Source organism: Sinohyriopsis cumingii, unplaced genomic scaffold, assembly GCF_028554795.1.
Source record: "Sinohyriopsis cumingii isolate HCF-2022 unplaced genomic scaffold, ASM2855479v2 utg000426l, whole genome shotgun sequence".
Classification (NCBI taxonomy): domain Eukaryota; kingdom Metazoa; phylum Mollusca; class Bivalvia; order Unionida; family Unionidae; genus Sinohyriopsis; species Sinohyriopsis cumingii.
In genome coordinates this window covers 2,853,066-3,141,423 of record NW_028315897.1, presented here as the reverse complement: position 1 = coordinate 3,141,423, position 288,358 = coordinate 2,853,066, and the positions used below count along the sequence as shown (strand labels likewise).

The following is a 288,358-nucleotide window of genomic DNA, read 5'->3' as shown; positions in this document are numbered from 1 at the left end:
ACCATCACACAACATGGACATTGACTGTATATTATCAAAACAAACCATCATACAACATGGACATTGACTGTATCAAGACAAACCATCATACAACATGGACATTGACTGTATCAAAACTAAACCATCACACAACATGGACATTGACTGTATATTATGAAACCAAACCATCATACAACACGGACATTGACTGTATCAAGACAAACCATCATACAACATGGACATGGACTGTATCAATACAAACCATCATACAACATGGACATGGACTGTATCAAAACAAGCCATATTACAATATGGACATGGACTGTATCAAGACAAACCATAATACAACATGGACATGGACTGTATCAATACAAACCATCATACAATATGGACATTGACTGTATCAAACCAAACCATCATACAATATGGACATGGACTGTATCAAACCAAACCATCATACAATATGGACATTGACTGTTTCAAACCAAACCATCATACAATATGGACATGGACTGTATCAAACCAAACCATCATACAATATGGACATAGACTGTATCAAGACAAATCATCATACAACATGGACATGGACTGTATCAAACTAAACCGTCATAGAACATGGACATGGACTGTATCAAACTAAACCATCATACAATATGGACATTGACTGTATCAAGACAAATCATCATTCAACATGGACATGGACTGTATCGAAACAAACCATCACACAACATGGACATTGACTGTATATTATCAAACCAAACCATCATACAACATGGACATTGACTGTATCAAGACAAACCATCATGCAACATGGACATGGACTGTATCAAGACAAACCATCATACAACATGGACATGGACTGTATCAAAACAAACCATCATACAACATGGACATTGACTGTATCAAAACAAAACATCATGCAACATGGACATTGGATGTATATTATCTAACCAAACCATCATACAACATGGACATGGACTGTATCAAACTAAACCATCATACAACATGGACATGGACTGTATCAAACTAAACCATCATACAATGTGGACATTGACTGTATCAAGACAAACCATCATACAACATGGACATTGACTGTATCAAAACAAACCATCATACAATATGGACATTGACTGTATCAAGACAAATCATCATACAACATGGACATGGACTGTATCGAAACAAACCATCACACAACATGGACATTGACTGTATATTATCAAAACAAACCATCATACAACATGGACATTGACTGTATCAAGACAAACCATCATACAACATGGACATTGACTGTATCAAAACTAAACCATCACACAACATGGACATTGACTGTATATTATCAAACCAAACCATCATACAACACGGACATTGACTGTATCAAGACAAACCATCATACAACATGGACATGGACTGTATCAATACAAACCATCATACAACATGGACATGGACTGTATCAAGACAAACCATAATACAACATGGACATGGACTGTATCAATACAAACCATCATACAACATGGACATGGACTGTATCAAAACAAACCATAATACAACATGGACATTGACTGTATCAAGACAAACCATCATTCAACATGGACATTGACTGTATCAAAACTAAACCATCACACAACATGGACATTGACTGTATATTATCAAACCAAACCATCACACAGCATGGACATTGACTGTATATTATCAAACCAAACCATCATAAAACATGGACATTGACTGTATCAAGACAAACCATCATGCAACATGGACATGGACTGTATTGAAACAAACCATCACACAACATGGACATTGACTGTATATTATCAAAAAAAACCATCATACAACATGGACATTGACTGTATCAAGACAAACCATCATGCCACATGGACATGGACTGTATCAAAACAAACCATCATACAACATGGACATTGACTGTATCAAAACAAACCATCATACAACATGGACATTGAGGGTATATTATCAAACCATACCATCATTCAACATGGACATGGACTGTATCAAACTAAACCATCATTCAATATGGACATTGACTGTATCAAGACAAATCATCATACAACATGGACATGGACTGTATTGAAACAAACCATCACACAACATGGACATTGAATGTATATTATCAAAAAAAAACCATCATACAACATGGTCATTGACTGTAACAAAACTAAACCATCAAACAACATGGACATTGTCTGTATATTATCAAACCAAACCATCATACAACATGGACATTGACTGTATCAAGACAAACCATCATACAACATGGACATTGACTGTATCAAAACAAACCATCATACAATATGGACATTGACTGTATCAAGACAAACGATGATGCAACATGGACATGGACTGTATCAAAACAAACCATCATACAACATGGACATTGACTGTATGAAAACAAACCATCATACAACATGGACATTGACTGTATCAAGACAAACCATCATACAACATGGACATTGACTGTATCAAAACTAAACCATCGCACAACATGGACATTGACTGTATATTATCAAACCAGGCCATCATACAACATGGACATTGACTGTATCAAGACAAACCAACATACAACATGGACATTGACTGTATCAAGACAAACCATCATACAACATGGACATTGACTGTATCAAGACAAACCATCATACAACATGGACATTGACTGTATCAAGACAAATCATCATACAACATGGACATGGACTGTATCGAAACAAACCATCACACAACATGGACATTGACTGTATCAAGACAAACCATCATACAACATGGACATTGACTGTATCAAGACAAATCATCATCCAACATGGACATGGACTGTATCGAAACAAACCATCACACAACATGTACATTGACTGTATATTATCAAACCAAACCATCATACAACATGGACATTGACTGTATCAAGACAAACCATCATACAACATGGACATTGACTGTATCAAGACAAACCATCATACAACATGGACATTGACTGTATCAAAACAAACCATCATACAATATGGACATTGATTGCATCAAGACAAACCATCATGCAACATGAACATGGACTGTATCAAGACAAACCATCATACAACATGGACATGGACTGTATCAAAACAAATCATCATACAACATGGACATTGACTGTATCAAGACAAACCATAATACAACATGGACATTGACTGTATCAAGACAAGCCATCATACAACATGGACATGGACTGTATCAAGAAAAACCATCATACAACATGGACATGGACTGTATCAAGACAAACCATATTACAATATGGACATGTACTGTATCAAAACAAACTATCATACAATATGGACATGGACTATATCAAACCAAACCATAATACAACATGTACATTGACTGTATCAAGACAAACCATCATACAATATGGACATTGACTGTATCAAAACAAACCATCATACAACATGGACATGGACTGTACCAAGATAAACCATAATACAACATGGACATGGACTGTATCAAAACAAATCATATTACAATATGGACATGGACTGTATGAAGACAAACCATAACACAACATGGACATGGACTGTATGAAAACAAACCATCGTACAAAATGGACATGGACTGTATCAAAACAAACCATAATACAACATGGACATGGATTTTATCAAGACAAACCATCATACAATATAGACATGGACTGTATCAAGACAAACCATCATACAACATGGACATGGACTGTATCAAGACAAACCATCATACAACATGGACATGGACTGTATCAAGACAAACCATAATACAACATGGACATGGACTGTATCAAACCAAACCATCATACAATATGGACATGGACTGTATCAAAACAAACCATAATACATCATGGACATGGACTGTATCGAAACAAACCATCATACAACATGGACATGGACTGTATCAAAACAAACCATATTACAATATGGACATGGACTGTATCAAGACAAACCATAATACAACATGGACATGGACTGTATCAAAACAAAGTTAAACCATCATACAACATGGACATGGACTGTATCAAAACAAACCATAATACAACATGGACATGGATTTTATCAAGACAAGCCATCATACAACATGGACATGGTCCTTATCAAGACAAATCATATTGCAATATGGACATGGACTGTATCAAAACAAACCATCATACAATATGGACATGGACTGTATCAAACCAAACCAAAATACAGCATGGACATGGACTGTATCAAACCAAAACCATCATACAATATGGACATGGACTGTATCAAACCAAACCATCATACAATATGGACATGGACTGTATCAAACTAAACCATCACACAACATGGACATTGACTGTATATTATCAAACCAAACCATCATACAACATGGACATTGACTGTATCAAGACAAACCATCATACAACATGGACACTGACTGTATCAAAACAAACCATCATACAATATGGACATTGACTGCATCAAGACAAACCATCATGCAACATGGACATGGACTGTATCAAGGCAAACCATCATACAACATGTACATGGACTGTATCAAAACAAATCATCATACAACATGGACATTGACTGTATCAAGACAAACCATAATACAACATGGACACTGACTGTATCAAGACAAACCATCATACAACATGGACATGGACTGTATCAAGACAAACCATCATACAACATGGACATGGACTGTATCAAAACAAACCATCATACAATATGGACATGGACTGTATCAAACCAAACCATAATACAACATGTACATGGACTGTATCAAACCAAAAAATCATACAATGTGGACATTGACTGTATCAAGACAAACCATCATACAACATGGACATTGACTGTATCAAAACAAACCATCATACAATATGGACATTGACTGTATGAAGACAAATCATCATACAACATGGACATGGACTGTATCGAAACAAACCATCACACAACATGGACATTGACTGTATATTATCAAAACAAACCATCATACAACATGGACATTGACTGTATCAAGACAAACCATCATACAACATGGACATTGACTGTATCAAAACTAAACCATCACACAACATGGACATTGACTGTATATTATCAAACCAAACCATCATACAACACGGACATAGACTGTATCAATACAAATCATCATACAACATGGACATGGACTGTATCAAGACAAACCATAATACAACATGGACATGGACTGTATCAATACAAACAATCATACAACATGGACATGGACTGTATCAAAACAAACCATAATACAACATGGACATTGACTGTATCAAGACAAACCATCATACAACATGGACATTGACTGTATCAAAACTAAACCATCACACAACATGGACATTGACTGTATATTATCAAACCAAACCATCACACAACATGGACATTGACTGTATATTATCAAACCAAACCATCATAAAACATGGACATTGACTGTATCAAGACAAACCATCATGCAACATGGACATGGACTGTATCAAAACAAACCATCGTACAACATGGACATTGTCTGTATCAAAACAAACCATCATACAACATGGACATTGAGGGTATATTATCAAACCATACCATCATTCAACATGGACATGGACTGTATCAAACTAAAACATCATACATTATGGACATTGACTGTATCAAGACAAATCATCATACAACATGGACATGGACTGTATTGAAGCAAACCATCACACAACATGGACATTGAATGTATATTATCAAAAAAAAAACCCCATCATACAACATGGACATTGACTGTATCAAGACAAACCATCATACAACATGGACATTGACTGTATCAAAACAAACCATCATACAATATGGACATTGATTGCATCAAGACAAACCATCATGCAACATGAACATGGACTGTATCAAGACAAACCATCATACAACATGGACATGGACTGTATCAAAACAAATCATCATACAACATGGACATTGACTGTATCAAGACAAACCATAATACAACATGGACATTGACTGTATCAAGACAAACCATCATACAACATGGACATGGACTGTATCAAGAAAAACCATCATACAACATGGACATGGACTGTATCAAGACAAACCATATTACAATATGGACATGTACTGTATCAAAACAAACCATCATACAATATGGACATTGACTGCATCAAGACAAACCATCATGCAACATGGACATGGACTGTATCAAGGCAAACCATCATACAACATGTACATGGACTGTATCAAAACAAATCATCATACAACATGGACATTGACTGTATCAAGACAAACCATAATACAACATGGACACTGACTGTATCAAGACAAACCATCATACAACATGGACATGGACTGTATCAAGACAAACCATCATACAACATGGACATGGACTGTATCAAAACAAACCATCATACAATATGGACATGGACTGTATCAAACCAAACCATAATACAACATGTACATGGACTGTATCAAACCAAAAAATCATACAATGTGGACATTGACTGTATCAAGACAAACCATCATACAACATGGACATTGACTGTATCAAAACAAACCATCATACAATATGGACATTGACTGTATGAAGACAAATCATCATACAACATGGACATGGACTGTATCGAAACAAACCATCACACAACATGGACATTGACTGTATATTATCAAAACAAACCATCATACAACATGGACATTGACTGTATCAAGACAAACCATCATACAACATGGACATTGACTGTATCAAAACTAAACCATCACACAACATGGACATTGACTGTATATTATCAAACCAAACCATCATACAACACGGACATAGACTGTATCAATACAAACCAACATACAACATGGACATGGACTGTATCAAGACAAACCATAATACAACATGGACATGGACTGTATCAATACAAACCATCATACAACATGGACATGGACTGTATCAAAACAAACCATAATACAACATGGACATTGACTGTATCAAGACAAACCATCATACAACATGGACATTGACTGTATCAAAACTAAACCATCACACAACATGGACATTGACTGTATATTATCAAACCAAACCATCACACAACATGGACATTGACTGTATATTATCAAACCAAACCATCATAAAACATGGACATTGACTGTATCAAGACAAACCATCATGCAACATGGACATGGACTGTATCAAAACAAACCATCGTACAACATGGACATTGTCTGTATCAAAACAAACCATCATACAACATGGACATTGAGGGTATATTATCAAACCATACCATCATTCAACATGGACATGGACTGTATCAAACTAAAACATCATACATTATGGACATTGACTGTATCAAGACAAATCATCATACAACATGGACATGGACTGTATTGAAGCAAACCATCACACAACATGGACATTGAATGTATATTATCAAAAAAAAACCCCATCATACAACATGGACATTGACTGTATCAAGACAAACCATCATACAACATGGACATTGACTGTATCAAAACAAACCATCATACAATATGGACATTGATTGCATCAAGACAAACCATCATGCAACATGAACATGGACTGTATCAAGACAAACCATCATACAACATGGACATGGACTGTATCAAAACAAATCATCATACAACATGGACATTGACTGTATCAAGACAAACCATAATACAACATGGACATTGACTGTATCAAGACAAACCATCATACAACATGGACATGGACTGTATCAAGAAAAACCATCATACAACATGGACATGGACTGTATCAAGACAAACCATATTACAATATGGACATGTACTGTATCAAAACAAACTATCATACAATATGGACATGGACTATATCAAACCAAACCATAATACAACATGTACATTGACTGTATCAAGACAAACCATCATACAATATGGACATTGACTGTATCAAAACAAACCATCATACAACATGGACATCGACTGTATCAAGATAAACCATAATACAACATGGACATGGACTGTATCAAAACAAATCATATTACAATATGGACATGGACTGTATGAAGACAAACCATAACACAACATGGACATGGACTGTATGAAAACAAACCATCGTACAAAATGGACATGGACTGTATCAAAACAAACCATAATACAACATGGACATGGATTTTATCAAGACAAACCATCATACAATATAGACATGGACTGTATCAAGACAAACCATCATACAACATGGACATGGACTGTATCAAGACAAACCATCATACAACATGGACATGGACTGTATCAAGACAAACCATAATACAACATGGACATGGACTGTATCAAACCAAACCATCATACAATATGGACATGGACTGTATCAAAACAAACCATAATACAGCATGGACATGGACTGTATCGAAACAAACCATCATACAACATGGACATGGACTGTATCAAAACAAACCATATTACAATATGGACATGGACTGTATCAAGACAAACCATAATACAACATGGACATGGACTGTATCAAAACAAAGTTAAACCATCATACAACATGGACATGGACTGTATCAAAACAAACCATAATACAACATGGACATGGATTTTATCAAGACAAGCCATCATACAACATGGACATGGACCTTATCAAGACAAACCATATTGCAATATGGACATGGACTGTATCAAAACAAACCATCATACAATATGGACATGGACTGTATCAAACCAAACCAAAATACAGCATGGACATGGACTGTATCAAACCAAAACCATCATACAATATGGACATGGACTGTATCAAACCAAACCATCATACAATATGGACATGGACTGTATCAAACTAAACCATCACACAACATGGACATTGACTGTATATTATCAAACCAAACCATCATACAACATGGACATTGACTGTATCAAGACAAACCATCATACAACATGGACATTGATTGTATCAAAACAAACCATCATACAATATGGACATTGACTGCATCAAGACAAACCATCATGCAACATGGACATGGACTGTATCAAGGCAAACCATCATACAACATGTACATGGACTGTATCAAAACAAATCATCATACAACATGGACATTGACTGTATCAAGACAAACCATAATACAACATGGACACTGACTGTATCAAGACAAACCATCATACAACATGGACATGGACTGTATCAAGACAAACCATCATACAACATGGACATGGACTGTATCAAAACAAACCATCATACAATATGGACATGGACTGTATCAAACCAAACCATAATACAACATGTACATGGACTGTATCAAACCAAAAAATCATACAATGTGGACATTGACTGTATCAAGACAAACCATCATACAACATGGACATTGACTGTATCAAAACAAACCATCATACAATATGGACATTGACTGTATCAAGACAAATCATCATACAACATGGACATGGACTGTATCGAAACAAACCATCACACAACATGGACATTGACTGTATATTATCAAAACAAACCATCATACAACATGGACATTGACTGTATCAAGACAAACCATCATACAACATGGACATTGACTGTATCAAAACTAAACCATCACACAACATGGACATTGACTGTATATTATCAAACCAAACCATCATACAACACGGACATTGACTGTATCAAGACAAACCATCATACAACATGGACATGGACTGTATCAATACAAACCATCATACAACATGGACATGGACTGTATCAAGACAAACCATACTACAACATGGACATGGACTGTATCAATACAAACCATCATACAACATGGACATGGACTGTATCAAAACAAACCATAATACAACATGGACATTGACTGTATCAAGACAAACCATCATACAACATGGACATTGACTGTATCAAAACTAAACCATCACACAACATGGACATTGACTGTATATTATCAAACCAAACCATCACACAACATGGACATTGACTGTATATTATCAAACCAAACCATCATAAAACATGGACATTGACTGTATCAAGACAAACCATCATGCAACATGGACATGGACTGTATCAAAACAAACCATCGTACAACATGGACATTGTCTGTATCAAAACAAACCATCATACAACATGGACATTGAGGGTATATTATCAAACCATACCATCATTCAACATGGACATGGACTGTATCAAACTAAAACATCATACATTATGGACATTGACTGTATCAAGACAAATCATCATACAACATGGACATGGACTGTATTGAAACAAACCATCACACAACATGGACATTGAATGTATATTATCCAAAAAAAAACCCATCATACAACATGGACATTGACTGTATCAAGACAAACCATCATACAACATGGACATTGACTGTATCAAAACTAAACCATCACACAACATGGACATTGACTGTATATTATCAAACCAAACCATCATACAACATGGACATTGACTGTATCAAGACAAACCATCATACAACATGGACATTGACTGTATCAAAACAAACCATCATACAATATGGACATTGACTGTATCAAGACAAACCATCATACAACATGGACATGGACTGTATCAAAACAAACCATCATACAACATGGACATTGACTGTATCAAAACAAACCATCATACAACATGGACATTGACTGTATCAAGACAAACCATCATACAACATGGACATTGACTGTATCAAAACTAAACCATCGCACAACATGGACATTGACTGTATATTATCAAACCAGGCCATGATACAACATGGACATGGACTGTATCAAGACAAACCATCATACAACATGGACATTGACTGTATCAAAACAAACCATCATACAACATGGACATGGACTGTGTCAAGACAAATCATCATACAACATGGACATGGACTGTATCAAGACAAACCATCATACAACATGGACATGGATTGTATCAAGACAAACCATATTACAATATGGACATGGACTGTATAAAGACAAACCATCATACAATATGGACATGGACTGTATCAAGACAAACCATAATACAACATGGACATAAATTGTATCAAGACAAACCATAAAACAACATGGACATGGATTGTATCAAGACAAACCATATTACAATATGGACATGGACTTTATCAAGACAAACCATCATACAACATGGACATGGACTGTATCAAGACAATCCATCATACAATATGGACATGGACTGTATCAAGACAAACCATCATACAACATGGACACTGACTGTATCAAGACAAACCATCATACAACATGGACATTGACTGTATCAAGACAAACCATCATACAACATGGACATTGACTGTATCAAAACAAACCATCATACAATATGGACATTGACTGTATCAAGACAAATCATCATACAACATGGACATGGACTGTATCGAAACAAACCATCACACAACATGGACATTGACTGTATATTATCAAAACAAACCATCATACAACATGGACATTTACTGTATCAAGACAAGCCATCATACAACATGGACATGGACTGTATCAATACAAACCATCATACAACATGGACATGGACTGTATCAAAACAAACCATATTACAATATGGACATGGACTGTATCAAGACAAACAATAATACAACATGGACATGGACTGTATCAATACAAACCATCATACAACATGGACATGGACTGTATCAAAACAAACCATAATACAACATGGACATTGACTGTATCAAGACAAACCATCATACAACATGGACATTGACTGTATCAAAACTAAACCATCACACAACATGGACATTGACTGTATATTATCAAACCAAACCATCACACAACATGGACATTGACTGTATATTATCAAACCAAACCATCATAAAACATGGACATTGACTGTATCAAGACAAACCATCATGCAACATGGACATGGACTGTATCAAAACAAACCATCGTACAACATGGACATTGACTGTATCAAAACAAACCATCATACAACATGGACATTGAGGGTATATTATCAAACCATACCATCATTCAACATGGACATGGACTGTAGCAAACTAAACCATCATACATTATGGACATTGACTGTATCAAGACAAATCATCATACAACATGGACATGGACTGTATTGAAACAAACCATCACACAACATGGACATTGAATGTATATTATCAAAAAAAACCCATCATACAACATGGACATTGACTGTATCAAGACAAACCATCATACAACATGGACATTGACTGTATCAAAACTAAACCATCACACAACATGGACATTGACTGTATATTATCAAACCAAACCATCATACAACATGGACATTGACTGTATCAAGACAAACCATCATATTACATGGACATTGACTGTATCAAAACAAACCATCATACAATATGGACATTGACTGTATCAAGACAAACCATCATGCAACATGGACATGGACTGTATCAAAACAAACCATCATACAACATGGACATTGACTGTATCAAAACAAACCATCATACAACATGGACATTGACTGTATCAAGACAAACCATCATACAACATGGACATTGACTGTATCAAAACTAAACCATCGCACAACATGGACATTGACTGTATATTATCAAACCAGGCCATCATACAACATGGACATGGACTGTATCAAGACAAACCATCATACAACATGGACATTGACTGTATCAAAACAAACCATCATACAACATGGACATGGACTGTGTCAAGACAAATCATCATACAACATGGACATGGACTGTATCAAGACAAACCATCATACAACATGGACATGGATTGTATCAAGACAAACCATATTACAATATGGACATGGACTGTATCAAGACAAACCATCATACAATATGGACATGGACTGTATCAAGACAAACCATAATACAACATGGACATAAATTGTATCAAGACAAACCATAAAACAACATGGACATGGATTGTATCAAGACATACCATATTACAATATGGACATGGACTGTATCAAGACAAACCATCATGCAACATGGACATGGACTGTATCAAGACAATCCATCATACAATAAGGACATGGACTGTATCAAGACAAACCATCATACAACATGACACTGACTGTATCAAGACAAACCATCATACAACATGGACATTGACTGTATCAAGACAAACCATCATACAACATGGACATTGACTGTATCAAAACAAACCTTCATACAATATGGACATTGACTGTATCAAGACAAATCATCATACAACATGGACATGGACTGTATCGAAACAAACCATCACACAACATGGACATTGACTGTATATTATCAAAACAAACCATCATACAACATGGACATTGACTGTATCAAGACAAACCATCATACAACATGGACATTGACTGTATCAAAACTAAACCATCACACAACATGGAGATTGACTGTATATTATCAAACCAAACCATCATACAACACGGACATTGACTGTATCAAGACAAACCATCATACAACATGGACATGGACTGTATCAATACAAACCATCATACAACATGGACATGGACTGTATCAAAACAAACCATATTACAATATGGACATGGACTGTATCAAGACAAACCATAATACAACATGGACATGGACTGTATCAATACAAACCATCATACAATATGGACATTGACTGTATCAAACCAAACCATCATACAATATGGACATGGACTGTATCAAACCAAACCATCATACAATATGGACATTGACTGTTTCAAACCAAACCATCATACAATATGGACATGGACTGTATCAAGACAAACCATCATGCAACATGGACATGGACTGTATCAAGACAATCCATCATACAATAAGGACATGGACTGTATCAAGACAAACCATCATACAACATGACACTGACTGTATCAAGACAAATCATCATACGACATGGACATGGACTGTATCAAACTAAACCATCATACAATATGAACATTGACTGTATCAAGACAAATCATCATTCAACATGGACATGGACTGTATCGAAACAAACCATCACACAACATGGACATTGACTGTATATTATCAAACCAAGCCATCATACAACATGGACATTGACTGTATCAAGACAAACCATCATGCAACATGGACATGGACTGTATCAAGACAAACCATCATACAACATGGACATGGACTGTATCAAAACAAACCATAATACAACATGGACATTGACTGTATCAAAACAAAACATCATGCAACATGGACATTGGCTGTATATTATCAAACCAAACCATCATACAACATGGACATGGACTGTATCAAACTAAACCATCATACAACATGGACATGGACTGTATCAAACTAAACCATCATACAATGTGGACATTGACTGTATCAAGACAAACCATCATACAACATGGACATTGACTGTATCAAAACAAACCATCATACAATATGGACATTGACTGTATCAAGACAAATCATCATACAACATGGACATGGACTGTATCGAAACAAACCATCACCCAACATGGACATTGACTGTATATTATCAAAACAAACCATCATACAACATGGACATTGACTGTATCAAGACAAACCATCATACAACATGGACATTGACTGTATCAAAACTAAACCATCACACAACATGGACATTGACTGTATATTATCAAACCAAACCATCATACAACACGGACATTGACTGTATCAAGACAAACCATCATACAACATGGACATGGACTGTATCAATACAAACCATCATACAACATGGACATGGACTGTATCAAGACAAACCATAATACAACATGGACATGGACTGTATCAATACAAACCATCATACAACATGGACATGGACTGTATCAAAACAAACCATAATACAACATGGATATTGACTGTATCAAGACAAACCATCATTCAACATGGACATTGACTGTATCAAAACTAAACCATCACACAACATGGACATTGACTGTATATTATCAAACCAAACCATCACACAGCATGCACATTGACTGTATATTATCAAACCAAACCATCATAAAACATGGACATTGACTGTATCAAGACAAACCATCATGCAACATGGACATGGACTGTATTGAAACAAACCATCACACAACATGGACATTGACTGTATATTATCAAAAAAAACCATCATACAACATGGACATTGACTGTATCAAGACAAACCATCATGCCACATGGACATGGACTGTATCAAAACAAACCATCATACAACATGGACATTGACTGTATCAAAACAAACCATCATACAACATGGACATTGAGGGTATATTATCAAACCATACCATCATTCAACATGGACATGGACTGTATCAAACTAAACCATCATTCAATATGGACATTGACTGTATCAAGACAAATCATCATACAACATGGACATGGACTGTATTGAAACAAACCATCACACAACATGGACATTGAATGTATATTATCAAAAAAAAACCATCATACAACATGGACATTGACTGTATCAAGACAAACCATCATACAACATGGACATTGACTGTAACAAAACTAAACCATCACACAACATGGACATTGTCTGTATATTATCAAACCAAACCATCATACAACATGGACATTGACTGTATCAAGACAAACCATCATACAACATGGACATTGACAGTATCAAAACAAACCATCATACAATATGGACATTGACTGTATCAAGACAAACGATCATGCAACATAGACATGGACTGTATCAAAACAAACCATCATACAACATGGACATTGACTGTATGAAAACAAACCATCATACAACATGGACATTGACTGTATCAAGACAAACCATCATACAACATGGACATTGACTGTATCAAAACTAAACCATCGCACAACATGGACATTGACTGTATATTATCAAACCAGGCCATCATACAACATGGACATTGACTGTATCAAGACAAACCAACATACAACATGGACATTGACTGTATCAAGACAAACCATCATACAACATGGACATTGACTGTATCAAGACAAACCATCATACAACATGGACATTGACTGTATCAAGACAAATCATCATACAACATGGACATGGACTGTATCGAAACAAACCATCACACAACATGGACATTGACTGTATCAAGACAAACCATCATACAACATGGACATTGACTGTATCAAGACAAATCATCATCCAACATGGACATGGACTGTATCGAAACAAACCATCACACAACATGTACATTGACTGTATATTATCAAACCAAACCATCATACAACATGGACATTGACTGTATCAAGACAAACCATCATACAACATGGACACTGACTGTATCAAGACAAACCATCATACAACATGGACATTGACTGTATCAAGACAAACCATCATACAACATGGACATTGACTGTATCAAAACAAACCATCATACAATATGGACATTGATTGCATCAAGACAAACCATCATGCAACATGAACATGGACTGTATCAAGACAAACCATCATACAACATGGACATGGACTGTATCAAAACAAATCATCATATAACATGGACATTGACTGTATCAAGACAAACCATAATACAACATGGACATTGACTGTATCAAGACAAACCATCATACAACATGGACATGGACTGTATCAAGAAAAACCATCATACAACATGGACATGGACTGTATCAAGACAAACCATATTACAATATGGACATGTACTGTATCAAAACAAACTATCATACAATATGGACATGGACTATATCAAACCAAACCATAATACAACATGTACATTGACTGTATCAAGACAAACCATCATACAATATGGACATTGACTGTATCAAAACAAACCATCATACAACATGGACATGGACTGTATCAAGATAAACCATAATACAACATGGACATGGACTGTATCAAAACAAATCATATTACAATATGGACATGGACTGTATGAAGACAAACCATAACACAACATGGACATGGACTGTATGAAAACAAACCATCGTACAAAATGGACATGGACTGTATCAAAACAAACCATAATACAACATGGACATGGATTTTATCAAGACAAACCATCATACAATATAGACATGGACTGTATCAAGACAAACCATCATACAACATGGACATGGACTGTATCAAGACAAACCATCATACAACATGGACATGGACTGTATCAAGACAAACCATAATACAACATGGACATGGACTGTATCAAACCAAACCATCATACAATATGGACATGGACTGTATCAAAACAAACCATAATACAGCATGGACATGGACTGTATCGAAACAAACCATCATACAACATGGACATGGACTGTATCAAAACAAACCATATTACAATATGGACATGGACTGTATCAAGACAAACCATAATACAACATGGACATGGACTGTATAAAAACAAAGTTAAACCATCATACAACATGGACATGGACTGTATCAAAACAAACCATAATACAACATGGACATGGATTTTATCAAGACAAGCCATCATACAACATGGACATGGACCTTATCAAGACAAACCATATTGCAATATGGACATGGACTGTATCAAAACAAACCATCATACAATATGGACATGGACTGTATCAAACCAAACCAAAATACAGCATGGACATGGACTGTATCAAACCAAAACCATCATACAATATGGACATGGACTGTATCAAACCAAACCATCATACAATATGGACATGGACTGTATCAAACTAAACCATCACACAACATGGACATTGACTGTATATTATCAAACCAAACCATCATACAACATGGACATTGACTGTATCAAGACAAACCATCATACAACATGGACATTGACTGTATCAAAACAAACCATCATACAATATGGACATTGACTGCATCAAGACAAACCATCATGCAACATGGACATGGACTGTATCAAGGCAAACCATCATACAACATGTACATGGACTGTATCAAAACAAATCATCATACAACATGGACATTGACTGTATCAAGACAAACCATAATACAACATGGACACTGACTGTATCAAGACAAACCATCATACAACATGGACATGGACTGTATCAAGACAAACCATCATACAACATGGACATGGACTGTATCAAAACAAACCATCATACAATATTGACATGGACTGTATCAAACCAAACCATAATACAACATGTACATGGACTGTATCAAACCAAAAAATCATACAATGTGGACATTGACTGTATCAAGACAAACCATCATACAACATGGACATTGACTGTATCAAAACAAACCATCATACAATATGGACATTGACTGTATCAAGACAAATCATCATACAACATGGACATGGACTGTATCGAAACAAACCATCACACAACATGGACATTGACTGTATATTATCAAAACAAACCATCATACAACATGGACATTGACTGTATCAAGACAAACCATCATACAACATGGACATTGACTGTATCAAAACTAAACCATCACACAACATGGACATTGACTGTATATTATCAAACCAAACCATCATACAACACGGACATTCACTGTATCAAGACAAACCATCATACAACATGGACATGGACTGTATCAATACAAACCATCATACAACATGGACATGGACTGTATCAAGACAAACCATAATACAACATGGACATGGACTGTATCAATACAAACCATCATACAACATGGACATGGACTGTATCAAAACAAACCATAATACAACATGGACATTGACTGTATCAAGACAAACCATCATACAACATGGACATTGACTGTATCAAAACTAAACCATCACACAACATGGACATTGACTGTATATTGTCAAACCAAACCATCACACAACATGGACATTGACTGTATATTATCAAACCAAACCATCATAAAACATGGACATTGACTGTATCAAGACAAACCATCATGCAACATGGACATGGACTGTATCAAAACAAACCATCGTACAACATGGACATTGTCTGTATCAAAACAAACCATCATACAACATGGACATTGAGGGTATATTATCAAACCATACCATCATTCAACATGGACATGGACTGTATCAAACTAAAACATCATACATTATGGACATTGACTGTATCAAGACAAATCATCATACAACATGGACATGGACTGTATTGAAACAAACCATCACACAACATGGACATTGAATGTATATTATCAAAAAAAAAACCCCATCATACAACATGGACATTGACTGTATCAAGACAAACCATCATACAACATGGACATTGACTGTATCAAAACTAAACCATCACACAACATGGACATTGACTGTATATTATCAAACCAAACCATCATACAACATGGACATTGACTGTATCAAGACAAACCATCATACAACATGGACATTGACTGTATCAAAACAAACCATCATACAATATGGACATTGACTGTATCAAGACAAACCATCATGCAACATGGACATGGACTGTATCAAAACAAACCATCATACAACATGGACATTGACTGTGTCAAGACAAACCATCATACAACATGGACATTGACTGTATCAAGACAAACCATCATACAACATGGACATTGACTGTATCAAAACTAAACCATCGCACAACATGGACATTGACTGTATATTATCAAACCAGGCCATGATACAACATGGACATGGACTGTATCAAGACAAACCATCATACAACATGGACATTGACTGTATCAAAACAAACCATCATACAACATGGACATGGACTGTGTCAAGACAAATCATCATACAACATGGACATGGACTGTATCAAGACAAACCATCATACAACATGGACATGGATTGTATCAAGACAAACCATATTACAATATGGACATGGACTGTATCAAGACAAACCATCATACAATATGGACATGGACTGTATCAAGACAAACCATAATACAACATGGACATAAATTGTATCAAGACAAACCATAAAACAACATGGACATGGATTGTATCAAGACAAACCATATTACAATATGGACATGGACTGTATCAAGACAAACCATCATACAACATGGACATGGACTGTATCAAGAGAATCCATCATACAATATGGACATGGACTGTATCAAGACAAACCATCATACAACATGGACACTGACTGTATCAAGACAAACCATCATACAACATGGACATTGACTGTATCAAGACAAACCATCATACAACATGGACATTGACTGTATCAAAACAAACCATCATACAATATGGACATTGACTGTATCAAGACAAATCATCATACAACATGGACATGGACTGTATCGAAACAAACCATCACACAACATGGACATTGACTGTATATTATCGAAACAAACCATCATACAACATGGACATTGACTGTATCAAGACAAACCATCATACAACATGGACATTGACTGTATCAAAACTAATCCATCACACATCATGGACATTGACTGTATATTATCAAACCAAACCATCATACAACACGGACATTGACTGTGTCAAGACAAACCATCATAGAACATGGACAAGGACTGTATCAATACAAAACATCATACAACATGGACATGGACTGTATCAAAACAAACCATAATACAACATGGACATTGACTGTATCAAGACAAACCATCATACAACATGGACATTGACTGTATCAAAACTAAACCATCACACAACATGGACATTGACTGTATATTATCAAACCAAACCATCACACAACATGGACATTGACTGTATATTATCAAACCAAACCATCATACAACATGGACATTGACTGTATCAAGACAAACCATCATGCCACATGGACATGGACTGTATCAAAACAAACCATCATACAACATGGACATTGACTGTATCAAAACAAACCATCATACAACATGGACATTGAGGGTATATTATCAAACCATACCATCATTCAACATGGACATGGACTGTATCAAACTAAACCATCATACAATATGGACACTGACTGTATCAAGACAAATCATCATACAACATGGACATGGACTGTATTGAAACAAACCATCACACAACATGGACATTGAATGTATATTATCAAAAAAAAACCATCATACAACATGGACATTGACTGTATCAAGACAAACCATCATACAACATGGACATTGACTGTAACAAAACTAAACCATCACACAACATGGACATTGTCTGTATATTATCAAACCAAACCATCATACAACATGGACATTGACTGTATCAAGACAAACCATCATACAACATGGACATTGACTGTATCAAAACAAACCATCATACAATATGGACATTGACTGTATCAAGACAAACGATCATGCAACATGGACATGGACTGTATCAAAACAAACCATCATACAACATGGACATTGACTGTATGAAAACAAACCATCATACAACATGGACATTGACTGTATCAAGACAAACCATCATACAACATGGACATTGACTGTATCAAAACTAAACCATCGCACAACATGGACATTGACTGTATATTATCAAACCAGGCCATCATACAACATGGACATTGACTGTATCAAGACAAACCAACATACAACATGGACATTGACTGTATCAAGACAAACCATCATACAACATGGACATTGACTGTATCAAGACAAACCATCATACAACATGGACATTGACTGTATCAAGACAAATCATCATACAACATGGAGATGGACTGTATCGAAACAAACCATCACACAACATGGACATTGACTGTATCAAGACAAACCATCATACAACATGGACATTGACTGTATCAAGACAAATCATCATCCAACATGGACATGGACTGTATCGAAACAAACCATCACACAACATGGACATTGACTGTATATTATCAAACCAAACCATCATACAACATGGACATTGATTGTATCAAGACAAACCATAATACAACATGGACACTGACTGTATCAAGACAAACCATCATACAACATGGACATTGACTGTATCAAGACAAACCATCATACAACATGGACATTGACTGTATCAAAACAAACCATCATACAATATGGACATTGATTGCATCAAGACAAACCATCATGCAACATGAACATGGACTGTATCAAGACAAACCATCATACAACATGGACATGGACTGTATCAAAACAAATCATCATACAACATGGACATTGACTGTATCAAGACAAACCATAATACAACATGGACATTGACTGTATCAAGACAAACCATCATACAACATGGACATGGACTGTATCAAGAAAAACCATCATACAACATGGACATGGACTGTATCAAGACAAACCATATTACAATATGGACATGTACTGTATCAAAACAAACTATCATACAATATGGACATGGACTATATCAAACCAAACCATAATACAACATGTACATTGACTGTATCAAGACAAACCATCATACAATATGGACATTGACTGTATCAAAACAAACCATCATACAACATGGACATGGACTGTATCAAGATAAACCATAATACAACATGGACATGGACTGTATCAAAACAAATCATATTACAATATGGACATGGACTGTATGAAGACAAACCATAACACAACATGGACATGGACTGTATGAAAACAAACCATCGTACAAAATGGACATGGACTGTATCAAAACAAACCATAATACAACATGGACATGGATTTTATCAAGACAAACCATCATACAATATAGACATGGACTGTATCAAGACAAACCATCATACAACATGGACATGGACTGTATCAAGACAAACCATCATACAACATGGACATGGACTGTATCAAGACAAATCATAATACAACATGGACATGGACTGTATCCAACCAAACCATCATACAATATGGACATGGACTGTATCAAAACAAACCATAATACAGCATGGACATGGACTGTACCGAAACAAACCATCATACAACATGGACATGGACTGTATCAAAACAAACCATATTACAATATGGACATGGACTGTATCAAGACAAACCATAATACAACATGGACATGGACTGTATCAAAACAAAGTTAAACCATCATACAACATGGACATGGACTGTATCAAAACAAACCATAATACAACATGGACATGGATTTTATCAAGACAAGCCATCATACAACATGGACATGGACCGTATCAAGACAAACCATATTGCAATATGGACATGGACTGTATCAAAACAAACCATCATACAATATGGACATGGACTGTATCAAACCAAACCAAAATACAGCATGGACATGGACTGTATCAAACCAAAACCATCATACAATATGGACATGGACTGTATCAAACCAAACCATCATACAATATGGACATGGACTGTATCAAACTAAACCATCACACAACATGGACATTGACTGTATATTATCAAACCAAACCATCATACAACATGGACATTGACTGTATCAAGACAAACCATCATACAACATGGACATTGACTGTATCAAAACAAACCATCATACAATATGGACATTGACTGCATCAAGACAAACCATCATGCAACATGGACATGGACTGTATCAAGGCAAACCATCATACAACATGTACATGGACTGTATCAAAACAAATCATCATACAACATGGACATTGACTGTATCAAGACAAACCATAATACAACATGGACACTGACTGTATCAAGACAAACCATCATACAACATGGACATGGACTGTATCAAGACAAACCATCATACAACATGGACATGGACTGTATCAAAACAAACCATCATACAATATGGACATGGACTGTATCAAACCAAACCATAATACAACATGTACATGGACTGTATCAAACCAAACCATCATACAATATGGACATTGACTGTATCAAACCACACCATCATACAATATGGACATGGACTGTATCAAACCAAACCATCATACAATATGGACATTGACTGTATCAAACCAAACCATCATACAATATGGACATGGACTGTATCAAACCAAACCATCATACAATATGGACATAGACTGCATCAAGACAAACCATCATGCCACATGGACATGGACTGTATCAAAACAAACCATCATACAACATGGACATTGACTGTATCAAAACAAACCATCATACAACATGGACATTGAGGGTATATTATCAAACCATACCATCATTCAACATGGACATGGACTGTATCAAACTAAACCATCATACAATATGGACACTGACTGTATCAAGACAAATCATCATACAACATGGACATGGACTGTATTGAAACAAACCATCACACAACATGGACATTGAATGTATATTATCAAAAAAAAACCATCATACAACATGGACATTGACTGTATCAAGACAAACCATCATACAACATGGACATTGACTGTAACAAAACTAAACCATCACACAACATGGACATTGTCTGTATATTATCAAACCAAACCATCATACAACATGGACATTGACTGTATCAAGACAAACCATCATACAACATGGACATTGACTGTATCAAAACAAACCATCATACAATATGGACATTGACTGTATCAAGACAAACGATCATGCAACATGGACATGGACTGTATCAAAACAAACCATCATACAACATGGACATTGACTGTATGAAAACAAACCATCATACAACATGGACATTGACTGTATCAAGACAAACCATCATACAACATGGACATTGACTGTATCAAAACTAAACCATCGCACAACATGGACATTGACTGTATATTATCAAACCAGGCCATCATACAACATGGACATTGACTGTATCAAGACAAACCAACATACAACATGGACATTGACTGTATCAAGACAAACCATCATACAACATGGACATTGACTGTATCAAGACAAACCATCATACAACATGGACATTGACTGTATCAAGACAAATCATCATACAACATGGAGATGGACTGTATCGAAACAAACCATCACACAACATGGACATTGACTGTATCAAGACAAACCATCATACAACATGGACATTGACTGTATCAAGACAAATCATCATCCAACATGGACATGGACTGTATCGAAACAAACCATCACACAACATGGACATTGACTGTATATTATCAAACCAAACCATCATACAACATGGACATTGATTGTATCAAGACAAACCATAATACAACATGGACACTGACTGTATCAAGACAAACCATCATACAACATGGACATTGACTGTATCAAGACAAACCATCATACAACATGGACATTGACTGTATCAAAACAAACCATCATACAATATGGACATTGATTGCATCAAGACAAACCATCATGCAACATGAACATGGACTGTATCAAGACAAACCATCATACAACATGGACATGGACTGTATCAAAACAAATCATCATACAACATGGACATTGACTGTATCAAGACAAACCATAATACAACATGGACATTGACTGTATCAAGACAAACCATCATACAACATGGACATGGACTGTATCAAGAAAAACCATCATACAACATGGACATGGACTGTATCAAGACAAACCATATTACAATATGGACATGTACTGTATCAAAACAAACTATCATACAATATGGACATGGACTATATCAAACCAAACCATAATACAACATGTACATTGACTGTATCAAGACAAACCATCATACAATATGGACATTGACTGTATCAAAACAAACCATCATACAACATGGACATGGACTGTATCAAGATAAACCATAATACAACATGGACATGGACTGTATCAAAACAAATCATATTACAATATGGACATGGACTGTATGAAGACAAACCATAACACAACATGGACATGGACTGTATGAAAACAAACCATCGTACAAAATGGACATGGACTGTATCAAAACAAACCATAATACAACATGGACATGGATTTTATCAAGACAAACCATCATACAATATAGACATGGACTGTATCAAGACAAACCATCATACAACATGGACATGGACTGTATCAAGACAAACCATCATACAACATGGACATGGACTGTATCAAGACAAATCATAATACAACATGGACATGGACTGTATCCAACCAAACCATCATACAATATGGACATGGACTGTATCAAAACAAACCATAATACAGCATGGACATGGACTGTACCGAAACAAACCATCATACAACATGGACATGGACTGTATCAAAACAAACCATATTACAATATGGACATGGACTGTATCAAGACAAACCATAATACAACATGGACATGGACTGTATCAAAACAAAGTTAAACCATCATACAACATGGACATGGACTGTATCAAAACAAACCATAATACAACATGGACATGGATTTTATCAAGACAAGCCATCATACAACATGGACATGGACCGTATCAAGACAAACCATATTGCAATATGGACATGGACTGTATCAAAACAAACCATCATACAATATGGACATGGACTGTATCAAACCAAACCAAAATACAGCATGGACATGGACTGTATCAAACCAAAACCATCATACAATATGGACATGGACTGTATCAAACCAAACCATCATACAATATGGACATGGACTGTATCAAACTAAACCATCACACAACATGGACATTGACTGTATATTATCAAACCAAACCATCATACAACATGGACATTGACTGTATCAAGACAAACCATCATACAACATGGACATTGACTGTATCAAAACAAACCATCATACAATATGGACATTGACTGCATCAAGACAAACCATCATGCAACATGGACATGGACTGTATCAAGGCAAACCATCATACAACATGTACATGGACTGTATCAAAACAAATCATCATACAACATGGACATTGACTGTATCAAGACAAACCATAATACAACATGGACACTGACTGTATCAAGACAAACCATCATACAACATGGACATGGACTGTATCAAGACAAACCATCATACAACATGGACATGGACTGTATCAAAACAAACCATCATACAATATGGACATGGACTGTATCAAACCAAACCATAATACAACATGTACATGGACTGTATCAAACCAAACCATCATACAATATGGACATTGACTGTATCAAACCACACCATCATACAATATGGACATGGACTGTATCAAACCAAACCATCATACAATATGGACATTGACTGTATCAAACCAAACCATCATACAATATGGACATGGACTGTATCAAACCAAACCATCATACAATATGGACATAGACTGTATCAAGACAAACCATCATACAACATGGACATGGACTGTATCAAACTAAACCGTCATAGAACATGGACATGGACTGTATCAAACTAAACCATCATACAATATGGACATTGACTGTATCAAGACAAATCATCATTCAACATGGACATGGACTGTATCGAAACAAACCATCACACAACATGGACATTGACTGTATATTATCAAACCAAACCTTCATACACCATGGACATTGACTGTATCAAGACAAACCATCATGCAACATGGACATGGACTGTATCAAGACAAACCATCATACAACATGGACATGGACTGTATCAAAACAAACCATCATACAACATGGACATGGACTGTATCAAAACAAAACATCATGCAACATGGACATTGGCTGTATATTATCAAACCAAAGCATCATACAACATGGACATGGACTGTATCAAACTAAACCATCATACAATGTGGACATTGACTGTATCAAGACAAACCATCATACAACATGGACATTGACTGTATCAAAACAAACCATCATACAATATGGACATTGACTGTATCAAGACAAATCATCATACAACATGGACATGAACTGTATCGAAACAAACCATCACACAACATGGACATTGACTGTATATTATCAAAACAAACCATCATACAACATGGACATTGACTGTATTAAGACAAACCATCATACAACATGGACATTGACTGTATCAAAACTAAACCATCACACAACATGGACATTGACTGTATATTATCAAACCAAACCATCATACAACACGGACATTGACTGTATCAAGACAAACCATCATACAACATGGACATGGACTGTATCAATACAAACCATCATACAACATGGACATGGACTGTATCAAAACAAACCATATTACAATATGGACATGGACTGTATCAAGACAAACCATAATACAACATGGACATGGACTGTATCAATACAAACCATCATACAACATGGACATGGACTGTATCAAAACAAACCATAATACAACATGGACATTGACTGTATCAAGACAAACCATCATACAACATGGACATTGACTGTATCAAAACTAAACCATCACACAACATGGACATTGACTGTATATTATCAAACCAAACCATCACACAACATGGACATTGACTGTATATTATCAAACCAAACCATCATACAACATGGACATTGACTGTATCAAGACAAACCATCATGCAACATGGACATGGACTGTATCAAAACAAACCATCGTACAACATGGACATTGACTGTATCAAAACAAACCATCATACAACATGGACATTGAGGGTATATTATCAAACCATACCATCATTCAACATGGACATGGACTGTATCAAACTCAACCATCATACAATATGGACATTGACTGTATCAAGACAAATCATCATACAACATGGACATGGACTGTATTGAAACAAACCATCACACAACATGAACATTGAATGTATATTATCAAAAAAAAAACCATCATACAACATGGACATTGACTGTATCAAAACTAAACCATCACACAACATGGACATTGACTGTATATTATCAAACCAAACCATCATACAACATGGACATTGACTGTATCAAGACAAACCATCATACAACATGGACATTGACTGTATCAAAACAAACCATCATACAATATGGACATTGACTGTATCAAGACAAACCATCATGCAACATGGACATGGACTGTATCAAAACAAACCATCATACAACATGGACATTGACTGTATCAAAACAAACCATCATACAACATGGACATTGACTGTATCAAGACAAACCATCATACAACATGGACATTGACTGTATCAAAACTAAACCATCGCACAACATGGACATTGACTGTATATTATCAAACCAGGCCATCATACAACATGGACATGGACTGTATCAAGACAAACCATCATACAACATGGACATTGACTGTATCAAAACAAACCATCATACAACATGGACATGGACTGTGTCAAGACAAATCATCATACAACATGGACATGGACTGTATCAAGACAAACCATCATACAACATGGACATGGATTGTATCAAGACAAACCATATTACAATATGGACATGGACTGTATCAAGACAAACCACCATACAATATGGACATGGACTGTATCAAGACAAACCATAATACAACATGGACATAAATTGTATCAAGACAAACCATAAAACAACATGGACATGGATTGTATCAAGACAAACCATATTACAATATGGACATGGACTGTATCAAGACAAACCATCATGCAACATGGACATGGACTGTATCAAGACAATCCATCATACAATATGGACATGGACTGTATCAAGACAAACCATCATACAACATGGACATGGTCTGTATCAAGACAATCCATCATACAATATGGACATTGACTGTATCAAGACAAACCATCACACAACATGGGCATGGATTGTATGAAGACAAACCATCATACAACATGGACATGGACCTTATCAAGACAAACCATCATACAACATGGACATTGACTGTATCAAAACAAACCATAATACAACATGGACATTGACTGTATCAAAACAAACCATCATACAACATGGACATGGACCTTATCAAGACAAACCATCATACAACATGGACATTGACTGTATCAAGACAAACCATCATACAACATGGACATGGACTGTATCAAGACAATCCATCATACAATATGGACATGGACTGTATCAAGACAAACCATCATACAACATGGACATGGATTGTATCAAGGCAAATCATCATGCAACATATACATGGACTGTATCAAGACAAATCATCATGCAACATGGACATTGGCTGTATCAAGACAAACCATCGTACAACATGGACATGAACCTTATCAAGACAAACCATAATACAACATGGACATTGACTGTATCAAGACAAACCATCATACAACATGGACATGGACTTTGTCAAGACAATCCATCATACAACATGGACATTGACTGTATCAAGACAAACCATCATACAACATGGACATGGACTGTATCAAGACAATCCATCATACAATATGGACATGGACTGTATCGAGACGAACCATCATACAACATGGACATGGATTGTATCAAGGCAAATCATCATACAACATATACATGGACTGTATCAAGACAAATCATCATGCAACATGGACATTGGCTGTATCAAGACAAACCATCGTACAACATGGACATGAACCTTATCAAGACAAACCATCATACAACATGGACATTGACTGTATCAAAACAAACCATAATACAACATGGACATTGACTGTATCAAAACAAACCATAATACAACATGGACATGGACTGTATCAAAACAAACCATCATACAACATGGACAGGGACTGCATAAAAACAAACCATCATGCAACATGGACAGGGACTGATCTTATGGCAGGAAAAATACACTGACAACGTTTGTTGAAAAGCTTAAAATTAAATTGTATTGCATAATTTATATACATTTAAAAACCAATATTAGTCAAAATGTATGGAGAAAATATACAAATCTGTTAACTAGCTAGATCTCAGCTTGTTGGGGTGGGTGAGACTTCATTATTTTTCCTGCATTTGTAGTCCCTCAGTGTGGTGATTAAAGGTCAAATATACAGAAATTTCTGACCAAGCTTCATATATGCAGTCATTGCAAGAAGAACCATTACAGATCTGCCAACTCTTACAATTTTACCATAAGTTTTATGAAAATGACCCTTAAAATATGGACTTAATGGAGTAAAAGGAAAAAAGTATGAAAATATGGTTGTTGCAGTAAAATCTGGATAATTGACTAATGTCCGTGTTTTGCTTGGATCTGGGTTTTATATTGTGGTGGGTTTAAGAATAAGCAAAATCAATATGCAAACATTTTGAGGATCTTGGGGATATACAGTGATTTGCCATTGTATATTTATGGTTTAAGTTGTATTGATGTTTGCATACTAAAACATATCAAGAGGTTTTGTATGTTAATATTCATAGTTTTTACACAATACCCCCCCCCCAGCAACACACACTCATCAAAAGCTATCTTCTTACCAAATGATTTGATATTCAATGCCATTATAATCTCAGACAGATTCAGTATTAAGAGTGAGATACACTCATATTAATGTGTTGATCTTGCATCTAATTGGTTGAATTTCTTACCATTCTGGAAAACATATTTTTGGACTAAATTCAGTAACTGATTTAAATCATCAAGATCTGAGATGAATTATTAACTGGATCAACACTTATTGATGAGGTGTTATTTGATCTGATTGGCTCAGAGAATGTTGGTCATTTTTGATCTAATTTTTATCAAACTTAGTAAACAGGCTTATATTATTTAAGATACCCAATCAGCACTTTTATGATCTGTAAACACAAGTACACCAGAACACTCAGGGCCCCTTGATTTTAATTGTTTCCTAGCTGAATTTTATTGAGTTATGTCCCTTTGTGATTGTGAATTTTTCACTTCAGTTGCATAATATTGGCAGAACATCCATGTCATATGGACACATGTCTAGTCCAGTACAGTGTTGTTAGCAAGATCTTTTTTAGCCATGTCACATAGTTCACAGTATTGAAAATGTAGAAAGGAAGGCATTGCTTTATTGTGTTTGTAACTTATTGTCAATTATCTTTTCCATAAATCATATATATGACCATCTTCTCTGCATAGAAATGGCAAATCATTTAATGTATATGCATTGTCCTATGATATTTACCTGCCTATGGGTACTAGGCATTGATTTATTCCTCAGAAAATATTCATAGCCCCACTCTTCAATTATATCACTAACTTGACATTATAAGGGGAGTTAATCTGTCCAGTCAGCATGGACTGTCCTTATCACCCATGCAGTCATAAACTGGAAACCAATGAAAGCAAAACCACTCAGTAGTTACTATGGTAACTCAGTTGTTAAGTTATTGATATCATGGCCAGAAGGTTGCCAGTTCAATTCCAAACATCAATTAAGCCTGGATGGATTGACAAGGGTAACACAACAGGACCCTATTACTGCCATTATAGGACATATATGACTTAAGGTGAGATAGGCAGATCAACAAAATACCTCTATTATTGTTAGGGTGGGGCATACAATGCTAATCAAGGTGTGATAGACAAAAGGATGGACAAGGAAAACACTACATGCCCCTATTATTGTTGTGGTGGGGCCTAACAGATCACACACAATGGGTTATCCTCTATAATACATCTACATGCCTTTTCATTGTTTTTTATGTCCTAATACCTACCAGCATTATCAAGGCAGCCATTGATTTAAAAATCTTATCTTCCTGAAGTTTGGTTTGCAATTATCTGTCTTTATAGTTTCAGCACTTGACTTTTAATTGGAACAACACAACCAGTATTGTGTTGACACGCAAGTAATCCTTTGATTAAAGAATTTAATTGGCATATACAGTAGATCCCAGTGGTCTGTCCATGTAAGTAAGCTATGACCTTATATGACCTTATATACAGGAGATCCCAGTGTTATGTCAAGGTAATTAAGCTATGGCCTTTTACACAGTATATCACAGTGTTTTGTCCAGGTAAGTAAGCTATGGCCTTGTATATTGTACATCCCAGTGTTCTGTCCAGGTAAGTAAGATGTGGCCTTGTATACTGTCCATCCCAGTGTTCTATCCAGGCAAGTAAGCAGTGGCCTTATATACAGTACGTCCCATTCTTCTGTCATGCTAAGCAAGCTGTGGCATTATATATAGTACATCTCAGTGTACTGTTGAGGTAAGTAAGCTGTGACCTTATATATATAGTAGGTTCCAGTGTTCTGTCCAATTAAGTAAGATGTGGCCTTGTATACTGTACATCCCAGTGTTCTGTCCAGGCAAGTAAGCAGTGGCCTTATATACATTAGGTCCCAGTGTTCTGTCCAGGTAAGTAAGCTATGTCCTTATATGCAGTAGATCTCCATGTTCTGTCCAGGTAAGTATGATATGGCCTTGTATACAGTAGATCCCAGTGTTCTATCCAGGTAAGTAAACTATGGTTTCATATACATTAGATCCCAATGTTCTGTCAAGGTAAGTATGCTATGACCATGTATACAGTAGATAATCATGGTCCATCCAGGTAATTAACCTGTGGCTTTATATACAGTAGGTGCCAGTGTTCTGTCCAGGTAAGTAAGCTATGGCCATATATACACTACGTTCCATTCTTTTGTCAAGGTAAGTAAGCTGTGGACTTATATACAGTAGGTCCCAGTGTTCTGTCCAGGTAAGTAAGCTATGACCTTATATACAGTAGATCATATTCTTCTGTGCAGGTCAATAAGCTGTGGCCTTATAAACAGTAGGTCCCATTCTTCTGTCCAGGTCAGTAAGCTGTGGCTTTATATACAGTAGGTCCCAGTGTTCTGTCCAGGTAAGTAAGCTATGGCCATATATACACTAGGTCCCATTCTTCTGTCCAGGTAAGTAAGCTGTGGCCTTATATGCAAGTAGATCCCAGTGTTCTTTCCAGGTAAGTAAGCTATGGCCATATATACACTAGGTCCCATTCTTCTGTCCAGATAAGTAAGCTGTGGCCATATATACAATAGGTCCCATTCTTCTGTCCAGGTAAGTAAGCTGTGGCCTTATAAACAGTAGGTCCCAGTGTACTGTACAGGTAGGTAAACTATGGCCTTATATACAGTAGATCCCAGTGTTCTGTCCAGGTAAGTAAGCTATGGCCATATATACACTAGGTTCCATTCTTCTGTCCAGGTAAGTAAGCTGTGGCCTTATATACAAGTAGGTCCCAGTGTTCTTTCCAGGTAAGTAAGCTATGGCCATATATACACTAGGTCCCATTCTTCTGTCCAGATAAGTAAGCTGTGGCCATATATACAGTAGGTCCCATTCTTCTGTCCAGGTAAGTAAGCTGTGGCCTTATAAACAGTAGGTCCCAGTGTACTGTACAGGTAGGTAAATTATGGCCTTATATACAGTAGATCCCAGTGTTCTGTCCAGGTAAGTAAGCTATGGCCTTATAAAATAGGAGATCCCAGTGTTATGTCAAGTAAAGTATGTTGTGGCCTTATATACAGGAGATCCCTGTGTTTTGTCCAGGTAAGTATGCTAAGGCCTTGTTTACAGTAGGTCCCAGTGTTCTGTCCAGGTAAGTAAACTATGGCCTTATATGTAGTAGATACCAGTGTTTGTCCAGGTAAGTATGCTATGGCCTTATATACAGGAGATTCCCATGTTCTTTCAAGGTAAGTAAGCTGTGGCCTGATATACAGAAGATCCCAGTGTTCTGTCGAAGTAAGCAAGCTATGGCCTTGTATACAATAGATCACAGTGGTCTGTGGAGGTAAATCAGTGAAGGCCCTATATAAAGTAGGTCCCAGTGTTATGTCGAGGTAAGTATGTTATGGGCTTGTATAGAGGAGATCCCAGTGTACTGTCCAGGTAGGTAAATTATGTCCTTATATACAGTAGATCCCATTGCTCTGTCCAAATAAGTAAGCTGTGGCCTTATATACAGTAGGTCCCAGTGTTCTGTCAATATACTTAAGCTGCGGCCTTTTATACACTAGGTCCCAGTGTTCTGTCCAGGTTAGTAAGCTATGGCCTTATATACAGTAGATCCCAGTGTTCTGTCCAGGTAAGTAAGTTTTGGCCTTATAAACAGGAGATGCAATTGTTTTGTCAAGGTAAGTAAACTTTGGCCTTTATACACAGGAGATCCCCTTGTTCTGTCATCATAAGTGAGTTATGACTGTATGCACATGAGATACCAGTGTTCTCTCCAGGTTTGTAAGCTTAAGCAGTCACTGAATTTTCCAAACCAGCTTGCTACGCCTACAACATTCTGTAAGTGTCAATCTGTCTCTATATGATATTGAAATGTGGCCTGATATCACCATTGCAAATAAGTTTGATAATGAGCAAGATTCATGCATATTAATGAGATTGTCTTGTACATGTATCTGATTGACTGAACTTGTTATCAGTCTGGAGGTCATATATCTGATATGATTTTGATGAAATGTGGAATGTAAACACATATCATCGAGGTGGGTAAGACAGATGGAATACGGATTTGATCAAATGTGAAATATAAACATATATCATCAAGGTGGGTGAGACAGATGGAATATAAATTTGATCAAATGTGGAATATAAACATATATCATCAAGGTGAATGAGACAGATGGAATATGAATTTGATCATATGTGGAATATAAACATATATCATCAAGGTGGGTGAGATAGATGGAATATAAATTTGATCAAATGTGGAATATAAACATATATCATCAAGGTGAATGAGACAGATGGAATATAAATTTGTTGGATGGAAATCCCTAGGAGAACACCAAACCGAAGATGGGCATATATTATACTATAGTGGAGAGTGTGACAAGTCCGTAAATGGAGTAGGCTTCCTTGTAAACAAAGCCATCAAGGGATCTGTGCTGGAATGCTGCCCCATATCTAGCAGAATCATTTCCATTCGTCTGAAAGCATCTCCCTTTAACATCACAATTATCCAAGTCTATGCTCTAACTACCGACCATGATGATGATGAAATAGAGTAGTTTTGCAACAAACTACAGGGTATTCTAAACATGGTCAGTAAAAAGGACATCCTCATCATCCAAGGAGACTGGAATGCCAAAGTTGGCAAAGATGCTCTAAAAGACTGGGAAGTACATTGTGGACCTTCTTGCAATGAGCTTACCAATGAAAGAGGGAGACGGCTGCTCGAGTTCGCAAGATACAACAACTTGGTACTAGCCAACACCATGGGACAACATAAAGCTTCACGATGCTGGACATGTCACTCACCAAACAGAACCCATCACAACCAGATCGACTACATACTGGTTCAAAACCGTTACCGATCTGGTATCAATAGATCAAAAACAAGGACATTCCCAGGTGCTGATGTTGGAAGTGATCACGACCTCATGATTATGAACTTCCAAGTGAGGCTGAAGAAAATTAACAAGCCAACGAACATCAGGCTCAAATGCAACCTAGAACAACTGAAAGACCCTAATATCTGCACATCATTCCAAGCCACAATTGGACGAAAATTTGCTCCACTCCTTGTGATGGATGGAGATGTCAATGAGATGACAGACACCTTCAACACAGTCATGACAGCAGCTGCCAAGGACATCATTAGCCTCCATCGCCTGAGGAAAAAAACCCTGGGTTACATAAAAGATTCTGAAGTTGTGTGATGCCCGAAGAGAACTCAAAACACCAGACACACAACAGGGGCAATGGAGTACCGAAAAAAAGCAGAATATCAGAAAAAACTTGAGCAAAGCAAAAGAAAATTGGATTGGACAAAAGTGCACAGAAATGGAGAACAGTCTGGTAAAGAATAATAGCAAAAAGGCATTGCAAATTGTGAAAGACCTCACCAGACAGAAACAACCAAGAGTCAGTACCATTCAAGACAAAAATGGAAAGTGCTTCACAGAAGCGAGTGTCATTGCAGAAATATGGACTGAGTATTGCAAAGAACGCTACAACCATCAGTCCACATCAGACCCAGAGGTACTTGAAGTTCCAAACTCCTCAAATGATGATGATGACTTCCCCATTCTCAAAGAAGAGGTGGAGTCAGCAATAAGAGCACTGAAGAATGGGAAGGCAGCTGGAGTAGACAACACCCCAGCTGAACTTATCAAGAATGCGGGAAAATCAGTGAAAGAGCTACTAACAAAAATCTGCAACAAGATCTGGCAGACAGGTGAATGGCCAACACAATGGACCCAGTCACTGATTATAACACTTCCCAAAAAAGGCAATCTCCAGCTGTGCCAAAATTACAGAACTATCAGTTTGATCAGCCATTCTAGTAAGGTAATGCTGAAGATCATCTTGAACAGACTGAAACCACAAGCAGAAGAAATAATCGCTGAAGAATAGGCCGGGTTCCGGAGTGGAAGAAGCACAACAGAACAAATATTTAATCTCAGGGTTCTGTGTGAAAACTACTCGCAACACCAACAAGACATCTATCATGTGCTCATAGATATCAAAAAGGCCTTTGACAGAGTGTGGCATGAGGCATTGTGGGCCACAATGAAGAAGTATAACATGGGTCAAAAGTTAACCATTACCATCAAGCAGCTGTACACCAAGGCTTCCAGTGCAGTAATTGCCCAATGTCCTGTGGGGGACTGGTTCCAGACAACAGTGGGAGTGCATCAAGGCTGTCTCCTGTCACCCACGCTTTTCAACATCTACTTAGAGCACATCATGAGTGGGACAGTCAACATTGGAGGGCATAACATCACCAACCTCCGCTTTGCAGATGACATTGATGGGCTGGCAGGCAGTGAATACGAGCTTGCCACTTTAGTGAAGAACCTGGATGAAACATCTTCCAGATTTGACATGGAGATAAGCGCTGAGAAGACAAAGCTGATGACAAATAGTGGCAAACAAATCTCAGCCAAGATTAAAGTCAAAGGGCATGAACTGGAAACAGTGAACCAGTTCAGATATCTTGGTTCCATAATCACCGAAGAGGGATCAAGAGCAGAAAGTTTGTCAAGAGAAGCACAAACAATAGCAGCTATGTCAAAGTTAAGACCCATCTGAAGAGACAAGAATATTTGTCTGAAAACTAAAATCAGACTATTGCAAGCTCTAGTCATCTCAATCTTTTTGTACTCATGTGAGGCATGGACCCTGACAGTAGAATTACAACGAAAAATCCATTCACTTGAAATGAGATGCTACAGAACCATCCTTGGCATCTCTTACATGGACCACATCACAAATGATGAAGTGCGTATCACCATCAGGCACGAAGTAGGCCAATATGAGGACCTCCTCACCACCGTCAAAAAGAGAAAGCTGAAATGGTATGGCCATGTCACTAGAGCCAACAGTCTATCCACAACAGTCCTGCAGGGCAGCGTCCAGGGTGGCAGAAGGAGAGGTAGACAGAGAAAAAAGTGGACTGACAACATCATAGAATGGACCAGGAAAAGTTTTGCGGAGACACAGGCGCTGGCACATGATCAAGACAAGTGGAGGGAACTGGTTATGTGTTCAGCAGCACAGTGCCTCGACGACCACACTAGGTCATGAGGATGATGATGATGATGGAATATAAAGATATATCATCAAGGTGGGTGAGACAGATGGATTATGATTTTGATCCAACATGGAATTTAAACATATATCATCAAAGTGGGTGAGACAGCTGGTTTATGATTTTGATCAAATGTGGAATATAAACATATATCATCAAGGTGGGCGAGACAGATAGAGTTTAATGTGGTGATCTTGCATCTGTTTTGGCAGAATTTGTTGCCATTCTGGAAGCCATATGTTTGATCTCATATTGATCAAACTTTTAATACAGGCTTGTATGAGAAAGATCTCACGTGAATTCATTATTGTGCAGGATGCAATAAAATTGGTGAAATTACCATGATATAAAATTTATTAGATTGTTTACTTATGTGTTGATACTACATTAGCTGTCCTTGTGAATGGTCAACTGTTATATTAGCAGGTAAAATATGTATGGCCTGCTTGGGTCTCTTGCTACCACAACATAAAACATATTGTGTGTGTGTGTGTGTGTGTGTGTGTGTGTGTGTGTGTGTGTGTGTGTGTGTGTGTGAGTGATTGCATATGTGATTTGAATTTTTAACATAGTTTAAGAAAACATTTTGTCATATAACTATGCAGTCTGCAGTGTGGCAGTTTATAGTGGTATCTGGCATTGGGGCATTACATAGAAATTAGCAAGAACCACATATAATAATGAGTCCAGTAATTAGCAAAACCAGCAGATATTAATGATCTGATTTTGTGTCACATGGTTCAAGCTAGATGTCGTTCAACATATTTTATTTCAATTGTGATTTTGTCAGAGTTTGAATAAACTCAGTATATCAATTTCAGTACAGTTCAGGACCTGTGCAATCTTGGCTTACATTCCTAATATGAACAAATGGATATGAGCCAATGCAGGCAGTGATGTACATTATAAAGTTGGATGTGTCTATGCCATTAATGATGTACATTATAAAGTTGGATGTGTGTCCATGCAGGTAATGATGTACATTATCAAGTTGGATGTGGGTCTATGCCATTAATAATGTACATTATAAAGTTGGATCTGGGCCTATGCCAGTAATGATGTTATAAAGTTGGATCTGGGTCTATGCCAGTTATGATGTACATTATAAAGTTGGATGTGGGTCTATGCCATTAATGATGTACATTATAAAGTTGGATGTGTGTCCATGACATTAATGATGTACATTATAAAGTTGGATCTGGGTCCATCCCAGTAATGATGCACGTTATAAAGTTGGATCTGGGTCTATGCCAGTAATGATGCACATTATAAAGTTTGATCTGGGTCTATGCCAGTAACGATGTACGTTATAAAGTTGGATCTGGGTCTATGCCAGTAATGATCTCCATTATAAAGTTGGATCTGGGTCTATGCCAGTAATGATGTACATTAGAAAGTTGTATCTGGGTCTATGCCTGTAATGATGTACGTTATAAAGTTGGATGTGGGTCCATGTCGGAATAATGTACATTATAAAGTTGGATCTGGGTCTATGCCAGTAATGATGTGCATTATAACATTGGATATGGGTCCATGCCAGTAATGATGTACATTATAAAGTTGGATCTGGGTCTATGCCAGTAATGATGTACATTATAAAGTTGGATCTGGGTCTATGCCAGTAATGATGTACATTAGAAAGTTGGATCTGGGTCTATGCCTGTAATAATTGTCCATTATAAAATTGGATGTGGGTCTATGTCAGAATAATGTACACTATAAAGTTGGATCTGGGTCCATGCCAGTAATAATGTACATTATAAAGTTGGATGTGGTTGTATGCTAGTAATAATGTACATTATAAAATTGGATATGGGTCCATGCCAGTAATGATGTGCATTATAAAGTTGGATCTGGGTCTATGCCTATAATGGTGTACGTTATAAAGTTGGATCTGGGTCTATGCCAGTAATGATGTGCATTATAAAATTGGATATGGGTCCATGCCAGTAATGATGTACATTATAAAGTTGGATCTGGTTGTATGCCATTAATAATGTACATTACAAAGTTGGATCTGTGTCTATGCCAGTAATGATGTACATTATAAAGTTGGATGTTGGTCTATGCCAGTAATGATGTGCATTATAAAGTTGGATCTGGGTCCATGCAGGTATTGACATACATTATAAAGTTGGATCTAGGTCCATGCTTCTAATGATGTAGATTATAAAGTTAGATCTGGGTCCATGCCAGTGATAATGTGCATTGTAAAGATGGGTATGGGTCCATGCCAGTAATGATATGCATTATAAAGTTGGATCTAAGTCTATACCAGTAATGATGCAAATTATAAAGTTGGATCTGTCTATTCAGGTAATGATGTATGTTATAAAGTTAGATCTGGGTCTCTTCAAGTAATGATGTACGTTATAAAGTTGGATCTGGGACCATGCCAGTAATGGTATACATTATAAAGTTGGATGTTGGTCCATGCCGGTCATGATATACATTATAAAGTTGGATCTTGATCCATGCCGGTCATGATATACATTATAAAGTTGGATCTGGTTGTATGCCGTTAATGATGTACATTGCAAAGTTGGATCTGGGTCTATGCCAGTAATGATGTACATTATAAAGTTGGATGTGGGTCCATGCCAGTAATGATGTACATTATAAAGTTGGATCTGGGTCTATGCCAGTAATGATGGGCATTATAAAATTGGATCTGGGTCCATGCCAGTAATGATGTACATTATAAAGTTGGATGTGGGTCCATGTCACTAATGATATACATTATAATGTTGGATCTGGGTCCATGCCAGTAATGATGTACATTATAAAGTTGGATCTGGGTCCATGCCAGTAATGATGTACATTGTAAAGTTGGATCTGGGTCCATGCCAGTAATGATGTACGTTATAAAGTTGGATGTGGGTCCATGCCAGTAATGGTGTACGTTATAAAGTTGGATCTGGGTCGATGCCAGCAATGATGTATGTTATAAAGTTGGATGGTCATAACAGTACAGGCAGGTAGTGTCAATCTATCACACCTTAGTTAGGTTTTATGCCCCATGGTAATAATAATAAAGGCATGCAGTGTTACCCTTGTCCATCCATCTGTCTATCACACTTTAGTTAGGTTTTAATGCCCACTAAACAGTAATAGAGGCATGTAGTGTTACCCTTGTCCTTCCTTCTGTATATCACACATTAGTTGGTTTGAATGCCGCACTATAACATTAATAATGGCTTATAGTGTTACCCATGTCCATCTGTCTGTCTACCACCTTTTAGTTAGGTTTTAATGCCTTACTACAACATAAATAAGGGCATGTGGTGTTACCCTTGTCCATCTGTCTATCACACTTTAGATATGTGTTGATGCCTCACTATAACAGTGATAGGGGCATGTAGTGTTACCCTTGTCCATCTGTCTGTATATTACACTTTAGTTCTGTTTTAATGCCCCACTATAACAGTAATAAGGGCATTTAGTGTTACACTTGTCCATCTGTATGTCTACCACACTTTAGTTAGGTTTTAATGCTCCACTATGATAGTAATAGGGGCACGTAGTGTTACACTTGTCCATCTGTCCGCCTACCACACTTTAGTTAGGTGTTAATGCCTTACTATAACAGTAATAAGGGCATGTAGTATTAGCATTGTCCATCTGTCATACCTTGGTTAGGATTTGCATTTACGTAAATTTTCAAGCACCATTATGGGTCATCCATGTTCTGTGACTGCATGCTTTTTCCTGTTAAGTCAAGACTAAAGGAGTAGCAAAATAAAGCGGTCACTTTACAGTAGGGTAGTCATGTTCAGGATTTTGATTTAAGACTTTCTGAGTGAATAGAATTTCTATAGCATCTTTTGAGTGTGTTTTGGGAGGAGTTTGTATATTTAGTTCACAGGTCAAAGATCAAGTGAGCTTATAGTTTGATTTTTTGCTTGACGTTATTTGAGTCATTTGACATCCATCCTTCTTTCTTTGCATCCATCTACATTTGCTTGTGAGTTAGAGGTTTCATTTCTGGTAAGATATCATTCAGATACGGCGTGTATGCTTACATCAGCAAAACATTGGATGAACTTTGGTGAGTTTGACTATGACCTACATACATTCATATTAATATAGTCATCTTGCATGCTTTTAGATAAACTGGTTCAAACAAGTAATGTTAAATCCATGACATATCATGTACATTTAGTTAGGTTCCAAGTAATATTAAATCCATGTTATAGAACTTATATACACTTAACCATCTGATACACATGGGTTATAAGTAGTGGTAAATATATAACATCATGTAATGATCATTTCATTTGGAGCTTCAAAGTCAATTTAATAATTGATAGTTTGTAAAGTGGTTAAGATTTTTCAAGGTCCTGTCTAATTTTAATTGGCTTTCGTTTGCATGACTGTTATTGGCATTACTAAAATTCCATAGTCAGTTTTGTTTCACATTATTCATACGAGACAATAGTCATAACTACATCCTTTACTGTAAAATCACTACCAGAGTTTGTAGTAATATGATAAACTTAGTTGACAGGAGGTGTCAAATCAGTGACACGATAATGCAAATGATGACATCAATTTAGGCTGTAAACTAAATGTTCATTTTTAAACAAGCAGTTATCGTTACTGTAGATAAATGTTTGGTTTATATCAAGGTATACATATCTGCTAATTAAAGGATGATGAATCACAATAAATTACTTATTACTTGTTAATATATTGATCATCCCTTGAGGGACTCTTGTTTGATATTAAGGAATATGTATAGGGTAAGTAGACTAGGAGGAATCACAACAAATATAGCACTATAATTGTTAATCAGTGGGCAGTCAGTCCCTTAAGTAAGCCATAATAAATATAGCGCTTATTAGTTGTTAATCAGTGGGCAGTCAGTCCCTTTAAGTAAGTCAAAATAAATATATCACTAATTGTTAATCAGTGGGCAGTCAGTCCCTTTAAGTATGTCAAAATAAATATAGCACTATAATTGTTAATCAGTGGGCAGTCAGTCCTTTTAAGTAAGTCAAAATAAATATATCACTAATTGTTAATCAGTGGGCAGCCAGTCCCCTTAAGTAAGCCTTGTTTGTTTGATATCAAGGAATAGACATCTGCTAATTAAAGATAAGAAGAATCAAAAGAATCATGATCATTAAAAAACTTTGTAGTTATCAGTCAGTTGAAAGTGAGTCTCATTGTTACATGTTTATCCTCCAATAAACAGTAACACTGCAAAAGTGAAAAGAACAAGCTTTGTAAAATTTAACAAATACTTTATTTCCCTGGAACAAGATTCCAAAAATGAAAAAAAGAACTTAAAGTTTATCCAAGAATAATCCATGAATTAAATTTTTGATGTCCTAATAATAAAATGTTCTAATGATTTCAAATTCGAGTCCAAACAAAGAATCCAAGATGGAAGGCGATGACGTATGCTGTATTTTGTACTGTTTTGAAGTCTAAATTTCTTGTAGAAACACAAACAAAAACCCAGTGTTTGAATTAATGAAATATATTTGTTCAATAATTCTGCATGAGCACTCAATATATTTCCAGAGAAACAAATTAATCTTTTAGAATCCAAATAATTCAGATAAACATTAAAAAGTAATTCCCAAAATGACGAAACAAAAGAAACACCTTTACGTCCCAGTGTTTATAAGTCCGATTCATTTTTTCTCTAAAACAATGGTTATACAGTAATTTTGAGGTGCAGAATGGACACCCGTATGAGGATCACATGATCATGTTTACATCACGTCCTCAAAACATAGCCCTGATGAAAAACAATCGTTTTACTCTAAGAATAAAATAAAAAAAGTTGTTTGCTTCAGTAAAACTATGTATGAGTCGAGGGTCACTTAACCAACACAGCCACAATCTGACCCTTATTAATCCCACAATAAAAATAATTTTAGAAACATCTTGTTCACATGACTGTTACGAATTTTGATTTAAGACCAGTAACTAGGTCAGCCTTAGTTGTTTACAACTGAAGAGTCAAGGTCAAACTATTATCTGAAAAAAGTTCCAAATCATGTAAACAAGATTATTTTATAATATAATTAAAAAAATTAAACTGACAAACAATCAATAAAATTTAAAATAAATATGAATTAAGTTATAAATAGGTAACACAATCAATTATTTTTCATGATTTCAGTAAACTGTTTAACAACGTTTACTGCAACCTGTATCAGTTTGACAAAAGATCTATAGAACTATATTTACCCACGATGATTTTCCAGTTAGCAGGGCATCATCAGATGCATCAATGAATGTCATTTGTTATATAAGAGAAAAACGAAAACTCTAATTATATTGATGGATTAATCTGGATTTTCTTCAGGCTTCTATTTCGTAGTTGCATGCAGAACAAGTTCTCTCTTGGATTTTCCCAAATGATTGTCATTTGCTTACCTTATTTATTGAACATATTTCAGTATTTGAGTGCAAGTCTATATGCTGTCTTTTGTATAGTTAAATTTTATATCTTTTCAATCAGGACACTGAGACATCTCTAAACAGTAGCTCTTGGCTTATGTAATGAAGCCTTACTATGGTATTTTATCTTGATATGCATTGTTCTTCATGTGCGCTGGTGTATAATTGCAATTTTATCCAAGAAAACAAAACAACACAGAAGGAATAACAAAAATGCATCAACGAGAACACACTAATATTCCATGGCATCGATAGGAACAAACTAATATTCCATCAAGTACAAATGTAATTAATGTTGGGAGTTAAATGCTGTTCAAAATAGGAAAGTGAAATTAATATCTTTCCTATGGAACTTCTATACCTCGAACTCGATGATGAGTGTATGTGCTGCTTTTTCTTAATCATATATGTCTTTATTTCTTGTATAGCAGTTATGAAAAAAATGTGAAGCACAATATACATTTTCTTTTCTTTGTCGACGTCAAGTGGTTTTTCTTTAATAGTTCTGAAAAGGTTTACTTTCAAAACGTAGGTGGCCAAACTGTTTTAACAATATGTGTGAAAACGAAATAATTAAATAATCAAACAATTCATGGAATATTCAGAAAATGTAATCATGTCTGCATAGCAACATGCATATGACTTTTCCATTTTTTATTATTTTCCGCCTCGAATTATACTTAATATTGGTAAGATGGTGTTTTGCTATTTTTTTAAAATGTCCAATTCTAAACAGTTTTAAAGTGTGTACAATATGAAAACATAAGATGGCTGTAATGACCTGAAATGTGTACAAGGTGAAAACATAAGATGGATGTAATGACCTGAAATGTGTTAAAGTGAAATATTACCAAAGTCTCGTAAGTTGAATGGTTCTTGGCTATTGTTGCTAAAATTATTTTCGAGAACAATTGACAGATCTACAGAAGGCAAGTGAAGATAGATTTAATTGTTTGTATACATATTACTTACTTTGATCAGATTTAATTGTTTATATACATATTACTTACTTTGATCAGATTTAATTGTTTATATACATATTACTTACTTTGATCAGATTTAATTGTCATTTAGCTATTTTAATATAGTTCATCAGTGTATAGTATTTTGGTTTAAAAAATATATTGTTTCTAATTTATAAGCCTTATAAAAAAACTTTTCAGAAATTGTAGACATTAATGGAAACAATAGATAAGAAGGTAAAACTACACATTGTTTATAAGGATTTCAGTAAAATAACTGCAGAAATACCTAATAGTCTATTGAATTTTATTTCTTTACATCATTAATGTATCATTAGGTTAATAAAGTATTTTGAAACTATTTTTGTCTAGCATTGCAAATAATTAGAAGTGAAACTAAACCCCAACTCAAATCCACTTCTAGCTCGACAGTCTCCCCCCTCCCCCACCAACACACACACACACACACACACACACACACACACACACACACACACACACACACACACACACACATTATTACATTTTGCCCATTAGACAGAAAAGGCAGATTCCCGCTAGAGCAGCAAATTTCAAGCAGCGGCTTATTTTAAAGCATGAAGATATGGATTTGTTAAAAATGTATTTGTTTTGCATATATAAACCTCTAGGTATTGTTTATGGTAGTTAAGGGCATAAAGGTAGGGTCTGATTTTAAGGCTTTGTTTGGGGCAGGGTAGAGGTGCAGCAACTCTGACAGTGACTTGGGGTACCAAAATGATATATCCATCACTTTACACACACATACACGTACACACGCACATGTACATATTTTCAATATCCAGAAACTCTTTGTGTATTTCATTCAGTAAGATGAACACATTATGGCAGGTTCTGCTTGATATCATTTAAGCATTGTATTGTTATTATTGTTGTTGTTGTTGTTGTTGTCATCTTCTTCGCTGTCCTTTGTAAGCATTTTGCATTAGCTCTATTATATTTTGCTCATGTTTGATCTTCCTTTCATGCAAGAGTATACCTTACGTAAAATATTTTCTTAGGCTCACTCAGACTCTGTTTATTTTATATTTGTGACAGGTCATATATTCCTTTTAAAATAATCATAATTAAAAACTGTCTATGTAAAGGGTCACATCGCTATCGTTTTGAAGCAGTTTTCTTCAATAAACAAATATGTATCATTCACTGAAGAATATGCCAAACAACCAGTCGTGTTTCTTCCATGAATCCAAATACTGTAAACAAATCAGCAACGAATGTTCTTGTTATGCGGCCTCGTATAACAGGACATTTTACTATGTGTTAGGCTCCACAGCATGGTATCAGTTTCCGGCTGAAAATAATTTAAAAAGTTACATAAGAAAAGTTTTTTTTTTTTAAGGATATTTCTTTTTTCTTTCATCTTGGAGAAAAATTGAATAATATATAGTGATCTGTAAAAGCATATTCACCTAAAGACTATAGTGAAATCAATATATATATATATATATATATATATATATATATATATATATATATATATATATATTCAATGTCAAATGTGACAAGTGTTTAAGATAACATTCAAATATAACACTGAAAAATAATTACCTTAAGATAATGTGCTTTCTTTGCCATTGGAAAAATTCTAAAAACAAATAAAATTAATGTATACTGTCAAAATTAGGAAAAATACGTTCTTTCATTTTTTTTTCCAAATTACAATAACAATTTTTTTTTCTCACGATTTTAATTGCAAATCCACTGAAAAATATCTCAATCAGACACAAAGGGTATCAGTACTTGCATAAAATTGTTATCAAAGGAAAATATTATAAGTAGGACAAACATTTCACTGTGTATCTAGATTGGTGTGTGTAAATCACTTATACATCCACTGCAGACTTAGATGCTCCATGCAAGTCCAATAAAGGTGAAAATTGTTTCAATGAGTTTAAGAAGCTGAAACTATCCTCAGTATGGTAGCTGGTACAACTGATTGAGGAAGAACCTGGGAAAACTCCAGTAAAACCCACCCACCTACAGGAAGCTCATGGCAAGCTTTCTCGCAGACTCATATTAGCCAAGCCAGTGTAAGGCAGTTTCTATTTATTTATTTCTTGCTCACAAAGTAGTTATTTTTATTGTTGCAGGTATAAAGTTTGAGACACTCACAATAAATAATCAACTGGCATGATCAGAAATCTTTTATTTTCATATGTGAACATATAGTGTTATATGTTTCACATGTGAAAATATAAGAATAAAAAAAAATATGAAACTTATTTTACCAACCAGTCTTAATATTTGACACTTAAGTATATACCAACAAGTCTTGATATTTGACACTTAAGTATATACCAACAAGTCTTGATATTTGACACTTAAGTATATACCAACAAGTCTTAATATTTGACACTTAAGTATATACCAAAAGGTCTTGATATTTGACACTTAAGTATATACCAACAAGTCTTGATATTTGACACTTAAGTATATACCAAAAGGTCTTGATATTTGACACTTAAGTATATACCAACAAGTCTTGATATTTGACACTTAAGTATATACCAACAAGTCTTGATATTTGACACTTAAGTATATACCAACAAGTCTTGATATTTGACACTTAAGTATATAATACAAATAAGATTTCAGTATAATTCAATCTTCAGGAAAGCATTGGGATGACATAATCCAAACTTATGCAATGTTGATTGAGCACAACACTAGGTCGCTGTGACCTATTGTTGCTTGTAGTGAAAATGCTCCCACAGATGATTTAATTCATTAAGATCCATGACTATACACATGATAGTGTCAGAGTTACTTAGCATCCACAAGCCATTTTTTAATTAATAAATGTAAATATACGGAACACCTAACTGCATAATATAAGGGCTGAAACAGATCATATTTACAGAGGTCAAAGTTAAAACATTTTCTAATTTTAGCACTAGGATATGCTATATAGCAAATCTGCGTTCTGATAATTTTTCCTTAATCTGATTACAAATAAATGAAAATAATCATTTTTTGAAGCAAGCGGACAGTTAGTTAAGATAGTAAATGGTTTTACATGTGTAGAAAAACCTCTTCCATTTAAAATTGTTATCCCTTACCTCCTTGTATATTTATTGAGATGTTTGCTTGATATTTACTGTTCTTATTTATCCAGCATTACTATACACAGCAAAGGTCTAAATCAAAATATATGTTTGCAGTTTATATTTTTGTAATGTATGGACAGGAATAATTTCTTTTTCAATTTTTGTGTTTTTCTTTTTCTTCCTCTGTTGCACACTTTCACTTCCTTCACTAATTGCATAAATTATAGAGCTAACTTCATTGTCAATCTTAGCAGGGCTTTGCATTAATTTGATTGTTTGTAATTTACTTGGAAGATAATTTACAATGAAGTACTTGTAAATCTATTTTCTAATACTTTCCCACCAGTACACAACATAATTGCCAAATCCATATTTTTTGCAACCAAAGTCTTCCTATACACTTTCTTTTAAAGAAAAGAAAATGATAATGATATAACTGAATTGCCCTTTCTGCTGTCTTTTACACAATGTTTCACTGTAAGCCACACAAAAAGAACATTACATTCACTGGTAATGACTATTAAATATATACACTTTACTACAATGTATGGGATGATTGTTGTTGAAGTCTTTTTCAAGGGAGATAATGCAGTCGGTAATGTAGAACAGTCCATGTCTTCCTTAATTTTAGCTCTATTTTTCAGGAATTTGGTGAGATCATATTTTTCATGTAAAATGGATTTTCTTTCAGATTTCTTTCTAAAAGCAATTTTGAAATTTATATTTACAGATGTTTTCAATAAATGACCATTATAATTAAAACCATAAAGAAACTCTTTTGTTTTGTGAATGGAATAGAACTGTACAAGTTTTAGGTAATGCAGACCCTTTTCCATTTTTGATTGTTCAATTTGACAAAGTTTCTGGCTTAAGAAAATTGATTTTAGCTCTATATATCTTACAAAATTAACATTACATGTAACATAATCTTACTGAAGACTTGGATTTATTACTTAGCATTGAAATATACTCTTAAACAAAATGTTGACTTCCTACTCAGCATTGAAATTACTTATATACTCTTATGCCAGACCTGGAGTTGTTAGCTGAGATTGAAACTACTTAAACTCTTACTCCAGACCTGGTGGTATTACTAGAAATTTTAGAGTTATCAAAGTACATGTAATCAAAACAAGTGGAATGACAACATTGAGTATTAAATGGAATGATAATATTGAGTATTAAAATGGAACGACAACATTGAGTACTACAGTGTAATGACAGTGGTGAGTATTAAAATGGAATGACAGTGTTGAGTATTAATGTGGAATGACAACACTGAGTACTACAGTGGAATGAAAATATTCAGTATTAAAATGGAATGACAGTGGTGAGTATTAAAATGGAATGACAACATTGAATACTACAGTGGAATGACAACATTGAGTATTAAAATGGAATGACAGTGGTGAGTATTAATGTGGAATGACAACATTGAGTACTACAGTGGAATGACAACATTGAGTATTAAAATGGAATGACAGTGGTGAGTATTAAAATGGAATGACCATACTGAGTATTAAAATGGAATGACAACATTGAGTACTACAGTGGAATGACAGTGGGAGTATTAAAATGGAATGGCAGTGTTGAGCATTAATGTGGAATGACAACATCAAGTACTACAGTGGAATGACAATGTTGTGTTTATAAATGGAATGACAATGGTGAGTATTAAAATGGAATGACAGTGTTGAGTATTAATGTGGAATGACAACACTGAGTACTACAGTGGAATGACAATATTGAGTATTACAATGGAATGACAGTGTTGAGTATTAAAATGGAATGACAGTGATGAGTATTAATGTGGAATGACACTTTCTGTATCCAGATGTAGTAATAGCACTGAGTATTCAAGTGGAATGACAGTGTTCAATATTAATGTGGAATGACACTTTTTGTATTCAGGTGTAATAATAGCATTGAGTGTTCAAACATAATGGCAGTGTTGAGCATGCTAGTATAATCACATTGTTGAGTATTCGTGTGTAATGATAGTGTTCAGTACTCATTTGTAACACTAATGTTGAATATTCCAGTAAATTGACAGTGCTGATTATCCAATTGGAGAGTCAATGTTGAATATTCAAGTAGAACAATAATGTTGAGAACTCGGGTGGAATAACTTTTGAGCATACAAGTGGAATGACAGAGTTGATTATTCAATTAGAATGACAGTGTTGGATTTTCATGAGGAATTATAGCACTGTAGTCAGATTAGCCTAGTAGCGAAAATAGCATGTCAAGGGCTCCATGATGTCAATCTATCTTGAATTATCTACGTGTAAATAATGCTATTATTGAAATGTCTGACATATTTGTTGTATTATCTGGCAAATGAAAAAATACAATTACTTTACTATGCAAGTTAAAATGTATATGTTGTAATATTTAAGTTTTTTTAAATTTATTTATGGCCCCTTTAAAACATATGTTACAGGCCCCACACTAGCCTTATCTGGTACTGTCCAAGTGTAATGACTATTGCGTATTCAAGTGGAATGAAAGTATTGATTATTCAAATGGAATGACCATGTTGGGTATTAAAGTGGAATGACAGTGTTGAGTATTCAATAAAAAGGTAAGTGATGAGTATGCAATTGCAATGATACTGTTGAGTTATTCATGTGAGATGACAGTGTTGAGCATATAGGTGGAATGAGATAGTGTAGCATATTCAAGTAGAATGATGCTACTAAATCTTAATGTAGAGAATGAGTGTTGAGTATCCAAGTGGAATAATTATGTGGCATATTCAAGTGGAATGACAGTACTGAGTATTCAGTTGGATTGAAAGTGTTGAGTATGTGTGTGTAAAGATAGTTTTGAGCATTCAAGTGTAAAGACAGTGTTGAGTATTGAAATGGAATGAGTGCTGAGTTGACTGACAATGTTGATTCTTCAAGTGGGATGATATTGTTGAATTTTCAAGTGGAATGACTTTGTTGGAAATTCAAGAAGAATGACAGCGTTTAGGACCTAAGTGTAATGACAGTTTTGAAAAATGACAGTGTTGAGTATTAAAGTGGAATCACATTATTGATTATTCAATTGGAATGACAGTGTTGAGTATCCAAGTGGACTGACAGTGTTTGGTATTTAATTGGAATGACTTTTTTGAGTATTCAGGTAGAGTGGCTACATGGAGTATTCAGGCTGCATGACAGTGTTGAGTATTCAAATGGAATGACAGTTTTTATTATTCAAGGTGATTTATGGTTTTTAGTATTCAAGTGGAATAGCAGCATTAAGTATTCATATGGAAAGACAGCATTGATTATTCAAGTGGAATAATGGTATTGAGTGTTCAATTAGAAATAATAGTGTTGAGTATTCAAGAGTACTCCCTCACTACAATACTCTTCACGAGAGTCACAAAATGTGACCACCATTTCAGTAAATTACGTTATATTTTGAGGTATTTTATGCATATTATTTCTAATGAAGGATGAAACGAAATTTATAATTATTCATAATATTTCATACACATAAAGCTAATACAAAATTAAAACAAATTCATAATTATTCATTATATTTTATACACATAATGTTATTAAATGATGAAATGGAATTCATAATTAGCATTAATATTTTATACAAAGAATGCTATTAAATATTGCAATGTAATTCGAGATTACTAATAGTACATTATACACATAATGCTATAAAATAATAAAATAACATCCATTATCCATTCCTGTCCTACAAACTAGGTCCATTTTATACTGAGTTGTCTTATAATGAGGGTGTGCAATAAATTGTACAGTTAACTCTGTGTAGCGAAAGCATTGTGTTAATGGCCAGAAGTGACCTGTATATATAAGTGGTATAGATAAGTAAAATTTCTCACAGTGTCAATAACGGAAACAATCATTTTTGTTTATATGCAGCACTGAAAGCGATATACTCTGAAATCTCCATGTTGAAGGCACTAAAAGATGCATGGATTTATGCAAAACTGCCAAGTACATACATAAATGATATACTGTATATACTGGCATAGATGTCCGCTACAGTTGTGAATGACATAAACCCTGATCTGCTGTTCCATAATAATTTGGCATATCAAGGTCTGTGTTTGTCTTACTGATTACTGTAAACAATCTGCATATACTGAGATCTGCTAGCACATTATGTTATGTTATCTGGGTCTGTGAGATTTGCTGTTGGATCTGACGTATATATGAGCATATTTGGTACATTGTATGTTTAGGACCATATAGGGTGACTGTTTAGGACCATTTATGATGACTGTTTAGGACCATTTAGGGTGAATGTTTAGGACCATTAAGAATGACTGTTTAGGACCATTTTGGGTGACTGTTTAGGACCATTTAGTGTGATTGTTTAGGACCATTTAGTGTGATTGTTTAGGACCATTTAGTGTGAGCATTGACACAATATATCAATTGGGACTAAATATCATTCATATAGCAAAACCAGATATGACTTAGTTAACTTGTCTGGTATGAACAGGTGTTATTTGTACAGAGGTGACTGCTAATACAGGTTTGACATGTTTTCAGGTAGACATACAAGCGCAACAGATGAACCATGTGCAACATATACCAGAATATATACAGTCAAAACAGGTCCTACTTTGTGACCATTTTATACCAACACACGAACCATGTGCAGAATCTACCAGAACATCAAACGTATATACAGTTACTACTTTCTGACCTTATTATATGAACACAGGAACCATGTGCAGCATCTACCAGAACATCAACTGTCTAAACAGTTACTTTCCGACCTTATTATACCAACACAGTTACACATGCAGGTTATGTCATTGGACATGATAATATGTTACTACTACTACTACTACTAGTAATACTACTAATATCACTACTAACTCGGGCTCTGCCAATGTGAACATGTGAGAAAGCTTGCCGGTAGTGTCTCGTGGGTCGGTGGTTCTTTCCGTGGTTTTCCCGGGTTCTTCCTCCACCATTAATACTGGCCACCATGTATAGCCTATCTTGTGCTGAAACATGGCATTAAACCCTATAACAACAACAACAACAACAACAACAACCACTACTAACAGTAATAAAAAATGCTACTACTAATAATAACAATAATAATAATATCAACAGTCTAAACATATATTACCTTATTATGTAAACACAGTTACATAAGCATGGTATGTCATTGGACATGATACTATACTACTACTCCTACTGCTACTAATTATAATAATAACAATACTAATAATAAAATCTGTACTTAGAATCAAAATATAGTAAAATATAAAAAGACATGGACTCGTAAAAATAATCTAAATTAGTCACATGACATATGGCACAGTTATCATGCTTAAGACAACTATTATACACAGACATGCTGAGACACACACAAGACAAATATAACACATATATAAAACACAGCAAGTGACAAAGCACACACACACACAAGACAACTATAATACAGACAGACAAAATACATATGCTACCGCATGTAGAAGACAACTATAACACATACAGACCTAAACACAATATGTGACAGAGCACAAACACGCACACACACACACACACACATATATATATATATATATATATATATATATATATATATATATATATATATATATATATATATGAATCTAAAATACAAAAGTTATATGTGTTGTGATGTGATGTGATTCGGATTTTTAACGTAGCTTTAACAATTTTTCAGTCATATCGCTACGATGTCTGCAATGTGGCAGTTTATAGTGATGTCTAGCACTGGGGCATCATGCCGCAGACATGTAGCATGATGTCCCTCCCAGTCACATTATCCTGACACCGGGCCGACCAGTCCTAACACTAACCTCTTAATGCTGAGCGCCAAGCGAGGCAGCTATTAGTACCATTTTTTAAAGTCTTTGGTATGACTCGGTCGGGGATCGAACCCACGACCTCCCGCATCCAAGGCGGATGCTTTAACCAATAGGCCACTGGAGCGTCTACAAATTTATATATTAGTCTAAAATAAAAATTAAAATTAGATATCATAAAAACTTTACAAATTCTATATTATACTAATATTGGAAAAATTAATTAGACTGAACTTAAAAGTTCTATATTTGAATCTAATTACAAATTCTAAATTAGATTAAAATCAAAAATGCTGTTAGACTATTTAAAAAGTCTAAATTACAATAAAATTTAAAATTATAAATTAGACTAAAGTATAAATTGTATAGTAAGCTAAAATTAAAAATGATATATTAGATTAAATTACATATTCTATTTAGAAAAGGAAAATACTTTAGACAAAAATCAGCATTTCTATATCAGTCTAATTATATATAAAAAAGACTAAAAATTAGATATTTGACTAATTTTAAAATTGGAATGTTAGACTAGATTAAAAATTATATATTAGACTAAACTTAATATATATAAAACAAGTTTAATACCCTAAGGATAACAATTCTATATTTGACTAAAAGTAAAAATTCTATATTAGACTAAATTAAAACTATTTTTATTCAACTAAATTTAAAACTTATATATTATACTAAATTCCATATTAAAATTAATATAAAACCAATATTAGAATAAAATTAAATAATCTATATTTTACTAAGATCTAATAAGTAATTAATCAACTAAAATTATAAAGGCTATATTAGGCCAACAAATGTATATTAGAATAAAATTAAAAATCATATAATCAACTAAAATCAAACACTCAAATTAGACTAAAATTAAAAATAATATAAGAGACTAAAAATAAAAAGGTATTTAATCAACACAAATTACTAATTCTATGTTAGAACAAAAGCATAAAAATATATAATCAAACAAAATTAAAATTTCTATATTAGACTAAAATTAAAATTTTTATATTATAAACAAAGTACAAATTCTGTAGTAGACTAATAATGGAAAAATGTATGCAATCAGCTAAAATTGAAAAAATGTGTGTTAGACTAAATTAAAATATCCATATTGAACAAAAATAAATAAAATATATAGTAAATTAAAATTAAAAACTCTATAATAGACTAAAATTACAATCTCTAAATTAGACTAAACTTAAAAGTTATGTTAGACTAGTTAAAATGCTATATTACCATGAAATAAAAAAAATGTACATTAGACTAAATTAATATTTCTATATTAGGCAAAATTAAATCTTCTGTTTATGACTAAATTAAAAATTATGTTTTAAGCCATAGTTAAAAATTCATAGTAGGCTAAACTGACAATTTTATATAAGACTAAAACTAACAATTGTAAATTAGACTAAAACATCTAAATTGGACTTAAATACAAATATATATATATATATATATATATATATATATATATATATATATATATATATATATATATATATATATATATATATATATATATAATCAAGTAAAATTGCAAATTCTGTGTTCGACTAAATTAAAACAAAGTATATTGAACAAAAATAAAAATTTATATTTGACTAAAAATAAAATTATATATTAGACTAAAATTAAAATTATATATTTGAGTAAAATTAATAATTCTACATAAACCTAAAATGACAGATACTAATGTAGACTAAGACTCAACATTGTCTTAGACTAATATTAAAAACTTTATATTATAATAAAATTAAAAATTCTATATGAGACCAAAATCAAAATTTATATATTAGACTAATATTAAAAATTAGACTAAAAGTAAAAATTTGTATTAGACAATAACTTTATAGAAGTTATTAGATTAAAATTAAAAACTGTATATTAGACCAGTTTTAAATATTATATATTAGTCTAAATTAAAAATGATATATTATACTAAAATTAAGCATCCTATATTTTACTAAGATGTTCAAAAAATTCTTTAACTAATGAAAATTAAAGTTCCATATAAGACTAAAATTAACAGTTTTATATTAGACTAAAATTAAAAATCATGTAGTGGAATAAAAAAGTGAAAATTCTTTAATTGATTAAAATTAAACAATTAATTTAAGACTGAAATAAAGATCTTTTCTTAGAATACAATTAAAAATTAAATTTTGGACTTAAAGTTAAACATTCTGAGATCAACTAAAATTAAAATATCTATAATGGACTAAAATTAAAAATTCTCTCTTAGAATAAAACTCCAACTTCATTAATATACTAATATCAAACAAAATGCTATATTAGACTAAGAATCAAAAATGATGTATTAGAGTAAATTATAAATTATATATTTGAATAAATTAAAATTGTTACATTAGGCTAAAATTAAAATTTCTGTATTTGACTAAATTATAAATTCTATATGAGGCTAAGATATTACTTCTTAGTATTACAAATTAAAATCTTATTTCAGAAATAAATATATCACTAAGAACCAAATCTACTAGAAAATAATATTTCATAATTAATCCATATTACAAAAAAATGAAACTAGTAAAATCTTATTTCAGAAATAGACATGCTAGCTAAAACCAAACTTAAACTAGTACAGTGTAATTACAGTATTGAACATATCACTAAAACCAATTCAAACACTTAAAATCTTATTTTAGAATTAAACATATGACTACAAACCAATTCAAACAAGTAATAAATCATTGAATTCGATGTTGTTTTCACATTAAAGGTAAGACTTGTCAGTCATTTTAAGAAGACTGATATCATAATGGTCTTAATAAAACTAGGAAATAGGTTCCAATCTTATACGGTGTTATATAAATAGTCTTATAAATTTGATCTCATATTATATGTATCCTTTCTTTTATTAAGCAACTGTCAGTGATAATCCATTCAGTTAATAATATTCCAATGACAATACTAAATATTTGATTGGCTGAAGTAAAATAATATGATGGAACGGGTTAAGCAATTACCTGATTAACAATACAATCAGCACATGCCCAGGAAGAGAATTATTCTGCCTGAACATCATGTCTGGAAACTGTGCCTAATGATAAGTCTTTGTTTGATTACATAGGGTGATATGTACAAGTGGAAACTGCTCAAGGAGAAGTGGTTGCCTGATTACACATGGTGATATGTACAAGTGGAAACTGCTCAAGGAGAAGTGGTTGCCTGATTACACAGGGTGATATGTACAAGTGGAAACTGCTCAAGGAGAAGTGGTTGCCTGATTACACAGGGTGATATGTACAAGTGGAAACTGCTCAAGGAGAAGTGGTTGCCTGATTACACAGGGTGATATGTACAAGTGGAAACTGCTCAAGGAGAAGTGGTTGCCTGATTACACAGGGTGATATATACAAGTGGAAACTGCTCAAGGAGAAGTGGTTGCCTGATTACACAGGGTGATATGTACAAGTGGAAACTGCTCAAGGAGAAGTGGTTGCCTGATTACACAGGGTGATATGTACAAGTGGAAACTGCTCAAGGAGAAGTGGTTGCCTGATTACACAGGGTGATATGTACAAGTGGAAACTGCTCAAGGAGAAGTGGTTGCCTGATTACACAGGGTGACATATACAAGTGGAAACTGCTCAAGGAGAAGTGGTTGCCTGATTACACAGGGTGATATATACAAGTGGAAACTGCTCAAGGAGAAGTGGTTGCCTGATTACACAGGGTGATATGTACAAGTGGAAACTGCTCAAGGAGAAGTGGTTGCCTGATTACACAGGGTGATATATACAAGTGGAAACTGCTCAAGGAGAAGTGGTTGCCTGATTACACAGGGTGATACACATAAGGCATAAAGGTTGTATTTTCTTAAGAATGTAGATCATGGGGAAAATTGTTGAATATGCTGAAATAATACTCAAGAAGGGTGAAGCACAAAACCATTGCAAAATCTTTTCCAGGAGAAATGAAAACCTGGAATATAGCTGAGTGCAAAATGAAAACAAATAATACGTCAGCAAATTTAGTTGGCTCTGTGTACATTTAATCCCACCCATTCCACCAACCACCCCTTGTACCTCTTAGCCAACATGCAATATATTGCTGACTTTGTTGAAAACAAACTTATGAACAATACATAACAATTGCCAGCCATACCTCTTATAAATCTACTGAAAACAACATTGCTTACCAATTGTAATGTGGTAAGAGAAAGATTTCTTATTTGTGTGTGTTGCTGAACAGAAACATGCAGAGCAAAATGGAAATGGATAATATTATTTGTCTTATAAAATAATGAGATCCTGAAAAGTTTTTAAATTTCTCTTTAAGATCATAAAGATAACACTATATTGATCGGCTTTATTGTGAGGTACCACATGACATTGTTGATTGATAAACAAGATGGCCGCTATCGCTTAACCGGCTTTAACCAGCTGTTCCGTTTTTTAGTGCCGTTTTGATAATTGTGCTTGTTGGCTGTCTTCATCTACCTTATTGTGTTCATTATGTATTGGCTGTTCAATTCATATGTGTTTCTTCATCTCCTTGTTTTGGAAATGAGAACGATTAGACTTTTTCTGAGCTGTCTTGCTCCACTGTTTTGTGAACAAACTGCCATCACGTGATACTCGCCAGTCCACCCGTTTATGCTATGATGGACTCTCATTAATTGCTTTAAATGATCACTCTTTGGCTCTCCACACTACATTGTGCTCTAGAATAAACGAAGTGGGATTACATTCATCATTAGTTAAATGTAAACAGAAGCGAAACAAGAAACGTTGTTTCAAAGCTGGTCGGCGTAGAACAGGAAGAAGAATTCCACTTATCTCCCTTATTTCGGCTCAACAATATAAAACAAAATTCGACCGTTAATTTAGATAACCTAATTCAAATCCCTATTAATTCGACAACCTTTGTGTCAACTATCAAAGAGATACCTCTGCCTATTGCGTTATTAAATACGCAGTCAGCAGAACAACAGGAAAAGTGCACATAAATAGTTAATTTTATCAACGACCAGACTATGTCTTTTTCCTGACAGAAACATGGCTAAAAACATCAATCGATGATCCCAACTGGGCGGACCTAACACCAACTGTTTACTCCATCAAGTCGTTCTCCCGTAGCTCTCGCGGATGTGGAATTGCTGTCATCACAAAGAATTCCACGATCAAACGGCTTAACCACACCACAACATTCAATTTCGACCACACATCGTTTTAACTAGTCCAAACCACACTCACACTGGAGCAAAGGTCAGTCCATTTGTTGTGCCTATACTGCCCTCCTTCTAGTAGAAAAACAAGCTGGCTGAATCAGTCTTTTTGGAGCAGTTTCCGAATCTCCTGGAGTATGGAAATTCAATAGGTGGCAACCTGATTATTCTTGAAGATTTCAACTTTCACTTTGACTCTCACGAAAACCCCAACAAATCAAAACTCACAGATTCCATTAATGTTTCAACATTAAACAGTTAACCAACCCACCCATAAACATGATCACATTTTAGACTGGATTCTACATAGACCTGATGATAACATTATACGGTCCTCCCTGGTATCCCATGACCTTGCATCATATCACCTCTGCATTATATGCCACCTTGACGTATCAGTCCCTAACCCTCCATCTTTATCTGCTAATAAGAAAAACCTCCGTATGATAAATATAACCAAACTAATGCACGACATCCAAGCAAACCTAACAACTTGCTTACCTCCTCCCGCAGAACAACTCGATAACTGGCTGCGTTCTTCGCTCGACAACATGACCCAGCTACCAAATGCAGAGAATTAATTAAAAAGTGTTCTCCGTGGTATAGCAGTGTTAGGAACCAAATTCGCACTGCTAAAGGAGACTGGCGTAAAGCTGAGAGACTTTGGCTTTCCACCAGACTCAATATTCATATGCAAATATATGAAGCCGCTAAGAAGAATGTCACAAATATAGTTGATGTAGCGAAGCCAGCCCAATACACTACTGAGATCATGGAAAGTTCCTGCTGCAAAGAGCTCTTCGAGATTACTAACAAGCTAATGTAAATGAACAAATCAACACCACTTCCAACTACTTTCTCTCCAGTCGACCTTCCGGACATGTTTGCAAATTTCTTCCGTGACAAAGTACAAACCATTATATATAAGTTTGATACCACGATTTCAAGTGACTCGTCATCACCATACAGTTAGGATACAGAATTTGAGCGGCAACCATTAGCAGCATTTGAACCTGTCGCTATGGATTTCTTACGTAAAATCCTGATGAAGAGTGCACCAAAGTCATGTGAACTTGATCCATTTCCATCATCACTGTTGCTTGAGTGCTTAGATCCAGTATTGCCTTCACAAACTGAGGTCATTAACACCTCTCTCTCATCCGGGTAATTCCCATCATTTTTCAAAACTGCCATTGTAAAGCCTCTGCTGAAGAAACCAACACTTGACCATAGCGATTTAAATAACTACCGCCCAGTTTATAATATCCCATTCATATAAAAAATCTTAGAAAAGGTTGTTCTATCCCAGCTTGTGCCTCATCTGAATTCAAACGGTCTTTTTAGCAATGTACAATCTGCTTATCGCTTTTGCCACATTACTGAAACTACTCTTCTAAAAGTGGTTAATTACATTCTCTCTGCGTTGGATAGCGGAGAGATTACAGTCCTCACCCTCCTTGATTTGTCTGCAGCATTTGACACAATAGACAATTATATATTATTTCACCGTCTCCAGCATGTATTTGACATTCTTGATACAGACTTACTATTGTTCAAGTCATACTTGGTCAACATGACACGAATTGTATCTGCAAATGGAATACACTCCAGCCCAGTTGATCTATGTTGTGGTGTTCCACAGGGGTCTGTTCTTGGACCTGTTCTCTTCATTTTATACACTCAGTCGCTTTCAAGAGTTATATATCATCATATAGTGTCTTACCAACTGTACGCTGATGACACCCTAATATACAAATCTAGACATCCAACTGAAGTTGATGCTACCATCCAAGGTGTAGAGAGGTGCATTTCTGATCATGGATGACATGTAACAAGCTGCAGACGAATGATGATAAAACTGAGACCATTCTGATCAAAACACAAATACTTTCTCATTTACATCATTTACCTCAAAAAAAAAAATAAATAGGTGTTACTCTGGACAGTACTCTCACACTGCACCAAAATGTCATGAACATATGCAAGGCTGCATATCTTGAGCTAAGACGCATCAGCTGAATTCGCAAATATCTGTCAGTTGTTGCCACTAAAACACTAGTGTGTTCATTAGTACTTTCAAGACTTGACTATTGTAACTCAATTATGTCTGATTCATCTCAATATCTGCTTAAGAAAACTTCTAAAAGTTCAAAAGACAGCTGCTCGGATCATACTTAGAGTACCACGATCAGAGAACACGTCCCCGCTGATCTGTATCCCACACTGGCCATCCATTCGATCCAGAATGAATCAAACACAAAATTTGTTCTCTGAGCTACGTTTTACTGTCAGACTCTAGTCCAACATACCTATCCGACCTCACCCATGGGTACACACCAGCAAGATACTTACGCTCCTCTTCTGACAATCATATACTCATTATTCTCACTATGAAAACAAAGTCATATGGAGAGCGTTCTTTCTGCATACTAGGGCCCATCAACGTGGAATGAATTGCCCCCTGAACTTAGACACAAAGATACAGTGATCCCATTCAAGAGTGCTCTCAAAACTCACTTATTTCGACTGCAAGAACAAACTTAAAGACCTAATACTGTTTCCTACCTTAGATATTATCAGCATGTTTTTTTTAAATGTTTTTCTAATGTCATGGTGTTTGTTCTTGTAATCATATCATTAAATTTTTATATCATATAGGTGCTGTTTAATGTTGTAAAGCGCTTAGAGCATCTACAGATTAGGCGCTATATAAAGTCCTCATTATTATTATTATTATTATTATTAGCATTATTATTATTTTCATGTCATAATAGGGACAGCAGTATACTGATTGGCTTTGCAGTAAGGTATCACATGACCATGTCCATGTTATGATAGAGACTTCATTAATCTGATGGACTGAATAAGGAGATATCGCGTGTCTTTAAATTTTAAATTTAAATTAGGTATCACATGTCTTTAAATTTCAGTTTGTGATCATAATGATAGCACTGTACTTTTAAGCATTATATCGAGGTGTAACATGCCCATGTCCATGTTATAAGAATGGCAGTAACATACTTTTTGGCTTTACAGTGAGGTGTCTAATGACCATGTATAAGTTATAATAATGACAGCATTGTACTGGTGGGCTTTACATTGAAGTATCACATGACCATATCCTTGTTATAATGGAGATAGCAGTATATAGGTGGAATTTACTGTGATGTATCACTGCATCCACTAAAAAGTATACTTATTCATTAACTGAAAAGAGCCATATCCAAAAATGTTAAGTTTCATATCATATTTGTGGAATTCAATCTCTCCCCAGGTAATCACAGGTTGGCAGTCTCTATATGTATTTGGAAAAGGCACTTCACTTCCATTTCGATGGCATGATAGGACTAATAAAATAGGTTAAATCTGTATTTAATAATAAAACTGGTAAACAACAACAATTAATTTAGTGCAGATTACAGACAGTTGCAAGTTGTTAACAAACAATACATCTAATATTGGTTATTTAATATTAAAATGATTTGTTGCCTCCTCTCTCTCTTTATATATATATATATATATATATATATATATATATATATATATATATATAATTTTGGTTGACTTTTCTCTTTTATTTTCCATTTTGACCAAGATAAGAAAAATAACGAGAAAAATCGTACAAAACATTTTTGTTTATATCAATAATATGACTTTAGACCCAAAGTTTTGGTACGAAAACAACTTTTTACTCTCTAAGTTTGCATCTACTAAATGAAATATTTTACTCATCAAAATAATCCATCGATCTACACATTCACCTACCTATATGTCAGTACCTGTATCCTTCTATTCATCCATAAATAAATATAGATAAAAACAATATTCGATAAACTAAACACCATGCTTTTTTATTGCACCCATCTCAGCCGGATAACTTTAGCAGGCAATTACATGCATTACAACGATATCAGAGACCCATCACGGACATCACATTGTTCACGAAACTTGAAAAGAATAAATAAATGTAATCTGAATAAAATAACTCGTTTAACTGCTTGAGGTTAATATTACAAATCATAAATCCTTTTAATTAAAAACTATAAACTCACCCTGTAGCTTTAAATGGATAATAGAGGTAATATTGGAAATATCGATATTGAAGGGGCTCGAAGAAAAGAATCCATGCTTCCTCTAAGAGCAGTGAAATTATATTAGAACTTAAGACCCATACCACGTACACATTATCCAAAACTAGCTATTATTGATTTCTAGAGTTCTAAAACTATGTTCAACTACAAAGAAGGAAAATAAAGAAAGCGAAAATGTATGAAAAATAGATATAATCTCTCTCTCTCTCTCTCCTTAATATAGTTTGATTGCATGGAATTGTTTTATTGATAAATGAATAGGTAGGCACATACAGAAAAAGAGAGAGAGAATGTTCTTCATAAGAAATCATGGGAAGAAAAATAATAAAATCATATAGAAGGATATATATCAACCCTGTCTAGTGTAAGGAAGATCATTGTATCAACTATGTTTTAAAGTTACTGTTAATCACACAATACCTTTTTCCGACTTAAAAATCTAACCTTAGTCACCCACGATTTGGTACGAAAACTTATTTTATACTCTCCAGGTTTGCAACTACCTAATGAAATGTTTACTCAGCAGAAATATTCGTCGATCTACACACCTACCTACATATAGGGCAGTACATGCATCTTTATATTCATCCATGCTTTAGAGAGTCTATAAGATATGCATAGAACGAAAAGCCAAGGTCTTTAGTGCATCCCTCTGAGTCGAATAACTTTAGCAGGTAATTACGTCATACATACATACGTCATACATACAATACAACGATATTTGATACAAATCACAAACAATAAAGCATTTAGGGCAAATGAAAAGAACGAATAAATGTAATCTGAATAAAAAGCACTCGTGTAATTGCCTGAAGTTAATATTTCAGACCATAGTATGTTTAAATTATAAACCTATAATGTAAGCTTGTAGGTTTAAACGGATAATGGAGGCAATATTGGAAATTTCAATATTGAATGGGCTCGAAGAAAAAAAAAAAAAAACATACTTTCCTCTTACAGTAGCGTAATTATATTTGAACTAATGGCCCAGATAAGAATAATGTTTTCCGAAAATAGCTATGACTGAATTCTATCTTTCTAAAACTATGTTCAAAAACAAAGAAGGAAAATAAAATCTAAAACGAGAAAGGTATAAAAACTGAGTGAATCTCTCTCTTTATCTCTCCATCTTATATTTTGACTACATGGAATTGTTGTATAGATAAATCAATAGGTAAGCAGAGAGAGCGAGCGAGAGAGAGAGAGAGAGAGAGATTGGACATCAAAAGAAAACATGAGAGGACACATAATACAATCACAGACACATATAGGAATATGAATGTCACCAATATCAGTTGAAGAGAAGTGATTGTAAGCAGAAATTAATTGGCTTGTGTAGCAAGCTGTAAGGCCCCATGACAGTGTCAGTTTGTAACCAGTTAGGCCCCACGCCAGTGTCAGCTTGTAACCAGTCTGACCCCACGACAGTGTCAGCTTGTAACCATTATGGTCCTAATGACAGTATCAGCTTGTAACCAGTATGGCCACATGACATTGTCAGCTTGTAACCACTATGACCCCATGACAGTGACAGCGTGTGACCAATAAGGCCCCATGACAGTGTCAGTTTGTGACCAGTATGGCTCCATGACAATGTCAGCTTGCAACCAGTATGGCCCATGGCAGTGTCAGCTTGTAACCAGTTTGACGACATGACAGTATCAGCTTGTATTCAGTATGGCCCCATGAAAGTGTCAGCTTGTAACCAGTATGGCTCTATGACAGTGTCACCTTCTGACCAGCATGGCTCAATGTTAGTGTTTTCCTGTAAGCCAGATTGTCTCCATGACAGTTGAGATAAACACTGGTGTTATACAATATAAGCAGTGTGTGGCTCATTTAAGCACAACTTTCACACTTCTCAACATTAAATATTCAATTTCAGTGATTCATTCATATATATATATATATATATATATATATATATATATATATATATATATATATATATATCAGTGGTAAACAAAATGGGATATATTTTAATACATACATGAATACATAAAGGACATGTAGGGTTGCTAGGCACAATAAATGACTGTAAAAATGTTTTAATATCACGTTTAGTGATTTTTGTATTAGTAATATATTGTTAATTTGGGTGATTGTGACTGACATCACATCAAGTGCCCGAATATAGCGTAACTCTACTGCCAAAGTACTTGTGTAAGTGATAGTCGCAATTCACCCGCCATAATACTTTAGAACGTTTCTAAGATGTTGTTAAGTGTCAATCGATATACTCGTGTGTTTCCCTAACACACTTACGACTTAGGTTTTTCCCATTAATCTCTGCGTAGGACCAGTTGGTCTCAAAGTTATACATACCAGTCGTGTGCTGTATTTTGGTAGACGCATTCCGACCGGCAGAGAGACTATCTATAAGAAATAAGAGAATAGTGAAATAAGAGAGCTAATACGACCGCGGTATGCTTACTATATAGATCACAATATAATAATATAAACCATTACAGACGATATAATATTCCAAATGATATGAAATAACCCTACAATATATTCTTCAATGTTGAAGATTGATCCCACCCGTAGACTTAAAAATGCTATGCTTCAATAATAATAATAATAATAATGAGGACTTTGTAAAGCGCCTAATCTTTAGAAGCTCTAAGCGCTTTACAACTTTAGACAACACCTATAAGATAAGAAACATAATAATATTATTACAGAAACAAACAACATACAATTAGAAAAACATTAAAAAATTAAAAAACATGTTGAGAATATTTCAGGTAGGAAACATTATTAGGTCTTTAAGTTTGTTCTTTCTGTCGAAATAAGTGAGTTTTAGTGGTATCAACTGACAGATATTTGCGAATTCAGCTGATGCGTCTTAGCTCAAGATATGCAGCCTTGCATATGTTCATGACATGTTGGTGCAATGTGAAAGTACTGTCCAGAGTAACACCTAGGTTTCGTACTGACTGTGTGAATTTAATGTTGGCGTTTCTGATATTTGTTGTTTTAGGTAAAGGATGTGAATGAGAAAGTCTTTGTGTTCTCATCAGAATGACCTCAGTTTATCATCATTCATCTGCAACTTGTTACAAGTCATCCATGATTTCACATCAGAAATGCACCTCTCTGCACCTTGGATCGTAGCATCAACGTCAGTTGGGTGGCTAGTTTTGAATATTTGCGTGTCATCAGCGTACAATTGATGAGACACTGGATGATTATCTATGGCACTTGAGAGCGACTGAGTGTACAAAATGAAGAGAACAGGTCCAAGAACAGACCCCTGTGGAGCACCACAACATAGGTCGACTGGGCTGGAGTGTATTCCATTTGCAGATACAATTTGTGTCCTGTTGACCAAGCAGGACTTGAACCACAGTATGGCTGTATCATGAATGCCAGATACATGCTGGAGACCCTGAAGTAATATATCATGGTCTATTGTGTCAAATGCTGCAGACAAATCAAGGAGGGTGAGGACTGTAATCTTTCCTCTATCCAGTACAGAGAGAATGTCATTAACTACTTTTAGAAGTGTAGTTTCAGTAATGTGGCAATGGCGATATGCAAATTTTACATTGCGAAATAGACTGCTTGAAATTAGATGAGATACAAGCTGGGATAGAACAACCTTTTTCTGAGATTTTTTAAATGAATGGGAGATTAGAAACTGGGCGGTAGTTATTTAAATCGCTATGGTTTAGTGTTGGTTTCTTCAGCAGAGGCTTTACAATGGCAGTTTTGAAAAATGATGGGAATTCCCCAGATGAGAAAGAGGTATTAATAACATCAGTTAGTGAAGGCAATACTGGATCTAAGCACTCAAGCAGCAGTGATGTTGGAATTGGATCAAGTTCACATGACTTTGGTGCACTCTTCATCAGGATTTTACGTACGAAATCCATAGAGACAGGTTCAAATGCTGCTAATGGTTGCCGCTCAAATTCTGTATCCCACTGTATGGTGACGACGAGTCAATTGAAATTGTGGTGTCAAGCTTATCTCTAATGGTTTGTACTTTGTCACGGAAAAATTTTGCAAACATGTCCGGAAGGTCGACTGGAGAGAAGGTAGTTTTAAGTGGTGTTGATTTGTTCCTTGACATTAGCTTGTTAGTAATCTCGAAGAGCTCTTTGCAGCTGGAACTTTCCATGATCTTAGTAGTGTAGTGGGCTGATTTCGCTACATCAACTATATTTGTGACGTTCTTCTTACCTAATAGCAGTGGGAAGTTGGTTCCTAACACTGCTATACCACGGAGAACACTTTTTTATTAATTCTCTGCATTTGGTAGCTGGGTCATGTTTGTCGAGCAAAGAACGCAGCCAGTTATCGAGTTGTTCTGCGGGAGGAGGTAAGCAAGTTGTTAGGTTAGCTTGGATGTCGTGCATTAATTTGGTTCTATTTATCATACGGAGATTTCTCTTAGTAGCAGATAAAGGTGGAGGGTTAGGGACTGATACGTCAAGATGGCATATAATGCAGAGGTGATCTGATGCAAGGTCATGGGATACCAGGTAGGACCGGAGAATGTTATCATCAGGTCTATGTAGAATCCAGTCTAAAATGTGACCATGTTTATGATGGGTTGGTTAACTGACTGTTTGAGGTTGAAAACATTACTGGAATCTAGGAGTTGTGATGTCTTTGAGTTTCCGGGACATTCAAAGTGAAATTTGAAATCTCCAAGAACAATTAATTTGCCACCTATCGAATTTCCATAGTCCAGGAGATTCTGAAACTTCTTTAAAAAGAGAGAGTCAGCCAGCTTGTTTTTTTTTTTTCACTCGCAGGAGGGCGGTATAGGCAGAAAAAAATGTACTGACCTTTGCTCCAGTGTGAGTGTGGTTTGGACTAGTTCAAACGATGTGTGGTCGAAAATGAATGTTGTGGTGTGGTTCAGACGTTTTATCATGGAGTTATTTGTGATGACAGCAATTCCACCTCCGCGATAATTACGGGGAACGACTTGACGGAGTAACCAGTCGGTGTTAGATCCGCACACTTGGGATCATCGCCTGATGTTTTAGCCATGTTTCTGTCAAGAATAATATGTCAACATTTTCGTCGTTGATAAAATTAACAATTTCTGTGCGTTTTTCCGGTGATCCTACTGACTGGGCATTGAATAATGCAATGCGCATAGGTATTTCTTGGATAATTGACATAAAGTTTGACGAATTAATTGGGATTTGAATTAGGTTGTCTAAGTTAACGGTCGAAATTTTTTTAAATGGCTGTGTCGAAATAAAGGAGATAACTGGAATTCTTCTTCCTGTTCTACGCCGGCCAGCTTTGAAACAACGTTTCTTTTTTCGCTTCTGTTTACATTTGGGTAATGAAGAATGTAGTCCCAGTTCTTTTAGTCTAGAGCACAATGTAGTGTGGAGAGCCAAGGAGTGAACATTTAAAGCAATTAATGAGGGTCCATCGTAGCATAAACGGGTTGACAGGCGAGTATCACGTGATGGCAGTTTGTTCAAAAACAGTGGAGCAAGACAGCTAAGAAAAAGCCTAATTATTCTCGTTTCCAAAACAAGGAGATGAAGAAACACATACGAATTTAACAGCCAATACATAATGAACACAATAACGAAGATGAAACCAGGCAACGAGCACAAATATCGTGAAAACGGCACTAAAAAGCGGAACAGCTGCTTCAAGCCGGTTAAGCGATAGCCGCCATCTTGTTTATATACATGTATATATAGAAAGAGAGCGTTGGTTTAACCGATGATCTACATCTATATTGACTCGAGTGATAAAACAATAATGCATTATACTATTATATAATTGTTGCATATGGAAATTCAAATAAATACATGTATTAAAATATCAGATCTGTTTTTGCGGTAAATAACTAAACATGTATAGAAGGGAGCATTCATTGTATTATTCTTTAAGGGAGTACTCATTATTTCCATATTACATTAAAGTGATATTTAGTTGGCTATACAGAAGGTAAATAATTTGAAATTTATATTTCAAAGTAGGAGTGCGTTCTGGACCATAACAATACTAAACTCACTGAGAAAGACATTCGAGTGGTATCGTTTTTCATGTGTTCTGCAATTCAATTCGTTTTGGGTTGTACTCTTTCTTGAGAAATAGATTATGAATGTGCAGTGATTGTTTCATTATGTACGTTCTTAAATTTGCTCTGAGCCACACATTTATGTAATTAAAGAATTTTTGGAATTATCGAAACGCCTAGACGTATTTCAGAGTTCTGATTTCATTCTTGATCCGTTCATGCATATGGCACAGTTAATGTTTACCATTATTAGCGTTTATCAAACTAAAACTTAAATAGCTTTCATGTCTTGTGATTAAAATCTCAATTTGACATCTAGTGAAAGCTGACTTTGTGCATACGTAAAGCTCGGGACGCTACAACAGTGTTAGCTTGTAAGCAGTTTGGCTTCATGACAGTTTCCACTTGTGACCAGTGAGGCTCCATGACAATGTTAGCCTCTAAAGAGTATGGATCCTTGATAGAGTCACTTTGCCACCAAGATGACTCCAAGAGTGTCAGCTTGTAACCAGCTATTTCTTAATTTAGATTCATTGGAAAATGTTTCATATTTAAGATTCATAAATTATATAATACATAGTACATCAGTCAAATCATATTTAACTACTAGAACATAAACACAATTATATTTTAATCAAATTTTATCTAAGAAAAAATATTTTATGTTTGCAGACCACTTATATGTTGTACCTGATATCCAGACAGTTTTATCTTCAATCATCATATACATTTAGGCATGACTCTTAGCATTGTATCATTGAGAAAGACAAATTATTATCCATTCGTTTATGAAAATCAATTGTTAAATGTCCATTGTCAATGTATAAATATGCAGTTATAGTACACAATAGGTTTGTTAAATTTGGCAAAAGAAGATTTAATAAAAAAAAACAGTTACTCAATAGTTGTTTTTGTATCTCTTATGAAGAAATTATGTTAAAATAAAAATTAATGTTTTCTTTAGATAATTCTATTTGATGCACTATATTTTACATTTATTGAAGATTTAAATAATTTATGTTGCTTTGTGTGAGCTGTTAAAGAATCATAGTAATATTTATTCATATCCATGATATGCTCAATGTGTTGTAATGTCAGTTATATAGTCAATGTGGTGTAATGGCCATGATATGCTCAGTGTGTTATAATATACATGATATAGTCAATGTGGTGCAATGGCCATGATATGCTTAACGTGGTATGATGTCCATTATATGATTAATGTAGTGTAATATCCATGATATACTCAATGTGGTGTAATAGCCATAATACACTCAATGTCGTGAAATGTTCATGACATGCACAATGTGGTGTAATGTCCACACTCAATGTCGTGAATTGTTCATGACATGCATAATGTGGTGTAATGTCCATGATATACTCAATGTGGTGAAATGTTCATGACATGATCAATGTGGTGGAATGTCCATAATCTGCTAAATGTGGTGTAATTCCCATGTTCTGCTCAATGTGGTGCAATGTCCATGATCTGATCAACATAGTATAATGTCCATGGTATCCTCAGTGTTGTGTAATGACCAGGGTCTGCTCAGTATGGTGTATAAATCCATGATCTACTCAGTGTGGTAACTACTAATTAGAGTTTTAAACATTAAGTGAGATTTCATTCAAGTTTGCGTAGACGAAATGAAAGCATTAAGGCTAATGTCTTTATTTAAATCACTGATTTGTTGTGTTAATCCAAAGTATGGATAATGATTCGTTATGTATACTAATATTCATGAAACTGCCTTTCTTCCGTTTTGTTATATCTGTACCTTTTTATCTGGTTCGGTGTTTTCTATAGATAGATACTACATATGCAGCCAAGCATGTTAGATTTCAAACATGATATCTATATTATCGTATGTTCCTTTCAAAGTCCTGTAAAATACCATAGATTGCTTATCCAATTAGTGTAGACTTGCAGATAGCTTCAATAACCATTATAAATGCAGGCATTAGCAATTCTCGCTTATTTTGATATAATCTGCAGTGCATATATGCTAGTTGTATGCGCTGTTAAAGTGAAGTAATAATGTTACATTACAATCAGTGTATTTTTAGGAAAATTTAATATATACTGCGTGTTTTCACTTTTGTCCTTGATGAATGTGCCTACCTGATTTATGTGAGGTTTCTAAGAAGTACTTCATATCAGTCTTCACAAATCTGAGAAGAGATTGCACCAAAATATATCAACATTTTGTACCTAGTGCTTTGTGGAACATTAGCAGTTTACATGATTTTTGTTTGTTCCAAGTCTGGACTGTTATATAATGAAATGACATAAACCATTCTTGTCGTATAAACAGGCCTATTTTATGTGTGTTTGTGTGTCTGACTTGGATGTTTAACGTAGCTTAACAATTTGTCAGTCATATCGATACAATGTCTGCAGTGGGACAGTTTATAGTGAGATCTAGCAATGGGACATCACGATATATATATATATATATATATATATATATATATATATATATATATATATCTTGAGAGAGAGAGACCTTTATGGAGTTATGTCCTCTACAACCACACTTTATAGGATCATCAAGTACACATTCAACTTCATGATCATTTTAAGCACTTTAAGTTACTGTTCAGTACCTGGATTCAAGCAACTGCTCCCATTTCCAATGCTAATGAGTGAACCCTTCACTTAAACCATAACCGTGTGTAAAATACTACAGCTAAGTGGTGTGTTTCGACTGGTTGGCCTGATGTCAGGATAATGTAACTGGGTGGGACATCATGCTACAAACTGGCAGCACGATGCCCCAGTGCTAGACATCACAATAACCTGCCACACTTCTACGTTAAACATTATGTGAATACATGTTTTTGACATGAAAATAAAAACATACACTCATGCACCTGCTATTGGAACATGAGTACATTCCAATCAACCAGTCATGGCTTTTGGGTCATAGCAGAGAATTTAACTAACATAAATCTATGTAATGTATTGCTATACATACTCATAGGACAGGCCCCCGAAATTCGGATATTTTTATCCATGGTAATATGACACCCCAGATGAATATCCCTCTGATATCAACATCCCAAACCCATGACTGTGTGAACCTGATGAGTAGTTCCAGTCTGGTTTAAACTACGGTATGCACCGACTTGTTAATTCACAGAATTTCCAAACAATGCAATTGATGTAAGTCTATATGACAATACAATGATCGTCATTTTACATGTATTTCAGTCTACTGCAAAGGCTTATAACTTCGTGTTTTTCCAGCCACATATGAACATTTCAAATGGTGTTTTAAATAGTCCAAATAACTGTTGTTACACCCCACATCGTGATTTGTTGACCTCAAACAATGATGCACCTGCAGTTGCATTTCAATGAATGGGCATTTTAAAAGCAAAAGGATCACATAATAATTTTAGAAATTCTAAGACGGTAAACACATTAGCGTTTGCTGGGCCTCCATTTGTACATATTACTCTCTTTTCCTTGAACACATTTATACCAAATATGTTTATCATCTATTGCAGACTGAACTTAATTAACGAACTTAATCATTTAAAAACAAATATTAATAATATCTAAATACAAGATTGTCAAATTTACATAATAAATTTCGTACATATTTAAATCCAAATCACAGTCCAATTATAGTCATTAAACGCACACACACACACACACACACACACACACACACACATTAATACCGTGTCTCAGTTTGAAGTTCTGCTTATGAGAAAATAAATTAATTTATATTGATTTAATTTCGAAATTAAGCTTGGTGTTATTGATTTCCCCGTACACATGGTATAAATCGGAAACTTGACATGGGTTTCTGATGTTCACGACACATATTAAATTGGAACATTAACTTGTTATTGATGTCCATTACACAAACTTAATACCGTAATCTTTCCTTGGTGTCATTGGTATTCCCGTAAATACACGTTGAATTTGAACCTTTACTTTGCATTTTTGATATCCCATGCACGCACTAAAATATAACTTTCATTGTGTGCTATAGATGTGACCGTACACACAATTTGAATTGTAACATTTTTATGGTGTTATTGATGTCCTCGTACACACATTGTACTAGGTGTTTTTGGTGTCCCCAGTACACACACTTTACTGGGTGCTATTGATGTTCCCGTATATACACTTTGTTGGATGTCTGTATACACACTCACATTTTAAATTAGAGCATATGCATTGTGTTATTGATATCCACCCACACATGCTTTAAATCAGATCCTTTAGTATTCCTGATTTCCACGCGCACACACATTAAACCTGAATGTTTACATAGTGTTGTTCATGTCCCTGTAAACCTTACGTTAAAACCTTTTCTTGGTGATATTGATGTTCCTCTACGCATGCTTTAAATCAGAACCTTCACTTGCTGTTATTGATTACACCGTATAAGCGCATTAAATAATAACAGATATGTGATGGTGTTGGCGTTCACGTGCATATAATTTAAATATGTAACTTTAGCTGGTGTTACTGATGCCTTCGTACGCACACTTTCAATTACTACCTTTATTTGGATCTATTGATGTCCCGGTAAACACAATTTTGAATCAAAACCTTCACTTTGCTGTTAGTGATGTCACACACTTTAAATCAGAACCCTTAATAGGTGTTATTGATATCCTCTTACTCACATAATCCATGCTTTGAACATACAAAGTGGCTAACATTCATTTCCTTACATGTGTCTCCTTATCGTTCTCCATGCGTGTTTGTCTACACAACAGAGAGGCAGACTGACAGACTGATATATATTGACATAGACAGAGAGTATATCAAATGTTCCTAAATATATCACATACTATATAATCAATGCCTCTCTATCTCAATTTCTCTCTCTCTCTCTCTCTCTCTCTCTCTCTCTCTCTCTCTCTCTCGCACTCTTACTTCACCTATAGTATTATGCTGACATTGTATAAGATACACAAGACTTAAAAAAAACAAAAAAAACATTTTATTGTAATTAAAGTAAAATTTATGGGTGTGATAATCCTGAACAAAATATGTTCACCGACTTTTGTACAGATTGTGATCATCAGTGTCCACGTGACTGACAACCAAGTTAAAAGATCCAAAAGATATCATTCTCAAAATCAACAGCTTTGTTTTAATGAACAATACATTTTTATGCCGGTAAAAGTATATTGTCATGCTAACTACCTCGTCTCATTTTCTTTAAAAAGGCACGTAGCGAAGTGTGTGATTTTCTATAACTTAATATGTCATTGTTTGGAATTAACGCTGTATTCTGTATATCCTGATCAACATTAATACTTCCCTAAATGCCACATTCTGATGAAGCATATTTGTCCTTACAAAAAGGTTGTTGTGAGTGATTGATTCCAAATAAAATATTGTTTCTTATTTACAATCAGCTTGAGAATAAATTAAAACAATGTAATTTGAGCGCGCACACTTCTAATCAATCTATCTAGTTGGTAAAATAGTTGTAATTAGTTTTTTTAATCTTTGGATTAATTTTATTTTCAATCTTTAGATTAATAGAAATTCTTTTCATACATATTTGTATTAAGACCTCGTGGAATTCAAATTCATAAAAAAGGTAATAGGAAAACATAGGAAATGAAGCAGAATAGATCGATATATTAATGCACATCATAACATACATACATAGGAAATATATCAAAAACAAAACAAAGTTGAATACATACATACTAAGAAATATGCGTTAAGATTTTAAATTGTGCACATAAATGTGAAGCTATGCTTGTACACTCTGGAAAAGACTTTGTCAAATAAACATACATGCATATAAACATCATATATACAAACATCATACATACAAACATACATACACAAATACATTCATATATACATACATACATACATCCATCCATCCATACATACATACATACATACATACATACATACATACATACATACATGCATACATACACACACACATACATACATACAAACATACATACACAAATACATACATAGATACATACATACATGCATACATACATACATACATACATATGTACATACATATATACATACATGCATGTATGCATGGATGCACGCACACATGCATAGGCACGCACGCACACACACATACATGCATACATACATACATACATACATACATACATACATGAATGCATTCATACGTGTACGTACATTCATGCATAGATACATACATCAATAAATACATACATACATACATACATACATACATACATACATACGAAATATAAAAGGATACATACCAAAAACAAAACAAAGATGAATATTTACATACACACATACATAACAACAAATATGCGTTGAGGTTTTAAATTGTGCACATAAATGTGAAGCTATGCTTGTACACTCTGGAAAAGACTTTGTCAAATAAACATACATGCATATAAACATCATACATATTTACAAACAAACATACATACATACATACATACATACATACATACATACATACGAAATAGAAAAGCATATATACCAAAATGAAAACAAAGATGAAAGCTTACATATATAAATAAATACCAACACATTTAAAATGTAAAAGATATGCTTTTCAAATAAACATGCATGCATATAAACACACACACACACAAAGACACACACACATACATACATACATACATACAAAATGGTATCATGCCAAACCTATTTAGTTCCACAAGTTTCCACGATTATTATGCAATTGTTTGTATTAATATAGCTCGTCTTGTGAATACGCTAGTTGAGTCAGTATTTATCTTGTATATGTTCATGGTCCTGTGTCGTGTATCATAGTCATACAATATATATAATCCGTGTTTTTATTAACCTGGCGTTATCGTTGCTGAAGAGAAATAAAGTCAGTCCGTATGTCATATATACATGCACACAAGCACCCACACATGCATGCAAACATATAAGCATGATTTCGTTTGTCATTTTGACAGAGATACACATATTGTTACAATTGTATGATTTCACTTTCTTTTTTAGATTTCAAGATTCACGTCAATCACACAACAATAATGACTGACTGACAATTATGTAGTATTATCAGCAACAGTCAAATGTTTAGTTATCAGAGCCATACTACGATAATATGCTCGTTAACTCTAACTACATATTTGTATGATTGCAGGTAATGAGATGTTTCGTTTTGTCAATATGGTGGCTGTCACATTGCTAGTCTTTCATTTTTGTCAATTTTATGTTGTATTTCGTGATGTCGTTTAATATTAAATTTGATTAATGTGATGTATTCTCTACTGAAGAGGAAATAACATCAGTCAGTCAGTCAGTCAGTCAGTAAATTGTACTTACGATGCAAAAGAGCTCAGGTTTACAATTGAAACGTATTGTCCAATTAACATATTCAGAATTGGCTTAAACAGCAATAATTGAATAATTTGTTACTAATAATGATTAGTTATTTCGACAAATACAGGGGCAGAATATTGTAATAAATTTAGAATATGTGCACTTGGTTGTAGTGCCCCGTTTTAAGCAATTCTTAGATTTGTGTGATTACTTGTTTCATTATTGGAATTCGGCGCCGTGGAAATATTCCTGGCCCGAACTAATGAGCTAATGAATAGGAGCAAACGTCACGGATTGAAGTGCTAGTGTGTTTCCATGATGTCCCGGTTCACTAGTAGTGAATTCCGACCAAAACCGAATGAATGTCCCTGTCGTAAAATAGTACATATTAAAATCTAGTGGTATACATTGGTAGCGTGACTGCAAGGACAGCACTTACGGTATTAAACCGGTAAATTACACAAGGGCATAAATAAAAAGGGACTTGACAGACACCGTTTATGTCGCCATGTGGGCGAATATGGTGCAGTTATATCGGCGAAATGTGCCTGGAAAGCATACATTGACTGGCCTAAGGTGGCGGAGTTAAAATAGTTTCCATTGTTAGGGAGTACTCATATATGTTCTAAGGCGTGAACGGTTGGTGGTACGGAAACATAATGAAGCCAAAACACGCAGATGTACGGTTGATAGATAGTTGGCAGTTTGGTTTATCTGTGGTCTTGCAGTAATTAGAGGAAAATTTAGGTATAGAATGGACACGTCGGGCTTTCTGATTTACAACTGAGGTTGTATGGAAGTCTTTGGAAAGTCGGTGAAACTTATGACTTCTAGCGAGAATCGCGCCAGGGTTTGACAACCGCTCGGTCAAGTAAATACCCATGTACGTGTAACAATATCCCTGCCATTGATATGCTACTATTTCACCTTTTCATTTATCACTTGAACATAAACCACCACAGTTTCAATGGATATTGTAAATTTTAGATATAACCATTTAGTGGAAAACCAGCTGATTTATATACAACAACGGTACAGTCTGATTTCCATCTCAGCCTTTGTAGTAAATAGTTAAAAAATATTTTGAGACGTACAAAATCTAAAAACAAGTGAGAATGGGAGTGTGCGTGTATACAATTGAACACGGAGATAATGAAAATTCCTTTTTATCTGCTATTTCATATTAATATGGGCACAATTTATTAACACGGATTGTTAATCTCATCATTTTGCATAGAATATTTACACATGATTAGTGAAGAGTAAAAGAGATAATCATTTTGCATAGAATATCCACACATAATCAGTCAAGACCAAAAGGCGAGACTAGTAGTTTAAATGTTATTATTATCTCTACCATAATTGGGTGATACTGTCTGACGTTATCATTAGACCCATCTCTGTTTAAGTCGTACTTTTGAAATGTGGGCGGGTTTAATCATGGATATCAAAATTGACGATCTCCGTGACAGAAATTACATGCAAATCGTATGCTATACGAAAAGATCAATGGGGAACCATATACATAAAACCACCACCCAACTCCTTCACTTTGTGTCTCTCTAGTACCTCATCTGACAATCAAAATATCCTTACAATGTCGTTAAACACGTAAGCACAGTTTGTCGCGCATATCATCATACAATTGTGAAACTAATTGTCTACTTTGAAAAAATGTGATTGTACTTTTCGTTATGCACGATTCTGTGGTAATTCATACAACTAAAATATATAAATAACAACTTAATCAAAATAACAACACAACTAGTTTACGAACATTTACAAAGCCTAACGTTTCTATGACCTTTTTGCAGACTATATATATATATATATATATATATATATATATATATATATATATATATATATATATATATATATACATATATATATATATATATATATATATATATATATATATATATATATATATATATGCACAAATCCGAAATTGCAACCTTTCTGCAACATCGTTGAAAACTGAATATGTGTGAGTCATGACTGTGCCTATATAGTGAATACTGTATAGAATACTGAAATGAGAATGAACATACACGAAACAGTTGTAAAATAAAATAAAAAACAAACATAATTTTGTTTTGTCGCCCCTTTACTGTAGTCGAAAGGTAAAATGATGTACGCTCATGCATAAAAGCAACCTTTCGGCGACCGGTCGCCGAATGGTTCATGTGTCACCCAAAGTTTAGTATATATCTCGCTCAGGTATTATAATTTATATATGTCACCTAACAGTATTATATACATTGTATTTTGCTATTACGAGACTGAAATAAAGTGATCTCATGAGCTGGATGGTCTGAATATCGGGGTTTTGCTCTCGGTATCCATACAATATTGGTTTATGTGATCACTTCTTGTAATCAGGCGACTGTTTTAGTATACTTATTAAACGGGACTGGAATAACTGGCCGTAATCCGGAATAGCGTAATGGTTTTAATTCGGACTGTAAGAAGTTTTAATCTTAAAGATAGGCGTGGTTATTTAGATATATATCGATTTTGCAAATATTTTGAAGGAGAGATTTTTTATATATACTGTATATAGCAATCATTATGTACATGAATTTCAGATGATCATACATATTTGTATTATATGCTAGTTTGCGAATCAATGGATTTTGCATTTAAAGTATTTTTTCATAATTGACTGCTGTCAATTATGAATGGGGACACGGGTGGCCGAGTGGTCTAATGCGCTCACCTTTATTATATCACTGACATTACTCTCTGTCCGCGTGGGTTCGAATCTCAACTCTACCTATGTGGGCATGTGCGAAAGCTTGCCAGTAGCTTCATGTGGGTCAGTGGTTCTTCCCGGGTTCTTATTCCACCACAAATACTGGCCGCCATGTAGAGCCACATAAATGGGTGTTATACACGTACACATACCAACTAAACAACTAACCAATCAAATTAAAATGATTTTGTCCTAATGTGATCGATAGACGCTGATAACATTGTGACGTGTGTGTGTGTGTGTGGGGGGGGTGTCTAAGAGGATACAAATTCAATACAATTGAGGAAAACTACGAACTAACTTACAAATGTAGGCACATGCAAATTTGAATATAATCGATCGAATGCAAGTCGCTCAGACATATGTATATTAACATATGTTATATGTTTAACAAGGTAGATTTAAAGGATAGTATGATATATATATATATATATATATATATATATATATATATATATATATATATATATATATATATATATATATATATATGATATGTATACCTTGAAACAAATACATGTGATATACATAAACAATAATATAAACAGGTTAATAGAATCACCAAGAAAAATGAGATAAATCAAAACTATAGTTCTTAAATATATAGTCAGATAAAAAAATATGGACTGAGGAAAAAAAATGTTTTTCCTAGCTGGAGATGTAGCATTTAGAATATATTTTTGCAAACAATTTCCAGTATATCACTTTATGTAAAACAAAGTTTATACGCAAAAAAATCATTCGATATTGAACTGAAAAACAAACAAAGAGAGAAAGAAATTAACTGCAAAATAACAACTCAGCATCGTATCTTTCAGATAGCCTACTATACACAACGGATACAATTAGCAAAAAGCTATGCAAAAAATAATAAACTGCATTACAGATGTCTTGATAAGATGTATGAGAAAAAAAAAATTCCGACCTGGAAAAAAAAGAAACAAGAAAAGGGCATTGTAGAAACCCTCGTATATATTATGCATAAACAACCATATTTGTCTTTCTATATGTCCCGGCTGCCAAAGAAGAGGTCACTAACTAGTTAGAAGCTAGTAGCGACATTCGCAATATATTTTTCTTAATTACCTTTTTATATTTCTCTTCAAACTTCTTTTAAACTAGCTCCCCCAGATTATTTATGCATTTATTTATTTATTTATTCTAATTCCCGTCCTAGGACGGGCAAGCAACCTAGTCATATATAAACAGCCACATTTATCTTTCTGTGAAATCCAGGCTGCCAAACAAGAGGTCGCAAGTTCGAAAATGGCGGCGGCTTCACAAGTCTTTTAAAACTGTATTTGTATTAGTATGTTCAAACTTTCTTTTAAAGTCGCTGATCCCAAAATATGTTACTCTTTTTTTATTCCCGTCCTAGGATGGACAATTGACCTTGTAAATTAATACTGAGTGATCCTGTTCGCCGAAACACAGAAAGGGGGAGGATGATGGTTGGTGTTGGTGCATTTTCAGAAAGGGCAGTCAGACATACCTCTTGAGGTAGAAGAGATGGGCCTTAATATAGGAGTTGCAAGGCTTTCCCGCCAGAATTTGGGGGAAAGAAACATTCTGAAAAACAATTTAACAAATATAAAAGGAAAATCATGAGCTCAGGTACCCGAGTGGTCTAAGATGCTCGCCTTTAATAATCACAAAATATTCTCCTCTCGCTCGTTTCGGGTGACTCGAATCTCGGGCTGGGCGAAAATGTGTATTTGAGAAAGGTTGCCAGCAATTTCTAGTTGTTCACTGGACATTCCCATGGGTTTACCGGGTTCTTCCATCACCATATATACTGTCAGCCATGTTTAGCCTATCATGTGCTGAAAATGGCGTTAAACCCGCGACAACAACAGCAACAACAGCGACAATAATAGGAAAATTAATTAATACGAACGCTACATACAAGAAACTAAGTAACAACAGAAGTGCCCCTTTCAGTAAGAAATGATGGTATTATGCCAATGATACTGACTAACGCGCGGAAGTACGGTCAAACCACAGAGGCTCGTATTGTTCCTTACAATTTACCAGTCATGCATGAACTATATAATAAGCACAAGGGAAGGGAGGACACTTCGTTTCTTTCTCACGCGACTTATTTAAGAATAAACGCTGATATTTTAAGCTATATTTCGAGTAGCGTAATTAATTAGGTACCGATGTTTAGCTCATGCATTCGACTTTGTATACGTATCCACAGTTCGGCTTGCTATTATACCTTTAAAGAATGCCAGACCATTTGCCCAAGCTACAGCTTAATATGGCCATGATCGCGCACGCTTAATATGCAAGAACAGCGCTCTGAATGGAATTCCGCCTTCTCATTGGCCAACTGAAAATAAGTCATAAATAAACGCAGGACGTTATTTTCTTTTAACCAATGAGAGGACAATAGTTTATTCAAAGGATTTGACGTAGTGATATATTGCAATGAAGAGTCGTAATATGATCGTGGATACGTAACTGAAGACAGATGTGAACAATTATTTCGATTCCTATTATTGTTATTCTTTTAATATCAAAATGCAGATGTATTTAATATTGTGTTTAGATTTATTTGAGAGGAATCATAAGTTTGAATTACGTATTGTCATATGACTGTATGAACTAAAGAAACAGGTTGGGATAATTTTGAACTCATTCAACCCGCTTCGGTGGCCTAGTGGTAGAGCATCCGCTTAGGATGCGGGAGGTTGCAGGTTGAGTGGGATTACGTCAAGGCATGGGATATAATCACTGTCGACCTGTATATAAGTTAAGCGTATTTTATCATCCCTCCAGTATCCTATCAGTCCCTCCCAACTTTCATACATCCAGTCCTGCGTTGTCCTCCCACACACTAAAATTTAAATAGGTACCATGTACAGCACATTTTTAAAAGAAAAAAAAATGCTCAAGCATGTTAAAATATATGTTGTATCTATACTGTTTTAGAGGGATATATAGATAGATAGATCATTATGAAAATGTTTGCATATTTTAGTGTTGGACTTTTGTGATTTTGTAATAAGCGCGAGCAAACAGAGTCAACAATTTATCTTTGGATTTCATTGAGAGTGAGCAAATGTATGGCTGATAGTTTCATAATTGTTTCGACGACTCCGTGGAGTTTTTTGTATAATTATGTGGGGGCAAACAAAAGAAGAATAAATCTCACAAAAACCAACAAAAAAATGTGATGCATGCAGAATAGAAACAGGGTTCTACATTTGCTGCACACGAATCAAACCCGAAATACTACACAATGTGTAGAGTCTGGTTTAATGTTTTAAAGCTGCAGTATAGTTGACAAGCTAATGTTAAATTAGTTGAAATTGAATTTACAGATTGATTTGTTTTCTTCTCTAATCTTAACTAAGGCTTGAACTTGATCTTTTGGATACACACCATCTGCTGGTATGAAAAGGAATTAGACCAATTACTGAGCCTACATTCCTTAATTTCTCTTAGGACACGGTTTGCGTGAATTTGTTTTCAATTTGAGACGGAGAGTGGAATATAAGGAAATGGTCGGAAATGCGACATACCTTTCAACTTTGGTGGTGCTCCCGCATTTATATCGAATTGATTTTGAGGGAGTATAAAATTCACTTTTTTTCTTGTTGTCATGAACACTGATTCTTCGAAGAAATATATCGAATTTCACGTTGGATCAAAACTCCATTTCCTATCATTTATATATAATGTCCTTTGCAATTTTACTGTGCGAATAAAGCTTTCATACCGTTCTATATGTTGTCCTCAAATAATCTCAAAAATGACTAAAAGATCATTTAAAACTTAAAATGGCCTTCACCAAAACCAAACAATATTGTAAATTAATTTCTTTACGTAACACACCATCATGAATTTAAGCAAACATATCCATCGTTAAGTCCACCAACAACAATAACAACAACAACAACACAAACAAAGGAACAAAGTGCTTTAACATGCGTTAATGCTCTAGGTTCCTTTCCTAATTGACTCTTGCATTATGTATGATAGAAAATTTTGTTACGTCAAAATACCATACCACTCAGACGTGATCTCCGATTTGTAACTTTGAAGAAATATAGAGATGGTATGAATGGTTATCAACAGAGTTTAGACATCAGTGGAGGTAACCTCACTGTGTGTAAATTTCTAATAATCAACCATTCTGAAATTACGAATAATTTTGATTAACACACATGGCCAACTTGTTTCTCATGTTATACACTACACCAACGTTAAAGCTATGACCAAAATATATTGGGGCGGGGGAGGTCGGGGTGGAAGGGGGATTGTATTATATGTTCTATGCAAACTTTACTATAATACAATCCAGTCGGCAAACTGGAAGGACTTCCGTCAAAAGAGATAAAACTCAGTTCGGATAGAAGGTGATGGAGTTGGAAGATTTTGTGTTGGGGGGTACCTGATTATAAAAATCGATTATACCTAAACTCAATCACTACTCGTACCTAATCATATTTCACTACACCCCAACCAAACCGGAGCTGACAAAAATGCCCAATTCACCAGTATCAAATATATCTGGGTAAAACGTAATGAAATTATATGCAATGTTTGTCTTGATGTCTAGGTACGTCTATACAGAAATACTATCATTGGATATGGTCACTAGGGAAGATATTTTGGAAAGCATATTGTCTCTACCATCCGAAGATAATAGTCGTATCGACATGTTTCTTTCTAACACAGCTGACATTAACAATACTTATATATAGACTATTTCAACGCTCATTAATCTTTATTTCCTCCATTAAGAGATTTCGCATAAGGCATCGAGTTAGGTACATGACAAATACGTTACATAGTTACATACAAAACTAGTTTCATGTATACAAAATATACACAGCACCTCCACGCATGCACAAACAAAAAAAAAACAGACACAAGGCGTTTCCCTTTACACATGTAGCTATGGGAGTTGACTTTTCAAACATACTCAGGGGTCCCGAGTGGTCTAAAGCGCTTACCATTATGGATCACTGCAATACCAACTCTGTCTGTGTGGGCTCGAGTCTCGGGTTCGGCCAATTTGGGTATGTGAGAAAGCTTTGCCAGTAGCATCTCGTGGGTCGGTGATTCTTTCAAGTGTTCTCCCGGGTTCTTCCTTTACCATTAATACTGGCCGCCATGTATAGCCTCTCTTGTGCTAAAAAATAGCGTTAAACCCTACAACAACAACAACAATAACAACAAACACATCCCGATGGTTTCCTTCATTTCGACAATCACTATGATGCAATACGGCTATCGGCGAGTGACTTTGGATGCTTTTCCCCACGGATCATTTCACTTCTTATAAAAAAAACACTAAACTGAAATTATTAATATCATTGAAAATTAAATATATCATATATGTATGACAACAACATATTGTTGTTCTTGTTATTGCTACTCAGGTCAAACTTGAGAGTCATATGTTTCAAGTTATCTGGCTTGTTATGACCCATTTGTCTTAAAATAAGTAACAGAAAGAAGCAAAACCATCACAAGAACAACGCGCTGAATGGAATACTACATTCTCATTAGGCAACAGAAAATCAGTTATAAATAAATACATGACATCATTTTTTTTAACCAATGAGAGGACAGTATTCCATTCAGCAGGATCTCACATATTAAGGTGGCGCTCTACAGTTTCGTATTTTGCATAGGGGTTAGAATTTTAAAGAAAAATATTTGTCCCGGTTTACCTCATTGGTTATACTGGCGATTTAAAAAAGACATTGTATATTTTAGATATAATTCTAAGAACCTTTAATTCCCTTTCGTTTGGTGTATGATTGATGGGTGTAATATGGGTTATAGAGTATACAGCTTGGCCTTACTCCAGATGTGCACCTTTCAAAACAGTGCTAGGTCCACTTGCTCATTTTCACTTCCTGAACTTCAGAGGTAAATTGTATAAAAAAGAGCCGATAACTTTTATTTTACATTTTATATATTTGGTATTTCATTCATTGCACTTTCAGAAGCTAGTATTGTCTAGTCTGGCAAAATTAATTTTCCCTATTTTAATAGCTGCTATGGATAGTGTATTTTAGACTAATTCAGGCTGATTTTCTAGCACAAGGGAACAGTCATTTTAGTTAGCAGTGTGCTTAAATCATGTACGATTTACAAACGTACAATATCCAAAGAAATGGCATCCACATTACATTAATGTAGCATATAGGTATGACAACATTATCTCCATTGTGCAAGTTTTAAATGGCAAAAACTTCACCTTATATACGTCACTCTCTCAAAAGTACATCATAACTGGTGAGCGCTCCCTATGCGGGCGCGATCACGGCCATGTCGAGCAGTAGAGTGGGAAAATGATCTGACATTCCTTAAAGGTATGATATTAAGTCAAACGTTTGATAGTGATACACAGTCGACTGCCTGAGCTAAATATCGGTACCAAATTTATTAAGCTACGCAAAGCGTAGCTTCAAATATCAGCGTTTATTCTTAAATAGGTCGCGTGAGCAAGGAGACAAAGTGTTCTCCCTTGTAGTTATGATATAGTACATGTATTTCAGGTCAATTGTAAGCAACGACACGAGCCCCTGTGGTGAAAACGAAATGTCCGGCTGCAACGATATTTTTGTCATCTTCATGCGTATGAAATGCTTTATATATGCCGTGCCCAACGAAGCAGGTGCTTGTCCCTAAGTCAAGTCTATACAAATACTACATTTACATCAAAAGAATATTGTCACTTTCTTTCGCAAAAACTTTACATTTCAGTATTAATTATGGGCCATTAAAACTAATATGTTCTATGTTATTGTCACCCATTTCTGGATCGGTCAATAGTTGTGCATATAATTAGTACCGCGAATCCAAAATACATGTATACTGGCTGATCGACATAATGTCAATTGGTAGAAATTTAATTTAAGTTTTGATAGTGACTGTAAAGTATAGATTCAGTTTGGATCTAATTAGGTTTTGCATGAACAAGAAAACTTCTTAGCAGTATCTAAAAGAAGCTTTATGACTTTACTTATAATTTTATGTAAACAATCATTTCACGTCTCTTGTAGTGAAAAGTGATAGGTTCGCAGATTAGGGTGTGTGTGTGTGTGTGTGTGTGTGTGTGTGTGTGATTTGGATTTTTAACGTAGCTTTAACAATTATTCAGTCATAACGCTACGATTTGTGGTGGATTACAGTGACGTCTAGCACTGAGGAACCATAAGGAATACATGTAGCATGATGTCCCACCCAGTCACATTATCCTGACACCAGGCTGACAGTCCTAACACTAACCTCATAATGCTGAGCGTATAGCGAGTCAGCCGTTTGTACCATTTTTATGTCTTTGATATGACTCGGCCGAGGTTTTTACCCGCGACCTCCCGCACCCGAGGCGGATGCTCTAACCACTAGGCCACTGGGGCGGTCGCAGGGTAGGATGTACAAAACTGAGAGTCTTATAAGCTCGTTCAACATGTATCATCATACGTCGATACTATATCATAATGTACGGTTTTCTTCATTTCAAAAAGAACTTACTTTTTTTAAGAAACGTGTCCCCACTAACTTGTTTAATTGAGTTTTCTGAGGATTCGGCAGTTGTGCTTACTATTGGGGGTGGGAGGGATCAAGCTGACTTTGTAACTATCAGTTAGTGCGCATGATATCATATACGTATATTGTCTTGATTTATTCTCTGGTTCTTTCAGGCTTCATTAAATTATGGAAGGTTATATTTGCTATGCTTTCAGACCTTTGTAGAAAAATACTAATATATTTTTCAATCTACGTCTTTATAATGGTTTCCATGACAACTTATCCAATATCGAGGTCGAACCTCCTGGCACATAGTCATAATTGGATGTAACAAACCTGGCTGCTCGTTTTCTGGATTCTTTTCAATTTCATCTTCCAAACCCCGGGAATGGGGGTCCGTACTATACAAGCGCAATCTAACATAGGTCTAACTAAACCTTTGTTAGCGAGTTCTTTCGCATTTTATGGGCAAGGTGACAAAATACGTCTTTATTGGCTGAAAGTTCGAGTTAAATTTGAAGGTTCCATTTCAGATCAGAAGTAATTGTGGGCCTTAAATATTTTGTCTGATTGGGGTTTTCTAACGTAGTATCTTCTAGTACATATTGGTTTTATGTCATTTCTTTCTTGTCAATAAGCATATGCTGCATCGTCCAAGCTTTTTTAATGTCACTTGCATTATCTTAGTATCAGGCTCGGTTTTGATTAGCATATACAGTCATCTGCGAATAGTCGACGTTCTTAGTCAATTTCAATTAGGATGTTACTGCTGTTGCTAGGAGAAGAGTGCTGGTCAAAGTATTGTTCCTTGCGGTACTCTAGAAGCTACATTTTACTAGTGTTATGTATATTTACTTTGCATTGTTTGTTAGTTTTTATATTTTATAGTTCATTATATGCTTTTGTAAAGAAGCAATGCATATTGGACATAACATTGTCCAAAATCAAATTTATTTTCTACTTGACCTTAATCGTTTTATGTTTTTATTTTATTCTGTAAACAACTAATACGTAGCTAAACTATCCTCTATATGCATGGGTTATTATCAGGATCATTATTAATAGAAGAAAATATGTTTATTTGGGTCTGGGTCTATGTTATTTGCATTCCCCTACAATTTAACTGATATTGTCCATGTTATATATTATAACTTTAGTAACAGACTTTCTAATAATAACATTTTATTGTGTAATCATTCAGAACTTCCTAGAAGGTTATTTTGCATTAGGTAACGTTTTTTTTCTTCTGTTTTTCCCGTTTAATTGTGAACTGAGGTCAAGTGGGGGACTAAACAATCTTGTCACTGGAAAGATGATTCATTCGTGCTAAAAAAATTGTATTAGTGTTGTGTCCATTATTAATTTGGGATTTATGTCTTCAAATTATTTAATTCAATGATTATTTTCTCTGGAAATGCAGAGTGCTCACAACAAAAAAATATTCTTGGATAGAGACATTCATTATGATTTGCAGTGAATTCAAACCTGGAATTTTATTAGTGTTTCAACAAAAGACTGTTGGCACGTCAGCACGATACAGGTCATCACAGACACACCAACACCTTCACCATGGGACTTAATTTGGATTTCTACTCAGTGTATTCAGAATTTTAAATTATTAGGACTTGTGCCTATAACTATAGGATTATTTTGGTATTTAATTTGTAATACCGTAAGTTCTTTTTTGATTTTCACTTTTGTATTCAAGGGAAAGAAATTATTTTTTGAATTTTACAAAGCTTGTTGATTTTCACTTTTTTTGTGGTTACTTGCTTTAAGAGCATATACTCGTAACACCAGCCATAGTTGGGACCATTTGTCACTACATATTTTTCTCGGAAACATAAAAATCGCCTATTCAGCGTCGAGCTTTGCCTGCAATTCCACAATTCATGGGGGACCTGTCAAAAGTTTTGTTCAAAGTCAAAAATACAAATTGTCTACTTGGTCACCTCTATCCACATATTTAGCCTGATCATTAATAAGTTATCAAGGTGGGTTTCGAACTTTGCAATTTCCGTAATGCCTCGTATTTATCATATAGTTATCCAAGTGCTTCATTATGTTGGAACAGACAATATGTACAAGCTCTTTGCAAAGTACACTGGTGAGTGACAACGGGCGGTAATTATTGACCATTGCGTGATTACCTTTTTTCAGTAGTGGTCATGCCATTTATTTTCCAGATACCAATCCTTGAAATCTTGTAAATGTTCAGTGACTGATAAAAGGTGTAAAAGTAATTGTGTCAACGCAGAAGATAGTGCCTTAAGTACGTTTTGATTTTATCATCCGCTCCTAAAGTGTTTGATAGGTTTAATACATATAGCAACTTTTTAAGTCCTAAACATGTCACTATTTTATTACACGGTTTGCTACCTTTGGGAATATACAAGGTGAGGCCATATCACTATAGTAGTTAAAATAATGCAGACTCGTGTTTTCATTGGATCGGCTTCTACTAGTCTGGTGTCTGTCTTTGGTAAATGAACGTCATTTGAGACTTGTTTTTCCCGATGTATTTCCGGCATGATTTAGAATCTAATGTTAGGCTTCCACTCATGTTGTTGATGTAGTTGTGTGAAATTTAAATTTTAAACACACACACACTCACACACACACACGCACACACACACACACACACACACACACACACAATCATTCAGCTAGTACCCGTTTCCATTTTGTTCAAGATTTTTCATTGCCGGCGAGTTCATATATGGGTAATCCTAGAGTCAGATGAGAAGTTTGTTTTAAAAATTACGCCATACTGCAGGTTTACATAAGAAACACTCGATAGCCAAACGGGAATTTAACACTGTGTGTTCCTGGACATAAACGGGAATTTAACATTTTGGTAATGATAATAGTATTTTTTTAAAATTAAAATCTAATACGCCACATTAAGACTCTAGCTACCTGTTTTGGTTTTAGTGCGATAGACGCGTCCCATAATCCTGCAACCGCTTTTTTGATCACTATCCAAAGACAGAGACTACAATCCAGCAATCTCAATAAGATTAGATCGCCGCTGTCCAACGTGAAGATATGATGACGACCGTTTAAGGGTTATCTTCTGGTGACCTTTGAATTTGCCATTAGAAATGCAGCTTTAAAAAATCTGACAGTGAATCAAATCGTTTCGTACACATTGTAATTCTTCATCCACACTGCTCATTCTCCAAACGCAAAGATATAAGACTTCATCTGACAGGCTGATAAAATTAGCGATTATGGTAATAATATGTTACCATAACACGATACCTAAGTTGTCGCTGTCAGCTCTTCACGTACAACAGTGGAAATGTGATTTTAATCAATCCAGCAACCGCTTTTGGGTCACTGTTCAAGCAAACAATCCTGCTATCCTGCGAAAAGTGTCGGAATGTTTATGCATACGTGCCATACTTACATACACACAAACTGTAGAGTAATAATAGAGGTTTTCGATTGATGTAGATCTATAATTTAAAATATTTTTTAATTCATGACTGAAAATTGCATTGATTATCTTTAGCTGAAAATTCGCATGTCCACAGGTTCTATATTAAGATATTATGAACGTAAAATTGCATAGTATCTATAAATAGATGCTGACGCGCATGTTTACTATTACTAATAATACATTTAGTAAATCTATTGACAAGTTTTGGGTTGTTTCCCACTGGACAGGTCGGTTACGTGAATTCTTAGAAAAAATGTTATTTCCTTTTTGATAGATTAGATCACGTGAACCGGTATTTTGAAATGTTAGATTAAGTAGTTAGATATGTACCATGGGGTATATTGCGACAAACAGTCGTAATAGACTCTTGAAGGTTCATATAAGAAGAGGACTGAGCAAGCAAATTCATTCCTAATTTGGATTATAATTTCATATGTTAAAATTAGTATGCAAACGAATTATATGTTGTATATAGCTATTATTTAAGAAGAAAAACAGTTGTTTGGATTATTCAGTGGAATATAACGGGTACATTATTGATTATTGCTAAAGAATACAGACAGATATTGAGAAAGTTTTTTTCTGAGGTCAAGGTCATAGTCATGAATTGGAAAAATACATTTGCTGGGTCAAAAAAAAAATCAGATTATATGTATAGTTATAAGCCATTTATATCAAAAGGTTCGATATCACTTATTGGTTATTGAGTCAATCCTAACTCAACAAAAATATTAGGGGAAGAAGGAGTTTCTGGGAATATTTTATTATCAGGTACTCTGCCTTTGTCTGAGAAGTCTTCCTCTGATGACAGTGTTCTTGTTTAGGGAGTAGAGTGCGTTTGTCTTTCGACTTCCACTCCGTAACGTTAATTTGTCTTTACATCTAGTTTCAGGACCAACGACTAGTGAGGCTGAATCTGGAGATGTAACAAATTGATAGTTTTGGAAAATGGGGTCGTTATGATAACATCGAGACTACCTGAAGCACCCGCTGGTGAAGAATGGTCAGTGAGCTATCAAACTGTTCCTCTTATGTCATATAGACAGGGAATTCATAGTTTAGCTCATGAAACTACTTTGGCTGGTCATGTAGGAGTCAATGAAACTTATTAGAAGTTCTTGCATCATTTTTACATATTCTTACATCATGTTTCCAAATATTGTAGATCTTGTTTAATTAGTCAATGGCTCGTTTCAGTTCTTTTGAACTAGTTGTTGGACATATATTATGCATGGACCATTAGATCTGTTAAAAGAAAATGTTTTTTTTTTGCAGAGGAATCTGATACTAATCTTTTAAAATGTATCTCTGATTGTGAAGTACCAATATTTATTCTTCTGTCTACTCACTCAAAATTACAATTAAGGCTGGTCAAAAGTACAAGGGTAAGACTTTTTCAACCTGGTGATAAAGTTCTGTCTCTCTTGCCAATACTTCAAAATCCTCTTTAGGTTAGTTATTAATTGTCCTTACAAAGTTTTAAGAAACCGACTTTGGAATAATTTGGATTATTCAGTGGAAATAGAAAGTGCTCATTGGACTATAATTTGATTTTGGAACTAGTGTAAATTATTCAAAAAAGCTTTGGATGACACCATTGTGACACATCAGGATTGTTGGCAAACAAGTATATTGTTGGATCTGAAAATTATTCGGAACATTCCATTATTTTGGACCTTAACCGATTCGGCCCCCATCCCGTCTGTAGGCTTGATGAGGCTGTACCCTATTTCCGAACTCTGCATCATGAAGGTCATTTAAGATACACCAACGTGGGTAGTATTACAAAAAGCAGACAGATATAGCTCTAAAATGATATCAAATGATCTGGAAGTTCTAGTTGCACGTCAAAATACAGAGGGAAAAACCTCATTTTTTGGACCAGGTTTATTTTTCACCCGATATTTGCTCGTGGTCGGAATGCGATTTTGTGTCCGGATTTTAGACCTTTTGGTCTCAGATCTAAGGTAGACCGGTCTGAACTGCAGACAGACAGGTGATCCTTTGCAAAAACTAGGATAAGGTGGGCATTTGGAATAAACAGCGGTCTCCATACGAAAATGATAGGTCCATTAAGCAAAATTAAAAGGACTCCAATATTTACCCTTCTGCTCATGCGCAAGCAAAATAACCAATGGAAAATTATGTTTCTAATACAACTAGGCATTAGTCACATGGAAAATCTGTTGAAAGCCGATGTGTTACTATGTATTCAGAAATAGAGCTCCAAATATCTTTTTCCTACGCACATTTCAGGCGAAAACGACAAAAACCTCTGGGGCCGAATGAATTAATATGATTGTTTTGGATTCATTTCATAATTATATGTGACTCTTAGATTTTTTTAAAAACATGGATAATTAAATTCTTTTTTAAGTTTTGTTTCTTTCTATGACTTAGTTTATGACCATAGAGTTGTAACAATTACTGATACAGGTGACAACCCTCTTCCCAACATGACTTGGTCCTCATATCACATGAAATCACACATGTGTGCATGTGAACTGTGGATTATAAAACATGAGCGTTACCAACAGGCTTCCATGCAAGAGGTTATTCATGTAAAATAAAAGATTGTGAATTAAATTGGAAACCAACAAAATACCCCTCTTACCACTCTACTTGAAAACCACGTCTTCGTGATTGTGACATGATAAATACAATGAACTGCGCTTGTTTTTGGTATTTATAAACTTTTTATTTTAAAAGGAAATTACTGGACTTGTACTCTCTGTAAATCCACAAACCCTGGTTTCGTACATGTGCACCGATTTGCCAGTGGTATTCCATTTCCAACAACACTAACTCAAACTCGGCCATGGTAATTATTTGATCCTCAATAGCCATCAAGTAGAGTTATTAATTGTATTGAAGCTGCCTTGTGCTGTCATGAAAAGTTTGGAATAGACACGTATTCCAGAATGTAGCCATAACGAATTAATTTTACCAGCACCATCTGTGATTTTGTTTCCGACAATTCTAATGAGTGTAGCTATAATATTCAATGTGGATGATACTCATACCACACTCAGAACAAAAGCTGTTACCATTTCGATTCCACAAATAACATTTTACACATTTTAAATTTACCAGTTCGATCTTCAAAATTCACAATCTCACCTGGGTCAATGTCAGCAGCAATGTGACTGGTAAAATCAGCTATATCTGCCTTGGCGGAAAATCTTTTCATCTTTTCAGATTTCCATCAGTAAAATGTCTGAGTAAATATTAACATACATTTTGAATGATGTTGTGCAAACTTTAACGTAATATCAATACACATTTGCTGGGATGATGAACGCAATTCGTTAACAACAACATGACCATATTTTGGCCCATCTGATAGAGATTGCAACAACAGAGTTGATATAAATGATGGCTGTCAGTCTGGGCTCATCGCCATGGGTTCCTGCTCCATGGGTTAAATAATCAATAATTATAAATGGTGGTACAAGCCAATACAAGTCAAAATATAAAATATGTTTGGGTCTTAGAATGTATGTTACAGAATGCATTCTAGGTCCCGTTGTCAAATCTAGGTTAACAATGCCATTTTGTATTATTTGTGGAATCCTCGACGCATGTTCACCCGCATAAAGACAGCTCAAAAATTATTGATTGTACCATTGCTGACAGCACTGAAATCTTTGCGATGAATGGAAATATCCCACTGAACTTTTGCATTTACTGGTACTGGTATATAAATAAAATCTTTTTCTAATTACAAATTCCTTCAATAATTTTATTTTAGTTTGTTTACTCCATCAGGATCATAAACTGCAATCGCTTCAACCCTGGCTGTCACTTCAACATATGAGTTTCCTGAACAGTGTTAACACTACATGGTGTTTTTTTTTGACATGTATCATAACGAATCTTTGTTGCAGTGCACAATAAAAATCACGAACAGATCCACAACGTCGGCAAAGCTGGTTATGTGATTTAACTCGGACGCCGAATTTAAGACACATATACCAAAACATGTCATGCGAGCAAATGTAATTTACAGTATGCATAATGGCAAGTTCTGCAAAATACACCGCTGTGAAAGTAATTTGCAAAACTTTGGCAGTGCATTTTACAAACATTTTTACACCAGTCTGTATCAACCAAGGATAAATGTCAAATATAATTTTGTGTCTTAACATAATTTTCGTTAATTCAGTATCTGATCAACTAACTGCATGCTGATTATTATGATCACAGTGTATTATACCAAAACATGCATGACCACCGCTTGCACAATTATTTATGATGTTCTTAAAGCACTGCTTATATATTGACATTATAGCTTTTCTCTTTGCATGTGAATCTCTTTCCTCAAAACTTGTAACACTGCATCATTTTCTTAGACTTTTCATCGTCCAGAAACGTCTCATATTCATGTAAAGGTGTTGATCGTAATTCAATATATTAATGCCAAAGACATCTTTCTCTAATTATTTCATTCTTGATGATCATCACTCTTAGACTACTATATACACTTAATGTTGTCAGTATCATCACTCTCATCATTGCAGTATTTATTCACATTTGGGTTTTCTAAATGCTAACTACTTCAGTTTTTTTTCCTGTACAATATCAAAGGACTCTCCAGGATTTTTGTTTTCTCTCACAAGTCATGTTTACCGGCACATCATTGCTACTCCAAGACAATTTCTAAGTTAATAAATTATCAATATGTCCAGGCTATGTCTTTAACAAGTCTCTGACTAATCTTTATGATGCATTTAAGTGAAACAATAATGTAATCTTTAGCTGTAGCATTGTACACAATTCACTGATCTGGTAAAACGAAACCACAATTTGATATGTCAATACATTCTTTCAAAATATTATAATATCAATACGTGACCTATTGTCATTTATATATAGTGCGGTAATTGCCTAATATAAAAATATCCTCTGCTGCAGTTTGTATAAAATAATTTCAACCTAGCTCTGCCACAGAAAATAAAATCATTGTAGTGGTGATCAATATTCCTATTTCTGCAGTTACACAATAATTTTCAGTATAGCCACAATCAATAATATAGGCCTGATTGAAAACTTCAGCTCTGTATGTAGTGCAGAAGTGCCACTTTCTTTACCACACATGCATTAATGCAGATCAAGGTAATAATGCAAAATTGCTTTTACAAGTCATGAAAGTCTGTTCGTCCATCTTCTTCTGAATATGACCTTGTCAGACCCTTTGCATGTGTACCTGGGCTCAACTGACCTTCTTATCATGTTTGGTTCATGAGTCAATGACTGGTGGTAAGACTAATGAAAGCACCAATTGACATGGGAAAAGCATACATGTGAAGGAATACAACCTTCCGATTGGATTGATGAGAAAGAAAACATAACCAAGACTGAAAGAAAGAAATGTGAAAGAGCATGTCAATTTGTTTTCAATAAATAAAAAAGTCTATGTTTTTCAAAATCACCATATTTAATAATAAAAATAAGCTTCTCTAACTCAAAACCATAAAACAAACATGCAATGTTTTAAACCTGAACATGTTTACAAGATTGACGAGTCTGGTTGAAATTAGTGTGTCAAATTAAAGTAGCAGTTGCCGAGGGACACAAGATGATGCACGATGGACGAAAGACAATAACACAGCACAAACAGAAGGCATTGATGGCAAAAGCTCACTTGGCTTTACAGCCAAGTTAAGTAAAACAAGAGCTCCTTCAAACAATGATATTCCACTGGCCGAAATGAATTTCCAGGAACCAACGACTGCTTCGTTCATTAGCTGATGGTGTGGAAACTATCTTTGATATTCTGGAGGAAAAAGACAGTTTTCAAAATAGCCACCATGTGAACTATGATGGATGCACGATTGGGGCCATTTTTGTATGCGAAGTCTTCTGGTGAAAACCTTATGTTGATATGACCATTCATTTAGGAAGAGTAGAGATATAATGTTTTTCAAGATAGTCATTGTAGCAATCATACTGTCTGTGAAGATTGACATCATTAAAGACCAACGTTAAGTCATATGGCTTGAACTTAAGTAACAAGACGAGGTAAAACCTAATTAAAGTATAAAATCAAACAATGTGGGAGAATTAAAAATAATTTTAAATTTTATGATGGCTGATATAGTGGCCAGTGTGGATGTCACCTCCTCAATGTTCTCATTTATAACCATCAAAAGCCTTTAGGTGAAATCAGAATCTCTATATAACTATCCATTCAGAAGAATGCAAAAAAAATCGAGATGGCTACAATGGTAGCTATGCTGATCGGAAGATTGGAACCATTGTTATTTACTTTCATATAGGCTTGATAATAAATCATCTGGTGTAAAACCACATGTCAATATGGTTTTCCTTTCATGAGACGACAATAACAATATTTCTATGTTGGCTGCCATGACAGTCACATCTGATGTCAGATCAGCACCACAAAGAAAATAAATAGTTGTTTGGTTGCTTTGACCAACTCTTGCTAATAATTGGTTCAGTTAAAAAATATAAAAATAAAAAAAGTTTCATAATTCAGCATGCACCTGTATCCAAGATCACAGAAGCAGCTTAATGTAAACAAAGAAAATAATTAACCAAACCTGAAATGTAGGTCACGGACCAAGATTTTTTGTAAACGGGTAAATCAAATTCTTAAAATAAATAATCAAATTTCATGACTGTATAATCAAAATTGTGAGGAAATATTCACTAAAGGCATAGCGATGTATGTAGTCATGGGAGGATGAAACCAGGTCTTTGTGACTAACTTTGTCAGTTCATTATTGTGCAACAAGAGTAAAATTGTTTCTTTGTGTCTCCACTGCCGAACAAAAGATTGCGAGTTCATCTCAAATTTTGTATTACGTTTTTGTATTTTTATCTTCAAACCTTCATTTAAGCATCCCAATTTGTTAACTTATTTATATACTTTTTCTTAAACTCCCATACCAGGACAGGTTGGAAAATAAATGTGGCCAGTCATACTGACCAATAGATGCCAAAAAATGACAATAGTGTTTCTTCAAACAATGCAGTTTAAAGACAGAACAACTTTCCAAACATTAATAATAGGATCAATGCTAATATATTAATACTAAATTCCATCTCCACCTTAAGCATAATCTTCATTTCATCTAATAATACAAAAATTTAGTGTACAGTTGCTTAGTTATAATTCCTACAAAACCTTTTCAATGAACACAACACTATATGATAAAGCATTTAAAAATTTTAAAGAATTTTACATAAAGCCTCATTTCATGTAAGACTAGCAAAATGGTTACCAAGTGCAAGGACTATATTCAACTGTTTTCAAATATTTTGTATGAAGAAATGAAAATATAAATTTTCTGGTCACATTATAAATCAGCAATGTTTTATCCGGCACACAAGAATTATGACATGGATGAACATGCTTCAATGAGGGATCATAACCAGCTGTCTTTCTAATAGGTGGAGCCACAGAAAAACCTTGTCCATATATTTGGTTATCCTTATACTTTATCATTCCCCAAAACATTCTATTATTGTTCAGTCTATATATATTATTTTGATTGACACATTATAAGATAATTAAAGATGCAAAACAACTTTGAGAACAGTTTCATATTTAAACCTTGATAAAAAGTTCTTAAAACATTGCATTTATTTTGGTGAACAAATGTGAAATGCATGGTCAAAGAGAGGTAAATAAGATTTGGTATAAATTTACAATAAAAACGCCTTTTGACAGAGCCAGTAACACTATCATCGATGCCTAGTTTGCTTAACTTATTTGTTAACTCATTTTTTTACATAGATAACTTAGCCCCTCGTCACTTAAACTCCTCTCTCACTGCCCATGATGTCCATGATCCATATGATTAAGATATTTTGCAAAGCATAGGAATTATGCCATCTATAATTTTTGGATTGCTTTCTTCCATGCTGCCACCTAACAGTTCAAAGGGAGGATAACTGGCTATGATCCCTCATTATTCGATGCATATGTTAGGAAGAATCCATCTGGATCGAAATGATTTTCAACCCCAAACTTTCCCCACATCCCTTTGTATATCTTGTTACTGTAAATAAAAAAAATACATTAATTTATCTTACTGATTATATTCAGACTTTGCAGTTAGATTCGAACAAGCATGCACATGCTGTGTCTCACTGTTAAATGTAGTAAAGCACATGCCCCAAAAATAAGCATAAACATAAGCACACAAAGGAATTCTAGGTTTGCACAAGTTTAGGTAACACCATTAACAACTCTATGACGAAGCTTTCTGTGCAATACCAAATCACTAGAACTAGTAATACAAACTTCATAAAACTTTTTATATTTAACATGTAAGGAAGAGCAATCTCCTACCCGTTATTGGCATTTGTGGTGGTGTGGCATGAATGGTAGGGGTAAAGGCCACCACCTATTTCATACATATATGAGTATAATTAAGCTCAACCAGTTTAACAGCCAATTCTTTCTCCTCTGCTTGACTAATTGATAATAAGCTTAATATCCACATATGAAATATCATACATGCAATGGGTCACTTAACAAATGGGGGTCCAGAATCAGCGAGCTGATTCTTTACCCCCACCCCCAACCAAATAATTTCTTATTATTAATGGGTTCTTTGGTAATATACTTAAGGTCTACAAGTGAAATACCATACATAGAATGAGTCACTTAACAAATCGGGGAGGGGGGCAGAATCAGATAACCGATTTTCCCCCACTACAACTAATTGTTTTTTTCTTCATTAATGGAATCTTTTCTAATCTGCTTAAGGGTCCACATGTGAAATATAATACATGTAATAAGTTCACGTAACAAACTCACATAGGTTTTATTTCATATAAGCCATTACATGAAATGTAATACAGATTACAATTTCAGACGAATAACCTTTCAAAAATCACGTACAGGGAATAAAATACAACTTTTAATTTTTGTTCATACTTCTTCTTAGTAACCTAACACTATATTAAAATATTCATTTATAAGGTTTTGTAAATAAATTCCAGATTGAGTGAAAGTTTGGAATCTCTATTCCCTGATCGATAGGACCAAGGCGACATATGATATTAAGTAGAATATTTTTTTTACTTCATATCTGGCTGCAACAATATATTTATTACCACTTTCTGTTATTTGAAGAGGACAGATAATACTGATTCCAACTAAACTCAACACGTTTGATGGCACTGGTAAAACATTCAGAGGAGGTACTGCTTCTATTTGCCAATATTCACTCTATTGTATTTATCGCAGTCACTGACATATTTTATTATATGTTGTGTCATCATCATCCAGTAACACCCTTCCTGGCATTTCGCATATGTTTTGTCATGTCCACCATGTATATTTATCTGTTAAAATAAAAATATAACAATTCAATTTTATTTCAAAAGTACAAGAAAAGAATGTTTACAATTTATAATTATCTGCTTTGTGTACCACAGAGAGAAAGAAGAGAGTAAGAGCAAGAGCAAGAGAGAAAGATGAAAGAAAGGAATTGAGATAGAAAAAGACAGAAGAGAGAGACAGAAGGAGATAGAATGACAGAAAAAGAGGAGTTTATGAGAGTTCTAGAGACACATGGTGAATAGAGAGAGAGAAAGAGAGAGAAAAATAAATGGAAGACAGAAAGAAAGATAAATATATAGAGAAATGTACATAAAAGAAAAGTCAGAGAGAGAAAGAGATAGAGGAGATAGAAGAAAGAGAGTAGAGGAAGAGACAGAAAGATGAAAACAGACAGAGGAAGAGGCAGATTGAGGGAGAGAGACAGGACAAGTGGGAGGAAAAAGGGAAAGGATTTAGAGGACAAGATAAATAACAAAGAGGAAGACAGTAAAGAGAGAGAGGAAAAAAGAAGATATAATGGAAAAGGGAGACGAGAGAACATAAGACGGGGAGAGAAAGGAAGATAGAGAGAGGAAGAAAAAGACGAAGAATGAGAAGAAAACAAGGCATATGGAGATAGGAAGCAAGGATGATAGGGAGAAAGAGTGCGAAAGACAGAGGGCACACAAGAGAGAGAGAGAGAGAGAGTTATTAAGATAGAGAAAAATAGAGGAAGACAGAGAGCAGAGACAGATTCCACACTCTGGAATAATAATGGATACTTGATTTTGATAGAATATGGATTTATCAATATATTAAGTAGCTTAGCAAGAAGTGTTATATTGTTTTTCTTGGATAATGGCCAATAGACCCAGGCTATGTACGTGTTATCTGAGTATCTTAGAATTTTGCATTACTATTATATAACGATTAATAATTTTTAAAGTGCTACTTACCAAAATGAAAGCTTGCTTGGACTGCCGATACTTCTTTTATTCTAAGAAGTTACATTTTAAAGTACACCACTGCTTGCAGTAAAGCCTTTAACCTCAATTCACTATTTCTCTTGCTGAGTACTTTGATAGCTGTCAGGCTTGGTGGGTAGGTGCCATTATTAACATCCGATACTATATCAATGTATAACTTGTCATCCATGATTGTGAGTCAAGAAGTAATGTTAAGGATATTCAGCTGTATTTATACCAAGATTTTATACCATCAGATGCTCTTATAAATGGGATTATATGCTAATTTCCTGCAGGGAACACCTGGAATTGCCATGTATACAACATATGACATTTCTCGTGGGTTTTGCAATATACAAGTTTTGTGGCTTTATTTGTTTTCAAAATTTGACCACCATTCCCTGATCCCCTGAACCCCCAAACAATCAGTTAGAACAATAACATTCACCTGTTTTCACCACACCATTGTCACTTGCGTTAAATATAGATATATACAGTAAGGAACACCTAGAATACTGACAACAATGGTTGCAAACTTCCTATTGTTTTCTTTTTAATTAGCAATTTCAATAAAATATAAAATTATTTTATACATGCTAATAAAACCTGACAGATTGGGACAATCATATTTCTTTCAGGCGAGACATTACACAAGTTATATTTCCTCATCTTATATTCTAAATATATATAAAATCCCAACAAAATAAGAAAAACATATAACCCCCTCAATGAATAATGGACATTAATCTATTTTTGTTAATATAGAAGGTTATCGCATAAATATTTATTTCAATATGGTTGGTTTTAAAACAAATATATTCATGTGGGGGGAGAGATTTATTCTTATAACATTTTAAAACTAAGTTAGTATCTCTTCTTATAAATTTAATTTTTGCTATTTAATTGTTTTAATGATGTAATTGGCGGGGGGATCACCTAGCCGACTCCTTGGGGGTGGGGGGGCACTTTCAGCTGGAGGGTGAACGAATTTGTTAGCCTGACAAAACTTTCAGAGGGGGGAAAATTTGACTACTATACCTGTATTTTTAAGCTTTTGTGCTAATGCATAATTTCGTCAAATATATCAAGATTTCTTTCAATCAAATTATACAGCACCTTTCGTAAACAGATCAACGGGTAGCTTACAAGAGGGGCATACTCTTGATTTAGAGGGAGCCTAGTCATTGTGCTATCAGGTTTCTTTTTTCCTTTAAGCTCTACATTAATCCTAAATAAATCTTGTGTGAAAAGTAAAATCTGAGAAACTTGCAATGCAGTGTTCCATCATGGTACCTGAAGGTCTTCGACTAATGGCTACAAATACTGTTCACACTGTAAGAAATATTTCTATAACTGTATGCCACAGTGTTGTCTAGTGAGTCCAAGCTGTTAGAAACAGATTAAAACAAAACTTGTATACATGTACTGTTAATGTGCACTGACATGCTTAAACTTTGGGCACAGAATATTGCCAGTTATAAAATCATGCAAAAACAACTTAGACTTAATTTCATGGCCATAAACTGTTATGATCACAACTTTGCAAGAGATCTGACCTTCCTCCTCCTGGCAACAACATGTTAGACAAGTTTAAGAGAAACTCAGTATCTTTTATTTTATTTCCAATTTATTTAACGAACCAATATGGCAATTTGCAACTAGTGCAATCTAGCTGCATTTTTTAAATATAAATTCATAATTCAAAAAAGTATACAAGTACTTGGTTATATGCAAAGAAAAATGGCATTACATTATACCAGTATTGTACATCTATTTTACACCCCAAATACCCAAACACAGCACTGGCTGGTGTTATGACTCTATGGTCTTAAACTCAGTATCAAAATATAGTGAAAACCAACAAGTTTTTCATAAAATTCAACAGATAATTTATTTCCCTAGAACATAAAGTGAAAGTTTAACAGGTACTTACACTAGTGTGAATTACATCACAAATAGTCCGAACAATTAATAATAACTTAAGTCTAATGAGTATCACGCATTTCAAATGAATTCCAGTAGAATTCCAAATGATATTTGATATTAAATGCACTGATGTGCCAGAAGTCTGGAATAGTGTGGATGTGCTGACAGTTTCGATGTAACACAACAATATAATCCAAAATATTCTTAAATAAATTCACAGTAATTCCAAGACAGTAATTTAGTCCGAAAATCAAATAGCACTTTGTAATTACAATCAAGAATTGAAATAAATAAATTAAATCTTCACAAAATATAATTGAACACAAATAACTCTACCAGACTGATGTCAAGATATGGAATGAATCATTCTGAAGTAAACAATATATAGATAGAACAAAAGCCAAGACACAATAGCAGAACCTGGATGAGGGTCAAAAGTTCATTTTCCCATTAAATTAATAAATAAAGGTTGCTTCCAGAACATTCTTCATTTAAAAAGGAAATAGACCCTTAACTCAACAGCTGTAAACATGTTTATCTCCATGTGATAATTATTTTAATATATAAACTAAAATCACAAACAAGACTTAGTAATGTAATATGCTGTTTAAAATAGCAAAAACACAACAAACTTTTGTGGCCAAATTTGAAAACTGTCAGTAGTAGTTAATGATTCACCCAAAGTCTGCCAAGCCATTTTATTTGCAGCAAGAAGCCTCATTTTCCTTCGCAAGACATCACGCTAGGCATTTACTCCAACATCCTGAGTAGGCAAGATATTTGTCATGCCTTGGTTTCAATTCCATATGATCCTGATATTATGCAAAGTATGTTTTATATGGCAATGTGACATATGTCCCATACCTTATATTGTAAAAGTTTTCATGGAAACGTATCTAAATATGGCTGACCTTATAGAACACTACTTTTTTCATTAGAAATGCATAACTCCTTAAAAGGCAATATCTTGCTTCTAACAAACAATAAAGCATGGTGGGTAGGAATAATCCACTTGATCATGTTCTGAGATATATGGTTTAAGTTTCGTTTTGCTATCACCACATGAGTACCATAAATGGTATATCAAACATCCATTTCCACAATTATGAGCATCATTCAGTGCATTCCCCAAGAACCAATAGCAGCTCCATTATGGTGGGTGCCACCCCAAACGTCGTTACATAATATATTATCAAATACATCATCTTTCTCTACTCAAATGCCTCAGACATGTAGCATGATGCCCTACCCAGTCACATTATAGTAGGCTGACCAGTCCTAACACTAACCTCTTAATGCCAAGCCCCTAGCAATACAGCTGTAAGAATTTTTTTTATAAGTCTTTGGTATGACGCTGCTGAGGTTCCATCCCTCAAACTCCTGCATCTGAGGCGGACGCTCTAACCAAGTGCTGTCCAACCTTATTGACATCATGGGCCATTGAAAACTGTTTTTCTTGAAGCCGAAGGCCGCAGCAGAAAACTGAAAAGCAATGACTATATAGCTGCTCGAGCTCTGGCTGACCACTAAAAATCAGCACTGCTTTAACCGCTAGGCCACTGGAGCAGTACACTGCCATTTGGAAACAACTGTCAAAAATTAGTTTTTCCTGAATAGATATTAATAAAAGCGGACCAGAGAGAATTGTTCTAAGTTAAATGAGAGGTGTGCTTAAAAGACAAAATTCAAGGTTTTAAGAATTCTTCACCAAACGTTTGGGCAGTCCAAGTTTTTCTGAGGAAGTGGATGCCCCACTCCAAGAAAAAGAACAAGTATATTTTCTCATTAAAACATTGTCCATGGGATGGGTGTCTGGAAGTGAGGGACACGAAGACATTCAGTCATAGAAAAGAGATCGTGTCTTGAAAAGCATAAGGGGAAAAGAGCTCTATATGTAAACCAGTGGGGAAAGACAACAGACAACCAGGTTATGGCAGAAGACCCAAATGAGGCTGGAGAGAGAGAAAAGAGGAATCGAAATGCAGCGACTCTGACCTCTCACAAACATCGCATTTGAAAGGAGACACATACAGATTATGCCGGCATGCTGAGTAATGAATTTTTATTGTTCACTCGACTCGTTGACCAAATTTGTTTTATCGGTATAACAGAATAGATAACTGCATTTCTTATAAATTTTGAAATTCTATTTCTATGAGAAAGTGTATTAATCACATGCCATGTTAAATATCATATTGTTTATGTAATTGATTAAAGTGTTATTTTTAAATGGGAGGCCTTGTGTTGTTCAATTCTATATCTATGCTCAGATCTCTGTTATTCAATCCATAAATTTCATATTTGACATTTACTCAGTCTGGGCAATAGTACCACAGTGAATCATCTCCTAGATAACAAGAACCAACAAAAAGCGCCATGTAACCAGTGGGGAATTCTCTCTCAATCAATTAGTGTCTTTATCATCTCCTATGTTGGCCATTTACATGGCTTGGTCAAGGCAGTGAATATGCATGTAGATAACCATCTTCAGTTTTTCAGTCCTGGTCACCCTGAATTTTGATACCGAAAATTAATCAGATTCTTCACAAAGGCATGCTGATCAAATAGATTGGTAACAACATATTGAAGGGAACCTAACTTATTCCTAAAAAAATAAAGAACAAGCAGACTGACATCTGGTAAAAGTTGCACATATAATATTATTACATGGTTGTTGTATACAACTATACAACTATTAGAAGAAACGACATATGGAATTTGTTGTTTTTGTTATAGGGTTTAATGCCATTTTTCAACACAAGATAGGCTATACATGGCGGCCACTATAATTGGTGGAGGAAGAACATGGGAAAAGCCCAGAAAGAACAATCAACCCACAAGAAGCTACCAGCAAGCTTGTTCACATACCCACACTGGCCGAGCCTGAGACTCAAACCCACACAGACAGAGGTGAGATGGCAGTGATCCATAACAGTGAGCACTCTGCCACTTCGGGCCCCATGGAATTTGTAAAATAATTAATAATGCATTTTTTTTGTTTACAGTCAGCCAGTTTGATGCAAATAGGATTGTTACATCATTTACTTCTTGTTTCCAACATTTCAACTAGCTACCATTTTTTATATGAATCACTTGTGACATGTCAAAATTTATTAATCTTTGAATTTCAATAAATGTCGAAACTCATTAGTTTTTTAATTTAAATGTTGAATCTATCCAAGTTATTTTTATCCCTAATGTCAGACATAATGTAGTTTTAAGTTCAGTTATGGCAATTATAAAATTAAAATTGTAATAGCAGGGCACTGCTTGAGGTTTTCATGCTCACATTTGTGATTCTAACAAAGGAAAGGATGATGTCAATTAATGCAATATACTGTTTACAAAACTATCAACACTTAATTATCATGTAAAAAGTTACAATTGCAATTAGTTTATCACTGGAAATATATTTCAATATAAATTAAGGAAGAATCCCTCACTTTTTATTTGCGTTTTCAAAGCAGGTGAACTGGAAGATCCAAATTGCAGCTTTTCGTACTTGGATGTACAAAAGAAAAGTGCATAGTGCAGCTCGCATTTTAGTTTTGTCTTTTGATCTAAGTATTTTTTTTCTCTTGCTGGGATTGTACTATGCAAAAATAAGAGCAACTCCTGAGCAACGTCTAATTTTCATGTTCAAGATTCATTGTCATATTCCAGAAAATAACGACAGCAACAATCTCCCAACTATAACAACAAATACTACTTTTACTACAGTAAAAATAGCAAGAGTCTCTTATAGCTATAGCTTGAATGTTCTTTTAACCTATTTTAATCTTGAACCGTTAAGTTTTATTTAAAAATTCAAAGTTTTCATCATGTAATGGCAACCTGATAACTTGAGGAAAGAGCTTGCGGATATAGAGTCATATGTCAGTCAGGAGAGATAGATAATGGTCAGTCTGGGGCACGGAGCTGATGGTCAGGATGGGGATGTAGTTAAAGGTCAATCAGCTAAAATCATACTCAAGAAGGGTAAAGCACTTGCGAAATCGTTGGAATCACTAACCTTCTGAAATTAGTTTATTATGAAGAAATTCCAATTCAGTTCCAGGAGAAATGTAAGCCTTGAATATAGCTTAGTACAAAATGAAAACAAATAATACATCTGCATGTTTCGGTGATTCTGTGTATATTTAACCCTTCCCATTCCACCAAACAGCCCTTGTATCTCTTCGCCAACATGCAATGTATTGCTGAATTGGTTGAAAACAAACGTATGAACAACAATTGTCAGCCATACCTCTTATACATCTAACGAAAAAAAAACATTGCTGATTAATTTTCAGGTGGAAAGAGAACGACTTTTTATTTATTGTTTTGGTGAGCAAAAATATGCAGATCACAATGGAAACGGATATGATTATTAGGCTTACAGAATAGGTGATGAGATCCTGAACATCCTTAAATTTCAGTTTGAGATCATAAAGAAAACACTATATAGATAGGCTTTATAGAGAGGTATCAAATGAACCATATTCATGTTATAATAGAGACATCATTAATCTGATGGAATGTAATTGAGATATCAGATGCCTTTAAATTTAAATTTAAATTAGATATCACATGTCTTTAAATTTCAGTTTGACATCATAACATAAATCTTTCAAATAATATGTTTCCTCCTCCTCCTCCTCCTCCTCTCTCTCTGTGTCTCTCACTCTGTCTCTGTCTCTCTCTATTTATATATATATATATATATATATATATATATATATATATATATATATATATATATATATATATATATATTGCTTTGACTATGGTATCCAGGTAAATATGCTTTTACAGATCACTACACATCAGTTTAAGCCCTGGCTTGACTATAGTTCCATCATATTTCTCACAGAGGTCCTCCTGGGTACTTCTACCAAATATTCTGCCACCATGTATAGTCTGCCTTGTGCTGATAAATGTCATTAAATCACACAAATGCAAACAAAACTTTGTTTTCACCATCATTCGTGACAGCGGGGAAAAATGGTAGGGGAAGAGCACAGGAAAACTCCAACTAGAACCATTGACCTAAAGGAAGTTACATGCAAGGTTTCTCATTCATCCACATTCGCTGAGTCCGAGACTAGAAGCTACGTGGACAGAGATGAGATGGCAGCGATCAGTAAATACAAGTGTTTTAGACCACTCAGCCACCGAAGGATCTCAATGCATTTTTTATTTATTGATTGGATGAACAATTTTCATTCATTTGTATTAATTTAAAAAGTGTTACCAGAGTCTGGAATTATATTTTCAGTGGGAAAAAATAAAAAATGATACAAATCAAAGTGTGTTTTGTTAAAACATAGCATGATAAGAAACCAAGGAGCTTTAATAAAATAGAATATGATTGATAAAATATAAATGTATCCTTTTCATCTCTGATAGACACCATACATGAAAAAAGAAACACCACCTACACATTCCCACCTCATATGCAGCACGTGGAAGAACAGAATAATATAATTTATACCATTAAGGAAAATACTATCACAAAAAGTAGCTGGTCATGATAACATATGCTCATTATATACGACATCAAATTGTACCAGCTTTGACAGAATTTAATCATTGGACCTTGCAATAGATGTCACACTATGTGCAATCAAATAAGAAATGCATAATCCAAACAATAAAAAAGATATTGAAATGGTTGGTTTTCTCACAAATGTAATCAACAACATACAAAGACGTTTTGAAAAGTATCCTACTGACCAGGACAATTTCGTTGACTTTGCACCAAAGTATGACTCTTTTTTTACAGTTTAGCAGTTCTAACTTTTAGAAAGACAACGTTTGATTTGCGTTTAAAAAGACACAAATCCTTTTGAAAGGTTTGATAATAAAAGTGAAAGGGGCTATTTGGTGGTCTCTGCGTCTGCCTGCTGGTTCTCCATTATTTTCTCCATCTCACGGTCATAATTCATTTCAGTTTTGCACTACTTTTGCCTAGGTTTAAAACCTAAAGGATCTTGGTATATGGAGCATAGATCCAGCTTTGAAAGACATATAAGGTCATACCAAAGGTAAGGCACCACCGCCTAATTTTTGTGCTGTTACTTTGACCACATGTTCAATATAACACAGCTTTGATTGTATTGTCATGTGGTTTTGCATATCTAGCAATTACGTTGAGTAGTAGATATCACATTGAAAGAATATCACTGTGACCTATATTTAATGTATATGTGATTTCGTCTCGGTTGAATTGGTAAGGAGATCAAGATTGTTGAGAAATCGTGATGAAAATAACATTTCCTTATTTGATGACCGATGCAAAGTACACTACAGTCTTCTCACTATTCTTGATTTGTGTAAGAATTAGGTTGGACAATTAATGTACTATGGATAAATTCTGGTGATGCCGTAGAAGGCAGAGTGGTTGTCAAAGTTGGAAATCTTTTATAAGTGCTAATTGGAAGTGGATTACTTATCAATGTGGATGAAGAAATCATACAATTAAACCATACATCTAATATCCTTTACATAGTAACATATGTGCCCAGAAGTAGAGCCATCTGACAGCAAAGTAATGCATGTACCCTTCATCTCGCTATCAATTAATGTGGACATTCAATGATTCATTACACATGAAGAATATAAGCAATAATGTTTGATATATTAGATACAAGTAGATACCATGAAGATTGCAAGCAAGAATGTTCCATAAGAGAGACACATTAAAGGGCGTAAGCAAGAATGTGAGATCAGTGAGACACAAGGAGACACCGTACAAATTATAAGCAAGAATGTTTCATCAAAGGGACACAAGGAAACACCATGAAGATTATAAGCACGAATGTGTCATCTTCCAGATACAATGAAACACCATGTTTAGGCTTTGAAGATTATTTACACGTACGTTTCATCAACAAGAGACAATGAGACACCATAATGATTATAAGCAGGGGTATTTAATCAACCAGATTCAATGAGATCCCATGAAGTTAATACGCAGGAATGTTCCGTCAATGAGACAAGAAGACAATCATGAAGATTGTAAACAATAATGTTTTATCACCGAGACACAAGGATACACCATGAAGATGATAAGCAAGGATGTTTCATGAGCAAGACACAATGAGATATATGTAAGTAATTTTTTGTGGCATCATTATTTGCATGCATGACAAGAGACATATATTATGTTATTATGCCTGTATGTTAATGTGTCTGTTACCAAATTGGATTTTGCACACTAGATTGTTGGTGTCCATCATCTGTTACCAAACTCTAACTTGTACTTGTATTAAGGGAGAACTATATCAGTTTTATTGCCGAAAGATTTTGGTTAAGGTCACTGTTACTTAACAGAGAAAAAAAATGTCAGCACAGTTTAGTTCTCCATTATGTATTGTTACAAGCGTGTGTGGATGTCTTCAAATTGAGGTCAAAATGTTAAAGGTCAAGGTCACCATGACTAAGAGAAGAGACTGGTTTATGCATATCAACTTGATTTATCAATCACGTACAGTTCAAAAGACTTAGCGACTGAAAGGACTGAATGGTTTCTTCAAAGCAAACATCAGCAATGCATCAGACTCTGTCGATTGCTTTCACTTGTGATAAGGAACAAGCTTTTAGATTTTAGGATGAAAGGTCAAGATCACAGACTCAAAAATAAAATAATTCATGCACATCATGTTTACGTTATCTATATAGGGGGCAGTGTAACACGGGACAGGCATATAACAATATTCATTGTACTCTTGGTCATTTGATATTTTCAACACAAATGTAATATTCATAGTAAATGTTAAAACAGTATTTGATCTAAGCGTATAAGTTAACTCATGAAACGTATGCAAACAGAGATTGGTGAAACAGGATGTCTTCAGCGTACCCTTGTACTGAAGGGTGGTAACAATATATCGATTTGTCCAAAGCTAGATTTCATATGTGCTCTTGTTTTATAGGTTGATACTATTGCTAATAGTATTATAGCGTCTAGAAAACAAAGCCCAACACATATTTTGCTATAATTATGGAATGAAGTCATTTATGTCCAAAACAAATCAGATATATGAATCTAAAGAAAGATTCAATTATGTTATTATCAGAACGACAATGTTGATTTTTTTAATATTATAGGAACAATATTTCTTTCAGGTAGAAATGGTGAAAAATAGTATTGCAAATTATCAATATGTTATCATTGTACAGATGTCAGAATATTGATGCTATTATATTATCATATGGCTTTATCTCATTGTTATATTTATCTGGTTCCCGTTTCAATAACGAGGATAAGTGTGCACTCAAAATGGATGAGGCCCCGAGTTGCCGAGTGGTCTAAAGCGGTCACCGTTCAGGATCACTGCCATATCACCTCTGTCAGCGTGGGTTCCAGTCTCACTGTCGACTAACGCGTTTGTGTGTGAGAAAGCCTGACATTAGCTTATCGTGCTTCGATGGTTCTTCCCGTATAGTCTATATTGTGCTGGAAAATGGCGTTAAACCCTACAAGAACAACATTCTCGCGGAGTATGCTCCTTTTTTTCATATAGTAGTTTGTTGAGGTTTTTTTGGAAGAAACATGTTAACACTTTTCCTCACAACTGTGCAAAACCATTTGTATCTATTACGATAGTAATGGCATATATATTATCGGCTCGCTAATAGGTAAACGGCGGTGTGTCCAAGTGTAAATTTATTAATGATATTTACTAAATAGCCAACACCATTTTTCTCGTATGTGTGTGTTTGAGACAGACATACATATATATCGATGGTTTCCACACATTATCAATGAAGAATACGCGGGTGCACTTTTGGAAAATGGCATTTCAATATATATGTATGTTTTAAACAAAAAAATTATTTTTATCTTGTACTGTGTTAACCGAGAAAATGTACGCTTACGACCATGTTGATAACAGCAGTAGTTTCATGTAATATTACGGTTTAAAGACAAATGCTATTTAATAACCCATTCGCATGAATAAGCTTGCATACTGATGTAAATTTAGTCATCTGAGCGGATTTGCACATCAATCTAAATTTCCATGGTGTGTACATTTAGGCATGCCAACGGATGCATGGCGTGTGCCAACAAATGTAAACACTAACCTAAAGTTGTGTTCGTGTACATTTATTATTTTCAGAGGAATTACACACCTGTCTAAATTTGCATGGGGTGTAAATTTTAATCCCTGTAATGGACTCACACACCTACCTTTGCATGGCGAATAAATTGGCGCTAACTCCGGAGGAAGTACATAAGTAATTGTCACAGTTGGAAATTTGACCCGTATGCTAATTTCAGCATGTATATACATCGCATAATATACAGACTACTATACTTTTAGATGAATTCTTTATAAATTTTGGTTGCCTCTGAGTGACCTTGGAAAACGTAGTTAGCTTCCATTGTATCAGCTCTAAATCCAAGAGTAGCAGGTTCGATACCGACCCGGGATTAGCTGCTTGTACATATCGTTTGTAAAAGTACATTTTTGCAAATCTATCTGCTTGATATGTCTAGATGAGGTACTGAAAGTTCCGTTATAAACAAATAGTTCAATATAAGTAATGTTAAACACTTTTGATGGCTCATCTGTTGGCCTAATGTTGTCCTTGTTCGTGGAGGAAACCATTAAATACCACCGATCTCGGATGAGATACCACTTTACCCTCTTTTATCTTCGAACCGATACAGAAGCCGGGGACTGCAGAAGTGTGAAGAATGTGTTCAACCACTGTGCTATCCAGGTCATCCTAATAGCAGATGTTACCTTGTTATATAATTGATAAATAGGCGCTCCACCCACGAAACAATATTAATTTCAACCATTTCTAAACATATTTCCTTCTGTAATTTTCCAAAGATGTTTTCATTTCTACTCTCTCTCTTTCTTTATGTTCATCATCTAGAATTTATTTTATCGAGCAATTTTACAAAGGTACATTAAACAAGAAATGGTGTTTTTTAGATCATGTCTTAATTTTAGTCTTTTGTTTCTTTCTCATTTGCTCTGCTTCGTCGACTTTAGGCAGTATTTTTGAACATAGGAGTTGTACAATGATGTTGTGAAAGTTGAAATATTTCTCCTCAAAACATGTCGATTGGTATATATATGTTGATGGTTTACTTGGAATATAGTGCTGTGTCAGGATATAACAGTTTGTTTCTGTCATGGGCTTTCAGTGTAAGGAGTCTCAAATGTGTGTATAGTATCCAATTTGTTTTACAATGTCATTTCATACCTTCCTCCAATGTAACATAACAAGGTCTGTTCTGTGTACCAAAAATGGGTCGTCTAGTTCTTTTCATTCAGTTTTTCTTTAATGTATTCGTTCTTTTCAAATACCTTGTGCACCTACCTTTTGATAATGATCAGCGATTGAAGTGGGTATAATTAGGTTTCAAATATCGTTATAATGTTCGCTCAGCGTAACTATCGGTTGAATGTAACCAACTCAGCAGGAGACAAGATAGATCTTGGTTTTGTTTGCATGTTTAATTTTTCTTCTTTCTTTTCATGTGAAGATTTCGTGTTGGTATCTCATTTATTAATGCGAAAGCTATGGTAAAGTAGAATTAATTGGTTGGATTGTCGTATACTTGGCTCGTTGGGTATAATAAAGGTTAAAGAGACATGAGCACACTTCTTATTTAAAATACAAATTTGTTAAAGAGTCATGAGCACACTTCTTATTTAAAATACAAATTTGATCAATAGATCTGCAATACCAAGAAACACTCCACATTCTCATCCTAAGTCACAATCATGCGGGATACTTTAGAGTGTCTGACATTGGTTTTACGTGTCAGCGAACCGCGAAACAATCGATCGAAGAAGTGGGAGTCGCCCAGGCAATGAAAAACGAATACAGAGTAAAATGGGAGCGGTAGGGGGTTTGCGGACCCTCAGGTGGTAAAAACAGTACACTTACTGGTATTATCAACACTATGAATACATAAACACATAGACTTCTCCTTTGGCGCCCTTAAGATGAAAGTTAGGGCTCTTTTGAAATTTTGGAACCCACCCCAAGCACATAAACTGTTCCGGCATGTAGATGAGTTAAATAGATGCAACTTAAGTTTCATTTGTTGTTTTTGCAGACATTTCGTAAAGGGAAAGTATGAACAACACCTTGCTTTAAATTGAGCGAGACATGTATTGATTTAATTAAGCTTTTGCCCATTTTATTTCTCTTACTATATTTGATCCTGTTTGACCTAGAAATAATCTCCTACATTTAGAATGCTCTTTTTGTTTGCTTTATCTTTGATATATAGCAAAGCTGTCAGTCTCTTATCCACTAATTTTGGTTTACTTTATACCTTTGTTCCAGCTAGACCAATCAAATAAAACTAATGAGAACAATCATATATAACCTGACGTTAGTCATCCAAGTTTTGGTGCGAAGACAACTTTGATACCCTCTAAATTAAAATATTTTACTCAGCAAACGAATTCATCGATCTACACATGCACCCACCTATACCGTAGTACGTTTATCCTTCTATTCACCCATGCTTTACCGAGTGTAAACAAAAAGAATTGAAATATATACAAAGCAATATTGAATAAACGAGCAACTAAGGTCTTTAACGCACCCCTCTGAGCCGAATAACTTTAGCAGATAATTTCGTCATACATACAATACAAGGATATTTGAGACCCATCACGGACAACACGGCATTCACTTCACTTGAAAAGAACGAATAGATTAAATCTGAATAAAAAGCACTCGTGTAATAGCTTGAAGTTAATATTTTAGACCATAGTATGTTTGAATTACAAACGTGCAAACTCATATTGTAGCTTTAAATGATTGTATAGGTAATATTGGAAATGTCGATATTGAATGGACTCGAAGAAAAGAACCCATACTTCCCTCTAAGAGCAGCGTAATTATATTTGATCTTATGACCCAGATAACAAACATATTTTCCATAAATAGCTAGTATTGATTTCTAGCGTTCTGAAACTATGTTTAAATACAAACAAGGAAAATTAAGACTAAGCGGAAAAGGTTTAAAACCTGATAGTGAGTGAATTTCTCTTTTCTCTCCATCGTTATTTTCATCACATAGAATGGTGTTTTAGATAAATGAATAGGTTAGCAGAAAGAGATAGAGAGAGAGACTGGACTTCAAAAGAAAACATGGGACGAAAAAGAATAGAATCATATGTGTTTGGGGAAGGACATAAATACATTTATATTGTGTAAGGAAGATCATTGTATTCGAATGACAGTGCTGAGTATTATATTTCACTGTATCCACTGTAATTTTTACATCATTAAAATAGATATACGACCTTATGTTATAGTTCCCAGTTTGCCTGGGTCAAATGGGCGGTTTAAATTTTGTACATTACATCATGATATCAAAAGTAAGAGACCTACATGGTAGCAAGTGCAAGGCAGCCAAAACAATGCAGGATATCCAATCTTATATTCACATTGCAGTAATGTCATTTACGTGTTAATCCTTATACCCTTATTGGCTGAAATATACAGTGACCAGGAAACCAGGGTAACTAACGACTCTGTACAGCATACACATGAGTAAAGGCATATGGGCAACTAAATATGTCACAGGTAGAAATGTGGCTGTCACCAATATCAGTTGAAGAGAAGTGATTGTAGGCAGAGTTAATTGGCTTGCGTGGCAAGTTGGAGAAGAAAGTTGTATACGCTCTGTTGTTATAAATGGCTCTAACTTAAATCTAGGAAATAAATAATGAATACATTGTAGAAGGTATTGGTCATTGTGTTTTTTGAATTGTCACTAGCCACTTTCGTTATTTTGGTCATATATATTGTGGTGAGTGGTCAGAGCACATTAGATATCAGAAGAGGGTAGAAACATGGGTGACTAATATTATAACCTAGTATACATCTTTTCATGCACTTGAAACTGTTAAATGAATATTATTTATTCTTAGGCATGCTATCTAAATAGTTTCCTTGTTAATTTAGTACAATGACAAGCTAAATGATTTGGTTACCTAATTTTAAGGAAGGAGTCCTGGTTTAGCTTGTTACCAATATGGTTCCATGATGTGACAAGTGTCAGATTGTAATCAGTATGGTCCCAGGACAGTGCCAGCCTGTGGCTAATATTTCCCCATGACAACTTATAAATAATATGGCTCAATGACAGTGTCAGCTTGTGACCATTATGGCTCCATGACAGTGCCAGCTTGTGACCAGTCCGTTTCTATGACAGTGTCAGATTGTAACCAGTTATGGCTTTATGACAGTGTCTGCTTGTGACCAGTCCGGCTCCTTGACAGTGTCAGCTTGTAACCTGTATGGCCCCATGAAAGTTCCAGCCTGTGACCAGTATGGCTCCATGACAGCCTCTATCCAAAATAATGTTCACTGACAGTGTCAAATTGTGACCAGTATGGCTCCATGATAGTGTTAGCTTCTAAGCAGTATGGCTCCATAGCAGTGCCCGCTTGTGACCACTCTGGCTCCGTGACAGCTTCAGCTTGTAAAAAATATGGCTTCACGACGGTGTCAGTTTGCAACCTGTATGGCTCCATGCCAGTGTCAGCTTGTAGCCAGTATGACCCCATGACAGTGTAAGCTTTTAATCAGTGAGGCTCCATGACAATGTTAGCTTCTAAAGTGTATGGCTCCATGATAGAGTCACTTTGGCACCAATATGACCCCAAGAGTGTCTTGTAACCAGCTATTTCATAATTTAGATTTATAGGAAAATGTTTCATATTTAATATTCATAAAGCTGGAATTTTATAGATATAAAACAAACCATATTAGTGTTAAAAAATTAGATACTAGCACATACAATAAATTATATATTAATCAAATTTGATCTGAAAAAAATGTATTTTATGTTTGCTGACCACTTGAATGTTGTACCTGTTATCCAGAAATCTTTACCGTCAAGCACATTATTCATTAACGTGTGACTCTTTGCATTGAATGATTAAGAAAGGTGAATTATTATCCATTCATTTATTCATGAATTGTCAAATTCCTGTTGTCAATGTTTGAAAACTGCTGTCATAATACAATGCAAGTATTTTAAATTTGTCAAAAAAAGATTTAATAAATAAAACAGTTACTCACTAATTTGTTTTTTGTATCTCTTATCCAGGAACCATGTTAAAAGAGAATATACTTTAATTGCGATAATGATGTTTGATACAATATCTTTAATTTGTATCAGGGTTTGAAAGAATTTATGTTGCAAATTTTGAGTTGTTAAAGAAGCAAAGTAATAGAAACTGATATTCATGATCTGCTGAACGTGGTGTAATGTCCATGATATATTCAGTGTGGTGTAATGTCCTTGATATGCTATATGTGGTGTAATATCAATAATCTACTAAATGTGGTGTAATGTCCATGATATATTCAGTGTGGTGTAATGTCCTTGATATACTATATGTGGTGTAATATCAATAATCTACTCAGTGTGGTGTAATGTCCATGATATATTCAATGTGGTGTAATGTCCATGATATGGTCAATGTGGTGTAATGTCCATAATCTGCTCTATGTGGCATAAGGTCAATAATCTACTCAATGTGGAGTAATGTCAATAATCTACTCAATGTGGTATAATGTCCATGATATATTCAATGTGGTGTAATGTCCATGATATATTCAATGTGGTGTAATGTCCATGATATATTCAATGTGGTGTAATGTCCATGATATATTCAATGTGGTGTAATGTCCATGATATGATCAATGTGGTGTAATGTCCATGATTTGGTCAATGTGGTGTAATGTCCATGATATATTCAATGTGGTGTAATATCCATGATTTGGTTAATTTTTGTGTAATGTCCATGATCTGCTCATTGTCATGTGATGTTCATGATTTGCTCAATGTGGTAATAATGTCCATTAACTGCTAAATGTGGTGCTATGTCCATGATCTTCTCAATGTGGTGTAATTTCCATCATCTGCTCAATGTGGTGTAATGTCCATGATCTGCTCAGTGTGATATAATGTCCATGATCTGCTCAATGTGGTGTAATGTCAATGATCTGCTCAAAGTGATGTAATTTTCATTATATACTCAATGTGGTATAATGTCATTGATCTGTTCAGTGTGATGTAATGTCCATGATCTGCTCAGTGTGATGTAATGTATATGTTCTTCTCAAAGTGATGTAATTTTCGTTATATACTCAATGTGGTGTAATGTACATGATCATCTCATTGTGGTGTAATGTCTATGATGTGCTCAATGTGATATTCAGTTTCATGATCTGATCAATGTGTTGCAATCTCCATGATCTGCTCTATGCGATTTAATGTTCATGATATATTCAATGTGGTGTAATGTCCACAATCTGCTCAACGAGAAGTCATGTTCATGATCTGTTCCATGTGGTGTAATGTCCACCAACTGCTCCATGTGGTTTATGGTCTATGATCTGTTCAATTTGTTGTAATGTTCATGATATGATCATTATAGTGTAATGTCCATAGTCTGATCAATGTGGTGTAATGTCCATGGTCTTCTCAATGTGATGTAATCTTCATGATATGCTCAATGTCGTGTAATGTCCTGGTCTTCTCAATGTGATGTAATCTTCATGATATGCTCAATGTGGTGTAATGTCCATGGTCTTCTCAATGTGATGTAATCTTCATGACATGCTCACTGTGGTGTAATGTCCTGGTCTTCTCAATGTGATGTAATCTTCATGATATGCTCAATGTGGTGTAATGTACTGGTCTTCTCAATGTGATGTAATCTTCATGATATGCTCAATGTGGTGTAATGTCCTGGTCTTCTCAATGTGATGTAATCTTCATGATATGCTCAATGTGGTGCAATGTCCTGGTCTTCTCAATGTGATGCAATCTTCATGATATGCTCAATGTGGTGCAATGTCCTGGTCTTCTCAATGTGATGTAATCTTCATGATATGCTCAATGTGGTGTAATGTCCATGGTCTTCTCAATGTGATGTAATCTTCATGATATGCTCAATGTGGTGTAATGTCCTGGTCTTCTCAATGTGATGTAATCTTCATGATATGCTCAGTGTGGTTTAATGTTCATGACCTGCTCAGTGTGATGTAATCTTCATGATATGCTCAATGTCGTGTAATGTCCTGGTCTTCTCAATGTGATGTAATCTTCATGATATGCTCAATGTCGTGTAATGTCCTGGTCTTCTCAATGTGATGTAATCTTCATGATATGCTCAATGTGGTGTAATGTCCTGGTGTTCTCAATGTGATGTAATCTTCATGATATGCCCAGTGTGATTTAATGTTCATGACCTGCTCAGTGTGATGTCATTTTGATGATGTATTCAATGTGGTGTAATGTCCATGGTCTTCTCAATGTGATGTAATCTTCATGATATGCTCAATGTCGTGTAATGTCCTGGTCTTCTCAATGTGATGTAATCTTCATGATATGCTCAATGTCGTGTAATGTCCTGGTCTTCTCAATGTGATGTAATCTTCATGATATGCTCAATGTGGTGTAATGTCCATGGTCTTCTCAATGTGATGTAATCTTCATGATATGCTCAGTGTGGTGTAATGTCCTGGTCTTCTCAATGTGATGTAATCTTCATGATATGCTCAATGTTGTGTAATGTCCTGGTCTTCTCAGTGTGATGTAATCTTCATGATATGCTCAATGTGGTGTAATGTCCTGGTCTTCTAAATGTGATGTAATCTTCATGATATGCTCAATGTCGTGTAATGTCCTGGTCTTCTCAATGTGATGTAATCTTCATGATATGCTCAATGTGGTGTAATGTCCTGGTCTTCTCAATGTGATGTAATCTTCATGATATCCTCAGTGTGGTTTAATGTTCATGACCTGCTCAGTGTGATGTCATTTTGATGATGTATTCAATGTGTTGTAATGTCCATGATATACTCAATGGTTGTAATGTCCACGATATGTTCAATGTGGTGTTAATTCCATGTTCTGCTCATTGTGGTTGCTACTAATGACATTTTTTAAAAGTAAGGGGGATTTTATACAGGTTATTGTAAAAGGACTGAAAGCTTTAAAACTCCTTTTTTTTGTTAAAATCATTGTTTTAGCTGTGCTCCTGTTGTGTTTTTATCATTAATACAAAGTATATACAATGATTTATTTTGCATAGCAATAGCCAAGAAAGCTGATTTCGTCCTTTTTGTTATATCTGCATCTTTTTATCTGACTAGGCATTCTCTCTGGATAGCAAATATGGAGCCAAGCATGATAGTTTTTACAATGATACCTATCTTATTATATGTTATTTTCAAAAGTCTTGTAAAATACCAAAGATTGCTGATCCAATTTAGTGCAGACTTGCAGATAGCTTCAATGACATGTATAAATACGAGTATTAGGAATTCTCACGTATAGTGATAAAATCTTCAGTTTAGATTTGTTACTGGTATGCGCTGTCAAAGTGAGGTAATAATGTTACACTACAATCAGTCTATTGGTAGGAATATTTAATTTATATTTTGTGTTTAACTTTTGTGATTGAGGAATGTGACTACCTGATTTATGTCAGGTTTCTAGGAAGTATACTGGATGTTTACTAAAGGTTTAGTTCAAGACTTTGATTTTTTCTCAGGAAATTATTATGTGTCTTCTGTCAGGTGAAACTAGTATATTTATCATATTAGTCTTCACAAATCAATGACAAGAGTTTGCACCAAAATATTTCAAGACTGTGTAACATGTTCTTCATTTCTTTTGTGGAACATTAGCAGTTTACATGATTTCTATTTATTCCAAGTCTTCACTGGTTGCAAGATGTCAAATACTTGGTGATTGTTTATAATTTGTAGTAACATCTTTGAGGCCTTTTTTAATGTTGTGCAATTTTGAGATCTTTCTATTATCATATTTGTCTTTATTATATGATAAACCAGTCTTGCCTATAAACATGTATATTTTATAATGAGTTGTCTTATAGTGAGGTATATTGTACAATTAATTTTGTGCAAAGTAATCACCGTGGTAATGGCCAAAGCACATGCATAGATAAGTGACATTTATTACAGGGTCAACAAGAGAAAAAATCTGTTTTGTTTATATAGAGCCATCTAGGGTGAGTGTTTGGGATGATTTATGGTGATCACAAACACAACTGGATAAGGGTGGATAGAACATCTATATAGCAAAAAGAAATATGATTTATTTCATGTGTCTGTTATGAACAGGTTATATTTATACAGAGGTGACTGCTAATACAGGTTTGATATTGTTCAGGTATAAGCATATAATGGGAACCATGTGCATCATGTATCAGAATATTTGCAGCCTAAGCAGATAAACTTAGTGGCCAAATTATACCACCACAGTAAAACACAGACCATTTAAGTCATGTCATTGGACTCAATACTTTAATAATAATAATATCTGTATTTAGGATCAACATATAATACAAAATAAAGAGACATGTACTTATAAAAATTCTAAATAGGTCACATGAAATGTGACACAGTATGCATAAGACAAATATAATACAGACTTGAAACACAACGTGTGAAAGAAATTACATGTCATAACTATAATACACATACAACACAACATTTGACAATTCACACATACACACACACACACACACACACAAGACAAAAATAATACATATACAACATAGCATGTGATAGAGCACACACAAACAATACAAATATAATACAGACAGACAAAACACATGTGACACAGCATGAATGAGACAGCTATGAAACAAATTTGAAATACAACATGTGACAGCCACATTCAAGACAATTATAATACAGATATAAAATATAGCTATAATACATAGAGACCTAAAATACAACATGTGACACACACACCCACACACTAACACACAAACGACAACTATAATACAGACCTAAAACACAACATGTGACATAGAATGCATGTGACAACTATACTACACATAAAACACAATATTTGACTATTCACACACATACACACACACATATGCACACATTAGACAAAAAGAAATACACATAAAATGTAGCATGTGACACAACACACACACAATACATGTGACACAACACACACACATGATACAGATATAACACAGACAGACAAAACACATCTGACACAACATGAATAAGACAACTATAATACAAATGTAAAACACAACATGTGACAGATACACACAAGACAATTATAATACAGATATAAAACATAACAAGTGACACACACAGAAGACCTAAAAGACAACATGTGACACACACACTCACACAAAAGACAACTATACTACAAAGAAAACACATGCAATACTAAAGCAGGGCATTACTTAAAAACTACAACACATACACCAGCAATATAAACAGGTGACATTTACAGAGTGGCAACTGCTAATACAGGTTTGACACATTTCCAGGTTACAGAAATGAAAGCACAACACAAGTGGCTCTAAACATATGTCAACAGCCTCTATAGATACTAATTACTTGCCAGATGTTACCAACTCAGCAACATCTAGATAATGTAAAGTGTGCCATATTTCTACCACTACTACTACCAATAATAATAATAATAATAATAATAATAATAATAATAATAATAATAATAATAATAGTTGTATTAGGACATTATTAACATATAGACTAAATATTAATATTTGTAAAACATCTAAATAAGTCACATGAAAGGTGACACAGGACAAAACATCTATAAGAAAAGGATACATAATACATGTGACAGAGCACACACATGGAAGACAAATTTAATACATACATAATATGCAGGCATTAATAAAGTAGTTAATAACATAGAAACTACAACAACTACACCAGCAATGCAACAAAAACAGCATCACAAATACAAGCAATACAACATAATATCAAACATGTAAATTTATCAATGTCTATTTACTAAGAAGTTAAAAACATTTTTTAATGAATGAAATAAAAATATGCATATTACACTAAAATTAACAATTATATGTGAGACTAAAATTAAAAATCGTGTATTGGACTACAATATAAAATTTCTTCAACTGACTAATATTTGAAACTTTATGTAAGACTGAAATTAAACATTGTATCTTAGACTAAAAAAAATCTATAATGGAATAAAACTATAAATATCAATCTGCTAAAATTACAAAATATATATATAGAGATTAAAAGTAAAACAATCTAAGATCAACTAAAATTAATATCTCTCTCTCTCTCTCTCTCTCTCTCTCTATATATATATATATATATATATATATATATATATATATATATAAGACTAAAATTAAACCTTCTCTATCAGAATAAAATTCCAACTTCCATAATATATTAATATTGATCAAAATTGTATATAAGACTAAATTCAAAATTCTACAGTAAACAAAAAAAGTCTATATTAGGATAAATTAACATATTCTAAAGTAGACTAAAATTCAAAATTCTATACAAGAAAAAATTGAGATTATGTTAGACTAATATTAAAATGTTTGAATTAAATTTCAAATTATATATTAGATTAATATTAAAATTTAAATGTCTATTAGATTAAATTAAAAGGTAAATATCAGATTAAAATTAAATATCTACATTTTACAAAATTAAAAATGTTTTTTTTTAAGACTAAATTAAAAATTCTACACTAGACCAAATTAGAAGTTCTATGCTAGAGTTAAATTGAATATCCTACATTAGACTAATATTAAACTTTTTATTTTAGATTAATATTACAAATTGTGAATTAGAACACTTTTAAAAAATTCTATACTGGACTAAAATAAAAATGATCTATTTAATAAACTAATATTTAAAACTTTATTTTAGACTAAAATTGAAAATTATGTGTTTCACTTAATTAAAAATTATATATTAGACTAAATTGAAAAATTATATATTTGATTAAAGTAAACAAATTCTGTATTAAAATAAATTAAAAGTTCTATATTTAACTAAAAAAAAAATAATGATGTTGTAGACTAAATTATACATTCTTTATTTGTCTAAATTAAGATATGTAGATTAGTCAAAAATTGAAACATTTATATTAGGCTAAATTATACATTCTAAATTGGACTAAAATTGTAAATGCTATATTAAAATATGTTAATAATTACAATAATGAACATAACATTGAAACTAATTCAAACATTTAAAATCCTATTTCAGAATTGAGCAAATCACTAAAAACAAATTCCAACAAGTAATACATCATTGCACTCTGTGTTGTATTGACACTAAAGGTAAGTCTTGACAGTCAATTTAGAAAGACCTATATCTTAATGGTCTTGATAAAACTAGGTAATATGTTCCAATCTTATATGGTGTTTTATAAAAAAGTCTTTGAAGCAATTCCACTAAAATATAGTGCAATAAAATAGTGATATTCGTTAAATTAAATTGGAGCTAATATTATACATAATTTCTTTTTCTAAGCAGCAGTCAGTGACATTCCATTTAGTTAAATAAAAGTTTCAATTAACGATATAAATGTTTTGATTGGTGGAAGAAAAAATGTGTTGGAAAGGGCTGAGCAATTTCCTGATTACAACATAATTGGCTTATGTCAACGAAGATAATAATTCTCCCTGAACATCGTGTCTGTATACTGTGCTCAAGGAAAAGTGTTTGTTTCTCTACATAGGGTGATAGGTACAAGGGAAAACTGTGCTCAACGTGAAGTGGTTGTCGGACTGAATAGGGGAATACGTATAAGGCATAATGTGTGTATTGTCATAAGAATGTAGATCATGGGGAAAATTGTTGAACGTGGTGATATCATATTCAAGAAGTGTGAATCACAAAACATTTGCAAAATCTTTGGAATCACTAACCGTTTGAAAACCGTTCGGATATCCCTGCACATTCCGAAAATGCAGCTGTGGAGAAGCATCATGCAGATCTCATGCCCGACATCTGAGAGCACGTCGTGCTGCGAATCCCACGTTGCAGGTATAGGTATGTGCCTGTGCCAGCGTGGATGAGATAGCGTTTCTCACCACGGCAATTCAACAGCGTTTTCTGTCATATCAGTCAAAAGATACACATCTTCTCCAGCTACAACTGGTCTGTACACGATAACGTTAGCGTCTTCTGCCTCTGTCAACACAGCGGCATTGACTGGTGGCGTACTCTTCCGAAATTATTTACTCAAAGCAGCTCCCGTGGTGGTGTCTCTAAACCACAACAAGATGGTGGCATACGATCTCATGTAGTCATAGCTGAACATGATCAGGTTTAGGATCGTGCCGGCTTGGGGTAAGTAGCCTATGATGTCTTGTACGGCTTGATTGTTTAGCTGGTACTACGGCGACTTGACTAACGATCACCCGTTTTTTTTTCAGTGTGACTTGTTCGTCTGCTTCATACTTTCTGCCTGCCGCAGATTGCATTTCCCCACGGATTTCATAAAAGGTTTTATGAGGAAGCAGGTACACATTTTCGTAACTTGTCTCTATTTTGAGATTTGTATTTGCGTTGAGACTGGTGATGTTCCTTTCCTGGTATACGACGTAGTCGTACTCCGTAGTGGAATCATCTACAGGGGTGTCATCGTTCAGCCAAAGGTAATCGGGAGTAAATTTTGAATACATGACTTTGAAATGTTACAATTATGTTACCAAATAACGCTGTTATTAAAAGACATTGCCCTGTGAACTCCGCCGTTTTCTTAAGAGCCTGTCTGGTGTAATTGGAAAGATCGGATAGCTGAATTTCCTGCGCAGTCGCTATCGTTGGCTCCAACGTCTGTCTCTGAGGGAAATCGGAGCTGTGTTCGCTGCTTTACCGGGAAGAGCTGCGCGCGCTGGGGAAAACAAGATGGATAAAAATCCATCCACAATTTTAAGTCGTTGTACCAGTGATCAGCTCGTTGCTACTATGTTATCTGTGGGTATTTTCTGCCATCAATTTAAAATTGCGCTCTGTTCCGACAGCTTCAAGACACGGCTCGACGAAATTTCATGTAATAGATGATTATTTTGTTGTTATTTTCGACAGCATTTCCAGACTGATATGTGAGCCACATGACAATTTCCGATATTGCGGAATTGTTCAGGATTATATAATAAATGCAGGGATTAGAACGAATCTACATGAAAGATCCTCGAATCAACTTATTCGCTGTGGAGTAAATCACGTTTGATGCCCTACCGACCGACGACAACGATCCCTGAGCGATCCAGTATTTGATAAGGAGGCTGTTTACGTCGATAATATTAACGGAAAGATCTCCCTCGTGCCTTTCATTTCCGCTTAAGACTGTACCTATGTTAAGACACATAATGGATCCGATTGAATTAGGAATGATAAAGCTCACGCGACAATGGGTATAAAGAGTGATTCCGCTTCGCAGTGTGGAATAATTGGGCTCGATTTTGATGTCCGCTCGAGTGTGTCCGTTGTCTGTGATCAGTCTGAAGATTTCTGTGGCGATGTCGCTGATGTTGTTTCAGTCTGGCGAGATCGTGAACGTTTGTCGCTGAGCTGAGGCTCAATACGAAAAGTGATTGATACTCGCGGTGTAGTTAAAGACGCTTTTCATATTTCGGCAGAGATCAGAGCAATCTCGAACGAAAACTATTTGTTTAATTGCAGCGGAAGATTTTACCTCACCGTGGAAGTGACCGAATGTGAGTCACGAAACAACGTCGCATCGTTGAGACACATTTTTGGAAAATAATGTTTTCTGAAACAAGGTTTTCTATGTAAACACACGCAACAGAAGTGAACCACTTTAGAACAGGTCCTAGTACATAATCTGATACTGATCCGATGTCACCAGTTTTCTCTACAAAAGATGATTGAGGATATCCACAGCGACATTTCCCGCTTGTTTGGAAGCGATGAACAATTTTAAACGCAAGACAGTCTCGGATCGAGATTTGTAGAGGCGGATGTTGTTAGCGATATCAGCACCAACTCCATTACCTTCTGTTTCTGGTTCGTCCTCTTCCCATGGTCCTGTGGGCCATGATTTAATTCTACCTGTTATACCTGTTGGTTGTTCTTGTGACTTTTGTGCAGGCTGTCGTAGTTTCTGCTGTTATCTAACAAAAGATCTATACTTATTTTTTATGAATTCAAGATTACCAAAAAGGTATTTGTTTAGTGTATTTAAATTAACAACCGATTCTCTCATTTTCATTACTTCTCCCTCATATTCTCCTTTATCATTCAAGCATCACGTTTGTGGTCATTTTTCCTACCATGAAGCTATATTGACTCTCGAAAATGAGCTCTTGATTGCTGTGATGCACAAGGCGATTCAGCAGAATTATAACAAGGATTTAGCTGGTTAATAATAGCAGGCAATCTAGTGGCAGTCTATTTTCTTTGTGCTTGTACAAGTGGACGTTGGATGCAACCTTGTACGCCTTTGATACAGTCCCTTGAGTCCATATTGACTGGCATAGTTTAGTCAGTTGATGATCTTTGTAATGGTCCATGTGCAAGACTGCGATTTTGTTTAATTCTGCTCCAAGTCATTTTCCATCTGACAGGAGGTTAATTGCTTTCTAACTTTCTGTTAGATTCGGAGGATCAGCAAGAAATATATGTAGTTCCACTTGAGTAAGTCGATCAGTTGAATCTTCACTGATAGATGATTGTTGATCCATGATGTGTATAAAGTGTTCAGCCTATATATAGTGTCCTTTATATGTCAGTGTCCAGTCTGGTGAGGTCAGCACTTACAAAGTTAAGTTTTGATCTTGCAAAGAATATTAGATCAGTGCCACCTTTCAGAGAAAAAGAAGTAGACAAATATTTTCCTTATTTTGAAAAGGTTGCTGAATTTTAGAAGTGGCCAAGGGAGCATTGGACTCAATTATTACAATGTGTACTCGCTGCTAACGCTAGTGATATTTACCGTTCCCTGTCAATTCAACAATGTGGTGACTATGATACGGTCAAATAATGCATCTTAAGGGCTTATGAGTTCCTCCCTGAAGCGTATCAGTAAAAATTCAGAAACTATAGAAAAGAAACTGGACAAACTCATGTTGAATTTGCTAGAGAAAAATAGCAGTTATTTGATAGATGGTGCTTAGCCAAAAAAGTTGAACAAGATTATGAAAGTCTCAAACAACTTATATTACTTGAAGATTTCAAAAACTGTGTCCATGGTGATATTAAGTCTTATCTTGACAAGCATCAGATTGAAACCTTGGATAATGCTGCTCGAACTGCTGATGATTATTCTTTAACTCATTAAGTTACTTTTGTAAATAAGACTTCTACTCAACAGCCTTCTGGCAGAAAAGTATTTCAGCCTAAAACAAGCCCTTCTAAAACTCAAACTGGCACAACATCTAAAAATCAAACTTCAGAGAAGCTTGTGTCAAGATCCTTGTCTCTTCCTATGTTTACCTATTGCAAAAAAAGACACGTTATTTCTGATTGCTACAAATTGAAAAATAGGCATCAGAATCAAGACAGACCTATTCCAAATGCTCTAATTTCTAAGAGGTCAAGGTCACAGTTATGTATTGAAAGCAATGCATTTGTTGGGTCTAATAAACCCCAGTCTGATTTGATTATGGAAAATTATGAACCATTCATATCAAAGGGTTCTATATCACTCTTAGGTGATTTGGCCAATCCTATCACCATTAAAATTTTAAGGGACACAGGAGCTTCTTGGTGTCTTATATTGTCAGTTTGCCTTTTTCTGAGAAGTCTTCTTCTAATGAGAATCTTCTTATTGAGTGAGTAGAGTGCGACTTTGTTAATGTTCCTCTCCATTGTGTAAGTTTGTCATCAGACTTAGTCTCAGGACCCGTCACAGTCCGAAGGTCTCTGTTTTACCCGTTGAGGGCATTCATTTATTACAAGGGAATGACCTAGCTGGAGACAAGGTTGTAGTTAATCCACTTGTAACTGACAAGCCTTGCTTGTATCAGAAAGTAGATCCAATCGAAAAAGAATTCCCTGATGTATTTCCAGCTTGTGCATTTACCGGAGCTATGGCAAAGAAATCTCTTGAAACTGATGTACATAAGGAAAGTATTCCTTTAGCTGACACATGCATTGGTCAGGCTTTTGATGAGGTCACATTCACTCATTGTTTGGATCAGTCAGAAGCGATTGATCACAGTGATCCTCCTTTAATGACTCATTATCTTTATTCTAAACAGGGTGATAAAGGACAATCACTTGTCTTTGAACAGGAAAAAGATCCTGAGATCTCCTGTTTGTTTCAAAAGGCCATTAGTGAAACTGAAGCTACTGAAGTTCCTGTCCGTTATTTCATTAAAAAGAAATAAATGAACTTAAGCATTTATTATTTGAATATGAGCACTTATTTCCAGATGCTACTAGAAGGACAAATAAAATGTTCCATGACAATGAAATTGTAAATTTCAAACCTGTCAAACAACACCCATACAGGATGAACCCTCTCAAACAGGAACACTTGAAAAAAGAAATTCAATGTTTGCTGGAGAATGATTTTATAGAGCCCAGTAAAAGTGAATGGAGTTCACCATGCATACTTTTCTAAAACCAGATAAAACTTTCCACATGTGTACTGATTATAGGAAGGTGAGTAATGGGACAAAAACAGATTTATTCCTATTACCAAGAATTGATGACTGTATTGATAAGATCAGGAATGCCAAGCATGTCACCAAATTTGACCTTCTGAAAGAATTTTGGCAGATTCCACTAACGGAAAGACCAAAGGAAATTTCAGCATTCATGACTCCAGATGGACTTTACCAATATAAAGTAATACCGATTGGGATGAAAGGGTCACCAAGTACATTTCAACGTCTCGTGAATATGATTACCTCTGGTCTAGACAATTGTGATGCTTACATCGATGATGTCATCATCTACAACGACACCTGGAAAGAACATTTAGCAACAATTCGGAAATATTTTTGCAGACTCGCAGATGCATGTTTGACAATTAATTTATCTAAAAGTGAGTTCTGCTGTTCTAGTGTAACATTTCTGGGACACATTGTGGGACATAGACAAGTTAAACCTGTAGATGCTAAGGTCAAGCCTATCTCTGAATTTCTCATGCCTGTTAATAAAAAAACAACTGATGCATTTTTGGGTATGGCCAGATACTATATAAAATTTTGTTCTGATTTTTCTATAATTGTTGAATCCCTGACAAATTTTTTGAGTAAGAAAAACAAGTTCCTTTGGACTGAAAAATGTCAGGAGGCTTTTGACAAGTTGAAAGCCATACTTAAAAGTGTGCCAGTTCTTACAGCTCCAAATTTCAGCCACTCAATTAAACTGTTTGTTGATGCAAGTGATGCTGGGGTTGTAGCAGTTTTGATTCAAGAAGATGAAAATGGTATTGATCATCCAGTGTGCTATTTTTTTAAAGAAATTAAATAAGCACCAAAGAAATTATTCGAAAATCAAGAAGGTATGTTTGGCTTTGATATTGACATTGCAACATTTTGAAGTTTACCTAAGTTCAGCTCCTTCTTCGATTATTGTATTCAGTGACCACAACTCCCTTACTTTCATCAGCAAGATCAAAAAAAAAGTCAAAGACTACTTAGGTAAAGTTTGTTATCTTGACATCAGGCACATCAAGGGAAAAAATAATTTAATAACAGACGCACTTTCCAATGTATTATTTCATGTACACTGTGTGTAATTTATATGGGTTCTTTTTAAACTCATGTATAATTACTAATGTGGTAAAAAGAAAGCTTTATGTATAAATCTTTCTTTTTATTTATCGGGGGATGTATGTATATTTGATTCAATTATATCTGATTTAATATATATTTATTTCAATTTAATTTTTTATCAGTTTTAATTTTTTTTTATTTTTTATTACATGATATTGTAAATTTATTCACTAGAGATGATACCTTTTTCAGAAAATAATTTGACCTTGACTGTTAGTTTATAAACACCAGGCGTTGATTCAAATCCTTACCTTGTTTAAAAATTTGTTGCAACCACGTAAACAAGTTATATCTTTATTTTAAAATGATTGGTTGTTGTTGAGGTCATGATGGGACTTCATGTTCAAGATGTAAACAAATATTTTAATAGTTTATTTGTTAGAGTAAAATTATTGGTTTTCGTCAGGGTCACACTGGGTGTATGTGATCTTTAACAAGTACTTAGTTTCTATAAGCTTTGAAAAGATGATCACGTGACCCTTGTTTACGTTTTAAGATATGATATAACCTCTGTTTTGGAGAGTTATTCTCATAATGCTGGGCTGTTAAACTGGAAGTTGTATGTTGCTAATTTTGGAGTTATTTCAAATTACTTGGATTCAAAGGGATTAATTCTGTTATTTTTCTGGAAAATATGTGCTCATGTTAAATTCTTAATCAAAGGCAGTTCTTATAAGAAATTTATTTTGATTTCCAAAACCAGTGATAATTCTTGTTTCTACAAGGAACTGTAGACTTCAACACTTCAGATTGCATCATACGCCGTCGACTTCCATCTTGGATTCTTCATCGAGATTTGAACTTGAAATCAGTGGAACATTTTTTTAATTAGGACTACTAAAATTGTATTATTGGATTATTCTTCGATTATTTTTGGGTTTGATTCTTAAAACTCATATTTTTTCATTTTTACAGAATTATTTAAAGGGAAACAAATTATTGTATTTTTTCAAAGCTTTTTGTTTTCACACTTTCTTTTGTTACTGTTTATTTGAGCCTAAACACATGACATAAGACAAAATAATCTTAATACTGTACATTGCCACATTCCAGGACATTGGCACATTTGAGACTACAGGCACATCAACACATCCAGTATTGGGATTTATTTTCAACACCACTGGAATTAAACTGGAACATCATACATTTGGACTTGTGATAAACTTTCAGAACTGTTGGGTCATATTTCACAAAAACTTAAGCACTTTTTAACATTTTTACAAAACATTTTTGGGTTTTGCTTTCTTCTCTTACTTAGCATAAAACTATAGAATTGTAGTGCTAATCATTGCAATATTTTGTTGTGGAGAATTTGAGCCTCAGCATGAATATGTTCTTGTATGAGAATGTGATAATTATGCTGAAGACAATGAGGAAGCCAGTTTGTGTAAATTTGTTCCTGAGTCTTTTATGTTATGCTAAAGAAACACTACTCAATTCATTTTCACAAATTTTACCTCACATTTGTTTTTGTTTTTTCTGTTCGAAATGTCAAGAGATTTTGAAGTCAAACTACTTTTGATTGTAAAATGTCTGGAAATCACATTTAAAGGTCAAACATTGACATAACTGAGTTTCTTCATTGAAAAATAGCACTTCTCTATGCATTACATGAAAAATCAAAATAGTACTTCTCTATGCATGACATAAAACATGAAAATAGCACTTCTCTATGCATGACATGAAAAATCAAAATAGTGATTCTCTATGCATGACATGAAAAATCAAAATAGCACTTTTCTATGCATGACATGAAAAATCAAAATAGCGCTTCTCTATGCATGACATGAAAAATCAAAATAGCACTTCTCTATGCATGACATGAAATATCAAAATAGCGCTTCTCTATGCATGACACAAAAAATGAAAATAGCACTTCTCTATGCATGACATAAAAAATCAGACTATCACTTCTCTATGCATGACATGAAAAATCAAAATAGCGCTTCTCTATGAATGACATTAAAAATCAAAATAGCACTTCTCTATCCATGACATGAAAAATCAAAATAGCGCTTCTCTATGAATGACATGAAAAATCAAAATAGCACTTCTCTATGCATGACATGAAAAATCAAAATAGCACTTCTCTATGCATGACATACAAAATCAAAATAGTGCTTTTCTATGCTTGACATGAAAAATCAAAATAGCACTTCTCTATGCATGACATGAAAAATGAAAATAGTAGTTCTCTATGATGACATGAAAAATGAAAATAGCACATCTCTATGCATGACATAAAAAGTCAGACTATCACTTCTCTATGCATGACATGAAAAATCAAAATAGCGTTTCTCTATGAATGACATGAAAAATCAAAATAGCACTTCTCTATGCATGACATGAAAAATCAAAATAGCGCTTCTCTATGCATGACATGAAAAATGAAAATAGCACTTCTCTATGCATGACATGAAAAATCAAAATAGTGCTTTTCTATGCTTGACATGAAAAATCAAAATAGCACTTCTCTATGCATGACATGAAAAATGAAAATAGTGCTTCTCTATGATGACATGAAAAATGAAAATAGCACATCTCTATGCATGACATACAAAATCAGACGATCACTTCTCTATGCATGACATGAAAAATCAAAATAGCGCTTCTCTATGAATGACATGAAAAATCAAAATAGCACTTCTCTATGCATGACATGAAAAATCAAAATAGTGCTTCTCTATGCATGACATGAAAAATGAAAATAGCACATCTCTATGCATGACATGAAAAATCAAAATAGCACTTCTCTATGCATGACATGAAAAATGAAAATAGCACATCTCTATGCATGACATGAAAAATCAAAATAGCACTTCTCTATGCATGACATGAAAAATCAAAATAGCACTTCTCTATGCATGACATGAAAAATCAAAATAGCGTTTTTCTATGAATGACATGAAAAATCAAAATAGCGCTTCTCTATGAATGACATGAAAAATCAAAATAGCACTTCTCTATGCATGACATGAAAAATCAAAATAGCGCTTCTCTATGCATGACATGAAAAATGAAAATAGCACATCTCTATGCATGACATGAAAAATCAAAATAGCACTTCTCTATGCATGACATGAAAAATGAAAATAGCACTTCTCTATGAATGACATGAAAAATGAAAATAGCGCTTTTCTATGCATGACATGAAAAATGAAAATAGCACTTCTCTATGCATGACATGAAAAATCAAAAGAGCGCTTCTCTATGCATGACATACAAAATCAAAATAGCACTTCTCTATGCATGACATGAAAAGTCAAAATAGCGCTTCTCTATGAATGACATGAAAAATCAAAATAGCACTTCTCTATGCATGACATGAAAAATCAAAATAGCGCTTCTCTATGCATGACATAAAAAATCAGAATAGTGCTTTTCTATGCTTGACATGAAAAATCAAAATAGCACTTTTCTATGCATGACATGAAAAATCAAAATAGCACTTTTCTATGCATGACATGAAAAATCAAAATAGCACTTCTCTATGCATGACATAAAAAAATCAAAAAAGTAATATAAGGTGCAAATGGCAGGTTTACCACATTAGAGCATGTTGAAGATTTTACAATAATTTATGTGACTATCTACTGTAGTCACCCATAGATACAAAAGTCTTTACACCTTTTGTATGTGTTGACATAGCAATAGATCAGGTTATATATGCAGTTCTAGAGCAATTGATAATGGTGAGCCACAGGGTCTAATTACAAATGAAATTAATGGTATTGGTCAATGTGTAGAAAGGGGGAGGCATAATGGTTGTTACAAGTTCTGACTCCATAGCAATCTATCAATTGATTTAGACTCCAGATTTCACTAATAATGAGCCCCTTTGCTACAAGCCAGTTGTTCAGTGATGGAACCATGGTGGTCATCTCAAAGTATTACAGAGTGAAGGTTCATGTTATACCCCCATCTATATCCTGTAAAATAATAATAATAACAATAATAATAATAATAAAAGCATGAGCTTAATTTCTGTCAGTAAATGTGATGGTAAAGATTGATTAAGATGGCAGTGAGATGTCAGTTATCTGTAAAAGTGAGCAGTTTAGACCACTGGACTACCCTGGGCCCTATGGCCATTTTTGTTTTGGGCTTAATGCCATTTGTTTAAGTAATTGATACTCAGGCTGTATAAATGGTCTTTGAAGAATCTGGTAAAATCCTGGGAAAAGCTAAAAACCCACTGGAAATTACTGGAGATCTTTCTCATATACCATATTGGTCAAGAGGTTAGATGGAAGTGATCAGTATAGGTGAGCAATTTAGACCACTGGACCACCTAGGGGCTTAATGCCACTGTACATGATAGACTATACATGCCAACCACTACAAGCGGTTTAGGAAGAATCTAGAAAAATCCTGGAAAAAACCACAGAACCACTTGGAGCTACTGGCAATATTTCTCATATATCACAATCCAAGAGTTGATATGACAGCGATCGGTATACTCAGGTGAGCACTTTAGACAACTGTCATGCACATGTTTACATGAACCACATATCTTTTATTAAAAACCTGTTCTCAGTGTGGTGAAGGAAAAAAAAACTCATTAGTCGCAACTGACATTACCTATATACCATTTGGTAGAGTACTGCATATATGATAATTAAATATACTAATAATGTCCTGGGGATGATGCAATTTCCAAATGGGGTTTCAAATACTCAGTATATCACTGTTTGACTGAAGATATTTGTAAATTAAGCTTTGACTTTTCTATCAGTCATTGAATTACACATGTAATATATTAGTTATTTGGACATACCATAATGGATGTATAGGATGTATAAGCCTCAATAAGACAGGAAATTATTTTTGTCTGGAGAAGAGATGAGGCATTTCTTAGAGGCGGTTTATATTAGAATAACTACAGTATTCATGGGAGTGTGTAGTTTCACCTTTTGTGTTAATGTTATGGTGTGTAAAGCAATTCATATCATGTCCAAGTTTATAGTCTTGTTAGAGTATTCATGTTTGGTTGTTTGTTTTTTTACTATTATGTTTATTTTTCCATTCCATTGTTGCCTTAGTATTTATCAGGTGAAGGTTTGTAGAAACTATTACGCTTCATTATCATAAAATTTCATGTGCATAATATTCTGTTTTAGTATTTTGACTTAATCGATATCCCTTCAGTTTCAATCTAATTGTTATTCAGGTAGTCTATTAAAAACAAAACAAACAGGGAACAATTGCTATTCACACTTCCATTCACCAGTCTCTCCATTTATTCATTCAGTGTCCATCCATCTATTAGTCCAGCTGTCTAACACACATTCTCCCCACTCTGTACTTGTCCATCTGTCTAACACAACTTTCTCCACTCTGTACTTGTCAATTCAACACACATTTTCCCAAGTCTGGACTTGTTTATATAACAGATTTTCCCCTCTTAGGACTCGCCTGTCTCACTGAAACATTTTTATCTGCTCTGTACTTGTCCATCTAACACTTTGACCCCACTCTGTACTTATTCATCTGTTTGATATACGTTTTTCTGTATTTGTCCATCTAACACACCTTTTCCCCACTCTGCATTTATCCCACTATCCAACACATTATTTCCCACTCTGTTCCTGCAGACCTAGTCATGGTGGCTTATTTGGTAGAGTGTTAGACTTGTAATTCAAAGGTGGTGTGTTTGATTGCTGCTTAGGACAGCCCAGCTTGGCTGCCTTGGTGCCTCCATGAGAAAGATGCTTATGATATCAAGATCTGAATTATTACTACCGGTACATGTTTCCACAATTTGAACAAATAACATACATTATCCTGTTGGACCAGAGTCTATGCTGTTTAAAGAAGATCAAAAAAACAACAAATATAGTAGATCCTAATAAAAACTCAGTAAACTAATTGAAATCGTTTTAGTTGGGTACAGTTGTGAGCTGGATTAACACCTATTAATCAGGTGATATTAAATTTGATTAGCTGAACACTTTGATGAGTATTTCAAAATGTGACTGCCTCAATATTTGGCAATTAAACAGGCATCATTGGCATTGGTGGTGTGTATCAGAATATGAAGTACAATGTTAATAGATGTATCATTACATGATGATCCACTAGGTGGGGTCTGTCATGCCCAAACAAACCAATAATATGGGCATGTAGTGTCGCATCCTTGGACATCCTTCCATCTGTCACTATTTGGTTAGGTTTCTATGCCCAGTCCATAGAATATTAGGGTAATTAGTGTCACCCTTATTGATCTGCCTATATGGCGCCTTAGGATTTTATGCCCAATGATGACAGAAATATGGGCTTGTTGACCCTTGTCCATTCATCCATGTCTTGACCCTTGGTTGGGTTTTGCATCTGGGTCAGTTTCAAAGTACAAAAGCAAGACAATTAACAATAACTTTAACAAAAGGATACTCATGATTAAATATTTACATAAAGGTTTCTTGAGCAAATGCAGTTTAGAAAGCACATTTTGACTAGTTGTTTCAAGGATTTTGTAGTTTTAATTCACTTGAATGTGATAAAGGATTTAGACCAGTTTGTTTATGAATTTTGTTTTATCCACGCATGTTAATGAGGAGATCTTGCATCGAGATCAGTGAGGTACATATCCCTTCAGATCAGAGTTTACTCATACCTGGAATTTAAGCACTTGCATAATCAAGATCTCAGATGAGTTTGATTAGTAGTCCAAAAACAAAAACCTAATGTGGTATTAAATCTTATTTGGGTGCTTGTGAACAATCAGTTGACCATATCTCTTAACCAGTTTTACTCAGACATGCTTGTATGTACATGTTATCATCAAGATTCCATCATGATTGAGAATGTGCAATACTCCAAAGACACATTTATTAACAGGTTATAATCTATGTTTGTGTCATCAAGATTGTTTGAATCATCAATATCTCATTTGAGTTTGATCATAAGTGAGATCTCAGTGCATATTGATTTACTGGTCTTGCATTTTATTGGTGAACACCTTAGAGATCAAAGCATGCTAATGTGATGGTTTTGCATTGTATTGGCAGAATTTGTGAACACTCTGTATACCTTACTTCTTTACAGATATTTACCAAAATTATATCTAAGCTTGTACACTCCAGATCTCAGATGATTTTGTTTACAGACTGAGCTTGAAATCCTGCATGTGACAGACTGAGCTTGCAATCATATGTGTGACAGACTGAGCTTGAAATCATGTGTGTGACAGACTGAGCTTGCAATCTTGCATCTGACAGACTGAGCTTGCAGTCTTGCATGTGACAGACAGCTTGTAATCATGCATGTGACATACTGAGCTTGTAATCTTTCATCTGACAGACTGAGCTTGCAATCTTGCATCTGACAGACAGCTTGTAATCTTGCATGTGACATACTTATCTTGTAATCTTGCATGTGACAGACTGATCTTGTAATCTTGCATCTGACAGACTTATCTTTTAATCATGCATATGACAGACTGAGCTTGTAATTTTGCATGTGACAGACTTATCTTGTAATCTTGCATGTGACAGACTTATCTTGTAATCTTGCATGTGACAGACTTATCTTTAAATCATGCATATGACAGACTGAGCTTGTAATATTGCATGTGACAGACTTATCTTGTAATCTTGCATGTGACAGACTTATCTTATAATCTTGCATGTGACAGACTATAGTATCTTGTAATCCTGCATGTGACAGACTTATCTTGTAATCATGGATCTGACAGACTGATCTTGTAATCATGCATCTGACAGACTGAGCTTGTAATCATGCATCTGACAGACTGAGCTTGCAATCTTGCATCTGACAGACAGCTTGTAATCTTGCATGTGACATACTTATCTTGTAATCTTGCATGTGACAGACTTATCTTGTAATCTTGCATCTGACAGACTTATCTTTTAATCATGCATATGACAGACTGAGCTTGTAATCTTGCATGTGACAGACTTATCTTGTAATCTTGCATGTGACAGACTTATCTTGTAATCTTGCATGTGACAGACTTATCTTATAATCTTGCATGTGACAGACTATAGTATCTTGTAATCCTGCATGTGACAGACTTATCTTGTAATCATGGATCTGACAGACTGATCTTGTAATCATGCATCTGACAGACTGAGCTTGCAATCTTGCATCTGACAGACAGCTTGTAATCTTGCATGTGACATACTTATCTTGTAATCTTGCATGTGACAGACTGATCTTGTAATCTTGCATCTGACAGACTTATCTTTTAATCATGCATATGACAGACTGAGCTTGTAATCTTGCATGTGACAGACTTATCTTGTAATCTTGCATGTGACAGACTTATCTTATAATCTTGCATGTGACAGACTATAGTATCTTGTAATCCTGCATGTGACAGACTTATCTTGTAATCATGGATCTGACAGACTGATCTTGTAATCATGCATCTGATACACTTATCTTGTAATCTTGCATCTGACAGACTGAGCTTGTAATCATGCATCTGACAGACTGATCTTGTAATCATGCATCTGACAGACTGATCTTGTAATCATGCATCTGAGAGACTGAGCTTGTCATCATGCATGTGACAGACTTATCTTGTAATCTTGCATCTGACAGACTTATCTTGTAATCTTGCATGTGACAGACTTATTTTGTTATCTTGCATGTGACAGACTTATCTTGTAATCATGCATCTGACTGACTGATCTTGTAATCCTGCATGTGACAGACTGAGCTTGTAAAAACTCTTTATACCTTATTTCTTAAAATATACTGATCAAAAATGGTATCTGTGCTTGTACAATCCAGATCTCAGATGAGTTTGGTTATAGGTAGTATATATACATATTCATGAGAATCCAGGCTGATCTGACTCTTGGAATTGAACTGGCAACCTTCTGGTCATGATGCTACAATTCAACAACTGAGTTACCATAGTAACTGTGGGTGGGGTGGTCATCTTAGTGGTTTCCAATTCATGACTGCATTAGTGAAGAAGGACAGTCCCTGCTGACTGGACAGATTAACTTCCCTTGTAATGCCAAGCAATTGTATATAATATAAGGGTGGGGCTATTAATAGTTTATGATGTATAAATCAAGGCCAAACTCCAGAGGCAGTTAAAGATCATGAGACAATGCTTACTCATTAAATGATTTGCCATTTGTCAGCAGAGAAAGTGGTCCTATACATGATTTATAGAAAAGATAATTGACAACAGCAGTTACACAGACAATGAAGCAACTCCAATATGTTGTCAGTCCTCTCTACAGTTTCAATACTGTATCTTTATATGATGCTTTTTATATACTATATGCTTGCATTTCATTTAAAGACTTTATCTTCCTGAAGTTTGGCTTGCAATAATCTATCTTTATATTTTAGCACTTAACTTTTAATAGAAACAATGCAACCAGTATTGTGTTGACATGCAAGTAAACCTTAAACATGGATAAATATATGCAGACACTTTTCCAAAGGGGTAGCCATGGGTAGATTTGATTAAAGGATTTAATTGGTATACACAGGAGATTCCAATGTTCTGTCCAGCTAAGCAAGCAATGGCCTTTATATATAGGTGATCCCAGTGTTCTGTCCAGGTAAGTTGTTGTTGTTGCAGGGTTTAATGCCTTTTTTCAGCACAGTATAAACTATACATGGCTGTTTGCATAAATGTTGGAGGATAAACCTGGGAAAACCCCGGAAAGAACCACTGACCCATGAGAAGCTACTGGCAAGCTTTCTCACATACCCACTGTTTGGTCAAACCCGAGACTCGAACCTATGCAGGCAGAGGTGAGATGGCAGTGATCAGTAACGGTGAGTGCTTTAGACTACTTGGCCACTTGGGGTCCCATCCAGGTAAGTAACTATAACAGTGTGGGAGAAATATGTGTATAAGAGTGTCGGGAAAGTTTGTGTGATAAGAGTGGGGAGGGAAGTATGTATTATGAGTGTGGTGAAGTATGTGTATAAGAGTGCTGGGAACATATGTGTATAAGAGTGTGGGGAAAGTGTGTGTATAAGAGTGTGGGGAAAGTGTGTGCATAAGATTGGGGGGGAAGTATGTGTATAAGAGTGTGGTGGAAGTGTCTGTATAAGAGTGGGGGAAAAGTATGTGTATATGAGTGTGGGGAAGTATGTGTATAATAGTGTGGGGAAAGTGTGTGTATAAAACTCAGTGTGGGGGTTGTATAAGAATGTGGGGAAAGTATGTGTATAAGAGTGTGGGGGGAAGTATGTGTATAACAGTGTGGGGGAAGTATGTGCATAAGAGTGGGGGGAATGTATGTGTATAAGAGTGTATTTGAGTGTGGAGAACATATGTATAAGAGTGGGGGGAAGTATGTATTTAAGAGTGTGGGAAAGTTTGTGTATAAGAGTGGGGGGGAAGTGTGTGCATAAGAGTGGGGGGAAAGTATGTGTATAAGAGTGTGGGGAAAGTATGTGTATAAGAGTGTGGGGAAAGTGTGTGCATAAGAGTGGGGGAAGTGTGTGCATAAGAGTGGGGAGGAAGTGTGTGCATAAGAGTGGGGGGGAAGTGTGTGTATATATAAGAGTGGGGGGAAGTGTGTGCATAAGAGTGGGGGGGAAGTATGTGTATATGAGTGTGGGGAACATATGTGTATATGAGTGTGGCAAAAGTATGTGTATAAGAGTGTGGGGAAAGTATGTGTATAAGAGTGTGGGGAAAGTGTGTGCATAAAAGTGTGGGGAACGTGTGTGCATACAAGTGTGAGGAAAGTGTGTGCATAACAGTGTGGGGAAAGTAATTGTGTTTAAAAAAAGGAATCACTGATGACAAGTAACCTTGCATGAGTCAATTAATGCAGACTATTGTCTATAATGGCATTGCTATTAAAAAGGAGGAGGTGGCAACAAAACTAATTAATTGATCAGTGACTTTCAGAAAAGCCTTATGAATGTTATTTTTGTTTTCTGCAAAACTGTTGATATCAGACCAGCTGTCAGACTGAGATGGTAAACTATGGATAGATTGCTATTACAGATTGTATGTTAAAAATCTAAAACAGTTCATTGTCCACAAACTTGATCACAAATTTTGTCCCATTTGTTTCTGACTACTCTGATGGTCTAAGTGGCTAGAGCATCTGACATGGATGAGAAAGGTCAGTTGTATGAACCCCAGATGAGTCATTACTAAGAATAATAAAAATGGTATTAGCAGCTGCCTCACCTGGTGCTCATTATTAAGAGGTTAGCCTTAAAATGTCAGGATAATATGACTGTGTGAGACATGATGCTACATGTATATGGCACGATGGCCTCAGTGATAGACATCACTATAAATTGCCACACTGCAGACATCATAATCATATGACTGAATTTTTTTTTTAAAGCTGTGTTACAAATCCAAATCACACACACTCCATATATAGCTGTATAACATTCACTATGGTGGATAACATGTAGATGCATGTATGTATGTATGTATGTATGCATGTGTATATGTATATATATATATATATACATGTATATATATATATATATATATATATATATATATATATATATATATATATATATATATATATATATATATATATATGTATGTATGTATGTATGCATGCAATTGCATGCATGTATGTATGTATGTATGTATGTATGTATGGATGCATGTATGCATGAAAGTATGTATGTATGTATGTATGTATGTATGAATGTATGTATGTATGAATGTATGTATGTTACGTATGTACGATGTATAATGTATGTATGACTGACTGACTGACTTTATTTCCTCTTAATAAGAGATTACATCAGATTAAACAAATTCATGATAATACAAGATCATAAAATAGAACAGAAAATTGACAAAAATACAATAGTAATACTGTGTCAGCTACCGTATTGACAAAACGAAATATCTCAATGCCGGCAATTATGCAAATCTGCAGTCATTTGGCGGAGCAAGGCACTGATCTTTTAACAGTTGCTTGATGATGATAATATTTCGAAAAGTTAATATGTCTATAGTGTTATGGGCTTAACATTAGGTAGGTAGGCATTTAGGTAGGTAGTTATCTAGGTAGGTAAATGTATGTATGTATGTATGTATGTATGTATGTATGTATGTATGCATGTATGTATGTATGAATGTATGTATGCATGAATGTATGTATGTATGTTACTGATGTATGTATGTATGTATGTATGTATGCATGTATGTATGTATGAATGTATGTATGCATGAATGTATGTATGTATGTATGTATGTACGTACGTACGTATGTATGTATGTATGTTGCTAGTTAGGTAGGTAGGTAGGCATTTAGGTAGGTAGTTATCTAGGTAGGTAAATGTATGTATGTATGTATGTATGTATGTATCTATGTATGCATGTATATTGCTTGTTAGGTAGGTAGGTAGGTAGTTATCTAGGTAGGTAATTGTATGTATGTATGTATGTATGTATGTATGTATGTATGTATGTATCAGGGTAGGTAGATAGTGGGTAGTCATTTAGGTAGTAATAGGTATGTGTGTGTGTGATTATGATTTTTGATGTAGCTTTAACAATTTTTCAGTCCTATTGCTATGATGTCTGCAGTGTGGCAGTTTATAGTGATGTCTAGCACTGGGGCATCATGCCGCAGACATGTAACATGATGTCCCACCCAGCCACATTATCCTGAAACCAGGCCGACCATTCCTAACACTAATCTCTTAATGCTGAGCGCCTAGCAAGGCAGCTATTAGTACCATTTTTGTAAGTCTTTGGCATGACTCGGCTGGGGATCAAACCCACGACCTCCCGCTTCCGAGGTGGACACTCTAACCACTAGGTGAATAAAAATCTGAATAGTTTGGTGTATACAAGGCAGCCAGCTGGATAACTCTGTGAATAGGTTGGGATGGTCAAGACAATCAGCTGAATACCCTTGAATGGTTGGAGAAGTCATGGCAGCCAGCTGAATAACTCTGAATATATTTGGCAGTCATATGGTAGTCAGCTGAACAACTCTGTAAAAGGATTGGGGAGATCGAAACAGCCAGATGAATAAAACTCTGAATAGTTTGGTGAAGAAAAGGCAGCCAGCCAAATAAATATGTGAATAGGTTTGGATGGTCAAGACAATCAGCTGAATACCCCTGAATAGGTTGGAGAGGTCATGGCAGCCAGCTGAATAACTATGTGAATAGGTTGGGATGGTCTACACAGCCAACTGAATAGAAATCTGAACATGTTTGGGGAGTCATATAACAGTCAGACGAATAACTATTTGAATGGTTTGGGATGTTCAAAGCAGCTAGCTGAATAACTCTGTGAATGGGTTGGTGTGGACCCGGCAGCCAGCTGAATAACTATGTGAATGGGTTGGGGTGGTCAAGACAGCCAGCTGAATAACTCTGTGAATGGGTTGGTGTGGACAAGGCAGCCAGCTGAATAACTCTGAGAATGGGTTGGGGTGGCCAAGGTGACCAGCTGAATAACTCTCTGAATAGGTTTGTGTGGACAAGGCATCCAGCTGAATAACTCTGTGAATAGATTAGGGTGGTCAACACAACCAGCTGAATAGCTCTGTGAATGGGTTGGTGGGGACAAGGCAGCCAGCTGAATAACTCTGTGAATAGGCTGGGGTGATCAAGACAGTTAGATGAATAAAACTCTGAATAGTTTGGTGAAGAAAAGGCAGCCAGCTGAATAACTCTGTGAATAGGTTGGGATGGTCTACATAGCCAACTGAATACAACTCTGAACATGTTTGGGGAGTCATGGCAGTCAGACAAATAACTCTTTGAATGGTTTGGGATGGTCAAAGCAGCTAGCTGAATAACTCTGAGAATGGGTTGGGGTGGCCAAGGTGACCAGCTGAATAACTCTCTGAATAGGTTTGTGTGGACAAGGCAGCCAGCTGAATAACTCTGTGAATAGATTAGGGTGGTCAAGACAGCCAGCTAAATAACTCTGTGAATAGATTTGGGTGGTCACGACAGGCAACTGAATAACTCTGTGAATGGGTTGGGAAAAGCAGACAGCAGAATAACTTTGAATATGTTGGTGAAGTCATGGCAGCCAGCTGAATATCTCTGAAATGGTTGGGGTGGAATTTTTATTAAAAACAATATCCTCAGTAAATGTGTGCCAGGATTTTTTTTTAAAGGAGAGATTTGGAATCCATTATTAATCTTGGATTGTCATTAGATAAATACTGTGATGCAGTCATTTTACTTTATCTGACCTCCTATCTCCTATCGTACTCTTGAATCAACCCATGAAATACTATATTTATCCCATAATATGTCTATGCTTAATGACAAAGCAATCCATGCTTCTTCAAAATGTATCCCATTTTTAGTTATTACAAAGCTCTGTCTGAAGATAACTTTTAAGAAAACTTTAATTCAATTAAGCAGCTGTAAGAACTGATAAAACTAAAAACTGACACTTTTAAATTAATTTTCAGCTTTAACAAACTTGGGGTCCACTTGAAGTACTAAATATGTCATATGGATTAATCAATTGAACTGACAATTTTAAAATGATTTTGGACCAGACTTCACATGTATTAATAGCAGGAATCCATAGTGTATGCTATAGACATGGACCAGACTGCACATGTATTAATAGCAGGAAGCCATAGTGTAATTGCTATAGATATGGACCAGACTGAACATGTAGGAATCCATAGTGTATGCTATTAGATATAGACCAGACTTAATGTGTATTAATAACAGGAAGCCAAATTAAATAAACTCCAAGGTTTTCATGACCCCAAGCTTGCGGGCCTTGTGTGATTACATCTTTTGCACCCTGGTAGGCTACTACTCATGGTTATTATAAGGCTGGGGATTTCGACAATTTCCAAGTGATGAATCCATGAGCAAGTACCCTTCCCCAGGATTTGTAACCGAAGTATGACTGATATTGTTGTGTGTCCCTCAACCAATTGTATATAGTCAAAACTTGGGATCTCTGCTCTTCACAAGTTAGGATCTAAGGACAAAATCTAGTTCCTTAGGGGCATGGGGCCTGGTTTGCATTGGATATACATGTGTCCTTCAGACCTATAATATGGTTGTTGTATCAATCTCAGCAGTATCCCCACAGGGCCTTCCCTTTGAGCAGGACCATAAATTGCAACCCAGGATTACATTACATATGTCATAGCCCTGACCTTGATGATTTCTAACGATCCAACTTTAATTTCTTCACTTACAATACTTGAAATATTGATATTACCCTCCCCCACCCCCACCCCCCCAAAAAACTAAACTATCCCAACAACTAGCCCCACCCAAAGGGTCATATTAAAAATGTTATACTATTTTGCACATGTAAAAAAGAATAATCATATCCGAAAGTTCAAGACCTTTCCTACATTTAAATGGCTTGCAATCAATTCAGGCAATAACCACCATAGCAGTGAAATATATTTCAAAGAGCGACTTTAGCAATCCATTTAAATTTGTAATATCATTCAGATATTAATGTTATGCAATAACTTCCTTAAAGACATATCCAACAATTAAATCAGTCTTTCCAGAACTACATCGGATAAAATCGGACGTTCACGACCAGTCATTTTCTCAAGAAAGTGCACAATATAGAATTCCAAGTTGTCTCGCGCAATATCTGGAAAATGGCATATTCCAAGTTGAAGCTCTATAGCAACAACATAGCAACAACAACAAACTGCAAGCCGTTTTGGGACAGACTCTGCATTTTCAAGTGATAGAAAATGATTTTCTAATATTATGCATTACCTGTATTTTGTAATATTCAAATAAGAAACTTTATCGATTATTATTTCAATGTTAGAAAATGTTGAAAATCTGAGTGACCGCTGTAATTTAACAATGAATGCTCCCATACTGAGTCGCTGTCATTAGAAAGCTTACAAGTTAAAATAATGTGCTAAGCATTCCGAAGACAGCAATTCCGTAAACAATGACTAGTACATGCAAACTGTATTTTTGGATGTAACAGCATATACAGTTAGATCCTTCAAAGAAATAGAGTCCTGGATAATTGACTCAGAAATGGTGATAGCTCAGATTCGCCTGGTTTTTGAAAACGAAGAATTAAAGATTCGTGACTCAAAAATGGGATATCGGAATAGTCCTGGGAGTCCTATAGCTCCAGTGTAAGTATTAAATAAGAACTGTATGCATTACAACACTTAGTACTAATATTAGTACCCTTACTCGTACCTCGTCAACCACAACAAATCAAGTTGAGGTTACGACATCGTAGCTATACAACACTTAATACCACAGGGGCTCGTTACAAAGAAAATCAAGGGATGGGGGTTCTTACCTGTAATAATATAACACAAGGGAAGACACCGGTCCGCACCCCTCGGCAGTTCCAGCACTGTTAGTTTATCCTAATTGCGTCTGCTAATTTCCAACTTAGGCCAGTCGTAATCAAGAATAGTTCAATTTTCAAAACACCTCGACACACTGCGTTCAATTTGTGATATAATGGAGAAAATGCAATAATTGTTCGCCGATCTTGACGTCTGGACAACTACCCTACTCACAATGCAATTTTGCATTCGGACAGTCTTGGATTTCATCATTGACAGAAAGGTAAGATCCGAACAAACTCGAGTGTGTATAAAATATTGAACACAACTTTACATTTAGATAATTAGCAGTATATACGCTTATAATCGAATTTTACCATGACACAATAAAAGTGTCCATTTCTGTGTTCGATTTCGTCTGCTTGTATTTACCGTGAAATTGCACACTCGAGTTTGTTCGGATCTTACCTTTCGGTCAGTGGTGAAATCCAAGATTGTCCGAATGCAAAATTGCACTGTGAGTAGGGTAGTTGTCCAGACGTCAACATCGGCGAACAATTATTGAATTTTCTCCATTATATCACAAATTGAACGAAGTGTGTCGAGCTGATTCAAAAATTGAACTATTCTTGATTACGACTGGCCTAAGTTGGAAATTAGCAGACGCAGTTAGGATAAACTAGCAGTGTTGGAACTGCCGAGGGGTGTGGACCGGTGTCTTCCCTTGTGTTATATTATTACAGGTTAGAACCCCCATCCCTTAATTTTCTTTGTAACTAGCCCCTGTGCTTAATACAGTATTTTTGAAAACTATTTTAATATAAAATAAACAATAGCATCGTGACAAGTTACTGTATGTTAATAATGTATTGCATTGAAGAGATGACTTGATGAACAACATTGTGAATCTGAATAAGCCTCTCCTTTTGTTCACAGATTTTATTTCCTTCACATTGGTGTCTACTGTCCCAGTTACAAAACCAATGATGTCCACAAAGTGAATGACTGGCTTGTTGGTGCTAATTTTAGTTATTGGTATTTGTCTACCTCTTGACATTTGTTTCAAACAGTTTTTATATCATTTGCTTTTTGCTCCAAAACATTCCTTCCTTCCACATTAGTTGCAGAATCCATGGCTGTCTCGAGTCTGGTAACCTCAGAAAACTGCAAATGAGTACTTCATTAACAAATAGTTGGTCTGAGTGCACTTTGCAGACTAGGAACAAGCAGCACATATATGTGACATCATTTTTGTTTCTTAGCCAGGGTTAGACCAATAAGTAGGTCTCCACTTTTTCTTTATCTTCTGCTGTCAGAAAAAAAAAAAAAAAGCAGAAACCTACTTCTTGGTCTAAGCCAGGGAAGTTTCCATATCCAATCTGGCTTCCATCATCTTTTCATTAACTTCTGACCATCATTAACCAGATCAGACTTGTTCTGACATCACATCTGAGTCTTCTTTCATAGCTCACATGAGCTGCTTGATGGATTTATAAATAAAATCCTTCGCAAAAAAAAAAAAAAAAAAATTCCTAATAACCACGTTGGATACTCAAGATAACTGAATATAATACACATCTTGTTAATTGGAAATATATACCACTCTGAAAGTTAGCTTCATTAGTGATGATGTGTAATATTTCATTACTAGCACTCATTTATCTTGGTCCTAAGCAAAAACATTGTATTGTTCAATGTCTATGATGACTTGCTGTATTCCATAATGGTCAAGATTAGCAACCTTCCAATGAACAAACAATGTAATTTTCCAGCAGCGGGGTGTCAGGAAAGGTCCATGGAATTTGTTGAAAAAAGATTTGTGCTCTCAAATAGCTTGACTATAAGACTATTGCACAGGTTTATACCAAACAAAATCCAGAGGTCTTGGAAACGCATAACAATGCATATTTGGATGCATTTTTTTATCTGGGACACAGAAAATCACTTACGCAGGAGTCCTCCATATGCATACAATAGCTGGGCGGCTTATAAGAGTACATCAAAATAATATGATGCAATAGCTGGGCATCTAGACCAACAAGTAGGTCTCTGCTTTTTTTCTTCTTCTGACATTGCTGGTAAATGTCAGAAAAATAAGCAGACACCCAAGAATTTGACTAGCGGCTGAATGGTGGGAAAATAAGCTGATCAGGCAGAAAGGTCCTGCAGAGATGTACATGTGGTCATTTTTATAAGAGTACATCAAATAAACAAATTTAGCTTTCATTGTGTTCATTTACTAATGTAGCAGAATAAGTAGTGCGTGTGACCTCAAAATCAAGACACGTCAATTTTTAGACAAAATGCCATTTGCAAATTTGGATAAGTATTTGGTGTTAAACAGCAAGTTGACAAATATTTTAATGAGATACAGAAGAGTGCTGAGGTTTCTAGAACTGATAGTTCGGATGGAAGAGTAACCAAGTGTGAGTAAGTGGGTGATGACTGGCTTAGTGTTTGGAATAAGACCTTTCCTTGTATTGACCAAATTCAGTCTTACTCTAAAGGACAGACAAGAGCTGTATGTCACGGGTGTGAAGAATTTGGAAAATTTAACTCAATGACAACCACAGGTTCTTCACATCTGGACATTTAGCCACTTCTGGTATGGCCCAGTATGCTTATGGAACTGCAACTTTTGCTGGTGGGAGGCTTAATTTTACCTAAATAGGAGTCCTGAACTCATAGTTTTAAAATCATAGCGAGACCTCTGAAAATCCCATTACATTCATTGTATTATGTGAAAATAAATTAATGATCTTAAAACCCCAAATTTAAGTATTAGATGGTTGGTCTCATCTGCTAACTGACATTCTGATTCAGTTGTGGGGGGCCCTGAGTGGTCTAAAGTACTCACTGTTACTGATCACTGCCATTCACCTCTGTCTGCATGGGTTCGATTTGCAGGCTCGGCTAACATGGGTACATGAGAAAGCTTACCAGTGGCTTCTGGTGGGTTGGTGGTTCTTCCCGGGGTTTACCAGGGTTCATCCTCCACCAGTTATACTGGCCACCAAGTATTGCCTATCTTGTGCTGAAAAATGGTGTTAAATCCTAAAAGAACAACATCATTCAGATTTGGGTTTTGATCATGTGGCAAAACAAACCCCCAAAACAGGAGCTTTTGTTGATTATGATGTACTGCAATAATGCAGATAAAAGTCAGCAACCAAAACAAATATGTCTGCCAGGATTAAGATGTAATGCTTTGATAGCAATTTATTTTTAATTTAATTTTTAAATATTGAAACATGAATATCAGGATTTTTAAAACAATTCCTTTCACACTATTTGATACATTTGTTTTTAAGATTTGTTCAACAGTACTATATATACATTTAATGAGCACATTCATGAATCATACTAAAATGCCAGTCTTTTCCAGGGTATATGCATACCTCCCCCCCATGCCTTAGCCCCATGGTCATACATTATAAATTGTTGAGATCCACATCCTTTATCCATTCATGCGTATCACTCACTGTGACTGAAATGAAAAATTCAGATATACAGTTATGTTTGGACCATGTACCTGTTTTGAGACATGTGACATGACACTGGTGGCACACATTTTGAATGGGTGGAGTGAAAAAAGTTGAAGACCGGGATGTGTTATGCAAGCTTTCCACAGTCAGACCGTTTGTGAGAAATGACTTATGGAGAGTGAGAAAAGTGACTCACAGGATAGGTGGACTCTTAATAGAGGTTCATTTCTTGCATATCTTCATTTCATTGACTTTGAAGCATTTGTTGTTTAAGACAGGTGATTGCTTAAGACAGATTAGACGTTGTTATCAAATGACTTTAGATTTCTTGTTTCACTTTCTTCAGTAGATGAAGCCTGGTCACCATGCATCAAGATGAATTCATGTTCAGTGACATTGTGATAGAGATAATCTGAAAAGGTTGGACCCAGAAAGATATTCTGGACACTGGTCAGCTGTTGTGTGCAGAAGTGTATACCATGCAGATTGATCAATATATGAAACTCCAGGAATGTTGGCATTCATTTTTTCCTTACTTTACTTGAATACAAATCATTTCTTGCCACTGTGATTAATGGTTTCTTCCCACCAGGTGACTAATGCTAGTTTCGTGCAAGTCATCTCTTCCCACTATGTGACTAATGCTAGTTGCAGATAAGTTATCTCTTCACACCATGATGTGACAAATGTTAGTTGCATAAAAGTCATCTCTTCACATTTTGTCACAAATTTTAGTTATATAGAAGTCATCTCCTCCCACTGTGACTAAAGCCAGTTACATACAAGTTATTTCTTCACAGTTTTGCGCTAAACATTCATGAAATATTACATAGACATGTGATCAAAAAGAAAGGTCAGATTTTAACAGATCAGGAGATTGGCAAAATTTGGTCTTGAGTTTTGACAGCCACTTTAATAGAAGGATGATTTTTATCGACCTGATTTTTATCATGAAAATGAGTAAAAATTTCAACTACCAAACACATTTCCATTTTGTTATTTTAAAATATGCATATAATATATTATCAATCCTTTCACATAAGCTCCTGCCATTCCTACTCTCCTTGTATGGATCACAAACAATTTTAGCATTTCTTGGAGATCACCTGGATTATATTAATTTTGTACAGCAAGCAATTTTCCTCAAAATGGAAAATATACTTTTGGTGTCTGCATTGGAATGTGGCAGTGTTAATGTAATTCTGCAGACTCCACCAAAAATGTTAAACTGTTTCCTGCTAAGCCTTGTAATATGTAAGTAAATGATCCTAGTGGACTCTGTTGATGCAGTTATCAACTTGTTCCATACTAAACAAGAATTACTTAAAACTTTTTCAGTATTTAATATTTATTTTTTGGCAGCGGAACCATTCATTGTATATTATACATGTACACTAAAATCGTCAATTTGCATCTAATAGTTTGAGTATGAGCTCCAGTCACCATCTGATCTGGCTGTATTCATAATAGTAATTTGATACCATACTCCTTAAGTTTCTAAATTGTATAACTTGTATTTAAATATTTACAATATAAAATCCATATAAACTCAGTTTAGCTTCAAATTAAAAAAAACTATTATTTAGAGTGCTACGTTGTTGTCATTGTAGGTAATCTCCAGAGATTACACTTTATTAATAAGTACATGTGCACTTCTATAATTTGTTGGCATTTGCTCTGATCTTTTCTCTAGATAATCATTGTTATTATGTTAAATTCAAAGATATGACACTCTTGCCAGCATGTGCAAAGGCATCACTGGTTAAGAAACTTATATGAGTAAGAAAACTATATGAGTAAACACCTGGCATTATGCTATACTGTAAATAGTCACATGAATTAGCATCATTAAATGAAACAAAGATTGAAAACATTTTCCAAGTAGAACATGTTAAAAAAATAAGGAAAACTGAATCAAAATAGATACATTAATTAGTAAATAACATGAATTGCCTTGAACGTTTGGCATAAGGAATAAAGATGGGATATAATGAATTTGGTACATTAATGGTAGTTATAGACCTTGAGACACCTGTTTACCCTGCATTAAGCTACATGTGTCTTTACAGGGTACAATAAAAACAAAGCTCAAGGAAGACTTTATGGTTTTATTGTTCAGTAGTAATTAAATTAACAACTGTCAGCTCTGTAATGACCTAACATGTTTCAAAACTAAAGAAAACAATTTTATTTTTTGTTCTTGAAGAATACACCATATCTTGTCAAATTATTAAGTCAGGATCTTGTTTAAACCAGATCACAGTCATGTGATCACAGGCAGTATTAACATAAATATATGACACTGGGATCAAGTTGGGATAAACCCCTTATCAGTGATGGACTGGATATACCCCTTATCAGTGAGGGACTGGATAAACCCCTTATCATTGAGGGACTGGATACACCCCTTATCAGTGAGGGACTGTATACACCCCTTATCTTGGGAGGGATGGGATACACCCTTTATCTTGGGAGGGACTGGATACACCCCTTATCAGTGAAGGACTGGATACACCCCTTATCAGTGAGAGACTGGATACACCCTTTATCTTGGGAGGGACTGGATACACCCCTTATCTGTGTGGGACTGGACATACCCCTTATCTTGGGAGGAAAACACTCTAAGCTAGGAGGATTACATGCATGCATAATTATATACTCACATGTAAGTAGAGTCCAAATGCAATTGTAGATCCAATAGACCCAGATCTGCCATTGTTTAATGTGACAGCAGATTTAGGCTTGAGTTATAAATGAGGACATGCAGTCATTGTCCAACAATTGTAGATCCAATAGACCCAGATCTGCCATTGTGTAATGAAAAAGCAATATCTTGATTTACATGCATCAAACATGTGATTCAGTAAGTTCATTGCTTAATGTGCAGATTTTGCATCAGTAATTGTTCATGAGGTAAAATGCTATGGAATTTAGAAATTGTGTATCCCTCTCACACCTAATCCACACCATAATTACAAAAGACTTCTAACACCCTAATCCACACCATAATTGCAATAGCCCTATCACACATTATCCACATAATAATTGCAATAGCCCTATCACACATAATCCACACCATAATTGCAACGGCATTGTCAAACCTTATCCATGCCATAATTACAATAGCTCCCTCACACCTAATCCACACCATAATTACAATAGTCCCCTCACACATAATCCACACCATAATTACAATAGCCCTCTCTAAGCCATACCATACCATACTTACAACAGCACTCTGACACCTAAACCATACCATAATTACAACAGTCCTATCACCCTTAATCCACACCATAATTACAATAGCTCAATAATGTATAAGGAATACAACTAAACATAATTCAACTGCAGACAACACAGATTATCTGAGATGACTACATCAGTTTCCTCTTTAAGATGTATAATAAAACTTTGTTATTTTTACAGATGGGGGTTCATCACACATGGCTGTATTGATGGCTCCAGTGACTTGATTACTTATCTGAGGTGTGGGACAGCTAATACAGACTGTACATTCCTGAATATGTGCAAGGGTGTGCATCCTATGTTGTGTCATCCTGGGTGATTTCAGTGTTGGAGGGTATAGAAAAAAATCTTAAATCTTATAAGGAAATGAAGAGCCATATTCGAGTGAAGATCTGTTTACAGTCTTAGAATTGAACAACTATGGTGCTATATTCACCATCAAATAATATTGAATTGACTCTGTGTTTTACATTGTTGAGGGATAAATGATTTTGACCCAGATGACCTAAAACAAGGAATGAGGCCGGTCAAAAACTCAAGACTAGAAGACTTCAGAAGGGGATGGAATGAGAACAAACTAATATGTGAAGGACACAGATCACTGCATCAACTATGACATCTGGCATACCGTACCACATGGATTTCAACTACAGATCACTGCATCAAGTATGACACCTGGCATACCTCACCACATGGATTTCAACTACAGATCACTGCATAAAGTATGACATCTGGCATACCTCACCATATGGATTTCAACTACAGATCACTGCATAAAGTATGACATCTGGCATACCTCACCATATGGATTTCAACTACAGATCACTGCATAAAGTATGACATCTGGCATACCTCACCATATGGATTTCAACTACAGATCACTGCATAAAGTATGACATCTGGCATACCTCACCATATGGATTTCAACTACAGATCACTGCATCAAATATGACATCTGGCATACCTCACCATATGGATTTCAACTACAGATCACTGCATCAAGTATGACACCTGGCATACCTCACCAGATGGATTTCAACTACAGATCACTGCATCAAATATGACTTCTGGCATACCTCACCACGTGGATTTCAACTACAGATCACTGCATCAAATATGACATCTGGCATACCTCACCACGTGGATTTCAACTACAGATCACTGCATCAAATATGACATTTGGCATACCTCACCATATGGATTTCAACTATAGATCACTGCATCAAATATGACATTTGGCATACCTCACCATATGGATTTCAACTACAGATCACTGCATAAAGTATGACATCTGGCATACCTCACCATATGGATTTCAACTACAGATCACTGCATCAAGTATGACACCTGGCATACCTCACCAGATGGATTTCAACTACAGATCACTGCATCAAATATGACTTCTGGCATACCTCACCACGTGGATTTCAACTACAGATCACTGCATCAAATATGGCATCTGGCATACCTCACCACGTGGATTTCAACTACAGATCACTGCATCAAATATGACATTTGGCATACCTCACCATATGGATTTCAACTACAGATCACTGCATCAAATATGACACCTGGCATACCTCACCATATGGATTTCAACTACAGATCACTGCATCAAATATGACATCTGGCATACCTCACCATATGGATTTCAACTACAGATCACTGCATCAAATATGACATCTGGCATACCTCACCATATGGATTTCAACTACAGATCACTGCATAAAGTATGACATCTGGCATACCTCACCATATGGATTTCAACTACAGATCACTGCATAAAGTATGACATCTGGCATACCTCACCATATGGATTTCAACTACAGATCACTGCATAAAGTATGACATCTGGCATACCTCACCATATGGATTTCAACTACAGATCACTGCATCAAATATGACATCTGGCATACCTCACCATATGGATTTCAACTACAGATCACTGCATCAAGTATGACACCTGGCATACCTCACCAGATGGATTTCAACTACAGATCACTGCATCAAATATGACTTCTGGCATACCTCACCACGTGGATTTCAACTACAGATCACTGCATCAAATATGACATCTGGCATACCTCACCACGTGGATTTCAACTACAGATCACTGCATCAAATATGACATTTGGCATACCTCACCATATGGATTTCAACTATAGATCACTGCATCAAATATGACATTTGGCATACCTCACCATATGGATTTCAACTACAGATCACTGCATAAAGTATGACATCTGGCATACCTCACCATATGGATTTCAACTACAGATCACTGCATCAAGTATGACACCTGGCATACCTCACCAGATGGATTTCAACTACAGATCACTGCATCAAATATGACTTCTGGCATACCTCACCACGTGGATTTCAACTACAGATCACTGCATCAAATATGGCATCTGGCATACCTCACCACGTGGATTTCAACTACAGATCACTGCATCAAATATGACATTTGGCATACCTCACCATATGGATTTCAACTACAGATCACTGCATCAAATATGACACCTGGCATACCTCACCATATGGATTTCAACTACAGATCACTGCATCAAATATGACATCTGGCATACCTCACCATATGGATTTCAACTACAGATCACTGCATCAAATATGACATCTGGCATACCTCACCATATGGATTTCAACTACAGATCACTGCATCAAATATGACATCTGGCATACCTCACCATATGGATTTCAACTACAGATCACTGCATCCTCACCACATTGATATTAAATACAGAGCAACATTCAAACTATTTTGTCAAATACCAATTCTAGAATAGAGTCTGGATCATATGCTTTCTATGTTTTATAAAGAGTCTGAAAGATCTGGAGGAAAAAGCACCTGCAAGTCCTGGATCTGATTGAGATGATCTGTCAGCTTTGTTGTTGGAGATCAGCAAAGAGAGCCTTGGCAGATAAACATTCATTAAATGCTTGGATTATTAGAGATACTCAGTTTGCCATAATGATGGAAATGTAATAAAGATTTGGAAGATGCTATATTTGTTTGAGGTTGCCCAATCCCAGTATGTTTTAATTTGTTATGTGAAATTATACAGGAGTCCTGTTCAGTTTGTGTATAACCAATAATTTGTTTACTTTTCTGAGAAAAAATGTAACTTCTGATCTTGTATTGCTTTGCCAAGACTAAATTGGCAGACACAGCTCTAATAATGGACCATTTGCTTAAGGACTGTAAGTGTTTTATGTTTATATGATAAAGAATAACACTCCCATTGATATTTCATTTTTTAATTGGAATTAGGTCCAATCAACATGTCCACACATTATTATAAGCCTGTATTAGGATACATACTGCAATGTGACCCATGGATTGCCAGTGTTTTAATCAGAAATTTCCTAGTGCCTGTGGGTGGCAAAATTACTTTTTATGAGAAGAGGCTTTCGTCAAGATTAGTAAAATCATAATAAAATCTATAAATTTAGACTAAAATGTACACTGATGTTTTCTTCATAAATTGTAATCAGACAAATTGAATTTGAACAGAAGATAAAACAACTTAAATGTAACAATGTTGACAGGCTTTTGTAACAAGAAAGAATCAAGATAAGAAAGCAAGTTGACAACCCTTTTTTGCACAGGGGACTAATCTGCTGATATTTTATTCAGGTTATGATTAAATGATAACATGTCGGAAATATGTAATTAAACAACATTAAATATAAATTAATACAAATATTTCTTGCAACACCAATTTAATTGGTGATATTAGAACATTCAAGAGTATTCAAATTTATTCAAAACATTCTATACTTTTGGATTTGTGATAGAACATATATGATTATTTGGGACTTTTAATTCAAAATACATGTACTGTGTCTTTTGAGTTTTCACTTTGTATTCTACAGAAATAAATTATTTGTTGAATTGTATTAAGCTTGTAAGTTTCACTTCCTTTTGTTACTTAATTTAAGACCAGTGGGTCGTAACAGCTTGTATCATCAAGATCTATAATCTACTTTGATTATGAGCTACGATCTCTGCATATTAATGAGGAGATATTCCATATGATTTGCTGAACTTTTTAACACTTGAAAAATGATTTATCATATATCAAATATGTTGCATTCTGTGATTTCCGTGATCCATCCTCGACCTTGCTATCATGGTCATGAACTTGGAAGATTACTGGTAGGTTTTAGTTTAAATATTTTCTTTTTCATATTTCTTTAATTCATTGATGGATTATTTGAGGCAAGTCATTCTGATGCAAAGAAATTTATTATGCAACACATCTCCATATGTTTTTTACCTTAAGGTCAAGGCCAGATTCATAATATACAGCATGAACATTGATTTTGACATTAAGGTCATGACCTTCTTGTTAAATGTAACATTTTTGTATGTTATTGCCAACCACTGACACAAGATCAGGCATGATTTTGGGTGTGATTTATGCAAATGATGCATCCAGATAATGGGAATGGATCAGGCATGTTTGCTATCATTGCCAAGGGTGTATCACTCCAAACATAGTGTTCTATTCAGAGTGCATGTTGTAAGTTTATTTGATTATCTCCAAAGTTTAACTACAAGACTCTTTCAAATAATCATTAATAACAATTAGTTTGTACATTGCTAGCTCTAAAACTCCATTTCTGCTTTTCTTATTGTGGAGAATTTAGAATTAAGGTCAGGGTATGGCAATTGACTTTGGTTGTGAATTATTTTTGCATTGATTTTAGGAAAAGAAAATTGTTATGGTATTAGAAAACCTCTTTTTTGAACCATGTTCACTCGAGTTACTATACAAATTGGTTACAGACCTGTTGTTTCCAGTATGGAATTTTCCAACAGCTTAAATAGTCTTTCATAATAAAGCAATACATAAGCAATGGCTTGTTCTTGGTCAAATTGATACAGAACTACTGTGAGGTTGTCTCAATAACCAGACTTTCACGATTTGGCAAATTTGCTTAAACTGTTATTTCAGCTGACTTTAGCTCAGTCCCCACTATAATACATTTTCAGTCAAGTCAGTAACAAAGTCCCCACTATAATACATTTTCAGTCAAGTCAGTAGCAAAGTCCCCACTATAAGACATTTTCAGACATTTTCAGTCAAGTCAGTAGCAAAGTCCCCACTGTAAGACATTTTCAGTCAAGTCAGTAGCAAAGACCCCACTATAATACATTTTCAGTCAAGTCAGTAGCAACGTCCCCACTATAATACACAAAAAGTCCCCACTATTAGACATTTTCAGTTGAGTCAGAAGCAAAGTCCCCACTATAAGACATTTTAAGTAAAGTCAATAGCAAAGTTCCCACTATAAGACAAAAAGTCCACACTATAAGACTATTTCAGTCAAGTCTGTATCAGTCAAAGTCCCCATTATAAGAAATGTCCAGTCATGTCTGTATCAAAGTCCCCACAATAAGACATTTTCATTAAAGTCAGAAGAACACAGTTGTAAGCCTTTTCTATTGTCATTTGTTACAAAATGCTGCAAAATGTTGTACTTTGAATATGAAAAGAAAAAAGGCAAAATCATATTAAATTGACTTGTTTGTTTATTCAGATCTCAAATTATTTCATGTAAAGCAATGTTTTCCAGCAGGTCCTGATGTCAGCCATAGCTCAGTTTCTGTAATAATCTTCTCCTTACTCCTTGGATCAGTAGTACTGATGTTAGGTAGCATCTGCATCGTGTCTTACTTTATAGTTTCCATTTACACTTTGATGTTAGGTAGCATCTGCATCATGTCTTACTTTATAGTTTCCATTTACACATTGATGTTAGGTAGCATCTGCATCATGTCTTACTTTATAGTTTCCATTTACACTTTGATGCTAGGTAGCATCTGCATGGTGTCTTACTTTATAGTTTCCATTTACACTTTGATGTTCTTCATAGGTGTAACTTGACACATTTAGTCAGCTTTGCATTACACTAAGGACAGCTCAATTATACTTCATTAAACTTAACATGAAACCAGTTGAACATTATCCTATCAATCCAGCACAAATAACTACTACGGTGTTCATCCTGAAATAATTATTGTGTTGGTCTTTCTGTTTTATCACACTTCTTCCAAAAAGACGGCTTATTTGTAGTCAATGTATCAAAAGCCATCATATGATCATGTACGACATTGGATCTCTTTATTATTTATAAGACCTAGCAAAAAGCATCCTGCACGTGGCATAAACTATCTAGATTGCAACATTAGAGTAATCAACAGCTTGTTGTGTACACATGTTAGCCTTAACACAATTACTCAGCCATGCATAGTTGCACTGACTGCAGCAACTACTGGAGAAGGTCTGGTCCCAGATAGACTGGTTCTGGCTGATATCTGTATTGCATGGAAAAAAAAGCATAACACTACTGTAATTTTTCTTTTGCTTCAGTTTTTCACAAATAAACTTAAGTTTCAAAAGTGATAGGTTTTAACTATAAAATAGTATGTGCTTTAGTCGGCCTTAAATCTGGTGTATTTGTCCTACTGCCGATAGAATCACAAAAAATGTTAAAGCCAAGTGAACACTAATTATAGGTAACTTGGGTCATGTGTTCTCCATTACAAGGTCAGATGCTTCACTTTTGTACACAAAGTTGTCAGCTTTTGAAAGATGATAAGACAACAATCTTCATAACGGCAGGGGATACAGATTAGCTATTTGCTAATATCTGCACTTCATTCACATAACTGAAGTTTTCTCAGGCAAATTAGATTTTTCAGCAGGCCAATGGACACCACTTAGAACACACATGCAGGTGGAGCCAGTTCTGAAATCCGATGGGTGTTGGGCTATCAGATGTTTTTACCACTGCAAGAGAAATGTCATGCTTTCTATATAATACTCAGTAAAATATGTCTGTAGTTTTTCAGTATGACAGTCAATATTATCTAAAAGGATTTACAAGTAAAACAGGGACATGCAGAACTTTATTATTGATTGGAACCTTTAGATCCACATCACATGATGGTATTGCACAGCATGTTGTAAAATATCCACAACAAAAAAGATGTTAGCAAGGCATGTAATAAAATGTCCACATGTAATGTTTTCAAGTATGTAATAAGACATCTGTATCACATGATGTTTGCCCAACATGAAATAAAACATCCACATCACCTGATGTGTGTACAACATGTGATAAAACATCCACATAACCTGATGTTTGTACAACATGTAATAAAACATCCACAGAACCTGATGTCGGAACATGTTATAAAACATCCACATCACCTGATGTTTGCACAACATGTTGTAAAACATCCTCAACAAAAAAGATGTTAGCAAAGCATGTAATAAAATGTCCACATGTAATGTTTTCAAGCATACATGAAAAGAAACATCCACTTCACCTTATGTTTGTACAACATGTGATAAAACATCCACATAACCTGATGTTTGCACATGATGCAATTAAACACCCACATGACATGATGTTTGAACAACATATGATAAAACATCCACATCACCTGATGTTTGCACAACGTGTAATAAAACATCGACATCACATAATAAAGCTTGCACATGTAATAAACCATCCATATCACACAAAGGAATTTGCAAAGCGTTTAATAAAACATGAACACAATAATAAAGTCAGCATATCATGCAAAAATACATAACATAATTAAGCTAGGAAAGCATGTAATAAAACATCCACATCACATAATGAACAAATTAACATTACATATGAATACATGCACAGCATATTGAAAATACACAATGTATAATTAGAAATGTACATCTTATAACAAAGTACTGCAAGGCGGGTTTCTCCAATCCCAATTTGTTTGGTTTCCCCACCTCTTTTTAACTCTCATTTTCGTCAACCATCAACATTATTTTTTATTTTTTTTATATTTTGTTTTCTGTGTTGGAAAATGTATTACTGGGAGGGGGGCGTGTCTGGAAAGATCATTTTTTTTAATAAAAGAAAATCCTGGCTGGGTATTTCTGGACAGTGCAAACCCAGGAGACTGGAGACCTGACCAGGTAACCGTCCATATATATATATATATATATATATATATATATATATATATATATATATATATATCTATTTATATATGGTGTAACATGGTCGTATTACGGCCAGTGATGTAGGTCCTGCCGTTTACAACAACGATATGCAAATTACTTGCTGTGTTATTTGTTTGTATTTGTGCACATGTGTATGCACATTAGTAAAGATGTTTCCAGGCGACGAGGGCATCATGTGACATAATGTAGCAATCGCCTCAGTATTCTCTCTTTTGCGCGAGTTCAGAAGTGGCATTCATAAATAAAAATAAAAAAATATTCAGGACCCTAGTCAGGCATCAATCATCCAAGATTTGTTGGTTTTATTTAGAATTTATTTTAATGGATCATTTCAATAGTGCATGCAGATAACAAGGTTTTTCGTAAAATAAATAGCCATTTCTAGTTGAATACATTATGATTTGTTGCTGTATGAGATGGTTTAATGTAAATCAAAACTGTTGTTTCACATATTTCTGTTAAGAAACTTGACCTTGTATGACAGTTAATTTTCTTCATTTTGAATTTGCAGTTTTGCAGATTGTGATTTTCAAGTTGACACGTTCGTTTCCAATATTAAAGCTATTGCATGAGAAAATTTCAAAGCTACATTATTTTTTCTTGCTTTTTTTGGAAAATGTTTGACATCTCTCTCTCTCTTTCTCTCTATGTGAACATATTCATTTTTATATATTATTACAAGGAGTATGCCAGGGATAGGTATTCATTTTGATATATTATTACAAGGAATATGCCAGGGATAGGATTATTCATGTTGATATATTATTACAAGGAGTATGCCAGGGATAGGTATTCATGTTGATATATTATTACAAGGAGTATGCCAGGGATAGGATTATTCATGTTGATTTATTATTACAAGGACTATGCCAGGGATAGGTATTCATGTTGATATATTATTACAAGGAGTATACCAGGGATAGGTATTCATGTTGATATATTATTACAAGGAGTATGCCAGGGATACATATTCATGTTGATATATTATTACAAGGAGTATGCCAGGGATAGGATTACTCATTTTGATATATTATTACAAGGAATATGCCAGGGATAGGTATTCATGTTGATATATTATTACAAGGAGTATGCCAGGGATAGGTATTCATGTTGATATATTATTACAAGGAGTATGCCAGGGATAGGATTATTCATGTTGATTTATTATTACAAGGACTATGCCAGGGATAGGTATTCATGTTGATATATTATTACAAGGAGTATACCAGGGATAGGTATTCATGTTGATATATTATTACAAGGAGTATGCCAGGGATACATATTCATGTTGATATATTATTACAAGGAGTATGCCAGGGATAGGATTACTCATTTTGATATATTATTACAAGGAATATGCCAGGGATAGGTATTCATGTTGATATATTATTACAAGGAGTATGCCAGGGATAGGTATTCATGTTGATTTATTATTACAAGGACTATGCCAGGGATAGGTATTCATGTTGATATATTATTACAAGGAGTATGCCAGGGATAGGATTATTCATTAATGAAATATAATCATACTTTATATAATGGATGAATTACTGCTTTAGTTTTCATCTCGACTTTGTCATCCACCACCACGACTGTACTTAACTGACCTTGCCGAGACAAATGTAAGTTTGCATTCAGTATGATAACTGGCCAAGGTTGTGGAACATAGCTGTACTTCAGACTGTGGAGCTTAGAATTGTGAAATAATTGAATCAGAGGGTTCTGATCATCAAAGGATATTTGTGGCAAAATTTAAAACTAAACTCCCACCCACACATACCCCCACAAAAAACCCCAAAAACTACCCACCCCCCAAAAAAACAAAAGTAAAAAAATAACAAGAACAACCCCATAAGGACCTCCCAAAGAAAAACAAAGCAACAAAACAAAAAGAAAACCAACACAAAAAAAACAAAGTAAAAACAAACCATATCTGTACTTATGTTTGGTACTCAGATCGATGAAATATATCAAAAGTCGCTTAGATCTTCATTTATTGAAAAGTCAAACGTCGTCACATCATCTCACGGAATTTCTTTCCTATATCACTGAACAAGACATACTCCGAAATAAATGCATAATGATGATCAATGAAATCAACCTAGAACCAATCTGGCCTATGTACAACTTATGGAGAAGTAATACATTATGATACACGGAACATGCAATATACTACACAACATCACTATAGGACACACGGTACTAATTATACGGAAGAACTGTGAAGCAGTCTAGAAATGGGTGAAGAAATGATAGAGTATTTACAGGTTTGGTGGTCCATAATTGGTTAATAATGAAAATTAAAATTTTAGGAAAAATATCTTTTGAGAGCTTATCCTATATGTAATGTAAAAAAAATATTGACAAATTTCTACTGATGCAATTTTAGCATTTTTACAGGCTTGACTCAGGAGTACTCAATACTGAAAGTAGCACCTGATTCATTTGGTGCAGAATCAATAACACGTGTTTCATGCACATGTATGTAAACAAATTGCCGCGGGTCATATGGTGTTCTCCACACATAAGCTTGTACCAATGTTAGATGTGCACGAAAAATTATAGGTGTCATTATCAGCACCCATAAATTTTAAGTTATTGAATTTTGAATATGACAGTGTTTCCATATGTTTACCATTGGAGTGGAATTAGTACCGTGAGTACTAAATGTCTCCGCCTGCTTGGACTTTAATTTGAGTAAATTTACAATTTGGTATGTTTTTTTTTTTTTGTTGACCTTAATACGTTTTTCCTTGAGTACTTTTTGTCTTGTTAACTTTTCACCCTAAGTAGTCTTGCCTCTAAAGGCCCTCATCCCGATCGGATCATCGCTCGGTCATATCCGTAAAGTAGTTTCAAAACTAGACTTAAAATGGCCCGAGCTAGGGAGCAATCATTGAACGTACGACAATCACTGAAATGTATAGCACTTTCATCCAACAGGTGGCGCTAACACGTCTGCTTGCTGTACACGTATCTCCTTGTTGGTAGAACAAAACGAAAGTACCTTCGAAAATGGCAGCAAGTCGACAGGAATGCAGTATTTGCATGAATAGTTTTAAGAATCCGAAGCTAATCTCGTGTCACCACAGTTTTTGTTACAAGTGTCTGGAGGATTATGTACAGGTTAACCTTCACAATGGTCGATTTAATTGCCCCATATGCAGAACAAGTGTAAATTTACCGAAAAGTGGGATTTCGGGATTTCAAAGTAATTTCTACATCGATACGGAATCGAGTGAGAAATTCCCTTGTGAGATTTGTGGTCCGAAAAACATTGCATGCAGTAGATGTTTGGACTGCGAGGAGAATTTGTGTCAAACATGTTGCTATGTCCATGAAAAATCGAAACTTAGTAGGCATCACAAAATATGTGATTTGGGAACTCTGGATTCTGAAACGAAAGGTAAAATCCGACAGCGTGTGTTCTGTGATCAACATCCAGAAGAGGAAATTAAGCTTGTTTGCCAAGATTGTAAAGTGCCTATTTGTTTCATGTGCAAAGTGATTAAGCACGACACACATCCGACAAAATCCGTAGCTGATGTTGCAGCCGAAGTGAAAAAGACCCTTGACACGAAATTGAATCAATGTTCAGACAGGCTGAGTCGTATCAAGGCTTCCACAGCAAAAGGAGAGAAGCTTGATAGGAGCATTAATGATGCTGAGCGGGAGGAATTAAAAGCAGTTGACGACCAGTGTGCACAACTGCACAAAGCAATTGACCAAGAAGCTGCAAAATTTAAAGACAAAATCAAAAATGTTTATCACCTCCTTAGAGAGCAAAACGAAGTTTTCAGAAGATATATGCAGGAAGAATTCAGCTCGTGTTCTAACACCAGGGACAACGCACAAAAGCTAAGAGATCAGGGGACAGACATCGAGATAGTAAATAAAGGTCCTGATATTGAACAAATACTTTCTGCAGCAATATTAAAGACTGAAATAACACCCACCATACGTCTGGATAACAAATTGTTTTCGCCAGCCAAAATCATCGAAAATAAACTGATTCCCTTGATTGGCATCTTGCAAGATTCCACTGACGCCGTAAGTATCAGTACTCGTAAATTTCAGTCACAATGTGCTAAATAATTTTAAGTCTTTTCTCTTACCTTTTACTAAATAAGCAATGACTGCAGTCTCAATAGATTAAAAACCAAACATCTTCTTACATTGAGTTGTTGTGTATATATTTTTGAACTTCGTTGATGAAGTCTGAACTTTTCTATGCCATACATTAGGCTCAGCGTACAAGACGGTTAGCAACATAAGGTTTAATTGTATATTCTGTGATATTTACGTTTTAGGAAATAATATAAACGGTATCCAGATTTCCGTATGTTTGTCAATAAAATTACAATGAATGTTGACGCAGATTCCTTAGTTCACTTTAACTACAAAGCGCAAACTAATTAAAGGAAATACATAATTTGGTGTTGTCATCGATTTTACCCCACAAGCTTGGACAGTATTTGGAAATGAGCCATACATGATTGCCCTCGCGTTTCCATGTTTAGCCGATACTGTTACATGAAGACAATTTGGAATTTAATATCGCAAACAAAACGTCCCAAGCCTTAACGTGTACGACCATATACTGGAATAGATTCTACCTATAGTGCATTTACTAAACATCAATGCGCCGAGTTTGTTTTGAGTAAGCTATTTAGATAAGGTGACATCATTTATTGAGATAATGGTCTGGTTATGGGTCATAAATAATATACAGTAATACAAGAGTGAATATTTTGAACCATACAGTCTACTTTGACTATGTATGGCCATTACCGCCATAAGTGCGTAATTGTATTTTAATTTTATGCTCGTGTTTTCTATTATTGTATGTTGCTTCTTCTATCTTGCACGATTCAGTTTTGTATTATCTATCATTCTAGATTGTGTCATTACATCTGCCAATATCTGTTACAGAACATGTTAAGTGTATGAATACAATACAAAAATCGTTTCTTCAGATTCCACATGAGTGATTTTGTGTACATTTTTAATTACACGTAGTAGCATTTTTAATTCTTTCTTTCCAGCTTGAATTTTGTTCGGTGCTATTGAAATATTTCAGTTTATAAAACTCTATTAAGTGTGAAACTGGTATGCCCCATTATGATAACAGAAGGCGCAGTGATAGATGAATGAAACATATCGGATTAGCTCTTGATCATGTTAGTCCAGTCGTGAAATAATCTCGGACATTGTTGTAGAAATGCACATCACTTTGATGTCATTTGTTGTCCTACCCCCTCCCCCCCCCCCCCCCCCCCCGGCGAAGTGCACCACGATTGTTACAACAGCAAGCATGCATTGTTCTGACTGATTTTGCATCTTTCTACCGCCATGTTATTCCATTTGAACGACTAATTATATCCGAAGTTTATATTCCTACTTGAATAAAAAAGTTCCGATAGGAATGAAACTAGGGACGCGGGTTAAGTAATGTTCATTTTAATCACGGAGCACTGAACTGTGGATAATTGATTTCTTCTTCTAGAGATTTATATTTAATAATTATGTGAATGGTCCAACCAAATGATACAAATTGTCAAGAAACCAAACTTCACCCTCTCCTTTCGTTAGAAGATCTTGTGTAATATCCGGTTGTATTATTTATGATATCTTGTTTATTATATTAAACATTCATTTGTCTAAATTCATGATCATACCGCAAGTTAGCTACAGGTTGAATTGAAACACTCTCCAAAATCATTTAAGTGTTCCACCATCAACTCTCTCTCTCTCTCTCTCTCACACACACACACACACACACACACACACACACACACATTGTGGTATTTCGATATAAATTTATATACAATCAGTCAAATATATTAGCAGGACAGACACCTCCTGAAATAAATGGACACCATGACTATAGTACTGAGTAAAAACATTTGATGCATTGTTTGGTCCGAAACGTACGAGTTTATTGCTATACGTTTGGCGAGATTTTAAGTTCTTGTACTCATACAGCCATATAACTTAATGCACTCATACAAACATCTAGCTTAATGTTCGCATGCAGCTTTCTAACTTCATGTACTCATACGGCCATTTAACTTCATGTACTCATACGGCCATTTAACTTCATGTACTCATACGGCCATTTAACTTCATGTAGTCATACAGCCATTTAACTTCATGTACTCATACAACCATTTAACCTCATGTACTCATACAGCCATTTAACTTCATGTACTCATACAGCCATTTAACTTCATGTACTCATACAACCATTTAACTTCATGTAGTCATACAACCATTTAACCTCATGTACTCATACAGCCATTTAACTTCATGTACTCATACAGCCATTTAACTTCATGTAGTCATACAGCCATTTAACTTCATGTACTCATACAACCATTTAACTTCATGTAGTCATACAGCCATTTAACTTCATGTACTCATACAGCCATTTAACTTCATGTAGTCATACAGCCATTTAACTTCATGTACTCATACAGCCATTTAACTTAATGCACTCATACAGCCATTTAACTTCATGTACTCATACGGCCATTTAACTTCATGTACTCATACAGCCATTTAAATTCATGTACTCATACAGCCATTTAACTGCATGCACTTGTATAGCCCTTTACCTTCATGCATTAATGCAGCTTTTTAACTTCAAACCGCTCCGGTGGCCTAGTGGTTAGGGCGTCCGCCTCGGATGCGGCAGGTCGTGGGTGCGATCCCCGTCCAAGTCATACCATAGACTTACAAAAATGGTACTAACAGCTGCCTCGCTTGGTGTTCAGCATTAAGAGGTTAGTGCTAGGACTGGTCGACCTGGTGTCAGGATAATGTGATTGGGTGGGACATCATGCTACATGTCTGCGGCATGATGCCTCAGTGCTAGGCATCACTATAAACTACCACAGTGCAGACATCGTAGCGATATGACTGAAACATTGTTAAAGCTACGTTAAAAATCCAAATCACACACCAAAATAACATTTTAACTTTAAGTATTCATACAGGCATTTAACTTTAAGCATTCATACAGGCATTTAAATTCAAGTATTCATACAGGCATTTAAATTCAAGTATTCATACAGGCATTTAAATTCAAGTACTCATACAGGCATTTAAATTCAAGTATTCATACAGGCTTTTAACTTTAAGTATTCATACATGCATTTAACTTTATGTACTCATACAGGCATTTAACTTGAAGTATTCATACAGGCATTTAACTTCAAGTATTCATACAGGCATTTAAATTCAAGTACTCATATAGGCATTTAAATTGAAGTACTCTTACAGGCATTTAACTTCAAGTATTCATACAGGCATTTAACTTCAAGTATTCATACAGGTATTTAAATTAAAGTACTCTTACAGGCATTTAACTTCAAGTATTCATACAGGCATTTAACTTCAAGTATTTATACAGGCATTTAACTTCAAGTATTTATACAGGCATTTAACTTCAAGTATTTATACAGGCATTTAAATTTAAGTATTCATACAGGCATTTAAATTAAAGTACTCTTTCAGGCATTTAACTTCAAGTATTCATACAGGCATTTAACTTCAAGTATTCATACAGGCATTTAAATTTAAGTATTCATACAGGCATTTAAATTAAAGTACTCTTACAGGCATTTAACTTCAAGTATTCATACAGCTTTTAATGTTCATGTATTCATAAAGTCATTTAACTTCATGTAGTCATGCAGCCTTTAAGTTCGTGTGCTCATGCAGCTTTTTAATTTCATGTACTCATACAGCCAATAAATGTAATGCACGCATGCGCATTATGTCATTCGTTTCAAACCAAACAATTCATTCTTAACAAGGGTAATTTCACAAGAGGCCATCACGTGATATGAAATATGTCTATGCCTCCATAATGTTTAATCGGTTTGTAAGATTAAAAGAAAACATCATCTTATCTACTTTTAATTCTTTTTGTACAGCTATAAAATAAAACTAAACTAAAGCCTATATTTTATATTTAGCAAGACAGTTTTCTTAAAGCATACACAATCACTTAGCCCCTAGCCCCACCCCACCTCCTCCCAATTAAACAGAAAAAAATCCCAAAATTATTAGTTACAGTACTGTTTTGTTAACGAAGTTCCATCTTTCAAAGCCTTTCACAAACTAATGTGCAAAAGATACACAGTTTCAGTGAGGAATGTTTCCGTCTTAATTACCTCACAAAACCGGGATCTTACACTAAAAGATGAAATAGTTTAAAGTAATTGCTTGAAAATGATTGGGAGCAGCAGAGAGACTGAGCCCACCAACTATTTCGTTTCAACAGAACCCCTATCAAAAACATTTCTGATAGAAGTTCTTATTTCACAAAATAAACCCTTCTAGCCAGAAACTATGATGACTAAATCCTCTTTTCTGGCTAACGGGGTTATTTCACGGCGATAACTCACTATAAAAAATAGTTTCTTCACGTGGCGACGTCGACGACGACGTTGGTGGCCCAGTCTCTCTGCTGCTAATCATTTTAGGATTTTTAGTTAAAAAATGTATCTAACCCAACTCGGTATCGTGTCCGAGGATCATGTAAATTTATCGTCACAAACCCGTGTGGTTTTCGTTGAGCATGACTAAAGAAATTTTTAAATTTATTGAGGTCCATGTCACCACGGCACCAAGTCTGATGAATATTTCTCAGCGTGTGTGCGTCAACTCCGTTAAACACCGCAAGAACGTTACAATTATCTCTGATCACTTTTGGAATTTGTGTATAACGTTGTGTCACATAAATGACATCAGTGTTTTTGTGTCGACCACGGGAGAATATTCTGGCTGGATTTTTTTGTTTATCCAACATCACATCGTCGTACACAACTAGGTTGTTAATTGATCCATCAATGTCGTCGACGGATGGAGCTTCTTCGATGTCAGTTATAAAATCAATAACATCTTCGTGAAAATCACTTTGATTTTCCATTATCGATTTTGCACTTTCGTTAAAATCTTTTAGCACTTGATAACACCGCTGATCGTCCACTGACGGTGCTATCAAATATAATTTATCCCACTTCATCCACTTCATTATTAAATTAAGTAACAACTGTGTCTTACCCGACCCAGATGGACCTATGATAATCATTCGAACAGAATCTGGTAGCACTGAGTTATGTTTAATTGGCTCTCGTCGCTTTGACGCAGAAAAGTCAGTAATCTCCATTAGATATATCATAAAATAAATATGGATTTATATTGTGTGAAATGCCGAGCACGTACCCCAACTACGGATACAACAACAATTACAACAAAAAATAATCGACAAGCGCTTACAGGCAAGTGTGAACGATGTGGCACAAAAAAATTTAGATTTATTTAAAAAAAGCGGAGGTGATATCGCAGCCAAGTTAACAGCGCTGCCAGGAGCTCTGTGGGCTAAATACCCAGGAGAAAAACATCTTCCAGGATATAATTACTGTGGTCCAGGAACCCGACTTGATATCAGACTTGATGCTCAGGATCAACCAAAACCCGGTGAGTATCCGATAAACGCTATCGATGCAGCGTGCCATGCTCATGATGTAGCTTACCGAAGCAAAGATTTGCAACAGCGCCATCTCGCGGACGTGAAATTAATTCACGCGTTAAATGCCATCCCTGATAAATCTTTCAAAGAAAAGTTAACATCCTGGTTGATAAAATCCGCAATGAAAGGTAAATTAGCGTTAGGTACTGGTATATAATGGAGTCAATTTATTATTCCCCAAGCGGATACTGGAGAGGTAACGCGGCAATTAGTAAACTCGCTGAAGCAGCAAAAGTTACGGCGGTTACTGCCAAAAATTGGTTATCCCGACAGGCAATATGGCAAATTTATCTACCGCGCCCCAAACAAATTCACTTCGCGCATTTCGATGTTAGTGTGCCAAATGGGGTTCATCAAGCTGATATATTATTTCTGCCACATGATACTATCCGAAGACGCACATACAAGTACGCGTTAACCATAGTTGATGTTGCCAGTAGATACAAAGATGCGGAACCGTTAACGACTAAAACATCATCTGAGGTTGCTTCTGCGTTTGAAAGAATTTATCGGCGAGGACCTGGACCACAAGGTGGTCTACGATGGCCACATCTGCTACAAGTTGATCCTGGCAAAGAATTTCAAGGTGCGGTATCATCGTTGATGAAACAACATGACGTCACCATACGACGAGAACACACTGAAATTCATCGTGATCAGGCAATTGTTGAGCGATTCAATCGAACACTTGCTGAGCGGTTATTTGGATATCAATACGCGAAGGAATTTATTCAAGATACGAGATCGCGCGAATGGGTTGCAAGATTACCAAGCGTGATAGCTGCGCTAAATAATGAAATAACTCGAACAACCAACATGATACCTTCCATCGCGATCAAGAAAAAAAAAATATACCCGTACGACGTGATTCTTCAGCGCAGCCGATACTGGGTAATGTTACTGTAAGTTATTTATATGAACCAATCGAACTTGAAGGTGGTAAACGAAGAGCGACTGATCCCATTTGGAGTGTTACCACACATAGCATATCTACCGTGACAAGATCCACTGGCAGACCAGCAATCTACAGGTTGGATTCAACTGCTCCTCAACGCGGATTCACCCGTGAGCAACTTCAGGTAATTCCCGAGGACACACAATTGCCGCCAAAATCACTGAAGTGACTTAACTAGCGCTGGCACCCCGACGTTGATTACACTCAAGACAGGTCAACATGACATTATCACGTGTATGACCGCGACTGTTATCTTTTCTGTCTACGGTAAATTGTCTTGAATTTTTATTCGAATACTGCCATAGCATTATACAATTACAGCTCGCGCAGTGATTATTCTGTTGTTGTTTCAGCGCAACGACGAAGTCATCGTCAAGATCAAAATCGCGATTATTTTTTTTGTCACTCTGTTTGTAACCGGCGAGTTTTTTTCTTATTACATCACCATCTGTGATGCTGTTGTTTTCATTATTAATTTTATCAGCGTTTGATTCATTGAAGACAATTCTTCGCAGTTGAGATATTCTTCTGACTCTGGACACCGCCAAGTAGACTAAGTTGGACCATTCGATTCGATCATCAATGATCCAGACAGTTGTATCAGAGATAGTCAGTCCTTGAGAACAATGAATTGTCATTGTGTATCCTAGCTCCACGGGGATTTATTCATCGCTAGTGCATCTTTGACAGCATCGATGTCAACTAACACAATATCATTCAATACTAAATTCTGTTTCTCTGTCTTTCCTGGAATATCAACATCTATATTTTGTAACCGCGTATCAGTTGGTCTATAACATAACGGCGTTGGCAGCATTGGAAACTTTTCTTGTTGCAACCGAAATAGCTGTTGTTGAAGTGTGTCTCTGACTATCTTTCTACTTGCCACTATCAAATCGTCTGGTTTCCACACGCGTAAAAAGTCACTCATCGAAATTTCAGGAATCATCTCGCGCATAATTTCACATTGAATTTTATTCGGTTGTAGCCTGATTAGTGTTTTAAATTCTTTCAGCGTTGCATCAAGTGCTCGGTAATCATCAGACACTTCTTCGTGATAATCAACAAAATTCCTCAGCCAATCATGCGGAGATGCGCCGACAAACGGAGGTGGTTGACCGTGATCGCCGCACATAATCACTGCGGTATTTTTCGTTAACAGCCAATCAAGAAATGTTTATAACGTTTCCAGCGGCACCGTACATATCTCATCCCAAATTATTATATCATTGATATATTTTGTGCCCATTCGATCTGGCGTCCACGTACCGCCGCTGTATTTGAAAAAGCTGTGATAAGTACAAGAATTGACTCCTCGCTGTTTCATCTCTCTGGGAAGTCTGTGTGTGGGTGTTAGCACAATCATATCCGAATTTCGAAATAATTCAATCGCTCGAGTTGTTTTACCAGACCCGCCGGGCCCGTTCAAATAAACAGTTTTATGTCTGGTGATTGGATCATCCACAGACGGTGCGGAAGATATTTCTGGCATTGTTGATTTATAATAATCATCCTCTGTTGCAACATCAGCGGATTCACAATACTCGTGCAACATCTCGGCTTTTATTCTCCACGAACCCCATTCATCTCCGCCGCAGAATTTCATTATATCGGTCAGTGATTCTGAATATTTCTTGTCGATGTAAAATGAATCCGTGGCAACTCTGACTGCCATACCAGTATGGTAACGGTCAGGAAATCGATTTACCATCGATAACAAATTTATAGAAACATAAGCCAGCATTGAAGATCTCAAATGTGTGTATTGAGGCGATTCTCCGTCGATATAACTTACAATTGTGCCCAACTTTTTCCCGTCGGACATGAACACATCCTCCCTGTTACAAAATATGTCTCTGGCAACCGCGTCGGCGATTATAAAATCCAATTCAGCTTCATCGATAATCAACCGCGAGTGATGCATTTTATGATCAAATGCTGCACCCTGAGTAAATTTACCGATTATTCTTCGTCCAAGATCTTTCGCTGTGATTTCACTGTTTTTGAGTTTGATCTTGAGAATTTTAGGAGCCTCACTGACAATGACATCCATTGGGGTATTTGGACACTCTCGTGCATACTCGCCGATAACTTCTTCGAGGGTAACACGTTCCGGTGTTGGCAACCAAACTGATGTCTGCGGTCGATAACATATGATTGCTTCGCTGACAGTCAACGATACCAGTATGCCGCTGTCAAGCATGTATCGAATAACACTATTGGTACCCAGCGCTTTTCGACGAAGTGTCTGCCAAACCAAACATAACAAATCGGATGAAGTCCCGTGGCGAATTCAAACGAAGTCACACGAGCAAATCCTGTCAGGTCAGCGTCGGGTAAACTGCCGTTTACGGTGACTCGTGTCATCGAGTTCGTGGGGTGTCGCGTAAGCAACCCAATGAGTCCCAGGGCCTTCCTTGTTGTCAAGATTAATAATTCCTGTTTCTGGATTATTCGGTCGTGCTGGTAATTCATCTCGCATCAATACACCTTTCAAGGATTTTATGCGTAATTGTTTAGCAGCATTAAGTAAATCAAAATTGCTTGCTGGAAGTGTTTTCAAAACCTTTTTGGGTACCACGACGCCGGAGTTCCCGGTAGACTTAGACCCGCTCCGTATTGTTCCACTGGAAGTTTTAAACGATTGGGCTGAGGCATAGTTGTCTTTCGGGGGCGTCTTGTTGGTTTATGTGTTGTTGTTTGTCTTTTTTTTTAGACTTTCCTTGTGTAAAATTCCCTTTCCGGTTACTTTCTTTAGTGCCATTCCAGCAGCGGTTGCAACTGCTCCTAACGCGGCTGCCTTTGCCGCGGCGGCTGCTGCTGGTGCTAACGCGGCGGCAATTATTGGGAGAAATGGAAGTATTCCGCCGGTCTTTTTGACCATATCTTTGACCGCGGCCGGAGAGAGATCAATTCGAACTCCAGTCGTGCCCTGCTTCGCGCTGTTGAAATGTTTTAGCTGAGTTTTGGTCAGCGACAGCTTGTTTGAACCACCCGCTAGCTGATCGTGCTTTAACGTTATTGATGTCCCACATGTGCTCGCGTTTTTCGATTGTAATTTCTTCACCTGACCAGGAGTCAGTGACACATTAACGTAACTGTATGACATTTTATTTAATGCGAGATTGATCTAATTGTTTACAAGTTGCTGCTAGTAATGTTACATATTTTCCACTAGAGCATCGATGACTCTCATTCGTCCACCAACACCTTCAAGTCGCATTGCTTTATCGGAGAGTATGACAGCGATCGCTCTAAAACCACCAGGATTTGCAGGTGGACCAGCAACTGCAGCGGGGAAATCACCAACGTTGGCCTTGAAGTGTATATCAACGACCGATTGTTTGGTTAGATCAAGATGTTCCAGCGAAAAGTAATAAATCGGATACAGCGTTGTGAAATCCAACTGTGATATCTGCAAGCCGGTATCAATATTTTGATCACGTCCCATAAATGTCATCAGACGATGATACGCACGCGCAACTTGATTATTTTCAAAATCTATCACTATATCCTCGGATGGTTCTTGATGTCCGTTTATTCGCAGCGAAACTTCAGAGACAGCAAGTTTGTCAAATATCATATTCGAACGTATTTGACTACTTACTCTTGCGTTAGCCTGGAGTGCTACGAAAATATGTCGTGGTGCTGACACCCCCTGCTGTGATGCTATGTGCCACGTGAATTGCCCAGCACCGGCGCCCTGAATGAAATCTGTAGATGTTGTCAACCATGATATCAATGATTTACCACCTGTGTCCATGAAAGAGAGTAACCGTTGCTCTTCAGCTAACGATGGGGACATTACTGGCATCCACAACGCAAGCTTGAATAATATTACTTTACCAGGATTAACAGCAGGATCATCACCTTCTCGCCAGATAGCGTCGTTGTCGTCACCTTTTCTAACAAGTACAACTGTATGCTTGGCTCCAAAAATAACCTTTCTGACACCTCTGCAAAATCCAAAGATGTGAGACAGCGGAATTGCACATGAAAATTTTCTGCGATTACCCGATGTCATTGATTTACGTACAGCAAAACCTAAATTATACTCTGGACTAGGCCTTAATATTGGAAACGCATCACCTGGCCTATCCACAAATCCAGCTGGCTGTGGGTCAAGAGCAGTGTTTCGTGCTGTTTGTACTGGAATAACAGATCTGTGTTAAGGATGATCAGCATTATCCTTAGCAAACATCATAGTCGGACCAGCCGATCTAGTGTAATCATCTGAGTATCGTGCTAATCCGACGATTGTTGTGGCAACGTCAACGTTATCCTGAATCGTTTCAATTTCCTTTCCGTCGATGTTATATGAAACACTTCTGAATAGTGCCATGATGCCGTTGTTGACAAGACCAACTCGAAAATTAGCTCCATATGGTGTATTAGCGACAACATCTGTTACAACTTCACCCGTGACTTCAAGGAATGCTTTAGCGGGTAAAAATATCTACTTGTATCATGTACTTGTAATTCAATTCGCCCCCGCTGATTGGGCGATCTTGCTTCGTAGGAATAATACTGATAATCACGCACAGATTCATCTTTAAGCGTTGGTGCATCCGTGTCGAACGCTGGATCAGATACACGTTTGAACATTATATAAAATTATCGTCGTCTAAAACGAAGACCACTTCCTGATATCAGGCTCTTATTTATTTGTTCGGGTATTTGGTTTACTAGCGCCGCAAGTTTTTGATTTGCGGATTGATTTATTACTTTACTGACATCCGCGGGCATAAGTTCAGTGCTCGGCAATTTTACTGGCGGTGGTTTAACCGCGCTTTGTCTACGTGCTAACCGTAACAGTCTACCCTTAACTGACGTAAATGCCTTTCCGGCAAGACTACCAACAGCTGCAAGGGCTTTATCCTTGACAACATCAATCGCTTTCATCGACAGTTGTTTCGCAATCGGTAACGCCTTAGGGGCTATCCTTGAAAACAAACCCGTAACAACATCACCGAGACCATCTCCGTAGGTTGCTCTGTAGACCGGTAATCGTGAATTTACTACTCTGACTGGGCTGGGTCGAGTATCGTGTATGATCATTTTATTTAATTGTTGTTTTCTCTAACTAAAATTATTAGTCGCTGTAATAACCATCTGCGAGTTCATTAACAAGTTCACGGTAGATGCCGATATCCATGATACCACGCTGAAATAGTCGCTGACAGATATCAGCAGCTTCATTAATTATTTCCGGAGAGTTATTTCCGGCACGTTTTCCTCCGATGAGAACTTCTAGCCGTGATACATCATTGATGATATTATCAGGGCAGGGAATAAAACCAGACCCTAAACCGCTCCCGGGTGTTTCTTTAGGAACATCGAAAAATTCCCCTGGAATGATTTCCTCCTTGGGGGGTGATTGTTCTCGTTGTTGTATCTCTGCTAACTCTGCCAATCTCTCATTAAATTTTATATAACCGGGATCGCTTGGATCAACGGGTAAATCTTGTCTACCAAAATATACCGCTTCTGCCCATTCCTCGAAGGTGTCAATTTTTTGTTTACGTTTTTTTCTTAAAAATTTTTCTCTGTCATCAAAATTATTTAAAGCAAAAGCGGGAAGAGACATAGTCATAGTATTTTCTATTTTATCAATACCGAATTTCGTAAACAGACCCCGAGGAGTTTCTTGCTGGCTCTGCTGAAACGGAGGAGGAAGTCGATAATTCTTTTGATTCTTTTTCTGTTGGATCTATGACGACTTGCGGTTTATCTATTTTTTTCGGAGTTGGTTTTTTATGTCGCTTTGTTTGTCGCATTTGGACATCAAATCGATCTGATCCTGACATATACTCTCGATAAAATGCATCACTGGTATCTAACCGTTCAACACCCCGTTTTATTTTATAAATTCCATCGAGAAATTGTTGTTTAGATACCTTTTGATTAGGATCTTTAATAAAATTTTCTCGAGAGTGATAAGCCTTAGCAGCGTCAGCGCCAAAAGTAATTATTTCATCTCTGTTTCCGACTGGATATTTTTTTGATTTCATCCACAAAATCTTCAATAAAATCCGTTTTATAATTAAATCCTTTGATCGGTTTCGGTTGAGCCTTCTTAAGTTCTTCTATTGCCTGAAGAAGACTTTGTTGCGGTTTATCAGGATCAGGTTTTCCTATGATAGCGGTTTTTATTGTTTCAGTAGCTGTTGTTACGGGTTTAAATAATTATGTTGTACCTTCCATGAATTCAACTTTTGCCTGCTGTTGCGCTTGTAATTTTTCTCTGACACTATCACGAACAGGAAGACATTTTTTTATTGCTTCTAATCGCTCTCGAGCTAGTCTAGCAGAATGTGATTCTCCAATGTTGGCCATTATTGTTAACTTAAATTTTTAATTCACAACAGAAATCCTAAAATGATTAGCAGCTGAGAGACTGAGCCACCAACGTCGCCGTCGCGCCCACCCCCCCTCCCCGTGAAGAAACTATTTTTTATAGTGAGTTATCGCTGTCGAAATAACCCTTCTAGCCAGAAAAGAGGATTTAGTCATCATAGTTTCTGGCTAGAAGGGTTTATTTTGTGAAATAAGAACTTCTATCAGAAATGTTTTTGATAGGGGTTCTGTTGAAACGAAATAGTTGGTGGGCTCAGTCTCTCTGCTGCTTTGGGAAATAATGTGGGTCGAACGGCTGTTGTGATGTTGCATCCAGGTATAAAGACTTGTTAAACAATGGCAGCGAATCAAAACACTATATTTATGTTATAATTGCGGTGTGCATGAAATGCTCCAATTACTAAAGTTAAAATAAATTAAATTAAATGAACTACCGTATACGGTTAGCTTCAAAATATGGTTGTCTGTGTAGGTATATCTTAGCTTTAAAAAATCATTCAAAGTAGTGTTTTGCTTTTCATTTTGTTTTTGCAAGAAAATGCAATTTAGTCATGGTTTGTGGGTTCAATATTTATTTCTTCCATGCTTATATTCCGCAATATAATGGATAAGTTCGTTTCTTTATCTGGATTTAAGACGTTTATCGGCAGATATAGCCATAATTATACGCATGTATTTTATATTACTATATGATGCATATTCTATTCTTCATTTTTATATTCTGCATTTTATATAAAATAGAATATGCAGCACGGAACTAATATAAAATGCACTAAGATAATGTCGGATCGAATATTCATCATATCATAATAGAAAATGCATACACATAAATAAAATACACGAATGCAATTATGGCAGTAATTGTCCTCCATAACTCCCAAGTACGAATAAATTTAACTTCAAGTATTCATACATGCATTTAAATTAAAGTACTCTTACAGGCATTTAACTTCAATGTGGGTATGTGAGAAAGCTTGCTAGTGGAATTTCTTGGGCCGGTGGATCTTAAAGGATTTTTTCCGTAGTTCTTCCTGCACCAGTTATACTTGCCGCCATGTATAGCCTATATTTCACTGAGGAATGGCGTTAACCCAGAGCAAGAACACCAACATCAAAATAAAAGTTATTTGCTTTGTCTTTCAAGAAAAGGTTATGTAGCGGGTAATTGTTATATTTAAAATATTTACGTATTACTCAGCACATTAGTTATGTCGTGATAAACTTAATGATTTTGCTCTTAAAGATGACACACAAACATCATGCCGCAGACATATAACGTCATGACCCACCCATTTACATTATCCTGACCAGTCCTAACACTAACCTCTTAATGCTGAGCGTCTAGCGAGGTAGCTGCTGGTACCATTTTTATAAGTCTTTCTTTTGATTCGGCGGGGGTTCGAACCCGCGACCTCCCGAATCCGAGGCGGACGCTCTAAGCACTAGGCAACCGGACCCGTCGTCAAGATTGTTAAATCGTTTATATCGTTTATATCAAACAATCACCGGGGGCCCCTAGTGGCCGAGTGGTCTAAAGCGCTCAGCGTTATGGATCACTGCTATCTCACGCCAGTAGCTTCTCGTGGATTGGTGGTCCTTTTCGGGGTTTTCCGCGAGTTATACCTGCACCATTTATACTGGCCGTCATGTATAAGTCTATCTTGTGCTGAAAAATGACGTCAACCCCTATAATAATAACATAAAAATTAAACAGTCATTTTTCCATCTGCTATTTCATCCAAAACCATTTTGTTGTGTTTTTTACAAAGCGTTCCTTACAATATAAAATTTTAATTTGAATGATGCGTGAAAACAACAAATACTATATGCAGTATCCTCATGGCCTTTTTATTTGTACTTAACCATTTTATTAGTACTTAATCATTTTATTCGCATTTAATCATTTTATTTTTGTTTAATCATTGATGTTTTCAAAGTGGAAATGTTTTCAATTTGTTTATCCCTTAATGCTTCGGTACCGAAAACGTTTACTTTAATTTTAATCGAAAGTCTGCCAAATGATAGGAATATATCTTAGCAGATATGTGGATTGTATTTGCATTAGTGCATTTGATTTTGATATTTTGCTTTTAGCTACCATTGGACTTGGTGTCCTACGTTAGTTGCATCAATATCATTGTATTTATACATCGATTTTTCTTCAATATTTAAACGAAGTCGAATTAACAGATGTCATCCATCTTGAATTTACGGTTATTATACATTTGATGTTTATTCATTATTTCGGTGGGGATAGTACAACGAATTCTGGTCAGAATCATGCCATTGTGAATAAGCTATATCAGCCATTTATACAAGACAAATTGTGCAATTATTACAGATATATTTCATAAAAATATACTACATATTTTGGCATTAATAATGGTTTATTGGATTCAGGCAGTATATAGATAGTTAAATAAATAGACAGACAACGTGCTTATGTGCACGCGACTATGGTTGACATCTTGTTTTGTCATAAAAATCATCACGTTTTATACTTATCCACGCCGATAATTATAGCATGTAAGTCCATGCTCCATATATAGGAACATGAATCAATCAGCTTTGACAAAAATGATGCAGTTAACGTTGCCTAACACTTCCGAAGAAGTGTATTCATATTGGTCTGAAATACCCATAGTGTAAGATTTTCTAATCAGATTCTCGTTATCGTTCGAGAATGCAAACCAGCACAGACACCAAAACATTTTGTATCATTATTTTGTATAAAAAAATGAAACACACACTGCCCATTTATTCAAATCTAGTAAAATAGCATTTGCTGTCCCATGACCGTGCTTGATCCACGTTTTTTCTTTTCTTTTTCAAATTACATCGATTGACGAAAATAATATTTTATGATCTAATGCAGAGAGAACGGTTCTAACAATCTCACAGTGTAAGGTGAACTGTTATGAAAAGTGCACGTTTCTTATTTTCCTTTCTTCTAATATTCAGATATCAACAAAGGATTATCTGCTGGAAGACGTATCAAGTGTGCAATGTGCATTTAATTAGGACAGTGTCGTCTTTGCATAATGTACCACCTATTCCTTTTCCTTGATGAGACTAGTGAGGAAACCTGATAAGATTTTCTAATCATATTATCTTTGTCTTTCAAGAATGTCCACACCAGCACATACAAAATACATATTTGTATCATTTGTGTGTAAGAAATAAACATACACTGCCAATTTATACCAATGTACTGAACTATCATTTTGGATATACTGTACTGTAGAGAGAGAGAGAGAAACGTTCTACAGGCATTTGTGCAACAAGAAACTCTTTAATTATATAAACTAATCAAATACTGAAGAAAAAGCATGGATTTTGGAAAACAGAATGACAGCTAATGTCTTCGAAAAAATCAGCAGATGAGCATTTTTGAAACGCTATACTTTTCTGAATAAAACAATATTCGTTTTGTTTGCCCACTATCCTGATCACACATTACCCCATCCGCAGTACGTTTTACTTATACCAGTCCACACGACAATTGAGAGATGAGTGACTTCATAATTATACACACAGTTCGAGGGCAAATGCACTGAAACAATAATAAAAACAAACTTCAGAGAGGCAGTATATATTCGATGATAGGCTGTCTGCCGTTTAATTTGTTGTTGGAATTAGCAGTGCACGTTTCCTTTTTGCCTACATTTATATAGTACCAAATTGATGAAACATTACAGGATAAAGAAAGGAGAAAAGTTCCAATTCAAAGATTTACATACGAGGCAAAGCGTAAAATATATTATTTAAAACGACAACTGTTTGGGATTACTTTGTTTCATGTAATGACTTAAACTGTTTAGTTTGCCCTGTATTTCCATTTACGAGTATGACGAATTTGTGTATACGTGTCCTCTCCCTTTCTGGAGAGCATATAAAAGGGATTGATATCATCCTCTCTATTATCGGACTTATTGAAATTCTTTCACGAAGAAAGAGAGAAAAAAGAAAGAGTAGTAAAAATATAGATATTCTGCGTAAATAAGCACACATCATGTATTACTTCCATTTATTATGTGGTGTCAAAGACGAATATATTTATGAAAAATGATGATAAACGGTATCCCACCTATGGCATTCATAGATTCGCCATCGGATACACACATGCATCCTAAAACGATAATATATATTGACTAGACACTGACACAGAACAAACACACTCTCACGCACAAAACAAAACAAACAATTGAGCCAGAAACACCGACACCCTAGTATATATAAAGGGGACATCACTCATGTTTTCACGCAGAAAATGAGTTAGCCAAAACTCACATTAAAAGATACTGTAGTTTGTTTACTTCTGCAAGTGGGAAACAGTTCTCATTCAGTAATTGTACACAGTGAGATTTACCGACCACCGAATTATCGTACTCGTTTCAAAAGGGGCATGCTATGCTATAATACTCATTGATTTTTCGGTCCTTACCGTTCCAAGCTTTAAAGAAATGTTGACAGAAAACTCGACCCGGATACATAATGTGACCAAGCGTGCATGATATTGTACATTATTACAAGAAAGGAATGTAATTAAGTAAGTTGTTTCGCTGTCTGGACTTTAAGTTTTTAAATGTGCACACAATTTACATGGTTGATTAACATTAATGTACCACAGGGAAATGTTGTTTTGTACAAGACACGTCATGGCCTCAACAGAAAACATATATATTTGTAGCTAATGTGCATTACCAGATTGTATCGTTTGAAAGTACAGACACAGTTTAAATTAATGTTAGTTTGTTAGTTCCTTTATACACAATGATTAGACGATATGTTGCAATTTGCTCAAATATTTCTTAGTCATAACAACAGCTTTGTCGATGGTTTATTGTATTGCCATTATCCTACGTTGCATTGATAGTTTTAGGATTTTATAGCGAAATGTCAACTATGCATCATACTGTATATACTTTTATTGTGTCTTACATTGGATTTTCATTTGTGAATGTCTGCATCCGTATATACTTCCCATTTTGAGAGCAAATATGTTGGATATTTCATCTTGACTAATATCAGATTTATTCTTTTCTTTCAGAAAGAAAGAGAGAAGAAACTAAGAGTAAGTACAATTTTAGCTGCTTTCAGTAAATAATTACAAAGCATGCATCACATACAGTTGCTATATGATATATAAGTCGACAATATTTATAAAAAAATAATTAATAACCAAATGTTCCTCATTTTGTACAATTACCAAGGAAGGATTATTTTCAAACCCTTTTCTAATTCATATAATTTCTATATTATTATTTTTATATCGCACATGTATTGCTTTTGACGGAAAAGGAGGTAGAAGGATGTTTTCAATAAATGCCTACAAACGGACACTTTAGTGGACAAATACATTATACGTTTGTCTCGATCTGTGCCTATTATAATATGACACTGTCAGACCAGCTGTACGTCCTGTTAAATTATTGACTGTCCTCTCCATAATTTTACAAGCATTATGATGATAATTAGTGGCTTTCTTTTTCTAAATATATAATGTGGCTAACATTGTCTGTTTGATCCGAAAGTTAAAGGTCATAAGAGGCACAATGTAATCATAAAACTTGTTTCCGCGTCCGGAATACAATTTTATAAATACCGGAAACACTTTCTTGTTTTAACATATTCATCAAAACATACGCGATGCGTAATCTCTAAAGCAAAAACGAAGCCACACAAGATAAAACGTCTGCACAGTTTATGTTGTTACGTGAGCAATTAATACATTTTAATATGCATTAAGGATCACTGAGTTTACCTTTAGAAAGTAGCTGTTCAGTAACAATATTGAAATGAAAAGGTCAAGTTAGTACTTTAAAGAGTTAATACTTTAAGCTATACGTAACTACTCTGGAGTATGTTAAATGGTATTTTAAAACACATTGTGATATAACTACTCCAATATTGACCCACTTGTATAATTATATATTTTAGTCTTGCAGGCATGCGTGGGTACAAGTTATTATATATATATATATATATATATATATATATATATATATATATATATATATATAATGTATTAAATGATCCCAACAATTGTCAAGGCGTTCCACACATCGTTGTGCAAAATAAGAACGTAGGCGCTTTCTTGAATAACGACTGACTGCATTGACAAGTGAAAGCGGGGGTTAATCTATCAAACTCAAACTGGTTTCCGAAAAGGGTACTCGCCATATTAACAGGTTTAGTATTTAAACATTGGTCTATAAATTGTTACGCAGACCTGGTTTCAGATTATTTTGTCATCACTTGGCTTGTTTCAAGCCATTTGATTTGATTGTCTCTCATAGCGTTAGGAATGTTTAGTGAAGTAGGGTATCGAAAAAAGTTTTTTTTTGTGTATATATTCATTATACATTAATAGTGTTCGTGTATCTGTCTACGTGTTTAAGCATTATATACAATTTATCCTTGTAACATAGGAAACAAAAACAGTTATATTATAATTATTTTAATGTTTAAGAATCTGTCAATTATTTGATTACCATATATATATATATATATATATATATATATATATATATATATATATATATATATATATATATATATATATAGATATATAATATTGCCATAATTTACAATTTACTATACTGTATGGTGGTTTTATTGCTAATTGTACAGATATTATCAAAACTCTAGACATTCAAGTTGTGTTGAAGAGGTTCATGATTATTATTGAATAAACTCGTCGTATTGTCTCTCCTATTTATATCACAGAACAAAATTTGTGTAGTTTTCATTATTAAACTCATACTGAAAATTTGCATAACAGATTTGGTAACAGTTAGTCGAAATGATAAAACGATATGTTTTTCTTCTGCATTCCATACCGGTAAATAGGGCCGATATCATGTTTCTATTCGTGACGTTACACATTACTTTAAAACATGATATAACAATTATTGATTATTCATACTCAGCATAATGTTGCAAACTATTCAGCAATTTCAACACGAAAATTAAACCAAAATGGCGTCCCATGACTCAACCATTATCGCCATAATATTTACTATATAAGGCATATCAAGTTTTATTTTATATTTTAATTTTGCTTCTGATTTAATTTGTATGTGCATACATTCTTTTGAACTCGCGTATCCAATTGCCTTTTATAAACCTTTTATTTTCATGTTGGAACTTTCTTTTATGACTTCCGTCTGCCAAACACAAGGTAACGAGTTAAAGGCTCGCGTCATCCCAATCTGGTTATATATTTTTTTAAAATAATTTAATGTAGAATCTTTCTTTCAACCTCGCTGATCGCAATTTTTAAATTTTAATTTTTTTTACTGTTTAATTTGAAATGTTAGAAGAAACAAGGTTCGCACCCATTAACTACTAACTTTCTTCTATACTAAGGTTTGCTAAGCAACAAGTTGTCAGTTCGAAATTCGCGGCACCCCATTTGTTTATTTTGAAAGTTTCTGTATGACTAACGCCTGCCAAATACTCGGTTCCGAGTCTGATTTTCGCGGCATCGCAGTTTTGTTTTTATTATTTCTTTTTTAACTTTTGTGTGGAAACTTTCTTTTCTTACTATGTTTGCCAAACAAGAATTCGCTAGTTCGAAAGTTGCAGCATCTACTTTGTTGTTTGTTACTTGTTCATGTTTGAACTTTCTTTTAAACTCGCGTATTCCAAAGATTTATTTCTTACTTTTTATATTTATGTTTAAACTATCTTGTATTACTAACGCCTGTCAAACAAGAGGTTGCGAGGTTGAAACTTAAGGCATCCCAATTTTTTATTTTATTTTTTATTTTTTTTTTGTTTGTTTTGATGTTTTCGCTCATCACAATTTTTTTTATAATTGTTGTACATTTTTAGATGTATGCTGGTACTGTCTTTAATTACTCCCGGCATATAGCAGATTTCATCTGCATAGTACATGGATTGTCCCTATCTGTTACGTTTGGAGTCACTTTGCACACCAAATTCATCTGCAATCTCAGCATTCTGTCCTAAACGTTGTCACAATCAAGTATAATTTATTAGCGGGAGGTAGTGCGATTTTCCTAGACAAGTCTAGTCGCCACTGAACGGTATCCCTCATTAAACCGTAGGTACAAAATCGGCAATTTTCAGCAGATACTGTATGCAACACAATTACATCCTCAGACCCGTTAATAATCTAAAATCATGAAATAACACACTAGTTTTCAAATGTATAGCAATAAATGATTCCTGATATTTTAACAGCTGACTGTTTATTGAATATTTCATTATCAAAAGTACTTCCAGGCTTTATGTACAAAGACAACATTCTAGGTGTGCGATACTGAAACACAGATTAGACAGAGGTATCGAATGCCATATTACCCATTCAAAATCAAATGTGGATGGAAAAAAGAAGAATGTCAGAGGAAACCTCGTCATTACGAGATGAGTTATAAAACAAATAAAAGAAAACGAGTCGGGTTGTACCTTGTTTTTAATCGACGTTAAAAGTGTTCACCGAACAGATATTATACGAACAAATGAGTCTTTTAATTAGTATTTTAACTGCATATTAAACGGGGAAAATCAACAATAAAATATGCATAATTGAATTTCCGGCAATGGTGGCCATCTTGTAACTCTTGTCATCGTTGCTATTGCTGAATGGATGGTCATGTTAACATGAAATGTTCACTAAGATACTTACTATGATAAAAATGGTGCCGATCTGAGGTCATGTTGTGGCCGAGTGGTCTAAAGCACTCATCGTTTCGGATCACTGCTATCTCACGTCTGTCTGTGTGGGTTCGCCTCTCGGGCTCGGCCAATGTGGGTATGTGAAAAGGCTTGCCAGTAGGTTCTCGTGGTTCTTTCCGGGGTTTCCCTGGTTTTTTCTCAACCGTTTATACTGGCCGTCATGCATAGCCTATCTTGTGCTGAAAAATGACGTTAAGCCCTATAATAATAACATCAAATCAAACAGTCATTTTTCCATCTGCTATTTCATCCAAAACCATTTTGTTGTGTTTTTTACAAAGTGTTCCTTACAAAATAAAATTCTAGTTTGAATGATGCGTGAATACAACAAATACTATATGCAGTATCCTCATGGCCTTTTTTGTACTTAATCATTGTATTTGTATTTAATCATTTTATTTGTACTTAATCATTTTATTTGTATTTAATCATTTTATTTGTACTTAATAATTGTATTTGTATTTAATCATTTTATTTGTACTTGATCATTTTATTTGTATTTAATCATTTTATTTATGTTTCATCATTGATGTTTTCACAGTGGAACCTTTTATCAATTTGTTTATCCCTTAATGCTTCAGTACCGAAAACGTTTACTTTAATTTTAATCGAAAGTCTGCCAAATGATAGTAATATTTCTTAGCAGATATGTGGATTGTTTTTTCATTAGTGATTTTGATTTTTGTGTTGTGCTTTTAGCTACCAATTGACTTGGTGTCCTACGTTAGTTGCATCAATATCATTATATTTAAACATCGCGTTAAATTCAAGCTTTAAATGAAGTCGAATTAACTGCTGTCATCCATTTTGAATTTACGGCTAATATACATTTGATGTTTATTCATTAATTCGGTGGGGATAATACAACTAATTCTGGTCAGAATCATGCCATTGCGAATGAGCTATATCAGCCATTTTTACAAGACAAATGATGCAATTATTACAGATATATTTCATCAAGATATACTACATATTTTGGCATTAATAATGATTCATTGGATTCAGCCAGTATAAAGATAGTTAAAAAGCTTATGTGCACGCGACTATGGTTGACATCTTGTTTTGTCATAAAAATCATCACGTTTTATACTTATCCACGCCGATAATTATAGCATTTAAGTCCATGCTCCATATATAGGGACATGAATCAATCAGCTTTGACAAAAATGATGCAGTTGACGTTGCCTAACACTTCCAAAGAAGTGTATTCAGATTGGTCTGAAATACCCCATAGTGTAAGATTTGCTAATCAGATTCTCGTTATTGTTCGAGAATGTACACACCAGCACAGACACAAAAACACTTTTCATCATTATTTTGTATAAAAAAATGAAACACACACTGCCAATTTATACAAATCTAGTAAATAGCATTTTGCCGTCCTATGACCGTGCTTGATCCACGTTTTTCTTTTCTTTTTCAAATTACATCGATTGACGAAAATAATATTGTATTATCTAATGCAGAGAGAACGGTTCTTACAATCTCATAGCGTAAGATGAACTGTTATGAAAAGTGCAAGTTTCTTATTTTCCTTTCTTCTAATATTCAAATATCAACAAAGGATTATCTGCTGGAAGACGTATCAAGTGTGCAATGTGCATTTAATTAGGATAGTGTCGTCTGTGCATAATGTACTACCTATTCCTTTTCCTTGATGAAAATAGTGAGGAAACCTGATAAGATTTTCTAATCATATTATCTTGGTCTTTCAAGAATGTCCACACCAGTACATACACAAAAAATATTTGTATCGTTTGTGTGTAAGAAATAAACATACACTGCCAATTTATACCAATGTACTGAACTATCATGTTGGATATAGTGTCCTGTAGAGAGAGAGAGCGAAATGTTCTGCAGGCATTTGTGCAACAAAAAAACTCTTTAATTATACAAATTAATCAAATACTGAAGAAAGAGCATGGATTTGGAAAAAAGAATGACAGCTAATGTCTTCAAAAAATCAGCAGATGAGCATTTTTGAAAACGCTATACTTTTCTGAAATAAAACAATATTGGTTTTGTTTGCCCACTTTCCTGATCACACATTACCGCACCGAGGTACGTTTTACTTATACCAGTCCACACGACAATTGAGAGATGAGTGACTTGATAATTATACACACAGTTCGAGGGCAAATGCAGTGAAACAATAATGAAACACAAACTTCAGAGAGGCAGTGTATATTTGATGATAGGCTGTCTGCCGTTTAATTTGTTGTTGGAATTAGCAGCACACTTTTCCTTTTTGCCTACATTTATATAGTACCAAAGTGATGAAACATTACAGGATAAATAAAGGAAAACAGTTCCAATTCAAAGATTTACATACGAGGCAAAGGGTAAAATATATTATTTAAAACGACAACTGTTTGGGATTACTTTGTTTCATGTAATGACTTACACTGTGTATTTTGCCCTGTATTTCCATTTACGAGTATGACGAATTTGTGTATACGTGTCCTCTCCCTTTCTGGAGAGCATATAAAAGGGATTGATATCATCTTCTCTATTATCGGACTTATTCTATTCTTTCAGGAAGAAAGAGAGAAAAAAGAAAGAGTAAGTAAAAATATAGATACTCTGCGTAAATAAGCACAAATCATATATTACTTGCATTTAATATGTGGTGTCTAAGACGAATATATTTATGAAAAGTAATTATTCTCCAAAATTTCCTGACTTTAACCACTTACCAAGAAAGGGTTATATTCAAACCCTTGTCATATTGATTCTATATCACGCATTTATTGCTCTTGTGGGAAAAAGAAGTAACGTCCTTCTTTTAGTAAATACGTACAAACGGACACTTTTATGGGCTAATTAATTATACGTTTGTTTCATGAGGTGACTATTATAATTCTACATTTACCGACCAGCTGTCCATCGTGTTAAATTACTGGCTGCCCGGCCTTGAACTTTACAATCCTTGTTTGATGATAAACGATATCCCACCTATGGCATTCATAGATTCGCCATCGGATACACACATGCATCCTAAAACGATATTATATATTAATTAGACACTGACACAGAACACACACACTCTCACGCACAAAACGAAACAAACAATTGAGCCAGAAACACCGACACCGTAGTTGTATATATAAAGGGGGCATCGCTCACTTTTTCACGCAGAAAATACGTGAGCCAAAACTCACATTAAAAGATATTGTAGTTTTTTTACGTCTGCAAGTGGGAAACAGTTCTCATTCAGTAATTATACACAGTGAGATTTACCGACCACCGAATTATCGTACTCGTTTCAAAAGGGGCATGCTATGCTATAATACTTATTGATTATTCGGTCCTTACCGTTCCATGCTTTATATAAATGTTGACAGAAAACTCTACCCTGATACATAATGTGACCAAGCGTGCATGATATTGTACATTATTACATGAAGGGAATGTAATTAAGTAAGTTGTTTCGCTGTCTGGACTTTAAGTTTTTAAATGTGCACACAATTTACATGGTCGATTAACATTAGTGTACCACAGGGAAATGTTGTTTTGTACACGACACGTCATGGCCTCAACAGAAAACATATATATTTGTAGCTAATGTGCATTACCAGATTGTATTGTTTGAAAGTACAGACACAGCTTAAATTAACGTTAGTTTGTTAGTTCCTTTATACACAATGATTAGACGATATGTTGCAATTTGCTCAAATATTTCTTAGTCATAACAACACCTTTGTCTATGGTTTATTGCATTGCCACCATCCTACGTTCGTATTAATAGTTTTAGGATTTTATAGCGAAATGTCAACTATGCATCATCATTTATTTATTTTTGTTGTGTCTCACGTTGGATTTTCATTTGTGAATGTCTGCATCCGTATATACTTCCCATTTTGAGAGCAAATATGTTGGATATTTCATCTTGACTAATATCAGATTTATTCTTTTCTTTCAGGAAGAAAGAGAGAAGAAACTAAGAGTAAGTACAATTTTAGCTGCTTTCAGTAAATAAGTACAAAGCATGCATCCCATACAATTACTATATGATATATAAGTCGACAATATTTATAAAAAAATAATTAATAACCAAATGTTCATCATTTTGTACAATTACCAAGGAAGGATTATTTTCAAACCCTTTTCTAATTCATATAATTTCTATATTATTATTTTTATATCGCACATGTATTGCTTTTGACGGAAAAGGAGGTGGAAGGGTGTTTTCAATAAATGCGTACAAACGGACACTTTAGTGGACTAATACATTATACGTTTGTCTCAATCTGTGCCAATTATAATATGACACTGTCAGACCAGCTGTACGTCCTGTTAAATTATTGACTGTCCGCTCCATAATTTTACAAGCATTGTGATGATAATTAGTGGCTTTCTTTTTCTAAATGTATAATGTGGCTAACATTGTCTGTTTGATCCGAAAGTTAAAGGTCACAAGAGGCACAATGTAATCATAAAACTTGTTTCCGCGTCCGGAAAAAAAATTTATAATTACCGGAAACACTTTCTTGTTTTAACATATTCATCAAAACATACGCGATGCGTAATCTCTAAAGCAAAAACGAAGCCATACAAGATATAAGGTCTGCACGGTTTCTGTTGTTACGTGAGCAATTAATACATTTTAATATGTATTAAGGATCACTGAGTTTATCTTTAGAAAGTAGCTGTTCATTAACAATATTGAAATGAAAAGGTCAAGTTAGTATTTTAAAGAGTTAATACTTTAAGCTATACGTAACTACTCTGGAGTATGTTAAATGGTATTTTAAAACACATTGTGACATAACTACTCCAATATTGACCCACTTGTATAATTATATATTTTCGTCTTGCAGGCATGCGTGGGTACAATTTATTATATATATATATATATATATATAATGGATTAAATGATCCCAACAATTGTCAAGGCGTTCCACACATCGTTGTGCAAAATAAGAACGTAGGCGCTTTCTTGAATAACGACTGACTGCATTGACAAGTGAAAGCGGGGGTTAATCTATCAAACTCAAACTGGTTTCCGAAAAGGGTACTCGCCATATTAACAGGTTTAGTATTTAAACATTGGTCTATAAATTGTTACGCAGACCTGGTTTCAGATTATTTTGTCATCACTTGGCTTGTTTCAAGCCATTTGATTTGATTGTCTCTCATAGCGTTAGGAATGTTTAGTGAAGTAGGGTATCGAAAAAAGTTTTTTTTTTTTTTGTGTATATATTCATTATACATTAATAGTGTTCGTGTATCTGTCTACGTGTTTAAGCATTATATACAATTTATCCTTGTAACATAGGAAACAAAAACAGTTATATTATAATTATTTTAATGTTTAAGAATCTGTCAATTATTTGATTACCATATATATATATATATATATATATATATATATATATATATATATATATATATATATATATATAGATATATAATATTGCCATAATTTACAATTTACTATACTGTATGGTGGTTTTATTGCTAATTGTACAGATATTATCAAAACTCTAGACATTCAAGTTGTGTTGAAGAGGTTCATGATTATTATTGAGTAAACTCGTAGTATTGTCTCTCCTATTTATATCACAGAACAAAATTTGTGTAGTTTTCATTATTAAACTCATACTGAAAATTTGCATAACAGATTTGGTAACAGTTAGTCGAAATGATAAAACGATATGTTTTTCTTCTGCATTCCATACCGGTAAATAGGGCCGATATCATGTTTCTATTCGTGACGTTACACATTACTTTAAAACATGATATAATAATTATTGATTATTCATACTCAGCATAATGTTGCAAACTATTCAGCAATTTCAACACGAAAATTAAACCAAAATGGCGTCCCATGACTCAACCATTATCGCCATAATATTTACTATATAAGGCATATCAAGTTTTATTTTATATTTTAATTTTGCTTCTGATTTAATTTGTATGTGCATACATTCTTTTGAACTCGCGTATCCAATTGCCTTTTATAAACCTTTTATTTTCATGTTGGAACTTTCTTTTATGACTTCCGTCTGCCAAACACAAGGTAACGAGTTAAAGGCTCGCGTCATCCCAATCTGGTTATATATTTTTTTAAAATAATTTAATGTAGAATCTTTCTTTCAACCTCGCTGATCGCAATTTTTAAATTTTAATTTTTTTTACTGTTTAATTTGAAATGTTAGAAGAAACAAGGTTCGCACCCATTAACTACTAACTTTCTTCTATACTAAGGTTTGCTAAGCAACAAGTTGTCAGTTCGAAATTCGCGGCACCCCATTTGTTTATTTTGAAAGTTTCTGTATGACTAACGCCTGCCAAATACTCGGTTCCGAGTCTGATTTTCGCGGCATCGCAGTTTTGTTTTTATTATTTCTTTTTTAACTTTTGTGTGGAAACTTTCTTTTCTTACTATGTTTGCCAAACAAGAATTCGCTAGTTCGAAAGTTGCAGCATCTACTTTGTTGTTTGTTACTTGTTCATGTTTGAACTTTCTTTTAAACTCGCGTATTCCAAAGATTTATTTCTTACTTTTTATATTTATGTTTAAACTATCTTGTATTACTAACGCCTGTCAAACAAGAGGTTGCGAGGTTGAAACTTAAGGCATCCCAATTTTTTATTTTATTTTTTATTTTTTTTTTGTTTGTTTTGATGTTTTCGCTCATCACAATTTTTTTATAATTGTTGTACATTTTTAGATGTATGCTGGTACTGTCTTTAATTACTCCCGGCATATAGCAGATTTCATCTGCATAGTACATGGATTGTCCCTATCTGTTACGTTTGGAGTCACTTTGCACACCAAATTCATCTGCAATCTCAGCATTCTGTCCTAAACGTTGTCACAATCAAGTATAATTTATTAGCGGGAGGTAGTGCGATTTTCCTAGACAAGTCTAGTCGCCACTGAACGGTGTCCCTCATTAAACCGTAGGTACAAAATCGGCAATTTTCAGCAGATACTGTATGCAACACAATTACATCCTCAGACCCGTTAATAATCTAAAATCATGAAATAACACACTAGTTTTCAAATGTATAGCAATAAATGATTCCTGATATTTTAACAGCTGACTGTTTATTGAATATTTCATTATCAAAAGTACTTCCAGGCTTTATGTACAAAGACAACATTCTAGGTGTGCGATACTGAAACACAGATTAGACAGAGGTATCGAATGCCATATTACCCATTCAAAATCAAATGTGGATGGAAAAAAGAAGAATGTCAGAAGAAACCTCGTCATTACGAGATGAGTTATAAAACAAATAAAAGAAAACGAGTCGGGTTGTACCTTGTTTTTAATCGACGTTAAAAGTGTTCACCGAACAGATATTATACGAACAAATGAGTCTTTTAATTAGTATTTTAACTGCATATTAAACGGGGAAAATCAACAACAAAATATGCATAATTGAATTTCCGGCAATGGTGGCCATCTTGTAACTCTTGTCATCGTTGCTATTGCTGAATGGATGGTCATGTTAACATGAAATGTTCACTAAGATACTTACTATGATAAAAATGGTGCCGATCTGAGGTCATGTTGTGGCCGAGTGGTCTAAAGCACTCATCGTTTCGGATCACTGCTATCTCACGTCTGTCTGTGTGGGTTCGCCTCTCGGGCTCGGCCAATGTGGGTATGTGAAAAGGCTTGCCAGTAGGTTCTCGTGGTTCTTTCCGGGGTTTCCCTGGTTTTTTCTCAACCGTTTATACTGGCCGTCATGCATAGCCTATCTTGTGCTGAAAAATGACGTTAAGCCCTATAATAATAACATCAAATCAAACAGTCATTTTTCCATCTGCTATTTCATCCAAAACCATTTTGTTGTGTTTTTTACAAAGTGTTCCTTACAAAATAAAATTCTAGTTTGAATGATGCGTGAATACAACAAATACTATATGCAGTATCCTCATGGCCTTTTTTGTACTTAATCATTGTATTTGTATTTAATCATTTTATTTGTACTTAATCATTTTATTTGTATTTAATCATTTTATTTGTACTTAATAATTGTATTTGTATTTAATCATTTTATTTGTACTTGATCATTTTATTTGTATTTAATCATTTTATTTATGTTTCATCATTGATGTTTTCACAGTGGAACCTTTTATCAATTTGTTTATCCCTTAATGCTTCAGTACCGAAAACGTTTACTTTAATTTTAATCGAAAGTCTGCCAAATGATAGTAATATTTCTTAGCAGATATGTGGATTGTTTTTTCATTAGTGATTTTGATTTTTATGTTGTGCTTTTAGCTACCAATTGACTTGGTGTCCTACGTTAGTTGCATCAATATCATTATATTTAAACATCGCGTTAAATTCAAGCTTTAAATGAAGTCGAATTAACTGCTGTCATCCATTTTGAATTTACGGCTAATATACATTTGATGTTTATTCATTAATTCGGTGGGGATAATACAACTAATTCTGGTCAGAATCATGCCATTGCGAATGAGCTATATCAGCCATTTTTACAAGACAAATGATGCAATTATTACAGATATATTTCATCAAGATATACTACATATTTTGGCATTAATAATGATTCATTGGATTCAGCCAGTATAAAGATAGTTAAAAAGCTTATGTGCACGCGACTATGGTTGACATCTTGTTTTGTCATAAAAATCATCACGTTTTATACTTATCCACGCCGATAATTATAGCATTTAAGTCCATGCTCCATATATAGGGACATGAATCAATCAGCTTTGACAAAAATGATGCAGTTGACGTTGCCTAACACTTCCAAAGAAGTGTATTCAGATTGGTCTGAAATACCCCATAGTGTAAGATTTGCTAATCAGATTCTCGTTATTGTTCGAGAATGTACACACCAGCACAGACACAAAAACACTTTTCATCATTATTTTGTATAAAAAAATGAAACACACACTGCCAATTTATACAAATCTAGTAAATAGCATTTTGCCGTCCTATGACCGTGCTTGATCCACGTTTTTCTTTTCTTTTTCAAATTACATCGATTGACGAAAATAATATTGTATTATCTAATGCAGAGAGAACGGTTCTTACAATCTCATAGCGTAAGATGAACTGTTATGAAAAGTGCAAGTTTCTTATTTTCCTTTCTTCTAATATTCAAATATCAACAAAGGATTATCTGCTGGAAGACGTATCAAGTGTGCAATGTGCATTTAATTAGGATAGTGTCGTCTGTGCATAATGTACTACCTATTCCTTTTCCTTGATGAAAATAGTGAGGAAACCTGATAAGATTTTCTAATCATATTATCTTGGTCTTTCAAGAATGTCCACACCAGTACATACACAAAAAATATTTGTATCGTTTGTGTGTAAGAAATAAACATACACTGCCAATTTATACCAATGTACTGAACTATCATGTTGGATATAGTGTCCTGTAGAGAGAGAGAGCGAAATGTTCTGCAGGCATTTGTGCAACAAAAAAACTCTTTAATTATACAAATTAATCAAATACTGAAGAAAGAGCATGGATTTGGAAAAACGAATGACAGCTAATGTCTTCAAAAAATCAGCAGATGAGCATTTTTGAAAACGCTATACTTTTCTGAAATAAAACAATATTGGTTTTGTTTGCCCACTTTCCTGATCACACATTACCGCACCGAGGTACGTTTTGCTTATACCAGTCCACACGACAATTGAGAGATGAGTGACTTGATAATTATACACACAGTTCGAGGGCAAATGCAGTGAAACAATAATGAAACACAAACTTCAGAGAGGCAGTGTATATTTGATGATAGGCTGTCTGCCGTTTAATTTGTTGTTGGAATTAGCAGCACACTTTTCCTTTTTGCCTACATTTATATAGTACCAAAGTGATGAAACATTACAGGATAAATAAAGGAAAACAGTTCCAATTCAAAGATTTACATACGAGGCAAAGGGTAAAATATATTATTTAAAACGACAACTGTTTGGGATTACTTTGTTTCATGTAATGACTTACACTGTGTATTTTGCCCTGTATTTCCATTTACGAGTATGACGAATTTGTGTATACGTGTCCTCTCCCTTTCTGGAGAGCATATAAAAGGGATTGATATCATCTTCTCTATTATCGGACTTATTCTATTCTTTCAGGAAGAAAGAGAGAAAAAAGAAAGAGTAAGTAAAAATATAGATACTCTGCGTAAATAAGCACAAATCATATATTACTTGCATTTAATATGTGGTGTCTAAGACGAATATATTTATGAAAAGTAATTATTCTCCAAAATTTCCTGACTTTAACCACTTACCAAGAAAGGGTTATATTCAAACCCTTGTCATATTGATTCTATATCACGCATTTATTGCTCTTGTGGGAAAAAGAAGTAACGTCCTTCTTTTAGTAAATACGTACAAACGGACACTTTTATGGGCTAATTAATTATACGTTTGTTTCATGAGGTGACTATTATAATTCTACATTTACCGACCAGCTGTCCATCGTGTTAAATTACTGGCTGCCCGGCCTTGAACTTTACAATCCTTGTTTGATGATAAACGATATCCCACCTATGGCATTCATAGATTCGCCATCGGATACACACATGCATCCTAAAACGATATTATATATTAATTAGACACTGACACAGAACACACACACTCTCACGCACAAAACGAAACAAACAATTGAGCCAGAAACACCGACACCCTAGTTGTATATATAAAGGGGGCATCGCTCACTTTTCCACGCAGAAAATACGTGAGCCAAAACTCACATTAAAAGATACTGTAGTTTTTTTACGTCTGCAAGTGGGAAACAGTTCTCATTCAGTAATTATACACAGTGAGATTTACCGACCACCGAATTATCGTACTCGTTTCAAAAGGGGCATGCTATGCTATAATACTTATTGATTATTCGGTCCTTACCGTTCCATGCTTTATATAAATGTTGACAGAAAACTGTACCCTGATACATAATGTGACCAAGCGTGCATGATATTGTACATTATTACATGAAGGGAATGTAATTAAGTAAGTTGTTTCGCTGTCTGGACTTTAAGTTTTTAAATGTGCACACAATTTACATGGTCGATTAACATTAGTGTACCACAGGGAAATGTTGTTTTGTACACGACACGTCATGGCATCAACAGAAAACATATATATTTGTAGCTAATGTGCATTACCAGATTGTATTGTTTGAAAGTACAGACACAGCTTAAATTAACGTTAGTTTGTTAGTTCCTTTATACACAATGATTAGACGATATGTTGCAATTTGCTCAAATATTTCTTAGTCATAACAACACCTTTGTCTATGGTTTATTGCATTGCCACCATCCTACGTTCGTATTGATAGTTTTAGGATTTTATAGCGAAATGTCAACTATGCATCATCATTTATTTATTTTTGTTGTGTCTCACGTTGGATTTTCATTTGTGAATGTCTGCATCCGTATATACTTCCCATTTTGAGAGCAAATATGTTGGATATTTCATCTTGACTAATATCAGATTTATTCTTTTCTTTCAGGAAGAAAGAGAGAAGAAACTAAGAGTAAGTACAATTTTAGCTGCTTTCAGTAAATAAGTACAAAGCATGCATCCCATACAATTACTATATGATATATAAGTCGACAATATTTATAAAAAAATAATTAATAACCAAATGTTCATCATTTTGTACAATTACCAAGGAAGGATTATTTTCAAACCCTTTTCTAATTCATATAATTTCTATATTATTATTTTTATATCGCACATGTATTGCTTTTGACGGAAAAGGAGGTGGAAGGGTGTTTTCAATAAATGCGTACAAACGGACACTTTAGTGGACTAATACATTATACGTTTGTCTCAATCTGTGCCAATTATAATATGACACTGTCAGACCAGCTGTACGTCCTGTTAAATTATTGACTGTCCGCTCCATAATTTTACAAGCATTGTGATGATAATTAGTGGCTTTCTTTTTCTAAATGTATAATGTGGCTAACATTGTCTGTTTGATCCGAAAGTTAAAGGTCACAAGAGGCACAATGTAATCATAAAACTTGTTTCCGCGTCCGGAAAAAAAATTTATAATTACCGGAAACACTTTCTTGTTTTAACATATTCATCAAAACATACGCGATGCGTAATCTCTAAAGCAAAAACGAAGCCATACAAGATATAAGGTCTGCACTATTTCTGTTGTTACGTGAGCAATTAATACATTTTAATATGTATTAAGGATAACTGAGTTTATCTTTAGAAAGTAGCTGTTCATTAACAATATTGAAATGAAAAGGTCAAGTTAGTATTTTAAAGAGTTAATACTTTAAGCTATACGTAACTACTCTGGAGTATGTTAAATGGTATTTTAAAACACATTGTGACATAACTACTCCAATATTGACCCACTTGTATAATTCTATATTTTAGTCTTGCAGGCATGCGTGGGTACAATTTATTATATATATATATATATAATGTATTAAATGATCCCAACAATTGTCAAGGCGTTCCACACATCGTTGTGCAAAATAAGAACGTAGGCGCTTTCTTGAATAACGACTGACTGCATTGACAAGTGAAAGCGGGGGTTAATCTATCAAACTCAAACTGGTTTCCGAAAAGGGTACTCGCCATATTAACAGGTTTAGTATTTAAACATTGGTCTATAAATTGTTACGCAGACCTGGTTTCAGATTATTTTGTCATCACTTGGCTTGTTTCAAGCCATTTGATTTGATTGTCTCTCATAGCGTTAGGAATGTTTAGTGAAGTAGGGTATCGAAAAAAGTTTTTTTTTTTTTTGTGTATATATTCATTATACATTAATAGTGTTCGTGTATCTGTCTACGTGTTTAAGCATTATATACAATTTATCCTTGTAACATAGGAAACAAAAACAGTTATATTATAATTATTTTAATGTTTAAGAATCTGTCAATTATTTGATTACCATATATATATATATATATATATATATATATATATATATATATATATATATATAGATATATAATATTGCCATAATTTACAATTTACTATACTGTATGGTGGTTTTATTGCTAATTGTACAGATATTATCAAAACTCTAGACATTCAAGTTGTGTTGAAGAGGTTCATGATTATTATTGAATAAACTCGTCGTATTGTCTCTCCTATTTATATCACAGAACAAAATTTGTGTAGTTTTCATTATTAAACTCATACTGAAAATTTGCATAACAGATTTGGTAACAGTTAGTCGAAATGATAAAACGATATGTTTTTCTTCTGCATTCCATACCGGTAAATAGGGCCGATATCATGTTTCTATTCGTGACGTTACACATTACTTTAAAACATGATATAACAATTATTGATTATTCATACTCAGCATAATGTTGCAAACTATTCAGCAATTTCAACACGAAAATTAAACCAAAATGGCGTCCCATGACTCAACCATTATCGCCATAATATTTACTATATAAGGCATATCAAGTTTTATTTTATATTTTAATTTTGCTTCTGATTTAATTTGTATGTGCATACATTCTTTTGAACTCGCGTATCCAATTGCCTTTTATAAACCTTTTATTTTCATGTTGGAACTTTCTTTTATGACTTCCGTCTGCCAAACACAAGGTAACGAGTTAAAGGCTCGCGTCATCCCAATCTGGTTATATATTTTTTTAAAATAATTTAATGTAGAATCTTTCTTTCAACCTCGCTGATCGCAATTTTTAAATTTTAATTTTTTTTACTGTTTAATTTGAAATGTTAGAAGAAACAAGGTTCGCACCCATTAACTACTAACTTTCTTCTATACTAAGGTTTGCTAAGCAACAAGTTGTCAGTTCGAAATTCGCGGCACCCCATTTGTTTATTTTGAAAGTTTCTGTATGACTAACGCCTGCCAAATACTCGGTTCCGAGTCTGATTTTCGCGGCATCGCAGTTTTGTTTTTATTATTTCTTTTTTAACTTTTGTGTGGAAACTTTCTTTTCTTACTATGTTTGCCAAACAAGAATTCGCTAGTTCGAAAGTTGCAGCATCTACTTTGTTGTTTGTTACTTGTTCATGTTTGAACTTTCTTTTAAACTCGCGTATTCCAAAGATTTATTTCTTACTTTTTATATTTATGTTTAAACTATCTTGTATTACTAACGCCTGTCAAACAAGAGGTTGCGAGGTTGAAACTTAAGGCATCCCAATTTTTTATTTTATTTTTTATTTTTTTTTGTTTGTTTTGATGTTTTCGCTCATCACAATTTTTTTATAATTGTTGTACATTTTTAGATGTATGCTGGTACTGTCTTTAATTACTCCCGGCATATAGCAGATTTCATCTGCATAGTACATGGATTGTCCCTATCTGTTACGTTTGGAGTCACTTTGCACACCAAATTCATCTGCAATCTCAGCATTCTGTCCTAAACGTTGTCACAATCAAGTATAATTTATTAGCGGGAGGTAGTGCGATTTTCCTAGACAAGTCTAGTCGCCACTGAACGGTATCCCTCATTAAACCGTAGGTACAAAATCGGCAATTTTCAGCAGATACTGTATGCAACACAATTACATCCTCAGACCCGTTAATAATCTAAAATCATGAAATAACACACTAGTTTTCAAATGTATAGCAATAAATGATTCCTGATATTTTAACAGCTGACTGTTTATTGAATATTTCATTATCAAAAGTACTTCCAGGCTTTATGTACAAAGACAACATTCTAGGTGTGCGATACTGAAACACAGATTAGACAGAGGTATCGAATGCCATATTACCCATTCAAAATCAAATGTGGATGGAAAAAAGAAGAATGTCAGAGGAAACCTCGTCATTACGAGATAAGTTATAAAACAAATAAAAGAAAACGAGTCGGGTTGTACCTTGTTTTTAATCGACGTTAAAAGTGTTCACCGAACAGATATTATACGAACAAATGAGTCTTTTAATTAGTATTTTAACTGCATATTAAACGGGGAAAATCAACAATAAAATATGCATAATTGAATTTCCGGCAATGGTGGCCATCTTGTAACTCTTGTCATCGTTGCTATTGCTGAATGGATGGTCATGTTAACATGAAATGTTCACTAAGATACTTACTATGATAAAAATGGTGCCGATCTGAGGTCATGTTGTGGCCGAGTGGTCTAAAGCACTCATCGTTTCGGATCACTGCTATCTCACGTCTGTCTGTGTGGGTTCGCCTCTCGGGCTCGGCCAATGTGGGTATGTGAAAAGGCTTGCCAGTAGGTTCTCGTGGTTCTTTCCGGGGTTTCCCTGGTTTTTTCTCAACCGTTTATACTGGCCGTCATGCATAGCCTATCTTGTGCTGAAAAATGACGTTAAGCCCTATAATAATAACATCAAATCAAACAGTCATTTTTCCATCTGCTATTTCATCCAAAACCATTTTGTTGTGTTTTTTACAAAGTGTTCCTTACAAAATAAAATTCTAGTTTGAATGATGCGTGAATACAACAAATACTATATGCAGTATCCTCATGGCCTTTTTTGTACTTAATCATTGTATTTGTATTTAATCATTTTGTTTGTACTTAATCATTTTATTTGTATTTAATCATTTTATTTGTACTTAATAATTGTATTTGTATTTAATCATTTTATTTGTACTTGATCATTTTATTTGTATTTAATCATTTTATTTATGTTTCGTCATTGATGTTTTCACAGTGGAACCTTTTATCAATTTGTTTATCCCTTAATGCTTCAGTACCGAAAACGTTTACTTTAATTTTAATCGAAAGTCTGCCAAATGATAGTAATATTTCTTAGCAGATATGTGGATTGTTTTTTCATTAGTGATTTTGATTTTTATGTTGTGCTTTTAGCTACCAATTGACTTGGTGTCCTACGTTAGTTGCATCAATATCATTATATTTAAACATCGCGTTAAATTCAAGCTTTAAATGAAGTCGAATTAACTGCTGTCATCCATTTTGAATTTACGGCTAATATACATTTGATGTTTATTCATTAATTCGGTGGGGATAATACAACTAATTCTGGTCAGAATCATGCCATTGCGAATGAGCTATATCAGCCATTTATACAAGACAAATGATGCAATTATTACAGATATATTTCATCAAGATATACTACATATTTTGGCATTAATAATGATTCATTGGATTCAGCCAGTATAAAGATAGTTAAAAAGCTTATGTGCACGCGACTATGGTTGACATCTTGTTTTGTCATAAAAATCATCACGTTTTATACTTATCCACGCCGATAATTATAGCATTTAAGTCCATGCTCCATATATAGGGACATGAATCAATCAGCTTTGACAAAAATGATGCAGTTGACGTTGCCTAACACTTCCAAAGAAGTGTATTCAGATTGGTCTGAAATACCCCATAGTGTAAGATTTGCTAATCAGATTCTCGTTATTGTTCGAGAATGTACACACCAGCACAGACACAAAAACACTTTTCATCATTATTTTGTATAAAAAAATGAAACACACACTGCCAATTTATACAAATCTAGTAAATAGCATTTTGCCGTCCTATGACCGTGCTTGATCCACGTTTTTCTTTTCTTTTTCAAATTACATCGATTGACGAAAATAATATTGTATTATCTAATGCAGAGAGAACGGTTCTTACAATCTCATAGCGTAAGATGAACTGTTATGAAAAGTGCAAGTTTCTTATTTTCCTTTCTTCTAATATTCAAATATCAACAAAGGATTATCTGCTGGAAGACGTATCAAGTGTGCAATGTGCATTTAATTAGGATAGTGTCGTCTGTGCATAATGTACTACCTATTCCTTTTCCTTGATGAAAATAGTGAGGAAACCTGATAAGATTTTCTAATCATATTATCTTGGTCTTTCAAGAATGTCCACACCAGTACATACACAAAAAATATTTGTATCGTTTGTGTGTAAGAAATAAACATACACTGCCAATTTATACCAATGTACTGAACTATCATGTTGGATATAGTGTCCTGTAGAGAGAGAGAGCGAAATGTTCTGCAGGCATTTGTGCAACAAAAAAAACTCTTTAATTATACAAATTAATCAAATACTGAAGAAAGAGCATGGATTTGGAAAAACGAATGACAGCTAATGTCTTCAAAAAATCAGCAGATGAGCATTTTTGAAAACGCTATACTTTTCTGAAATAAAACAATATTGGTTTTGTTTGCCCACTTTCCTGATCACACATTACCGCACCGAGGTACGTTTTACTTATACCAGTCCACACGACAATTGAGAGATGAGTGACTTGATAATTATACACACAGTTCGAGGGCAAATGCAGTGAAACAATAATGAAACACAAACTTCAGAGAGGCAGTGTATATTTGATGATAGGCTGTCTGCCGTTTAATTTGTTGTTGGAATTAGCAGCACACTTTTCCTTTTTGCCTACATTTATATAGTACCAAAGTGATGAAACATTACAGGATAAATAAAGGAAAACAGTTCCAATTCAAAGATTTACATACGAGGCAAAGGGTAAAATATATTATTTAAAACGACAACTGTTTGGGATTACTTTGTTTCATGTAATGACTTACACTGTGTATTTTGCCCTGTATTTCCATTTACGAGTATGACGAATTTGTGTATACGTGTCCTCTCCCTTTCTGGAGAGCATATAAAAGGGATTGATATCATCTTCTCTATTATCGGACTTATTCTATTCTTTCAGGAAGAAAGAGAGAAAAAAGAAAGAGTAAGTAAAATATAGATACTCTGCGTAAATAAGCACAAATCATATATTACTTGCATTTAATATGTGGTGTCTAAGACGAATATATTTATGAAAAGTAATTATTCTCCAAAATTTCCTGACTTTAACCACTTACCAAGAAAGGGTTATATTCAAACCCTTGTCATATTGATTCTATATCACGCATTTATTGCTCTTGTGGGAAAAAGAAGTAACGTCCTTCTTTTAGTAAATACGTACAAACGGACACTTTTATGGGCTAATTAATTATACGTTTGTTTCATGAGGTGACTATTATAATTCTACATTTACCGACCAGCTGTCCATCGTGTTAAATTACTGGCTGCCCGGCCTTGAACTTTACAATCCTTGTTTGATGATAAACGATATCCCACCTATGGCATTCATAGATTCGCCATCGGATACACACATGCATCCTAAAACGATATTATATATTAATTAGACACTGACACAGAACACACACACTCTCACGCACAAAACGAAACAAACAATTGAGCCAGAAACACCGACACCCTAGTTGTATATATAAAGGGGGCATCGCTCACTTTTTCACGCAGAAAATACGTGAGCCAAAACTCACATTAAAAGATACTGTAGTTTTTTTACGTCTGCAAGTGGGAAACAGTTCTCATTCAGTAATTATACACAGTGAGATTTACCGACCACCGAATTATCGTACTCGTTTCAAAAGGGGCATGCTATGTTATAATACTTATTGATTATTCGGTCCTTACCGTTCCATGCTTGATATAAATGTTGACAGAAAACTCTACCCGGATACATAATGTGACCAAGCGTGCATGATATTGTACATTATTACATGAAGGGAATGTAATTAAGTAAGTTGTTTCGCTGTCTGGACTTTAAGTTTTTAAATGTGCACACAATTTACATGGTCGATTAACATTAGTGTACCACAGGGAAATGTTGTTTTGTACACGACACGTCATGGCCTCAACAGAAAACATATATATTTGTAGCTAATGTGCATTACCAGATTGTATTGTTTGAAAGTACAGACACAGCTTAAATTAACGTTAGTTTGTTAGTTCCTTTATACACAATGATTAGACGATATGTTGCAATTTGCTCAAATATTTCTTAGTCATAACAACACCTTTGTCTATGGTTTATTGCATTGCCACCATCCTACGTTCGTATTGATAGTTTTAGGATTTTATAGCGAAATGTCAACTATGCATCATCATTTATTTATTTTTGTTGTGTCTCACGTTGGATTTTCATTTGTGAATGTCTGCATCCGTATATACTTCCCATTTTGAGAGCAAATATGTTGGATATTTCATCTTGACTAATATCAGATTTATTCTTTTCTTTCAGGAAGAAAGAGAGAAGAAACTAAGAGTAAGTACAATTTTAGCTGCTTTCAGTAAATAAGTACAAAGCATGCATCCCATACAATTACTATATGATATATAAGTCGACAATATTTATAAAAAAATAATTAATAACCAAATGTTCATCATTTTGTACAATTACCAAGGAAGGATTATTTTCAAACCCTTTTCTAATTCATATAATTTCTATATTATTATTTTTATATCGCACATGTATTGCTTTTGACGGAAAAGGAGGTGGAAGGGTGTTTTCAATAAATGCGTACAAACGGACACTTTAGTGGACTAATACATTATACGTTTGTATCAATCTGTGCCTATTATAATATGACACTGTCAGACCAGCTGTACGTCCTGTTAAATTATTGACTGTCCGCTCCATAATTTTACAAGCATTGTGATGATAATTAGTGGCTTTTTTGTTATAAATTTATAATGTTGCTAACATACTCTGTTTGATCCGAAAGTTAAAGTTCACAAGAGGCACAATGTAATCATAAAACTTGTTTCCGCGTCCGGAATAAAATTTTATAAATACCGGAAACACTTTCTTGTTTTAACATATTCATCAAAACATACGCGATGCGTAATCTCTAAAGCGAAAACGAAGCCACACAAGATATAAGGTCTGCACGGTTTCTGTTGTTATTTGAGCAATTAATACATTTTAATATGTATTAAGGATCACTGAGTTTATCTTTAGAAAGTAGCTGTTCACTAACAATATTGAAATGAAAAGGTCAAGTTAGTACTTTATAGAGTTAATACTTTAAGCTATACGTAACTACTCTGGAGTATGTTAAATGGTATTTTAAAACACATTGTGACATAACTACTCCAATATTGACCCACTTGTATAATTATATATTTTAGTCTTGCAGGCATGCGTGGGTACAAGTTATTATATATATATATATATATATATAATTGTATTAAATGATCCCAACAATTGTCAAGGCGTTCCACACATCGTTGTGCAAAATAAGAACGTAGGCGCTTTCTTGAATAACGACTGACTGCATTGACAAGTGAAAGCGGGGGTTAATCTATCAAACTCAAACTGATTTCCGAAAAGGGTACTCGCCATATTAACAGGTTTAGTATTTAAACATTGGTCTATAAATTGTTACGCAGACCTGGTTTCAGATTATTTTGTCATCAACTGGCTTGTTTCAAGCCATTTGATTTGATTGTCTCTAATAGCGTTAGGAATGTTTAGAGAAGTAAGGTATCGAAAAAAGTTTTTTTTGTATATATTCATTATACATTAATAGTGTTCGTGTATCTGTCTACGTGTTTAAGCATTATATACAATTTCTACTTGTAACATAGGAAACAAAAACAGTTATATTATAATTATTTTAATGTTGAATCTGTCACGTATTTGATTACCATATATATATATATATATATATATATATATATATATATATATATATATATATATATATATATAATATTGCCATAATTTACAATTTCCTATACTGTATGGTGGTTTTGTTGCTAATTGTACAGATATTATCAAAACTCTAGACATTCAAGTTGTGTTGAAGAGGTTCATGATTATTATTGAGTAAACTCGAAGTATTGTCTCTCCTATTTATATCACAGAACAAAATTTGTGTAGTTTTCATTATTAAACTAATACTGAAAATTTGCATAACAGATTTGGTAACAGTTAGTCGAAATTATAAAACGATATGTTTTTCTTCTGCATTCCATACCGGTAAATAGGGCCGATATCATGTTTCTATTCGTGACGTTACACATTACTTTAAAACATGATATAATAATTATTGATTATTCATACTCAGCATAATGTTGCAAACTATTCAGCAATTTCAACACGAAAATTAAACCAAAATGGCGTCCCATGACTCAACCATTATCGCCATAATATTTACTATATAAGGAATATCAAGTTTCATTTTATATTTTAATTTTGCTTCTGATTTAATTTGTATGTGCATACATTCTTTTGAACTCGCGTATCCAATTGCCTTTTATAAACCTTTTATTTTCATGTTGGAACTTTCTTGTATGACTTCCGTCTGCCAAACACAAGGTAACGAGTTAAAGGCTCGCGTCATCCCAATCTGGTTATATATTTTTTTTTAAAACAATTTAATGTAGAATCTTTCTTTCAACCTCGCTGATCGCAATTTTTAAATTTTAATTTTTTTTTTTACTGTTTAATTTGAAATGTTAGAAGAAACAAGGTTCGCACCCATTAACTACTAACTTTCTTCTATACTAAGGTTTGCTAAGCAACAAGTTGTCAGTTCGAAATTCGCGGCACCCCATTTGTTTATTTTGAAAGTTTCTGTATGACTAACGCCTGCCAAATACTCGGTTCCGAGTCTGATTTTCGCGGCATCGCAGTTTTGTTTTTATTATTTCTTTTTTAACTTTTGTGTAGAAACTTTCTTTTCTTACTATGCTTGCCAAACAAGAATTCGCTAGTTCGAAAGTTGCAGCATCTACTTTGTTGTTTGTTACTTGTTCATGTTTGAACTTTCTTTTAAACTCGCGCATTCCAAAGATTTATTGCGTTATTTCTTACTTTTTATATTTATGTTTAAACTATCTTGTATTCTAACGCCTGTCAAACAAGAGGTTGCGAGGTTGAAACTTAAGGCATCCCAATTTTTTATTTTACTTTTTATTTTTTTGTTTGTTTTTGATGTTTTCGCTCATCACAATATTTGTATAATTGTTTTACATTTTTAGATGTATGCTGGTACTGTCTTTAATTACTCCCGGCATATAGCAGATTTCATCTGCATAGTACATGGATTGTCCCTATCTGTTACGTTTGGAGTCACTTTGCACACCAAATTCATCTGCAATCTCAGCATTCTGTCCTAAACGTTGTCACAATCAAGTATAATTTATTAGCGGGAGGTAGTGCGATTTTCCTAGACAAGTCTAGTCGCCACTGAACGGTATCCCTCATTAAACCGTAGGTACAAAATCGGCAATTTTCAGCAGATACTGTATGCAACACAATTACATCCTCAGACCCGTTAATAATCTAAAAACATGAAATAACACACTAGTTTTCAAATGTATAGCAATAAATGATTCCTGATATTTTAACAGCTGACTGTTTATTGAATATTTCATTATCAAAAGTACTTCCAGGCTTTATGTACAAAGACAACATTCTAGGTGTGCGATACTGAAACACAGATTAGACAGAGGTATCGAATGCCATATTACCCATTCAAAATCAAATGTGGATGGAAAAAAGAAGAATGTCAGAGGAAACCTCGTCATTACGAGATGAGTTATAAAACAAATAAAAGAAAACGAGTCGGGTTGTACCTTGTTTTTAATCGACGTTAAAAGTGTTCACCGAACAGATATTATACGAACAAATGAGTCTTTTAATTAGTATTTTAACTGCATATTAAACGGGGAAAATCAACAATAAAATATGCATAATTGAATTTCCGGCAATGGTGGCCATCTTGTAACTCTTGTCATCGTTGCTATTGCTGAATGGATGGTCATGTTAACATGAAATGTTCACTAAGATACTTACTATGATAAAAATGGTGCCGATCTGAGGTCATGTTGTGGCCGAGTGGTCTAAAGCACTCATCGTTTCGGATCACTGCTATCTCACGTCTGTCTGTGTGGGTTCGCCTCTCGGGCTCGGCCAATGTGGGTATGTGAAAAGGCTTGCCAGTAGGTTCTCGTGGTTCTTTCCGGGGTTTCCCTGGTTTTTTCTCAACCGTTTATACTGGCCGTCATGCATAGCCTATCTTGTGCTGAAAAATGACGTTAAGTCCTATAATAATAACATCAAATCAAACAGTCATTTTTCCATCTGCTATTTCATCCAAAACCATTTTGTTGTGCTTTTTACAAAGTGTTCCTTACAAAACAAAATTCTAATTTGAATGATGCGTGAATACAACAAATACTATATGCAGTATCCTCATGGCCTTTTTTGTACTTAATCATTTTATTTGTATTTAATCATTTTATTTGTACTTGATCATTTTATTTGTATTTAAACATATTTTCTATGTTTCATCGTTAATGTTTTCACAGTGGAACCGTTTATCAATTTGTTTATCCCTTAATGTTTCAGTACCGAAAACGTTTACTTTAATTTTAATCGAAAGTCTGCCAAATGATAGTAATATTTCTTAGCAGATATGTGGATTGTTTTTTCATTAGTGATTTTGATTTTTAGATTGTGCTTTTAGCTACCAATTGACTTGGTGTCCTACGTTAGTTGCATCAATATCATTACATTTAAACATCGCGTTAAATTCAAGCTTTAAATGAAGTCGAAATAACTGCTGTCATCCATTTTGAATTTACGGCTAATATACATTTGATGTTTATTCATTAATTCGGTGGGGATAATACAACTAATTCTGGTCAGAATCATGCCATTGTGAATGAGCTATATCAGCCATTTATACAAGACAAATGATGCAATTATTACAGATATATTTCATCAAGATATACTACATATTTTGGCATTAATAATGATTCATTGGATTCAGCCAGTATAAAGATAGTTAAAAAGCTTATGTGCACGCGACTATGGTTGACATCTTGTTTTGTCATAAAATCATCACGTTTTATACTTATCCACGCCGATAATTATAGCATTTAAGTCCATGCTCCATATATAGGGACATGAATCAATCAGCTTTGACAAAAATGATGCAGTTGACGTTGCCTAACACTTCCAATGAAGTGTATTCAGATTGGTCTGAAATACCCCATAGTGTAAGATTTGCTAATCAGATTCTCGTTATTGTTCGAGAATGTACACACCAGCACAGACACAAAAACACTTTTTATCATTATTTTGTATAAACAAATGAAACACACACTGCCAATTTATACAAATCTAGTAAATAGCATTTTGCCGTCCTATGACCATGCTTGATCCACGTTTTTCTTTTCTTTTTCAAATTACATCGATTGACGAAAATAATATTTTATTATCTAATGCAGAGAGAACGGTTCTTACAATCTCATAGCGTAAGATGAACTGTTATGAAAAGTGCAAGTTTATTATTTTCCTTTCTTCTAATATTCAAATATCAACAAAGGATTATCTGCTGGAAGACGTATCAAGTGTGCAATGTGCATTTAATTAGGACAGTGTCGTCTGTGCATAATATACTACCTATTCCTTTTCCTTGATGAAAATAGTGAGGAAACCTGATAAGATTTTCTAATCATATTATCTTGGTCTTTCAAGAATGTCCACACCAGTACATACACAAAACACATTTGTATCGTTTGTGTGTAAGAAATAAACATACACTGCCAATTTATACCAATGTACTGAACTATCATTGGATATACTGTACTGTAGAGAGAGAGAGAGAGAGAGAGAGAGAGAGGGGGAGAGAGAGAGAGACATGTTCTGCAGGGATTTGTGCAACAAAAAACTCTTTAATTATACAAATTAATCAAATACTGAAGAAAGAGCATGGATTTGGAAAAAAGAATGACAGCTAATGTCTTCGAAAAAATCAGCAGATGAGCATTTTTGAAAACGCTATACTTTTCTGAAATAAAACAATATTGGTTTTGTTTGCCCACTTTCCTGATCACACATTACCGCATCCGCGGTACGTTTTACTTATACCAGTCCACACGACAATTGAGAGATGAGTGATTTCATAATTATACACACAGTTTGAGGGCAAATGCAGTGAAACAATATTAAACCAAGAACTTCAGAGAGGCAGTGTATATTTGATGATAGGCTGTCTGCCGTTTAATTTGTTGTTGGAATTAGCAGCGCACTTTACTTTTTGCCTACATTTATATATTACCAAACTGATGAAACATTGCAGGATAAAGAAAGGAAAGAAAAGTTCCTATTCAAAGATTTACATACGAGGCAAAGCGTACAATATATTATTTAAAACGACAACTATTTCGGATTTCTTTGTTTCATGTAATGACTTACACTGTGTATTTTGCCCTGTATTTCCATTTACGAGTATGACGAATTTGTGTATGCGTGTCCTCTCCCTTTCTGGAGAGCATATTATAGGGATTTAGATCATCTTCTCTAACATCAGACTTATTCTTTTCTTTCAGGAAGAAAGAGAGAGAAAAGAAAGAGTAAGTAAAAAATAAAGATACTCTGCGTTAATAAGCCCAAATCATGTATTATTTGCATTTATTATGTGATGTCTGAGACGAATATATTTATGAAAAGTAATTATTATCCAAACTTTTTATTCATACCCTTGTCATATTGGTTCTATATCACGCATTTATTGCTCTTGTGGGAAAAAGAAATAACGTCCTTCTTTTAGCACATCCGTACAAACCGACACTTGTATTGGCTAATTAATTATACCTTTGTTTCATGATGTGAATATTATAGTTCTACATTGACCGACCAGCTGTACATCGTGTTAAATTATTGACTGCCCGGCCTTGAACTTTACAAGCCTTGACATGATAATTAGTTGCACTTTTCTAAATATATACTATGATTAACATTGTTTTGTTATATCTCACATTTGAAGGTCACAAGCAGGGAAATGTAACCATGAAACTTGCTTTTAGAAATACGGACATCACTTTCTTTTCATATTCAACAAAACATACGGCATGCGTTGCTTGAGTATAATATAGTCATGTCGTTGCTAAAATGATAATGTCACAAAAATTACCGATTTACTTGTATGACCTTCGGTTTTGTTTAGGCTACAATTGATTATTGAGCGCCAAAAGATGAAATTAACATTAAGTGAACGTTTAGTTTATACGTACATGTGGTCTAACAATCCCTGCGCAACTATGTTTCAAAGCACAGTAGGCACAAATCTAATTAGTGATCACAATTACTCTGTAAATGGTGTATTGTCTAAAATGTACTTCATTAAATAGATAGTAAATAGTGTCTAATACTCTGCACATAACATTATTGAATATATACATTCTACACTTTCCGTTTCATAGCAACATTTGTTATATTTAAATGTCCGCTTGATTTTCCACTGAAAATATGACGGAGACAGTACAAATGGCGTAACTATGTTTCAAAATAGCCGCCAAATCTCAAATTCCTGACCATGTTTACTCTATATTGGTACATTTTCTAAAGTGTATTTGGTTTCATTGGTATTAAATAGTGTCTGAAACACTCTTCAGAACAATGTCAAATATTTACATTCTAACCATTATCTTTGATGGCAACGTATGTTAGATCTAAATGTATGTTTAATTTCTCGCTGAAAATATATCGGTTGTAGTCCAAAATATGTGCGTTAGCTCTGTTATTTCGCCAGTAAGCACAATGAGTTTGTTGCTGCTACTCCTTCTAAAATATTAAATAACGGATATCATTAACATTCTTGTAAAACCCGTTCCTCCGGGATGGATGGTCATTTGAAATTAAGTTTGTCCTAGCGATGCCATTCAGACATCGAATATTCCTGTCACGGTGGTGATCTTGAAAACCTTGTTATCAATATTTATCCTGAATCAGTGATTTTATCAGCATAGCGATTTCGCCAAAATACTAATGTTGATGTTTATTTGGTTTTAAATTAAAAAAATGCCCACGCTGCTGGTAATATGTTTGCTAAATGGCATCTTGTCAAGCTTCGCATAACTACGTATTCCTCATGACTGTTCAAGTCTAAATTGTGCTTTCGTTCAACTCCTTCTTGCAATGTATAGTATATACGTACTGACTAGAAATGTTGTTAATCTCATAAGAAGTATGGCACAATGGCATCCATCTTGAACATCTTGTCATTGCTCTTGTTACGACTCTAGATCTTTAACTAAATAGAGTGAACAATTTAAACAAGAAATTACAAAAGACATTTCATAGATCTAGATTACAAATACGAATATTCCAAACAGACATTGTTGTGATTTATATTCCAAATAATTTCAAATGTCCTATCATAATTTCAAAAGTAAATAATGGTTTGGAATTATTTCAAAAGTCTTGAATGTGCTGATGTACCAGTAGTCCGCAAAGTGATGGCGTACAATGCATTAAATGTGCTGAAGTTCCAATAGTATGAATGTGCTTTTGTACCACAATGACACGCTCAAGTATGTATTTTAATGAGCCGCTTAGATTGCCTATAATATAAGTGGGGTTGTTGTTGATGAAGTCGTTACCGTCGCTGTCGCGAATATATGGCTGAAATCCATTGGATGCGGGCCGACGTCTGTCCGGACTAGCGTCCATCTCAAGTTTGAGTAGATCATATTTGCTCTTCCGGTGATAACATCCTTCATAAATTGTCGTTAGGTTGGTGCGCTATCTTCAACCAACCACGACTACAGTTATCACGAGATAAGTACAACGAACTTCAATAACAAGATTACTTGACATGAATTTCAACGTGGGTCATATTACTTAAATGTTTATCAGATCCACGGAGAGGTTTTCTATATTTTCTGTGTTTATTATGCAACGAATCAATGTCGCATAACACAAAAACAGGGTTTACTCAAGTGATATTATCATAGCGGCACAGAGTATGGTATTGAAACGATATGATTACAAAATCACTTCGTCGTCAGATAATTTACAGGAACCCGCCGCTGTCATAGTTTTAGAAATATATTCCCGATACGTTCCCTGGACGAAGCCATTCTGTATATTAGTACGTGCCGCTAATATAATACGCTTATCATCTATGGTCTTCTTGTCACTCAACAGTTCGCGTCGAACTCAGTCATTGTGTTTACATATATAATACTTTAGTGACCGTATGTATGACTACCGTGAACAGTATCTTGATATGTGTTGGTGCCATTATCCACAACTCGAGAAAATCAGCCATATTCATACATTTCCAATAAGGAGAGCGATTCTAATTATAATTTTCCGCGTAATTATTTTGTTCTAAATATTGTCAAGTCGCCTAATATAGTCTTGCAAAAAAGGAAAACAAACAATGTAACAAAATAACACCAAAACCACATTAGTTTCACGTATTTCTTTATCGAACGAAATTGATCTTTATAGTTAAATATAACCAAGAATGATGTTTGTTCTCGAAACAATTAGGACACATGGTTGCCTTTTGTGTAAATATCGACACACTGATTTTTGAGTATATTGACATAGATGTCAGCAACGAGATTACATTACGATTGACATGAATCTTAGAAAGATTATGATCATTATTATTTCTGTGGGATAGGCAATATTAGACATTTAACTTTTTTCTAAATGTGGCAGAATTTCAATGATTTGTATCCATTTCATGTATCAGCGGTCCTGCAGCGTGTCTTTAGCGATTTATATTACCAGTCGTGCAAATGATACTTATTTATCAAATTGTCCTTGAAAATATTACACGCAAATTCACTTTCGCCGGAATGTGACTGAACAATCACCTTGGCTCTCTCCATGCTGTAACGACTAAACTATATAACTTTGCAATGTTTTATTGTTATTTATTAATCAGGAGATTAATCGGTTCAATGGGGAGCCCGTATGTCCCTGAAGCCAGGACTCCGCTAGTAGATGAGTGATCCTTACGTCAGGATATTCTAAAGGGATCTAGGTGCATTGCTGATTTTGCCAATTTTAACAAATGATGTACGATTAAGTGAATTTATTTGGATAAACACTCACATGGCAGAAATAGCAAAATCTCAATGTATAACAGAACATCCCACGCCTGAAGTGCACATATTCCAAAAGGACCTCAAAGAGGACATTGCCAAGTACAAATATGTGGATACACAGCATGTATACGATCCAGCAAAAGCCACACCAAAGTTTTGACGTGGAGGAAAAGGAAACAAAAGTTGTTCAGTACATTTCAGTGGTATAGTTTACTGTCAATTACATCTGCATCTAATAATACACGTTTTACAAATGCTGCACGGTTATAAAAATACGGTCTCCTATACAAAGTGAAATATATTAACTGGATGAAACAGACTCAATCGCGACACTGAAAACTGTACTTTGGGAATTTCTGCAAAATGTGGTACAGATATCAACGTGAATTTATATGTCATAGCCAGATAGGGGAACAGTTGTAGATAACTGTGTTGGAAAGCAGAAAACCACTGTTAATGCATGGAAAACCACACGCAATGTCAGGCCGTCGTAGAAGAGTTTTACGAGTTATATCCCGAGGAATACGACACTACAACAACGCACAAACACGCATTCACCACAAGATTATTTATCTCAAATAATGCCATAGCTGATCCCGTGAATATATCATGATTTGTCGACGACACAATCACAGCTGATGCTGATTTTAAGTTGTCTTGTAGGGCTGTTTATAATTTATTGAACGGATGAGTGCAGATATTCCCACATATAAAACAACCGAACTTGAAAACCGTGGATCGAGTCTTGAGGAAATGCAAGTAGAACGACATTAAATAAGTTCCCTATAGAAGAAAGTGCAGATATCGAACACGTTTGAGCAGGCGTAATTCTGCTACATGACAAATTAGCAGAAAGATATGCCATTTATTATGAGACTTATGGAGGCATATTGCGAGAATATTTCCTTCCCGGGACTATATTTCTCAGAGGGAATAGCGGTTGTCAGTTTATATCTACCTAGAAGGTAATAGGCATTATAGCCGTGAGATGTATCACCTAAAAATGGCATCAGCCACAAAATGAATCACTAAGTAACCAGCACTACCTGTCCATTCCTTGGCACCAACGATTTCATCCAAAGTACCTGTACCACCTGCACCTGCATCATCAGGAATTGCATCGTCTGCGTGGGAAATCGTTCAGTCGTGGATAAACATGCTCTTACTCTGCTTGTTAAAATGTGTGGCTGCTTCAAGAGGTTGTCTGGGTACAATTTGAGCTATGGTGTGAAATCTGTTAATATGGCCGCTGAGGCTGTCGTAATAGTTGCCTGTAATGCAGTAGTGGCGTTAATCATACCGATATCAGCAGGCTAAACCACGTGGAAATTATAACGAGATAAACCACGCCGACGATGACAACAAATATGGTTTATGTACCAATGAGTTTGCAGCGATTACTTGTCGTGTAGTATTCAATCTAATCAAGATTACGTTGCGCAGTATGTACACGTTCCTGAAGTAAGGTCCTATTCGATTGTCTTAGCGGCGGCTTCCCTTTGTCAGCCAACGTTGGTAAATTTGTATGCAGCTACGCGTTGGCCGCATCCTCGTAGGGAAGTGTATCATAACATTTGTCCCTCTCCACTGTCATCATGTGTCTATATATGATGAATTTTATTCAACATGTTTTACTTATCTCTGAACGGTGTTGCCTTGGGAGATCTGGGTGAATTATGTTTAACAATCGAAATAGTGCTGGCCATGTTCAAAATCTCTTTGAGGGGATTCCCTTAAGTAATTTCGTTTGTCTATATTCTTCTGGGCCTATTTCAAGTTATCCAACTGACATTTCTACTATCCTTGTTGTGACTGTTTCCGCGGGTTATTTAAACATAGAGACACATAAACGGCAAGTACAACGACGGGTGTTACATTTCAAAGTGATTATAAAAGACCATAATTATGCTATGACATTGACTGCCAGCGTAGATACAACTATGTATGGTACATTTCAGCGTGGTTTATACCTGACCATAATGCAAACTTGACTGAGTTCGGATCGTTGGTGAATTTGTATGGGTTGATTAAAACTATATTTACCTCATATAAATATATATCAACAGCTTCACCTGGATTCAGAAATTATCCTCAAATACATGTCCATGTAAATCAAATCAGTAAACTCGAGACTAGTCTCAGTAAGTTTTCTAATATATACGTGATAAGCATGAATGTATGTGTGGAAGTGTTCGGAAAGGAGCGAGTTTATAATAGTATCAATCTTGATGTGGTGTAGGCTAAGATCAAGTTATATTATCGAGGTCACGATACGATTTACGAAAATCATGTTGAATTTTGTCATCAAAGATATCTCCGGAAATTGCTATTGTGATAAATGCATAATTATGTCGATTATAAATCTTTATGTTGGCACCACGGATGAGTCATTTGACATGAACAACAATACATTAACAACTATACCAATACTTTCTTTGGAAACCAACCTGGCAAGTAAGTAATAAACGGATCTCTATATATTTTCACTAGCGTTAGTCTCTGCAATTTACACATATTCGACGCCGTTCCCAAACACGTGCGTCCTAATGCAGAGTCAGTACTTGATTTTATCGTCATTACTCATCGGCAGTGCATTTATTGTATCGCACCGAATAGGTTGCCACTCGTCGAAGGAACTTTGACGATGGCGAATAACGGCGGTAATAAATTCATAAACGAATTTATATGATCAAATCGCTATTGGTGACGCAAATAAATGAATATGCGAATTTCCATTACTATAGTGTATGACATCTGTATATTACTATTCTATGTACACATCGATTGTCGGGGAGAAATACCCGACAGATAGTCCCTATGATTTTAAAGAATGTTCATTTTACATCAATGCCAAATACTTTAATTATCAACAGCGTTTCGCTGCCATTGCTAAATGGGAGTATGAAATATGGTATCGAAATGAATCAAAGTACTGTCCCAAATATTTTAGATCCTGCATATGTCACCGATGTAATATTTAGAAATGTCACTGATGATAGGTATAAGCTGTGTTGTTTTTGTTTTGTACAATGTCTGGGACAATCGCGTGGATGAACGGGGAAAAACATTGTTAATATAAACATCAACCACATATGACTAGAACATAAGGCTGATCAGTGGATTTCATTACAAATCCAGTTGCTTTTAAATAAGACCGATGGATAAATGCAAAATGCCATAACGCGGACCCGGACGCACACAAACGATCCACATAAATGTTGTTGATTCCACGCATGGACGACAAGCCGCTCGAGAATGAATAGCAATTCAAGTTAAAGTAGCAAATTAACACGAGACACTCTCCGAGACACATTATATGTGATAAATATCGAATATGAAATGTTCGAAGAGACCTTCGGTAAAATACTGCATTGAGAGTGATCCTGACTTACTAAACATGCGAATTAAATTCAACAATACCTAATTAATCCATCAATCTATAAATCATAAATTATATGATGTTTATTGTATAATTTACTAGCTGTTTAAGTCATTCTTATTGTTATCCTCACCGACCTGACAACCATTTTATTGTCATTTATATCAATTCAATTCAGGTACTTATTACGATATAGTTGAAGTGTAAATAAAAAATCATTCTCGCTCCAGATTTTATATTTGACTTATTACAATCAGGTCATATTTTCGCTTATGTAGTAAACCTTATTTCAAGATAATATAAATGTACTAATCCGTATGTAATGTCCATCCATCAAAAGAGGTTATATAATGAATTAATTGAATAGGGCAAATATATATCCTGACCTTGTTTGTCATTTTCATATACCAAACTGTACATCAAAACAATGATGGTAGTCAGGCCTTGTATAAGAAACAAGACTGTCATGGTTATAAACTGCAGCTTTAATCAATGTTTCTTTATCATTGAATCACTTGTGTTTTGATTGAAAAGAAATCAAGAGTGTACTCCTTTCTCCGTTCCTTAGTCAACTGGTAAGACCTAGCTCGGCCATTAAAAAAAACAAAATATATTTAGATTGCACGTGAAGATAATATGATATATATTCAGAAATATTAGGGTGATTATATTTTTATTAACTGTTTCAGCTTTATATACATATCTTCATAAGGCAATTATTGTTGACACTTTCAAGTTGATATTTCTCAAACCATTAACTTTCAAATCCTTGAAAGTCTAATCTTCTCCTGGAAAACTGGAGCATATATGAATCAAATTAGATTTCCTTGATATGATATATTCATCTCTGAATGATGCTTAGTTATTCCACATAGTAAGGGACTGATCGAGGTATTTACTTACCTTTGGGACATTGCGCTTCATATTTGATAGCTCATTGTGTATATATACAATGCACTCATACTACTCTTTCTCAATTGTTATCTTACGTATATGCAAGATAATATCAATATTGAACATGTATCACTTTTAGCTCTAACAAACTGAATAAAGTGTTCACTTAATTTATACATGATGCTGAAAAATGAAAGTATATGTGTAGGTGATAAAAAGAGCAAGGACATTAAAGATATAAGGCAAAGTGTAGGAGGTCAAGTAATGTGGAGCAAATATGAATAGATTATGCATTACATTGTTTTGTTAGAAATGTCAATGTGCTGCCCTAACATTTTATGATTGATATGTATGGCTAATATGGAATACTCAAAAATACATTACCTGTTGTAATTTAGTGTACTGATGGTAGTCTCTCAGGATCTCTTAAACATGTATAAATTTAGCATGTACATGTCATTTAGTTAGAATACGTCCATAAATTATATCTTCTTTTTCATCTTTATATGGTATCCTGAGAATTTTTAATTCATACTCTATGGAGATTTAAACCCAGGCTTGTGGGCCTCGATTTAAATATATGTAGAGTACGAATTAAAAATTATCTAACCTGTATGATAGTATTATTTGTATTCAGGTTCAGGGGCAGGTACCCTTGCCAGGGTTTATACAGAATGTGTCTAATTATGTCCTATGTCCAATAACCTATATATGGTTAAAGTAAAAGTTATACCTGGTCACGCATGCATTCAATATAGATTATTTCAGTAACGGGTGTCATAATTGTTTTGTCATGCATACCTTTAGATAGCAATTATTCACCTTATTTGGATCCTCATACATCAATATTCTTTTGGAAAGTCATATTACATACCTCGAGAAGCAACTACAGCAAAGTATATGTTAAAGTACTCTGACATATTTGGACATTAAACAAACAGGACAAAAAACAAACAAGATATTAAAATGGGAGTGATTGCTCACTAGACTGACATATGCAACTAGCCAATGAAAGCAGTTGACTAGGAAATCTCAGTCAATAGGATGCTTTCTTTATAATTTTTTTGTCCAAATTTGTTGATATACAAAAATAGTTATTTCATGGCTTCTCTACATTAAAGTTAACATTTCTCTAACAATAGAGTTATGCCTATATTACTGAAATGTGACAATGTAAATGAGAATATACTTCATTAGTCGAAGACTTGGTGTGAAACATAAATTTTTAAATTTAGTATGCAAACATTGTCTCATATTATATATTACATACAGATATTGTACATAAGAAACAATTTAAATCTTGTCTTCTCTCTAAACATTATTTTCGTGACCCATGTTTGTATCAAATTTGTGTCAGATACCTGTGTACAAACAAACACCAGCCACTTCTTCAACAAATCTTTGACTGACAGGTACAGAAACTAAAACTATGCAAAAGTAAATACTAAATGAAAATCCTTGATATTAGGCAATGTTGAACATTGGTATTTGTTAATGGTGGAATTATATACAAAACTATTCTCAGGGTGTGAATCATCATTATCTGAGCACTAGGACAATTAACATTTTTACTTGGCACAGTGTGTATCTCATGAGAAGAAGAGGACACGCTGTTTTTGTGAACCTTGAGGGCACAAAGACTATTAGTATCAACAATCAGTGATCATAACTCAATCAAATAATGATGTAGTATGCATTCTTTTGAGACCTTGTCCATATAACATTGCGTATAAAATTTAGTTGAAATCAATAGGACCAAGCAAAAGTTGTCATCAGACAGAGTTTTGTACTAACTAAAAATTGGATACAGTTTAAAGAAGCGTTGATTGTTTTATCATCAAGCAGATACATATTATGGGACAAATATAGTGTTTCACGGGGTTGACCAAAGCGTAAGCTAGTAGGTCAGATAAAGTAAGATGACTGCTTTACAGTGTTTATCTGATGACAAGCCAAGATTAATAATAGATAACCAATCTCTCCTTTACAAAAAAAACAAAAAACAAACAACCTGGCACATAGTTAATGAAGATATTGTTTCTAAAATCAATTCCACCCCAACCTTTTCAGATTTATTCAGCTGGCTGAGTTAACCACCACAACCCATTCAGAATTATTCAGCTGATTGCTTTGCCCATGCCAACACATTCACAGAGTTATTAAGTTGGCAGCTTTAACCACTACAACCGATTCAGATTTTTTTCAGCCGTCTGCATTGGGCAATCCAACCTATTTAAAGAGTTATTCAGTTGGCTGCCTTGATTGCCAACCTATTCAGATTTATTCAGCTGGCTGCCTTGACCACCCCAACCTATGCACATATTTATTCAGTTGGCTTGCCTTGTCCACACCAACCTAGAACCATAGTTATTCAGCTGCCTACCTTGACCACACCAAGCTACATGTATCCAGACTTGTTCAGCTGGCTGCCATCAGCACCCCAACTTATTCACAGGGTTATTCAGCTGGTTGCCATGACCCTTCCAACCTATTCAGAATGGGTCAGTTGGATGTTTTGTCCACACAAACCTGTTCACAGTGTTTTCCAGATGGATGCCTGATATTATCATGGAATAAATATGGCATAATTGTATTCAAGCTGTGTTTCTGTCCTATGCATTTGAAAGAGCCAGATAAATGCATTACGACTTCAATCAGCTAATTACTCTGGAAACCTGTGACATCTATAGCGCAGCCATAAATTCTATTCATCAATGAGCCATTATAGCACTGCTCAAACAACTGAATATTCACCTCCTGGATACAATGGTGAAACTGTATGATCCCAACATCATCAGATTTGGAACGTTTTATATGATCTGTAGTTGGATTTAAGCCTGAAAGATTAATATATTTACTTATCTGGCATCGAAGGTATTGCAAGTATTATCAAGTAAGCAGAAGATCTTTGTCACATAAATCATTTTGTTTAACATTAAAGGCAGCAAAGACTGTGCATATGGACCTGGTTTGTGAGTTTCCCATGTAAGGGCTGTAAGGACTGCAAATGGGCTGAGATATCAAAAATACCCATAATGTGAGAGAGCATGGAATCTATTTGCTGAAAAAATTCTTCTTTTGCAAAGATTTCTTGGAAATAATACACAAACTGTACATACATGCATAAATACACATACACACAAACACAAACACATACATACATACATACATACATGCATACATACATACATACATACATACATGCATGCATACATACATACATACATACATACATACATACATACATACATACATACATACATACCTCGGATGCAGGAGATCATGGGTTCATTCCCCGGCCGAGTCATACCAGAGACATACAAAGATGACACTAACAGCTGCCTCGCTTGGCGCTCAGCATTCAGAGGGTAATGTTAGGACTGGTCGGCCTGGTGTCCGGATAATATGACTAGGTGGGACAAAATGCTACATGTCTTCTTCATGATGTCCCAGTGCTAGACATTAGTATAAACTGACACACTGTAGACATCATAGTGATATGACTGAAATTTGTTTTAAAGCTACATTACAAATCCAAGTCACACACACACACCCTCATACATGCATACAATTTATATTGTTTAATTCAATAGTTAATACTATCAAAACAGTATGTCTCTACTTTGCAGTATGATTCATTTGTACAGCTGATCATGGTGAAATCAACAACTGAACTGCTCAAATTTGATTGGTTCACTGAGATTTGAAGGTCAGAATAGGGCTGCTTCTGTAAAATAGTAAGATTGAACTGTTCGAGATTTTTCTGAATCAGATATATTTTTATTTTAAACACCGAACAGGATATATTTAGTGAATATAGCAGTTTCATGTGGATTTTTATGTACTTGTGCTAGCATTCATAAGATGTATTTAGAAAGAACATGGTATTCATTGATAATATATTGAGAGATAACATGTGATTCATTGATACTATATTGAGAGAGAACATGTGATTCATTGATAATATATTGAGAGATAACATGTGATTCATTGATAATATATTGAGAGATAACATGTGATTTATTGATAATATATTGAGAGTTCACATGTGATTCATTGATAATATACTGAGAGAACACGTGATTCATTGATAATATACTGAGAGATAACATGTGATTCATTGATAATATATTGAGAGATAACATGTGATTCGTTGATAATATATTGAGAGAGAACACGTGATTCATTGATAATATACTGAGAGTTATATATATATATATATATATATATATATATATATATATATATATATATATATATATATATATATATTGGTACATTAAGTGATGGCAGGGGAGGGTTTATTATGTTTACATTATCTGTATCCAGACAGATATGGTAGTTGGGTGCTTTAATAGATCATCTGTACAATCACAGTACCTGTAAGGCTAATTTAGGGCAATCGAACTGTACAATCTATGTACCTGTAAGGATAATTTAGGACAGTCATACTGTACAATCTAGGTACTTGTAAGGCTAATGTAGGACAGTCATAATGTACAATCTAGATACCTGTAAGAGAAATTTAGGGCAGTCAAACTGTACATTCTAGATACCTGTAAGAAAAACTTAGGGCAGAAAAACTGTAAAATCTAGATATATGTAAGACAAATTGTGGGCAGTCAGACTGTACAATCTAGGTACCTGTAATGCAAATTTTTGACATTCAAACTATAAAATCCGGGTACATGTAAGGCAAATATAGGATAGTCATACTGAACAACTATGGCACATGCATGGTAAAATTTGGACAGTCAAATTTCAGTAACTACTCTTGTATAAATCTTGATACCCATTATAGTACTCCCTCATTATAACACTGTTTGTGAGATCCATGCCAAGAATACTGCAGGCTAATTGTGAGGTCACCTTATATTGATATATTATTAATACACGTAGAACAAGATAAAATGTAAAATGGAAGGGCATAATAGCTCTGCAAAAATAAGTAGAGAAGCTGATAAAGTAACAAATTTGAATATAAAAGCATAATTTTCAAAGCAATGTTAAAATGAAAACATGCATTTGATTCTGAATCTAAAAAAAACAAGAATATTTAATTGAAATGTATTTTCAGATCTTGAAATCCATATAGTTGTAAAGTATACTAAGAGCGTAATAATGTAGCAAAGTTTTTATCAGTAGACATAATATAATAATGCCTTCATTAGTGCTTGACTTCCTGATTAATGCTTGATTCTCTAATTAGTACTTGACCAAATCAATAACCTGTGGTATAAGTATATGTTATACATATACTCGCATAGAAAAAATACTTACAATCCTACATATCCGACCCATTCAACATATTACAGCGTCCATCTTATCTTTCATGTCTATCATATTATTTACCATTTGCTCTGCTGGATATCAAGTCCAACATTTTACATGTGGTGTCAATAATTTCCTCAAATAATAATAATAATAATAATAATAATAATCAGAATAATGATAATCAGAATAGTAAAAGGGCACTGATCAGTTAATTAATTTGCTGTCATCGTCCCTTTTTTTTAGCAACAATAGTCTGCATGAATTGACTCAGGCAAGGTTAATTTTATTCAGGTATACCATCTCTAATAACACCATCTCATACCAGTAATGTGAAAATACAATGAGAAACACAGTTACTGAACCTAGCCAAATATAAATGTGATAATAGAGAATAAACAGACTTTTAGCAAGAGAGATAACTATAGCAATCAAACAACAACATTTACCTCCCTTCTCTTTTGTAGATGTGTTTTCACCACTCTATATGGATTATTATAACGAGTTATAGCCACTGCATGTGATTTAAATTGAAAAATATACAATATGTAATTATAATAGGTAATCATATATTATAGGTGAAAGAAACTGTACAGTATGTACTTATAATTGTATGTGGTATGAATTAAAGAAACGGTCCAACATGTAATTATAATTATCAACCATGTGAAAGATTATGATTGTTTACACTAGGTATGATAATAAATGAACTGGTATGAACAGAGTTTAGCAGCATATCAGCACAATACTGGCTATATATTACCACTCATAGGTTAAGTTTTAAAAATGCCATGATAAAAAAATACAAAGAAGTTAAGAAGAAAAACTCTTGCAAACATCATGTCCTACAGGATGAAGAATAATATGTAAATTTGTTAAAATGCTTTAAATGTTATACAAAAGTTAAATACATATACATGTTTAAAAAGACAAACAATATTATGATGGTACCTCATAGATCTTCTTAACTGAGTCCACATCTCAAAATTAAACAAAATCAGATCTTTAAATGAGAATTTCTAGACGTTGACAGACACAGTCAAAGTCCATAATTGTGCATCTGATGAAGTATCTGCAGGTACAAAATTTGTTTTCTGAACTAATGACACTTTAAGCTGATTATTTGCTATAACATCCGATTCCCTTTGAGGCCACCAAGGCAGCCAACCTGGGCTGGCTAAGGGCATGTATTAAATCCATGACTTTTGGATTACAGGTCTAACACTCTACCAAATGAGCCACCATGAGCCACCGTGGCTCTGTCTGCAAGTACAGTGGGACATGTGTTAGACAAATAGGCAGGTGATGGATACATGCAGTGTGGGGATAAGGTGTGCTAGATGGACAAGTATAGAATGGGTGGAAAAGTATGTTAGATGGAAAAGAACAAAGTGTGGAAAAATGTATTACACATATGGACAAGTACATAGTGGGGAAAATTGTGTTAGACAGATGGACAAGTAAATGGATGAATAATGAATGAATAAATGGAGAAAGTGATGAATGGAAATATGAATAGAATATGCCTTGGTTTCAATAAAAATTGGACTAAGATTGAAACTGAATGGGTTACCATAATAGGATTAAGTGAAAAGATTAAAACACACTGTATGTAAATGAAATATTTATGATAAAGAAGAATACGAGTCTATACAAACCCTCACCATAAATATTAATGTATCAATGAAATTGAAAAAATAAATATAATAGTAAGCAAACAACAACAACCAAACATGAATACTCTAATAAGACTTAAAACTTGGACACAATATGCATTGCTTTACAAACCCTGACAATAACTCAAAATATGAAGTTATACTCTGCCATGAACACTGTAGTTATTCTAATAAAGGCCCTTCTAATAAATGCACCTTCTCCAATTTTTCTCCACAAAAAAATTCCTATATTATTGAGGTATTAAATCCACACTTATTAATTATGGTATGTCCAAATAACTAACAACAGCGCAGTTGTATTCCAATGACAGTTATAAAAATCAAAATTTAATTTACAATCGTTTTCAGTCAAACAGCAATATTCTGTATTAAACACCCCTGCTTAGGAACTGCACACACACACACCAGCCGGGAATCTGTTATTATAACCACAATACATGCTAAACACCAAATTGTATGATATTGATGTTATTATATACAACTAATGAGTTTTGTTCTATTCATCACAGAGAGAATATGTTATATACAAATAAATGCTGAACTTGTACATCATGTTGAGACATTCAAGCTATGAATACTATTGCAAAAGAATCTTGTAATACTACAAACAGTTCTAGTATCAAGATCTCGGTATAATTATTTCCACATATAGCATGTACATGCTGTACATAAAAAGAAAAACACATGGAAAACCCAAGGGTAATGTACCCATGCACATCATGAAATATAGGTATCTCATTCCAAATGATCTACAACAATATTCATCTATAACGCAGTTATTATTAGTCAAGGTAAACAAAGTTAAAGGTATATTAGATATTGCTGTATACAGTAAAAAAATCCAATACATATACTCATTTGAATGCATCAGCAAGTTAGTTTCATGCCCATCTCATTACATGCTAATTTAAAGGGATATTTTGAAGAAGAACAGTTTAAGGACAAAGCTAGAAAAAAGGATTAACAAATTGTATCTACAATTTCCATGTGAGTTCACCATTACCTGTTCCAATGGAACTTTTCTTGGACTCATTTGTGTAGTAGCAAGGAAACGTAACAACATGCTTTGTCTTCTGACCTCAAATAATAAACACAGAACACTTCTGTAAATGCTTTATTACATTTTGTCAGAATGAATGAGACTTAGTTTGATTTGGCTCAGAGATATGTCTCACCCTGAAACCTCAACATATTTATATATAGCCGTGTACCAATTATCCAATGAGTTCCTTCCTGTAATTGTAACAAAACATATACCATATCAAATGAGCAATTTCCCTTTATTTGTACTGTAACATAGGCCATATGAAATGAGTTTTCCCATCATTGAGCCAATGCATACCTTTTCAGATGAAATTATTCTCTTCACTTGCAACAAACATATTTTATATTAAAATACTTATTTCCACCCACCTACAACAAAACATATACCGTATCAAGTGAATTGCTTCCCCTCGCTTGCAACAAAAAATGAATGTAGTATTGCCTTTATTATATACCTCCTCTTTAACACTACCTTAATACTTTGAGATTAACAGTTTTGCTGGAAGTCCAAAATTAATTTGATATTACAAAGGCTTGCTTCAGCGGCTATAAGTATAATGCCACCTAGATGTCAGGGAATACAAATAATTAGTTCCAGTCTAGATGTGTGATATGGCAGTACATTCCGAATATCAAAATCAAATGCCTAATCTACCATCTAGGTTTAAATGAGTATATAAAAAAGGGATATAAAACTGACTTACCTCATTTCATAGTTAACTTGGTTATGTGAAGTTGCAATCTGTATAGGTGTGGTTGCAAGCATACAGTTGATTGAATTCAGTGGCATGTAGCATGCAGCTTGCCTTACTTACAAGCACTGATTAGCCTGTCTTACTCACAAGCACTGACTAGCACGTCTTACTTATAAACACGGGTTAGTTTGTCTTACCAGCACTGGGTAGAATATATTACCATACTTAAAATCAGACGGTTGCATGCCTTACTTAGAAACACTAGTCAGCATGTCTTTTCTACAAGAACCGAGTAGCATGTCTTACAAGCACTGGTTAACATGCCTTACTTACAAACACTAGTTAACATGTCTTACGTACAAGCACTGGCTAGAATGTCTTACTTACAAACATTTCTTAACAAGTCTTACGTACAAGCACTGATAAAGCGTGCCTTACTTACAAACACTGGTTAGCATGTATTACTAACACAAACTGGTTAACATGTCTTACTTACAAGCACTGATTAGCATGTCTTACTTACAAGCACTAGTTAGCATGTCTTACAAACACTGGTTAGAATGTCTTTTTTACAAGTACGGATAATCATGTCTTACTTACAAGGACTGGTTAGGATGTCTTACTGACAAACACTGGTTAACATGGCCTATTTACAAACACCGGTGAGTAGGTCTTACCTACAAGTACTGATTAGCATGTCTTACCTACAATCAATGAATACAATGTCTTACTTTAACAAACACTTGTTAGCATGTATTACTTACAATATGTAACAAACTCTGGTTAGCATGTCTTACCTACAAGCACTGATTAGCATGTCTCAATTTAACAACCACTGGTTAATCTGTCTTACAAACACTGGTTAATATGACGTACTTATAAACACTGGTTAGAATGTCTTACCAGCACTGGTTATGATATTTTACCATACTTAAAGTCAGTAGTTAGCATGTCTTACTTAAATCACTGAACATAATACCTTGCTTTAGGAAGCAATCGTTATCATGTCTTCCTTACAAACACTGGTTAGCATGTCTTACATACAAACACTAGTTAGCATGTTTTACAAGGACTGATTAGCACGTTTTTCTTACAAGCACTGATTAGCATGTCTTCCTTTAACAAACACTGGCTGGCATGTCTTTCTTACAAACACTGGTTAGCATTGCTTATTGAAAAGAACTGGTTATCATGTCTTACTTTGACACACACTGAATATGTCTTACTTACAAACACTGGTTAGTGTGTCTTACTTGCAAACACTGGTTAACATGTCTTACTTACAAGCGCTGGGCAACATGTCTTACAAGCACTGCTTAGTATGTCTTACTAACATGCACTGATTAGCATGTCTTACTTACAAACACTGGTTAGCATGTCTTATTTAGAAACACTGGTTAACATGTCTTACTTATCAACACTGGTTAGCATGTTCTTACCATCACTCTTTAGAATGTATTTTCATACTTAAAATCAGTTGTTAACATGTCTTACTTAACAGCTCTGGTTAAACAGTCATTTAACAAACACTGCCTAACATGTGTTACTTGCAAGCACTGTTTAGCAATTTTTTTTTACAAGCAATGATTAGCATGTCTTACTTACAAACACTGGTTATCACGTCTTAATTACAAACACTGGTTATCATGTCTTACTTACAAGTACTGATTAGTATGTCTTACTTCCAAACACTGATTAGCATGTCTGATTTTATCAAACACTGAATAACATCTCTTTAACAAACACTGGTTAGCATGTCTTACGTACAAGAACTGGTTAGCATGTATAACCTACAAACAGTGATTAGAATGTCTTACTTACAAACACTGGTTAGCATGTCTTACTCACAAGCACTGACTAGCACAACTTACTTATACCCACTGGTTAGTTTGTCTTACCAGTACTGGGTAGAATATCTTACCATACTTAAAATCGGATGGTTGCATGCCATACTTAGAAACACTAGTCAGCATGTCTTTTCTACAAGAACCGAGTAGCATGTCTTACTTACAAGCACTGGTTAACATGCCTTACTTACAAACACTAGTTAGCATGTCTTATGTACAAGCACTGGCTAGAATGTCTTACTTACAAACACTTCTTAACATGTCTTACGTACAAGCACTGATAAAGCGTGCCTTACTTACAAACACTGGTTAGTGTGTATTATTAACAAAAACTGGTTAACATGTCTTACTTGCAAACACTGATTAGCATGCCTTGCTTACAAGCTCTAGTTAGCATGTCTTACAAACACTGGTTAGGATATCTTTTTTACAAGTACGGATAATCATGTCTTACTTACAAGGACTGGTTAGCATGTCTTACTTACAAACACTGGTTATCATGTCCTATTTACAAAACTGGTTAGTAGGTCTTACCTACAAGTACTGATTAGCATGTCTTACCTACAAACACTGAATACAATGTCTTACTTTAACAAACACTTGTTAGCATGTCTTACTTACAATATGTAACAAACTCTGGTTAGCATGTCTTACCTACAAGCACTGATTAGCATGTCTTAATTTAACAACCACTGGTCAATCTGTTTACAAACACTGGTTAACATGACGTACTTATAAACACTGGTTAGAATGTCTTACTAGCACTGGTTATGATATTTTACCATACGTAAAGTCAGTAGTTGGCATGTCTTACTTAAATCACTGAATATAATACCTTGCTTTAGGAAGCAATCGTTATCATGTCTTCCTTACAAACACTGGTTAGCATGTCTTACATACAAACACTAGTCAGCATGTTTTACAAGGACTGATTAGCACGTTTTTCTTACAAACACTGATTAGCATGTCTTCCTTTAACAAACACTGGCTGGCATGTCTTTCTTACAAACACTGGTTAGTATGTATTATTAACAAAAACTGGTTAACATGTCTTACTTGCAAACACTGATTAGCATGCCTTGCTTACAAGCTCTAGTTAGCATGTCTTACAAACACTGGTTAGGATATCTTTTTTACAAGTACGGATAATCATGTCTTACTTACAAGGACTGGTTAGCATGTCTTACTTACAAACACTGGCTACCATGTCCTATTTACAAAACTGGTTAGTAGGTCTTACCTACAAGTACTGATTAGCATGTCTTACCTACAAACACTGAATACAATGTCTTACTTTAACAAACACTTGTTAGCATGTCTTACTTACAATATGTAACAAACTCTGGTTAGCATGTCTTACCTACAAGCACTGATTAGCATGTCTTAATTTAACAACCACTGGTTAATCTGTCTTACAAACACTGGTTAACATGACGTACTTAGAAACACTGGTTAGAATGTCTTACCAGCACTGGTTATGATATTTTACCATACGTAAAGTCAGTAGTTAGCATGTCTTACTTAAATCACTGAATATAATACCTTGCTTTAGGAAGCAATCGTTATCATGTCTTCCTTACAAACACTGGTTAGCATGTCTTACATACAAACACTAGTTAGCATGTTTTACAAGGACTGATTAGCACGTTTTTCTTACAAGCACTGATTAGCATGTCTTCCTTTAACAAACACTGGCTGGCATGTCTTTCTTACAAACATTGGTTAGCATTGCTTATTGAAAAGAACTGGTTATCATGTCTTACTTTGACACACACTGAATATGTCTTTCTTACAAACACTGGTTAGTATGTCTTACTTATCAGTACTGATTAGGATGTCTTACCAGCACTGGTTATGATGTCTTACCATCCTTAATATCCGTGGTTAGCATGTCTTACTTACAAGCACTGGTTGGCATATCTTTCTTACAAACATTGTCTGCAAGAATGATTAAAATCAGTATGTTGCTGTAGTTAATCTCTCTTATTTACAATCAGTAGGTTGCAGCGGTTAGCATATCTGACCTACAATCAGTGCATGGCAGTGTTAATCATGTCTGATTTGCAATGAGTGGATTGTATTAGTTATCATGTCTGACTTACGATGAGTGGGTTGCAGCGGTTACCATGTCAGACTTTGGATTTGGATTTTTTAAACTTTGCTTTAACAATTTTCCAGTTATATTGGTACGATGTATGCAGTGTTGCAGTTTATAGTGATGTCTACTACTGGAGCATCATACCACATACATGTAGCCTGATGTCCCACCCTGTCACATTATCCTGACACCATGCCGACCAGTCATAACATTAATCTCTTAATGCTGAACGCCAAGCAAGGCACCTGTTAGTACCATTTTTATAACTCTTTGTTATGACTCGGCTGGGAATCAAACCCTTCCCCATCCGAGGTGGACGCTCTAACCGTTTAAAGGCGAAAAGAGTGAAAGAATAAAGGACAAATTGAAACAAATATATGTTTGATAATGAGATGTCTAATATATTTGTTCTAGTAATAATCAGCACCAGGCTGTACTTTTTCATAAACCATTTGGAGTATTGTATTGCGGAAGACTTTGCATCTCCTTGATTTTTGTCTCTTCAGTGTATTGAAAAGACAGAAAATGTGAAATCTAGAGCTTTAAATACGAGAGCACCATATTATAGATTAGATAAAATCACCACTATACTTGAATAATCGTTTCAAGTCATGACGTACAGCGTATTCCCATTTGCGAATAAGAGCCTGCGTTTCTGCTATTGTTTTGAGCTCAAATAAGCGAATTGTATTGCACTGTGTCAAATATCAGAGTGATCATATCATTTCAGGAACAGAGAGCGATAAAGAATAAGTATTAATAAATATGTTTGAGTAAATACGTACACATCATAATTTTTTTCAGAAACTTATTATATCATTGCTAAAAGATATTCGGAAAATATAAGATATTCTACTACGAACCATAACGTTATGAGTATATGTATAATGCAGTGCACCTGTGTTCCTATTTAGGCTCACATGTCTTTATTATATTGTATGTACCGTTTGAAGGGGCAACGAGAGCAAGTAAAAGAAAACACAGACTCTAGTATTGGGTGTCCGGCTTGTGTTCCTTTATTATGACCATATAACCAACAGAGCAATGTACCAGTTATAAGAGACATTGCTGCTCACCGAAAATATGTTTGTATATAGTTTGCATCTAAGTTGTTAGTCAGTGCATGTGAGTAAGACATATTAGCTAAACATTTAAAATTATTTTATGGCGGAAAACACTGTGCTTGGTGCATTGCTATTTCTTCAAAATGATGAAACGACAGAAAGTTTGAATTAGGATATTTAAATACGAGACACTTCTCCTCTGTTCAAGCAATGACGTGCCTTATATTTACATTTACGAATATGTGAATGCATGTCTGTCCTATATTTAGGGAGAAAATAAATGAAGTTTATATTACGGTTGCTAATGTCACATTAATTATATTCTTTCAGGAAGAATAGGGAGAAAAAACGACAGAGTAATTATTGATATCTAATTTTTTTCATATTTCTACAGAACACATACAGGAAAGCAATCCTAAACCAATCTAAATGTGAAACACAAAGTTCAATAAAATTTACTGAATGATATGGTGGGACTCAAAATCATGAGACGTCCTCAACAAATTGCATGGTCGTAGATACATTCATATTCAGATCTGAAGCATACAGCTTCAAAGCACATCAAGCAAAAATTAATATGGTGACAATTGACCTATCTATACATGTTAACTGTCCAAAATATATATATATTTGATAGCAAATATGCAAATATGCTGAAACGTAAGCAGTGCAGTCTAGCCTACATCGTCCAGTATTCATACTCCACCCCTCTACTATATTTATGGCAAAACTTGTCATTGCTGAAAGTTTGCTTAATGACAAATTGAGGAAAATCTGTTTGAGCTTCTGAAAATGTATTAAATATCTCTGCTGACCTATCCGTTATCTCAAGGTTTTCATGGACACTTTTCCTAAATACCTTACGTGAATGTCATGAAATTTTGCAAACACACTTGTCCATTGAGATAATTGATCCTTGATGAACATGGTACCTCTCGAACATCCAATATTGCCGTCGCAGTGGCAAAAAGCTTGTGATCGCTATTCCTGCTGATCAAATGGTCGTAAGAACTTGGATTTTTCCTATATATGTTGTTGAGTATATTTTATTTGTATTGCGTACCTGATCTTTGTCTTGATGGTGATTAAACATTGTGAATATCTTTTTGCCATGATTGCAGCTAGTAAACAATATGTTTATTATTATTTGAGTTTAATAGTTAGTGGAATTTTGCATCAGTCACTTTATAGTACGGTTACTCACATTGTAATGCAGGTTAAACAAAATGATTTTAAATATTGATTCATATCAGTATTTGGGTATCAGCATTTACTAATGTGTTAAGATAAATTTTTAAAACTATTATTTATTTAAATTATTAAATGGAAATACAAGGTACTCATCGACATTTTGGACAAAAACACTACCATGGGACTATTAAAATTATTCGATACCTCTGTTCAACCAGAAAGTGCAGATTTGAAGATTGGTCATTGTATTTGCCATAGTAACCAGAAAGTTTCATGAGATGATTATAATTATTGAAAATGTTTGCTTGTTTGTGTCTGGACCTATACTTATTCACATTGTTCCAACGGAATTTGAAGCTACGTATTAACGTTGTAGCTCATTATTCCGTATCCCTTTCGGCTAAGGAGAAGACCGAAAAGTTTTAATTTATTAAAAACTGCTTTTGTGGTTACGCATTTCAAATGAATCGCCGAAGTTTATAGTATTATATTCTGTTTGAAATACATGAAAGGACTTTAAGTGCCATAGCTAACCTGTAGCCGTATGTGTGTAAATGTATATTCAGTTTATCAATGTACATATACTGTAACACTATACAATTTATTATACAATCTATAGTTTAAAGGTTGTACCACATGCTGTTAGCGAGAATATCATGCGTTTATACTTTGTGGTTATATTTTAATAACAACATTTTACCTAAACAACTAGATGCAATTCACATCAGAAACCTTTGCAGCGCGTTGTTCGTTTATCTCAGCATGATACAATAAAGAAAGAAAATTTAAAATTCAGAGACTAAAACACGAGAAAATCCCGACAGTGTTTTTTCTTGTTTATTGCTTATTTATCCGTTCAGGTAATGCATTTGCAAATATGTGCACCATCACCACGTCTAATTTCACATTTATTTTATACTTTCAGGAAGAAAAAGCGAGAAAAGAACGAGTGAGTATTAATATCCCTGATTTTATCCAATACGTACAAAATTTATACTTTTTAGCGCTTTAGACGCAACATATAATGACACTATGTCAGGTCACATTGGGCTATCTACCTTTAAAAGTACAATGTATTTATGGTGGAACTTCCATTCAACTATACATCATCAATAATAAATGCTGTATCGTGTACACTGTAGCAACATATCTAGGTCAATGCTAATAACAAAATACAATGTTTCCCCTTACTTTTATTTTGCATGGTCAATTTCAGACATAGCAAAGAAAACCTATCCGAGGGAGTAAAATGTATGCATTACCTCTGGTGGTCAATTCCATAGCTCAAGGTTTTCATGGATACCTTTCCTAAAGTACTTAAACACATTTATCTGTTGAGCTAAATGATCTATGATGACCATGGTGCCGCTTGGACATCCAACATAGCCGATGCAGTGGTAAACTATGTTGATGGCTTCTCCTGCTGAACATATGGTCATATTTAATTTATATAGCGTTCCTGATTTTTGCCCCGATTGTGATTAAGTTTAGCCATAATTATAACTAGTAAACAAGAAGCGTATTCAAATATGAGTTCAAGACTTAGTGGAATTTTCTATCAGAAGTTTTTTTAATCCACAACAATCTATTGTTCTAAAGTATCGGCATAAATATATAAATGGAGGTTAAGTTAAAGAAATTTTAAATGCCTATTCATATATATGTTTGTGAATCAGAATTTACTACTGTGTTCATATAAAATTCTATACTAATTATTTTGTTTAATTATTCATTGCAAAGACAAGATAGCAATTGAAGGTTTGGACAAAGAAAAACTATTTTGGCTCTGGTGAGATTTAATTCAACAAGAGCTTGTATTGCATTATTGTGGTGCATCACGACATTCAATAATTTTGGTACGTTAGGAATTTCAAGACACTCTGAATATCATAACATGCAAGATTATTGAAATTGATTACGGAACATTCTGTATTTTATATTTGTGATAGAGCATTTAGTATTATTTGGGATTTAATTGATACTAATGTAAGTATCTCTTAAATGTTCACCATATATTATAAAGTGTTTGTTGAACTTTTCATAAATTGTTGCTTTTGCTTCCCTTCTTACGTTCAATGGATAAATAAACGTCTTATAATTTCCTAAATCCACTTAGTTTTAAAGAAATGGCATGTCATTTAGGACTGCTGTAGGTTTGAAAACAAACAATGTAATAAAGTCAGTAGCTATTCGAAATGATTTTATGTCAAAGACATCATGGTCACAGTTTTTCACTGAAAACAATGCATAGTTGGGTCACCAAAACCTCTATCTGATTTTATTTTGGAGCAGTATGGACCATTCATTTTGATAAGCTCTATATCATTTATTGCTGATTCTGCCAAGCTTATCCCTATTAAATATTTTAAGAGACGCATAAGATGTTCTGATCTTTTGCAATCAGGTACCTTATCTTTAGCTGAGAAATCATCTTGCGAAAGTGTTCTTACTCTGAGTATAGAATGCTGATTTATTCTGCTGTTGAATTCTGCTAACCTAGCAGTCTGTTGCTTATATATAACTTGTTAACTGAATTACTGATTGAGTTTCTTCATCACTTCTACCCAATGCAACATTCGCTGATTCATATATCCCTAAACCTACATGTTGTCCTTGATATTATGACACACTCAAACTAATTCTTCTCATAAATATATCTAAATAAGTTTCAAATTATATAATATCCTCCCCTAAGATTATTTAAACATAATTTAAGTTGTATATACTGCAACTTCTACAATCTTTGTGATATGGAAGGGATACATGCATTTATTATATGCTCAACTTTTTCTCCGTTAATATTACATAATCAGAATCGTTCGGTATTTTTCGATATTGCACACCTTCATATTGCACTCACGTGCAGGACACGTGTGCCCAATAGTGTATTAGGAGCTACGTTGTAAACAAATCATGTACACTCGTGTAGCAGACGCTTTATGTTTTGGTTGATTAAATTTGTTTCTGAATGAAATAAAGCAGATCTTTCGTGGATGGCCACATACCAGCTACTTTGCTACATTCCGCGTTTACCTTTTCGTACAATGTTTTTTTTTTAATTTTTGCGATAGACGCCTGATTTCATAAAATTGGTGGGTACCTACACATAAAACGCAAGTTACACGGCATAATGTGTCACCTTTAGCTGTTAATAGGAATGGCAAAAACTATACTTAGAGTTTTACAGTTTTACATCCTGAATATCCTCAACGTAGAAGATACAAAAAATGCCAAAATATATTCATTGCAGATCAAATGGAAAAGTTGTTGCAATTCACATTTATTCACAATATGACTCCAATTTTCAATTTGAAGTAGACCAACACACAATATTCTTTCGAAAGTTATGTCTTGCGCGCGATTAAATTCAAATTGATCAGGGTGGAGTTAAATGCGCATTAATGATGCAGTTGTTGTGTAATCATGAATCTACGCTTGTGTATTTTGTTTGGAATACGGCACACATTCAGTTATTTTGTTTCATGTAGCATATTTTTGTTCACATAATTAAGCGTTAGGAAGAATAAACAAATGGTCATATAATAAATAGATTACGGCATTTTGTTGGGAAAATATAAACTCGTTTTGTCGGAAGGATATATTGCACCACCAAGGTCGTGCAATATCTCCATCCAAACAACTCGTTCCTATTTCCCCATAAAAATGCATTAACCTATACATGTAAAGAGAGAGAGAGAGAGAGAGAGAGAGAGAGATAGAGAGAGAGGCACTTACATATGTGGATATACAGAGCGTCCAATATTGAGACATCACTATGCATATATGGATGCATTAATGTTTGGTTGATTTCGGTGTATAGATAGACCGTATATTATATAGATGAACTGTACTGCATACTCATTAAGAGACGTTCAGGTGCATACACTTTTGTGATTTTATTAAAACAGCAGACGTAAGAAACGTATTTATACAATGAAGTTGTTCTCCTTCGTTTAGTGTCTAAACGTTCAGGACAAATGCAAATGCTTGTGTTGTCTCGATCGAAAATAATGAAACCGTTTCTTCATACGTCTGATGAAATTTTCAAATGGCAATTACCCTGCTGTTATGGGCATGATAACATATAGATAGCAAAACGAAAGAAAGAATAAAAAAGCGGTTTAAGAAAAATAAGCTTTGTTTTAATACCAATATGTCATACAGAAATACTAAGCATAATTTAAAATGGGTATTGAGTTTTTGATCCATGTTTTCTATTTTGTTATTCCTGTTGACATATTTCACACGTTTCTACATCGGACTAAACTTGCATTTCATGCTAATAGTGGTAAAATCAAACATTTGTAATAAGCTTTAAGGAAGGGTGCACACTTATTTGTATTATTCTGGTTGAACTGGTAGTGAAATGTTCTAGTTTGCTTTTTGTTTCCATTTTACTCTAATCGGAGTTCCTCTTTATAAAACTGTTTAAATTTAGATGTAGAAACAAATTGCAATGGGATCCGTAGTGAAAAGAGCGGAGAAAGTGGGCTGACAGACCAACGTGGACATATAATTAACTCTTGTCACTAACGAAATCCTGTCTCGGGAACAGCACGGGCAAATAAAAAATAAGTTCAGTCTGGGAGACTCCAAAGTGAAAAAACATGTGCCCAATCTCATGGATAAAAACAATTACTTTTGCATCATCGTCTACTCGAACAAGCTATCAAACACGGGTTTGTGTTCGATAAAATTAATCGCACTCTCGAGTCTCAACAATCCCCGTGGATGAAACCTACATCGACGTTAAAACGAAACAACATGAAATCTCCACCACATACTTCGGCAAAATTGTCTCCAAACTTACGAGCAGCAGCGTCTTCGTAAAAACCATAAAAAGACATTCGACATGGTGAATAGCGTCAAACGACGAGACAAACTGGTCGCCAATGAAGCCTACCAGCACACGAAAATCTTCAATAAATATCTCGTCGCCATCGAATCCAGGGAAAAACAATCTCAAACTCGATAAACACATCTACGTCGGAGCGGCCATTGACGATCTCTCCAAAATGGTCATTTACAAGTTTCATTATGATTTTATCAAAAACAATAACCTGCTAATGACCGATACAGAATTTGTAGCAACACCTGTTCGACCATGAAGAACTTTTCGATCTCAGCGACTATCCCACACATAGACCTTTCCACTGCGACGATAACAAAAATGTCCTAGGAAAGTTCAAAAACGAAAGCAATGGAACACCCATCCAAAATGTACTTCATAGCTCTTAACGATGGCACCGTCAAAAAATATGTCGTCGGTAAAATCGCTGGCGTCGATCACTACAGACAAGGACATCTACACTGTTACACCATGAGAACATTCCAGTACATCGACTTCACATCTCTACGCTACTCATTCATATAACATGCGTGCTCCATTGATGATAAACGATACTCCACCTATGGTATTCATAAATTCGCCATCAACCACACACATACACACACAAAAAACGATGATCAATATTATATACGCACTGACACTGAAAACACACACTCTCAGGCACAAACAAAACAAACAACTGATCCAGAAATCCACACACTCTAGTTGCATATATCAAGGTGGCATCGCTCAATTTTTCATTCAAACAAAAGTGTAAGAACCCCCATTACACTGATACTGTAGTTTTCTACGCTTGAGAGTGTGAATACGTTCTCAGTCACTTAGTGTACGCAGTGAGCTTTACCGACCAACGATAAATCGTACTCGTTTAAAAAATGCATGATATGCTATGTTACTTATTAATTAGTCGGTCCTTACTATTCCAAGCATTATTGAGATGTTGACAGAAAACTTTACCCAGATACATAATGTGACATATCGTGCTTGATATTGGTCAATTCTACAAGAAGGGAATGTAATTAGGTCATTTGTTCCGGAGTCTAGACTTTAAGTTTTTAAATGTGCACGCAATTTGGATGATTGATTAGCATTAATGTACGACGAGGATATTTTGTTATGTATAAGACAACTTGGTTTTTAGTTCCCACGTCATGGCCTCAACAGAAATTGTATATATTTGTAGTTTATGTGCCTGACCAGATTTTATTTTTTGAAAGTAAAGACACAACATTTAAATGTATGTTAGTTCGTTGTCACACAATGATTAGACGATGTGTTGCAATTTGATCAAAGAGTTCTTAGTCATGCAAGAGCAAATTTGTCGATAGTTTATTTTATTGTACATATTTGTAGCTTATGAGCGTGGCCAGATTGTATTGTTTGAAAGTAGGGACACAACGTTTAAATTAATGTTAGTTCGTGTGCTCAAAGATTTCATAGTCATGCAACAATAACTTTGTCGATGGTTTATTTTATTGCCACTCTCCTACGTTCGTACTGATAGTTTTGGGATTTTATAGCGAAATGTAAACTATGCATCATACTTTATATAATGTGGTCGCATCATACACTGGATCATCGTTTGTGAATGTGTGCATGCGTATATACTCCCTCTTTTGAGAGCAAATATTTGGGATATTTCATCTTGACTAATATCAAATTTATTCTGTTCTTTCAGGAAGAAAGAGAGAATAAAGAAAGAGTAAGTAAAATTATAGCTGCTTTCAGTAAATAAGTACAAATCATGCATTTACTAAGTGATTTCTAAGATGACAATATTTATGAAAAGTAGTTATTAGACAAATTGTCCTCATTTTTTTGCCATTTCCAAGGAAGGATTATTTTCAAACCCTTGTCTAGTTCATATTTTTTTCTATATCGCGCATGTATTGCTTTCGACGGAAAAACAAGCAGCATCGTTTGTTCAATAAATGCGTACAAACGGACATTTTAATATACTAATAAATTATACGTTTCTCTCACGATGTGCCTATAATGATATGACAGTGTCCCACCAACTGTCCGTCCTGTTTAAGGATTGACTGTCGGGTTCATAATTTTACAAGCAATGAGATGCTAATTAATGGTTTTCTTTTTCTAAATGTATAATGTTGCTAACATTGTCTGTTTTATCCCAAACGCCAAGGTCACAGGAAGGAAAATGTAATCATGAAACTGGTTTCCTGTCAGGAATAAAATTTTAGAAATGCCGGAGACACTTTATTTTCTTTATATATTCAACAAAACGTCCCTGAAGCAACGATGAAGCCAAACATGACACATCTGCACTGTTTTTGTTGCTACGTGACCAATTAAAACATATTGGCATTTACCAAGGAGAAATGAGTTTATCTCTAGCAAAGACGTTGTGCAGTAACATTATTCCAATGAAACTGTCGAGTTAGTATAAAGCGTTAATGATTTAAACTATACGTTATTACTCTGGAGTATGTTCAATGAGATATTAAAACACACTGTGACATACACTACTCCAATATTGACCCAGTTGTCTAATTCTGCGTTTCAATCTGGCAGGCATGCATGGGTCAAGTTATTATGTGTCAAAAAATAAATAAATAACTGTATTAAATTATCCCAGCCATTGTCAAGCGTTTCACGCAAGGTTGTGCTAAATAAGAAGGTCAGCGCTATCTTGTATAAAGACTGCTTGGACAAGTGAAAGGGAGGTAATCTATGAAACTCAAACTGGTTTCCGAAAAGGGTACTCGCCTATATTAACATGTTTAGTCTTCAAACATGAAGTGTGACAGTTTATAATGATGGCTAGCACTGGGGCATCATGCCGCAGATATATAGCGTCATGACCCACCCAGTTACATTATCCTGACACCAAGCCAACCAGTCGTAACACTAAACTCTTAATGCTGAGCGCCTTGCGAAGTAGCTGCTGGTACCCTTTTTATAATTCTTTGATATGACTCGGCCGGGGCTCGAACCCGCGACCTGCCGCATACGAGGCGGACGCTCTAACCACTAGACCAACGGACTTTTCGTCAGGATTATTAAATCATTTATATCGTTTATTTCAAACAGTCACTGGCGGCCCCTAGTGGCGAAATGATCTAAAACGCTCACCGTTACGGATCACTGCCATCTCACCTCTGCATGGGCTCGCGTCTCGTGCTCGGCCAAATTGGGTATGTGAGAAAGCTTGACAGTAGCTTCTCGTGGGTTGGGGGTGGTTCTTTCCTGGGTTTCTCCTGCTTCTTCGTCTATTATTTATACTGGCCGTCATGTATAGCCTATCTTGCGCTGAAAAATGGCATTAAACCCTATAACAATAATATCAAATCAAACAGTCATTTTTTCCATCTGCTATTTTATCGAAGACCATTTTCTTGTTGTGATTCTAGATTGTGTTCCTTACAATACAAATTCTAATTTGAATAATGTGTGTACAGAACCATTACTATATACAGTAACCACAGAGCGTTTTTAATTTTATTTAATCATTTCATTTGTATTTAATCATTTTTTTATTTGAGCATTGACGTCTTCAAAGTGGAATCGTTTGTCCATTTGTTTATCCCTTCGGTACTAAAAACGTTTACTTTGATTTTAAACAAATGTCTATCAAATGACAGTAATACAGTTTAGCAGATATGTGGATAGTGTTTGCATTAGTGTTTTTGATTATCCTATAATGTTTGTAGCTACCATTGGACTTGGTGTCGTACTTATGTTGCCTATTTTATTTAAACATCGCGTGTATAATTAACTGCTGTCATCCATCTTGAGTTCACGGCTAATATATATATGTTATGTTTATTGATTATTTCGGTGGGAAAATTACAACGAATTCTCGTTAGAATCATGCAATTGTGAATAAGCTACACCAGCCATTATATATATATATATATATATATATATATATATATATATATATATATATATATATATATATATGTATATATATATATATATATATATAGAGAGAGAGAGAGAGAGAGAGAGAGAGAGAGGAAAACGCGACGTGCCTATGTGCACGCGACTATGGTCATACAAGTTATCACGTTTTATACTTATCCGCTCCGATAATTATACTAATAAAATCACCATCTGGCAATGGAACTGCAGAGGAATCTTTAAAAACCTATCAGAACTGCAGAACAAACTGAATAATACGGCCGTAAACCAGACGTAATCTGCCAAAGGAAACCATCATAACACAAGAACACAAACGCCTGCCCAAACTACAAGGCTATACCCAGGGAATCTTTAAAAACAGACCAAATGGGGCAGAAATGGGGTGGACTAGCAATTTTTTTTGATAGATACACTAATCTACTATGAAATAATAGAAGTACCCCCTAACCTAAACATCAATAATAGCATCGAAATAATGTCAGTAATAATAAATATAGGAACCACAAACATTCAGATAATAAATGCATACGATCCAGAGGGTACCTTCTGCCCTGCCAAGCTAATCTCACTAAGGGCAATCACTAATAACAACAACAACAATCTAATTATCTGTGGCGACTTCAACAAACACAGTGAATTATGGGGAGGTAAAAAGAAAGATCAAAGAGGGAAAATGGTTGAAAAATGGATAACTGAGAACAATCTGGTCATCTAAAATGACGGGTCGAACACTAGATTAAACCCTGAGGATGGCACTCTCTCAGCCATAGACCTAACTATAGCTACCCCAAAATTGGCTCAAATCACAAATTGGTGGGTTGATCAAGAAGATACATTAGGAAGTGACCATTTCCCAATCACAATCAATATTCAAACAAAAACTCAACACATTCCAAACGAAACCCCACCTAAATGGAGGTACCAACAGGCAGACTAGGACCAATTCCAATTATTACTAGCTAGAGTAAATCCAGATAACTTAGAAAGCCCAAATATTGACATGTATTATGATAACATAACAGATACAATTATAGAAGCAGCTAACCGATGCATCCCAAAGAAAACTTTGTATCCAAAATAAAAACCCTGTACCATGGTGGACTAAACAGTGCACTATAGCACATAAAGACACAAAAGGGTCTTAAATAAATATAAAACGCACCAAAAAATTCTATCTACTTCCAGCAATATAAAGATAAAGAAAAAGCACTAAAACAAACTAAAAAAGCTGCTAAAATTAATTTATGGCAAAGCTTTTGCTCTAAACTGAGTCTAAAATCAAACTCAAAACAAATATGGGACAAGATAAAAGCCATAAAAGGGAAAGCAACTACCTCAGCCCCATAAATTAAAAATGCCATAACAAATAAAGATAAGGCAGACCTCCTAGCGAAGCATTTTTCGAACATGAGTAGCAACAATAACCACACCATAAACTTTCAAGAACACAACAAACTAATGGAGGTAACCCAACCTCAAATGTTTCAAGACCAAGGAACAAAAAAATCTCACCTAAATAGCGACATCACAGTACATGAATGGGAGATAGCCCTACGATCCAAAAACGAAATATCCCCTAGTAAGGACCAGTTAGGTTACATTATTTATTAAAAAAACCGTCCTATCAATATAACAATAGCCGTAATCAAACTCTTTAATAGGATATGGGATAAAGGCCAACTACCCACCAAATGGAAACAGGCCTTAGTAATACCAATCCCCAAGCTAGGTAAAGATCCCAACAACATAAATTCGTACCGACCCATCTCCCTTACAAACAATATTTGCAAAATAATGGAGACAATAATCGCAAATAGGTTAAAACACCACCTAGAAACCAATAACCTACTCTCCATAAATCAACGTGGCTTTCGGAAGAAACGGTCCACCACTGACCAACTTCTCAGATTGGATACAGACATCAAACTCGCTTTTGAGGCACATAGGAAATCCTATCGCAACCTCATAGCGGCTTTTCTAGGCCTAGAAAAAGCATTCGACCTAGTATGGACCAATGGACTAATGGCCAAAGTAAACCAATTTGGAATAACTGGACGCTTATTTAACTGGATGGGCGATTTCCTCACAGGCAAGTAAACTACCACAAGAATAGGCAACATCCATTCGGAAGAATTTTCACTTGAAAATGGAACACCGCAAGGCAGTGTAATAAGTCCCCATCTATTTAACCTAATGGTAAACGACCTTGATCTCAATGCAGCCTCCACAAAAATAAACTTGTCACAATTTGCAGATGATAGTGGCATATGGAGGAATGGAAATCCTGCCAATAAAACAGTAGTTAATGAAATCCAGCAGAGCCTAAACAACATAGGGAGATGGGCGGACAAATGGGGTTTCAAAATATCTCATGAAAAAACTGTGGCAATCATATTCACCTTCAAACGAAGTAACAACCTAGTCTATCCAAACTTCTATATACAAAATCAATTAATTAAATACGTAACAGTAGTAAAATTCCTAGGAATGTTCTTTGACAACCACCTCACATGGAAACAGTACATTGAACAACTCACCCAGAATTGTAACAAAGATCTCAATTTACTGAGGAACATAACAGGGACTGTCTGGGCAACCAACCAGGAAACCCTCCACAAGATATAGATCAAAACTGGATTACGGTTGCCAAGCATATAACTCTGCTAAGCAACCTGTACTACAAAAAACTCGACACTATCCACAGAAAAGCCTTACTATTATGCACAGGAACACTCCCCTCAACATCATTAGAAAACCTACAAACACTGGAGAACTACCCATTAAAATTACGTAGGCAAGAACTGCTCGTCCGATACTCTATTCGATTAGATACCCAGCCAGTCAACCATCCCACCAAAATAGCTATAGACAAGTGCAAAGTTGTCTTCAAACCCAAAATCATACCCTGCACACCTAGTGGCAAAGTAATCCTTGAACTAAGAGAAAAGATACCTCTAATAAAAAAAACAGGTAACAAACAATACAAACCAGAACAAATCACCATGGTTACAAAAACCATCAAGGATTAACACTGAAGCTACCAAATTAGGCAATAAAGAAGGACAAGAAAACTTACTAAAACCTGCACTGGTAAACGAAATCAACCAAAAATACCCGGACATTGTTAAAATATATACCGATGGATGAAAAACAAACAACCCACCAAGAACAGCAGCAGCAATAGTCATCCATGAATTCAATGTACAAACGGGATCCAGATTACCTGACCATTGCTCCATTTACACCACTGAATTCTGGGATACTTGAATCACTACAATGGATCAAAGACAACCAAATACCTAAAGCAGTCATTATAAGCGATTCCTTAAGCGTTATCAAATCGATGCAAAATCGCAATACACACTATACACACTCTAGGGAATAATTCCTCGATAGAGCATGCCAATTAATCGACGATATCACCAAAGCATATCAATTAGTCGAGCTCATGTAGATACCATCGCACATTGGAATCTCTGGCAACGAAACAGCAGACAAAGTTGCACAAACCAAACCAGGCGATCAAACCTCTATCAAGCTTAACTATAGCTCTACAGAAGCACTAAGCTTCGCACAAACATTTATAGACCAAAAATGGCAAGATTTTTGGAACTCCTCCACAAAAGGTAAAAAGCACCACGAAACCCAAAAAACCTTTGATAGGAACATACAGCTACCTAAGGGTACATATTTAGAACAGAAAACCATAAACAGGATAATAACTGGAAAACTTAACTAGCAAGCAGTTTTGGAAGGTTTATAGGACCCAAACCTGCAACCATTAACTGCTTTAACTGTCATACCACCGAAGATCTACACCACGTATTCAATATATGCCCAAAATATCAACCCGCTAGGAAAATATTTATCAAAAACCAAAAAGAGATTGGATCACCACACACATACCCAGAGTTACTTACGGACTCTAATAAAAATAAACAATCAGCATATAAAAATTTCAATAGATTAATAGACTCAGCAGGACTTAGGAACAAAATTTAATTACTATCCCCACAAAATCCAAAGATCCAGTGACTAGCTAAATAAATTTAGACGCTCCCACATAAAAACCCATAACAGATCATTCAATTTTATAAAAATATTAATAAATAATTCACTTACGAAGCACCTATGAAAAACTAAGGAAACCGCAAAATCGGATGTCCTAGATTTCCTTAACGAACCGAGTAATCAGCTAGGACTCCGGTCCTAGATGTCCTTAACGAACCGTGTAATCGGCTAGGACTCCGGTTTCTTGCTAAATAAAGTATAAATAACTTTCAATCTCTAAAAACATTAATAAATAAATAACTTAAAGATGCAATATCTAAAAACTTATAAATAACATAACGTAGGAAGCAAACCATAAACACCTCGACTAGTAATACCATAATAACCTTGACAATCTCTCTTCTTACATGATTTCTACTAACAACCTATATAAACAGCATAGAACACACACACCCTTTTTAGAACATTTTGAAGAAAAAAAAAGAAAAAACAAAAACAAAAAACAAAAAAAACCGCAGGAAACACCAGGCAAATGCAACAAGAATCCAGCGATGTGAAGCAACCAGGACAGTTCCCGAGCTCTACTTCCCACTAATGACAACCAACCATTCAACTGTAAGGGACCTTTATGGACCCACAGACGGAGTCCAAATTATCAGGGTTCCTTGAATCCATAAAAGGCTGGGGGAGGTGGCACCATTCCCTTCCCCAGGAATAACTAGCAGGCTGCGGTGCAGTCAGAAAAAAGTGGCACATGCACAATTGTGAGCACGCCACTATAATTAAACTCAACAACAACAACAAATCCGATAATTATATCATTTACTTATGCGCACCACATAAAGGAAAATGAAACAATCAGCTGTGACAAAATTGTTGCAGTTGACGTTGCCTAACACTTTAGGAGAAGTGTATCCAGATGGGTCTGAAAAACTCATCGTGTAAGATGAACCGTTATGAAAAGTGTAACTTTTTATGTTTCCTGTCTTCTAATATTCAAATATCAACCGAGGGCTGGAAAACGTTTTAAGTGTGCAACGTGCACTTAATTATAACAGTGTCGTCGTTGCATAATTTACAACGTATTCATTTCCCTTGATGAGAACATTAAGGACTCCTCATAAGGTTTTCTAATCAGATTATCTTTGTCTTTTAAGAATGTCCACACCAGCACACACAATACACTTTTTTTATCCAGCACATAACAAAACATTTTTTTGTATCATTATTTTGTGTATAGGATTAAATGATCATGGTTAGGTATTTATCGATGTGCAAATTTTGCCTAATCACTCACGAAATAAATAATGTTATATGTTAATATTGTGAGTGATTAGGTACAATTTAAACATCGATACATACCCAGCCATGATCATTTAATCCTTATAATTCCAATTTCGTCCTTTCTTTCGTCAAATCAACTTATTCCATCAATAATTCCAATTTAAGCAACGCGTACTTTCCTTTCATTCGCTGCTTCACATCGCCCTATAACACATAACCTGTACAGAATCACACGACCATATTGACTACTGTCACAGTTACGTTTATTCAGAAACTTCATACTTTGCATATCAGGCAATGGCTACCGATGGTTTCAACACATTTAGTTTATTTACAACATTCTTGTTCAGTTTTAGTTAGTCCCATCTGCTAATGCCATTTGACCATGACCGTATAATAACAGCTGATACGGAATGAACAAGTGTGCTAGATTAAATTTCCAATCAAACCTTAAATCATAATGGATTCTATCAATGAACAACATGGAAATATAAACAAGATGATGCTATCCTTTACTAACATAAAGGTAACAATTAAATAAATACCGGAATAACATTTTATATCATTCTCAACAGCGTTAATACTTATGAAAACCCTTTCAGTGATCTAATGTCAAATGAGATGTAACTACAGTCAGTCACGTTTATTCGGCAACTTCATACTTACCATCTTAAGCAATGGCTACCCGTGGTGTCAGCACATTTCTTTTCATATAAAAATCCCATTCCTTTTTTAATTTTAGTATGTCCTATACAGGAATAACATTTTATATCTTTTTCATCAGCGTTAATAATTAAAAAAGACCTTTTCATTTACCTAATGTGAAATTAAATGTGCGGTTGTTAAATGTAGAATTGCTCGCAAAACCGATAATATGTCTTGTTTGGTTGCATAGTGAGTGCTGGAGTGCTGGAAGGAATTAATGATTACACATCCAAAATAATTTAAATTAGCAAAACAATCACCTTTATTATATACTTTTTTCAATGCTGTTAAAGTCACATTGGCGGAGATGGTAGTTTTACCATTTAAAAACTTTATTCAGTCTTTGAATAATGGTCTCATAAATATTTGTTTTTATTTTTGTGTAAGTGGTCATATCACACGATGCCACCAACACCCACATACGTTTTTTTAAATAAGCAAATGAAATTAAAATAAAACAAATAGAAAAATACCACTGAAAACGCCAATTCCTCATTTTGTGTTTCGTTTAGTAGCCAGAGAGTATGGATTTATTTCAATATTGTAGCTTTTACGTCCTCCTTATATAATTTCTTGACTCTTGGTTTATATCCCTCAGCGGCCTCAAAATTGACTGACCCAGTTTCCACGCTATTATTGTTGATGTTGTGTATGGCTAGGGTGACTGAGGTCATGGTGTGCTCTGTGAGGGAATTTATCAATCTCTGTTGTTCTGTTTCCTTTTCAGCATTTGTAACATCCATCGCTTTATCGTCAAATCCATCTTCATCTGTTTCAATCGCTGCTGTTATTTATATTAACTCCTTGTCATCTAATTGTTTCAAAAATTCCGCAGAAATTTGCAGTGAAAAATCACCGTAATCGGCCATTTTGCGCGCCTATGTAACAGACGAACGTGAAATTGTAAGCTATACATTTCAGTCAAAGAATATTGGAACAAGTATAAAAAGGGTATAATTTATATTTATTTTATGAATAAAAAAATAAAAGATGAAACAATTGTTTCACAATGACGTGTCTACAATGTATATTTATATTGCAAACAGTACAAAAACCGAAAGTAGTCCCAGAATTTATCGATGTGTAAAAAATTCCAGATCAGTATGACGTGACCGTTTACAGCAAATCGTATTGGAGAAAATCGGTTTCATGTATAAAAATTGGAATTATTAAGAATTAAACATTCACTGGGCAATTTTACCAATGTGCTGAAATACCATTTGCCGTCCTATGAATGTGCTTGATTCACATTTGTTTTCCAAATGATATCGACATAACGGAAATAATCATTTCTGATATGCTGTAGTGTAACGAGAAAGGTTCTGCAGGCATTTGTGCAATAAAAAATCTTGAATTATATAAATGAATCAAATATTGAAGAAAAAGCATGGATTTAGAAAACAGAATGACAGCTAATATCTTCGAAAAAATAAGCAGCTGAACATTTTTGAAAACGTTATACTATTCTGAAATAAAACAATATTCGTTTTGTTTGTCTACTTTCCTGAACACACCTTACCGCATTCGCGGTTCGTTTTTCTTATATCAGTCCGCATGACAATTGAGAGATGAGTGACTTTATAATTATATGCACAGTTTTATTGAGAATGCAGTGAAAGAAGAATAAGACACAAACTTCAGAGAGGCAGTGCATATTTGATGATTAGCTGTCTGCCGTTTAAAGTTGTTGTTGTAATTAGCAGCGCAATGTACTTGTTGCCCAAAAGCGAAGAAGTACTAAATCGCTGAAACATTACAGGATAAAGAAAGGACAGAAAAGTTGGAATTCAAAGATTTACATACGAGACAAGCCGTACAATAGATTAGCTAAAACGACAACATATGTGGATTACTTGTTCATGTAATGATTTACACAGTGTGACTTGCACTGTATTTCCATTGACGAATATGACCAATATGTGTATACGTATCTACTCTCTTTCTGGAGAGCAAAATTATAGCTGCTTTGAGTAAATAAGCACAAATCACGCATTACTTCCAGTTATTATATGACCTTAAGACGAAGATGTAAATGAAAAATAATGATTCGCCAAATGCACCTCATTTCCTACACTTACCAAGGAATGATTATTGTTTCTATATCGCGCATTTATTGCTTTTGTCGGAAAATGAAGTAACATCCTTCTTTTGATAAATACGTTCAAATGGACACTTTTTATGGAATAATGTATTATACCTTTGTCTTATGATGTGCGTATTATAATACAACATTGTCCGACCAGCTGTACATCCTGTTAAATTACTGACTGCCCGGCCCACTACTTTACAAACCTTGAGATGATAATTCGTTGCACTTTTTCTAAATATATACTATATTAACATTGTTTTGTTATGTCTCACATTTCACGGTCACAAAAAGGAAAATGTAATCTTGAAACTTACTTCAGTATCCGAAATACAATTTTAGAAATACTGGCAACGCTTTCTTATCCTATTCAACAAGTTATACCGGATGCATATCTTGAGTATAATATAGTCCCGTCGTCGTTAAAATGGTAATGTCACAATGATGTCAATATTTACTTTTAATGATGTCAATAGTTACATTTAATGAGGTCAATAGTTACCTTTAATGTAGTCAATAGTTACCTTTAAATTAGTCAATACTTATCTTTAAAATAATCAGTAGTTACATTTAAATTAGTCAATAGTTACCTTTGCAGTAATCAATAGTTACCTTTAAAGTAGTCAATAGTTATCTTTAATGATGTCAATAGTTACATTTAATGAGGTCAGTAGTTACCTTTAATGTAGCCAATAGTTACCTTTAAATTAGTCAATACTTATCTTTAAAATAATCAGTAGTTACCTTTAAAGTAGTCAATAGTTACCTTTAAGGCAGTCAATATTTAGCTTTAAGGTAGTCAATATTTACTTTTATAGTCAAATGTTACCTTTAAAGTAGTCAATAGTTACCTTCAAAGTAGTCAATAGTTACCTTTAATGTAGTCAATAGTTACCGTTCTAACAGTCAATAGTTGCCTTTAAAGTAGCCAATGGTTACGTTTACAACAATGAAAGTTGCATGAAGTATTATTCCTTATTTCTTATTGGTCTTTACTGGCAACAAAATGAGTATTTTCCACTGCAAATTTGATAACAAGCAAATCTGATTTCCATTCATCAGTGTATATCTTGTGTGTAATTTCCTGCAATAATGCTTTACATTACTCTCAATCATTTTCACCTCTGTGAGCATGGGTTTTACAACTCTACAGTCACAAACTAAGTAACATAAAAATGGCAACAAAGAATTTAATTATCAAAGTTGTAAATGAAAATGTGAGAATCAGAAATGCACTGGTCCTCCAAGAACCACGTCCCTCTCAAGACGCACTGTCCATAATTCCCTTCAATAATTTATAACAGTTCTCAAATAATAATATAGTCCAAATAATGAGCACTTTCCATTTCTACTGAACAGTCCGAGAAAAATGGGACCGCTCTCTTAGTCTAGTGGTTAGAGCATCTGCCTCAGATGTGGGAAGTTGGGGATTTGAACCCATCAAAGTCATAACAAAGTCTCAAACAAATGGCACTAACAGCTGCCTCGCATGGTGCTCAACATTAAGAGGCTAGAGTTATGACTGGTTGGCCTGGTATAAGGAAAATGTAACTGGGTGCAACATGATGCTACAAGTCTGCAGCATGATGCCCCAGAGCTAGACATCATTATAAACTGACACACTGCAGACTTAGCGATATGACTGAATAATCTTTAAAGCCATATTAAAAGTCCAAATCACACCCCTCCAAAATTTTTCCTCTCAAATAATATCTAAGTACAACATACAAACTGCAGACTTACTACATGAACAAAATGAGTGTGAATATCTCAAAAGTTGAAATGAAACTGATTTTTTAATTCTCTCCTTATATACACCATATATTGCATCTGTATTTCACAACAGACCCCATGAAACAGAAAACACTACTCATTTGTTTCAATTTGACCTATTCATGTGACCTAGCCTAACCAATGGGAAGTTGCATACTTAATCTACAAATGTTGAAACCACATCTGAGTCTTGAGAAATTAAGCCAAAAGTCTTACTATTAAGATTACGATGATCAATTGTCAACACACAAGTTAACATTTACCTATAGATCCTATGCAACACACAGTTAACATATACCTATAGATCCTATGCAACACACAAGTAACATATACCTATAGATCCTATGCAACATTATTCTCTTAACAGATTCAGGTCATGTAGACAAACCTAACTGAATACAATACTTATTGTAATTCAATGCATGTATAATTTATGTCATACAACTTCATGTCTTTGAAGACATATGTTCACTACAGAATAAGATTGTGGATATATGGGGCAGATAAGTGTAAAGTATAGAGCAAATATGCAAAGAACAAACTAAGACAATAAACTAACAGCATCATCCTTTATTATAAAATTAATTTTTCCAATAACTAAAAAATACTGGCATGCACAATGGACAGTAAAAAAAACATTCCCATCGTGGTTATGCTACATCCATTTATCAGACATTTGCCTTTATAATGTGCTTCGAATGTAAATGATTGAACATAAAGCATACATTTATCCATTTATACAATTGCCTTACAAAATATTTAATTTCAATGGCTTGTATCAATTAAACAAAAAGAGACTGTCATATTTATGGATGTTTATGTTACAATGTAAAATGTTGCAGACATACGCACTTTTCAAAGTAAAAAAATGGTAGGCTGTCTGTTACCAAGATAATACAATCTGACAGCAATAAACTGAATTTTCTTAATAATAATATCTGACATCAATCAACTGGATTTTCTTAACACTAAAATCTGACAACAATAAACTGGATTTTCTTAATAATACAATATGACAGCAATAAACTGGATTTTCTTAATACTAAAATCTGACAGCAATAAACTGGATTTTCTTAATGCCAAAATCTGACATCAATAAACTGGATTTTCTTAATACTAAAACATGATAGAAATAAACTGGATTTTCTTAATACCAAAATCTGACAGAAATAAACTGGATTATCTTAACACCAAAATCTGACAAAAATAAACAGGACTTTCTTTACTGATGCAATAAATGATCTTTTTCAATGATCCCCCAAAAAATTGTAGAAAATATGAATGGCCATCTAGTTCTTTCCCACTGACAGAACACTCAATGTTTCATATCACAGTAGAAACTTTGTTGTGATGTCTCTAGCATTTTTTGGTTAAAACCTTTATCAAAATATAAATACCTTTGAAATCAATAGTTGTCTAAAATAAAATAAGTGCAAAACTGTAGAAGAATCACACAATAACATGAATTGGTCACTTGATCAGCTACATCTATTATTAATTATTTGACCCAAGTACAAACTGACACTATTTTTTTCTTAAGGTTTATTTAATTTACATTTCATCTATAATGAGCTAATTTTTAACCAAACAATTATTCAACACCAACTCAATTTCTGATTTAAACCATACAAATGTTGACTACTTTGTTCATATAAACATACTCTTATCTCTCCTGCATCTCTACCTCATGATTTGAATGTCTATTGCCAAAACTGAGGACAACTCTTGTGAAAATTATGTTAACACAATAATGAGTCATATCATCTGATGATCAGCACTATACATACATAGTTTTACAACAGTCCAATAAAAAGTGCAATAATAGCTGCATTAAAAATTGTGACATACACTGCATCAAGCCATAAGTAAACAAGGGCTATAACTCTTCCATACATTAAGGAAGCAGAGATTTGTCAATATGTGCATTTATGAATGATGACTATATAATATAGACTATGTTTAACTGCAGTCAATAAAATAGCAAGATAACTTGCATTCACAATGAAATGTTGTCTGGCACTATTTTCAGCAGTAGCACAAAAGGAACAGGACCTCCAAAAACAATGAGGAGTAGAGTGATTTGTTGACATGGTTGTCTTCCAATCATGATCATAATAGTTACCAATTTTCAGGGCAATCTATGAAAAACTCTGGGAATAGTTGCATTAATGACAATGTGTTGGATGGATGGAAATGAGTATTAATATAAAGAGAGAGAGATAACACAATTAATATAAAACACCCTTTATTCACAGAAATCAAACTATCTGTGTTATATACAACAGGAATGCACCCATCCCACAACTTTAGCTAAATGACTTCCCAAAAACTAAACAGTTCAACATAATGGCATGAATAGATGATCATCTTATGTACATTAATGTCTAAGATGTTTAATTTTTATTCAGCATTTAGTGTTTTTATGTATGATCATTTTAACAAGGGTTTCATTAATGAAATTAAGTTTTAAAAAAGTAAAAATTGTTAAAATATATGAAGAAAAAATGTTACCACTTTGTCATTCATTACTCATGCTAAAAGGCTTCAGAGGATCAAGAGAAAGAGAGAGAGAGAAACAAATTATGATGCATCACCTACTGTGAGCAACAAGTCCAGGGGTCAGTTTCATATCACAAACTGTCAGTGCACCCTAAAGTGAAAAAATTACCCATAAACCCTAAAGTGAAAAAATACCCATAAACCCTAAAGTGAAAACAAAATCCATGCACCCTGAAGTGAAAAAAATACCCATGTCATGATTGTTAAATTGGGTCAGAGATATATATAATGCTTAAACAAGGTGCAACAATCATAAAAATAATTATTGTACGCAAATCCAAAAGCAAGCAAGCAAAACATGTGTGAGCTAAACATTAGTCACATAGATGAAAATACACAAGGATTTATCATGGGTGCATCAAGTTCAAGCTCATTTCACTTTCTTCATGCACTGTTTAATATACAGCATGATTCTGTGAGGGAAAATTCCCCCCCACCAATGTTCAGAAGGCTTCTGTTTGACACTTTCTTCATCATCCCCCTGAATGATTTTGGCTATTATCTACTTCATTCTTTTGGGACTTCAGGAGCTTATTTGGCCTGTTTGATGCTCCTGGTTCTTTTTAACAGAAGCCTCTTGCTTCTTGTTGAACATATCAATATATTTTTGGTCCAATATCTTCTTCACTTTGGATTCCCATGAAGAATGCCCACCATCTGCCCCTTCCTCGTCTGAACTCATGCAGCTGATCTCAAGCACCTTCCTTACTGTTGCCATTTTTCCAGAACTCCATGATTCTTTCTTTTCCAAAGCAGAATCTTCTTTTAGATTTCTGCTGCATGATAAATAAAAGGGAAAAGGTTAAATAAACACACAAACACCCCCACCTAAACATACTATAACACTAGTCATGGAAGCCATGAAATTGTACTCAATAACAAGTGAGTTTCCTTTCGGATTCACTGTACTAATTCAGCGCTCATATGGAAACACCATGATATTCAAAATTTAATAACTTAACATTTCTGGGTGCTGCTGATCAGACTGATATTTATCCATGTACAACTATCCTTGGTGCAAGCTTCTATGTGGAGATCATATGAGCCAATGCATCTTTTTGTCTACATGTGCATAAAACACATGTTATCCATTCTGCACCAAATGATTCAGTTGTTACTTTCCTTACTGAGTGCTCCTAAGTCAGATCTGTAAAAATACTAAACTTTCATCAATATAACTGTGTCTATATCTTTTTAAAATTACAGATAGGATAAGCTCTCAAAAATATTTTTACTAAAATTTTACTTTTCATTATTAACCAATTATGGACCACCAAACTCGTATATACTCTACCTTATGTTAATTCACCCATTTTAAGACTGGTTCACAGTTCTTTCTTATAAAAAGTACCACATGTCCTTTATGCATAATACTTATAGACTATGAAATATGAATGTGTTACACTCGGGGGGGGGGAGTGTTGGCAGTCTGTAGACAATGGTTGCCATTTTCCCCCTCTAAATATCCTAGCCCCACTAACCTCAGTGGAAAAAGCTGTCTGATAATGCCTTCACATCTCCTTGTCATTAGAATATGCAGTACTGTATCTGTATGGGTGGATATTACACTGATAATGCCTTCACATCTCCTTGTCATTAGAATATGCAGTACTGTATATGTATGGGTGGATATTACACTGATAATGCCTTCACATCTCCTTGTCATTAGAATATGCAATACCGGATCTGTATGGGTGGATGTTACACAGATAATGCCTTCACAGTCTCCTTATCACTAGAATTCGTAATAATGGATCTGTCTGTGTGGATATATAACAGATAATGCCTTCACAGTCACTGTGTCACTAGAATAGGCAATAGTGGTTCTGTGTGGATATTCCACAGATAATCCTTCAGTCTCGTTGTCACCAGAATAGGCAATAATGGATATGTCTGTGTGGATGTTCCACAGATAATGCCTTCATGGTCTCCTTGTCACCAGAATAAGCAATACTGGATTTGTCTGTGTGGATATTCCACAGGTAATGCATTCACAGTCTCCTTGTCACCAGAATAAACAATATTGGATTTTTCTGTGTGGATATTCCACAGATAATGCCTTCATGGTCTCCTTGTTAGTAGAATAGGCAATATTGGATCTGTCTGTGTGGATATTCCACATATAATGCCATCACAGTCTCCTTGTCACTAATTGCGACATTGCCCTTGCTTGTTATAAATCCAAACAGCTCTTTTACTCTTGCATACTGGAGTTTGTATGTTGCACCTGAAAAATATGTACTGGTATATTCAATAAATGACTACTGTAGAATAGAACCTAACTTATGTACTTCATATATGGTGTTGTACTCACTATACAGTGTTGTACTCACAATATGGTATTGCACTCACTATATGGTGTTGTACTTACTATACAGTTTTGTACTCACTATATGGTGTTGTACTCACTATATGGTGTTGTACTTACTATACAGTGTTGTATTCACAATATGGTGTTGTACTCACAATATGGTGCAGTACTCACTATATGGTGTTGATAACTGTTGCAGTATGTTTGTTTGTGTCCTAATACTAATACAGTATTGAACAAAATGAGTCATTACTGTGAAAACATGTAAATGCTTTTACTAATTATAAAGTCAATGGACATTATTAAAACATAAATATGCACATTTTTAAGCCAACACTATACTCTATATTGTTAGACAAAGTCCCCACTATGGGATTTTATGAGATTAAGTATCTGTAATACCACTGGCATGAATGGTCTATAGTCAGTGATGGTTGAATTCTATTTAAGACTCAACAGCCAGCAAACAACTGTCATTATTATTAAGTATTATTGTATAAATTTATGGTATCTGGAAAAAATACATGTACTTGAAACCCATGAATCTCCAAAACAGTACATTAAACTAGAGATATATTCCAATGACATGAATGCATCAAGTTTTGCTTTTATTTAACTCTGCATGTTTCAAATATTTAGCAGCTGAAAGTGCATGACCCCTTGTCTAGTGAACCTGACCTTGATCATACATCTACTACCAATATAAAAATAACGATTCATTTAAAAATCTAATGGGGTTGGGTAGCTAAGGAGGAAAACAAATCCTTACCCTGTCTAGTGACCATGATGCTACTACAATCAAGGTACTAACAACCATAAATACATGTCAAGAATAACCCCACCATCCACCCCTGCCAATCAATATGTCTATTGTCTATTTGTCTGCATATCCACCTAACCATACAAACTGGGTCAGATTTTTAAACCAAGTTTAAAAGAGCTATCATATTTAGCATATATATATATACTAATTATACACTGTATTAAGCCATGGTGCTGGGGAAACTTACAAAATACAAAAGTCAGAATATGATGCCAGAGTCACCATTGGGAGAATGGAGAAAATAGTTGCTGTGGGAATGTGAATGACAACAAAAATGTCGAATCACCTGAATTTTTCCTTTTTTTAACTGCAATCATAGGTACTCCATGCTTCATTTGTACACAGTCATTCATTGCCAATTTTTCAAAATATGTCAAACATATAAAAATCCTTCTTTGGTCTGGAAACTGAAATTATAATAATAATAATAATAATAATAATAATAATAAAAAGAATACAAACAACAATAATAATAATAATATAATAATAATATTTTGATGTAAATAAAACAATAATAATAATAATAATAATAATAATAATAATAAAATTATTATTATTATTATTATATGTTGGTATAAAAAATAAATATATAAATCCTACATTGATCTGGAAACTGAAAAACTACTACTACTAATATTTACTACTACTACTACTACTAATAATAATAATAATTATAATAATAATAACAACAATAATAATAATATGTTGGTGTAAAAAACAATCCTAATAATATAATAATAACTTGGTGTAAATGAAAAAATAATAATAAAAATACTAATTATTATTATCATTATTATTATATGTTGTGTAAATAATAACAATAATAATAATAATACTAATAATAACAATAATATGTTGCCATAAACAAACAACAACAAACAAAACAATTCCCCCTGTGCTGTTGCTATTTTTAAAAACATAGTTAATAGCTGGAAATAGCTGGAAGTCTCAAAATTGGTACCCTGGGGTTACACCAAGAGGGTGATTTTAAATTATGTCATTTAAATATTTTTCCTTATGCATATATATATATATATATATATATATATATATATATATATATATATATATATATATATATATATTGTGGGAATTTTTAATCATCAACCCAACTGACATCCCTGGCATCATGATCTGAGGTACACAATGTATTCCTATAAATGTCCCATCATGTCCTGAACTGCTGTTACAGAGGGGTAGCCCTTCCCACCTTCAATACCCTGAAATATGACCAAGTGACCAATGTGAAATCCCATAAGTTATATTAAATAGCCAGCTTTGGTGAAGGCATAAACCAAATTTCAGACTTGAATATGCAACAGTTTACAAAATATTTTAGACTTTTGAACAACCCCTCCAACCCCTAATTTCTTCTATTATGGCAGGTCTCACTAGAACAAACAAGACTTAGAAAAAATAATAGATACACACACATACATGCATACATACATACATACATACATACATACATATTGGGGGAAAGGGTCACATTTCCTATCATGATCTGCAAGTGAGAATTATGTTATTTCTGCCCAGATTTTTTCAAGCAGATAATGATAGTTTGGTGGAGGAAGATTGTACATATTTTCAAGTGAAATAGGCTCTGTATCTTACTCATTGTTTTCTTGTTTTAAAAGAAAATAAAGCAGAATTTCCTGGAATTGTTCATAGATAAGTACATATACAAATCATATTTGGTTGAAAATATACTTAGCAACATGACACTGATATGTGACATCAACCTGTATTCCATGTTATGCAATCTGTGTAACTAAGAACATTATATAGTGAATTATCACAACTAGACCCTAAGAACATAATACTTATTTTAAATTTAATTGTAACTATAGAACTCAAATATTTTCATGTATCAATCTGATTATCCCACTGATCTCCAGACTCCATGTTGTTACTGACTCTAGTTTTATTCCTGACAAAAATTATAAATTATGGCAACGAAAGAGACACTTAATTAATCCTGTTCTTGGCCTTTTTCTGTCAGTTTGAGAGATTCTACACATTACTTCAAATATTTAGCTTAATGTATGTAAAAAAATACCCATTTCCATAACACTGTATTTGGATTCTTGTTCTGGGCTCTTTCCAGTAGATGATAACTAACATTTTTTATATGGTTTGTGTAAGAAAACTTGCTCAAAGATCCCTTCCCTGCAAATATGCATTAATACATTATTCCTGGGTAACTTTTATGGCATGAGGTATAACATACATGTGTTTTTTACTTCATGGTCATTAGTTCCTCTCCCAACTCCTTAATAGGACAAGACCCAAAAGTACAGGTCCAAAGTAAAAACTATCGTGAAATGAAAATGCTTCATTTTCTCCTTCATTATAACAGCAAAGTTACATGCAAGTGGTACCATTTATACACGTCAAGATTTTCAACCTGTGCCAAGGTGCATCCCTTCATCATAACTGCAAAGTTATATGCAAGCAATATAAAACTATACACGTCAAGCTTTTCACCCTGTGGCTAGGTGCATTCTTTCTCAATAACTGCAAAGTTATATGCAGGTTATATAAACTATTATATGTCAAAACTGCCAACCTGTGCCAAATACAGGACAAATGATCCTCATTTGTCATATCCAGTAGAAAATCACGCTACCTGGTCTCCATGATCCGCCATTTTGTTATGTCACATGACAATAATGTTTTTATAGAAGCCACCTGACCATTGTAATAACATTAGTGGACAGTCAGGGTACCAGCCTAGTACATTTATGAATAACCATGTCTCGATCGGAACTGCACTCGGCCATTTACGACAGGTCGTAGGAGGCTTCGAAAGTTGTATCTTCAAACATCAGCTTTCGTTGTTACATAGGTAGCGCACGAATAGAGAGAAGTGTCTCTCCGTGTTGGATTATATGTTAGATGAATGAACTGTAAATAAATCGCAAGCAACGAAACGTGTACATTTACATCTTTCATTGCGCACACACATAACACACGTTTTCTTTCTAAATATGTAAAGGTGCGTCAAATCTAAACTTTTTATAATGATCCATATGCCATCATTCCTGTTCGCATACTTTAACATAAATTATAATTCGTGCTGAACAGATATAAAATAAAATATACCCTAAATAATGTATGACGTGATGCGATGTGATGTGATTTGGATTTTTAACTTAGCTTTAAAAAAAATTCAGTCATATCGCTACGATGTCTGCAATGTGGCAGTTTATAGTTATGTCTAGCACTTGGGCATCATGCTGCAGACATGTATCATGATGTCCCATCCAGTCACATTATCCTGACACAATGCGGGAGGTCCTGTGTTCGATCCCCGGCCGAGTCATACCAAAGACTTAGAAATATGGTACTAAAAGTTGCATCGCGCTTGGCGCTCAGCATTAAGAGGTTAGTGTTAGGACTGGTCGGCCTGGTGTCAGGACAGTGTGACTGGGTGGGACATCATGCTACAAGTCTGATACAGACATCGTAGTGATATGACTGAAATATTGTTAAAGCTACGTTAAAAGTCCAAATCACACACAACACACACATGTATGGTTGTATGTATGTGTGTATGTAAGTATGTATGTATGTATGTTGCATGTATGTATTTGTCGACCTTTCCGGTGGCATAAGTGGTTAGAGCGTCCGCTCGGAAGAGTTCGGGTTCGAACCCCGTCCGAGTCATACCAAAGACTAATACAGATGTTACTAGCAGCTGCATGACTGTGCGTTGAGCATTAAGTGGTTACGGTTAGGTCGGCCTGGTTTCAGGTGGTACATGATGATATATGTCTGCGGCATAATGTCCCAGTGCTGAACATTAGTATGAACTGCCACATTGCAGTCATCGTAGGGTTATGAGTGAAAAATTGCTAAATGTACGTTACAAATTTAAGTCACATACATATAGACACAGACACAAACACACACACATCTTATTATTCAACCATAACCAACCTAGAAAGGTAATGTCCCTTGCAAAACTATTTTGATTGCACACTATGTGACCGACTTGGATACAATATAGGACAGAGTGTTGAGCTGAAAAATTCCATAGGAGTTCGTATTCGTATCGTTGCTTGCAGTTTACCTGTCATACGTGTACTATATTGCTTGTAAACTCTTAAGACGGCAATTATACTAAAAGCACGAAGAGGCAGACCTATCTAAATTCGTTTCTTAGGTTTATGTTTGCATTGTATTAAATTATATTGGAATAATAGGCTAATATAAAACTTAAGTGAGATCGATCATGCGCTTGGCTGAAAACCTATATTACCATATTTATATTGGTTAAACGTTAGTTCAACGCGTAAATACTTTAAACTACATGTAATTACTTTGGAATATGTTCAACGAGATATTAGAGCACACTGTGACAGAAACTACTCCAATATTGACCCATTTGTCTAATTCTGTATTTCAATCTGGATGCAGTATTTTGGTAAAATTTACTATTTGTCAAATAAACAAAATGACTGTGTTAAATGATCCCATCAATTATCAAGGCGTTCCAAGTATCCTTGTGCTAAAAAAAAGAACGTCCGTGCTATCTTGAATAAAATGACTGACAACATGGCCCGTGGAAAGGGAGATAATCTATGAAGCTCAATCTGGTTTCCGAAATGGGTGCTCGCCCATATTAACCTGTTTTAAGTCTTCAAACGTTGGTATATACATATTTAAGCAATCCTGTTTGCAGATTATTTTGACTTCTACTTATTTTTACAAGCCGTTTGATTCGATAGATCACTCATAGTGTTATGAATGTGTAGAGAAGTAGCATATTGAAGTCAAAATGTATAATAATCGTCTTTATGTACATGTCTACGTTGATCGGCATTATACACAATTTATCATTCTAATATAGAAAACATAAACGATTTCATTGTACGGCCTTTGATTTTGATCTATGTATTTCTAATTTGATTATTAAATTAAGATAGAAATATATGAATATAATAGTTGTTATAATTGTCGATTTAGTATACTGAATGATGGTGATATTTCTGAATGTGCAGATACTGTCATAAATCTAGGATTTCAAGCTGTGGAGAAAGAGGGTTCAGTATTAATATTTACTAAACTCAAAGTACTGTTTGCATAAATGGAAGTATTCTGAAAACAACGAGGCAGATTCGTCTCTCTTAACTTTGCCACAAAAGAGAATTTTTGTGGGTATAATTATTAAGAAGATGCTGAAAATGTGCACAACATAATATGTACCGGTTATTCGAAATGAGCAAACAATAGGTTCCTTTTTTCCTTTAGCATGGCCGATATACCGTTTACATACAAGATTTTACAAAGTGCTTTAAAAACTGGATGAAATGGACCAGAATGATCGATTTGGCATACGCAACACAATGTTGGAAAGCAACACGAAAATTAAACCAAAATGGCGTTCCAGTCCTGAACCACTATCCCCATAATATTCACTAAATGATATTTGACGATGTTCGACAACTGCAATCTTATATATAAACACCCATATTTGTTTTTGTGTCCAACTGGATAAAAAGTAGGTCAAGAGTTCGAAAATTCGTGTTATCCCAATTTGACTTTCATATTTTATATTTACTTCTTTTTTAAAATTTTTGTTCAAACTTTATTTTAAACTCTACATCTCATGGTTTTAAAACGTTGCTTACTTTTCTTTTATTTTTATGTTGAAACTTTATTTCAAATTGCGCATGCATTTTTTTTAATTTGTCTTTGTACCATTTTAACTTTATGTTGGAACTTTTTTATGAATCCCATCTGCAAAAGAAGAGGTCACGAGTTTAAAACTCGCGTCATCTCAATCTTGTTTTAAAGATTATGTTGAAACTTTCTATTAAACTCGCTCATCACAATTTTTATTTTATATTTTATTTTTTCACTTTTTTAAAAAAAAGTTTTTATTTTGGATCGTTCTTTTATGACCAACGTCTGCCAGACAAGAAGTCACGAGTTCGAAACTCGCGGCATCCCAATATTTTATTTTGTTTTTTAAGTTTAATTTATTTTTGTATTGAATCATATTTTTTTCAACACGCGCATCCTAATTTTTTTAATTTTATTTCTTTTACTTTTTTTCTATTTATTTGTGGAAACCTTCTCTTGTGACTTCCGCCGGTCCAACAAGAATTAAACTGTTTCTAAGCTCGCGGCATCCGAATTGTCTTTTCTTTATAATTTTATATTTGAACTTCGTTTTCAGCTTTCGCATCCCAATTTTTGTTTCACTTTATTACATCTACTTTTTGTATTTGCTTTTGAAACGTTTTTTATGACTAGCGTTTTCCAAACAAAATGTTGCTTGTTCGAACTGAAGGCATCTTACTTATCTCTTCTTTTTGATTTTAATGTAATGGTGACAAATTCATTTTTACTTGCGCATCCCATTTTTTCTATTTCTTTAATAAATTGTTATTATCATGGTGAAATTTTCTTTTATGATTCTCGTCTACCAAACGAGGGGTCGCGAGTTCGAAACTCGCGGAATCCCAATTGTTTATTGTTTCAATTTTTACTTTCTGATTTTCATGTTGAAACTTTCTTTTAATCTCATGCATCCCATTTTTGACCTTTGTATTTTTGTTTTGATAGTGTCTTTTATGACTCCCGTCCTAAATACGATTTCATCGACAGAGTATATGAATTTCTTTAAAGACTGAAGCAAACTCGATGTTTCAATTGAATGATCATGCTGTAACTAAAGAACGACACCAGCTTATATTTATGTATCCCTTAATTCTTCGGTAATAAATACGTTTACTTTAATTTGAAACAAAGGTATATCAAATGATAGTAATATATTGTATCAGATATGTGGATTGTGTTTGCATTAGTGATTTTGATTCTGCTATTGTGCTTGTAGCCTGCACGTGAACCTGGTGTCGAATGTTAGCTGCTTCAGGATCGATTTATTGAAACATCGCGTGTGCTTCAGTCTTTAAATGAAATCTAATTAACTGATGCCATACATCATGAATTCATCACTAATATACATTTTGCTTTTATTTCGGTGGGAGAATTTCAACGAATTATGAAGCTTCATGTGTGGTTTTAGTGGGATGTGCTTATAATCTTACACTGGTCATGTCAGATCAAGACCTGATGTTATCATCTGCATCAAGCCATTGTGAATTAGCTATATTAGCCTCACATCAATGACAAATTATACCACTAATTATAAATGTATTTCATCAAAATGTAACAAATTTGTTTGTTTTTTTTTTGTTTTTTTGTTTTTTGGGGGGTGGGGTGGGGGTGGCATTATGCGTTATTCATTGGTTACAGCCAGTGTATCTCAACATCCTTGAAAACGTTATACAATTCTGAAAAATATTTCGTTTATCTATTTAATTCCTCGAGCCCGCCATACCGCATCCATGGCAGGTTTTCTGCCTTCGGTCCAAATGTTCATTGAAGGATTATTGACTTGATAGTATTATATGCACAGTTTGAGGGCGAAAGGTGTGAAATAAGAATAAGACACAAACTGAAAAAGGAACATACCGATTTGATGATGAGCTCTCTGGTTTTGTAATCAGCTTCGCTCTGTACGTTTTTCCCAAATACTTTAAAGTACTAAATGGTTAAAAACTGTACAGCTTTTTAATTTATATTTATTCAGGATAACGAAATGACAGAAAAGTTACAATTCATAGATTTATATGCGAAACATTCCTTAAAATAAATCAGCTCTAACGACAACTGGTTTGGATTACCTTATTTTATGTAATGACTTACAGTGTGTGACATACAGTTTTCCATTGGTGAATACGTGCATGCGTATCTCCTCCCTCTTGAGAGCAAATAAGTCGAATTTATAGAACCTTGTCTAATATCAGTTTTTTATATTTTTCAGGAATAATTACCTGCTCACTTTGACTTAAGCTGTATTTATATTTGCAAATATCTTCATACTTGTCTACTCTCACGTTTGATAGCAAATACGCGGAAAATATTTCACCCTGTCTAATAACTGGTTGTATTCTTTAAGGACGAAAGAGAGAAGAAAGAAAGAGTAAGTATAATTATATGTGTTTTCAGTAAATAGGTAAATATTTTGCATTGCATAAAGTTAATGTATGATTTCTAAGACGCATATATTTATGAGAATTAATTATTCGTCATATGTATTGCATATCTGTTATCATTTAACAAGGCAGGATTATTCTCAAAATCTTCTCTGGTTGATATTTTTCCAGTATCCCGCATTTATCGCTTTCGTCGGAAAGAGAAGTTACATGTATTTATGGACTTACGAAATATGCGTTTATTTCAAGATGTTCCTTTTATAATATGACATTGTCTCCCTGTTAATCATGTCAAAATGTTTGACTGATCGGCCATAATATCACCAGCATTTGATAGATGTTACTGAGTGTATATTTTTTTTCTCCAAAATATATAATGTGACTAACATTATCTGTTGGATCTTACAATTCACGGTTAAACAAAGGAAAATGGAATTATTATTTTTCTTTCAGTGTCCGGAATACAATTTTGTGGATACAGGCAACACTTCCGTATCATATTCATCAAAACATACGCGATGCGTCACTTCAGTAGTACATAGTCCCGTCGTTGTTAAAATGTTGATATCGCAACAAGGAAAGGTTGACTAGTAGATTAGGTTAAACGTCAGCTCTTGTGGAATATTCAGCAAAAGTAGCGGCATAAGTTGTAATTGTATTTTTGCATGGGTTTGTTTCCCCTTTTTGAGACCTAATAAGCGACCTTTGTTTCACCGATTCTAATATCACATTTGTTTAATTATTTCAGGAAGAAAAGCAGATACAAGCATATGTAAGTATAAATATATCTCCTCTCAGTCATTAAGAGTTAGATATGCATTTTTATTGGATTATCAAGACATATATTCATTAAAATATGTATTCATCGAATTTAAGCCATCATTTACTACTAAGTATAGGACCCCTCCGATGGCCTAGTGGTAAGAGCGTCCGCCTCAAATGCTGGAGGCCGTGGGTTCGATCCCCGGCCGAGTCATACCAATGACTTACAGAAATGGTACTAACAGATGCCCCTCTTGGCGCTCAGCATTAAGAGGTTAGTGTTAGGACTGGTCGGCCTGGTGTCAGGATAACGTGACTGGGTGCCCCAGTGCATACCATCAGTATAAACTGCCACACTGCAAACATCGTAGCGATATGACTAAAAAAGTGTTAAAGCTACGTTAAAAATCCAAATCACCCACACATACACACACACAGTACTGAGTATAACGTTACAGTTTAGGTATCATGCCCCTTTTTCTTATCTATGATGAGTTATCAATAGCATTACAATGACATCAGGTAATAAAAATGCTTTATATTCGCATATAATAAAAGGGTATTGTGTTTGATACCAACTATACATGAATAAGTTCATAATACAACTTTAGATTTTCTGCAGAGAAATGAAGATGTAAATGTTTAATACAAATATGAAAACCACAACAGAAGGCGCATTCTTTATTTAGAGTTTCCTCTCCATTACTGAAGAAACGATTGGCATTTTGCCATAATTGTCAGGAGAGTGAGAGTTATATATTGTATATTGTGATGCTGTGTTTCCCAGACATTTAAATCTCAAAGCCTGCAAATTAGGATTGATTTCATTTCAGTTTCCTGGCAGTATCGTTTACTAACCAATGATTACTCTTTCATTATTGTTACGTTCTGTTGGTATAAATACCTCAGGAAAATATATTTGTGAGAGTGACAAAACTTACTAGAGTAAGACACTTTTACGGGTGGTATAAACTAACGTCTTTGTCGTAGACCAGAAGAGACTAAGGGTTGGTATGTTATCCATTGTCCTTCTATCTGTCAGCAATATAAATTATCATCGTACAATACGTGGATAATTGCCATAAAACGTTACACACACATACACACACATCGCGAGTTTAGTTGCTCCTAAATGAAAATTTTGCTGCTCGGACATATAACATGGCCACCACAGCAGCCGTCTTGAAAATAATGTTATCGCTATTCCTTCTTAGTAGATGGTCATATCAGTATGGAGTATTCATGATATCAACTATGTCCATATTGAAAATATTGTTATCGCCAATCCTTCTCGATGCAATAGATGACCATTTGTCCATAATTACGCAAGACAGCTTATACAGGGAAGTACGTGTACACTTAAAAATAAATTTACAATCATTGTGAGGTACCATTTGCCTGAATGATACAAAGAAATTGTATGTAGCTTGTGCAAAATGGTTTATAAATCGTTACTATTAAATCAATACCTCATTCTAACTTACTAGTAGACAGTGAGTAAAATGTAGAATTTGACAATAATCATACAAAGAAAGTTTATATGGCTTGATATTCAATATTCTCATTACTGGATATATAACATGGATACAAATGAATATATGATGGATATCGGAGAGGTTACTCGAATATTAAACGTTCTTATCAAAGTTTCGTTCATGCCACACCAACACCGTACGGATCAAGAGACCATACATTTTATACCAAAGAAGATGCTGGTATTAAGAATCATAACAATTGTAGTGGTAGGTAGTTAAACAGCATTAGTCACAGCCAACAAATTATACAGTATAGAACAGTTTACAGTTACTCGGAATATTTTACATTTCAGAGACATAGTGTGAGATTGTAAAGAAAATGCGGGAAGTTTATTCAACGTTTCGATCATGAATTTTGTTTTGTTTTCACGGGGAAGAAAGGAAAATAGCATCCTTATGAACCTAAAGATCTGAAAAATTGCATCTACTTTCACAAAATCAGTATAAAGTATGCATTGGATAAGGCTATGCTCTCTAATCACCAACTGGCATTACAAAAAATATATTGAAACTACCTGCGAGAAGTATATTTTACAATTTCTATTATCACGCTTATTGTGTTCTTTCAGTTCTTGACGTATGGAAACGTAAGTACTGTTTTGAACACGTTATGCATTATATAATATGTATTACTCGACCTTAATCGTTACTGAACGGCTGATTGCAAAGTCTTCAATTCATTTATCATTTAATTTCTTTAGTTGTTGAGATATAAATGACACTATTTAAGAACACATTAGGATATCTATCTTATTGTTTTTCCTTTAGCTTATAACGAAGTTGTCTTTTCTCAGACACAGTAACACATGATGTATTTCATAATAAAGGAACGTGTCTTCTCCACATTAAAGAGGACGTACATTATTATTACACAAAGGAAATAGATAAAAGAAAGTGCAGATTATAATGGGAAGCAGCAGGGAGGGCGAACAACCTCTAATTGGTTCACCTGCATTTTCCAAAATACGACTTCCTGGGGAATCGCAAAAATCGTTAAAAAAATGCGATATTCAGAAAACAACTCCGTCGATGACAAATTGGTTTACTTGTTATCGCTGATAGCTTTTTTTTCTTCGATGTAACTTAAGAAAAAATGCGCGATCGTCGGTGACGCGTTGAGAGCGTCGCCCTCCCTTCTGATATGTATTAAATTTTTTTATCTAACCCGATTCGATACCGTGTTCGAGGATCATGTAAGTTTATTGTTATAAATCCATGTGGGGGTATTTTAGCACGACTAAAGAAATTTTTATATTTATTTATGTCCATATCACCGCTGCACCAAGTTTGATGAATATTTCGTAACGTGTGAGTATCAAGTCCGTTAAAGACAGTAAGACTATTAAAGTTATCCCTAATCACTTTAGGAATTTGTGTATACCGCTGGGTTACATAAGTTACATCTGTGTTTTGTGTCTACCTCCGGAAAATATCCTAGCTGGATTTGATTGTTTATCCAGCATTACATCATCGTAAACAACTAAATTATTAATAAATCCATTAATATCATCAATACTTGGCGCTTCATTAATGTCAGTTATAAATTCAACAACATCATCTCCGCTCTCATTTAACGATTTTGCTTTTTCAATAAAATCTTTTATTGCATCATCGCATCGTTGATCGTCTGCAGATGGAGCTACCAAATACAACTTATCCCATTTCATCCACTGCATTATTACATTAAGTAACAACTGCGTCTTACCACTTCCAGATGGTCCTTTAATAATCATACGAACATAATTTGGTAGCGCTGCGTGATGCTTAACTGGTTCTCGTTTTCTTGTTGCAGAAAAGTCAGTGATTTCCATATAGAAAATATATAAAAAGAATATGGATTTATATTGTGTGAAATGCAGGGCGCGCACATCGAAAAGTGATCTAACAACCATTACAACAAAAAATAATAGATCTGAGGTTACGGGCAAGTGTGAGCGATGCGGTACAAATAAATTTAAATTTATTTCCACTGGCAAGTCAGGTGATAAACCAAAACCAAAGTCAAAACCAAAGTCAAAACCAAAATCAAAGCCAAAGCCAAAGTCAAGTAATAAAACAAAGCAACACGGAGGTGATATTGCAGCAAAATTAACAAAACTATCCGGTACTCCGTGGGCTAAATACCCATGAGAAAAAGACCTCCCAGGATATAATTACTGTGGTCCTGGAACCAGACTTGATATCAGACTTGATGACCAAGATCAACCAAAACCAGGTGAGTATCCGATAAATGCTATTGATAAAGCGTGACATGCGCATGATGTAACTTATAAAAGTAAAGATCTGCAGCATAGACATCTCGCGGATGTGAAATTAATTCACGCGTTACATTCCATCACTGACAAATTTCTCAAGGAAAAATTAGCTAGTTGGTTAATAAAATCCGCGATGAAAGGTAAATTAACGCTAGGTGCTGGTAATTAATTATAAATGGAGTCGATTTATTATTCCCCAAAAGGATATTGGAGGGGTAGCGCAGCAATTAGTAAAGTCGCTGAAGCAGCAAAAGGTACGCGGGATACTGCAAAAAATTGGTTATCCAAACAGGCAATATGGCAAATTTACCAACCATCGCCTAAACAAATTCACTTTGCACATTTCAATATCAGTGTTCCTAATGAAGTTCTCCAGGCCGACATATTATTTCTGCCACATGATACTATTAAAATCCGAAGACGTCAAATAACATAAATACGCGCTAACTGTAGTTGATGTTGCAGGTAGATACAAAGATGCAGAACCGTTAGCGACTAAAACATCATCTGAGGTTGCTTCTGCGTTTAAACGAATTTATCAACGAGGTGGGCTACGATGGCCACAGCTGCTATAAGATGATCCTGGCAAGGAATTTCAGGGTCCAGTATCATCGTTGATGAAGCAACACATTGTCACCATCAGACGAGGACATACTGCAATTCATTGTGATCAGGCAATTCTTGAGCGATTTAATCAAATCCTTGCTGAGCGGTTATTTGGATATCAATACGCGAAGGAATTCATTCAGGACAAGAGATCACGCGAATGGGTAGCAAGATTACCAGTTGTGATAGCTGCATTAAATCATGAAATAACTCGAACAACCAACATGAAATCTTTTGACGCAATTACTAAAAGAAAATATACCACAACGACGTGATTTTTCAGCACAGCTGATACTGGGTGATGTCACTGTGAGATATTTATATGAACCAGGTGAACTTGAAAAGGGTAAAAAAGAGCGACTGATCCTACTTGGAGCATCACTAAACATAAGATATCTAACATAACTAGATCTACTGGTAGACCAGCAATCTACAGGCTGGATTCAACTGCTCCTCAACGTGGGTTTACACGTGAACAACTACAAGTAATTCCCGAGGATACACAATTACCGCCTAGATCACTTGCCTAGCACCCCTACGCTGGTTGCACTCGAGACAGGTCAGCATCACATTCTCTCGTGTATGACCAAGACGATTATCTTTTCTATCTACGGTGAATTCTCTTGAATGTTTATCCGAATACTGCCACAACATTATACAATTACAACTCGCACAATGATTATTCTGCTGTTGTTTCAGTGTCGTGATAAATTCAACATCAAGGTCAAATTCTCGATTATTTATTTTTGTCACTCTGTTTGTAACCAGTTAATTTTTTTCTTATTATAACACTGTTGTTTTCATTATTAATTTCATCAGCCATTTACTCATCCAAGACAATTCTCCGCAGTTGAGATATTGTTCTGACTCTGGACACAGCCAAGTAAACCAAGTTTGACCACTCGATACGATCATCAGTGATCCAAACAACTGTATCAGAGATAGTCAGTCCTTGAGAAGAATGTATCGTCATTGCGTATCCTAGCGTCCAAGGGGATTTAAAGGCCCGCAGTGCATTTTCAACAACATTGACATCAACTGCAACAACTTCATTTAATACGAGATTCTGCTTCCTCCCTGACTGTCCTGGTATATCAACGTCAATATTCTGTAACCGCGAATCAGCTGGTCTATAACACAATGGCACTGGCAGTGTTGGAAATTTGTTCTTGTGTAATTGAAATAACTGCTGTTGAAGTGTGTCTCTGACTATCTTTCTACTTGCCACTATCAAATCGTTTGGTCTCCACGTTTTCCAAAAGTCGTTCAAGGAAGTTTCTGAAATCACCTTACGCATAATTTCACACTGAATTTTATTCGGTTGTAGTCTGATTAATGTTTTAAATTCCTTTAATTCTGCATCAAGAGATCTGTGATCATCAGTCACTACTTCGTAATAATCAACAAAATTATTCAACCAATCGTGCTAGGATGGTCCAACAAACGGAGGTGGCTGACCGTGATCGCCGCACATTATCACAGCTGTATTTTTGGTTAATAACCAATCGATAAATGTTTGTAATGTTTCTAATGGTACCGTACATATTTCATCCCAAATTATAACTTTTGGAATATATTTCTCCCCCATTCGATCTGGAGTCCACACACCACCGCTGTATTTGAAAAAGCTGTGATAAGTACAAGAATTGACTCCACGTTGTTTCATCTCCCTGGCAAGTCTGTGTATTGGTGTTAGCGCAATCATATCTGAATTATGTCGAAATAACTCGATTACTCGAGTTGTCTTACCAGAGCCACCCAATCCGTTCAAATAAACGGTTTTGTGTCTGGATACTGGATCATACAGATATGGTGCATTCGACATTTCTGATAATTCTGATTTACAATAACTATCTTTAACCGCAACATCAGCGGATTTACAATAACAATGTAACATTTCTTTTTTTATTCTCCACGAATTCCATGATTCATCATTGCTTGTGAAACGAGCCAGTAATTCTGAATATTTTGTATCGATATAAAATTAATCCGTAGCAACTCTAACTGCAGTGTCAAGAAATATATTTATCATCGATAGCAAATTTATAGAAACATCGAAGCATCGAAGATCTTAAATGTGTGTACTGAGGTGATTCTCCATTGATATATATATATATATATATATCGAATCATTGGACTCAATTCAAGTAATATACAAGAGTGAGAAGGAACATGTTTTGTACAGTTCAGCAAATAATGTATGTTCTTAGAATACAAACTGTAAAGAAAGAACTTTCGTTATTGCGAATTAAGTCCGAAATAATCATACAATTAGGTATACAAGTCTTAAAACGTCCTAATAATCAAAGTTCTGAAGAAACGTCTTTAGTGGAAATCCAAATAAAACCCAGTGATGGAAGTGCTGATGTGCCTGTTGTTGGCCGTGTAGTGGTGATGTGCAAACGTTATTGTGTTAAATCACAATAATACAATTCAAAATATATTCGTATTTGAAATTTCACTATAAATGCAAGTTTCAATTTCCAAACGTTATTTTTTTAAGGCCACGTTGTATTTCCAGTAAATAAATAATTTTAGTGAACAAATTCTAGCCCATATAAATTACTGGACACAACAATAATACAACTGATTATGCAAAGACCTTACGGCACGAATTAATTTGTCACAATTAGCATTTTGTAAATAAAGACTATTACCTAATGGAAAATATCTTTCTAGAATGCTCCTAATGTTTACACGATAGAACGTCAGTTATAAATATTAGGTCTGGTACTAAGTTATAATACATAATGTGGAATATATCCGGATAATCATGTATATTTATAGGGGACATATAATATTCGATACCCTGACCCAAATAAATGTTTACATTTATTAATAATCATCACAATATTCAAACCATCCATCTAGAACATGTTTTAGCTATATGCAGCAAACAATATTACATTATCAATAGCATATAATAAAATAACGATGATACCGCATATTTTATATACATCAATATATATGTATATACACACACATATATGCCTCACCCTATGTCTTCTTACCATCTGCATTCTCAAGAATTTTAAATCTGTTTCTTATCGTGTTCTGCTGACTCGCTGTGATTTTATCATTATTTATAACGGGGGACCACTCCATTGACCTAGTGGTTAGAGCATCCGCCTCGGATGCGGGAGGCAATATTGTTCAGACATAAGAGAAGAACCATTCCAGCATATTATTATACCGCGGTCATCAGCACCACAAGGCTAACAAAGTCAAAGAGATCGCAGCCCAGAATAACTACAAATACTACAACACAATATTAATGAAATGTTGCAAGAATATATTAAATAAGAGATTTATAATAAAAAATGTTATCAGCACCAATGAAAATCCCTTAGACATATCAGGGAGAATTATATTTTGATCAGCTGTATATAAGGGATTTGAACAAAAAAAAAGGCCATAACATTATATAAAAAAATCCCAATGTGAGATATCCAACCGGAAAGGAGATATATAATCTGTTTTCATGTGTGCGTGTAATTTATATCTTATGAGACCAGTTAAGGTGTAGGTGTGTCGTGTTAAATTGTTTCCAATCACAGGTTGAGATAAAATTCTTGAATTCATCGAGGCATAGTTCCAAGATGTAATGACTATTTTTGAAAACTGGCAGGATTCTAATCGGTGTGTCTGCGAAATACATCAACGTAATTTATGTACATTCTTTGATGATTAGTTACAGATAAAACATACATATGAGTAAACATCAGATGATAAAGGTGGCTGCGATTATCAGCTATGTAAGTCTGAGTGTAGAAGTTTCTTATGTGGTTCATCCTACAAATACCACCAACGTCGTGATCAAATTCAGATTTGGAACTATATTAAATATTTACATGTCTGGAAAGATTACATTTCTTGTAAAATAAAACGAGAAATAAATGATGAACATCATCTCGATTAGTCTTCAGTGTGGCTGATCAAAGATGGTTGTGTTCGCTACCTCCATTGAAAGAATAATCTAAAGTACTTGCAATTAAAGAATGGAATTGTATATAAAAATGACAAATCTGAAGAAGAAGAAGCAAAGATTTGAAAGCCGTTGCTGAAGATAAGGAAAACATGATCGATATTAGATTAACCGACGAAGAGTACATAATAGAGCTCATCGATAAGGCCACGTCGACAGGCTACATCATGCTGAAGGATTACGTTCGACACATTCGATGTCATCGAGTAGTATCAGGATGGCAAATGTATCATAGCGTTCTTGGCCTATACACTCATGCTGATAAGGACACGTGAAATCTAGAAGATATCTTATAGAGATATAAGTGATGAAATGAAAGTAATCAATTAGAGAATACATTGTGACAGTATATAATATTAACATATCTTAATAGAAGATATGTCTACAACAATTATGAAAGTGATCAATATGGAGAAGTTAGACACTTGAAGACTAAGGATTTGCTAATCTTAATTCTAATTATGGCGGATAGGCGAGAGTAAATGTATCTTGCAATGGCTGAAGAAAAACGATGACAATATCTCGTGTTATGTATGGATATCATTATTGTAGAATACGACAAGATTTAGTGATCCATAACACCAACATAACATGCTGATAATAACATAGATAATCTCGAAGCGATCGCTTTATCTGAAAATACTCGACGCATATGAGTAAGACGATGCCAAATCAAGGAGCAGAAAAGTGATTTCCATCATTTTATTCACAGATGAAGAACATGAATACCCATAGTTGAGACAACACTTCATGCCAACTAGTGATCCATTCTACGATGCTGCAAACGAGAACAGAGAAATCCAGAACCATTGGAATTATATACATATTGAGATGGACCCTCATGTCCCCAGCCAGAGAGCACCTGCAAGACAATTATGTGACAATCGCTATTTTTGAACAACACCTGATAACACACTTGAAGATATAATTGATTTAACAAACTATATGGGAATCACTATGATGATAATTATCTGTGAATTAATCACCTGGTAATTAAGGATCATCCTACATAATCATTTCTTTTTATCCATGTTCATCTTAGACGATGAATGTTGAAACCTCTAAAGAAAGAGATCGATTTTGAAATGTTCAAAACTTAAATTGAAATATATATATATATATATATATATATATATATATATATATATATATATATATATATATATTAAATAAGATATAATTAAATCAAATATACATAACACCAGCCAGTCAAACACATATGCCTCTCGATAACGTTATTGATATAAAAATTATGGCTGACCCTCAAGGCATTAATCGCGCAAGAAATAGTCGAAGAGGAACAACAACTACGAGATGAAATGACCAAGGGAATTGTTTTACTCGCTATAGATAATCGCATCCGTAATGTTGTAGATGTTACTTGTGTACTTGCTACAGCGACCACCGATGACAGACGTTGCTATAATTTCAGTATCTGTTGTAGGCATGCTAGTCGCAATTACTTTTGGGTGATATATAAATAGCAACCTGTTTGGCTGGCAGCTCTGGCAAGAGACAGTGAATTACATGCTGCATTTACAAATAATGTATTTTCGGAACACATATAGGTATATCACAAAATAGTCTCATCAGGATTAAGAAATTCTACTCAATGATTGAAGAAGATAAAAAGTTTAAGAGAACAGAGTTTGAGATGCATTTAGCGGAAATATAAAATAACCGACTCTTCTGTGGGCAAAAACGAATATTTGCTAGCTGAGCAGAACCAAGAAGGGATGTGCTGCAGATGGGAGTACCATCAACTAAACAGTTTGAAAAAACAGGCGCAACAGGGCATTTCCCGCACAAGTAGTTCAAATGCAGAAGCAGAGAACGAAATATGCACACGCTTGCGGTCGTCGAGTGATTCACTAGTGTATGTTGCGGGGTAAAAGGGGTGTGGTATAGAAGATCTATTGCACATACAACCATTGTTTGTATTCCGTATATGTTGCATCAGCTTCTTCCTGAGTTATTAGACTGTCGCTTATATATTTACTCAACACTGCATTACACTCTCTATCTGTGTTTAAGCAGATGTTAAAGTCTCATCGTGTCTTTTAAAACTCTGTTGTATTCTATAGTGTACAGTCATTGAGTTTTCAATATTTTTTCTGAAACAATTGTTTCCCTTTCTATAATTAGCTTATGACAGATATTCGCAGCATTGTGACCATCAGACTAGTTCCATTCTCTGCGTTTCTGCCGCATTTCCGCGTGAATATGTTTTGTACGTTTAATTGTTCCGAAAACGGATTAGCATACGCACAAAGTCACTTTAACAGCAGAAAACTTGACGCCTAGTCATATAATATGTTTACAATATCTTCAATAACTCCAGTATCCACAATATTTGCTCCTTCTCCCCTATATTGGTGCGTTACAAGTTCAGTAATTATTCCTTTCTGATACATACTCATCTGTTCTGTCCATGCTATCTTCCAGGTTACTTATTTGATTATATGCTCTCATTCCTCGTCGTGTTTTGTACAGATGTCGTGACCAACTAAACTATTATATCATAACTTCAAATATTCATAGAGATATTAGACATAATCAATAAACGTATGTTTTGTAATAGTATATGGTCTGTCAGAAATTTAGATGCTTTCATGGCAAACCGTATCCAATATTCTTTTCTTCTCCACTTCTGACATTGTTTTCAGGTAACATGCTAAAATAATTAGGAGTTGATGGCAAAAGGGCTCCATATACATATATTGACATTCATCTTTACATTTTACCCCTACACCTAACATTATATTGTTACCAGTTATTGACGAATTAGTAATGCAGATGGATTTTCTATATACGATACCCCGAAATACGTGCCGTTCAGTCTTATTCACATTTCACTGTTAGCCTACTGTCCAAACTTAAGAAATATCTACACACGTGATATATAGTGTCCAGGATATTAATATACTCGGGAATAATCTGCTACTCATTGAGTTACTGTAATGTCTACCGCTTTTAATAAAGAGAAAATATAACAGGAATCTAACAGTACTCATTTACGTTCCAAGTATTTTAACAAAACATATGGTCAGAGATTCGGCGACGTAAAGAGTCAATTTTCATAAATGTGTGGTAAAGATTATTAATTGATGAAACATAATATATGTACGGTATATTATGCTCGTTTCTCTATATTCGCTAATAACTAACATTAGTCTTATCAGTACAATTCTCATACTAGTATCTTGCTTAGATAACGCTTGTCCAATAACCATTCTCTGAAACCTTTTCAAAATCAGACCCCTCTTACAATAAAATGTTTTAATGTTTTTGTTTCTCACCTCTACCTATTTTATTCCAATGTTTTTTTCTGATACACTTAATCATTTCTCCCCACCAACTGTCTACTTGTATCCTTGAAATATAAATTAGATGTTAATTGGAACTGTTAACCTTTCCGAGGCCCTTACTGTATGTTAATTGTGTTAACTTAATATTTTATGACGCCTAATACCTGTCATTGCCGTGCGAGCTGATGTTGCATACGGTATTTTTGTTCTTGCCGTTGTTTATCCTGTGTTTGCATGTTGACAATTGATAATAACTGTGGTAACCACCTTCTCCGTTATCATTGAGTATCAAAGCTTCTTCATTCAAATAACTGTGTTTACACTAGCGAGACACCTCATTCGGACTATTTTCAAGCACAATGGTCATACGTTTGACTGAAATTAACTCGCGGATATGTGTATATATATATTTAAAAACTGGATTGGTGGATATAACAAACAATTACACAAATCAATAGACTTGTCGCTAATCAAAACCAGTAACATATTATTATGTCAAAAGTATGAGTTGACATACTTGGCTGTATGCCAAGGTAGTTACTCAACATATAATTTTATCTTTCCTAAAGTATATCTCCCTTATTTCTTAGAAGAGATCTTTTGCATAATTAGATAAGTACTTTAAGGAAAGAAAGTTTTACAGAAATTGGTTGACATAAAGGGAATTAGTTGATATGTGTATATTACAAGGGTGAGAGCTCTCCTTACGAAAAGATACAATAACGTATTTAAGACTGAAAATTTGAACAAAAATGTAACTATCAATGGAATCAATTTAGCGTAGGTAAGCATAATCGCTTGGTAGTTGCGAGGGCAAAGAACAGTAGTGTCAGTAAAGAGTATTCTGCTGATTTGGTCTAAGTGATAGCACAAGAAACAGCATAATAGTCATATGTATTACTCTTATACAAACCGTTCAACAATACGGTGTAGGTGCTATTCCTTTCAGTTTGGGGTACGTGTTTACATTGACGATAAAGATACACCATGATGTTACATAAGTAGACATAGCAGAAAATTTCATAGGATCTGCTTACATTAAAAACAATATAAGTTTGTTGTGGAGCATCAGGCGATTTTGTCTGGAAAATGGTGTTGATCAAGGGGTGAATTGTAATCATTCTCTATAGTTTTACCTAACTCTATTACATTGCATTGTATTCTAATCCATGCAAACATAACAAATAATGATGATTGGAATAACGTTTGACAGTGTACTTGGCGAGATAAAATGAAATTTAAACGAGTAATACAAGTTAAACTAGTTATATTAACATCTAAAATTCTTTAAGTAATCAAGATATTCTTCGTACAAAAATACAGTTGTGGTGAGATAAGCTCATATTGTAGATAGAGCGAGTATATACACATACAGAGGCTGCGTGATTATATATATATATATATATATATATATATATATATATATATATATATATATATATATATATAGTGACGCCTTTATAATGTATTCTAATATTTGTAACTGTAACACTGTAATATTAGAATGCCCATCCATACCTTTAATCAGACACAGGAAGAGAACCAATACATTAATGCATTTTAGTTAAAGCTTTATTCTCTTACCACACTCATTCGAAAATAGTATGTATAGCATTTTCAAATTGTTTTGAAATCGGTACAGTATATACTTTTTGTAATAATACATGTGGGTCTGTGGCATACTATAACCAGAAGTGTGATATCTTGAATTAAAGACAAACGAGAACCAATGTTTATTCTGATTAAATTTTTACTAATGAACAACAAACCTATTTGTCGATGTGATCTCGGTATGTCATCCTCGCTTCTTCATTCAGCTACTAATGTATGCATGGCACGTTCTTTATAGTCACACATTAGACCATTCAAATGTTAATCAAATACATGTCATCTACCGTCAGTAGTACATTTGTCATAGTTTACCGTAACTATCGTATTAATATTCCTCGCATCAGTTATGAACTGAAACTTAATTTTATTCCGGTCAACAGAAAAACGTGAAGTAATGTCTTTGAACTTAGTAAACTTGAATATTATCGGTCTACTTTTCTTCGTCACAGCTTACATCGTGCATGTTCGCTCAATGTCCCTTTGCTCGGCCTCTGCTACCTCTAGCTTATTTTATATATTTTTAAAGAATTATGTGTTCATCTATATCCCTAAATTCACCGGAAGTCTTCTCGATTCAAAGTTGAGGAAGTTTTGTTTTCACCCTAACTTGGCTTCCATATTGTCAATATGCTTCGCAAATTGATATACCCAATAGGTATCTTGTAAAATTTCTTATTGGACTTTTAACTGCTATATTTGCTCTATGTTTTTGCTCAGTGTGGCAACATTCCTATTAATATCCACTAATTCAAAACAACAAATAATCAACATTGCACTATTTGAAAATATTCACACCATTAAGTAGATACTTTTTAGATATGGACACAATTTATTGATTGATAAATGATGAAAGGAAGTATATCTTAATGAAAGCAGAATGTACGTGTACTCGAGAACAGCAGCTATGGAGGTCATTACAAGGTCTAATATCTTTATGTCCAGCTTTGAGGGATGCTTTATTGCCTTAACCGACAAAACGTGTCATAGGTCGGGTCAAATTGCATATTGGTCCCCAATGTAATTTCATTCGTCTTATTCCAGTACCAAAGTAGTTCATCAGTTTTATATTTACTTGTAGTCGGCCTCTCTGTCTATTTGTCTGTCTGTCTGTATGTCTCTCGATTGATGTTTTACTCTTGGCTATGAAAACACTTTTGTATCAGCTAATATTTAGTAATTTACACTAAATCATCTTATAATGAAAATTTCACCTCTCGTACAACAAATATAATTTCTCGGGTTGACTCAATAATTACTTATATATGATATGTTGACATTAAAAGAGAGTTAGCACCTGATACTACATTAACTGGAAATGGAATCAGAATAGTTATTGATTCGAAGAAATATTGGTACAAAGATTCATACTATTAGAAAACATAGGGTTAAAGAAACCAAATTAAATGTATATAGAACAGCATGATTTATGAAGCTGACTATTCTTGCAAAATACAATTAAAAATTCACGTGAACTACGTCATCTCTTGCACGTCTTGGTATAATGGGACAATGTTGTTTATACTTCAGTGTGTTTGCTTCCAGTACTAAACTATCCAAATAATGTTATCACGTTACTGTACAAGACCAAATTCAAGATTTTTTCTTTTTCCTTTTAAAGTATTTTTTTTTTTAAAACTGAGGAATATTAATTTTAGAGGTTATACGTAGTTATATACACTGAATGTCTTCATTCAGTTGTTTCAAAGTTTTATCACACTGGACAATATCACCTTTTACACAGCGGAGATTATGATCTGCTAATACTAGGACCTTCTTCTCCCATCAGATATTCAGATATTACATATTTGGGAGTTGCTTAATCAAGGACTTTTTTCTACCAAAGTCAAGGAATAATATGTTATATGTAACTATATATAATTATAATTTCTCTTATATTACCCTTATTGACTTCTTTTCTATCCACCTCTTTAAATACATTATTCCTCTGTAGCTGCACAAGATCATTTGTTTCGCATGTCAGTCCAGTTTCCAATTTTTTCTCACCATTGTTATAGTCATTATGAGACCTTTTATATATGCAACACTGTATATATTATCGTCGTTTATTGTAAAGTAATGTAATGTTCTAGATATGTCTTTATTGGATTCATGTAACAATGTAAAGCTGCTATTACAGCATTTGTCTTACCATCATTGTCTTTTTCTTCTATATTGCATGTTACAATGCCTGATGTATAATCCGTAGATGATAAAAGCCGCATAACAGGAACCATCTAGAAAAAAATATATGCATTTCATTAGCATGAAACATATATCATTCAGACATGTTTGTGTACATTATCATGCGAAATATTACACATATTGATATACATTAGTTACAACTAATATGTTGATTAATTTGAATTAGTCTTTACTGCAAACATCACAGTGAAGAAATCATATTATGTCAGTACAAGAAACATAAAGTATTGAAAAACATTCCTTGGCAATAATATTGCAAAACTGATCTGACTGACTTGTATCATGAAAGAGAACATATATTAATGCAAGATGTAATAGAAGATATGCAAATATTCAAACATTAATTACTCGCTTATTCCTGTGTGCAAATTAATCTGTATAAACACTTATTATCAGGTACTTGTAACATTAAAAGCCTGTTGAAATTTCATCGCAGGAGGAACTTATCCTTATTTGTAAGTATATTTATTTTGTATTCGTACCTTGGTCCATCATTGAGACCTATACCTACCTGTCTGATGTCGTTTTTTTCTCTTGTTGTAAGTTATAAATATATGTTTAATTTGGTTTGATTTAAAGACCAAGCCTTGGTTTTTACCTTCGAAGATTTTGGAAACGAATTTGTTTACTTTGTTTACAGGTAAGGACAATTTGCCATTAGAGTTCTTTGGGAAAATGCTATTGCGAATTTATGGTCACTTGAAGATATATATATAGGATTCCGAAGTAAAGCAACATTCATAATTCCTGTAATTAATTTAAATTGTCTTCATAGTTAATATGGGGATGCATCTTGTATTTAAATTATTCATTATGGACTTGAACATTACTTTGGGATGATTGTGAATTCATTCAAAGATATTCTGGATTATATAATTCTGAAATATCAAGACTGCTGGCACATCATCCTATCAAATACTATTATCACATTATATTTTCACTTTGTATTTTAGGGAAGTAAATAATTGGTTGAATTGTACTAAACTTGCTGGATTTGCTACTTAGTTACTTAGTTTAAGACAACAGATCGTAAAACTCTTTTAGATATTCCATGAATGTTCGTACAATACAAAGAAGTATAATATCTATTATGTCTGAAATAATAACTATATTTCATTAAGTATCTACACTGTCTTTTAGTATAGATAAATTACCTATATTAGTATTAACGTTAGGATAAGTAAGATAAATATTTCAAATATTTACAAATCGTGTCTTTTCACTCCCGCATTAAAGTGTCCAGTGCTAATTTTGGTAATGAATTTTTTAAAATTCAGGTTTGAAAGAAATATAAAATCAAACACTACAATAGTGTCTCTATTGGTGTCAGTAAGAACTCGAATAAACCCCAACAACATTCTTTCAACTAAATTTTACATTCTTTGGGAACCAATCTTCACCAGCGAAACCCATTGATTCTCCATATCATGTTCTTTCATATTTGGACTGCGTTTCATTTTTGCATATCGATAATACCTTGAGATCTTAAGGCACTATATTCCGCTCCATTTAGGTTTAATTCTACTAGAACTTGTAAAACAATATTTACTTATTTTATGGAAAGACTATCCGTTGTTACGTCCACTTAACCTTCGAATCCGCAAATAACTTTGTATTGATATTATGACGTGCTGGTCGCATTTATTAATCGTACCAATTGAGTCATATGCAATTCGTTGAAATTATTTTGGAGTGTTTCACAAGTTAGCATTCAGCCAAAGAAGAATCCTACATAATTCCTGCGAATTATTCCACATCGTAAAAGCATAATGCTTCAGCATCAAACGAATTGTCACATGCAATGTCATGTTCGATGATTGGTACAATGCACATGGAAAATTGTTTTCCTTATCCAATAATGCCCACGAGTATTTGCTGATTAAGGTATCATGTTTATATCATTTGGCGCAGATCAGTCAATTTGCAGATTTTCTCACACCGGATAAATGTTACGCAGACTTTAGTTAGATTCACTTCAAAATAGTTTACGTTGGAATACGTTAGATGAGAGTGTCGAATAACTAGCCACCATTGCAGACTTCACACTAACATTATCTATCAACGAATATCATGTCGGTGGTGAAAATGATGTACGATCTGTCAAGCGTTTAAGAGATGGATTCATATTACCATTTAAGAAAAATTCAATTTAGAAATGGCTAAACGATGTAAGAACTTTATATTAGTTTTCGACAAAATGTATTTCATGTGGTTTTCGTCGACAAAGTTCATGCTTTTTGACACCAATCTGTGACTAAATGGAATCATATTACAACTTTTTTTATCGTTATACACGTTTTGATTAGTTCTTCACACAAATTTCGTATTTAATCTCCAGGCCTTCTTAAATAGATATGAAGCTTAACTTAATATCCTTTCAAATCTACATATGCTAAGCTGAAATGCATCTCCATGTTTGCCACTTCTCGTGTATCACGAACTCGGCTTTCACATTTTTAAACAATAAAAAGGTCACATTTAGCTATCATATATATAGAGAGAGAGACAGATAAATGAAGCATGTAATCATAGCGATTATGCAATTGTATAAGGCAAAAAGCTTGCGCAGATTAAAACGAAACAGCTTCAAAAATAACTGTAAGAAAGAGAGAGAAAAACATAGAGACAAGGAGAGCTTAATAATTTGTGTAGTCTTAGTCATTATGACACAGTATACGGGATATGTATATCGTTGAATCAAATCTACAGAATACTTGTTGTTTTTATAATCAGGAAACATTTCAAAGATAATTAATGAGCCTAACGTACCTCTTTATAAAAGCAAAACAATATATAAATTGATGTTATTCAAATATAATAAATAAATAATACAATATATATAATATAAAAATAGAAGTTGCTTATGTCGGGTTTATTAAGAAAATTAAAAAGTAAATGCTAAATAAGTGAGAACGATACAGATCAAGAGACAGATACAATATACATGGCTTGTTTAGAACCATATAATGAATATATACTGTAATTTACTTTGACAAGATAGTGACAGACTTGTTCTTATTTTCAATTTTAGGTTTCAATTCGAAGAACAGATAGCAATAATATAAATTATAGAATATAACGACAAATGAATTAATTTAGAAATGGAACATACAAATATTTTCTAGTTTAAATGTGTATTTATGGTTTGTTTTTATCAGTTAAGACATATAAATGATGTAGCATGTATTGAGTTGCAAAAGGGTGCTAATGCTGTCAGACAAGTTATAACGATAAATCAACACGGCGAAAATGAGATCCAAGATCATTATCGACGCTAAAGCATAAAATGTGTATTATAACAAACCTAATTATGACAAACCTGGAAATAACCGAGAATAATATACATCCATGTCAATTTATCCAAACATCGACGATCTATGTTGATGGCCCATATGCCTTCTATTTCCATTAAATGGACAGAAAAATACTTAAACGAAATAAATAATTCATAATATCAACAAGTGATAGTTGTCAAATTCAAAAGAATAATTGAGGAAGCGTAATAAATGGTATGGTATTTGCACGAAAATTGTATTTACTATCCTTTTTCACCTGGATCCTAAAGCGGATGATTTATCGCTACTACATACACTATTAGTGTTCTCGATCTGTGAGCGATGCACATATAAAGTCATCGCCCAGTCTGTTAATCTTGCGTCGACGAATGTCGATTTGTTAAAAATATGAGAGGCTTATAACACATTTCATGAACAAATTCCATTCCGAAAAGGCATGCGCGATATTTTCCTACTCCCCAGACTGCTGATTATTTTCAATCAGGAATTAGTATTGCTCCAGCGAGAGCTATTTAAAACTTACATAAGTGACGGTTAATGTTTCCTTTTTCGTCCAATATCAAAACAGCCCCTCATGCAATGTCCGTATTTAAAAATAATGGTTTATTTAGCTCTGACAAATTATGGTTATTGGACTTACCATCTTTAACACAAAGTTGTCAAATCTTACTCGGGCACAAAGCCCAAGACGCCTTATTGGTTTGTCCTTTACTAGTCAAGTCTGTCAGCCGGTTAGCTTTGAAGGAATTTTTTAATAGACATTTCCTGTTAAATGTTATTAACGAAAGGATCTATCAAGCTTCTTTCTTGGTTGCTGATCCAGAAGCGTATATGACTCTTTCAATTGTGTCAGGTTTCTGTGTCATCTACCAAGGTCCACTTATTAGAGGGTCAAAGCATTCAATGCCGTATTACAAATGGTGGTCCTCTCTGTGAGATTGGCATTATAGGGTTTGTCGAACAAGTTGATTAAAGCCGTAATATGCTTCTTGCGGGAATTAGTGTGCAGAAGAATATCTTCATTATAATTACATTTCCCATTTCTTTTATCAATTTGCGCATAAGACGAATGATGATGCAACTGAGGTGATCAGTCCGAAAGACACCAACTTCAACTTATATAAATATTTAGGGGCTGCGTATGCCGTTAACGTATGGTATAATCCACTTTGAACATATGCAATATACTATGGTCATGAGACCTCGATATTTGGCACCGGCTCTGCGTCAAACACGATAGCTTTTGCGAAATTCAGTAAAAAAAATCAGTTTTTTTGCCATTTTTTTTTCTGATCAAGACCATACAGGACGGAAATGTATATTTAGAGGGTTGAATTACTTTCAGGCCTTGCATTTTATCTACTTCCAAGTCGATTGTTTTCCATGCATTATATGATATTGTATGTCCTTTAATTTTTACTCATTCTGAGATACTTAAGTCTATTTAATGCTTGTTATCCTATCCGTATACACATTAACAAATGTTTGAAATCCCCCTTACTTGTGAACGATGATCTGCAGAATCACATGCTGGTATTAACTACTATATATCTATATCTATCTATCTATCTATCTATCTATCTATCTATCTATCTATATATATATATATATATATATATATATATATATATATATATATATATATATATATATATATATATATATATCTATACTTGAGAAACAAGCTGTTGACCAAGATATTCCCCATATGGGGAAGTCAAGACAAATTCCGTTAATGGGGTCTACTTTTATTTGGCCACCCGACTCGTCTTCGATGACCGTAGTAATACCATATTCAGTATCTCTTATCCTATCATTTGCTCAGGCATTACTACTTCTCGCTTTATCGCACTTACATGTTGTACAATTAGCCTTTCAACTGCTTGACACAAAGCGAACCTTCATTAATGACCAACAAGTTGCCACTACTAGACGGGAGAAGTATAAACACTTGATCACCCACTTCGAGTTTCACGGTTGTAATGTTTCGCTCATTTGCCACCCGACTTCGTGAGTTCTTCATGTGCCATCTGATACAATTTA

General features: G+C 34.7%; 3 protein-coding genes and 3 long non-coding RNA genes across 10 annotated transcripts; 2 read left to right on the top strand and 4 right to left on the bottom strand.

Moving 5' to 3' along the window:
• Nucleotides 1-45,639: 45,639 nt before the first annotated feature.
• Nucleotides 45,640-147,078, bottom strand: LOC149774082 (uncharacterized). Its single transcript, XR_016416975.1, has 3 exons — nucleotides 146,350-147,078; nucleotides 65,697-65,747; nucleotides 45,640-46,500 (listed from the first exon to the last, which is right to left on the bottom strand). It is a non-coding gene; the product is annotated as an uncharacterized LOC149774082 (long non-coding RNA).
• Nucleotides 145,910-156,990, top strand: LOC149774081 (uncharacterized). Its single transcript, XM_089945720.1, has 2 exons — nucleotides 145,910-146,176; nucleotides 153,253-156,990. The coding sequence occupies exons 1-2, from the start codon at nucleotides 145,992-145,994 to the stop codon at nucleotides 153,389-153,391; spliced, it is 324 nt and encodes a 107-aa protein (XP_089801846.1). The 5' UTR covers nucleotides 145,910-145,991; the 3' UTR covers nucleotides 153,392-156,990.
• Nucleotides 156,991-158,611: 1,621 nt separating this feature from the next.
• LOC149774080 (uncharacterized) lies at nucleotides 158,612-163,213 on the bottom strand. The gene is made up of 2 exons (XR_016416974.1): nucleotides 163,049-163,213; nucleotides 158,612-159,890 (listed from the first exon to the last, which is right to left on the bottom strand). It is a non-coding gene; the product is annotated as an uncharacterized LOC149774080 (long non-coding RNA).
• Nucleotides 163,214-164,078: 865 nt separating this feature from the next.
• Nucleotides 164,079-270,140, top strand: LOC149774077 (E3 ubiquitin-protein ligase TRIM56-like). 5 transcript variants are annotated; one of them, XM_089945802.1, is made up of 14 exons: nucleotides 164,079-165,170; nucleotides 183,024-183,047; nucleotides 189,218-189,241; nucleotides 190,602-190,625; nucleotides 196,762-196,785; nucleotides 198,146-198,169; nucleotides 204,290-204,313; nucleotides 205,673-205,696; nucleotides 211,780-211,803; nucleotides 235,380-235,403; nucleotides 240,982-241,005; nucleotides 266,719-266,742; nucleotides 267,504-267,527; nucleotides 269,622-270,140. In XM_089945802.1, exons 1-14 carry the CDS (start codon nucleotides 164,136-164,138, stop codon nucleotides 269,673-269,675), a joined length of 1,377 nt encoding a protein of 458 aa, XP_089801928.1. In that variant the 5' UTR covers nucleotides 164,079-164,135; the 3' UTR covers nucleotides 269,676-270,140. The 5 variants fall into 5 exon arrangements, with proteins under 5 accessions (XP_089801928.1, XP_089801932.1, XP_089801929.1 ...); XM_089945803.1 differs by lacking the exons at nucleotides 205,673-205,696; nucleotides 211,780-211,803 and having other exon boundaries at nucleotides 164,080-165,170; XM_089945806.1 differs by lacking the exons at nucleotides 183,024-183,047; nucleotides 189,218-189,241; nucleotides 205,673-205,696; nucleotides 211,780-211,803 and adding an exon at nucleotides 181,922-181,944 and having other exon boundaries at nucleotides 164,079-165,171.
• On the bottom strand, nucleotides 253,606-257,471 carry LOC149774079 (uncharacterized). Its single transcript, XM_089945811.1, has 2 exons — nucleotides 257,091-257,471; nucleotides 253,606-256,385 (listed from the first exon to the last, which is right to left on the bottom strand). The coding sequence occupies exons 1-2, from the start codon at nucleotides 257,273-257,275 to the stop codon at nucleotides 256,133-256,135; spliced, it is 438 nt and encodes a 145-aa protein (XP_089801937.1). The 5' UTR covers nucleotides 257,276-257,471; the 3' UTR covers nucleotides 253,606-256,132.
• LOC149774078 (uncharacterized) lies at nucleotides 257,477-261,611 on the bottom strand. Its single transcript, XR_016417026.1, has 3 exons — nucleotides 261,313-261,611; nucleotides 259,030-259,150; nucleotides 257,477-257,836 (listed from the first exon to the last, which is right to left on the bottom strand). It is a non-coding gene; the product is annotated as an uncharacterized LOC149774078 (long non-coding RNA).
• Nucleotides 270,141-288,358: the final 18,218 nt, after the last annotated feature.

What these genes read in the sequence shown, in the direction of transcription:
- LOC149774081 (XM_089945720.1), top strand. Translation starts at nt 145,992, where the DNA reads ATGCAAACTGTATTTTTGGATGTAACAGCATATACAGTTAGATCCTTC. An exon ending in GGGAGTCCTATAGCTCCAGT is followed by an intron (nt 146,177 to 153,252) that starts GTAAGTATTAAA and finishes TTATTTTTACAG; the next exon opens with ATGGGGGTTCATCACACATG.
- LOC149774077 (XM_089945802.1), top strand. Translation starts at nt 164,136, where the DNA reads ATGGCAGCAAGTCGACAGGAATGCAGTATTTGCATGAATAGTTTTAAG. An exon ending in TGCAAGATTCCACTGACGCC is followed by an intron (nt 165,171 to 183,023) that starts GTAAGTATCAGT and finishes CTTTTCTTTCAG; the next exon opens with AAAGAAAGAGAGAAGAAACT. An exon ending in AAAGAGAGAATAAAGAAAGA is followed by an intron (nt 241,006 to 266,718) that starts GTAAGTAAAATT and finishes GTATTCTTTAAG; the next exon opens with GACGAAAGAGAGAAGAAAGA.
- LOC149774079 (XM_089945811.1), bottom strand. Translation starts at nt 257,275, where the DNA reads ATGACAAGGAGATGTGAAGGCATTATCAGTGTAATATCCACCCATACA. An exon ending in AGACAGCTTTTTCCACTGAG is followed by an intron (nt 256,386 to 257,090) that starts GTTAGTGGGGCT and finishes TTTATCATGCAG; the next exon opens with CAGAAATCTAAAAGAAGATT.